The 270,124-nt window shown below is 54.0% G+C and overlaps 9 protein-coding genes and 1 non-coding gene across 10 annotated transcripts; 7 read left to right on the forward strand and 3 right to left on the reverse strand.

The window, feature by feature from the left end:
* Positions 1-15,302: 15,302 nt before the first annotated feature.
* On the forward strand, positions 15,303-15,406 carry LOC126029226 (U6 spliceosomal RNA). Its single transcript, XR_007502869.1, has one exon. It is a non-coding gene; the product is annotated as a U6 spliceosomal RNA (small nuclear RNA).
* A 10,066-nt stretch (positions 15,407-25,472) lies between these two features.
* Positions 25,473-65,650, forward strand: ARHGAP35 (Rho GTPase activating protein 35). The gene is made up of 6 exons (XM_049787238.1): positions 25,473-29,316; positions 40,433-40,577; positions 62,484-62,561; positions 63,331-63,462; positions 64,692-64,797; positions 64,890-65,650. The coding sequence occupies exons 1-6, from the start codon at positions 25,636-25,638 to the stop codon at positions 65,245-65,247; spliced, it is 4,500 nt and encodes a 1,499-aa protein (XP_049643195.1). The 5' UTR covers positions 25,473-25,635; the 3' UTR covers positions 65,248-65,650.
* A 9,929-nt stretch (positions 65,651-75,579) lies between these two features.
* Positions 75,580-94,915, forward strand: NPAS1 (neuronal PAS domain protein 1). Its single transcript, XM_049787332.1, has 12 exons — positions 75,580-75,690; positions 76,608-76,773; positions 77,462-77,697; positions 86,308-86,381; positions 86,625-86,714; positions 88,423-88,597; positions 90,567-90,682; positions 90,772-90,929; positions 92,176-92,282; positions 92,489-92,636; positions 93,253-93,347; positions 94,424-94,915. The coding sequence occupies exons 2-12, from the start codon at positions 76,670-76,672 to the stop codon at positions 94,867-94,869; spliced, it is 1,749 nt and encodes a 582-aa protein (XP_049643289.1). The 5' UTR covers positions 75,580-75,690; positions 76,608-76,669; the 3' UTR covers positions 94,870-94,915.
* A 93-nt stretch (positions 94,916-95,008) lies between these two features.
* Positions 95,009-98,549, reverse strand: TMEM160 (transmembrane protein 160). The gene is made up of 3 exons (XM_049787305.1): positions 98,197-98,549; positions 97,155-97,247; positions 95,009-95,302 (listed from the first exon to the last, which is right to left on the reverse strand). The coding sequence occupies exons 1-3, from the start codon at positions 98,441-98,443 to the stop codon at positions 95,037-95,039; spliced, it is 606 nt and encodes a 201-aa protein (XP_049643262.1). The 5' UTR covers positions 98,444-98,549; the 3' UTR covers positions 95,009-95,036.
* Positions 98,550-105,161: 6,612 nt separating this feature from the next.
* ZC3H4 (zinc finger CCCH-type containing 4) lies at positions 105,162-132,325 on the reverse strand. Its single transcript, XM_049787327.1, has 14 exons — positions 132,233-132,325; positions 117,865-118,084; positions 117,626-117,736; positions 116,750-116,969; positions 114,752-114,903; positions 114,447-114,543; positions 114,220-114,356; positions 114,012-114,119; positions 112,680-112,791; positions 112,434-112,543; positions 109,079-109,425; positions 108,583-108,926; positions 107,103-107,354; positions 105,162-106,796 (listed from the first exon to the last, which is right to left on the reverse strand). The coding sequence occupies exons 1-14, from the start codon at positions 132,244-132,246 to the stop codon at positions 105,292-105,294; spliced, it is 3,729 nt and encodes a 1,242-aa protein (XP_049643284.1). The 5' UTR covers positions 132,247-132,325; the 3' UTR covers positions 105,162-105,291.
* Positions 132,326-155,546: 23,221 nt separating this feature from the next.
* On the forward strand, positions 155,547-217,110 carry SAE1 (SUMO1 activating enzyme subunit 1). The gene is made up of 9 exons (XM_049787296.1): positions 155,547-155,677; positions 166,213-166,324; positions 173,415-173,588; positions 177,491-177,633; positions 179,667-179,766; positions 194,806-194,911; positions 208,066-208,210; positions 214,836-214,905; positions 216,755-217,110. The coding sequence occupies exons 1-9, from the start codon at positions 155,580-155,582 to the stop codon at positions 216,845-216,847; spliced, it is 1,041 nt and encodes a 346-aa protein (XP_049643253.1). The 5' UTR covers positions 155,547-155,579; the 3' UTR covers positions 216,848-217,110.
* An 8,430-nt stretch (positions 217,111-225,540) lies between these two features.
* Positions 225,541-233,407, reverse strand: BBC3 (BCL2 binding component 3). Its single transcript, XM_049787308.1, has 4 exons — positions 233,283-233,407; positions 230,435-230,723; positions 229,092-229,282; positions 225,541-225,828 (listed from the first exon to the last, which is right to left on the reverse strand). The coding sequence occupies exons 2-4, from the start codon at positions 230,706-230,708 to the stop codon at positions 225,712-225,714; spliced, it is 582 nt and encodes a 193-aa protein (XP_049643265.1). The 5' UTR covers positions 230,709-230,723; positions 233,283-233,407; the 3' UTR covers positions 225,541-225,711.
* On the forward strand, positions 231,503-239,809 carry LOC126028582 (collagen alpha-1(I) chain-like). Its single transcript, XM_049787533.1, has 5 exons — positions 231,503-231,686; positions 232,247-232,810; positions 232,854-233,809; positions 233,887-234,323; positions 239,197-239,809. The coding sequence occupies exons 1-5, from the start codon at positions 231,503-231,505 to the stop codon at positions 239,807-239,809; spliced, it is 2,754 nt and encodes a 917-aa protein (XP_049643490.1).
* A 15,332-nt stretch (positions 239,810-255,141) lies between these two features.
* On the forward strand, positions 255,142-265,002 carry CCDC9 (coiled-coil domain containing 9). The gene is made up of 12 exons (XM_049787534.1): positions 255,142-255,351; positions 256,976-257,077; positions 257,160-257,405; positions 258,970-259,053; positions 259,151-259,324; positions 259,603-259,784; positions 261,151-261,197; positions 261,300-261,432; positions 262,075-262,168; positions 262,259-262,676; positions 262,968-263,057; positions 264,787-265,002. The coding sequence occupies exons 1-12, from the start codon at positions 255,142-255,144 to the stop codon at positions 264,888-264,890; spliced, it is 1,884 nt and encodes a 627-aa protein (XP_049643491.1). The 3' UTR covers positions 264,891-265,002.
* Positions 265,003-266,165: 1,163 nt separating this feature from the next.
* INAFM1 (InaF motif containing 1) lies at positions 266,166-266,858 on the forward strand. Its single transcript, XM_049787314.1, has one exon. It carries the CDS (start codon positions 266,167-266,169, stop codon positions 266,593-266,595), a length of 429 nt encoding a protein of 142 aa, XP_049643271.1. The 5' UTR covers position 266,166; the 3' UTR covers positions 266,596-266,858.
* The last annotated feature ends 3,266 nt before the right edge of the window (positions 266,859-270,124 follow it).

Consider the following 270,124-nt stretch of genomic DNA (forward strand, 5'->3'; position numbering starts at 1 on the left):
CTTTGAAATCTTCACATTCTGACTTTTCTTTCCCTTTTAGTTTGTTTTGGGGTCACACCCAGCAGTACACAGGGGTTACTCCTGGTTCTTCACTCCGGAATTACTTTTGGCAGTGCTTGAGGGACCATATGGGTTGCCAGCGATAGAACGTGGGCAGCAGTGTGCAAGGCTAACGCCCTCCCCCCTCACTGTCACTATCACTCCAGCCTCATATATTTTGACAGTTAAGGCTTTCTTCTGTCATTGCTTTGTAAGAAGTCTTTATCTGAGATAAGGATTCACTTTTTCTAGGCCCAAGTAGTCAGGCAGTGGTCATGTAAAGATAAGAATGACTCAGTCCTGAACCAGAGACTTAGCACAGCAGATAAGGTGCTTGTCTTGCAGTTAGCTACCCCAGTTAGATACCTGGCACCACATAGGGTCCCCCAATGTCGCCCGGAGTAAAGTAAGCCCTGGACACCGTTGGGTGTGACCCCAAATAAAACCAAAATATGACTAACTGCTGATGCCTGAAGAGATATACTGCAGGGGGTTAAGGTGCTTGCAGCCAACCTTGGTTTTGTTCTGGACATCTGATAGGGGCTCCAGCACCATCAAAAAAATGGCTCGGTCCTGACTCTAAAGACTTTTTTTTTTTGGCCACACTCAGCTATGCTCAGGGAGTACTCCTGTTTTTGGTTTTAGTTTTGCAAGTCAAATCCTCTATCCACTGTACTATTGCTCTAGCTCTGTAGGGATCACTCCTGACTCTGTATTGAGTCACTCCTGACCATACGTGGTGCCGAGATTGAACCAGGGTGGGCCATGTGCAAGGCAAATGCCCTCCAGGCTATACTGTTGCTCCAGCTCCGCCCCCTCCCAGATTTTTGATGATCTGTGGTTGCTCTAATAGTCCACAGTTGGTGGTGATGATGATACACAGTGTCACCTATGATACCTGAGTGTGAGTAACATAAACGTTCAGCCAGAAGTGGGTAGTTGAGGGGCCGGAGACATAGCGTGGATGTAAGGCATTTGTCTTGCATGCAGGACAGTGGTTTGAATCCTGGCATCCCATCTGGTCCTTCGAGCCTGCCAGGAGAGATTTTTTAGTGTAGAGACAGGAGTAAACCCTGAGCGCTGCTGGGTGTGACCCAAAAACCAAAAACCAAAAAAGTTGAGAGGGTGCTCAGTAGAGGGAGAACACTTTGTTGCTGTTTGTTTCTGGGTCACACCTGCAGTGCTTACTCCTGACTCTGTTCAGGGGTCACTGGGGGTGTGTGGTCTGGGGTACTAGGGATTGAACCCAGGTCGGGTGCTATCACTCGCGCCCTCTAAGGCACTTGTCTTCCCTGGGCAAAGCTCAGTTTACTTAGGGTGGCTTTGGGTGGCTTGGGTGTGGGTCAGAGGGTATCGGGCCTTGCCTCTATCAAACCTGGGTTTAAGGATGTTGTCTTACGGGACAACATCTGGAGCGGCTTGGCGAGGGCTCCTCTGCTCGGGGAGCAGTGAGGGCCAAAGGCTTTTCAGGCGGTGCTGACTGATCGCGTTACCTGGTCGCTCAAGTACAAACATTTCATTGGCAGGTGTGGTTGCTAAGGTGCTTAGGACCTTTGTCAAGCAAGGCAGGTCCAGTTGGTCTCGAGCTGCGGCCCTCTTCCCCACGTGGAAGGCTCTGTGGACACTCGTGGCCTCATGGCTCTGCCCTTCATCACTGGGCCGCTATTAACTGCTCTGGAGCTTTTGATCTCTCCCGGTCATCAATAGGGCGACAAGGTCCTCAGGGAGATTGTGTAGGGACTGGGGGTCAGGACACTGTAGCCCTGGCCCCAGCTCTGCTGTCGGTCCTTTCAGGTTCTGTTTACACACACACACACACACACACACACACACGAAGGTACGACACTGTAGCCCTGGCCCCAGCTCTGCTGTCGGTCCTTTCAGGTTCTGTTTACACACACACACACACACACACACACACACACACACACACACACACACACACACACACACACACACACACACGAAGGTACGCATGTTCCTGTGTGAGACTCACCAGCCGTGTGTCACATGCCTGTGCCGTGGAGGCTGCTTTGCTGCGAGTGGGGTGGGGAGTGTCAAATCTTGAAGAAGTGCCTTCTTTTTGTTTGTTCCCAAAGGATAGTGACTGTGGCACTCGGAAGAGGAGCCTGCTTCTGTGAGTGCGGAAATTGGGCATCCCGAGTTCTGGTTGATTCTAAAAACAGGGCCGGAACTTGTAGAAAGAGGCAAGGGTCAAGTCAGTGCAAAAAGAAACAACAGGGGCCGGAGGATGGCTGGGAGGGTGTCAGTCCTGTTTTGCAAGTGGTCCATCCACAATTGTCCCTCGTGCCCATATGGTCTCCCATATGGAGAGACCAGGAGTAATCCCTGAAGTGAGTGTAGCCCCAAAACTGGAAGGGAAAAACACTAACCAGAAAACAGAAATGAGTATGGAGGGATTTTAAGAGTTTGTGTTTAGTTTTACAGGAGAGGATTGATTTTTTTTCCTGAGATTGTTAAAGGAATCTTTTTTTTTTTTTTTTTTTTGTTACACCCAGTGGGGGTCAGGATTTCCTCCTGGTTCTGTGCTCAGATATCATGCCTGCCAGGCTCAGGGGCCCATATGGGATGCCAGGAATTGAACTCAGGTCCGTCGTGCGTCAGCCGCGTGCCAGGCAAAAGCCCTATCACTGTGCTATCTCTCTCGTCCCTGTTAAAGGAATCTTTACTGGCTCAGAGATTAAGAATTGGCCAACTGGGCCAGAGAGATAGCATGGAGGTAAGGTGTTTGCCTCACATGCAGAGGGATGGTGGTTCGAATCCTGGCATCCCATATGGTCCCCCGAGTCTGCCAGGAGCGATTTCTGAATGCAGAGCCAGGAGAAACCCCTGAGTACCGCCGGATGGGTCCCAAAAAACAAAAAAAAAAAAAAAGAAGAATTAGCTAACTGAGGAGATAATCACAGGGCCGGAGCTCAGGCTCTGCTTGCTAGTGAAGCGCTTGGTCCCCTGAGCACAGCTTAGAGGGACTCCTGAGTACCAAAAGCAAAGCCCCCCAAGCAGCAAAAAAAAAAAAAAAAAAAAAAAAGTGGGGCCAGAGCAAAAGAAAAGCAGGTAGCGTTGAGCACTTGTCTTGTGCTCAACTAACCCTGGTTTGCATGCAAGGAATAATTCCATTCCTGAACACAGAGTTAGCACCACACCACTGGGTGTAGCCTAAAAACCATTAAAAAAATTAAAAGGAGAGGTTCATTGACAGATTTGGAGGTGTGTGGCCACAATTGTATCTTTGATCCTGAAATTGAACTTAATAAGTAAGACAAACACTGAAACAACTTTTCCAAAAAAAGAGCAAATTGTAGGGACCAGAGTGATGCTAGCACAGCAGAGAGGGCATTTGCCTTGCACTTAGCTGACTCGAGTTCTATCCCCAACTTCCCATTTGGTCCCCCAAGCCTGTGAGGAATATTTCTGAATGCAGAGCCAGGAGTAGTTCAGTGGGGAGGGCTCTTGCTTTGCGTTGGCTGACATGGGTCAGTCATAGCACAGGGGGGAGGGCATTTTGCCCTGCATGTAGCCGATCCAAGTTTAATCCCCGGCATCCCATATGGTCTCTCAAGCACAGTCAGGAGTAAGCCCTAAGTATTGTGGGTGTGGCCCCAAAACAACAGAATATAATGGGATATCTAGTGAATGTACTTGAAAGGTTTAATTTTTTTTGAGGAAGCCACATCTAGTGTCACTCAGGTATACCTCTGGCTCTGCGCTCAGAAATCTCTCCTGGTAGGCTCAGGGTACCATCTGGGATCCCAGGGTTTAAACTTGGGTCGGCTACATGCAGGGCAAAATGCCCTCCCGCCCTGTGCTATCGCTCCAGCTCCAGAAAAGTTTTAATCTACTGGACAAGGGGAATGGCCTGCACTGGGTGGTGTTGTGTGACTTACTCCTAGCTCTGTGCTCATTTGGTGGTACTCAGGGGACCCTTTGTGGTACCAGGGATAGGAATGGGGTCAGGTACATGAAGACAGTACCTGGCACCTCCCCCTTCCACACTCTCTCTACCTTTTTTGTCCTTTTTTTTCCCCTTGTCATTTCTTTTATTTGAGATTTTAATTTATATTTCTTAAAATTCTTAGTTATAGGTCGGTAAAGTCTGTATGTTGAAGAAAACCAAATTTCTCTACTGGTTTGTGGCTTCTTTTGATCACAACTTCAGGGTACAGTTGTTCCCTAGGTATTTCCATTTGTGGTTAAACTACTTTTTTTTTTTTTTTTGGTTTTGGGCCACACCTAGTGACGCTTGGGGAACTCCTGGCTATGCACTCAGAAATTGCTCCTGGCTTGGGGGACCATATGGGACGCTGGGGGATTGAACCGCAGTCTGTCCTAGGTGTCAGCCGTATGCAAGGCAAATGCCCTTACTGCTGCACCACAGCTCCGACTTCTGGACTATATTTTTTAAGTATAATTCTCTGGGCCTGGAGAGATAGCACAGCGGTGTTTGCCTTGCAAGCAGCCAATCCAGGACCAAAGGTGGTTGGTTCGAATCCCGGTGTCCCATATGGTCCCCCGTGCCTGCCAGGAGCTATTTCGAGCAGATAGCCAGGAGTAACCCCTGAGCAACACCGGGTGTGGCCCAAAAACCCAAAAAAAAAAAAAAAAAAAGTATAATTCTCTTGCTCTTAAAGTTGACCCTGGTACCTTCAGACAAAGAGCAAATGATGCAACTAGCATGCAATTCATTGCTATTGAATGTCAAGGAAAATTTTCTTCTCCTTTTCTTTGGGGGGGTGGGTTGTGTCACACCTGGCAGCGTCAGGGGTTACTCCTGGCTCTATGCTCAGAAATTACTCCTGGCAGGCTCGGGGGACCAGATGGGATTCTGGGATTTGAACCACCATTCTTCTGCATGTGAGGCAAGTGCCCTACCTGCACGCTATTTCTCCGGCCCCTTTTCTCCCTTTTTTGGGGGGGCCCACACCCGGTGACGCTCAGGGGTTACTCCTGGCTCTATGCTCAGAAATTACTCCTGGCAGGCTCGGGGGACCAGATGGGATTCTGGGATTTGAACCACCATTCTTCTGCATGCGAGGCAAATGCCCTACCTGCACGCTATTTCTCCGGCCCCTTTTCTCCCTTTTTTGGGGGGGCCCACACCCGGTGACGCTCAGGGGTTACTCCTGGCTATGCGCTCAGAAGTCGCTCCTGGCTTGGGGGACCATATGGGACGCCGGGGGATCGAACCGCGGTCCTTCCTAGGCTAGTGCTGGCAAGGCAGACACCTTACCTCTTGCGCCACCACGCCGGGCCCCTTCTTTTTTTAATTTGGTTTTTGGACCACATCTGGTGGTACTCAAGAGTTTATTTCTGATGGTGCTTATGGGACATAGCGGATGCTGGGGATCAAACCTGGGTCAACCCAGTATATCACTCTGGCCCAAGGAAAATTATCTTTTGCACTTATTTCTACTAGACAAAGTCAGGCTGCCTTGAGATAGAGCAGGTTTTTAAAAAATGACCTGCTAAAGTGAAATCCAGGCCCTGAGGCTAGAGTTTGTTTTCTTTTAGGTCACACCAGGTGATGTGGGTGGTGGGTGTGGCCCATGCAGTCTGCTCGCTCCGGGTGCTATCTGCAGGTGTCTGGGGAGGAAACCCAGGGCCTCACAAAGAGCAGAGCAAATGCCAAGCCACATCCATGCCCCCCAGAAGGCTACCTTTTTTTTTTTGGAGGGGGGGAATTTTGGGTCACACCTGACAGTTCTCAGGTACTCCTGGTTCTGCACTCAGTGATCACTCTTCGTGGGCTTGGGGACATATAAGGTGTCAGGTCACCGCATAGAGGGCAAGTGCTATAGCTTGGTTCCCACCACCCCATGGCTAGACTTAAGAGCAAGGACTGAGCATGTTTCCTCTGTAGTGGCTTGAGAACTATCGAATCAGTATTTTGTATATGGTGTAGGAGCAGATGCGTGAGAGTGCATAGGTAGGCAAGCTTCTCCCCTGGCCTTGCTTGGCACGGGCTGTTGCAAGTCAGCCCCTGATTTTACATAAACAACAATGGACTTCATGTTGTGCTGCCTTTTCAGGTCTCCCCTGGCCTCAAGAAGCCCCCCAGGGGGGCTGGGGAGATAGCACAGCGGTAGTGCACTTGCCTTGTATGAAGTAGACCCAGGACTGACGGTGGTTCAATTCTCGGCACAGCTTCCTTTTTTTTGTTTGTTTGTTTTTTTGGGTCATACCTGGCAGCGCTCAGGGGTCTCTCCGGGCTCCATGCTCAGAAATCACTCCTGGCAGGTTCAGGGGACCCTATGGGATGCCGGGATTCGAACCACCGACCTTCTACATGCAAGGCAAGTGCCTTACCTCCATGCTATTTCTCCGGCCCCAGTACAGCTCCTTAGTGGACCTGAAGCCCCTTGTGATGTGCCGCCTTTATTGACTCTGGGCATCTTAGAACTTGTCCTCTCTGAGGACTGGACAGCTCTGGCATTCACAGGCATTGGCTCTGAAAGGCCATCAGTAGAGGCAGAAGTTGTGGAGCTGCTGAGGGTTGGGGCCATGATTTCCAGGGTCAGCTGTGACAAGTGACCATGGGCATGATTGAGGAGTGAAGGCTGGTATGGTGCCGTGAGAAATGTGTCCAGCCTCATCAGCTAGCCGCCCATCTGCCAGAGTGAGGGTTTTTGTATGGGTTTGCAACTTCTACCCCTGAGAAAAGCTCGATGGAACCCAGAGGTGGAGGGTCATGCAGGCATGCAAGGCATTGAGTGGCCTGGTGGCTCCAGTTGAACAAACTCTGGTGTCAAGACCTCCGGGGATGGAGGCAGAAGAGAGAGCAGGGAGGACATGTGGCCTTGCACACAGCGGACCCAGATTCTATCCCTGGCACCCTGTAGGGTCTCCCAACCTACCAGGAGTAGTTCCTGAATAAAGAACTAGGAGTAACCCCTGAGCATCGCCATTGTGGCTCAGGAGAAAAAGGACTCTTGATTTAAAGAATCGTGGACCTACAGCAGTTTTCAGTTTAAAATAAAATTTTAAAAAAGTGTGCCCTTTGACTCTCTGACTCTGCCTCCCTTCTGGATTTGTGTGATACCTTCGAAATGACTTAAGGTCAGAATTTGAGCTGTTGGACTAGGGCAGTGACTCGGTGGTAGGCGCTGACCTTGAATGTGTGGGACCCTGGGTTTGATTCCTGGCACTGCAGAGACAGGAGAGAGACTCAGAGCTGTCCTGGAGCGAGTGGGCAAGATTTGGTTCAGCTCTCTCAGTGTCTCCTTCGACTGGCACCCACCAGCAGAGCCCCTCAGGAGCATGATCCTGGGCTTTCCAGGGGGCAGGGGTCCTTGGCAGGGAGGAGGCAGGATCCAGACAGCCAGCCTCTGGGTTGGTCTACATTGGTCTGGTGTTTTGGTCCAAGTGGTGTTGCCCCTCCCCCCATATACTTGTGTAGCTAAACGTTATTGTTATTTTTAAATTATTTCGTTTTGGAGGCTACATCCGCCAGTGCTGAGGGGTCACTCCTGGTGGGAGTCAAATCCAGGTCTGCTGTGTGCAAGCCAAACACTATCCCCACTGGACTCTCGCTCTGGCCCGTAAACTGTCCTTTAAATGAACAGCTAGGGTACACAGCTAGGCCAGAGTTCAGATCTGAAAGATTATTTTAGGGACGCATTTTCTTTTCTTTTTTTTTAGTTTTTGGGCCACACCCGGTGGTGCTTAGGGATTACTCCTGGCTCTCTGCTCAGAAATTGCTCCCGGCAGGTACGGGGGACCATATGGGATGCTGGGATTTGAACCACTATTGGTCCTGGGTCAGCATTAGCAAGGCAGACGCCCTACCGCTGTGCTATCTCCGGCCTCTAGGGAAGCATTTTCTTTTTTCGTTTTCTTGTTTTTTGTTTTTTTGGGTCACACCTGGCAGTGCTCAGGGGTTACTCCTGACTCTACACTCAGAAATCGCTCCTGGCAGGCTTGGGGGGGACTATATGGGATGCCGGGATTCGAACCACCATCCTTCTGCATGCGAGGCAAGCGCCTTAACCTTTATGCTATCTCCGGCCCCAGGGAAGCATTTTCCAAGGTTTTTGTTTCATGGTTTTCTAAAGCATTGCCCTAGAAGCCAACAATAAGTGAATGAAAGTGTCATGGCCTTTATACCTCGGCCTTCATCTTCCATCTTGACTGATAACTGCCACATGGGTTTTCCCCTTAACTCCTGTTCCCGTTCATTGCACAGTTAGCAAAGTATCTGAAGCATGGAGGCCCTTAAAGACCAGGGCGTCCAGGGGTTCCTTAAGAGAGATGGGACGTGTGGGGGGCTGCTGAGGAAGCTTCAGGAGGGAAAGAGGGTGTGTGGAGGAGCAGACGGAAGCAGGGGTTAGTGGCCCCCACTCAGTGGGGGTGTCCAGGACACTGCGGACACGTGAATGAGCCAGGAGCTGAAGCCGCTCCTGGACCTGGAGCTGGGACAAAGCCATGACCATCTCCCCGCTGTCTCCCCACCAGCTTTTGTGGGCTGAGTATGGGAAGTGTAGTCCTGCTGACCCAGGAGGGTGCACAGAATCTTTGCCGTGGGTGGCAGAGAATCCTGCTCTGGAGCTGGGCACAGGCAGGCAGTGGCCCGGGGCAGAGCCCACTTGGAGGCGGGGTGGCATGGCTGCCCAGACATGTTCAGGAAATGGTTTATTTGGAGTGTGGAATTCTTTCTTGTGGGGGGATGGGAGGATGTTTGAGTCACAGCTGGCAGTGCTTCGGCTCACTCCTAACCCTGCTCTCAGAGATCACTCCTGATGCCGGGGATCGAACCTGGGTCCGCTACATGCAAGGCAAACACCCCTCCTTACTGAACTATGGAAGAAACTTTCTGGTACAGTGGGCAGCAGGAGAGGGCCAGTCTTGGGGCAAAAATTGGGCTTTATGATGTGAGGGTATCCCCTCTCCCAACTACTTATTTATCCCATCTGAATGACCAGAACTGCCCACACCTGGAATCGGCGGGTAGAGGAGGCCGACTTGGGGGAGAGAGGGGATAAGGAGAGTTAGAGTCAGCAAAGAGTCAGTCAGCAAGGAAGCCTGGAGCAGCTGAAAGGGAGACAGACAGAGCCAGAGAAGGAGTAAAGAATTGACTGCTAGGAAAAGGCTTAGCATAGAAGCCGTGTGAGGAAATGTATATGGCAGTTAGGATAGGACTGTGAAATAAAAGCTGGCTGACTTCTGGAACTTTATCTGACTGCTTTGAGAGTTTTTCTTTGTCATCCTTGCAACCTTCAGACCCACCAGGCCATAGGGGCTGCAGGAGCTGGGCCCAGCCAGCCGAAAAGGCCTCACTATCCCTCCTCCAACTCTAAGACACTTTAATTTTCTTTTTTTCTTTTTTTTTTTCGGCCACACCCGTTTGATGCTCAGGGGTCACTCCTGGCTAAGGGCTCAGAAATTACCCCTGGCTTGGGGGGACCATATGGGACGCCGGGGGATCGACCCGCGGTCCTTCCTTGGTTAGGGCTTGCAAGGCAGGCACCTTACCTCTAGCGCCACCTCACCGGCCCCAACACTTTAATTTATATTAAAACAATACTCATGGTTTTCCTGATCAATTATTCATGTCGATCATGATCTTTGAAAGGTCTTTCTTTGTTCTTAACTTTACATGCTTTTACCTCTCCGCGATAGTCTGAATCACTGTTAGGAGCATAGCTAGGGTCTCTGTCTCTCCCTCTCCCTCTCCCTCTCCCTCTCCCTCTCCCTCTCCCTCTCCCTCTCCCTCTCCCTCTCCCTCTCCCTCTCTTCCTCTCTCCCTCTCCCTCTCCCTCTCCCTCTCTTCCTCTCTCCCTCTTTCCCTCTCTCCCTCTCCCCACACACCCTCATTTTTGGGTCTGTGCTCTGGGTCTGTCCGTACCCTGCAGCCCTGAGCTGTGTCTCCTTGGCCCCCTCTGTCTGGGGTGTGTGGGAACCTCCTGCGATTCTTGGCCTGCCAGAGCAGGGACCAGGGGTCCAAGCTCAATGATTCGGTGCTTCGAATTGAACTGCGCCATCTCCCGGACCTCTTTAAAAACTAAATTCTCATCTCCACTTCTCTTTCCCTGTTGCCTTTGTCACTGGCCAGGGAGGGACCTCACATCTGGCTGCTTAAGCCCTTGACCCTGTTGCCTGCCAGAACTTGCACGCGGTGGAGGGTTGCTCTGCATGTGACTGGCCTAGGTTTGATCCCCGGAATCCCATATGGTTCCCTGAGCACCACCAAGAGTGGGTGCAGAGCCCTAAGTATGTCCTGAGCACCATCCACTGTGCCCCCGCCCAGTCACCCTCAGACACAAACCAGGAAAAAGAAAGGTAAGAAGCCTGAACTTTCTCAGGCCCAAGCTCTGGTGCTGCCCGCTGGAGCACTGTGGGAGAAAGTGTTGGAGGGATGTGTTTCAGTGGATTCATACCTGCCTGCACTTAGGTCCATGTCTGCTTCAAGACCCCCCCCATCACCCTAGACCTCCCCATCCCATCTGCCTCCTTATCACCCTGACACCTCCCACCCCACCAGTCTCCCTAACTCCCCAGGGTCTGTGAGCTGCCCCTCAGTTCACTCACGTGCACCCACAGAGCCACCCTGGACCCCACCACCTATTTCTAGAGAAGGCCCAGACTGCTGGGCTGCTCCCTAAAGACTAGGACTATCGCCTTCCTCAGGGTCCCCCAGAATAACTCCCAGCACTGTCAGTGATGCTTTCAACTTTGGTTTTTGTTGCTTGGGGATTGTTCCTGCTGGTGCTTTGCCACGGGGGAGATCCGCCTGGCACTGGTGGCCTCATGGGCCGTTCAGAGCCGAGCCCCAGACTGATGGCTGAGCCTCTTTGAGCCTCCTGTCAGGGTAGGGCAGCCCTTGGTGGACGGCATGTTGGAGGACTAGCAGGTACTCAGCATTCCTGGGGAGTGATCAAGGGACGGCCTCTGGGTTATTTAGTGTTAGGTTCTTCAACTCTGAATAGTCTTTAATTAGAAGATCCATGTGAGGCCTGCCCCCAACAACACTGACTGCACTGTGTGGGGACGGGCGTTCATGGGATGATGCTGGGCTCTGCGGGGCTGTGGTGGGCTGGAGCCGTCCTTGTAGCCTTCAGCTGCAGCTGCTCTTTGCCAGCTCCTGACTAGGCTCTGCGTGTGCACGATTCACCTGGCAGAGTGACGCCTGCTGTTCAAATACCAGAGTGGAAGGCGGTTCCTTAGCCTCAAGATGGGGGTTGCTTTTCCCACCTTTCCTTCTGCAGTGCCCGGGATTGAGCCCAGGCCTGCAGAGAACTTGAACCGAGGGCCATAGCTTTGCCCTCTGGCCTGGCTCACTCCGACCAGCTGCGGTCACAGCTTTTGAAATGGCCCCTCCAGTGTTTTTTTTTTTTTTTTTTGGTTTTTGGGCCACACCCGGTAACGCTCAGGGGTTACTCCTGGCTATGCGCTCAGAAGTCGCTCCTGGCTTGGGGGACCATATGGGACGCCGGGGGATCGAACCGCGGTCCGTCTCCTAGGCTAGCGCAGGTAAGGCAGGCACCTTACCTCCAGCGCCACCGCCCGGCCCCTCCTCCAGTGTTTTAAATCAGATGGTTGGGGTTATGTATGGTAGGGTCAAGGATTGAACACATCCTCCCCCGTTCCCAATGGAAAAACCCAAAACAGGAGCCCTGGGGAAGGTCCTGCCTTTGGGTGTGAATGTTTTTTTTGGGAGGGCAGGGGTTTTGGGCAACACCCAGACCAGGCTGTGCACTTGGGATCACCCTGTTGGATGATCAGAGCTGGAGCCCAAGCCTGCTGTCTTCCAGGCCGGCCAGTGTCCTCTCTGCTTTGCTCTCTCTGCTGTGCTCTGCCCTGCTGTGTGGACTTTTTGTTTTGTTTTGTTTTTGGGCCACACTTGGCAGTGCTCAGGGGTTACTCCTGGCTCTGCACTCAGAAATCAATCTTGGTAGGCTCGGAGAACCATATGGGACGCTGGGATCAAACCCGGGTCCGTCCCAGGTTGGCCTCTTGCAAGGCAAAAGCCCTCCACTATGGTATCGCTCCAGCCCCTGTTGCATGGGCTCTTCATGTGGTCCTATGTGGCTGTGTGGCCCGTGCTGTCGCTAGGACGCAGGAGCAGGGCCTGTGTGTGGCGGGACATCTGGGCACCAACCAGTTGTATGAGTTGACATGACATGCTGAGACCTGCGCTTGGCGCTCAGCCAGGAGGGTTGGGTATGTCCTGGGCTGCAGAGTTGAGCCCCGACGGCTCGATGAATGGAGGTTTCCAGCAGTTTCGTTATTCTGCAGGAAGCCTGGTCTTAGAGACGTGTGTGTGTGTGTGTGTGTGTGTGTGTGTGTGTGTGTGTGTGTGTGTGTGTGTGTGTGTGAGAAGTCCTTTCTCTTGTAAAGACTGTGTAATCACTTCAGTTACATTAAAGAAAGCAACTTCTGTTCATTAGTTGTTTAAGATTCCACTCAATGGTTCTGTGGTGCTCAGGTGACCGTAGGCTATGCTGGGGCCCAAATCAGGGTGGCCTACTTGCAAGGCGAGTATCTTGTGCTAGCCCACTGTCCCTTTCCCTTACAGTTTTATATTTCTTCATGCATTGGTTTTGGGGCCCCACCTGCAGTGCTTGGGGGACCCTGTGGAGTGCCAGGGATTGCATCTGGGCTGGCCATATGGAAGGTCATGACCACCTGCTGTCCTGTTGCCCCAGCCTTCCGTAAGGTCTGGCAATGAAGGTGTGAGAGGAAGGTTTGACAGTGAGGGGGTGACAGTGCAGGGGTGATGGCACCACGGTTGCCCAAGCATTCTTTGCAAGTGCACTAGAAATCGGCCAAGCTGCTCGGAAGGCTAGTTAAAGAGCATTGCTGTGAAATCTTCCCGGAGCCACATGCTGGGGGGGGGTGACCAGTGAGGTCAGCCAGGCCTCCTGCAGACAGAGCTGCCTGCGCACCGGCACGGGGCCGGCGTGTGGCCAGGGCTCAGGAGTGGGTCTGGTCTCTAGCGCTCGCAGCCGTGGCTTTCTTTCTGAAGGGCCGCCAGCTGGCTGAGGTCAAGGTGGAGCCGCCGTCATGGGAGAGTGGGCCGGGCGGCGATAAGCCGTGACTCACGCATCTTCAGAGGTTTCCTCAGCCAAGGGCTTTCTAAGGAACAGGTGGCCGGTCTGGTCCTGAGGAGCCTGTGAGGAGACTCTGTCACCATCCTGGTGTCTCTGGGAGCAACATTTGGTCAGGTAGCCCCTAAGAGCGCGTCACGGAGGGGAGTGTGTGAGGCAGCATACCACCTTGTAGTTCAGTGTCAGATACATGCACATGGAAAGCCTTGTGCCTACACGCACATATACAAAAGAGCACGTAAGTTCTGTAGAGACTTGTGGGCCGAGTTTCGAACTCCACAGCAGGATATACTTGTTGGTTTGCAGTTGATCTTTTGTTGTTGCTGTGCTTGCTTTTTGGTTCACCTGGCCGTGCTCAGGGCTTCTCCAAGCCCTGTGCTCGGGGATTATTGGTGGTGACCATCGGGGAGAGGGGCACCTGGGTTGCCCGAAATCGAACCGAGGTTAACCACAACGTCTCAGGCAAGCGCACCTCCCTGCTGTACTCTCACTCTGGTTCCTGCAGTTGAATTTGAGGTGATGGTAGATGGGTGTGCAGGAAGGCCCAGTGCACGCTTGGAGGGGGCTCAGTGTGATGAGGGGCCACTCACTGTACTCGGTCAAGAGCCTGGCCACACCCAGTGGTGCCAGTGGAGCCTGTCCCCACTTCGTCTTGGTGCTGGGGAATCAGGATCGGGCAGTCTCCAGCTGCTGTTCGGCACCTGGAGGCTGCACTGATATCCCCCCCCCGCCCCCCCCCCCCCCCCGTCTCCCCCACGCCCCCCCTCCCCCGCACTGAGTCTTCTCAGCTGCTGCTCTCAGAACAATCTGAGGAATTGTTTTCAGATAGGCTGGTTTCTTCTGCGTTTGCAGATGACTTCTCCGCCCTTTCCCCTTGTCAGCATCCTCTGACGGGGAGACTCGGGTCACGGGTCTGAGCCAGGGCAGGAAGTGCTGGCCTGGAGTGCTCAGAAGAACTGGTCCTAGGCGCCTCCAGGAGCTATCGCTTAGCGCCCCTGCTGCAGATTTTTGGGGGACCCCTGCCCACCACGGGTCAGCTCGTCCTCACAGAGAGGCTCGGAGAGGGGAAGGTGCGGATTGCCGTCTGAACTGAGGCAGGCTTGCTCAGAATCTCTGGGACCCCCCCCAGAATATGGGAGGATGGGTGGAGGGTGGGAAGGGGAGAGGATGTGGGTCCATCCCGGTCATCTCTCACTAGCTAAGTTCTCTATTCTGTGGCCCCTGGTCTGGGAAGGGTGTGGTTGAGAGGAGAGAAGAGAGTGGGGGACAGGCTAGAGCTGCTTTTTCTTTTTGTTACTGGGCTACACTCAGCTTTGTTCAGCACTGACTCTTGGCAAGCCCAGGGCACTATATGTGGTGCTTGGGAATCAAACCACGGTAGACCATGTGCAAGGCAAAAACGGTCCTACCCTCCATTGTTGCACAGGCTTTGCAAACTTAATTTTCTTGGACAGTTTTTTGGAACTAAGAATAAAATGACGGACTGAGCGGTGGCACAGCAGTAGGGTGTTTGTCTTACACGCGGCTGACCAGGGATGTACCGTGGTTTGATCCCCTGGAATCTCATATGGTCCCCCAAGCCAGGGACAATTTCTGAGTGCATAGCTAGGAGTAACCACTGAGTATCAATGGGTGTGGCCCCCTAAAAGAAGAATAAAATGAAATAAATGTAAATGTGGCACCTGAGGAATAAAATAAAACACTTTTATATGTTGCTCTATTTAAAGGCTGGAAGTCCAGCCTTTCCTGTGGCCTCCCAGGGTGGCTGCTTCCACTGTGGCCCCCCCCCCCCCCCCCCCGTGGCCTGGTGTGGACAGAGCAAGAGCGTCTCCTCCTATGTGGAGAGAGGCAAACCCTTGCACTCGTGTTGTCTCTGTTGCTCGGAATTGGACCCCTTCGAACAGACCTAGTCAGAGTTTGGAGCATTTGTGGTACAAAAGTGAATCCATGTTCCGCAGCAAAAAGATCGATAGAAAGATCCAGGAGGGGGCCAAGAGGTAGCTTGCCTTGATGCAGCCCATCCTATCCTGTTCATCTCTGAATCCTGCCAGGAATGACTCCTGAGCATAGAGCCGTGGAGTAAGCATAGTCGGGTGTTTACCCCAGTACCCCATAAAAAGAAATCGCACAGACCTTTGGGTCCTTTCACAATCCTTATCTGGAAGTAGGAACCAGACATCTTTCCAAATATTGGAGTGATGAGTGCTCGCTTCCGCAGCACATATACTAAAATTGGAACGATACAGAGAATATTAGCATTCCCTGCGCAAGGATGACCCCCAAATATTGAAGTGATGGATTTTGAATAAGAACTGTTTTTCGGGGCCGGAGAGATAGCATGGAGGTAAGGCATTTGCCTTTCATGCAGGAGGTCATCAGTTCGAATCCCGGCGTCCCATATGGTCCCCCGTGCCTGCCAGGAGCAATTTCTGAGCCTGGAGCCAGGAATAACCCCTGAGCACTGCCGGGTGTGACCCAAAAACCACAAAAAAAAAAAAAAAAGAACTTTTTCTGGGCCAGTTCAATAGTGGTAAAGCGTTTGCCTTGCACGCGGCCAACACAGGACAGACCCTGGTTCGAATCCCGGCATCCCATATGGTCTCCTTAGAGCAGTCGGGTGTGACCCAAAAACCAAAAAAGAAAAAAAAAATCAAATGTTTTTCATAATTCGTGTCATAAATAGTGCCTACATGTGTCAAAATTTTCATTCATAAAATTCCAGTTTGTTGTGTGCTTTCTCTAGATGAAGGTTGAGCAGATTTTCAAATATTAATTGTGCCTAGGGGAGTTGATTTTGTGCCAATTCCTCCTCTGGTCTGCCTCAGAGTTGTTCTTTTAGTTTGTTTTGTTTTGGAGCTGCACCTGGCTGTGCTCTGGGCTTACTCCTGCCTCTGCACCCAGGGATCAGTCCTGGAAGGCTCAGGGATCCATATAGGTTTGTCAGAGATCGAACTAGGTCAGCGCTTGCAAGGCAAGTACCTTACCTGTTGTGTTATTGCTCTGGCCCTATAGTTCTTTCGGGGGGGAGGGCCATACCCAGCCTTAAGACTACTCCTGGCTCTGCACTCAGGAATTATTCCTGGCAGTGCTCCGGTGATTGATTGTATGAGATGCTGGTGATCGAACCAGGATCAGCTGCATGCAGGGCACAAGTCCTCTCTGCTTTACATAGACCACACAAACGAGTAGTGAGTAGTAATTGGAAATACCTGCCAGCATTCTCCTGTCCTTTAGAATGCCACCTGGGGAACAGAATTAAGGCATCCACCCTGTTGGCTGCCCTGCTACCCTACAGGACAGGAATAGGACAACAATACTTCAATACAGGCCTGTCCCCTGCAGGTTTCCAGCATTTTCCAGAGCTGTCCTTTCAAGAGGGTGAAACTTGCTTTTGGTTTTGGGGCCCTCCCTCCCTTCCTTCCTTCCATTCATTTTGGGTCACATCTGGCAGCGCTCAGGGCTTACACCTGGCTCTGCTGAGGGATGCTTCTGAGGGATGCTTCTGGTGGACTCAGGGAACATCTGGGGTGCCAGGGAGTGAACCCTGTCAGCTACATGCAAGGCTAGCGTCCTCCCCACTGTGCTATTTGTTCTGATCCTATAGATCAGTCCTTCCTTCCTTCCTTCCTTCCTTCCTTCCTTCCTTCCTTCCTTCCTTCCTTCCTTCCTTCCTTCCTTCCTTCCTTCCTTCCTTCCTTCCTTCCTTCCTTCCCTCCCTTGCTCTCTCCCTCTCTCCCTCCCTCCCTTCCTCGCTCTCTCCCTCCCTCCCTCCTTTCCTTCCATTTTGGGTTACACCCGGCAGTGCTCAGGGGTTACTCCTGGCTCCATGCTCAGAAATTGTTCCTGGCAGGCTCAGGGGACCATATGGGACGCTGGGATTTGAACCACCGACCTCCTGCATGAGAGGCAAACATCTTACCTCCAAGCTATCTCTCCAGTCCCCAGTTTTTCTTATTTTTGGGGGGGGGGTAGGGGGATTGGGCCATACCTGGCTGTGCCAAGGGGTTTCTCTTGTTCTGCACTCAGGGATCACTCCCGGCAAGCACCGGGGACATATAGGATGCCGGTGATTGAACCCAGGTTGGCCACATGCAAGGCAAGCTCCCTCCATGCTGTGCTCTCATTCTGCCAGCCTCTTGTGGATGGTGTTTTCTCTGGAGAAGTTAAAAGTGGAGCAGGTCCTCAGTGCTCAGAAATACTGGGATGGCACCGTGGACTTTACTCAACACTCTGAGCCTGGTGCAAAGTGGGTCCGAATCCCAGGAGACATGGACGTAGGCTGAGGGTGGGTCAGCCTGGCCCAGCATCTCAGCTCGATGAACCTGACACCCAGTCTGAGTACTGTGCCTTCAGGTCTGACTTAGCCCTGGCCTCGCATATCCTTCAGCATGGAATATTCTTCCAGCTTATCTGAAATCCTGTTTTGTTGTTGTGTTTCTTAATATAGGTAATCCTGAGAAATTGTGCTGCCTCAGTGAGAAAGGTTCCCCTGCCTTTGGTTGTCTTTGTTTGTGATGGCTCTGCCGATTAGAGCAACTCCCCTCCTGGCTAGCCTACCCGGCAGAAAGCTGCTTTGGATCAAGTTTAAGGAAGTTCTCTGGCAGAAAAGTGGCCCCCTTCATTCATCGGGGGAATTTGATTTCAGCCAGTGAATAATTGGCTTGGAAATTTTGTGTCTTTGGGACCCGATCGGCCTGGGAGTCCTGTGAGCCCCAGAACACGAGGGCTATGTGTGTGTCTGGGAGTGGCGTGGGTGGGCAGCCAGGCCAGTGGAGCACTGGGCAGCGCACATGTTTCTCAGGTAGGAGGCCGTCCCACCCTTCCCACCCACCCCCTGAAAAAGGGAACCAGCAGCATAGTTCTGTTCTGTTTTGTCCCCCTGGAATTCAGAGGTTCCTTTGTCAGGACTTTAGGAAAAGTGAATTAAAGAGGCAGTAAAAGGGATACTCGCAAAAAAAGGGGAAATCGCCTGTCAGAGAATCTTTTCTAAGTGCTCCTAGATGGCACAGTGGGCAGGGCGCTGGTCTTGCATTGCACATGACTGACCCCGGGTTCACTTCCCTGCACCCTGTATGGTCCCACGAGCCTATACAGAGTGAACTCTGAGGATGTGGCACCCAAATAAAACAATTTTAGGGTCGGAGAGATAAAAGGATTTAGGTGCTTGCCCTACCTGTGGAGACCATGGCACCCCCAGGAGTGATTCCTGAGTGCAGATCTAGGGTACACTGGGTGTGGTCCCCATAAAACCCCAATACTCCCCCAATAAAAGTAGCTCTGGATCAGAATATTTGCAGAGGCAACAACTGAATGAGCACCCCAATTTCTTCAGGTCCTTTGTGCTTTTCATGTTGAGCTTTATGGAGACTGTTGTGTGCTGGATCTGTCAAAGATAAGGTGAGTGAGTGAGGTTCTGGCACCTGAGAATTGACCAGCATGAGGCTTTCTGTTTCCTAACTGGTGGGTAAATGTGGAACCAGCCTTTGATTTACTTCAGAGACTTGCTGAACACTGAATTCAGGCCACCTCCCCACCCCACTCTCCCCAGGAGCAGATGTTCCTAGCTGTCCTGGTGAACCTGATTCTGGGCTGATTCCTTTGTCAATCTGAGCTTTCTTCTTCCCTCTTGGCTGTGTGATTGTCCTCATTTGCATCTGACTGAAAGTAGGGGTATAGTTTCTGTTTTCAGGTGGAATTTTGTTTTACGAGGTAAGTCAGTGCCTTACACTATATTCGTTTATTGGGGTAACTGTTGCTCGCAGTCTCAACCTTGGTGAGATTAGACATTATCACAGGTCAAGAGTTCCCTGAGCTAATTTAGCTTTTACATTGTATGAGGCAGACCTGGGCATGATCTCTAGCATCCATATGATCCCCCAGCTTTGGGGGAATCCCTGAGTGCAAAGACAGGAGTTATCCCTCTATAAAACCTGAGCATCGTTGGGTGCAGACTCCCCACTCCCAAATAAAGTGTTTATAAACAGATAAAATGAGACCCAGAGGTTCATCTGGCCCTTGCCCCCCAAGTCTGTTCACTATTTTGTTTTTGTTTTTGTTTCTGGGTAACACCCGGCAGCGCTCAGGGATTACTCCTGGCTCTATGTTCAGAAATTGCTCCTGGCAGGCTCAGGGAATCAATCATGTGGGATGCTGGGATTCAAACCACCGTCCTTCTGCATGCAAAGCAAACGCCTTATCTTTATGCTATCTCTCCGGCCCCTGTTCACCAATTTTTGTGCCCTTTTAAGTTCTGTTTTATTTGGGGGTGGGGGTCTACTGAAATCTCGGGTCATGAAAGATCTGTCTTAAAATTATGAGACCAGGGGTTTGGAGTGCTAGCATAGAGGTAGGGCGTTGACCTTGCACACGGCAGACCTGGATTTGATCCCCAGCATACTATATGGTCCCCTGAGCCTGCCCCAGGAGCAATTTCTTTTCTTTTCCCTTTTTTTTTTTTTTTTTTTTTTGGTTTTTGGGCCACACCCAGTGACGCTCAGGGGTTACTCCTTGCTCTGCACTCAGAAATCACTCCTGGCTTAGGGGACCATATGGGAAGCCAGATGATCGAACTGAAGTTCTTCCTAGGTCAGCCGCGTGCAAAGCAAATGCCCTACCGCCGCGCCACAGCTCCAGCCCCACCAGGAGTGATATCTGAGCACAGAGCCAGGAGTAACTCGTGAGCGCTGCTGGGTGTGGCCCAAAAAGAAACAAAATATAAATAAAACTGTGAGACTGAAAAGATAGTGCAGCAGACACAGTTTCAGGTATCTGTACAGTTCATGTACTCCATCAAGCTCTTTGAGCTTGATTTACTAGTCTGAAAGCATTGTCAGTTTACAGGTTCTTTTGCTTAAATTCACCTGTTCTGTAGACCAGGATGTCCACAGCTTTCTCCACCCATGGCCCTTTTTGCCCTAGAAATGCAGCCAGGGTGAGCACTGCCTAAAAGTACTGTGGATTCATCACATGGTCAGTTTTGAATGAATTTTCAGCTGTGCACTCAGAAATCTTTGCCGGGGGCCAGGGTTTTCCAGATTCCCATGTTCAGTGACACCAGCTCCTGTGGAGCATAACCCCCAGTTTAAGAAGCTCATTGTATAGAACAATGTTTTTTTTTTTTTGTTTTTTTTTTTTTTTGCTTTTGGGTCACACCCCGAGGTGCTTAGGGGTTACTCCTGACTCTGCACTCAGGAATCCCTTGCTGGAGAGACAGACTATATTGAAGCTGGGTTGGCCGCAAGCAAGGAAATTGCTCTACATCCTGCACTATCGCTCCAACCCTTCTTTCTAGAGCTCCTGTCTATTCTTAACTATTTGGGAAGCAAATTCCCCAGGAAATGTCTCCTTTAGGGAATGTCTTTTATTTATTTATTTATTTATTTATTTATTTATTTATTTATTTATTTATTTATTTATTTATTTATTTTTTGGTGGATCACATTCCGTGGCGCTCAAGGGTTAGTCTGGCTTTACGCTCAGAAATTGCTCCTGGCAGATTTGGGGGACTATATGGGACTCCAGTATTTGAACCACAGTCCTTCTGCATGCTAGACAAACACCCTATCTCCATGGTATCTCTCTGGCCCCAGGGACTGTTTTTTTTTTTTGTTTTTTTTTTTTTGGTTTTTGGTTTTTGGGCCACACCCAGCGATGCTCAGGGGTTACTCCTGGCTGTCTGCTCAGAAATAGCTCCTGGCAGGCACGGGGGACCATATGGGACACCAGGATTCAAACCAACTACCTTTGGTCCTGGATCGGCTGCTTGCAAGGCAAACACCGCTGTGCTATCTCTCCGGGCCCAGTGACTGTCTTCTTAAAGGGAATATGTTTTCCAACCGTATCTCCACTATTTTTTTTTTTTTTTTTGCTTTCTGGGTCACACTCGGTAGTGCTCACGGGGGTTACTCCTGACTCTGTGCTCAGAAATTGTTCCTGGCAGGCTCACTTGGACCATATGGGATGCCAGGGATTGAACCATTCTGACTCTGCTGCTTTGCTATCACTCCAGTACCCCCTCTATCTTTTAATGTTCCTTTCCACCTGGAAATCTTTTCTTTTTCTTTTTCTTTTTCTTTTTTTGTTTTTGTTTTGATTTTTTGGGTTATACCGGCAGCGCTCAGGGGTTACTCCTGGCTCTACATTCAGAAATTGCTCCTGGCAGGCTCTGGGGACCATGAATCGAACCACTGTCCTTCTGCATGGAAGGCAAAACGCCTTACCTCCATGTTAAATCTCCGGCCCTCCACCTGGAAATCTTACAGAAGCATTTTTTTTTTTTTTTGGTTTTTGGGCCACACCCAGCGTTGCTCAGGGGTTACTCCTGGCTGTCTGCTCAGAAATAGCTCCTGGCAGGCACGGGGGACCCTATGGGACACCGGGATTCGAACCAACCACCTTTGGTCCTGGATCGGCTGCTTGCAAGGCAAACACCGCTGTACTATCTCTCCGGGCCCTTACAGAAGCATTTTAACTGGCTGTTGATGGTCAGTCATCACTTCCAAAACCCATTTAGAAATGTGAGGTGTGAGATTGGAGAGATAGCATGGAGATAAGTTTGCCTTATATGCAGAAGAACGGGGTGGTTCATCCCATCTGGTCCCCTGTGCATGCCAGGAGCTATTTCTGAGCGTAGAGCCAGGAGTAACCCCTGAGCACTGCCTGGTCTGACACAAAAAACAAACAAAAAAAAGGGCCCGGAGAGATAGCACAGCGGTGTTTGCCTTGCAAGCAGCCGATCAGAACCAAAGGTGGTTGCTTCGAATCCTGGTGTCCCATATGATCCCCCGAGCCTGCCAGGAGCTATTTCTCAGTAGTAACCCCTGAGCACCGCTGGGTGTGGCCCAAAACAAAACAAAACAAAAAAAGTGAGGGGGGTGTCCAAGCAATGGTGTGTGACAGCTAGAAAGAGCCCTTTCCTTGCACATGGCCAAGCCATATTTGGTCCCTGGCATCACAGTTGACCTGGTGATGGTCCCCCAGCATCACCAAGAGTAAACCCTGAACATCACTGGGTGTGGTTCTCCTTTTCCACCAAAAAGGAAATGTAAGGTGTTGAAAAGTCAGAGGTAGATGGGGAAGTTGGGAAATGATCTTTGCTTTCTGTTAGTGACAATACAAATTTCCATTCCTGTGCCCAGTTGGAATTCAGAAAAATTCGTATGGTGATTATTGTGCATAGCAAACAGCATTCTGTTTTCTCCTTTTATTCTTACACAATCACCATAGGACAGCACCGTGATTCTCGGTGCGTGTGGTTTGAGACAGAGCGTGTTTGCAGGGAGGTGAGGTCTTTGCGCTGACTCCCTGGGAGCTGTATCTTGGCTGCCTTCCGGAGTCCAGCGCCTCAGAATGCTTCCTCTTGGGGGTGGGGGCCAGGAAAGGGGGGTGGGACAGGGGAGGGCAACTCACAATGACAGAGCTGTGCAGAGGGAACTTTCTAGTCCTAGCGGATCTCTGTGCTGTCTTGCCTGGATGTTGAGGCGTTGCCAGCGAGTGAGTGAGCAGCCCGTTCCGTCCTGTGGGGCTGGCACTGGAAGCCCACGGTGGCAGGTTGCTCTGAGGCTCTCAGATGTTTGCGCTGTCTTAGTGTATCTATATTTGCAAGCAGTCATTGCAAATACCTGGGAGCGCTTTTCCTTTTTGAAGTTGTAGGGCCTGGAGAGATAGCACAGCGGCGTTTGCCTTGCAAGCAGCCGATCCAGGACCAAAGGTGGTTCTTGGTGGTTCGTTCGAATCCCGGTGTCCCATATGGTCCCCCGTGCCTGCCAGGAGCTATTTCTGAGCAGACAGCCAGGAATAACCCCTGAGCACCGCTGGGTGTGGCCCAAACAACAAAAAATACCTTTTTGAAGTTGTTGATGGGTATCGAGTTAGTTTCTGTGTTTTTATATTTCTCCTACAAAAATGCTGCCCAGCTCAAAGAGAAAAGGAGTTAATGGTCCAAATGATATACAGTCCTTTCTTCCCCAGCCTAAATGCTCTCTCAGTTTGGAAAGGGTCAGTCAGAGTCAGCCAGGCACCAGCCTGGGCACCAGGTTTGGCCATTGGGGTCCCTCAGTTGTTGCCCCACTCAGCCTCTTGCCCTGACTCCCTGACTCAACTCAGCTAACCCGAGTCCTGGATGCGCCCCGCCTTCTTGCGCCCTTTCGACTTTCTCTTTCTTTGTGGTCTGGGGCTCATTACTGGGGTGACTCAGCTTTTTCCTCCCACCGACTTCTCTGAACAGTTGAACGTGTTTGTGACCAAGCACTTGGGGTTATTTCCTCCAACCAAATGTTGAAGGTGTCTTTAGATTTATAACAGTCTTTGTTTACCATGTAATCCAGCCCAATTGAGGAACTAGTAAAACTGCATTAGCCAGACATCAAAGAGCAGCGGGGGTAACAGGAGCACGGTTACATGGGGGACCTATTCGGTTTCTAGCTAGTGGAACATTCCCAGGTGGCCCACATTTAACCATTCCCCTGCCAGCCAGATTTTGCCCTGGCCGTAGCCTTTCCACGGCCAGCCTGCTGGCAGCATCTTGGGGTGGAAGCAGCTGCTCGCTCGGGCTGTGAGTGGAGACTGTGCCCTCCCTGCCCAATCTTCCTCAGATGGTCAAGATGTGGATGGCACTGATCTAGGCAGAAGACCTAGAAGATCTAGGCAGCTCACAGGGCCCTTAACATGGGTGTGGCATGACTGCACAGGGCCGTTTCCAGGAGTTCAGTGACCTCTGACCCGAGGTAGAAGGCCTGAGAGGATCCCATAGCTTGGACTGGGAGCCCCGACACCAAGCTGGCGGCTCTGCATCCTGCCAGACCTGGGCAGAGGGGCTGGACTGCTGAGAGAGACCTTTCTCCTCCCTGAGGCCCTGTCACACCCAAGTCCCCTCCGGCTTGGACTGAATCTGGGCACGTTTCTTTTTTTTTTAGTTTTTTAAATTTATTTATTTATTTTGTTTTTTTGGGCCATATCCGTTTGATGCTCAGAAGTTACTCATGGCTAAGTGCTCAGAAATCACCCCTGGCTTGGGAGGACCATATGGGACGCGGGGGGATCGAACCAGAGTTCTTCCTTGGCTAACACTTGCAAGGCAGTCACTTTACCTCTAGTGCCACCTCACCGGGAATCTGGGCATGTTTCTGCAGTGGCCAGTAGAAAGTCTTGGGGCTCATCAGGGGGCCTCTAGGAGTGTGTGGAGCTCTCCGTGGCACTCACAACGGGCACCCACCCCATTCCCTCCTGTTTTTGAGGTTCTCGGGGCTGGGAGAGTTCATATAGCAGCAGGTGGGGTGATGTGCTTGGCCTTGTGATGCAGCCGACCCTCATTTGCTCCCCAGCACGTGGCCCCCAGCACTGGCAGGGTTGTTCCTGCACACAGCCGAGTAGTGCCGGGGGCAAGGGGGGGTCACTCTCGGCCAGACCCGTGCCGGGAATCCAACCTCCCGTGTGGCTCCAGCCCGGCTGCCCTCGCCTAGCCCTTGACCCACAGACGCTCTTTATCTCATCCCTGTTCAGAGTCCAGTGCTGACGATCGATCTTCTCGGCCCTTTATGGCCCTCCTCCTTCCCTGGGTACAGAGTGTGGGCCAGGGCTGGGCAGAGGCTCTGAGTCACTGTGCTTATGCTGTCGGGACACTGTGGACCTTTCAGACTACCGGGGGGGGGGGGGGGCTTCACTTGCTCGGGAACGTCACATGATGCAGAGTTGGACCCTCCAGGATAGCTTGAGCTTCACTGCTTATGTTCCTCACAGTGTGCCTAGTCTCCGCTGTGTACTTTGTTCTTGTTCTTCTGCCCTTTGGAGCTAACAGTCATCTCGAGAAGCCTCGGTCTGGGACCTAGCTCTGCTGCTCCTCAGACCCATGAACTTGGCTCTCTGACCAGCAGCAATACTTTCTTTCCTGTTGTGGTTGTTTGGGGGCCGAACTGGCGTGGTGCTCAGACTTTACTCCAGGTTCTATCTTAAGGGATCACTTCTGGTGGTGCTTAGGGAACCGGGGTCAGACACTTGGAAGCATGAGCCCTAGACCCCTGGACTCCAGGACTTGGTTGCGCTGTGTTGCCCTGGTGCTGTAGTAGAAGTGGTGGGAGGCCCCTAATCTAAGCTGGTACCGTGCTCTTGGGTGTGCTGTTTTTTCCTGCTCTGCCTTCCCTAGGCCCCTGGCCTTCTTGGTCATCTGTCTCTTCAGTCCATTCTATTGCTCTTTTCTGAGCATCCTTGGATGTTGGTCTTATTTGCTCATGTCTCCACTCGGCTTAAGGCTTGCCAGGTTGGGTGTTTGTTGCTCAAAGTGTCTGTTGAGTAGCCAAGTGGGTTGTTCAGCGATCTGAGTTGTGTTTCATAGTGGCAACACTGATGGGTTTTCTTTTCTCTCCACACCTAGGAGGAGATGTCGGCTCTCTGGCGATGAGGAGTGGCCAGAAGTGACTCACCTGGGGAACCAGCATTATGAATAGCCGGCCCCCCCTGATGGTGTCAGTCAGCCATCGGGTCCCCCGGAATACACGAGTGTGATTGAGGACGTGGCCGATTGCGGCAGGATGTGTCGACAATGATGATGGCAAGAAAGCAAGATGTCCGCATCCCCACCTACAACATCAGCGTGGTGGGCCTGTCTGGGACTGAGAAGGAGAAGGGCCAGTGCGGCATTGGGAAGTCGTGTTTGTGCAACCGCTTCGTGCGCCCGAGTGCCGACGAGTTTCACTTGGACCACACGTCGGTGCTCAGCACCAGCGATTTCGGGGGGCGGGTGGTCAACAACGACCACTTCCTCTACTGGGGGGAGGTTGGCCGCTCTCTGGAGGACTGTGTGGAGTGCAAGATGCACGTGGTGGAGCAGACCGAGTTCATCGATGACCAGACGTTCCAGCCGCACCGCAGCACGGCCCTGCAGCCCTACATCAAGCGCGCTGCTGCCACCAAGCTCGCTTCGGCCGAGAAACTCATGTACTTTTGCACTGACCAGCTGGGGCTGGAGCAGGACTTTGAACAGAAGCAGATGCCCGATGGGAAGCTGCTGGTCGACGGCTTCCTGCTTGGCATCGACGTCAGCCGGGGCATGAACCGCAACTTTGATGACCAGCTCAAGTTTGTCTCCAACCTTTACAATCAGCTCGCCAAGACCAAGAAGCCCATCGTGGTGGTCCTGACCAAGTGTGACGAGGGCGTGGAGCGGTACATCCGGGACGCACATACTTTCGCCTTAAGCAAAAAGAACCTGCAGGTTGTGGAGACCTCCGCGAGGTCCAACGTGAACGTGGACTTGGCCTTCAGCACCTTAGTGCAGCTCATCGACAAGAGCCGGGGCAAGACTAAGATCATTCCGTACTTCGAGGCCCTTAAGCAGCAGAGCCAGCAGATTGCCACGGCCAAAGACAAGTATGAATGGCTGGTGAGCCGCATTGTCAAGAGCCACAATGAGAACTGGGCAGGCGTGAGCCGCAAGATGCAGGCCTCGCCCGAGTACCAGGACTACGTGTACCTGGAGGGCACTCCGAAAGCCAAGAAGCTCTTCCTGCAGCATGTGCACCGCCTCAAGCATGAGCACATTGAGCGGCGGCGGAAGTTGTACCTGGCCGCGCTGCCTCTGGCCTTTGAGGCGCTCATCCCCAATCTCGATGAGATAGACCACCTAAGCTGCAGCAAGGCCAAGAAGCTGCTGGAGACCAAGGCCGACTTCCTGAAGTGGTTTGTGGTGCTAGATGAGACGCCGTGGGACGCCACCAGCCACATCGACAACATGGACAATGAGCGCGTGCCCTTCGACCTGATGGACACGGCGCCTGCCGAGCAGCTCTTCGAGAGCCACCTGGAAAAGCTGCGCAATGAGCGAAAGCGGGCTGAGATGCGGCGGGCGTTCAAGGAGAACCTGGAAACGTCGCCCTTCATCACGCCCGGTAAGCCCTGGGAGGAGGCACGCAGCTTTATCATGAACGAGGACTTCTACCAGTGGCTGGAGGAGCCTGTCTACATGGACATCTATGGCAAGCACCAGAAGCAGATTATCGACCGGGCCAAGGAGGACTTTCAGGAGCTGCTTCTGGAGTACTCGGAGCTGTTCTACGAGCTGGAGCTTGACGCCAAGCCCAGCAAGGAGAAAATGGGGGTCATCCAGGATGTGCTCGGGGAGGAGCAGCGCTTCAAGGCGCTGCAGAAGCTGCAGGCGGAGCGGGACGCCCTCATCCTCAAGCACATCCACTTCGTCTACCACCCAACCAAGGAGACATGTCCTAGCTGCCCCGCCTGCGTGGACGCCAAGATCGAGCAGCTCATTGGCTCGCGCTTCCTCCGCCCCTCTGATCGCAATCAGAAGAACTCGCTCTCGGACCCCAACATTGACCGGATCAACCTGGTCATCTTGGGCAAAGATGGCCTCGCCCGTGAGCTGGCCAATGAGATCCGCGCACTCTGCACGAACGACGACAAGTATGTGATTGACGGGAAAATGTACGAGCTCTCGCTGCGGCCCATCGAGGGCAATGTCCGGCTCCCCGTTAACTCCTTTCAGACGCCCACCTTTCAGCCCCACGGCTGCCTCTGCCTTTACAACTCTAAGGAGTCTCTGTCCTACGTGGTGGAGAGCATAGAGAAGAGCCGGGAGTCCACCCTGGGCCGGCGCGAGAACCACCTGGTTCACCTCCCCCTGACGCTTATCTTGGTGAACAAGCGAGGTGACCCCAGTGGGGAGACACTGCATAGTTTGATCCAACAGGGCCAGCAGATCGCCAGCAAGCTCCAGTGTGTTTTCCTCGACCCGGCCTCGGCTGGCATCAGCTACGGCCGCAACATCAATGAGAAGCAGATCAGCCAGGTCCTGAAGGGCCTTCTGGACTCCAAGCGAAACCTGAACCTGGTCAGCTCCACGGCGAGCATCAAGGACCTGGCGGATGTGGACCTGCGGATCGTCATGTGCCTGATGTGTGGGGACCCTTCCAGCGCCGATGACATCCTCTCCCCAGTCCTGCAGTCCCAGACATGCAAGTCATCGCACTGTGGTAGCCACAACTCAGTGTTGCTTGAACTGCCCGTCGGGCCACACCGGAAGCGCATCGAGCTGTCGGTCCTGTCGTACCATGCCTCGTTCAGCATCAGGAAGAGCCGGCTGGTCCATGGGTACATTGTTTTCTACTCCGCCAAACGTAAGGCCTCCCTGGCTATGCTACGTGCCTTTCTCTGTGAAGTGCAGGATATCATCCCCATCCAGCTGGTGGCCCTCACTGATGGCGCCCTGGACGTCCTTGACAATGACCTCAGCCGCGAGCAGCTGACTGAGGGCGAGGAGATCGCCCAGGAGATTGATGGGCGGTTCGCGAGCATCCCCGGCAGCCAGCCACAGCACAAGCTGGAGCTCTTCCACCCATTCTTCAAGGATGTGGTGGACAAGAAGAACATCATAGAGGCCACACACATGTATGACAATGTGGCCGAGGCCTGCAGCACCACAGAGGAGGTATTCAACTCGCCCCGCGCCGGCTCACCACTCTGCAACTCCAACCTGCAGGACTCGGAGGAGGACATCGAGCCCCCATCCTACAGCCTGTTCCGGGAAGATACGGCCCTGCCTGCCCTCTCCAAAGACCACTCGAAGCTCTCCATGGAGCTGGAGGCCAACGACGGGCTGTCTTTCCTCATGAGCAACTTCGAGAGCAAACTCAACAACAAAGTACCTCCGCCCGTCAAACCAAAGCCTCCTGTTCACTTTGACATCACCAAGGGGGACCTGGCTTACCTCGACCAAGGCCACCGCGATGGCCAGCGGAAGTCCGTGTCCAGCTCCTGGCTCCCTCCAGACGGCTTCGACCCTTCCGACTATGCTGAACCCATCGACGCAGTGGTCAAGCCCCGGAGCGAGGGGGAAAACATTTACTCGGTGCCTCACGACAGCACCCAGGGCAAGATCATCACCATCCGCAACATCAACAAAGCCCAGTCCAACGGCAGCGGGAACGGCTCCGACAGCGAGATGGACACGAGCTCGCTGGAGCGAGGCCGGAAGGTGTCCATGGTGAGCAAGCCCGTGTTGTACAGGACCAGGTGTAGCCGGCTTGGCAGGTTTGCCAGTTACCGCACCAGCTTTAGTGTGGGCAGCGATGACGAGTTGGGCCCCATCCGGAAGAAAGAGGAGGACCAGGCGTCGCAGGGCTTCAAGGGGGACAATGCCGTCATTCCGTACGAGACAGACGAGGACCCGAGGAGGAGGAACATTCTCCGCAGTCTGAGGAGGAACACTAAGGTGAGATCCGATGACGGGTGGAGGGTAACGGTGCGGCAGGTGCTGTTCCTTGTGGGGCCACGCCTCGACAACCAGCAGGGAAGAAGGTGAGGGGTCCTGTTTCTGGCTTGATGCTCTGGGGTCACTACCTGAGGTGCTTCGGGAAACAAGCAGTTCCCAGGTTTGAATTGTATATTGGGTTGCCTGTACACTTTCTCTGGTCCCAGTGATCCTTCCCCACAACCTCCCGGGATTTGAAGCCACATCAAGCAGTGTTCAGTCTCTGCACTTAGGAATTATTCCTGTCATTGCTTGGGGGATCAAACCCAGCTGGCCATATACATGGTAAATAAATGCCCTACCTGCTTGTGCTATGGCTCCGGCCCCTGAACATAGTTTTAAGAACATTCCAATGAGAAATGTTCATGCACATGTGGCATGCATACGGCTCGGAGAGGGGACCGTCTCAGCTATTACTGGTGACTCTCAAGCAGTAAAGACCTTGGGTACATAGTCTGAGCCTTTGTCCAAACAGCAGTTAGTCAGTGACCCAAGTAGCAGATCTTGTTGGGTTGGTCAGTGGCAGTACATTTGTCTCTGCTCTTCCTGCACTTAAACTCAGGATCCAGGCCTGGATGAAGCTCAGCTGTGAAGCATTTGCTGAGCCTGAGAGAGGCCCTGGCTTCTATCCCCGTCCAGCACCTTGGGAAAAGAGTGAAACAAGCACTGACACACAAAAACCCAGACTCCAGAATTGTATGCCCCGGTCTCAGGACCCCATCCGTGTGTTGCTGGTCTGTGAAGGTTGCTCTTTTCCATGAGGGAAAATTGCACCATCATTTCATTTGCACACACAAAGTAGTGAAGTGGCTTCAAGTACTCGGATGCCAAACAGAATCCCTGTCCCTGGAATGAGGACTCTGTCTCACATTTGTGAAATGGGAGTGTCATCCAGTGGCCCTTTTGTCAGTCACCATCGCTGCCACTGAGCACTGGTGCTGTTCTAAGACCAGAAGAGGGACGAGGAAGGACAAGGGACTTGGATGAGTCACAAGTGACAGGAATCAAGCCAACTGACCACTGAGGTCTGTGTTTTTTTGGGGAATGGTGGGCGGGGCAGGTGCCCAGGCCCCTGGACTTGAGTTTGGCTGGACAAAAGGTTCCCTCCCTTCCAAGGAAGACCAGAGGCTGTTCCCAGAAAGACGTAGCCACCCACATTCCTTAGTAGCGTGCAGGGGCTTCCAGAATGTTCTTATGTGCCATGTCCAAGAGGACAAAGCAGTGATATCTCCCTCCCCTATGCCAGGTGAGGTTCCATGGCACAGGTGCCTTGTGAGACTCCAACCTGGCTTGGCTTTTCTCCGTGGATCCCTCCCGGTCTCCCAATGTGTAGGAAATGCTCTTGATGGGAAGCTGAGGTTCAGCCTCCACCTCCCATGTCTCCCCCGAGCCCTGTTGAACACCATGTCATACAAACATTTTGAACGTTGTCTTTCTTCCCTCCTTCTTCCACCCCCAGTGCAGAGCTGTCAGAACAGCTTCTCCTGGGTTGACAGTCTTATCTGGTCGTGGGGGGTGGTGACTCGGCACATGGCGAATGAGGACAGGTTTTCTGACTTGTAGCGGTCTAACACTGGGTGAAAGGAATGCTTTGAGACACCTTCCCCGGCAGATGGGCATCTGCTGGACAGGAGTGTGGTCGGTGCCCCTGAGCTCAGCCTCTGTTCCGGGCTGGGCTCCACATATAGGAGGTGAGGGTATGGGCTGTCCCTCTGCACCTCAATTTAAAGTGATCCTTTGGGCCCAAGAGCAGTGGGTAGATGGACATCAGGACAGGAAAGTGTGAATTAAAGGTGAAGGGGTTTCTCGCTCCCTCTCCCGCTCTCCTCTCTCGCTGACTGACACTTGTTTTACTGAGGTCTAGGGAATGACACTTTTACATGGGGGATTTGCCCATTGGTTCCAAGTGGCAAGACAGAACAGTATCTGTCAGCCCTTGGGTGACGTGGAGGGGGTCGCATGTGGGTGTGTTTATGTGTGTATGTGCAGCATGTGGGTGTCAGAAGCTCAGGCAAACTCCAGAACCCCAAGCAGGATCTCCTGCTCTTCACAGCGCAGCTGCCACAGGAACAGCCATCACAGCCCCTTCTCCTTGTGTCGCTGGCAGACAGGGTGTCTTCGTAGGGTGACAAGAGCTGAGGAATATCCGCAACACCGAGAGGCTTGAAGATGGAGGCAGACACTTCATATGCAGGAGAAAAGAGGCCAGGGCACCTCTTGCTAAAGGATCTTGGGGCCTGGCCCTTTGTGTCAGCTTCATCCTGGCTGTGGCTGGGCCGTTCGTTCCCTCAGCCCTTGCCCTAGCAACAGCTCTGCCCAGTCCTGTGGGGTGGGGAGGAAGAGGACTCGCTCCTCGCCCTGGGCTCCCATGCCAGGCTAGCCCCTCAGTATCTCACGGGGGCTACGAGTGAGGGCTCCGCTTTCATTCCTGCTCATGAAAGTGCAGCCTGTGAAGCTTGCTCACTCGCTCGCTCACTGTGGGGCCTTTCCCAGCTGAGCCATTTAGCAACCCACCCTCCGAGTGGGCGCCTTCCGCACTGGCTGAATGAACCCAAAATCTACGCTAGCACTTGAGCGGGCCCATGAATGGCTGCTTTGTCTGCCCGTGGTCGCTCTGCACATACATGGTCCCTGTCCCCGGGTGCCGTGAGCTTGTACGGATGAGATCAGGACCCAAACCCGGCTGGGGAGTTTTGCTCCCTCCACAGAATGCGCCTTCAGGGCCAGCCGGGAGCTCCGAATTTAGCATTTATTGGCTTTTAGGCCTTTTATTGGCTCTTTCCCCTTCTGCCTGACATGCTCTTAGTTTTCTCTTAACACACCACACACACAACAGAACAATAAAGCAGATCTTTGACTCACAGTGGCTACCACATGACAAGACAACCTATTGAAAACAAACCAATTCAATCACGCATTGTTTGGCCTATAAGGAGCCCAGTAGCTGGTCTGACAGTTTGTGAATTGGCTTATTTCATTGGCTCCAGTGAATCGGCTGGTTGTTGGGGCTTTGTGTGGACACAGCTCTCACTTTGTGAGGCCAGGAGTGGAGTTAAAGTTTCTAGTGTGAATAAAAACCAGCTGGGCACTTGGGCTGCTCCCTCCCCGCCGAGAGGGGTGTCACGTCTTGAGAGACCAGCCATGCACTAGGAAAAGGGGCGTGCCTGTGTATGTGTTGCCGGTGAGATAATTTCTTCTGCGCCATGTCGGACATGTGGGAAGTAAAGTTCATCTCTGCAGAGAGACCATGTGCCCCAGTTGATGTGCTGGAGATGGCACATGGCATCTCGCGCGGGCATACTGAACGGCCTGGCAGGGTGTGGTGTGGTAGTGATGAGCAGTTTCGCCAGCGGCTGTCATGGTTGGATGAGGCCAGCACTTAGGGGCATTTTTTATTCATGTTACCAGAGCGCAGGACCTAGAGCAAAGGAATTGCAAAGAGCTCATGCCCAGAACTCAGGGTGGGGGACTCTAGGAACACGGCCTGATGTGTCAGGAGTAGCGAAGCTGCCCAGGGTGATGGCATGAGGGACCCCCAGGCCACACATGCCCCTGCAAGGCTTTGCTGCTTGGCGGCATTTGTGGCGAACTCCACAGCAGGCATTCTGGATGTTTTCTTTAGAGGCCATAATTAGCTGTACTCAGGGATCACTCCTATAGGGAATCAAGGGACCCTAACTGGGATGCCAGGGATGAACTCGGGTTGACCACATATGGTACAAGTTCTTACACACACTACTATCTCTCCGGCCCCTGAAGTGGTTTTGTTTTGGGGTGTTTTTTTTTTGTTTTAGTTTGTTTTTTGGGCCACCCCCAGTGGTGCTCAGGGCTTACTCTTGGCTCTGTGCTCAGGAATCACCCCTGGTGGGCTCAGGAGACACTATGGGATACTAAGTATCGAACCCAGGTCAGCTGCATGCAAGGCAAAAGCCTTCTCTGCTGTATTATTGCTCTAGACCCAGATGGGTTTTTTGTTGCTTTGTTGTTGTTGTTTGGATTTTGGGCTACACCTGGTGACGCTCAGGGGTTACTCCTGGCCTTGCGCTCAGAAATTGCTCCTGACTTGGGGGACAATATGGGACACTGGGGGATCGAACCGCAGTCTGTCCGAGGTCAGTGCATACAAAGTAAATGCCCTACCGCTTGCACCACCACTACGGCCCCATGTTTTGTTGTTGTTTTTTGTTTCTAGATGAGTATCTCCCCGTATATGAGCAGCAGGATCAGCTCAAATGAGGCCAACCTGAGTTTCCCCACCCTGGTCTCCGAGGAGGCCGATGAGGCCGAGGTGCTCAGTACAGTCAGCACTGACTTTTCAGACAAGGATCTGGATGTCTGGTGTCCCCCACACACAGTGCCTTGTGCTGGTGTCTAGCTTTGGTGGCTCCTGAGCCGAGGATGGAGCAGGCCTGGAGGCGCCAACAGAACAACTGGAACTGGGAGCCAGGGAGGGAGCCGCTGCCACTCATGCCTTCGTTTATTTTAAGCCCCGAGAAAATAGCCCGGCTTTGAGTCTTTGCCTTGGCTTTACCGCACACCTGTTCTTGTAAGAAAGACAGGAAATGACCTCAGGATCCAGATCTAAGGCTCAGGGGGCCCCTCTCCCGCCATCTTCCCACGGCCACCCCTTCCTCCTCCACCAGCCACACCCAGGGCTCACCGTCTCCTAGCTGGGATCCTGAGGCCTCCTGGGTGTGCTTGTTCTGGCGCCTAGGGGAGGTGCAGAAGCCCAGGCCACTCTCGGGCAGTTATGATAGTCGCAAGCTTGGATCAGGCCAGTGTGTGCAGAACCGGAACGAGTCGTTTCCCTCCCACCCCTGCCTGAATCTCCCCTGGCATTGACCAGGCTGAGGGAGCAGCCAGGATGCTGCAGCGTTTGTTGCCAGGCTTCCTGCCCAGTCGCATGGCGGCGGGGGGGGGGGGGGGGGGGACACGGCTGCCTTTGTTTCCCCGCCATGCCAGAGGGGGAGGGTATCGGACATGTCTGCATGTGCCCCATAGTAGGGGGCTCTGCCCTCCCCTTTTCTCACTTTGAACGGATTCATGTTTGCAGGCAAGGGTGGGGAGAGGCCAAGAGGAGAGGCACCCTGTGCGGCCTCGCCAGGGATCACTCCTGGGCACAGAGCCAGGAACAGACCTTGAGCACTTCTGGGTATGCTTCCCCCAAAAGACATTTGGAGATATGGTGAGCAGCGTGATGGAAGGGTCCTTGAGGCCTGTGGGGAGCTGTGAGGACACTTCCCAGGCAGACAGCAGTTTGGGGATACGGAGCAGAGGCCACAGGCTCATCCGATGCTTCCTTCTGCCTCGATGTTCCTGTGGGCTGAGGTTTCACGTCCTTTACTAGCCCCATTATCATGTGTTTGAAAAAAGCCTTTGCGAAATGGCCTGACGCCGGTCACCTATATTGTCTGGCTGAAATATGCACAAGGAAAGGTGGCAGAAGGGTCCAAGCTATTGGACAGTGGGGAGGGCGAGGGTGTTTGTGTTGCATGTGGCTGACCCAGGTTCCATCCCCAGCATCCCGTCTTGTCCCCCGAGCACTGCTGGGTGAGGCTTCAAAACCTAAAAAACCAGAAAGGGCCACCGGGACAGTCCTCATCTGCTGCTCAGCCGCCTTCCTTATCGAGGCTGTGTTTCTTCTCAGGCCTCTTCTTTCTAAAGATCAAGAGTTGATTTTGTCCTAGTATTAGCTCTGACTGCTTTTCTGTGTGACCAGGGACTGTGATTCTTTTTTTTGGGGGGGGTTTTGGGCCACACACGGCGTTGCTCAGGGGTTACTCCTGGCTGTCTGCTCAGAAATAGCTCCTGGCAGGCACGGGGGACCATATGGGACACCGGGATTCGAACCAACCACCTTTGGTCCTGGATCGGCTGCTTGCAAGGCAAACGCCGCTTTGCTATCTCTCCAGGCCCGGGACTGTGATTCTTAACACTGAGGAGTACCGTGGGGGCCAAGAGATGGGTACAGCAGATACAGCGCTTGCCTGGGACTGATCCCTGACACCCTGTAAGATTCCCCCAAACCCTTCCAGGAGTGATTCCCAAGCACAGGAGTAAGCACTGAGCAATGCTGGGTGTGGCCCCAAAACAAACACCAAAATAAGAAGAGTGTCAAAACCCTTGTGTCCCTGGGACTTGGCCCAGGAGGAAGGAATCACATCTGTATTCACTGCCCACATGGTGGCAGAGGGGACTGGATATCCTGCTGCAATGAAACTGCAGTCGGTCGGCTGTGTGGCAAGGCCAGCACCATCCTCTGTACTGTCTCAGGCCCTTCTCACTGCTTTAGGGATGGGGGGACATTCTTCCAGTCTCCTCGTTTGTGGAGAGCAGCAACCCGTCCTCGCCCTGACTGAGTCAGTGTCGGCCCATGTGCTCAGTGCCTTCTGCCTGGACCCTTCTTGTCCTGGTGGCTGTTAGGAGGCCCTTTTTGCCCAGTCTTCTCTGCCACTGCCTTTCACCTATTTCTTGCCTAGTGGTGTGGAGAGGTTGTGGGCCCACTTCCCTGCCTTGTGCAGAGACTATTGCTTCCTTGCTAAAGTTGGGGGTTTCCCCTTGATTCATATTTTCCTCATTTCTGACAAGCCACTAGGCTAGAGGCAGGCACGTGTCACCCATCAGTTCTTCCCCAGCGCAGCACTGGCCTCTGTTTATTTTATTGGCCTCGTGTTTGGTATGAGGCAGGAACCTGGCAAGGACGGAGGTCTGAGTTATGCATCAAGGGGACACCCAGAGGCCCAGGTGAAGATCGAGGTGCTGACCCAGCCCTTTGTCTTTAGTGTCACAGGCTTTTCATCTTGGTGATGGTCATGGGAACCTACAGACTGCAGGAGCTTTGGGGCCCCCGAGGCCTAACTCACACCAGACAGCCACACTCTGGGTTCTCAGCTGTGGCATTAGCTCTAGGTCGTGGCTAGTGAGTCAGCACTGACTGTCCGCACGCAGTTAGCTTGTTCTTGGGCCCGGGTCTCTAGAAGCTCCGTTATGGTTTTGGAGATGATATGACGGTTGGTGTGCCCCTGGAGAGGTGTCCTATCTGCCCAGACGTATGCTAGGATGTGCTGCTGCAGCCTGCCCAGACTGGGAGGAGTGGCTCGTGTTTGACCTGGGGACCAAGACTCAAGCCAGCAACTCAGGAGTGCCGTTTGCAGCCCACACGTGCACCTCTCAGTTTCCTGCCTGCCATGACATTTACACCTTGCGGTCTGGCCGGTCCTTGGCACACCCCATCTCCGCAGGAGGAAACTTTGGGCCAGCTACCTCCCTCGGTGACAGGTTCAAGGAGCTTTGGGTTACCTTGAGCACAGATTCCGAGAGCTTGTTGTCTCATTTGTGAGCGAGCTGGGCAGAGGTCCCGGAGTCTGTCTCCTCCACAGCCAGGGGCCAGTGTATCCTGCCGCGTGTGCGTGCTCTGCCTTCTCCCACTACTGGGACTTGACTGGTCTCTCAGGTCTCCTCCTGTTCCCCAGCATCACCGCCTCAGTGTCTCCTTACTTTTCCCACTGGGGCCTTTTGCAGCAGGGCATCAGGCCGTGTCTTTCCAAGAGGGAGCAGCACAGCCTCACCATCCCTGTGGCTGCCCCATCCTCCCCAGCACTGCAGGTGGTAGTGGCAAGTGGGGGAGTGTCAGAGCATCAGAAGAGTGGTCACTTCTTAATATTTTCTAAGACCCTTGGCCGGAGCCATAGGAAAGTGGGGAGGGCATTTGACTTCTATGCAACCAACTGATTCAATCTGTAGCACCATGTGGGGTCATCAGAGCCCCTCCAGGAGCGACCCCTAAGTAGCACAGAGCCAGGAGTAAGCCCTGAGCTCAACTGCATGTGACCCGAAAATTTAAAAGGGGGTCTCTTCATGCCTGTATTTCCAGATCCAGGTGTGATTGTGGATCTAGAGCAGGATAAGTGAGGGATGCTGGGCGGAGTCAGGCCCTTCCAGTGTTCGCAATTGGAGTGGCTGCATCCTGGTCTGCAGATGGTGGAGGAAGGGAAGATTCAAGCCTGGCCTCCACAGGGAGGCTCTGCGGGGTCACACACAGCATCCCCGCAGCCCAGGTCCATGGGTGATGGAGCATGCATCGGGCAACCTCTTCAGCTCTGGAGCACTCACCGTGCTACCCCTCTCCATGTGGGTGGTCTGAGCACATGCAGGGCCTCAGTTCAAGGGCACAGCGTGTGCGACCCCTTCACCCTTGGTCACTACTGTGGCGATGACTCTGAAGCACCTTCTGTGGAGCCTGGACATGCGCTCTCAGGGCTGCACTGACTTTGTTGTGCTCGTGTCCATCCATGTCCCAGTTCCATGTGTCCTGCGGGCACATTCCTGACTTCAGTGTCATGCATCCTCAGTCTGGGCACACCACCAGGCCACAATTGGTCAGACATGCTCTGTGCTAGGCACAGGGGTGGCACAGAGCAGAACTGCCAGGACCCCGTGCATGCGGTAGCATAGGGATTGAACTCGTGGCTTTGTGCTCACAAGATAGGTGTATTTAGGGCCAGAGCAGTGGCACAAGTGGTAGGGCGTTTGCCTTGTGCGTGCTAATATAGGTTCGATCCCCCTTTGTCCCATATGATCCCACAAGCCAGGTGTGATTTCTGATTGCACAGCCAGGAGTAATCCCTGAGCATCACTCGATATGGCCCAAAAAGCAAAAAAAAAAAAAAAAAAAAGGTGCATTTAGCCATTGGGCTGCCTCACCACCCTGCCCCATGTAGCATTTTTTGGGGGGGCCATACCTGGTGTCTCTTGGGTGCCACTCCCTGCTGGGCCAGGTATGTGCCGCCACCACCCCCCCCCCCCATCCTTCAGCCCTTTGAGCCATGTCCCTGCCCTTGGGATGAGATGAATGCTCAGTGTGCATCTTCCTTCAGTGGCACTCACACTTGGGGACCCTGCTGAGAGCTGGGGGCCAAGTTGAGCTTTGTCAGCTTGAGCATCTCATCCTCCTCACAGCCACCATGTGACCGAGGGACTGGGTTATAGAACTCGTCAGATTTCTGAGCCCTGGGTGTTTTTTATGTTCTTGTTTTAGTTTTTGGGTTTTGGGCCACACCCATTGATGCTCAGGGGTTACTCCTGGCTATGCGCTTAGAAATCGCTCCTGGCTCCAGGGACCATGCCAGGGATCGAACTGAGGTCCATCCTGGTTCAGCCGCGTACAAGGCAAGCACCCTGCCGCTGCACTATTGCTCCGGTCCCATCCCTGGGGGCTTTTGTTTTCAAAGAGCACACTGGTTGCCACAGAGTCTGGGTCCTCATACTCTCAGCCTGCATCTTTCTTCAGGGGCACTCACACTTGGGGATCCTGCTGAGAGCTGGGGGCCAAGATGAGCTTTGTCAGTTTGAGCATCTCACCCTCCTCACAGCCACCACGTGACCGAGGGACTGGGTTATAGAACTCGTCGGATTTCTGAGCTCAAATTTGGCACTTGGTGCTGCAGCTAACAAGATGCTGTAGAGGCACAGAGTGATAGCACAGCAGGGAGGCACTTGCCTTGCATACAGCCAACCCAGGTTTCATTATCTGACATCCCCTATAGTCCCCAGAACAGAGCTAAAAGGTGCTAGGAGAGAGTGACTTGGGTGACATAATTTTACACAGACAGTTTCACACTCAGTCTCTCCCATCCCCAGCCGTGACTGAGGCTCAGGCCATGCAAAGGCCTGGTTGGCTTGTGTCTGGGTGTCCTTTTCGTTGGTTCCATTCAGCCACCCAGAGTGGGCCCTTCTTTCCTTCCTTCTTTCCTTCCTCCTTCCTTTCCTCCTTCCTTCATTCACATTTTCTTCTCAGCTGGCCTCCCTGCACTCCCCGCATGTTTGCGCAGGAAGTCCCACCAGAACCTCAGACTAAACAGGAAGTGATTTGTTCATCTCCAGGGTACTAGGACGACTGAGGATGGACAGGAGAGGGAAGGGAAGTGGTTGATCTGGCAGCTGGTTGCTTGCCCTCTTTCGTGGCTTTGACACAAGAATCCTCAAATATTTTAAGTCCTCTCGGCCCTTGATGTTCGTGGGGAAGTTTGCCCTTCATCGACCTCAAAAAGTAGAAAATGAGAATGAACTTCTGGAGATAACTCTGCCTGGGCCTGCTCACCTTGATCCTTTATACCAGCCTCCTCTTTGGGAGACATTTAAACAATGGATCAAACATAGTTATTTCAGCATCTTTGGAAAATTTACCTTCTCTCTTTTTTTATTTTAGAGCCACATCCAACAGTGCTGGGGTTACACCTGACTCAGTGCTCAAGGATTTCCCCAGGCTGTGCTCAGGGAACTGTGTAATGCCAGGGATCGAACCCTAGCCTCCCATCTGCAAAGCTCTGGAGAAGATTGTATGATCCTAGGCTTTGAGCACAGGCCCACCTAACTTTTCAGGCACACTAGCATTGGTCACTTTACTGGCTGTGTCCTGCAGGCACAGGGGACATTTTCCTTGCCAAATGTGCAATTGGGAGGTAGGAGACAGTTTCTGCCTTGAGACTTGACTGGGCTCAGAGTAGGAAAGCCCCAGTGGTGGGTGTTGCTACTGTTCCCAGGCGTTTTGTGTTGGAGGCGATGACAGGAGTGGAAAGACCAGCGACTACTCTCATTTCTCCTGTCTGACGCACAGCTTGGCCCTGGAAGTAGAGGGGACCCTGGGTAGTGAGCCCGGTGTCACCTGGGCCCCTTTCAGCCTGCACCCTGCGCTCTGGCCTCATCTCCCTACGAGGTCAGCCCTCTTCGTGTGTGACACCTATTATCCAAATGAGACATTTGGAAAACTTCCTGTTTACCATGATCCAGGAAGTGGATAGTCATCTCACTGTTATTAAATAAACACAGCCGGCTTCTTATAAACACCTTTGTTCTCCAAATCGGTCGAGGTGTGACTTGGTGGCAGGCTGCCAGGGCCCTGTGATAGTCAGAGGCTCCAAAATGCAAAAATGAAGGAGTGGAGCCCAGTCTTGGTCATCCAGGGTCTCTCCAGTGGACCCCCCCCCACCCCCCCATGCACCAGGATCTGTGCTAATACGGAAGCGCCTGTTGGATACTCACTCGCACCCTCCCTGTTTCTGTTTTCTCTCCCGGACAGAAACCAAAGCCTAAGCCCCGGCCATCCATCACAAAAGCGACCTGGGAGAGTAACTATTTCGGGGTGCCCCTAACGACTGTGGTGACTCCAGAGAAGCCCATCCCTATTTTCATCGAGAGATGTATCGAATATATCGAAGCCACAGGTAAGAGTTGTCACCATCTACGGCTGACGGGTGGCCCTGGGTGTTGGGATGTGCCGGATTTGGCTTGTGGTTGGCGTGAGGCGCTGCCTCCTGGATGGGGGGAATCCCGGTTGGCCGACAGTGGTCAGAGCATGCACAGCAGTGTTCAGGGGCTCCCTACACAGGGTGCCCGAGCTGTTGATTTGCGTCCCTGCCCGTGGGTCTGTCCCTGTCCTGGTCTCTGCGCTCTCAGTGGCCAGTGATGGCTGTCGGCTGCCTGTCAGTGGGATGAACATGAGTGTGGGAGGTTCTCTCAATTGGTTGATTTTGGGGCCACACCCAGTGATGCCCAAGGCTGATTCCTGACTCTGCACTCGGGAACCAGTCCTGATGATTCTTGAGGGACCCTGTGGGGTGCTGGGGATCGAATCTGGGTCAGCCACTTGCAAGGCCAGCACCCAGCCCACTGTCCTACACTCCGGCCCTGGGCCTGTTTAAAGTGGGTTCAGGCTCTTTGGGGGGGGGGGGGAACGGACAGAGAAGATATGAGGGTTGGATCCCCTCTGGCCTCGCCCTTCGCCCCACTCCACATAGATTTCCTTTGAGGAGGGGGGATTAGCTACAGTCACAGACTGTAACAAACTGAGAGGTGTCCTCTCCCGACTTTGTATCATTTTTCTGGATGTGCTGGAGACCCAGGTTCTGTGCTCAGGACTCATTCCTGGCAGCGTTTGGGGTGCTGGGGCTTGAATCCAGATCAGCCACATGCAGAGCGAGGGCCTTACTTACCTTACCCTTAATATTGCCACCCAGTTCAGTCCTTCTTGACTCGTTTTGCTTTGTTTCTCGGTCGGAAGTGCCTCACAGGACTATTGGTACCAGATCTCGGTCCAATCTCTTTTGGCTTTTGCTGTGTTCTCAGTCTCTCCCTTGGTGCAGTGCTGTCTGCTCCTCTTCGTTGTCTCTAACGTCACCTGAAGTCAACCTCATCTGTGACTCCTGTCTGGACGGGGGGCTGTCCCAGAGGGCGGCGGGAAGTGGGCAGAGGGACTTCGGTGGGTGATTGGGTGATGGAAGGACCCCGAGGTCTGTTTCTTGGGACTTGAGCTGCACTCAGGAGTTCTACTTGAGAAGCCCCAGCTGCTCCCTCAGCCCTGGTCTCCTCCCACATCTAGTGCTTCCATGGTGAGCCTGTAGCTCCTTGCAGCCCTGGGGAGCAGAGACATGGAAGGAGATTGCTCTGCCGGGTCGGCCCTATGGTGACAGGCGGCCTGTGCTTATCTAGGTGCAGGAAACCCTGCCAGCCCTTGCAAGGCAGAGTCCCAGCATCTATCTGTCTGTCTTGTGCTCCTGCCCACCTGTTATGGCACAGAGTGAGGGGGGCATGGCTCATACAGGGTGGTAGGGGGAGGACCACTGGTGCGAACTCATCACCTGAAATGCACCTTTCCCAGGTCTGGGGTATGGCACAAGGGCAAAGTTCTGATCTTGCAGGCTTGAGGCTTCGGGTTGGATTCCCTTTGCTATGTTTCAGCTCCCGAGCCTCAGGGCATGGGGTCATCTCTGGTTCCGATCACAGGCAGGACATGAGAGCGAATATATAACAAAGTTCATTCTTTCCAGCTCCAACCCCCAGCAATCACAAGCATGAAGAACTGAAGTCTGTCTGTCACATGCCCATGCTGCTCCAGTGGCTGCCCACACACACATAGATGCACGCACTTTTTATTCCTGTTTTGAGGCTCAAAGTTTACTCCTGGCTCTTCATTCGGATCGTGCTCAGGTGTTCATAAGGGATGCCAGGGATCGAGCCCAGTTTGGCTGTGTGCAAGGCAACCCCCTCCCCACTGCCCTCTTCCCCCCATTTTTGTTGAGGTGACACAGTTCACGGTGCTATGACAGTTCATCCAGACATCTCCTGTCACTGGAATTCTGCCCTGTCCTGTCCTGTCCAGGATGCTTGTGGCATTTGAGTGCTCAGTGAGGGAGGGAGGGAGAGAGGGAGGGAGGAAGAGAGGTGGCTCTCAGAGTGGAGGGAGAACAGCGTGTGGCGTGCCCCCTTGCATGGTCCGAGCGACGACAGCACATTCGCTGCCTTGCGGTGACCAGGCTGTCGGAGCTGGTGGGCTCCACACCAACTTTCCTACCCCTGCCCACCCTCTGTCGACCCTGAAAGCCAAACAGCTTCCTGGAGCCCCAGCAACACAGCCAGAGGCAGCCAACCTGGGCATGGGCCCCCAGGCCTACAGAAGTGATCCCTGGGTACAGAGCCAGGAGTGAAAGCACCTGGGGTTGCAGGGCACAGTCCGCTGTTCGGTTCTGCCCATGACTAATCTTGCCCAAGTTGGGATGGGGCCTTTTCTCCCCACTATGTGGGTCACACTTGGGTCCTACTTGGGTTCACTGCCAAACGTGCTGGGGTTGTGTGGGGGCTGAACCAGGGCCTCCTGCAGTCTGCACTCCCACCCCAAGCTCTCTCCCCACTGAGAAGTTTCCAGGCCATACACTGAGGGTCTCAGCTCAGAGCCAGGCTTCTTCCAAGGGGGCTACAGCACAAAAGCCTCCACAAGCAGGAGCTCTGCACCCTTTCTGGGGCCCACTGACCTGCTGTATGGGGGCAGATGGTTCCCTTGTTTCCACCTTGCACCACTCTCATTGCATCCTGGTCCAGGGAGAGAGTACCGGGAGAGAGCCACCAGATTGGCAGGTGTGGGTTCTAGGCTCAGCCCTGTTACTGCTGGAGAGGATCCCCATAATCTTGATCAGAGGCTGTCCTAATCCTAGCACGTTCCCATTTGCTGCTTCAGCTCATTTGCTGTTGTGTGCCTGTGACCCAGTTTCCAAGAAATTATTCTGCCAGTCTTTGAACCCCAGATGTGTTGGGGACACTCTGCTACCTGATCATTGTTGGAGGCTCTCTTGGGGCCCACCAAAGATGCACAGCCCCTGGGTCTCCATGACTGCTCACTTAGGTTTTTTTGCTTTTTGGTTTTTTTGGGGGGGCCATACCTGTTTGATGCTCATGAGTTACTCCTGGCTATGTGCTCAGAAATCACCCCTGGCTTGGGGGGACCATATGGGATGCCAGGGGATGGAACTGCAGTCTGTCCTAGGCTAGTGCTTGCAAGGAAGGCACCTTACCTCTAGCGCTATCTCTCCAGCCCCATCACATTTAGTTTTTAAGTTAGCATATCCCTGCACCTTGTCCTTGTATTGTCCCTGGGGGGTGGGGATGGAAGCCTCTCACACACACAAAGTGAGGGGAGGCTTGGAGCTGGCTCAAGTGCTGGAACACAGGCCTGCCACATGCAGTGAAGCTGGTGTGCCCAGGGCATAACCCTGCGCTCTGTCTCCAGGGCTGGGCTGTTTCTTGTTTGGATCCCTTGGGCTCCCTCCGGCAGCCCCTGAGGCTCCACACAAGCCCCCCCCCCCTCGCCTAGTAGCTACTCTTAAGAGGTGAGAATCTGGGGCCGGTTAGGTAGCACTCAAGACCTCCGATCGATCCCCCAGTGTCCCATATGGTCCCCCCAAGCCAGGGGCAATTTCTGAGCCCTTAGCCAGGAGGAGCCCCTGAGCATCAAATGGGTGTGGCCCAAAAAGCCAAAAAAAAAAAAAAAAAAAAAAAAAGTTAAAAAAAAGAGGTGAGAGTCTGTTTCTGCCAAGACTTGGCCTCCCTCATGGGGCTTAGCAGCTATGTTCACACAAGCCCCAAGCCCTTACGTAAATGAGGGGACCCCCAGCCGCCCATGATCCACTAGCCAGAAGGAGAGTTGCCGCCATCACTGCATGTCCATGGTGCAGCTTGGCCCCAGGGGCTGTGAGCCCCCGACAGAAACCAGACACCAGAGGCCGCCAATTAGGGCCTGTTTATATATAGCTCTGGAAACCGCCAGCTCATCGGCAGGACAGGAAGCCAGCCAGTATTGCCTGCAGTGGTGGTACTTGATTGCAGAGGCTCACAGGAACCTCTTCCTGCTGATAGAAAAAGGGGCCTGGCCTGAGGGGCTGACAGTTTCCCTCATGTGTGCAGACCTCAGCACTAGCCACTTGTACAGTTGAACTCTATCGCTTATTTTGTAGCAAGTTGGTTTAATCTCCCCCTGAAAAAAAATAAAAGTCCATCTTTTCAGGAGAAAATAATCTAGGCAGGGGTCTTCAAACTACGGCCCGCGGGCCACATATTGTATTTATTTCCATTTTGTTTCTTCACTTCTAAATAAGATATATGCAGTGTGCATAGAAATTTGTTCATAATTTTTGTTTTTTATAATCTGACCCTCCAACAGTCTGAAGGACAGTGAACTGGCCCCCTGTTTAAAAAGTTTGAGGACTCCTGATCTAGAGGGTGGGCAGCCCCTCTTGCAAACCATAGTACAGCAGGTAAGGCACTTACTGGCCTTGCACTCAGCCCACCTGGGTTTGATCCCCAGCACCCCATCTGATCCCTGAGCACAGAGCTGGGAGTGAACTCAGTGCACAGCGGGAAACACAGAAACTTTCAGAGAAGAAAAGAATCAGAAACCCAAACCTTGGAACATTTTATCTGATAAATTCTGGCCTGGACACTATAAAAGTTCTTGTGGGCACACCACCCTGATCTTGAGGCTCTGCAGGGTCAGACAAGAGGAAACAGAGGGAGCTTCAGTGCAGCTGCCGGGCTCAGGCCCATTTCAGTATGAAATGTCAGACAGTGGGTCTGTGGGCACGGAGGCCCCTTGGATTCCCCTGATGTGCCTTAAACTCTCAGTGCCTTATCTCCCTCTGCTTCAAATCGAGAATCAAAGGAACAGCTTTTGGGGCACGGTCCCTCCACCACCACCACCACCACCACCCCGACTGTGCTCAGGAATCATTTCTGGTGGGGCTTCCCCTGGAGCAAGCACCTTATTACCCCTTACCCACTGGACAATCTCTAACCCTTGCTCTGCATTTTTTTCTTTGGAGCAGGGGGTGGGAGATAGCACCCTATGCATAGTACTCAGGTTACTTACTCCTGGCTCTACTCAGGAATCACTCTTGGTGATGCTGGGGGACCATGTGGGATGTCAGCTACGTGCAAGGCAAATGCTCCACCTGCTGTCCTATTATCGAGTTAGTCCCTGCTTGCTTTGCTTTTTGTTTTCCGGCAGCACTCTGGGGTTACTTCTGGGTCTGTGCTCAGAAATTGCTCCTGGCAGGCTCAGGAGGCCATATGGGATGGCGGGATTCAAACCACTGTCGGTCCTGGGTTGGCCACCCTACTGCTATGCTATCTCTCCAGCCCTTTGCTTTGCATTTTCAATGCTCAGGTTCAGTCCCTGACAATTCTTGGTTTCGAACATGACTGGGCATGGCCCAAAGTTAGTGCATTTATAAAGGCCTCTTTCCAGGCAGTCTGTTAACGGCCCCTTTGATCCAGCACCGTGTGTGAGGCTCGGCCCTGTCAAGGCCGCAAGTCCACCCGTTGTTCGTATGAACAGCCTGTCCATCCTGTTCCTTCTCAGTGCTCTATGCTATTTCGTCTCGCTGAGGGACACTTGGGCACTTTCCATTCCAGGGCTTCTGGAAGCAGCGTTACAGGACTCGGGAACTCCCAAGAGTGATAGTCAGTGAGGCTGAAAGCTGGAGCTGCAGGGGGTTTCTGTGGGCCCCTTCCCAGCTTTGTGTGGATGTGAGAGTATACAGCAACTTTATCCTTCTGCCAGGTTGCCGGACTGGGTGAACCTTGAATTCTTTTTTTTTTTTTTTTGGTTTTTGGATTTTGGGCCACACCCGGTGGTGCTCAGGGGTTACTCCTGGTCCTAGCAGGCACGGGGGGACCATATGGGACACCGGGATTCGAACCAACCACCTTAGGTCCTGGATCGGCTGCTTGCAAGGCAAACACCACTGTGCTCTCTCTCCGGGCCCAACCTTGAATTCTTGGGACGTGTGGGACTTTTCTTTGCAGGTCACCCTTTGGGTCGGGGTTGGCTATAGCTAGCACCGTCTTTTTTATTATTATTTTTGGTTTTAGTTTTTTGGGCCACACCCAGCAGTACTCAGGTGTTTCTCCTGGCTCTGTGCTCAGAAATCACTTCTGGCAGACTCGGGGGACTATACGGGAAGCCAGTAATTGAACCCAGGTTCGTCCTGGGTCGGCTACGTGCAAAACAAATGCCCCACCTCTGTGCTATCTCTCCGACCCCTAGCACCGTCTTCATAGCCCTTGGTCTCTGCTTGAGGGGCCGCCCAAAAGGCATTGCTTTTAAGGCATGGATGGTGGGATAGCTGGGCCTGTCACCTCCACCTCCCAGTCACTGCAGAGTGGAAGGCCCAGATGACGGGCCCGATCCTTGATTGCACTGTGCCATCTGAAAAAATCCTGTTGGGGGTCACCTCCTGATACCGCTCAGTGGGTGGTGACTGAGTGCTCCTGCCTCTCCTGGAGTGCAGCATCTTTGGGGAACTCACTGGCCACTAGCTGGGCACCAAAGCAGGTGCTGACATGGGGCATCCAGGGCACCAGGCGTGTGTGCACTGGGTGGGCCACCATGGGAGAAGCCACAGGTTCATGGGGATGGCAGACATGCACGTGTGCGGAGCTCCATGTACTGTTCCTATCACAGTGATGTGCACAGGAGGAGGCGCTTGGAGCCAGCGGCCTGGATTCTCGCTACCCTGAGCACAGTCCAACCTATAGTGATCCCGTTGGCTCCACTGTCAAATGAGCCTAATCCTGGTCCCTGGAATCTCCGGCTGCCTCAGTCTAGTGGAGACTTGATTCCTGGCGCCCAGCGGGCTGCCCGGGAGCAGCAATTGTATGGAGCTGGGCCTCTGGGCTGTTTTTCCCTGTGCCCTTTTTCCCCTGGATTTTGTCTGTCCCCTGTACAGGACACTTTGCCCTCAGAGCCCTGCCCAGTGACTCACTCCCCTCTCTGACCTCCCAGGGGCCTAGAGCAGGCGGGCAGGGGTCACACAAGGACTTTGAAGCCAGGTACAGGTGATTCAAATTCCAGCCCTGCCCCTTGGGGCGCCTCAGCTCCTCACCAGCCCCTCTTTAGAAAAAGCAGGCTTTGTGCTGCTTCTCGGCCTGGTCTCGGGGGACAGCGCCTTTCTCGTTCCTACTCTACTTGCCCCAACCTCCTGCCACTGGGAGGTGCTTGTGGGGGCTGCAGAGACTGTGGGGGGCTGCCTTGGACAGAATGCTTTGAATTTACAATGCTGGTGGGGGGAGCCAGGGCAGAATGGACACTGGAGATGATGGGGTGGGTGGAGGGCAGAGAGAGAGTGTGTCTGATGGAGAAGACGCAGGCCAAGGCAGAGGGTGTGAATGCTCCTGATATGCAGAGGAATCCTGCATCCAGCCTGGACCTGGAGGAGGGTGGGCTCAGCCATGTTCTCCCCAGCCTGTCCCGCCGCCTTCCAGCCACTGCACCCGGATCTCCTACTTCCTGTCTGGTCCACCGTGTCATTTCCTTCCCATCTGATAGTATTCTCCCCCCCCCCCCCCCCCCCCCCGCAAGCCTGGGTTCCAGCAGCGCCTTTGTCAAAGCTGGTTTCCCTGGCTGGAGCAGGGTGCTTGCCCAGGTTCCATCACTGGCATCCCAGGTGTGACTCCAAAACAAAACAAAAAATGTAGGTTTCCCCATTGACCCAGGATGAGGGGTCTTGCGTGCAGGCTCTGGCCGGAGAGGATGAGACTGGGGATGGAATGGCCTCCGCCTGTGTGCTCGTGGGATACTGCAGAGGGTGGACCCTTGCACTTGAACTCGGGGCCTTCCATGATGTACCCCCCAGGGGCCTCAGTCCGGGCCTTGGGTGGGTCCACATAGGGCCAGCAACTGGGTCAGTGGGAGTGGCAGGGAATTGAGGCCACAGGCAAGTGGACTGCAGAAGGAACCGTGGGAGACACCCGAGTCTTAGTTTACGCCTTTGGCCTTTGTGTAGCCCAGATCCCAGGAGGCTGGTGTGTGTGAAACGTAAACCACCAGACCCATCGGCAGCTCAATGCCACTTTCTCCACCAGAGCTGGGCGTGATTGTGCCCCAGTTTGCTTCTCTTTCATTCTGTCCTGGCTGGGATGCTTGGGCTATTTAAATTGGGTGGCCTACCAAGAGGTTTTTGAAAACACACACGTGCACACACACACTTTATGGTTTCAGTGAATCAGCTCAGTTGAAATCAGATCTTTATAGTTTATAGTTCAAGGGATCCTGATAGCTGTAGTTACATTCAGGGTCTCTGTTTGGTTTTCTGGGGAGTTGGGGGTGTGTATGCTGCCATCACAGGAAAAACTCTTCTTACAAAGAAGATGACCACAAGGTTGTCAGAGCCAGTATTTGGGCTGTGGCAGCAAAAGGATTTTGTAGGAATTTAATCTGTACAGAGGCATTTGACTTTCTGTGCTGGGCTCTGTCCATAGGGTGCCCCATCTCTGTAGAGTGCTCCATCTGTCCATAGGGTGACCCATATGTCCATCGGCACCTGTTCCCCTAGACCCTGAGATGGTCCCTCTGATGGCCAGAGCTGAACTGCATCAGTCCCTAAGTCTTTGGAGCCTGGAGAAGTGTAGTTGATGTATTTGTTGGCTTTTTGTTTGTTTTTGAGTGATAACTGGTAGTGCTCAGGGCCCACTCCTGCCTCTGTGCTGAGGGATTACTCCAGGTGGACCCAAGGGAACCCTGGGAGCTGGGGATGGAACCTGGGTTGACCCTATACAAGGCAAGTGCCCTACAAACAGTACTATCTGTGGGCCCCAAGTGGTGTCTTGTTAAATGGAAACCACATGAGTTATCATACTTACCTTCTTGGAAGAGAAAGTGAGACTGACCCGTGTAATTGGTAATTTCTGAGTATAGAGCCAGGAAGGAGTACATCCTGATCCTCATCTGGCATATCACACCCCCCTCCCCCCCCAAAAAAAAAACCCAAAAATGTGAATAGGATTCAGACCATCAGACCCGAGGTCGACATTCCATTCACCCTCTTCTCTCCTGGCCACCTCTCAGGGCTGGAGGCTGGGCAAGGGGGTGAACACAGGTCCAGCTTTTGTCATGACCTGCTGCTCCTGTGAGCGGCCTTCTGTGGTGGTCCAGGTGTCAGCCAGGTGTGGCCAGGTCAGTGCTCAGCAGCCCCAGGGGAGGTGGAGGGTCCTTTGGTGGGAGGTGCCCCAGGGCAGGTTGGGAGCTGTTCCCTGTATTCCTTGCTGGGTGTCGAGAGGGACATATGGGATTCAGGGAAATGGTATTGGGCTATGGCTGAGTAGACCTGGTTCCATTCTCAGCACCCAGTAGTAAAAGGTAGCCCACACAGAGCCGGGAATAAGCCCCGAGCTCCCCTGCTGTGACCCCAAAACCAAGAGAAAGGAAAGAGACATAGGTAAGGGTGGCGTGGCCCCAGCACAGTCCCCAGCATTGGCCAGGGCGTCCACACACGAGGATAGGCCCTTGTAAAATAAAACCCACAAGTTGTGAGATCACCCCACGCACCTTCTCTCTAACCCCACACAGAAGGGTCTGAAGCAGCAGGATAGCTTCCAGTCGGGAAGGGATGTCTTGGGGTCTGTGGCTTTTTGCTTATCTCTCCTTTGATAGGTAAGAGCCCACCTGGATCACTCTGCCCTCCCCGTCTCACACTGGTGGGTTTTGTTCTGGGATAAAAAAGAAAAGTCAGTTTTGTTTTTTTTTTTTTTTTTGGTTTTTGGGCCACATCCTGTGAGGCTCAGGGGTTACTCCTGGCTATGCGCTCAGAAGTTGCTCCTGGCTTCTTGGGGGACCATATGGGACGCCGGGGGATCGAACCGCGGTCCGTCCTAGGCTAGCGCAGGCAAGGCAGGCACCTTACCTCCAGCGCCACCACCCGGCCCCCGAAAAGTCAGTTTTGACTGGGCACGCAGAGAGACCACTGGGCGAAGGCTGGCTCCTGACTGGCTTGGTTCATTCACCTTTTGCCACATCCTTGATTCTTCAGACCTTGAAGAACCATATGTGCCTGTGGTTGGATACAGTGTGTGGGGCAACCTCAGAAACCTTGGGGTTTTATTTCACGGGTTTTCATCTCTATCGTTTGTCTAGACCACCGTTGTTAAGGACCCAGGGCCAGTCATGCCCTGTGCTTGGCCCATCACATTGGATGGGGGTCCCTGCACTTATACCCCAAACTCTCTCCTGACCCAGTGATGTGGATTTTGAGATTCAGCACCTTCCCACCAAAGGGAGATGGGCAGCAGCCATGCAGAGAGAGTGGGTTGGGTCTCCTCCCGGTGACCCTCTCAGGGACACCCCCCCCCCCAATGGCCCTCCCTGTCCTAGATCTCTTTGTCTGTTCAACTTGCTGTTTAGATTTGCAGTTGAATTTGGTTTCCAGTTGTTTCTTCTGCTTCAGGGCCTCAGACACATTTAGAAAGAGCTGCCCCACTCCCAGACCAGAGAATTCTTGACAGTCTAGCGTCGTTTTTTCCGCCTAGTACTTATGGTTATATTTTTATCTAAGATTTATTTTTTTGAAGGAGGGAACTTTATTTCAGATCTGACGTTTTTTATTGCACTATCTGTCTTCCTGCCACTTACTTGAAAACTTCATGGAATGCACACAAACTTCCTGTGGGGGGGGGTTGGGGCCCTTTAAGCACCCCTCTTCTCATCTGTCCACAGCTTGCAACACCATCTCCCAACTGCATGATAGTAATCACTGTGACTTCTTTTGTTTTTGTTTTTGAGCCATACCCACCCGCAGTGCTCAGGACTTAGTCCTGACTGCACTTAGGAATCACTCTTAGCAGTGCCGGGACGACCATTTGGGATGTCGGGGATCAAATCTAGGTCAACTGCGTGCAAGGCAGACACGCTTCAGCCCCGTGACTGTGACTTTATAGGTACACGCTTTGGAAGAGCCACTTGGCCTTTCGGGTTATTTGGTTTTGGTTTGGGTGACTCCTGGCTCTGTGTTCAGCGTGATCCCTAGCAGGACTCCTGGGACACTCTGGGGTGCTGGGTTGGCACCCTTCCCTGCACCATCCCTCTAACCCCTGACGTGTCTTTACCCTTAAAGCCCTTGTCACCTGCCGTGAGTGGCCTGAGACTGTTACTCTGAGGTGGCTTCCCTCGGTTGCGTTTGTCTGCCTGAGTCCCAGAAGTCCCTTTGTTCCATGTTCTGTGACTTTTTTTTCTATAGTCTGGGCTGTCTGATCTCCTTTGACTGTCAGACATTTTTTGTAAGTGCTTATGTGTGTATCTACACAGTTGACTTCACAGAAATCATGTGGTTTTGTTTCATTTTTTTTTCTTACTGGGTGTTTTTCTTTAAGTCATAAATATACATCTTACTACATCCAGCCTTTTTTGTTGTTGTTGTTTTGTTTTGGGGCTACACCCGGCGGCACTCAGAGGTTACTCCTGGCTATCTGCTCAGAAATAGCTCCTGGCAGGCATGGGGGACCATATGGGACGCTGGGATTCGAACCAACCACCTTAGGTCCTGAATCGGCTGCTTGCAAACGCCACTGTGCTATCTCTCCAGCCCTGCATCCAGTCTTTTTTGATGAATGTTCTTTGCAGTTGGGTTTCCTTTTGCCTATTTTTGCCGGTGATCTTCCCAAATATCTCTTACTGAGCCATTTTTAAATGTGCTATGCACCACTGTGTGCTGGGTCTTTTACAGACACTAAGGGCCAGAGTGATAATACAGTGGGGAGGCCGCTTGCCTGGCACGAGGCTGACTAGGCATCAATCGCCAGCATCCCACAAGGTCCCCTGACTGCCAGAAGTAAGCCCCGAGCACTGCCCGTTGTGGCCCAAAAAGGAAACAAAAAACTGCCATCACTTGTCTATGAACGCAGTGAGCCCTTCCTAGCTTCATGGTTTGTAGTGGGCCCATTGGGAGGGGGCCTTTGGCCAGCAGCAAATGCCCAGATCCTTGTATGGCGCATGTGGGCAGATGCCCAAGTCAGCCCCTGCTCGGAGCCGGTTCTGCTTTGCTGGATGAAGCAGGGACTGTTTAGAAACGGACTCGCTGGCCTGACACCATGACCCCAGTCGCTCGCCGTCACCTTCCCACGCTCCTGTTTCACCCCGACGGCCCTGAGTGCTTTGCTGTTCTTGGGGTTCAGGGTCACAGATGGCTCTAGTTAGTCAGATGGGATGTTTCTGCTGCTACTTCTTCAGCTTGCTTTAGTAGGATATTCTCGTTGGGTGATCCTCTCACTCCAGTTTGGCCACTTTAAACTAAGCTCAAAGAAACTTTAACTTGGGGCCGGAGAGATAGCATGGAGGTAAGGCATTTGCCTTGCATGCAAAAGGACAGTGGTTCGAAACCTGGCATCCCATATGGTCCCCTGAGCGCTGTCGGGTGTGACAAAAAAAAAAAAGAAAAGAAACTTTAACTTAAAGAAATTTGTATCAGATGCTTTAAAAAAAAATCTTGGGGCCAGAGAGATAGCATGGAGGTAGGGTGTTTGCCTCACATGCAGGACAGTGGTTCGAATCCCAGCATCCCATATGGTCACCCGAGCCTACCAGGAGCAATTTCTGAACTTAGAGCCAGGAGTGACCCCTGAGCGCCGCTTGGTGTGACCCAAAAAAAAAAAAAAAAACAAAAATCTGACATGCTTCTTATTTCTGCCTACTCACAAGAACGTCCTTGCTTTGTTTTTTGTTTTTGTTTTTGTTTTTGTTTTGGGGGGCCACACCCGGTGACGCTCAGGGGTTACTCCTGGCTATGCGCTCAGAAGTCGCTCCTGGCTTGGGGGACCATATGGGACACCAGGGGATCGAACCGCAGTCCGTCCAAGGCTAGCGCAGGCAAGGCAGGCACCTTTACCTCTAGCGCCACCGCCCGGCCCCAAGAACTTCCTTGCTAACGCAGGTGGGAAATAGCTGTGTGTGTGTGTGTGTGTGTGTGTGTGTGTGTGTGTGTGTGTGTGTGTGTGTGTGTGTGTGTGTGTGTGTGTGTGTGTGTGTGTGTGTGTGTGTGTGTGTGGTTGAAAATTACTGGATCTTGGCACCAGAGATCCAGAGATACGGGCACGGGTAAGAAGGCTCCTGCCTTGCACAACCCAGTCACATTCGGATACCTGCACCTGCCAGTGAGCCCTGCAAGAAGTGGTCCCTGGGAGCCGGAGAGATAGCATGGAGGTAAAGTGTTTGCTTTTCATGCAGAAGGTCGGTGGTTCAAATCCCAGCATCCCAAATGGTCCCCCCAAAGTTCCAGGAGTGATTTCTGAGCTTAGAGCCAGGAGTAACCCCTGAGTGCTGCTGGGTGTGACCCAAAAACAAAAACAAACAAAAAAAGTGATTCCTGAGCACCACTGGGTATGGCCTCAACCCTCTGTCCCCAAAATGGGGCATGATGTTGGAGAGGGACTGATGTCAGGGTCGCCAAGAGGGGGTAGCTCCTAGCCCCTGGTGACTTTTGTTTTTGTATTTGTTTTTTCGGGCCACACCCATTTGATGCTCAGGGGTTTCTCCTGGCTAAGCACTCAGAAATTGCCCCAGGCTTGGGGGGACCATATGGGACACTGGGGGGGGGGGTCCTTCCTTGGCTAGCATTTGCAAGGCAAACACCTTACCTCTAGTGCCACCTCGCCAGCCCCAACCCCTAGTGACTTTTATCAGTCAAATCTTTGTCCTTAGATACATCTTTTCCTGTGCAGACGTGTGTGTGTTTGTGTATCACATACGTGTGGCATGCACCGGCCCTCAGGTATGGCCCCAGGAGTCACTCATACCAGCTGACAAAGAAGGCTGGGGATAGGGCGAGCCAGAGCGATGGCCAGAACAGCAGGAGTGTTGCCTCACTGGATTTGAGCCCTGCAAGAAAAAGTGAGGTAGTTCTCTCGTATTAGTCCATCTCTAGGACTGATCCTGGCTCCATGGCCTGCCCCATCTCAGCACGTGTGTTTCTCTGGCTTACTGTTAGCTGGCCTGGGTGGACAGTTTCCCAGGAACATAGAGGGCCCAGAGGAGAGATTGCGCCCAGCATGCTCACTGGCAGTGTGCTGCTGCGGGTGTAGAAACAGAAGTAGATGTGGTCGTGAACAGATCCTCTGGGAATATCGACTAAAATCTGGACATTGGGGTGGCTGCCTCGCACAGGAGAGACTTGGGTTTGATCTCCCAATCCCCCCGATGATCCCTGAGTATCTCCAAGCTATGGCCCAGACCCCTGGAGCTGGGTAGATTTGGCTGAGCCCTGGGCCTATACAGGCAAGCCTGGTGGCTGGTCCTGGGAAAGGGGTTGGAGTTCTTCGTGGCCTTCCTAGCAGTAACAGGGCTCCCCTTAGCCAGCCCCAGTGATTCTGGGCCAACAGGTCGGCACGTGGTTCTGTGTGAGGGGCCACTGAGGCAGTGCTGGCGTCACCAGGGCCACTCCCATGGGGCTTGGGGGCCTCTTGAACTACACCTAGAGACCACGTGCTGCTGGGGACAGGACAGGGCTTGTCTGCAAGTGACACTTGAGCCGGACCCCTGTGCTCCCTCCCCGAAGCTCAGGTCATTCCCTGCCTGGCCTGGTTTCGTGTGGTTACTCGCATGTCACACAGCTCCACACTGCCCTACCGTTACGTCCCGTGCTGGCTTGTCCCTCCTAAAACAGCATGGAATGTCCCAGGCTGACAGCACAGCTTCACCGGCCACTGCTCCGACCCGCCTTCCTAGCCTCTCTCCCACCCTGCCTTCCCTGAAATTCTTGACCTGGACCCGACTGGTCATGGAGCTGACAGTGGCTGACAGCTGTCCTGGACAGGTCACGGCGGTGCTGTTGTACCCAAGCTGCCTGGTGCACCCCTTTCATGACTGTGGGGCTCGGCCTGTTGTCTAAGTGGACACCCCTAGCAGTGCCACATGGCCTAACCCTTCTCAGCCCAGCCCACAGTGGGGACCAAAGGGCTTGACTCAGTGCCTCCATGCGGGCGTCTGCTCTGCCCTGCTCCAGCTCCCCACCTCCATTGTGGTTTTTACTGGCTTGTTTGGAGCATACCATGGCATTGCTTGGGAGTTACTCCCACCTCTGTGTTTGGGGGACACTCTTCTGCCAGAGTCCAGGGGATCTTGTGGAGCCAGGGATCGAATCAAGGCTTTGGCGTGATTTGGCTCTTGGTCCAAACCTGGTGGTGCTCAGGCTCACTCCTGGCAGGCTCGGGGGACCTTATGGGTGCCAGGGATTAAACTCAGGTTGGCTGCACACACCCTTGTAGGTGGTTGAAGTGAGCTGAATGAGCGCCTCAGTGTCTAGGGGACACAACACAGGTGGCCGCGCTGTCATCACAGCTGGCTGGTCAATGGGTGGGGTAGCACTTGCCCATGGGCCCGGGTGTCCCCACCACTGCACTGTCCCGGTCAGAGCCACCCGGGCCACCCCGCCCTCAGGGACACTTGCACCCTGGACCCAGATGGGCCTTCCTCAATAGGTCCAGAGTTCCTGGGGGATGGGGCAGGGCAGGGCTTTGTCACTGTGTCGTCACATGACTGGGTGTCTGAATGGACATTCGAGGCTCCCCTCAAGGGTTCCATTCAGCCAGCACAGGGGCAGGGGGAGCCCTGGGCATAGGAAGGAGCAGGCGGGAGGGAGGGAGGAGATCAGCCCTGAACTCCAACAGACCAGACACAGACACCCCGAGACAATGTGGAAAGAGCTCATCTCACAGGCTGGAAGGGGATGGGACAGAACCTGCAGGTGTGAGCAGGACTGAGGCCAGGCTGGTGCTCCCTGATCCCTGAGCCTTGGTGCTCCATACTGCCTCCGCTGGGCCATCTAGCTCATTCCACACTATAGCATGAGCCCAAAGGACACAGTCACTTGGCTGGTCTCAGTCTCTACAACTGGACACAGAGGCACCATCGGAGGTGTGGGCTGGGCTTTGACCTCAGGACTTATTAGGATGAATTGGGTCCTGCCTGGTTCTCTACCCGACTGGGCGGCTCGAAACCTAAACCAGGGGAACCTGTAGACGGTTCCTGGCCACCATGGATGCTGAGCACTGTCCGTGTGTGGGGTCTGACCTGGTGCCCAAGCCTGGTGTTGTCCTCCCACTTACAGGCTAAGGCCAGTAGGCCCTTTCAGGTTCTGGGACAAGAATGGGTCCTAGGCAGGTCCCGCTTCCATCTACTTGGCTTTCAGAACCTCCCCTCAGGTCACTCGGGAGAGACAGTGCTTGTTCTCACTGCGGTGACCAGAGATGAAGACACAGCACTACATCCTACTTACTGCTCCCCGGGGCATATCTTGACAGAGCTCAGCCCGAGCCTGACGATTCCATTTGCACTAGATGTGTCTTTTGTCGAGGGGTAGGGCAGGGAAGGAAGCCAGAGTTCAGTGGGGTGGGAAAAATGCTTTGGAGGTAGAAGACCACTAGCAGTGACCTCCAGGCAATGAGCTAGGAGCAGCCCCTGAGCACCTTTGGGGCTCAAAAATATACTCTATTTTTGTAAATAGCTAAAAATAAATAAAAACGAAGAAGTAGGGGCCGGAGAAATAGCACAGTGGTAATTCATTTGCCTTGCAAGCGACCAACCCAGGACAGACAGTGGTTCAAATCCTGAGATCCCATATGGTCCCCCATGTCTGCCAGGAGCAATATTGAGTACAGAGCCAAGAGTAACCCTGGAGCGCTGCCAGGTGTGACCCAAAAACAGAAAGGGGGGAAAAAAACAGAAGTAATTAATAGAACTGACTGGTGCATAGAGACAATGGAATAATACTTGGCTATAAGAAAAGACAAGTTTAGGGGCCGGAGAGATAGCATGGAGGTAAGGCATTTGCCTTGCATACAGAAGGGTGGTGGTTCGAATCCCGGCATCCCATATGGTCCCCCAAGCCTGCCAGGAGCAATTTCTGAGCTTAAAGCCAAGAGTAACCCCTGAACAATGCTGGGTGTCACCCAAAAACTAAAAAAAAGACAAGACAAGTTTGTGCCTTCGGCTGCTGTAAGGATGTGTGGTCAGCTCTGGAGAGGACCCGCTGCTCTCCCATGATTTAGATTTCAGGAGCCCCCTCAATAGAGCTCTGGTCCCTCGCACGTGCCGGCAGCAGCTCTACCCAGCCTGTTGGCTCACCCCAGCAGGCCCCAAGCTCCGTGAGAGTGACGGCTTCATTTCGTCCTGGTTCTCCTGGCCCTCACGCTAACAGTTTAATAGGCGCTGTTAGGGCTCGAGCACTCCAGCAAGGCTTTCTGTGCATAATTGCCATATTTATGCTGCTCTGAATTGATGAGAAAGCGATAGAATGGAGGTGTGTGGTTTCCCAGGCTGTGGTCTTTGTAGGGGTCCCGTGGAACTCAGTCCCTCCCTTTCCTTCCATGTCTGGATGTGCAAGCAGCTTGCTCTCCCCTACTCCATGCAGTCTTCAAGCAAAGTATTCCCTACTGCCAGGCGGGCCCATTTCTGCCTCCAACAGGCATGCATGTGCGCACATACACACATACACACACACACACACACACACACACACACACACACACACACACACACACACACACACACACACTTTCTATCGCTCACTCCAGGCTGGCAGTCAGAGATAGCAGCAGCCTACGGGCCTGTGACTCGGCATTTCTAGTGGATTCCCTCCGGCCCAGTGCCCTGATCGAAACAGCAGGCCCTGGCGAACTGCCTAGAGGGCCCCGCCGCCAAGAAGTGGTGAAGCTCACTGCTCAGCGTGATCCTGCCCTGGCAGCCAGACCAGAAATAGTCTGGGTGGGAGCCCAGATCCCCGCCACAGTTCCGCCAAGCTACCCAGAGCAGCCCTGCCTTGGCCTCGCCTCACTTCTCTTCACCTCTCCTCTCCTCTTCTCTGCAGCAGGACGCGGGCTGGACAGGCCTCCTGCATGCCAGACGCAATGACCTGGCTCAGGCTCAGAGAGCTGGAGTGTGGCAAGTGGGAGGCCCTGGCTCCACCTTGAGCTGGCGAGTCACCCCAGCAACTCCACATCCCCCCACCCCACCCCCCGTCTGACCCCAAAGCCAAGCCTTCCCCGTGCACACACGAGGCAGATACGGCCCGTGACGCCCAGTGCCTCGTCTCATATATGGCGTGTCTCCCACTAGGGGTAGGGAGCTGCCTTCTGGCACCCCAGACCAAGTCAAGAGCCCAGCACCGCAGCCACAGGAATTTAGCAGAGCCCCCAATTTATTAAGCCTGCATGAGGACCAAGGCTCCTCTGACGCCCCATCTTAGGTAAAGACACTGGAGTGAGAATTCAGTGGTGGATTCAGAGTAGTCCTGGGCACGGAGCTTGGTACAGGGCTGCAACTTGGAACCTTGCATGTGCTGGGCTTCCAGAAGAATGGTGTTCCCCGCAGCTGTGGTTGAGTCTGGGCCAGAGGGCTCGCCTCCTCACTCTTCTGATTTCTGTCTCAGGCCCAGCTGGCTGGCTATCGGTCAGTACAGTTTCAGCTTCTGGGGATGCTCAGACCCCAAGCCTGAGGCCCACCGTTGCCCTATGCCTTTTATCTTCTCAGTGGTTTTGGTGGTTTGGTTCTTCTATTAGGGCTTTTTATTGGGGAGTTTAGAAAGGCCCTCCAGTGCTCTGGAGAACCGGGGCTCCCTCCAATCACTTCTCCACCCAGTGGTTGACAGTTGAAGGACAGGTGCTGCGGGTTTCACACCCAGTGATGCCCCCTGCCTTGCTACCTCTGACTCTCTGTGTTGGCTTTTGGTTGACACCAGCTGTGGCTGGGCTACTCCCAGCTCTGTGCTCAGGGAACCAGGTAGGGAAGTCCAGGCCTTCTGCAGGGGCCCTGGGTCATTAGCGCGGGGGGACCTACTGGCTGTGGGGGGGGGAAGCAGGACACCCTGACATTCATTCGTGTGCATGTGTGCGCGTAGCAGGGGACCTGTGTGCTGTTCTCTCTGGGGGCCATGAGCTGCCCCTCTGCCAGCACCATATGCCCACCAAGTCACACTTGGGCACTCCCCCTGCTGGCAAGAGTCTCCTGCAGCTGCTCTCTGGGCCAGTGTGAGCCCATCTGTGGGGCTCCCCACCCCCCAGCTCTCAGAGTACAGCAGGGTCCAGACCTCTTTTATGGCTGATGACAGCAGACCAGGGCGCCCAGTCACCCAGATGCAAGAGCCATATGACGCCCCAGACTTGGTGTGAGATTCTTCCTCCTCCAGCCCTCCTAGACTGGCCTGTGGAGCACAGAGCTGTGGGTGGGGTCTGGCCCTGCCAGAAACGAGTCTAGCCAGCCAACAAAGATGCTCAGGGGCCAGAGACCCAGAAACCTCTAAAGGCACCCTGAGGCCTGGGGGAAGGGGCATGGAGATCAGGGGGACCCTGGAAAGGCACTGTAAGAGGCAGGAAACTAGAGGGATGGGCACAGGCCACCAGGGCCGGGCTCTACTCTCAGTCTCTCCTGGGGCCTGTGGGGTGAGGTGAAAGCCTGCCTGGACCAACCCTCGGGGAAGCTCTAGGGGCACTCGGGGGAGTCTCCCAGAGAGAGGCCGTATCCCTGCAGAGGTCACCGCAGCCACCCGCCCATGCATGTCTTAGGCCTCTGCCTGCAGATGGGCTTGTCACAGCCAGGCCTTTGCGCGGGCCCTGCCCACAGGAAGAGCCACTGTCTGTTGGAACTTGTTGGGGTGTAGCGAGCAGAACAAGCCAGGGGCAGCACGTGCTTCCCCCCAGCTAGTCCTGGCTGCCACCAGAGGGGCTTCCTCTGTCCCAGTGTCCACAGTTCCCCTCCCACCCTGAAACCACTGGGCAGGGCCAGGGGACAGCTCCCCTCTGAGGGCCAGAAGTACCTTGTGACCTCCCCGAGAATGTTCAGTCTAGAGCCAATGGCCCACAGGTCCTGCAGGCAGGTCTGATGGGTAGCCGGGAAGGAAGCACCGAGGGGTTTGGGTGATGTTAGTGTGGAGGGGTTTTGTGGGCAGTGCCCAGACCCTCCAGTTTCCCTGACCACAGAGGCAATGGGAGGAAGCAGGGAACCAGTGAGGGGTTGATAGGAAAGAAAGGGGGGCACAGGAGTGGCCAGGGGGGCTCAGTGCAGCTCATCTACCCTACCCTCCCGTGGCACCTATTATCTCAACCTCCCTCCTAGAAACTGGGGTTCCTGGTGAGCTGAGGGCTCGGGGAGTGGACAGCCAGGATCCCTCTCCATCACCACAGGCACCCCTAGCACCTCTGAGTGTGGCCTCGAAACCAGTGACCCAGCTTTCCCACGGGTCACTCCTGCCAGTGCTCAGGGGACTGACTGTGGTGCTGGGGATCTAAACCAGGTGCAAGGTGCAAGTGCCTTCTCCACGTGCTTTATTATGCAAGGAACAGGGCAGCTCCCAAGACTCCAGCGTGGTTTGCAGAGATTTCTGGCCGGAAACTGCTGGGGCCTGAGTGATGGTAGTTCAGGGGGCTGGGGCGGAGCGGAGTAAGTCAGGATCTCAGGGTGATGTCTGGAGAGTGTGGGTGTTTGTCCTGCTGTTCCTGTCTTCGCTCTCGCTTCTTCCTCTGCTGTCCACACAGACTTCGGCCTGCTGGTAAGTCGTGACCGGCCAGAGCCAGTGGTGCATTCCCAAAATGATGCCAGGCACGGGGCAGAACCATGGCCCTGCTATTTTCAAATGGGATTTCGTAAAATAAACATGCAGGCAGCTTACAGGAAATACTGAGTTGATGATTAATTGCTGCTGGGAGCTAGCCTTGCACCTTCAGATGCTCCTATGTTGGGGAGCATCAGTCTTGGCCAGGTGTCACCCCCCCTCTACTGCCCAGGAATGAGGGGGGCTCAGGGGAGAGGTGGAGTTCAGGTGGGGAGGGCACCTCAGTTGCCTGTTCAGGGCCCTGGGCATGGGCTGGTCTCGTCAGGGTGGCACATGGCCCTAGGCCAGCCCCCGCATCTGTCCCTAGGAATCAGGAATTGTCCAGCCCCGGCCAAGCCTCCGAGGACACTGGAAATGGTGTTGCCAGTGTTGCCCCCACTCACCCTCGGCTGGCCCTGCCATGCTGAGTCATGTTTCTGTGGCGCTACCTGGGCTGCAAACCTGGAGGGAGTTTAAACATGTCTGGGACCAGTTTAAGAAAGTCATGAGCAAAGGGCTCATTGTTCCCGGGCACCCCAGGGCGAGACCCTGTGTGAAGGTACCATCTGGTTTTCTGACCCCTGGCCCCTGGGGGTTGGCTAAGTCCTTACTTCCCAGAGTGCCTCGAGCCTGGGGTCTCGGTCGAGCATGTCACTTCTGGGGTGGTACTGTGGCAGGGCCTCAGCATGGTGGATGAATGTTGACTGTCTTCCAGAGTATTCTGGAAGGCCTGGAACTTGGCCCCTTGACCTCTGAGCTGTGTTGTTTGGGTTCAGGACACCCAAATAGTGACCCATTATCTGAAAGGAGCCTTCCCTGTTTCCTGGCCTGTGCCACCCTCATGGAGTCCACCCAGCACAGTGCTGTCATGGCGGGGGGTGGAGTGGGGGTCCTGGTTCTGCTCCATTAACCCCCTGCCCCTGGGGTAAAGGCCTGTGAGCCATTAGCAGCTTTTAAGCCCCTGGATCGATGATGCTTGCCTCCCTGCTGTCCCGCGCTCTTGCCACCCTCATGGCCCTCGACCTGTGCTGAGGCCCCCGGAGGCTAAATTACTTCAGGCTGTGATCTGTTCCCTTGCCCACCCGTCCCCAAGCAAGTCTGCAGAGGGCCTGTGCCAGTGAGACTCAGCTCCTTTTCCCCATGACGCAGAGACCTCAGCTCCCACCAGGGCTGGAGGTTGGACTCACTGAGGGTTAGTGCTAGAAGTTCCAGAAGGCTGACCGAGTTCAAGGTAAAAACTTGCCAAGGGAAAAAAAAAACATGCCAAGGGGCCCAAGCCACGGTACAGCAGGCATTGTGGGTGCTGCCCTTGCCCACAGCCGATTCAGGTTTGATACCCAGCACCTCATCTGGTCCCTGACTGTGGCCCCAGAACAAAAAGGAAATTGAGCTCATGTGGTAAAAGCAACGGGGACCCCCAGTAGCTTCTGAGATTCCCAAGTATGTGTCTCCCCACAGGACTGAGCACTGAAGGCATCTACCGGGTGAGCGGGAACAAGTCGGAGATGGAGAGTCTGCAGAGGCAGTTTGACCAAGGTATAGCCAAGGGGCAGGCGGGATGGGGGGCCAGTGGAGGGGACATGGGACCATGTGGGTTTCAGACCCCAGCATGGAGCCCTCATGGGGTTGAGAGAGAGAGAGACAAAAATATGAGGGCCAGAGAAATAGCATGGAGGTAAGGCCTTTTATGCAGAAGGACGGCGGTTCGAATCCCGGCATCCCATATGGTCCCCCGAGCATGCCAGGAGTGATTTCTGAACGTGGAGCCGGGTGTGACCCAAAAACCGGGAAAAAAAAAAAAAAGAGAGAGAGAGAGAAAGAGGAAAGACACTCACATTCACATACTGCACACTCCTGCACACGTGTGCTCCATCTCTAGCAGCTAGGAGAGTTCTTGGGGGACATAAGAGAGAAGGAGATATCCCATTTCACCAGGACCCAGAACGGGGGGAGGGGTTTGCAGCATAGTCACTATGGGCCTCAAACACAGCCTACCAGATTGGGGTCCCTAGGATACCCCAAGCCCCATCTGGAGTGATTCCTGAGTGCAGAACCAGGAATCAACCCTGAGCACCCCTGGGTGTGGCCCCAAAACCAAAGAATCAGTTTTTCCCCCACAAGCCAGAAGCAGCGCTCCTGAGAGGATCCATTTCCCACCAGGAATGCGCTTGAACATGTAAACAGAAACCAGAGCTGAAGTGGGGGGGGGCCTGTGGGAGAGAGAGGGGGACAGGCTGGGCTAAGAGCTGGAGGGGGATCCTCCCTAGCTGTGTCTGTGCTCACCCCACACCCCGCTTCCCTTCAGATCACAACCTGGACTTAGCCGAGAAGGACTTCACCGTGAACACGGTGGCCGGCGCCATGAAGAGCTTCTTCTCGGAGCTGCCTGAGCCCCTGGTCCCCTATGGCATGCAGAGTGACCTGGTGGAGGCGCACAGTGAGTGGGGTGTGGCCACATGGGGGGGCTGCACCTCTCCCCTCCTGCCCATCTGTCAATGACGCGCGTTAGCATGTGCCTGGCCCAGCCAGATGGCTGCTGGGGTCGCGTCTGTCGCACTGGCCCCCTATTTCTGCCCCCTGGGGTGTTCGTACTATGGCTGTCTCACAGGCGGGAGGTGGGGGGCTAAGTCCCCAGACACTTGCCTTGTCTGGGCCTGCCAGCTTCAAGGGCCTTGGAGCAGCATAACCCACTCACTGATGGGCCCATCCAGGGAAAAAGCCCCAGAACTGGGACAATACTGCAGGCACTCCTGCCCTGTCCAACCTCTCCAACTAGCCCTGGCCACAGGCCCTCAGAAACGGGACCAGCAAGGGTGGCTCTTGGAACAGCAGAGGCTCTGTGAGACTAGAGCTTGGATTCTGTCGCCATTTGTCTGGTCTTGGCGCCACCTAATGGCCTTGGGAGTCCCAGCACCGCCCTGCCCATTGTTTCTGGGCCCTCAGCATCTTTGTGTGAGGGGCTGGGGCAGAAGAGGTGCTATGAGGAGGACTCACCGCCAGTTCTGCGCCCACTCCTCTACTGGCTTCTCTGGGCCTGGACAAGGGGAGGTTCCTGCTTCCCACTGTACCCCAAGGCTCGTCTGCTGCCTTCCATGACCTGGACTGGGCGGTGGGTTGCATATCACTGACTTGGAAGCCCCTCTCCTGAACAAGGGATGCCCTTTGGGTCCGAGGATCCTGGTCCAGAGACACATACACACACACCCCGAGCAGTGGTTCTTGCCTGGCTGGCTTTCCATGGTGACGCTGCGAGGCTGGATGTGGCTTCCTGTCCCCTCAGTACAAACAGCGATATCACTGGCACCCAGGGTGCTGGGCCTACCCTGCCCCTCCTGCGGCAGCTGCATCCTGCAGGCAGAAGGGCTTCCCTGGACGAGGCAGCCAGTAGGCTCTTGAGTTCAGGTGGAATTGTGGGCTTTGAATTTCTGGCTCATCATCTCATGCTCACACCCCCAGCCTTAGGGAGTGTCCCAGAATTGCTGTCAGGGTGATTTGGGGGGAGTTCCTCCGGGGGGGGGGGGGGTCCAGGCTCTCCGTGGTTGGCTGGACAGGTGGCCGCACTCCTGCTCAGGGGGCCCAGGTAGATGGCTTCGCCTGGACTCTGTGCCCCAGGCACCACAACCTTGCCATGTGAGCCGTGACCACTGCCCCCTCCCGGTGCCCCAGAAATCAACGACCGTGAGCAGAAGCTCCATGCACTGAGGGACGTGCTGCGCCGCTTCCCACGTGAGAACCACGAGGTCTTCAAGTACGTCATCTCGCACCTCAACAGGTATGGCCAAGCTTCTGCTGCCTACTGGGGGGGGGGGTGGAGGGTGCTGTCACAGCAGGGGGGGGCCTTGACGAATGCCCCTGTGCCCCCAGGGTCAGCCACAACAACAAAGTGAACCTCATGACCAGCGAGAACCTGTCCATCTGCTTCTGGCCCACACTCATGCGGCCCGATTTCAGCACCATGGATGCGCTGACAGCCACACGCACCTACCAGACCATCATCGAGCTCTTCATCCAGCAGTGCCCCTTCTTCTTCTACAACCGGCCCATTGGCGAGCCCCCTGGCGCTGCGCCCAGCTCGCCCTCGGCCCTGGCGGCTGCCGTGCCCTTCCTCACCTCCACACCACTGCCCGGACCGCCCTCCCCGCCCCAGTCCCCGCCACCCACCCCACAGTCCCCACTGCAGCCACTGCTGCCCGCCCAGCTGCAAGCCGAGCACACGCTGTGAGTGCGTCGGGAGCTCGGCACGACACTGACGCGACGCTCATGCTCGCACCTGCGCCACGGACCCGGGCCACCTCGGAGTGACGCCCCCTTCCCTGGCAGGATTAGGACTGAAGGACCCGCCCGCTGGACAGACACAGCGAAGGCGAGAGAAGAGCGAGCGAGAGAGCAAGCAAGCATGCACGCTTCCTGGTGGGTCTGGTCTCTCTCCCACCCGGGCACCGCGTGTCTGACCACCTTTGGGGGACACTGGGGTCACGCTGTGCCACCCCCAGGAACACTGCTGAGGGTCAGAACACAGGGGCAGGGGCAGCTTGGTGCCTGGATCCAGGAGTTGCTGTCCCCAAGCTCATCAAACAGGAACACTGGAAGGAAGGAAAGGAGGAAGGAACCACAGACCTCAGGAGTCAGCCCGGGGGACGGGGGTGCCAGCAACAGACTGGGGTGCTGGACTGGGGGGGGGGGGAGTTGGGGCTCCCGGCCAGCTGTCTGCGGAACACTACTGCTGCGTGTGCGTGTGTGCGCGCCCGCACCCCTGCAGGCAGGGTCTGCCCGCAAGCCAGGAGGTTGCGGGGTTGCCTGGCGAACAGGGCTTGGGGTTAGGGTGGGGTGTGGGACGAATCATTTCCTTTGGAGAAGGGGCAGGGGGAGAGGAGCCCTGCGGTATGGGGTCAGCTGCAGGCTCCCCCTTCCAGCCTATCCCCCAGCCTGCCCTGCCCCCTAGCTTTCCCTGCTCCAGCTGTGGCAATGTAGGGGCGGGTGAGGGGCCGCCAGCCTGTGGGGGCTCTTTGCACTTTAAGCAGCAGCACCTGCAGCGTGTCCCCAGACCCCCGGCACCCCCAAGGCTGCGTGCTGCGTCCTGTGGATAGTCCCATCTCTGGCTCTCCAAACCGCCCATCAGGTGCTTGGAAAACGGGGCTCCCCTCCCCAGTTTGGCAGGGTCCTCAGGTCCAGTTGGGCCTGGCATGGTAGATCCTGGATCTGCGTGTTGGGACGGGAGGCCAGTCCACCCGCTCCAGAGAAGCTCAGCCCCACTTCCCAAACTGTGCAGGTGATTTGGGGGTTCTGGTCCAGTCGGTCCCGCTCAGTCTGAGTTGGCATTGTTTGGTGGCGGGCACCCCCTGGCCTGGCCCGGCTGCACATCTCAGAGGCTGGAGTGACCCTGGCAGATTGTCCTGAGGGGTAGCCGGTGCTCAGGGCCTGACACACAAGGTCGGAGTGGCCCATAATCACGGCGTGTTTTGGGGGTGCTGAGGATTGGGGGCTGCCCTGCCCTGAAACAGCACACAGCAGAGGAGGGAGGCAGCACCCTCCAGGGGACCTACACTATTTGGGGGACCACCTGCTAGAGAATGGGCCCTTGGGGGTCCCCTCGCTGGCTCCATCTTCCCAGGTGCAGTGGGCCCTGGCAGGCCCCCAGATGTGCCTGCACTCAAAGGAAGGATCAGGACCATCACCCAGGTGGACCCCAGGGGTCCCTGGCCGCTGCATCGTCCCGTGTCACCAAGACAGGGCGTAAGTTATTGTTTGCATAAAAGAATCATGTCCCCCGTGTACATTTAAGAAAAAGAAATGTCTGGATTGTCTGGGAATAAAATGTTTGAAAATTTGGAATAGTGCTGCTGCCAGCTTATTTTTCTGGTACTTGTATCTCCACCTGTTAAATGCTCTTTCTATATGTTGAATTAACAAATCTTTTGCGTTTTCTGAGAAGCAACATGAATGGTATTGAAATGTGTTCGTCGTATGGCCGTGTGCCCACAACTCTTGTTTTCGCAGCAAAAGTGGAGAACTGTAGAAAGAAAGTCTGACAATGATTTCTTTGTATTTTTCGGGACTTAAACCCTGGACCTCTAGCTTGGTGTTTAGGAATGTTTGCTTCGTTTTCAGACTTTTTGTTTTTCTTTTTTCTATTTTCCTTTTTTCTTTCTCTTTCTTTTCTTCTTTTTTATTTCCCCACATCCTGCGGGTTCAAGGCTCGTCCGGTGGGTTGTGCGTGTGTTGGGCTGAGCCCAGGCATCTCACAGAGGTGTTTTCGTTTGGTTTTGTTTTTGAAAATCATGTATTTGCTACCAAGTATTGTACTTGTCTCAATGGGAACGGTGTAAAGAACTGAAAGGCCTTATGTGACATGTATCATAGATAATAAATCAATCTTGTACAAAACACCCCGAGAAGTGAAGCTTTCCCCGCCCCAGACGCCCCCCCCTCCGCCCTTTTGCCAGCAGAGGGGTGACCAGCCCCCACCGCCTATGGGACTGGTGAGGCATCCGCACTCCCACTGTGGGCTATTTCCTTGACACCTGCCCCGAAGTGCAGCACCATTGCCTAGAGTCTAGGACCTAGACTGTCACCTGCCAGGCATAGATTCTGGGGAATCCCCAGGACAGGGGACAGCTCTTCCCTGCAGAGTTCACTGTTCGGCGCCTGTGTCAGTCTCCCCTACAGGACACCTCCAGCCTCATTTCAATCCCCAGCATCCCATGGTTCAATTCTAGAAGCCCCTGATCATTTACTGGGGTGACCCGCTAGCCCAGTTCACCAAGAATGTCCTGAGTTCCCAAAACAAAGTAAAATAACTCAAGGCTGAATATGCCTGCAACGATAGGGCCGTGTGTGGCTTTGAACCCCAATTTCACCCATCATGGGTGGCCTGATGGCTCCCAGCATCACCAGGCATGGCCCAAAACAAAGGACTGGAGGCCAGGGCAAGGGCTCACAGGAAGACGGTGCTGACCCTACGGTGGGGGTGCAGGTGACCTCATGAGGGAGTCCCAGAAGGTGCCCGACCTCATCCATGACTGCCCCTATTTCTCCTCATCTGCCACATGCTCGTGGCTGCCCTGACCCCCTCCAAGCCGGAGACCCCCAAAGGCTGCCCCAGTGTCTCCAGGCAGCCCAGCTGGTGTCCTGGGCTTCCTGGTTTTCCAAAAACTGGGCCACCTATACCCTGTACCTCCTGATGCCTTCTGGGGCTTCACCGGGAAAGTCGTCGCTTTTCCTGTCCCCTCTGTGGCACTCAAAAGAGGCCCCAATCGCCCCCCCTCAGACTGAGCTGGGTTGAGGAATGTGAATTCCCCAGGGGTCTTCAAACTACGGCCTGTGGGCCACATATTGTATTTGTTTCCGTTTTGTTTCTTCACTTCAAAATAAGATAAATGCAGTGTGCATAGGAATTTGTTCATAGTTTTTATTTTCACTATAGTCCGGTCCTTCAACGGTCTGAGGGACAGTGAACTGGTCCCCTGTTTAAAAAATTTGAGGACCACTGCCCCAGACCATGTTTTGAACTGTTTGGGCACCACACCTGTGGTGTGGGGCTACTCCCAGCCATGCTCAGGGGACCATGCGGACATGGAGCCCCGGCCTCTCTTAGGGACTGCACACATGGCCCCCCATTCCCACCTGCCGATGTGGGTCGGCATCACAAGAGACATGATTCAGGGGTTCAAGCGGCTGACCTTGGTGTCCCAGTAATAAACTTGTGTCCCAGTTCCACAGTGGGTCCCCCATCCTTCCTGTGTTTCCATAGCATCCACTCTGTCACACCCTGAGACACAGCTGCAGGTTATGTGCAGTTAAACAGGGTGTTGGGAGGTCAGGGAGGATGGGGGTCGCTAGGGGCCTGGTTGCTCATGGGGATGGCCTGAAAGTCATCTCAGAGGAGGTGATGTCACAGCAGTGGTGATCAAGGGAGGTGAGTGGGGCAGGGGCAGCTTTGTACCAGGGCCAAACACTTAACCAGAAGCCCAAAGTCAGGACCAAGGTCAATAGAATGGAGAGCTGGTACAGGTAGCTGACCTGTCTTTGATCCCCAGCACCACACCACACGTGGTCCCCACACCCTGTCAAGGGTCACTGTTGAACACAGAATCACGAGTAGCCCCTGAGCACCAGGATGGGGTGGCTCCCAAAAAATCCTAAGAGGGGACCAGAGCAATAGCACAGCGAAGGGGTGCTTGCCTTAATCGAGGCCTACCTGGGTTCCTGACCAGCATCCCGAGCCTTCGAGGAGCGGTTTCTGAGCACAGAGCCAAGAGTACTCCTGAGTGCCTCTGGGTCTGGCCCCAAAATTAAAAAACATAGGGGCCAGAGAGATAGCATGGAGATATGGCATTCGCCTTGCATGCAGGTTGGTGGTTTGAATCCTGGCATCCCATATGGTCCCCTGAGCCTGCCAGGAGTAACCCCTGAGTGCGGCCGGGTGTGACCCAAAAACCAAAAATTATTTATTTTTTTGGTTTTTGGGTCACACCCGGCCGCACTCAGGGGTTACTCCTGTCTCTATGCTCAGAAATCACTCCTGGCAGGCTCAGGGGACCATATGGGACAGCGGGATTTGAACCACTAACCTTCTGCATGAGAGGCAAACGCCTTACCTTCATGCTATTTCTCCGCCCCCAAAAAATAAATAAAATTCTGGAGACCGGAGCCATAGCACAGCAGTAGGGCATTAGCCTTGCACGCAGCCAATACAGGATGGACCCCGGTTCGATTCCCAGCATCCCATATGGCCCCCTGAGCCTACCAGGAGTGACCCCTGAGCACTTCTGGGTATGGCCCAAAAAATCAAAAAAAGGGAGGAGGGGAGGGAATACAAAAAAAAAAAAATTAAAAAAAGGGGGCCGGAGAGATAGTACAGCAGTGGGGCATTTGCCTTGAATGCAGCCGACCTGGGAGGGACCCAGTTTGATTCCCAACATCCCATATGGTCTCCCAGCCTGCCAGGAGTGATGTCTTAGTGCAGAGCCAGGAGTAGCCCCTGAGCACTGCTGGGTGGGGCCAGAAACCAATCAAACAAAGTTTAAATATATATATATATATAAATTTATGAAATTCTAAGTGGGAGAAGAGGCAGGCTTTCCTGTGGAGATGATGGTTCGCTCAATGGATGGGCTGGAACCCAAATTCGTCTGGATGGGGGCCCCCAAAAAAATTCCAACCTATTAAGAGTGTGGCAAATCTGTGTATGTGGGGTCATGGGTTCCATCCCCAGCACCCCCGAACAGCAAAACTTCCCAGTGAAAACAGAATTAGTGACTGTGCCTGCCCAATGCAAAGGGAATGGAGCAAGACGCAGCCCCAAAACTGAGGGAACTAAGGGGAACTCACACAAAGCGGGGACAGTAGCAAGAGGTGGGGTGACAATGTCTCTCAGCTCAGAGGCTGCTCTGGGCCACGGGCCCTGGGGCGGAGCGTGGTGATGTTCAGTCCGGCCACCAGGGGACAGCAGAGCGCCGCCCTGCCCACCCGGGGCTGGAAACTAGGTTGGTGGCATTTCTGGGTGAGCACAGAAAAGCCTGGTTGGAAGGTTCTGGAGACCGAGTCCCCCATTATCCAAGTGCCCCCCCATTTATTTATTCAGTCACAGGAGCCTCGCAGGCCAATCTGGAGGGCTCTGAGGACCCACAGTTTGAACAGGGAAGAGACTGGCCACCATTGACCAGAGCAGAAAAGAAACCAGAGGCTGGAGTAACCCCTGAGCACCCTCGAATGTGGCCCAGAAACCAAGAAAAAGAAAGAGGTCAAATTAATGGGGTGCCAAGGAGATACAGGTCATAGGGACTCTGCCCCATGTGAGGGGCCACGAGATGGAAGTGTCACAAGAAAATATCAAATCCACAATTTGGTGCGGGAGGAATAGCACAGCTGGGAGGGCTTTTGCCTTGTGCATGCAGGCGACCGAGTTTGACTCCTGGCATCCCGTGTGGTCCCCTGACTATCATCACAGCCAGGAGTCGTTCCTGAGTGCAAAGCCAGAAGTAAACCCCTGAACACGGCCAGGTGTGACCCAAAAGATGAACCCACCTCCCAAAAAAAGACAATTTGGAGGGACTAGAGGGAGTATATGGGGAAAGTCACTGGCCATGCACACTGTTAATCCTACTCGATCTAGCACAATGGGGGCCGGAAAGATGGTACAGCGGTATGCGGCCAACCCTAGATGGGCCCCTGTTCGATTCCTGGCATCTCATATAGTCCCCTGAGCCTGCCAGGAGCCAAAGTAACCCCTGTGCACCGCCGAGTGTGACCCAAAAGCCAAAAAGTAATTCCTAAACACCACCAGATGTAGAGAAGAAACCAAGTAGCAGAGGAACTACTTCAGGGCCCACATGTGTGCAAATGTGGGAACCAGAAGCTGGATCGGCTCTCAGATGCAGGAGACCCCCATATGGTGCTGCGGACCCCTGAGTACTTGCCCACCAGCCCCCAAGGCTGGCTGAGTCTCCTCTGCTTCTGCAGTTCGGGGTGTTCAGGACTGTGCCACTGAGTCGCTTTCGCCTACAGCCTTCAGTTCCCACCACCTTCTACCTTCCCTCCCTGTGGGTCCTCACGGCCCTGGTTCTGTCCCTGGAGTGACGCTCCTGCCCTTCCTCAGGGTGACCCTGGCCCAAGTCACCTTTGTGACCCTCACAATCAGTGCACCCACACTAGGACAAAGTCTGAACTATGGGGGGTGCTGCGTCCCAACCTCCACAATCTCTATTGCTCTATTCTTGGTGCTTTCTGGTGCTTTCCTGGCTCTCAGAAGAAGATTGGGGGGCGGGCAGAAGGGCTGAGGTGCAGAGATTGGGTACAGGCAGGGTGCTGAGAAGGAAGGCAGGGTGGGGGTACTAAGTAATTCAGTGTTTCCAGGGACCAGAGTGATAGCACAGTGGGGAGAGGATTTGGCTACATATGGCCACATATGGCCAATATAGGTTTGATCCCCGGCATCCCATATAGTCTCCCTTAAGCTTGCCAGAAATGATTCTTTATCCCCCCTCTGGTTTTTGGGCCACACCCGGTGACGCTCCGAGGTTACTCCTGCCTATGCACTCAGAAATCGCTCCTGGCTTGGGGGACCATATGGGACATGGGGGATTGAACCGAGGTCAGTCCTAGGTTAGCACATGCAAGACAGATGTCCTACCGCTTGCACCATCGATCCGGCCCCCAGAAGTGATTTTTGAGCACAGAGCCAAGAGTAACCCCTGAGTACCATTGGGCATGGCTCGTTAACAAACAAACAAATAAAACAAAACAAAATCAGGTTGCTTCCTCGCCCCCCAGCAAACCTGGCTTGAGCCTACCTGCAAACCAGGCTTCAGCTCAGTGTCTTCCCTGGGATTCTGCAGGGCTGTGGAAATGATGTGCTTTCCCCAGGGCCGGAGGGGTGATCCAGGGGGCTGCATCCTGAGTTGCTGATCTTACCTGGGACCCCAGGCGGCAAATCGCATCCCTGTATACCGAGTGAACAGTGACATATTCTGCTCTGTGTTTTGGGGGCACCTTCCTGAGACTCGCTCCCTGACACCCGAGGTGGCATGAGAGGGCACAATTGGACCTGGAAGGGGCCAGAGAGATAGCACAGCAGTAGGGTGTTTGCCTTGCACGCAGCAGACCCAGGATTGACGGTGGTGGTTCGAATCCTGGCGTACCATATGGTCCCCCGATTCTGCCAGGGGCAATTTCTGAGCACAGAGCCAGGAGTAACCCCTGAGCACTGCCAGTGTGACCCAAAATAAAACAAAATAATTGGGCCAGGAAATGAGAGGTCACAGGGGCTCTGAGCTAGAGACCTGACGCAGGTGACACTCTCCAAGGCCAGGAGTGGACTGGAGGGTCTCCTCCTCCCTGAGTCCTTTTTCTCCTCAAAACTTCCTGCCTGAGATGGAGCCCACATATGCAAACATGTGTGACACAAAAACATATGCACAATGCCTCATAGAAACATCTACCCACATACATGTACTCATCACATCCACACATTTGTTCAGATGCTCACACACCACACCCACACATCTGTACAGGTATGGACACAGGCAGTCATGCAAACACATACACTCATGCAGTCTTGCATGCACATCACAACATATGGATGCAAATGCATTGCATCCATGAAAATTTGTTCAGCCACTCATAAGCACATAGACATGGACTCCCGCACATCCAGACCCGTCTGCATACAGACATTCATGTCACAATTCCCAATCATAGAGTTTGTTTTTCTTTGAGGCCAAATCTAGCAGTGCTCAGGGCTTACCCCTGACAGGCTTGGGGAACCCTATGGGATGCCAGGGATTGAATCCAGTCAACCTCATGCCCTCCCCAGTGTGCTCTGCCTCCCCAGCTCCAATCATCATGGGTTTTATGCCATGTTTTTTTTTCTTTATTTGGTTTTGGGGCACATCCGGCGGCACTCAAGTTACTCCTGACTCTGCTCTCAGAAATCGCTCCTGGCAGGCTCAGGGGGATCATATGGGATGCCAGAAATCGAACCCGGGTCGGCCTTGTGCAAGGCAAATGCCCTCCCCACTGTGCTATTGCCCTGGCCCCTATGCCAAAAGTTTTGTAAAACAATGAGCGACCACTATTATATGATTTTTGGGGGAGGGTGCAGATTTGATCCCACACCCTCAGGGTCTCTGTGCTCAGGAGTGACCCCTGGAGGTGCTCCAGGGATGGTATGTTTTGCTGGGGATTGAACCTGATTGTAGCCATTGTAGCTGAAAGGGCTGCACCCAGGACACTGGCCTCCCCTCCACCTTGTCTCTCCAACTGTCTTGTTTATTTGTTTGTTTGTTTTTGGGCCACACCCAGTGACGCTTGGGTTACTGCTGCCTATGCGCTCAGAAATCGCTCCTGGCTCAGGGGGACCATATGGGACACCAGGGGATCTAGCCTCGATCCATCCTAGGTTACCGTGTGCAAAGCCCTACCGATTGTGCCACCGCTCCAGCCCCCAGCTGTCTTTATTGTACCAGACTTAACAGGGCACAGAAGCCAGGAGGTAGTGTAGTAGTACCCAGCACCCCCCAAAATAGCCCTTTCTAGGTTTCCAGTTTCCATCTGGAGCACATCATCTCTCCCCAATGGGGCTCTGCCCCATTGAACTATCCACCCCACGGGTGGAGACAGAAAGGCAGAGATTCGGGCCCGGAGAGATAGCACAGCAGTGTTTGCCTTGCAAGCAGCTGATCCAGGACCCAAGGTGGTTGATTCGAATCCCGGTGTCCCATAGGGTCCCTCGTGCCTGCCAGGAGCTATTTCTGAGCAGACAGCCAGGAGTAACCCCTCAGCACTGCCGGGTGTGGCCCAAAAACCAAAGGAAAAAAAAAAAAAAAAGAGATTCACTCAGTGAGCTGGGGGACTAGGACCAGGACCCTCGCCAAACTCTGACCCTGTCCAGTTAACACCCGCAGGCATGCATGGAGGTGTGGGTACCCTAGGGGGCAGACTTGATCCTAGCAGGAAACTGTTGTTGTTATTTTGGTTTGGTTTTTTGGACCACACCTGGTGATGCTCAGGGGTTACTCCTGGCCTTGCGCTCAGAAATTGGTCCTGGCTTGGGGGACCATATGGGATGCTGGGGGATCGAACCGCCATCCGTCCTAGGTTAGCGCGTGCAAGGCAAATACCCTACCACTTGCACCACCACTCCGGCCCTGTTGTTACTATTTTTACTTTGGTTTGGGCACTACAATCTTGCAGTGCTTTTTTTTATTTGGTGTTTGGGAGGATCATGCAGTGCCTTGAATTGAACCCCAACTGTTACACTCGCTTGGTTCTATTTATTTATTTACTTATTGTTTGGGGGAGGCACACCAAACAGTGCTCATGGGTTACTCCTGGCTCTGTGCTCAAGGGTCACTCCTGGCAGTGCTCAGAGGACCCTAGGGGATGCCAAGGATCGAATCCGGTGCAAGGCAAACAACCTCCCCACTGTGCTATCGCTCTGACTGTTCCCTGCTTTATATGGATATCAGACATGGGAGGCATATCTTCCCAGACAGTGCCCCAGGAACGTGAAGTCGGTGAAGTTTTTGCCCGAGTCTGGGCCGTGATTTTGGTGTTCAGGGGCTCTTGAGGGATCTGGGATTAGACTTGGGGGCCTGCTGTGTTTGGTGGGGAAAAGTGAGAGGGTTAGGGCTCCGTTTGAACCACACAACCTGGACCCATGGGGTTTAGAAATTATGCCAGTGGGGCTGGAATGATAGCACAGAGACAAGGTATTTGTCTTGCATGCGGCTGTCACAGGTCGGACCCGGGTTCGATCCCCAGCATCCCATATGGTCCCCTGAGCCTGCCAGGAGTGATTTCTGACTGCAGAGCACCGCCAGGTGTGGCCCCAAAACCAAAAAGAAAAAAAATGAAATGATGCCGGATGCAGACACTCCAGAGGTGGGAAGGGGCCAGACCCCAAAGGCTGCCGTGCACTGAGGGGCCTCGAACTCTCTCAGGACCTCCTGTGCTGGGAGCCCCGGTGGTCTAAGTCTGGGGGGGGGGCGGGTGTGGGGCGGAGCTCCTGGAGGCCCCACCCCCGCCGTCCGCGTTGCTTCGGGGCTGAGCTGCACGGCTGCGGGGAGCGCGGAGCGCCAGATCCCGCACCCCGAGGTCTATGGGGGCGCCCCTCCGCGCCGCCCGGCCGGCCCCACGCCGCGCCCGGAGCCCGCTCCGCCACCAGGTAACCAGACTCGGGGTTTTCTGCGCCCGGAGGTTGCCAGGAGGCCTGGGGCATTGAGGGGTCCTGCAGGGATCAGGGCGTGTGTGTTTGAAGGGGTGCGTGAACCCCGTTATCCCGGGGATGGATGCTCGGAGACATGGGACGCCAAGATCTTGGGCATGGGGTACCCCCAAAACTGGGGAGGCTGGGCGGAGTGAGGGGAAGGTGAGATCCGGGAAAGCTCCATCCAGCTTGCAAAACCCACCTGAGCAGGTGCCGGACTCCTGGGCCCTGAGTGTCGCTCCTTCCCGGAGGGCTTCTTGGTGGCGGAGGGTCCAGGCGCTGGGAACTCCGGGCGGGAGGAACTTGGTGGCCGCGGGTAATCGGTGGCCTGGACACTTGGGGCCCCCCGACGTCCCTTCTGGGGGTCCCCGGGCCGGAGTGAGGCCTCGCCCCCTGTCCCTTGCGCCTTGGCCCGGACGCGCAGAGCAGGTGCGGGGACCCGGACTGGCTTTTGGGGAGCGTCTAGACTCGACTCCGGGGACTCCGGGGGACCCCAGAGAGGGACGATCCCCAGCCCCGGAGAGGCGCCTGCCCCCCTGTCCGCCTTGGGCATGCTTGGCACGCAGCGCGGCCCGGCGGATCCGTATGCGCGCCGCGTGCGCCCATTGGTATGCGGGAGCCGGCCTGGCGCGGGCGTGCTGGCGGGCGGCGTGGGGGAGGCGGCGGCGGGGCACGTTCGCGCCCGGAGCACCCGGGCCGGCTGGGTGGGGAAACTGAGGCACTCTCCAGTTTCTCTCTGGCATCCTCCGGCCTCTCCCAGCGCCTTGCCGGCATCCTCCATCTATCCCGCGCGTGCCTCAGTTTCCCTGCTCGCTCCTGGCCCCCCGCGCGCCCCGATCGCTCGCTCCTCCGGACTCCTTCCTTCCCGCTTGCAGGAGACGCGGGGGTCGAGCCCCGCAGGCCGCTGCGAGCCCACCTGAGCCGGTCCCCCGCGGCGATGGAGACCCACTATCCCGGGAGCGTACCCAAAGGCGGCGCCGGAGGCAGCGTCCCGTGGGATTTTCTGCCCGGATTGGGGGGCAAGACCCCGCCGGGAGCCTGGTGAGAAAGCGGACCCCCTCGAACCCTAGATCCGACCCCCAGTGAGCGCCTGGAGAGGGGGGGATCCACACTCTGCTCTGTCCCGGCCCCTAGACCCATGCGCAAAATTCATTCCCAGCATGTTTTAATGTTTTATTTATTTTGGTTTTGGGGTCACACCCGGCGGCGCTCAGGGTTCCTCCTGGCTCTGCGCTCAGAAATCGCCCCTGGCAGGCCCAAGGGACCATGTGGGATGCGGGGATTCGAACCACCGTCCTCCTGCATGCAAAGCAAACGCCCTACCGCTGTGCTATCTCTCCGGCCCCTGTTTTAATATTTTTGAGGGTCCCTACCTAGCTGGGTTCAGGGATCCTGCGTTGGCGGGGATCGAACTCGGGGTCCCCGCCTTTTGAGCGGCCTCACAGACCCTTTTTCCTCCATAAACCTGCACCCCCCACCCCCTACGCGCGCTCCCTTTAGCCTAGAATTCACACCCCACTCACTGGACCTGTCTGTCCCCAAGACTGATGGGGACAGAAATTCCCCCCACTGGGCTTCCACCCCAACCTCCAGGGATGAATCCCCACGGCGGGATTTGCCCCTAACTCACCGACAAGACCCCCAAAAAACACACCTCTCCAAACCTGGTGGAGAGAAAGGAATGTGCGCCCCCATTCCGACTGACCACTCCTCCACGCCGCCCGCCCAGCCTGCAGGCGCAGCGCAAGGAGAAGTCGCGCAACGCGGCCCGCTCGCGGCGCGGGAAGGAGAACCTGGAATTCTTCGAGCTGGCCAAGCTGCTCCCGCTGCCCGGAGCCATTTCCAGCCAGCTGGACAAGGCGTCCATCGTGCGCCTTAGCGTCACCTACCTCCGCCTGCGTCGCTTCGCCGCGCTCGGGTCCCCTCCCTGGGGGCTGCGGGCCGCGGGGCCTCCGGCCGGGCTCGGTGAGTGACTGGGGTTTGGGTTATGGGGAGGAGTGGAGCGGGCAGGCGCCCCAGTCCTGTGATCCTGGAAAGAACGTCTCCAAAATCTTGGGAGCGAGCCCTACCGAGAGAGAGAAGCGCAGGGCCTAGCTCAGGCCTCAGTTTACCCATCTGTGGAGTGGACTCAGGAGGGACACCGGCCACCCCCAGGGATTAATCAGACCAGGAGCCCGCGGTGGGATCAGGACTCAGCGCCCCGGCTGAGCCACCCGCAAATCGCAGCCTCTATGGGGTGGGCCCAGATCCCACGCACACCCACTGGGGATGTCGAGGTGGGAAAAGGGGACTGGGGTGTGGGGAAATGATGAAGCCAGGGATGCAGCAGGGACCCTGAGGATCCCACCTGGCCCCTCTTTAGCACCTCCCAGGGGCAATGCATCTTGAGATGGAGGCCTGGAGGTGGGACTGAGGAAGCCGCAGATCCGGGTTCGATCCCCTCCCCTGATAGTCCCCAGCGCCTCCCAGGGTGACCCCTGAGCACTGTACCACTGACTAGTTTTGTTTTTTTTTTTGGTTTTTGGGCCACACCCGTTTGACGCTCAGGGGTTACTCCTGGCTATGTGCTCAGAAATCGCCCCTGGCTTGGGTGGACCATATGGGACGCCGGGGGATCGAACTGCGGTCCTTCCTTGGCTAGCGCTTGCAAGGCAGACACCTTACCTCCAGCGCCACCTACCCGGCCCCGACTAGTTTTGTTTTTTGAGCCACACTCAGAGGTGCTCAGGAGTTGTTCCTGGCTCTGCACTCAAAAATCACTCCTGGCAGGCTCCGGGACCATATGGGATGCCGGGAATCGAACTCCTGTCCGTCCTGGGTTGGCTGCCTATAAGGCAGACTCCCTACCGCTGTGTACCACTGACTTGGATGGTAACTTTTGAGGGGGGGTTGGAATCCAGATTTCCTACTCCCCCAGGGAGACTCTAGGAAATCAGGAGCGGAAAACTAACCAGAGAATGACAGGAGATCCACCCAGAATCTGCAAAGACCCTGGTGGAGCCCAAGCACAGGTTTGGTCCCCGACATCCCCTGGGGTCCCCTGAGCTTGCCAGGAGTCATTCATGAGCACAAAGCCAAGAGTCAGCCCTAAGCACTGCTGGGTGTGGCTCCCCCAAAAATAGAAAAGAAAGGATGAAAGAAATTGCAAAGGCAGAGAAACGCACAGCAGAGATAGAAACGATCCATTCTGATAATTCCAACTATTATTGCTGGATCCCAGTAAATGCTCGGTTATTATTTTCTGTCTATTATTTACCAGGACAGAGCGAATTGTGTTTCCCTCCACCCAGATACCCCTCTTTTTTCCCCCAAGAAGGGGTGTCCTTGGGACGGGGGTGGGGGGACTTCCAATTCCCCTCCTGCCCTGGTCTCAGGAGAGGAGGGGGAGAGAAAATAGCATTGATTAAACTCGCAATAAATCACCATTTAAATTTAAATAATCCGGCTTCCCAGGCGGTAATTAGCTGAATTGACTGGCGCCTGGAGAATGCGGCATTAACGGTTGATTACTGTCATTACCTCAAACAACTGTGCAAGGCCGGGATAAACATCTTGTCTATTGTCCCCGAGCTTGGGGGAGCAGAAAAGGTGGGGTGCTGTCAGCCCCCCTGCATTGCCTAGCTGGCAGTTGGGGGAATAGAGGCTTGCTGGATTTTGTCATCGGCACCCACTGTCTGCCCGGCGAATGGGGGGTCAGTACGGAGGCTGGACAATGGAGGAAGAGATCAAGCAAACTTCCTGGCTGCCTTCCTCTGTCCCCCCCCTCCAACCTGGGAAGTGGGGGGCCTCGCCCACGCTCCCAACCAGATCCAAGCACCTGCTTTAGTAGTCCAGAGGGGAAACTGAGGACAGCATCTGTGCAGCCGTCCCAGCACACACCCCTCTTCACTTCTCTTGTTTTTGTTTTTGTTTTTGGGTCACACCCAGCAATGCTCAGGGACTACTCCTGGCTCTACACTCAGAAGTTACTCCTGCCAGGCTCGGGGGGCCATATGGGATGTCGGGATTCCAACCACCGTCCTTCTGCATGCAAGGCAAACACCCTACCTCCATGCTATCTCATCAGGCCCCCTTCTTCACTTTCCCCTGGGGAGGTGCGTCACAAACACTGCAGTCATTTTAGGGAAGACCAGGCTGAGACCTGCTTGCCACCCCCGGGTTCAATCCTGAGCATCAGGGTACCCTGAGAACCACTTGAGCAAGTCCTGAACCCAGAGCTGAGAGCAGCCACTGAGTACAGTGGGCGTGGCCCCAATTCTAAAATAATAATAATCATAATAATAGACTTTTTCCATTCTACTTCCTTCCCTTTATTTCCCCTAGAAACTTGTTCTACTTCAAAAAATAATAATAATAGGGGACCAGGGCCCGGAGAGATAGCACAGCGGCGTTTGCCTTGCAAGCAGCCGATCCAGGACCAAAGGTGGTTGGTGGTTCGAATCCCGGTGTCCCATATGGAGCTATTTCTGAGCAGATAGCCAGGAGTAACCCCTGAGCACTGCCGGGTGTGGCTCAAAAACAAAACAAAACAAAACAAAACAAAAAAATAATAATAATAATAATAGGGGACCAGAGTGATAGCAGAGCAGCAGGGCGTTTGCCTTGCATAGGACAGATCTGGGTTCAATTCTTGGCATCCCATATGGTTCCCGAACCCTGCAAGGAGCGTGTTCTGAGCACAGAGCCAGGAGTGACCCCTGAGTGCTGCCAGGTGTGACCCAAAAATCATAAAAAAAAAAAGTCTGCGTCAGATGTAATATATACAAGTTAACTTGTTTTCAGCCAGCCTGGAGAGATGGTTTTCTGACTCCCCATTTTACTGAAATAGAAGTGAAGACACCCCCAGAGGCCAGGCGTTTGCCGGATGTCACACAGCTGTGACTCTAAGTTGGGGTGCAGGACTGGTCTCCCCCTAGACTCAGTGTGGGTCCTTCCTTGAAGCTTTCTTTTTTCTTTATTTGTTTTTGTTTTTGGACCACACCTGGAGGCACTCAGGGGTTACCCCTGGCTCTGTGCTCAGAAATCACTCCTGGCAGGCTCAGGGGACCCTATGGGATGTCAGGGATCAAACCTAGGTGAGCTTCGTACAAAGCAAACACCCTCTCCACTATACTATCACTCTGGTCCCTGCTTTGCAGCTTTCTGCCTCTTTCTGGGCCTCACCCTCCTGTCGGTAAACCAGGACCACAAAAGTAGTCCATGGAGGGGTTAGGGTGCTTGCAAGCCACCCCAGCTTGATCCCCTGCATTGCATTAGGGCCCCCAAGCCTTACCAGTGTGTCAGAGCACAGAGCCGGGAGTCAGTTCAGACTCCCAGAGTGGCCCCTCGCCCCCACCATTCCCCCTGCCCTGAGGAGCTGGCTCATGGGTCAGAATGAAATTTGGGCTTCCCAAATGGGCCCGTCCCTGATTTCCAGTAAAGCAAAGCCAGCACTTCTCACCACCCTGAGCTCAGTTGTTCCCTGGCTCCTTTGTTTCCTGTTCATTTTCCTGAGTCAACCTAGGTGGCAGTTGTGTTGGGGGGCTGAAGCATGGCACTCAGGAGGGAGTGGGGCTGACTCCTTGGACCCCCAGGTCAGGCTGGTCTCCCCAACAGGTGTCCTTGGAGCTGTGAGAACAGCCGAGGTGGGGGCCGCAATGATAGGACAGTGGAGAGGGCACTTGCCTTGCATGTGGCTGACCAGGTTCGATCCTTTGGCATCCCTAAGCCCTGCCAGGAATGGTCCCTGAGTGCAGAGCCAGGAGTAACCCTTGAGTGCTGTCTGGTGTGGCCCCACCAAAAATAAGAATAAACAGCCAAGGCACTGGGGCGGACAGAAAGCAGCTTCAAGGGGTGGAGGCGGGCAGGGGCTTAGCTTGCGGGGTTTAGGGACACACACACACAGAGCAGCAGGTGGATGATGGTTTCTATGAGCACTTCTACAACACTCCCGAGCTGTTCAGGAGGTTGAGAAAGGGGAAGTGGGGACCAGGGAAGCCTGTTGAGGAGCTGAGGAGGGGATCAAGGATGTATGGGTGAGGAGTGATGTGAGAGATAGTCCTGAGCCTTCCTGGGCATGTCCTCTGGTTCCTGATGTCACCATGGCAACAGGCAGGGGTCATAAAAGATGTTCTTCCGGGCCCGGAGAGATAGCACAGTGGCGTTTGCCTTGCAAGCAGCCGATCCAGGACCAAAGGTAGTTGGTTCGAATCCCTGTATCCCATATGCCCCCCCCCACCCCCCACCCCCGTGCCTGCCAGGAGCTATTTCTGAGCAGACAGCCAGGAGTCTGCCGGGTGTGGCCCTAAAACAAAAACAAAAAACAAAAACAAAACAACAAAAAAAAAAGATGTTCTTCCCCCCTTTATTTGTTGGTGGGGGTTCGAGCAGTGCTGAGGGCCTAGTGCTCATCATCACTCCTGGCAGAGCTCAGATACCTCTAGGGAGTGAACAGGATCAAACCCAGGTCAGCTGCATGCAACTGTGACTGTACCATCTCTCAGCCCCTCAGAGATCAATCCTGGTGGACTTTGGGGGACTCTGAGTGGTGGTATCAGGGACAGAATTGGGGTAGACCACGTGAAAGGCAAGTGCCTTACCTTCTGTATTACCTCCCTGACCCTTGGAGGTGGCATTTCACCGACTATTGAGCTTTTTCACTAAATCCGCTTCATAGACAAGTTCAAGTTCAAAAGTGAGGCAAGGAGGGCCAGAGTGATAGCACAGTGGTAAGGCATTTGCCTTGCAGGAGGTCAACACAGGGTGGACCCGAGTCCCATCCCCGGCATCCCATATGGTCCCCTGAGCCTGCCAAGAGCAACTTCTGAGTGCAGAGCCAGGAGTAACCCCTGAGCATCACCCAGTGTGGCCTCAAAACAAAAAAAGTGAGGCAAGGGCCCTGAGGCACAGGAGGGAGGGCCTTTGCCTTGTCTGTGGCCAGCCCAGTTTCGAACCCTGGCATCCATATGGTCCCCAGAGTCCCCAAGGAATGATCTCTGTGTTTAAAGCCACAAGAAGCCTTGAGCACCATTGGATGTGGTCCCCACAACTAAAAAAAAAAAAAAAGTGAGGGCCCGGAGAGATAGCACAGCGGCGTTTGCCTTGCAAGCAGCCGATCCAGGACCAAAGGTGGTTGGTTCAAATCCCGGTGTCCCATATGGTCCCCCGTGCCTGCCAGGAGCTATTTCTGAGCAGACAGCCAGGAGTAACCCCTGAGCACCGCCGGGTGTGACCCCCCCCCCCAAAAAAAAAAGTGAGGTTTAGGATTAGGGGTGATCGCTCCCCAAACACCCCCCGGGAAACTCAGTGTACAACTTCCAAAACAGCAAATCCGTCAGAATGGCTGAGGCTGAGGACAGAGGGGAGTCCTTGAACCCTGAGAGCAGCTTCCAAGCTTCTGCCCCTTGGGGGACCCCCGTGATGATGCCCAAGGCCCCCGGATAGATATCTACCTGTCATCAGCTCTGGAAACCTCAGCAAATGTGTGCTGGGTTAGAGATGGATCTGGGCCACTGTGGCGGAGTCAGCAGGGCCTGGGGCAAGCGTTGGGGGCTCGGAATGCTCCTCAGGGCGTGGTGGGGGAGATATAGGGCTCAGGTCCCAGGGGTCAGCGCCCGAAGGGGGTGGGGACCGCCAGCGGCTGAGCGCCCCTCGCCTCCCCGCTGCAAGCGCCCATTAACACGGCTCAAATTGCAGCCTTCCTTCCCGCCTGACCCGGGCTGATCCCGGGAGGGGAAAATGAAGGAATTAGCAGAAATGACGGAAAATTGCGACAATTAGCGGGAGCCATTGTTCCCGCCTGTCATCTGGCTGGATCGCTGCTGGTCTGTCCCGGGGGAGGGGTTTCCACTCACACCCTGCTCCCCAGTTTCTTTTTTATTATTTTTTGGGGTTTTGGGTCACTCCCAGCGGTGCTCAGGGGTTGCTCCCGGCTTTGCGCTCAGAAATCGCTCCTGGCAGGCTCGGGGAACCATATGGGATGCGTGGGATCAAACTCGGGTCCATCCCGGGTCGGCCACATGCAAGGCAAATGCCCGATGGACTCCCCAGTTTCTTTCCTGGAGCCGGGAAAAAGGTGAATTTCTAGGGAAGGGGCGTGGCTTGTTGCACGAATGGGCGGGACGTCCTGGTTACTGGGCGTGGCCTCTCCAGAACGAGGCTGGAGGGGCGGGGCTTTCCGCCTGGACTTTGCAAAGTCTAGAAATAATTTGACTTGTGTTCCAAGTTCCAGGCACCTGCCGCGTCCCTTCTTTCTCCTCGGCTGGCAGAATGTCCCTCCTGCCCACGAGGGGGGCAACTTGGGGTCCAGAGAGATGGAGGGGTTGGTCCCCAGAACACAGCCAGACAGAGGGACAGAGCCTCCAGGCTGCTGCCAAACCAGGACCTTGAGCCAGGCAGGGCCACGTGCTGGGGCACCCAGCTGGTCCCAGGGCTCATCTTCTAGCTGCCATCTGAGTATTGCACCCTTGGGGGAATGCTCTACAGCATCTGGGAAGGATTCTAGGATGTGGGTCCAGCTGCTGCTGATGGAAATGATGGGGAGCTGACCCTTCTCATTCCTCTGCTGCTTCAGTCTGTCTTTCGCCCTTTTCCTGTCTTCCTTCCTTCATAGCTTGCTTTATCTCATTCTAAATTCTTTTTTTCTTTGCCATAACCTGCGGTTCTCAGGGGACACTATAGGATGCCAGGGATTGAACCCGGGTCGTCCCAAAGGCATTCCTGGCTGTACCATCATTCCTATTCTTAGAATTCAGGGCACAAAAATTGTTACTAATTTCTTTTTTCTGGGGGGGGGCACACCCATTTGATGCTCAGGAGTTATTCCTGGCTAAACGCTCAGAAATTGCCCCTGGTTTGGGGGGACCACATGGGACGCCGGGGGATGGAACCTTGGTCCTTCCTTGGCTAGCACTTGCAAGGCAGACCTTACCTCTAGAGCCACCTCACCAGCCCCTCATTTCTTTTTTTAAAACTATTGATTGAGGGGCCGGAGAGATAGCATGGAGGTAAGGCGTTTGCCTTTCATGCAGGAGGTCATCGGTTCGAATCCCGGCATCCCATATGGTCCCCCTTGCCTGCCAGGAGCAATTTCTGAGTGTGGAGCCAGGAGTAACACCTGAGCACTGCCGGGTGTGACCCAAAAACCACACACAAAAAAATTATTGATTGATTGGTCTTTGGGCCTCACCCAGCAGTGCTCAGTGGCTACTCCTGGCTCTACACTCAGAAATCACCCCTAGCAGGCTGGGGGACCATATAAGATGATGGGAATCAAACCGGGTCCCTCCTGGGTCAGCCCTATGCGAGGCAAAAAGCCTTACCATTGTGCTATCTCTCCGGCCCCATGTTGCTAATTTCTTTTTTGTTGTTGCTGTTGCTAATTTCTTTTTTTTTTATTATTTTTTTTTTTTGTTTTTTTGGGCCACACCCGGCGATGCTCAGGGGTTACTCCTGGCTGTCTGCTCAGAAATAGCTCCTGGCAGGCACGGGGGACCCTATGGGACACCGGGATTCGAACCAACCACCTTTGGTCCTGGATCGGCTGCTTGCAAGGCAAACGCCGCTGTGCTATCTCTCCGGGCCCGTTGCTAATTTCTTATTGTTGATATATATGCCCTGCCTGGAAAGCAGGGCCAGACTATCACAGTCACTTCTGTGTCCCTCCAGCTGCCATTAGCACAGGGCCTTGGTGTGTTGTTGATGCTCAGCCACTGAAAGAATGAATGAATAAATGAACGACTTAATGGTTCCCTTTCTGAACCCCTGAAGCTTCTTTTGGGGGCCATACCTTGTAGTGCTCAAGGCTTACTTACTTCCTGGCTCTGTGCTCAGGGATCACTCCTGGCTGTGCTCAGTGGACCATATAGGGTGCCAGGCAACGAACTCTGGTCAACTGCATGCCCTGTGAAGCAAGGTAGTTTTTGTTGAAAACTTATTTAGAGAGGAAGAGAGCGGGATATGTTTGAGAGAAAACAGGCTTCTCCAGAGTGAAAAAAGCTAAGAGACAAAGAGACAAAGAAGATATGTATTTAAGGACACAGTTGTGTCCCCTTAAATCTGTCTGATTCAGGGGCCAGAGAGGTAGCACAGTGGCGTTTGCCTTGCAAGCAGCTGACCCAAGACCGAAGGTGGTTGGTTTGAATCCCGTCGTCTATATGGTCCCCCGTGCCCGCCAGGAGCGATTTCTGAGCAGATAGCCAGGAGTAACCCCTGAGCATCGCCGGGTGTGGCCCAAATTCCCCCCAAATCTGTCTGATTCAGAGGCTAGAGAGATAGCACAGCGATAGGGCATTTGCCTTGTATGCAGCTGATCCAGGACAGTGGTTCGAATCCCGGCATCCCATATGGTCTCCTGAGCCTGCCAAGAGCGATTTCTGAGTGCAGAGCCAGGAGTGACCCCTGAGCATCACTAGGTGTGGCCCCAAAACAAACAAATCTGTCTGATTAATATCTATTCGGGGCGCCCCTGATGTTACCCCTGAATGGCTTGTTTTTTGGAGGGAAGGAGAAAATTTGCGGCCTGACTCCCTGAAGCTCGGCCCACTGGCCCAGGGCTCAGGCCGACCAGCAGCCCCATGTCCCCCCCTGTGCCCCCAGCCCCAGGCCGCCGCGGTCCCCTGGCGCTGGTCTCAGAAATCTTCGAGCATCACCTGGGCGGCCACATCCTGCAGGTGAGTCCGTGTCTCCTGCTCCTCGCCGCCACCTCGTGGCCGCGTCTCAGAACTGCACCCTTTCCCCAGGTCCGTCCCCACGGGATTGGGGGCATTGATAAGGGGAGGCGGGGTGCCCCTCCTGCCTGCCCCCTCCCAAGGGCCACCAAAGCCTCCGACCACCGGCAAAATCAGCCGAAGTGGAATTTGCAGCCCACCCCTTATTGCCTGCCGGACGCCCACTGCCCCATCTCCCCATTCCAGTCCCTGGATGGCTTCGTGTTCGCCCTGAGCCAGGATGGGAAGTTCCTTTACATCTCAGAGACCGTCTCCATCTACCTGGGACTCTCGCAGGTGAGGGGCCCCACGTGGACCCGCTTTTACAAGAATTTCTGGGAAAGTTGGAGAGTTAAGTGTGTTGGTGTAGGGACCAGGACCAGCTGGTCTTGTGTGTGTGTGTGTGTGTGTGTGTGTGTGTGTGTGTGTGTGTGTGTGTGTGTGTTTTTAAATTGGTGTTTGATTTGGGGCCACACCTGGCTTTGTAATGAGAAGTAAAACCTGGCAGTGTGCAAAGGACTATGTATGATGCTGGGAGGTTGAATTATTATTATTATTATTATTATTATTATTATTTTGGGTTTTTGGGCCACACCTGGTGGTGCTCAGGGGTTACTCCTGGCTGTCTGCTCAGAAATAGCTCCTGGGGCATGGAGAGATAGCACAGCGGCATTTGCCTTGCAAGCAGCTGATACAGGACCAAAGGTGGTTGGTTCGAATCCCGGTGTCCCATATGGTCCCCCAAGCCTGCCAGGAGCTATTTCTGAGCAGATAGCCAGGAGTAACCCCTGAGCACCGCCAGGTGTGGCCCAAAAACCAAAAAAAAAAAAAAAAAAGAAATAGCTCGGGGCCGGGTAGGTGGCGCTGGAGGTAAGGTGTCTGCCTTGCAAGCGCTAGCCAAGGAAGGACTGCGGTTCGATCCCCCGGCGTCCCATATGGTCCCCCCAAGCCAGGGGCGATTTCTGAGCACATAGCCAGGAGTAACCCCTGAGCGTCAAACGGGTGTGGCCCAAAAACCAAAAAAAAAAAAGAAATAGCTCCTGGCAGGCACAGGGGACCATATGGGACACCGGGATTCGAACCAACCACCTTTGGTCCTGGATCGGCTGCTTGCAAGGTAAACACCGCTGTGCTATCTCTCCGAGCCCTGAATTATTATTTTTAAGACTTGATTGATTGATTGGTTTTTGGGCCACACCCCACTATGCTCAGGGGTTACTCCTGGCTCTGTACTCAGGAATTACTTCTGGTTGTGCCTGGGGGGGGGGGGGACCCTATGGGATGCCAAAGATTGAACCCAGATTGGACACATGAAGGACCAACACCTAACCCACTATGCTATCTCTCCAGCCCCTGGAATTTTTATTTGTATCCATATATTTTATTGTTTTGGGGCCACAGGCAGCAGTGCTCAAGGGAGGCCCTAATTGGGGCCTAGGCGAGGTCGTGGATAGATGGGCTGGGGCACACGCTTTACATCCAGGGGGCTTAGGTTCTATCTGCAGCACCGCAGGATTCCCTAAGCACTATCAGACGTGATCACCCCAAAAAAACAAAGGAGTCTAACTCAGTCTGGGGAGAGCTGGAGCAATAGAGCAGTCTTTTTTTTTTTTTTTTTTTTTTTTTTAGTTTTTGGGCCACACCCGGCAGTGCTCAGGGTTACTCCTGGCTGTCTGCTCAGAAATAGCTCCTGGCAGGCACGGGGGACCATATGGGACACCGGGATTCGAACCAACCACCTTTGGTCCTGGATCGGCTGCTTGCAAGGCAAATGCCGCTGTGCTATCTCTCCGGGCCCAATAGAGCAGTCTTTTACTTTGCACGTGTTCAACCCGGTTCAATCTTAGGCATCCCATACGGTCCCTCGAGCACGGCTAGGAGTATTTCTTGAATGCAGAGCTAGGACTACAGGTGTGACCCCAAAACAGACAAAAAGAGAAGCTGTCTTGCAGGTGAGTGCTGCGCGCGCACCTCACCGACCCTGCATTTTCCTCCCCGGCCGCAGGTGGAGCTGACGGGCAGCAGCGTCTTCGATTACATCCACCCCGGGGACCACTCGGAGGTGCTGGAGCAACTGGGGCTGCGGGGGGCGACCCCGGGGCCCCCCACTCCGCCCTCCGTCCCGTCGTCTTCCTCCTCCTCCAACTCTTCCTCCTCGCTGGCGGACACCCTTGAGATAGGTAATTATTTCCTGAAGAATAAAAGCCTGGGATAGATGAGGTGCCCGGGACCCCTCGTTTTGCTGGAGTGATGCTGAGGGCGGTTCCATGAAATGAATCCGACTTGAGACAGCGAGACTTGACGCCCTAAGATTCTCTTCCCTCGCTAAGATCGCCTGGATCCCCAAGATTCAAGTTTTATAGAAATGCCCCTTTGGCTGCTAAGAGGTGGTTAGGTGTCTAGGAGTGCCAGGGCAACGAAGATTGGCAAAGAATCAGGTCCACTTAGGGCAGGAGTGAGTGACAGCACAGCAGGGAGGGTGTTGGTCTTGCATGAAGCTGACCCCGGTTCGATCCCTGGCATCCCATAGGGTCCCTCTAGCCAGCCAGGAGTGATCCTTGAGCACAGAAGTAAGCCCTGAGCACCGCTGGGTGTGGCCCAAACAACAAACAAAAAAGAATAACACCCATTTGGAGGCCGGAGAGATAGCATGGAGGTAGGGTATTTGCTTTGTATGCAGAAGGACGGTGGTTCTTCGCATATGGTCCTCCAAGCCTGCCAGGAGCGATTTCTGAGCATAAAGCCAGGAGTAACCCTGAGCACTGCCGGGTGTGACCCCAAAACAAACAAAGAAACAAAAACAAGAATAACACTCACTTATGGAGCATTTGCTGTTTGATGTCCCGTTACGTGTGTGTGATTACAGTGAATCCTAAGACACACAGACCAGACATCAGGTCAGCGTCCCAGAGGAAGAAATACAGGCACTGACAGGTTAAATGTCTTTTTTTTTTTTTTTTTTTTTGGTTTTTGGTTTTTGGGTCACACCCGGCAATGCTCAGGGGTTACTCCTGGCTGTCTGCTCAGAAATAGCTCCTGGCAGGCACGGAGGACCATATGGGACACCGGGATTCGAACCAACCACCTTTGGTCCTGGATCGGTTGCTTGCAAGGCAAACGCCGCTGTGCTATCTCTCCGGGCCCGGGTTAAATGTCTTAATCTGGCTCCATAAGGCCTTGAGTCAGATCTCAGCCTGGCTGTTGCTTTTGGGTCTTTTTGTCTGTTTGGGGTGCCACACCCTGCAGTTCTCAGGGGTTACTTCTAGCTCTGCATTCTGAAATTACTTCCAGCAAGCTCAGGGGAACATATGGGATTGAACCCGGGTCAGCTGTGTGCAAGGCAAAGGCCCTCCCCACTGTGCTATCACTCCAGCCCCAAAAAGTTTTTGATAGGGATTTGCTTTTTTGTCTTTTTTTTTTTTTTTAGTTTTTGGGTCACACCTGGTAGGGGGTTACTCAGGGGGGTTACTCCTGGCTATGCGCTCAGAAATCGCCCCTGGCTTGGGGGACCATATGGAACGCTGGGGGATCAAACCACCATGGTCTGTCCTAAGATAGTGCATGGAAGGCAAACACCCTACTACTTGTACCACCACTCCAGTCCCTCTTTTATTTTTTTTGAACATACCCTGTGGTGCTCAGGAATCTCTCCTGGTGGGCTTGGGGAACCATATGAGATGCCGGAGATCAAACCCGGGTCGGCCATGTGCCAGGTCAGCACCTTCCCCACTGTGCTATAGCTCCAGCTCCAGATCTGACCTGATGATAGAGCCTGAAGCCTGAGCCCTTGGCCTACAGCTAGTTCTGTGCTGGCATGCCTGATGACACAGGAGTGACCATGAATTTTCCAAGTTCCTAGTCAGACAGGACAGGACTGCCCTGTCTCTAAAGTGAACCCCACTCCCCCAAGTGGACAGGCCTAATGGGAGGTTGAAAACACTTGAGCTAGCCTCCAGATCAGGGTAGGCTTCCTGGAAAAGGTGATCATGTTTTCAGCAGCTCTGGTCCAAATTTTAGGCATCCTTGAGAGGCCAGGTCCGAATCCCCGTGTGCCTGTGGCTGGGACACATCTATTGTCCAGTAGAGTCCTCAGGGGCAGGTGACCTGTGCTCCCTCGGCCCACACCCCTTCCTCTTCCCTGCACCCCAGAGTCCAGCCCGGCAGAGGCACCCCGCTGCGCTCAGGCTCAGGAGCGCTCCTTCTTCGTCCGCATGAAGTCCACGCTCACCAAGAGAGGGCTGCACCTCAAGGCTTCGGGGTACAAGGTGGGTGCTGGAGCCCGCCCCACTCCCCGACTCCTGACTCCCTGAACCCCCAACCCACGCGAGACCCACTTCACCTTGCCCGCCCGCAGGTCATCCATGTGACTGGCCGCCTCCGGGCACGAGCGCTGGGCCTGGTGGCCCTGGGTCACGCGCTGCCACCAGCACCGCTGGCTGAGCTGCCTCTGCACGGCCACACGGTCGTCTTCCGCCTCAGCCTGGGGCTCACCATCCTTGCCTGTGAGAGCAGGTACCGGGGTAGGGGGTGGTGGGGGGCCCTGAAACCTGGGATGTGGTGCGGGAGTACCAGGAGATGGAGGAGCAAAGACCGACACCCACCCTTTCCATATCCAACCTTTCTTTTATCTGTTTTTAACATTTTTTTAAATGTTTTTATTTTTTTCGGCCACACCTGTTTGATGCTCAGGGGTTACTCCTGGCTAAGTGCTCAGAAATTGCCCCTGGCTTGGGGGGACCATATGGGATGCCAGGGGATCGAACCACGGTCCTTCCTTGGCTAGCGCTTGCAAGGCAGACACCTTACCTCTAGTGCCACCTCTCCGGCCCCTTTTTTAACATTTTTTTAAACATTTATTTATTTAGGTGCTTGAGCCACACCTGGCAGCACTCAGGGGTTACTCTGGGCTCTGCACTCAGAAATCACTCCTGGCAGGGTCAGGGACCATATGGGATGTCAAGAATCAAACCTGAGTCTGTCCTGGTCAGCCACATGCAAGGCAAAAGCCCTTCTGCTGTGCCTTCGCTCAGGCCCCTCCAACTTTTTTCTTTTCTTCAATTTTTGGGCCACACTCCATAGTGCTCAGGGCTGACTCCTGGCTCTGTGCGCAGGAATCACTCCTAGCAGTGCTTGGGGGGCCCTATGGGGTGCCAAGAATTGAGTCTGGGTAGGCTTCACACAATGCAAGCGCCCAACTTATTTTGCTATCACTCCAGCCCACCTTTCACTTTTTTAACTCGGGGTAATCCCAGTTCTGTGCTGGAGGATCATGTGCTGCTAGGGGTCGAACCCAGGGTTCTCCTGTGCAAAGCTCTTTGAATCATGTCCCCAGCCTCCTCTCTGGCCGCTGGCCTGCAGCACCCAACTGGGGTGATGAAATTTAGGGAACCCCTAAATGCTTAGGGTGTCTGTCTGTACCTATCCATCAGGGCAACTCCTCACACCAGATAGACTTTTATTTTTTGGTTTTTGGCTACACCAAGTGGTGCTCAGAAATTACTCCTGGCAGACTCGGGGGACCCTCTAGGATGCTGGAGATTGAATCCAGGTCAGTCGTGTGTTTGTGCAAGGCAAACGCCCTCCCCACAGTGCTCTGGCCCCAGGACACATTTCTTACAAATCCATTACACACACGGTGAAACTGAGGCCCCATCGAGGATTTGAACCCCAGATGGCTGAGATCCAACCCTCTTTTCCCCCACCCTGTGGCCCTGGGTCCCGGGTTCCCTCGCCCCTTCCCCATGCCCCCCATCCTTAGGATCAGCGACCACATGGATCTGGGGCCCTCTGAGCTCGTGGGGCGCAGCTGTTACCAGTTTGTTCATGGGCAGGACGCAGCCAGGATCCGGCAGAGCCACCTGGACCGTGAGACCCCCGACTGGTGCCCCGCATGCTCTGCACCCCAAGCCCTCCCTCACAGCCAGGGCTAGCCTGGTGCCCAGCTCAGACACGGGGCGGGAAGAATTGTGGGGGTCTCGATGGCTCCCTGTGGAAGTTCAGGGCCCTACATGAGGTGCTGTCTTGCTCCTTTCTCTCTGCCCCGTCCCTCTGTCCATCTCTGGGGGGGACAGTGCTGGACAAGGGCCAGGTGACCACCGGCTACTACCGCTGGCTACAGCGCTCGGGCGGCTTCGTGTGGCTGCAGTCCGTGGCCACCGTGGCCGTGAGCGGGAAGAGCCCGGGGGAACGCCATGTGCTGTGGGTCAGTCATGTGCTCAGGTGAGGTCCTTGTCGGGAGTTTGGGGAGCAGGGGAGGGTCCGACTCTGGGGTTTAGGATACAGGTTGAGATCTGGACTTGATTCTGGGGGTGTCAGGCAGGTTTTGCCTGAGAGAGTCGTAGCAGAGCATACCTGGCTGTGCTCAGGAGGTACTCTAGAAACAGTGCTCTGGCATGACTTCTAGCAGGGCAGAGTGGGGGGGGGATTGGGATGGGGTTCAAATCGGGGCATCCTGGGACCAGAGAGATAGAACAGCGGTAGGGTGTTTGCTTTTATGTGGCCAACCCTGGATGAACCTGGCATCCCATCTGATGCTGGCATCCCATTTGGTTCCCCGGGCCTGCCAGGAGCGATTTCTGAGCAGAGAGCCAGGAGGAACCCCTGAGCACTACTGGGTATGGCCCAAAAACAAATCCAAAACCAAACCCAGGCAATCCTTTATGCAGAATTCACATTCAGCACTTCTCTGGGTTAGAAGCCAAGTTAGAGGATTAACGAGGTACAGTGCTGTGGAACCCAGTGCTTCAGAGCATGCCAGGACGCCCACCCCTCCAGGACTAGGGGTGTTTCCTGCTGGGAGTAGATGGGATTCCCCAGGCCTGTCTTGTTCCCCCAGCCAACCTGAGGATGGCCAGACGCCCTTGGACGCCTTCCAGCTGCCAGCCAGCGTGGCCCATGAGGATGTGTCCAGCCCAGAGCCAGAGACCCCAGGTGAGCCCCCGACTCGCAGTCCAGCCAGTTTGGGGCCTGAACCCACCAGCCACAGTCACTTCCGGTTGGGTTTAAAAGGAAGTTGGAACTTCAGTAATATGACCAGGCCCAGATCACATGATCTTACAGCATTTCCTTCCTGGGTAAAATTTTGGGGCTCTCTAATGACGCTGGGGCCAGGTCATTCTTTGTAAGGGGCACTGCCCTGTACTCTAGAGGGGTCTCAGCATTGTCCCCAACCTTTGCCCTCATTCTTTCCTGTCCCCCCTTTTTTGGTTTTTGGGTCACACCCAGCAGCGTTCAGGGGTTACTCCTGGCTCTATGCTCAGAAATTGCCCCTGGCAGGCTCAGGGGACCATATGGGATGACAAGATTCGAACCACCACACTGGAGGTAAGGTGCCTGCCTTGCCTGCGCTAGCCTAGGACGGACCGCGGTTCGATCCCCCGGCGCCCCATATGGTCCCCCAAGAAGCCAGGAGCAACTTCTGAGCGCATAGCCAGGAGTAACCCCTGAGCGTCACAGGGTGTGGCCCAAAAACAAAAAAAAAAAAAAAAAAAAAAGATTCGAACCACCAACCTTCTGCATGCAAGGCAAATGCCTTACCTCCATGCTATCTCTCCAGCTCCTATCCCCCCTTTTTTGGGGGTCCTTTGGGTTACTCCTGTGCTCAGAAATCGCTCCTGGCAGGTTCGGTGGACCATATGGGATTCCAAGAATCAAACTGGGGCCGATCCTGGGTTGGCTGTGTGCAAGGCAAACTCTCTACGGCTGTGCAATCTCTCCGGCCCCTCCTGACCCATTTTTTGTTTTTGATTTTGGGTCACACCTGGCAGGCTCAGGGATTACTCCTGTCTCTGTGCTCAGGGGACCATATGGGGTAACAGAGATTGAACCTGGCTGGCCATATGCAAGGCAAATGCCCTCCTCGATGTGCTATTGCTCCAGCCCCCCACCCCAAGACCTCAATGTCATGGACATGGTCAGTTCCAATCGCCCAAGTGCAGGCAGAGCTCTGCCCGGGTGGACAGAGGGGGAGATCCCTGAAGGGCGCCCTCAGAGTCTTCTTCTTCCAGAGCCTCCCGTGGGAGGGAAGCCGGCAGCCCCCCAGGAGGAGGACCAGAGTCCCCAGCCCCGGGGCAAACGCATCAAAGCAGAGCCCAGCCCGGGGGACCCACCAGGCCCGGACGACAGCAGCGAGGAGGATCTTCCAGGTGCCCCAACCCTGCTGCGGCCCGAGTCCACGTCGGTCATCCGGGCCCTGAAGCAGGACCTGGTGCAGCCGTGGGGGCTGGCACCTCCCGGGGCGCCCCCGCCGCCCCTGCTCCACGCCGGCTTCCTGGCCCCGGTGGTGCGCGGCCTGTGCACGCCGGGCGCCATCCGCTACGGCCCCACCGAGCTGGGGCTCATGTACCCCCACCTGCAGCGACCGGGCCCGGGCCTCCCCGAGGCCTTCTACCCGGCCCTGGCCCTGCCCTACGCCGGGCCGCCAGGCACCAGGGCACCGCGCAAGGGGGACTGAGGACTCGGGGGGCCTGATGTGAGAATTAAACCTGTCCGGTCTGGGGTTCAGTCTCGGGGCACCCGAAACCGCACGTCTCCTCCTCCTCCTTGGGGCCTCCCCCGGACAACACCACGCCTCGACCACTCAGACCGGCCAGGGGCAGCTTTAATGTCTCAGGCCCGTGCTCACTCCGGGGGCGGCCGCCCCCCGTCGTCCGGGCCCTCGGCGGGCGCCGTCCCATCGTCCTCGGGCACCAGCTCCACGTCCAGCTCCAGCTGGCCCATGTAGAGGCCCACAGCACAGGCCCAGAGCAACCCCGCGGCCAGCACGGCTGCCACGCCCGCCGCCGCGCCGCCCAGGGACAGCTGCATGGGGCCCCGCAGCGCAGCCAGGCCCACCACGTACGAGGCGCCGCCCCACACCACGCACAGGCCGCCCAGGAGGAAGAAACCTGCGGGAGAGGGAGAGAGGGCCAGGAGGGCCTGTTAGGGGTTGCAGGAAGGCGTGGGCGGGGCCAGGGGCAGGACCAAGGAGAGGCGGGACAAGGACCTGGGCGGGGCCAAGGGCAGGACCAATAGGAGGCAGACAAGGACATGGGTGGGGTCGGGCAGAACCAAAGAGAGGTGGGACAGGGGTATGGGCGGGGCCAAGGGCAGAACCAATGAGAGGCTGAACAAGGCATGGGCGGGGATCAAGAGCAGGACCAATGAGAGGTGGGATAAGTGGGCAGGATCAGGACCAATGAGAGGCAGGACAAGAAAATGGGTGGGGCCAGAACCAATGAGAGGTGGGACAATGACTTGGGCGGGGCCAAGGGCAAGACCAATGAGTGGTGGGACAAGGACCAAAGAGAGGCGGCACAAGGACCTGGGCGGGGCCAAGGGCAGGACCAATGAGAGGCGGGACAAAGACATGCGTGGGGCAAGGACCAATGAGAGGCGGGACAAAGACATGCGTGGGGCAAGGACCAATGAGAGGCGGGAAAAGGACCTGGGTGGGGGCAAGGTCAGAACCAAGGAGAGGTGGGACTGAGACATGGGGGCAGGATCAATGAGAAGTAGGACAGGATCTGAGAAGGGGCCAAAATAGGACCAATGAAAGGCAGGACAAGGGTCTGGGCGGGGCCAGGGCAGGACCGATGAGGCGAGACAGGGACATGGGCGGAGTCAATGACAGGACCATAATAGGTGGAACAAGTGTATGGGTGGAGTCAGGGGCAGGACCAATAAGAGGCGGGACATGGGTCTGGGCGGGCCAAAGGCAGGACCAATGGGAGGCAGACAAGGACCTGGGCGGGGTCAGGGACAGAACCAATGAGAGGCGAGACAAAGGCATGGGCGGGGCCAAGAGCAGGACCAAGAAGAGGTGAGACAATGATGTAGGTGGAACTAAGAGCAGGACCAATGGGAAGTGGGACAGGGACATGGGTGGGGCCAAGGGCAGGACCAATGGGAGGCAGGACAAGGGCCTGGGTGGGGTCAAGGGCAGGACCAATGAGAGGTGGGACAAGAAAACGGGTGGGGCCAGGACCAATGAGAGGTGGGACAATACTTGGGCAGGACCAATGAGAGGTGGAACAATGATATGGGTGGGGCCAAGGGTAGAACCAATGAGAGGCGGGACAGGGACATGGGCGGGGGTCAGTGGCAGGACCAATGAGAGGTGGGACAGGATCTGAGAGGGGCCAAGGCAGGACAAGTGCATGGGCGGGGCCAGTGCAGAACCAATGAGGTGGAAAAAGAACCTGAGCGTGGTCAAGGACAAGACCAATAGGAGGCAAGACAAAGACATGGGCGGAGCCAATGGCAGGACCAATGAGAGGTGGGACAAGAGTCTAGGCGGGGCCAGGGACGGGACCAATGAGACCTGCGGGACAATGATGTGGGTGTGGACAGGGTGTGGCCAAAAGCAGGTGTGAAAGGGTGCAGTAGGGTCTGGGGCAGTGGTCGGCAACCTGCAGCTTGCGAGCCACATGTGGCTCTTTCCACTTTGAATTTGGCTCTTCTGTGTGCCGGGCGGCCGCTCCAGGAGTCAGGACTCTGCTCCTAGCCTCTGCCAGTGCGCACCCTGTGTGGCTCTCAAAATAAATTTCAATCATGGTTTTGGCGAGATTTGGCTCAGTTGAATAAAAAGGTTGCCGACCACTGGAGCCTCTGGGGGAAGAAGGACCCTAGAAGGGTGCGGGTGGAAAGATCACATCGGGAAGGGGACCAGGCCGCCCCACCCTGCCCTGGCGCCCATGGGGCTGACAGACAGCACAAGTGAGGGGACCAGAAGATGTCCCAGCAGGACACTGTACTCACCGTAGGCGGCTTCCCGGCCCATGTCGCTCTGCATGAAGGAGATGACCCCAATGCCTGAGGCCAGGAGGCCATTTCGGAACCAGGAGAGGAAGGCTGGAAGGGGACAGGACGTGCAGGCGATGAGCCCCAAAGCTGCCCCTCAGCACACATCCCCAAGTCTCTGCCTCATCCTGGAGGGTCCCCACCTTGCCCTACCCCACCCTCAGCTCTTCATTCCTGAAGACTCATGCAGAATTCTGGCGAACAGAACAATCTAGGCCCCAACATGCAGAAACAAAACCTGGAGACAGAAGCCAGGAAGGGTAGTCTAGCAGGGAGAGCGCCCGTCTTCCCACAGCAGGCCCCATTTCCATCCCAGGCATCCCATATGGTCCCCAGAGCCCCTCTAGGCGTGATTCCTGTGCATAGAGCCAGGAGTAAGGCCTGAGCACCAGAGGGCCTGGTTTAAAATGAAGAAACTGAGGGTAGGAAGACACTTTCCATCCCCAGCTGGATCCCTCCCCAGCTCTCCAAGTCCACGGAGCATCCCCTTGACAGATCTCCAACTCCAGCGTCTGCAACTTTCCCTGCTGTCACTCACTCGCATCAAGGCGAGTCTCTAAGGCGGCCTATGTGGGGTCCCCCATTTCCTCTCCCCCCTTCACCCAGACTCAGATCCTCTGCTGGATCCCCTCGCCGTCCAACCAGCCGCTTGCACCTCTTCTACTGGCTGCTGCCCCGTCCAATGGGGAGCTCCCCCCCTTTCCTGCGGGGATCCCGCTCCCGCCTCCTCCCGCCCGCCGGGCCCCGCGCCAACGCGATCGGACCTCCTGGGCTAGCAGCAAACCCATCGGATGGGATGCAGGCGGGCTGGATGGCGCGCCCAAGGTCGCCTGTCCGGGCTCCACCCTCCTGCCTCCTCCCGCAGCCCCGGCCCGCACAGGCGCCTCCTCTCCCAGGACCGCACCGCACCACACCGCGCATCGCGGGGTCCTATCGTAGCCGAAGCTCCGCCGCCACCCCCGGGACGTCCCGGCCGGCCGAACCCCGGCCCCGAACCAACCTGTCTCATGCGCCTTCCGGAGGAGCCAGGCGTCCGCGCGGTCCAGCTCGGACATCGGCGGCGGCGAAGACCCGGCGCGCGGACTGTGGCCGGGGGCGAAGGACCCCCGGGTGCCCCCGCTCCGGGGCCGCGGAGGCGGCAGCAGCGGCCCCCGGAAGCGGAGCCGGGCCAGGCGGGCGGCCCGAGCCCACCACCAGCCGCCTCCCATGGTTCGCACTACGGCCACCGCGCCCCGGCAGCCGCCCATAGGCCGGGCCGCGCGTCACTCAAGGCTCCGCGCGCTCTTATTGGTCCGTCCTGTGCCACTCACTGGCCATGCGCACGGGCCATTGGTCGGAAGGGCGCTGGCTCCCGCCTCTCGCATCCGTGCCGGCACTGAGTCCCGCCTCCTAAGGCTGCTGGACTACGAGTACCAGCGTGCTTTGCCCCCCCAAGCGAAGGTCGAGCTTGGGAAGGCAGCCACGCGGCGTCTGCTGGGACTTGTAGTTTTTGTTAATGTTTGGTACGTGGTTGGGGCTCAAATCCAGGGCTTTATACCTGCGAGGCACATGCTCTGCCGCTGAACTACTTCCCTAACAAGCTTAATCATTTAAAATCCTGGGACCGGAGAGATAGCACAGGGCGTTGCCTTGCACGCAGCTGATCCAGGACAAATAGATGGTGGTTCGAATCCCGGCATTCCATATGGTCCCCCAAGCCTGCCAGGAGCGATTTCTGAGTGCAGAGCCAGGAGTAACCCCTGAGCGCCTCTGGGTGTGAACCCCCCAAACCAAATTAATAATAATAATGATAATAATAATAACAACAATAACAATAATATATTTTAAATCCTGTGTCCATTAAGACAGAACTTGGGATGCTTAGTATAGAGGCTTTGCAAAATCTGAAGAAACCCAGAGGAGAAAGTAAAATTCACCATTAACGGGTTGTTTCTGTTAATTAGAATAATGCCATCCAGTCTTTTTTTTTTTTTTTCTCCAGTCTTCTTTCGTTGCAGGTATTTTTTGTTTGTTTTTTTTTTTTGTTTGTTTGTTTTTTTGGTTTTGGGCCACACCCGGTGATGCTCCTGGCTATGCGCTCAGAAGTCGCTCCTGGCTTGGGGGACCATATGGGACGCCGGGGGATCGAACTGCGGTCCATCCTAGGCTAGCGCAGGCAAGGCAGGCACCTTACCTCTAGCGCCACCGCCCGGCCCCTCGTTGCAGGTATTAAAGAAGGCTACAGAGCTGCTGGTGTGATAGCACAGCGGAGCAGGTGGAGCATTTGCCTTGTACCTGGCCAAGCCAGGTTCTATCCCCTGGATACTTTATGGTCTCCTGAGACTGCCAAGAATGTTTCCTGAGCACCACTGGGTGTGATCCCAACGCAACGCAACGCAACGCAAGAAATAAATAAATAAATAAATAAATAAATAAATAAATAAATAAATAAATAAAATGAGGGGGCGGAGTGACAACACAGCAGTAGGGTGTTTGCCTTGCTGACCTGCTGACCCGAGATGCACCTGGTTTTGATCCCTGGCATCCCTTATGGTCCCCCAAGCCTGCCAGGAGTGATAGCACCGGGGATAGGGCATTTGCTTTGCATGCAGCCAACCCGGTCTGATCCCCTATGTCTCCCAAACCTGCAAGAAGCAATTTCTGAGTGCAGAGTCCGGAGTGCTGCTGGATGTGGCCCTCAAAGCAAAATATAATGATAAAATAAGGCTAATGAGAGAACCTAACAGGAGATCTAAGTGCCATCCCCAGTACCACATATCTCAAGAAGCACCAGAAAGAAAGTTAAATCTACTGCAACGATGCAAAGGTGGATTTGTTTTGTTTTATTTAGGGAATTCACACAGCAGTGCTTAGAGGCTGCCCCCAACTCTGTGCATAGGGCAAAGAAATGCCCCTCAGTAGCAAGGATCAAACCCTGATTTCTCTCACGCAAAGCCTGCAATCAACCATGGAGCTATCTCTCTTTCAGTAAAACTTTTATTTCTTTATTACTTTGAGCCATACTTCACTCTGTTCAGGACTTTCTCCTGTCAGTGCTCCAGGAAACATATGTGGTTCAGAGGTCGCCTTGTGCAAAGTAAATGCTCTCCCTGCTGTACTATCTCTCCAGCCCCCCAAAGCAGATTTTGATCAGGCGCAGGCTGGTCGCCCCTGGACCAACAGTGGGAATCAAGGACATAACCAACTGCGGGGCAGGACGTTTTTGGGGGGTGGAGGGCAGTGGGAAGATGGGTTATGCCCCCACAAACCCTGCCACCACAGGCGCTGTCCTTCAGGTGCTCAATATTTGCTTTCCAGGGAAAGCCACACCTGCCAATGCCTAGGGGTTCCTCCTGGCTCTGCATTTTAGAATTATTCCTGGTGGTGCTCAAGAGAGTCCACACTGGGGATCAAACCCGGTGTGCCTGTGCGCCAGGCAAGTGCCCTCCCTGCTACACTATTGCTCAGGTCCCCCTTTACACCTTTTCTCTGAGCGCTTGTTGAATGTCTCTTCTCCCGTCTCTTGATTTGTGGGGTTTCCAGGGCCGTAGCTCACTCATCCCTCATCCTAAGTAGCCCAGGAATGTACTAGGGGTTCCCCAGAACTAATTGCATCCAGAAAGATACATTAACTGTTACTTGTTTTCTTGCTGCTACAAAGCCCAAAAGAGAAGAAAAGGGGGGCCGCCCGGAGCGATGGTGCAAGCAGTTAGGTGTCTGCCTTGCCGGTACTAGCCTAGGACGGACCTCGTGGTTCGATCCCCCGACGTCCCATATGGTTCCCCAAGCCAGGCACGATTTCTGAGCGCAAAGCCAGGAGTAACTCCTGAGTGTCACCGGGTGTGGCCCAAAAACAAAAACAAACAAACAAACAAACAAAAAAAAAAAGAGAGAGAAGAAAGGCCCTTTGTGGTTTCAGAGGGAAACACTTGCAGTCTCCTGCAGCCCCCCCCCCCCCCCCCCGGTAATCTTTTGGATGGAGCAAAGATTTTCAATTCAATCAAGCAGTAGGTGCCTTTTTCTTTTTCCAGTGTTGGGAGACGGACATCGGACCATACAAAGTCCAGTACAGGCCACTCCTCTGGCTGGTTCTTTTTTTTTTTTTTTTTTTCCTTTCTTTTTTGTTTTTTGGGTCACACCCGGCAGCACTCAGGGGTTACTCTTGGCTCTACGCTCAGAAATCGCTCCTGGCAGGCTCAGGGGACCATATGGGATGCTGGGATTCGAACCACCGTCCTTCTGCATGCAAGGCAAATGCCCTATCTCCATGCTATCTCTCTGGCTGGGTCTTTTTTTTTTTTTTTTTTTGTATGTTTCCCACCAAACCAAGGGGTGTCTGCTGGGGAGGGTGCTCCTTACATATAGGACCTGTGCTCAAGTCAGCTGAGTGGTTTCTGGGAATATTGTTCTTTTTCCTGCCCAGACACTGTGGCTGCTAAAAAATCTCCTTGGCACAGGTGGGGTTTGAACTCACAGCCTTATTATAACTTCGCAGCAGCCACTGAGCCGTCTGTTCTCCATACTGGGAATTTTCACCCTGGTGACAATACAGGTGTTTGTTGTCTGTCAGTTTGTGGGCCATACTTGGAGATGCTCAGGTTTTACTCCAGGCTCTGTGCTCAAGGAATCACTCTAAGAAGTGTTTTACCCTGAGATTATCTCTCTATTTGCCCCCAGAAATTCACTGTGGATTAGAGCTGTATATTTCTGTTTGATTGTTTTGGGGGCCACAACTGCTGATACTCAGGGCTTACTCGTGGCTCTGCATTCAGGGATCACTCCTGGCGGTGACTAGGTGACCATATGAGATGCAGGAAGTGGGGGAATTGAACCCCAGTGGTCTTCGCAAGGCAAATATCCTAACCAGTCCTATGGCTCTGGCCCTGGGACATTTCTTAACTAGGTTAGCTCAAGGCGCTGCTGATTTCTGAAATGAGAGACAGCCACTTTCAATGCCAGAGCAGGAAGTCCTGCTAACTCCGGACTTGCAAAGGGTCTTGGATCAGATCAGATCAGATGAGAACAAGTTGGCCGGGTTAATTATTTGCTAAGTGACAGAAGTAACCATATTTGTTTCCGGCTTTCCCTTCACACAGGCCAGGATTGAGGTTGCACAGAGGTTTGTAAGTCACTGATTATCAATTACAGCATCTGGCCCAGGTCCAATTATGGTCCTTCTTCCTCACTTCAGATTGCACTGGGTGCTCAGAACCTCCTCTCCCCCTCCTGTGCTCCTCCCTACAGACTCCTCTACATGGGGCTGTAGACTCAGGAGCATTTGGGGGAAGGCCCAGGTCCTCTAAAAGAGAGGCCAGAACTGGAGAGATGGTACAGGAACTAAAGCGCTTGCCTTCATGTGGCCAATCCCAGTTGGATCCCCAGCACCGAATCCCTGAGCTCAGAAGCAGGAGTAAGTCCTATGCTCCATCAGGTGTGGCCCAAATTATCACCCTCCTTAAAAAATAAATAAAAGAGGCCAGTGATAGCACAGTGGTAGGGCGTTTTGCCTTGCACGTGGCTGGCCCAGGATGAACCGGGTTCAATCCCCTGGCATCCCAGAAGGTCCCCAGAACCAGGAGCGATTTTTTGTTTAGTTTTGTTTTTGGGCCACATCTGGCGGTGCTCAGGGGTTACTCCTGGCTGGCTGCTTAGAAATAGCTCCTGGTAGGCACGGGGGACATATGGGACGCCAGAATTTGAACCAACCACCTTAGATCCTGGGTCGGCTGCTTGCCAGGCAAACGCCGCTGTGCTAGCTCTGGCCCCTTGGTTTCATTCTTGGCGCTCCCAGCCCTTTCTCTCTAACTGGTCTGAACCTACACAATTACCCTCTTCCTCCTCTGACAGTTCCGACAGGAGGTAGTGAGAGGGCTCCACTTCCATTGCAGGGGTGTCTTGAGGAGCTGCTGGGGAGAGCCTTTCCTCAGACAACCCCCAAACTTTCCGCTTCCTAGAGTAGGAGGAATGAAGGAAGCCTGGTCCCAGGATGGGTGGCCTTGTGATGATGGGGTGCATCAGGGTCATTCTTGAATTTTTCTCCCATCTCTGACCCTCACACACACCCTTTTCCCTTTTTTTTTTTTGTTTTTTGTTTTTTTGGGCCACACCCGGGGGTGCTCAGGGGTTCCTCCTGGCTGTCTGCTCAGAAATAGCTCCTGACAGGCATGGGGGACCATATGGGACACCGGGATTCGAACCAACCACCTTTGGTCCAGGATCGGCTGCTTGCAAGGCAAACGCTGGGCCCCCTTTTCCCTTTTTAAAAAATATTTGTTTGGGGGCCATACCCAGCAAGGCTGGAGGTGGCAAGTGGCTTGGTGCTCAGGAAACTCACGCAAAGATGCGCTGAAGCCCTGGAATCCCCGGCACTCCCCAGTTCTGGGGTCACTGGGGGACCAGACAGCAGAGCTGTCAGGATGGGTTCAGTGCCTGCAGAAGCTGAGGCCTCCTCTCACCCTCTGGCTCTTTCCCTGGCACAGACCTAGGTCCCCTACTCGGGCTGAGGAACCAGCTACGTTCACCTCTCCAATGTTACCAGGGGCCCCGGAGAGAACACAGATGGGCTCACTGGTCTCTTCTTCCCAATACGCCACACCCCGCTTTCCTTGGTTCCTGGGGCTAGGGCAGCTGGTGCCGCGGATGGAGGAGACACAGGCCTTCTAAAATAACTGCACCCTTTAATGGCAGTAATACGATTATTGGATTAAGAGACCATGGTGGGGAAAGGGCAGATGTTTCTGGAAGACAGCTGTGGCGTACAAAATGGGGAGGGTGTGGTATAGAGGCATGCGGCGATCATTGTAAAAATACAGTCCGTTATATACATATTTGCACCTTCAACTCTCTCAACTCTGAAATAGTATTTACACTTTTGTTACAATCCTGGTTAGGTAATGTGGTTGTTTTTTGTTTTGTTTTTCCTTTTTTTTTTTTTTAAAAGCTCTGCCTGATGGTGAAAGACACTTTCGGATGAATTCATTGTTCCTTCCATGAGGTTCTTAGGCTGCATATTCCAAGAGGAGGACTCCAACTCCTATTTCATACACAAATTTCTGTTTTTTTAAAAAAGCATTTTTTCCCCCTTACTACAAAAGAAAATTCCAAGGAGGGCAAAGAAACCCACTGCTGTGCGGAGCCTTCACGCCACTCACTTCAAGTGGCCTGGGCAGAAATCTATCTTGCTAATGATTGATTGCTAAGGACAAACCCAAGACAAACCAAAACGGACAATACGGTGGCCCAGACCGCCCTCCCCCCAAACCCGGGGACTGTTTTCCAGAAGAAGGGGCGTTGGTTGGTCTAGCAGCCTTGTTCACCTCCCTCCCTGAACAAGAAAACGGGAGGGGGGGCCCTGGCTGGCTCACCAGATTTCATTATTACGAGACGGGCCTGGAGTGAGGCAGCGGGATGGGACAAGGTGTGTGGGAAGGGGGGAGACTGCCCTCCAAGTGCAAACGTGCTGCACCCCAGAACCTTTCGAACGCTGGGGGGGAGGCAGGGAGGCTGAGGGCCCGTGCCCTGTCCTGTGCCCACTTCTATCCAGCTCAGCCTGCTGGGGAGCAGGACTGCAGCTCCCAGCGGCCCCCAAATTCTCGCCCCTGACCCAGGGGCCCCACGCTCTCCGGAAGGGCAGCCCCAGCTCCTCTCCCCGCTTTCTGAGGTGTCCACAAACGTCATTGTGAAGCCCCCCGAACCCAGGCGCTGGTGAGCCTCGGAGTGCCCCCAAACATGGACCCCTCTACCGGGTGCTTGGGGAGCGGCAGGTGGGGGGAACGGCCGCCGCTCTGGGATCGGATCCTTGAGCAGTTCCCGGGGCCACTGCCCCACCCACGGGGCAGCTAATACTGACTAGGACGGGCTCTGGCCCGAGGCACCGCAAACACCCCAGCTCCCCGTGGAGTGCTCGGGTGCTCGGGGCGGGCGGGGTCTTTCTCAGCACGCCGGGGCCACGGCAAGAGCCAGCCTAGGTGGTTCTGTAGTTTGGGCCTCGCAGAAAGCACTACCGGGAAGAAGAGGAGTCGGAAAGACAAGCACGTTCCCCGCCCGCCGCTGCCCTGCCCTGCCCTGCCCTGCCGGCTGGCAGGCGGGTGCCGGAGCCACCTCGGCCGGCCCAGCACTACTGGCAGAAGGGGGAGGCGGTGGGGTCGAAGCCTTTGAAGACATCCTTGAGGGACCCCGCGTCCTGCTCGGCCTCGCGGGCCGGGCTGTTGCCCGCGAAGGGGCTGCCCGCGCCCGTCTTGGGCGCCTGCTTCACGGTCCCGAAGAGGGTGGGCACCGGCAGGTTGTGCACCCCGGGCTGCGGCGGGGCGCCCTCGGCGGGCGGGGGTCCGGTGGTGCCGGCGGCGGCGGCGGGGGCCTTGGGCCGCGGCCGGTTGTAGCTGTTGTAGCGGTCCGTGGCGGGGGCCGCGGCTCCCTCGGGCTGCTCCAGCGCCGACTTGCGCACGAACGGGGGCTCCTTGGCCTTGGCGCCGGCGCTACCTCCGCCGCCGCCGCCCGACGGGCTCTTGCCGTTGCCGTCGGGGCCCTTGGGCTGGGCGCCCGCGTCGGCCGCGGGGTCCCCGGCCTTGCCGCCCGCGTTGCGAGTCCTGGGGTCGTACAGGCTGATGCCGCTCAGCACGCTGCTCTGGCCGCCGCCGCCGCCCGGGCCCAGCCCGCCGGCCGCCAGCACGCGGGGGTCGTAGGGCGCCGTGGCGGGCGGGGAGCCCTCCCGGCCGGGGCTGGCGCGGGGCGACGACGGGTCGGCGGGCCCCGGCTTGGCGGCGTCGGCCGGCTTCTGCAGCCGCGGGTCGCTGGGGCCCTTGCGCACGCGGGGGTCGCTGGGCTTGTCTGCGGGGCCGGCCGCGGGGCCCGTGGCGCTGACCGTCTTGAGGATGCGCGTCAGCAGCTCGAAGTCCGGCAGGCTGGAGCCCGCGGCGCCGGGGTCGGAGGCGGCGCCCGGGCCGGGGCCGGGGCGCGGGCGCGGGGCGGCCGGGGCGGCGGCGCCGCGGTGCAGCCGCGGGTCCAGGGCGGGCAGGGCCTGCAGCGCGGCGGGCACGGGCGGCGCGGCGTCCTGCTTGGGGATGGGCAGCGGGAGGAGGTCGTCGGGGCTCCAGAGCACGGTGCGCGCGAAGCCCGGCCGGCTCAGCGTCACGTCCTTCTTGATGTGGCTGAACTGCTGCAGCTGCGAGCGCGGGTCGCGCAGCGGCGGCCCGGGCAGCGGGTCCAGGGGGATGCTGACCGCCTTCTCGCGCAGCGCGCGCTCCCCGTCCTCCTCCTCGGCCGCCGCGCCCGGGCCGCCCGCGCCCTTGGCGCCGCCGCCGGGCCCCGCGGAGCCGGGGTGGCCGACGGCCGCGTCGGGCTTGGAGGCGGGCAGGGCGCGCGCCAGCCGCGGGTCGGAGGGGCCCGAGTCGGCGGGGCCCGGGCCGCCCGGGGCGTCGGCGTGGCGCGAGAGTCTGGGGTCGCGGCTGAGGCGGGGGTCGGCCAGCCGGCTGCCCGTGGGGTGCGCCTTGTGCAGGCGGGGGTCGCTCAGCTCCCCGCCGGGGGCGGCGCGGCCACAGGTCTGCTGGCGCAGGGTCCGGAGGATGGACGTGACGCTGCTGCCGCCCTCGTCGTCGTCACTCGAGTACCAGTTGCCCGTGTCGCCTGCGGGCGGGCACAGGGCGGCGTGAGCGCAAGGAACCGGCCGGGGCCCTCCCGCGCTTTCGGGGTCACCCCAGATCCTGGGGCTTCAGGACTGTGACACCGGGCTCACCCCGCTTTACTAGGCTGCCTCAGTGCCCACTCGTGTGTGTGTGTGTGTGTGTGTGTGTGTGTGTGGGTGGGTGGGTGGAGGGGCTTCCCAGAAAGCGTCAGAAGGGGCGCTGCGGGCATGTCCCCCTCAGTGCTTTCCACCCCACCCCTTCCCTTTTCTCTAGCCCCCCTCCCACCCGTTTTCCCCACACCACTTGCCTTCCTCGTTCTCCCGCTCCGGCTTGCCGCTCTCCGCCAGCCGCCTGGCTCTCTCCTCTTCCTCCTGTTGCTTCTGCTGGATCCGCAGGTACAAGGCCCGCTGGGCCGAAGGCAGGAAGTCGGGGACCGCGGCGCCCGACTTGGGCCGGCCTGGGGGGCCTCCATCAGGGAAGCTGTCAGGCTCCAGCGGGTGCTCGGGGAAAAGGTGCTCCCCTGGCTCCCCAGGCAGCTCCTCGTAGTGCCCATAGTCCTCTGCGGCAGGAAGAAGGGGACGGTCTGGGTCTGAAGGGCCCCCCTATCCTGTTCCAACAGAGCCTGATGCCTGCCCGCAACGCCCCTTCTGATGCTTTCTGGGAAGCTCCTAACAATAGTGGGAACCACCCCCACACACACACACACACACACACACACACACACACACACGGGAGTGGGCACTGCGGCAGCCTGGTAAAGCGGGGTGAGCCCCATATCTCAGTCCTGAAGCTCAGGATCTGGGTGACCCCAAAAGCGTGGGTGGACCCCGGGCAGTTCCTTGCACTCATGCCTCCCTGTGCCTGCAGGCGACATGGGCACCCCGAGGTGGGTGACCCTGTCACTGAGACAATGATGCGTAGAGGCACAGAGCGACACAGCGCAGAACGGCCAACTTCGGAGTTTAAGTGATCCCTGAGCAGGGCCAACTGTGGCCCAAACACCCTCCTACCCTCCAAAAGATAATAATGAAAATGGCAAAACCAGGGCTGGGAAAATCTAGCACGACTTGGTCTGGCTCTTCTTTTTTTTTTTTACTCTGCTTTCAGAAATCGCCCCTGGCTTGGGGACCATATGGGACGCTGGGGAATCGAACTGCAGTCCGGCCTAGGTCAGCGCATGCGAGGCAAATGCCCTATAGCTTGCGCCACTGCTCCAACCCCTTAGCCTGGTTCTTGCCCCAACAAACTCTGGCTCCTTGGAAGCTCCAAGTGCTGTGGGCTGAGCTGTGCCACCCAGGACCAAGGGACCCCATCGCCTCAGGCACCCCACCCCCACCCTCCATCCTCAGGGAAGTCGAGTAGCTGCTGCCTCCAATGCCCGGCTTGGGCCAAGAGGTACTTGGTCCCCACAGAGAGAAGCCAAGCCCCAACCCTCTTGCCACCCATGGTTTCGAAATTTCTGGGGTTTCCCTCAGACCCAGCTCTGCCCTCAGTTCCCAAAAAGGCTCTTCTCTCTCCAGGCAGCCCAGACCCGTGTGTTTTCCCAGGAACCTGCCCCCCCCCACCCGCTGGCCCTCACATGGCTGAACAGGCAGGCAAGTAGACAGGAAGCTTCTAGAAGGAGGCCACCCAGTGAAGGCCATGGCAGCTCAGCCCACACTGTCTCCCGCCCCCCACCCCACTTGCCGAGCTCCTCAAAGACCTTTCTCAGACAACAAACAGGCTGGACCCACAGATGAGGTGAGAACCGTGCCCACAGGCCCCAAGCCCCACAGCCCCCTCCGTACCTGTGTCTCCCAGGAGCGCGGGCTCCATCTCTAAGCCCTCCTGCTGCTGGTAGAAATTCTCGTAGAAGTTCTGGGCAGGTGGGATGGGGGGCATCATTCCCGAGTGCGGGGAGTCTCCAGGCCCATACGGCATCATGGGGGGACCTCCTGGGCCCATAGGGGGGCCGGGGTTCATGCTGGGGCCCATGGGCATGTCCGGGTGCATGTCCGGGTGCATGTCCGGGTGCATGTCGGGATGCATGTCAGGGTGCATGTCCGGGTGCATCGGGCCCATCGGTCCTGGAGGCCCCATGTTGGGCCCAGGGCCCATTGGTCCTGGGGGGCCACCCCCGGGCCCAGGGAACCTAGGAGGAAAGGGAGTCTGTGAGGGGGTGTCTGCACCCTATATCCCTCATTACACATCCAGCTTCTTGGCATAATCAATTTCTCAGTGTGCAACTTCTTCCCCCACTTGTCACACTCCAGTTTCTAGGCATTTACCCAGCACCCTACTCACCGCACCCCCAGCTTCTCGGCCAGTTGGCCCGTTGGCCGCACCACAATCTCAAACAAGGACGGGATCTTCTTGCTGTACATGTCCTGCTGCTGCGGGGACAGCGGCTCGTGCACTGGCATCTGTGGGGGCCCCGGGGGTGGGGGCGGTGGTGGTGGCGGTGGTCCGGGGGGCCCCTGCATGGGCCTGCCATTGGGCGAGGTGGGGGCCTGAGGGCCAGGAGGCCTCGGTGGCGTGGGCAGGAGGCCGACCCCAGGGGGCGGCTTGGGCAGCGGGTTGATGCCTTGTTTCTTCAGCTCCTCCACCTCCTTTTCGTCCTCAGCACCAGCCTCTGCGTCATCTGCTAGCATCTGGGGGGAGGGAACAACAGGCAGTGACCCCAAGGCCAGAACAGATGCGCCAAGTTTGCAGATGAGAAACGCGAAGCTCCCAGACGGGACTCGCCATCTCAGTGCTCTGTCCTGCCTTGATCTCATGAGTTATCGGTGTCCACAACCACTGGGCCTGGGAACTGGGCAGCTCCCAGGGTTGGCCTGGCACCACTCCTAGAAACTCATCATCACCAAACAAGCTTTCTCGGAGCTCCTGTGCTCGGGGTCCCCACAGGCTGCAACAGGCCACTGCACCTAGATTCAGGGGTGCCCCTCAGACACCCATGCTGTCCCTCATACTTCCCTGTTGGAAGGACTGTTGGGTCCTTTTCAGGAAGTACACTCCACACAGCTGCCCACACTGACTGCCTCCTCCAGGTGCTTCCAGGCCCTCTGCCTTCACACCTCTGACTTCAGACCCAGGCCTGGAACACCTGCTTGGAGCTCCTGAGGGGCTGCCCCCTCTTTCCAGCCCAGGGTCAGAAGCCCCACTGAGCCTTTGATCCCAGGAGTAAAAGGCAGGAGGAGGTGGCGGTGATACCACTTTAAGCAGAAATAAGCCAAGTAATAGCTTCCCAGCACTGTAGAGAACCTGGGCCTGCTGCGGAGAAAGCGGGTCTGGTGTGCTGGAGAGAAGTGTGAACACTCAAGTAGATCCGATTCCTGAGCAGAAGTGACCCTCCCAACAGAATCCCTGCTGTTCCCTGCACTGCAGCCAGGGGGCGCCGAACCTCTTCACAAGCCCAGGGCTCGGCCCGGGCCTGGAGAGATAGCACAGTGGCGTTTGCCTTGCAAGCAGCCGATCCAGAACCTAAGGTGGTTGGTTCGAATCCCGGTGTCCCATATGGTCCCCCGTGCCTGCCAGGAGCTATTTCTGAGCAGACAGCCAGGAGTAACCCCTGAGCATCGCCGGGTGTGGCCCAAAAACAAAAACAAAAACAAAAACAAGCCCTGGGCTCCCCCACCCACAGGCAAACTTCCTGGGCTCCCCCAGCCAGCCTTAGTTAGAGCCAAGCCCGTCATGCTGGGTGCAGGCTGCTGGATCCACCACACAAGACTACCGGCACCTCCAGCTCTGCCCCCAGGAGCCTCTGTCTCTGGGGCGTCTTGGGCACACCCGTAGGCAGCCTAGGAAACAAACCTGAAAGCGACACCTGAACCCTGGCCTAGAGGGCAGGCTCCCTAGGTTCAAGTGGGCCCTTCTAACCAGCCCTAATAGTGCCGCATTTCAGACCAAGCAGTGCCAGGAGGGGCCTCTCAAAAACAGGAGTCTTTTGAAGCTGGAGCAATATAGCCCCGTGAGGATGGTGTTTGTTTTACATGCTGTGTGATTCCTAAGTTGGATCCGCAGCATCCCCTGTGGTCCCCTGACTTGGCCAGGAGTAACTCCTGAGTACTGCCAGGTGTATCCCCAATACAAAAACAAACATAAGAAATGGAGTCTTGGGGCCGGGCGGTGGCGCTGGAGGTAAGGTGCCTGCCTTGCCTGCGCTAGCCTAGGACGGACCGAGGTTCGATCCCCCGGCGTCCCATATGGTCCCCAAGCCAGGAGTGACTTCTGAGTGCATAGCCAGGAGTAACCCCTGAGCGTCACCGGGTGTGACCCAAAAAAACAAAAAAAAAAAGAAATGGAGTCTTGGGCCCAGAGAGATAGCACAGCGGCGTTTACCTTGCAAGCAGCCGATCCAGGACCAAAGGTGGTTGGTTCAAATCCCGGTGTCCCATATGGTCCCCAGTGCCTGCCAGGAGCTATTTCTGAGCAGACAGCCAGGAGTAACCCCTGAGCACCGCCGGGTGTGACCCAAAAACCAAAAGCCAAAAAAAATAAATAAATAAAATAAAAAGAAAAAGAAGGGCCCGGAGAGATAGCACAGCGGTGTTTGCCTTGCAAGCAGCCAATCCAGGACCAAAGGTGGTTGGTTCAAATCCTGGTGTCTCATATGGTCCCCCGTGCCTGCCAGGAGCTATTTCTGAGCAGACGGGCCAGGAGTAACCCCTGAGCACCGCCGGGTGTGACCCAAAAACCAAAAAAAAAAAAAGAAAAAAGAAAAAAAAGAAATGGAGTCTTGGGGCCAAAGAGATACCATGGAGGTATGGTGTTTGCCTTGCATGCAGAAGGACGGTAGTTCAAATCCTGGCATCCTATATGGTCCCCTGAGCTGGCCAGGAGCAATTTCTGAGTGCAGAGCCAGGAGTAACCTCTGAGCGCTTCCGAGTGTGACCCAAACCCTCCCCCCCAGAAAAGGAAGAAAGGGAGTCATTTTGGGAGGGGGTCATACCCAGCAGTGCTCAGGGGTTACTCCTGGCTCTGCGCTCAGAAATCACTCCTGGCAGGCTCGGGGGACCATATGGAATGTGGGGATTTGAACCACCGACCTTCTGCATGCAAGGCAAACGCTTTATCTCCATGCTATATCTCCGGCCCAAGAAACGGAGTCTTAAAATTGGACCAGAAAGCAGAGTATTTGCCCACCTGCTGAGAGGAGGGGCACTTTGGTAATTACGGGGGCACCTATACATGAAACATGGCACCACAGCCCAACACCACAACAATGTAGACAAGTCCACAAAGGCCAGAACACCCACTGAGGTTACAGAGCAGAGCCCTCGCTGCCATGTGGTAGTGCTCTGGAAAAGCCCACAGGGATCCCGGGAAAGCCTAGGACAGAGAAGACACCAGGGCACGGTGACAGGAAGTACCTGCTCTCTCTGGACTGAAGGACAGCCACATGGCTCTGTGTTTACTAGCACAGAAAACCTTAGCAGAATAAGGGGGAAGAAGGCTACCAAGCACCCCACTGAGTTAACAACCCAAGACGTTCCAGTCTCTTCACGGGAGAACAAAGCGATCACAGGGTTTGCCAGCCTGAGAGGGCTGCATGGTTCCAGGGCACAGGTAGGAGTGACCCCAACAGAGAAAAGTAGCCTGAGCACTGCCAGGCGACACGCCGTCCCGTGAATGGGTGCAGCCCCCCCAGCCCCCGTACCTTATCCAGGAGCTCACGGGTCTCATCGGTGAGGGGGTCGTGGGAGAACATGCATTCGTCGCCGTTGATGCATTTCCCCGTCGTGTGGTACAGCTTGCATGGAAAGTCCCGTGCACGGTGCGTTAAGGCCAACACTGCATGCAAGGTTCCCCCGAGGGTGGTCTATGCCCTCCCCACCCCCCCACCGACTGCCTGTCTGGGGACAGGAGGGGAGGCCCGGGACGAGGGTCTGCCGAGCACGGATATCATGCATGTAGGGGCAGTTCTCAGCGCGCGCACAGAAGCCCGTGATGTAGAACTTGCACAGCTCACGTTTCTTGGGCAGCTCGATATCGTGGCTGAAATTGCAGTGGTCCCCCTGGAAGAGAGGCGGAGAAGCCGAGGTCAGGGGAGCAGGGGTCCCCGGGGCGTCACGCAAAGGGGGCACCACCTTGCCACTGGAGCAGCAGCATGAGGGGCTGGACCAGGAAGGGGCTTCCCGAAACCCCCAATGTGCCGGCCACTGTCTGCCTTTCCCCTCTCTTCCCCATCCAGGCCAGCCCAATGTGCTCGCAAACTACGAGTCATGCTAACACGACTGACTCCCGACGCCCTTTTAGCTCTTGTTGATGAGACAAAGCCCAGAGAGCTGGGCTGAATTCACTGCCTGAATTTCTTGTTTCAGGAGCCACCAGGAGTTGGGGGGTAGGGTGGAATATGGCGCCAGAGCCCTAGCATGTGAGGCCAGGGTCCAACCCTCAGGCTAAAAAAATAATAACAAAATAAAATAAAGGTGGGGCCTGAGCCATGGCACAGCAAGGAGGGCCTTTGCCTTTAAAATGGCTGACACGTGTGGCCCAAAAACCAAAAAAAAAAAAAAAAAAAAAAAAAGCCTGACACAGGTTCGATCCCACCACCCCATATGGTCCCCTGAGTACCCCCAGGTGTGATTTGCAAACAGAGTCAGGAGTCAACTTGACCATTGCAGATATTGCCTCCCAAAAGAACATAAAAAGAAATAATAATAAGTGCCTGAGGCCTCTGAACTCACTGAAAATTTTCAAGAAAAAACATTTCCAAGTCAGAGCAATAGTACAGCGAGGAGGGCAGAGGGCGCTCGCCTTGCCTGTGGCAGATCAAGGTTGGATCCTGGGTACCTCATACGGGGGAAATCCCTGAACACAGCCAGGTGTCAATTTTTTTTTTTTTTTGGTTTTTGGGCCACACCCGGCGATGCTCAGGGGTTACTCCTGGCTGTTCAGAAATAGCTCCTGGCAGGCACGGGGGACCATATGGGACGCCGGGATTCGAACCAACCACCTTAGGTCCTGGATCGGCTGCTTGCAAGGCAAACGCTGCTGTGCTATCTCTCCGGGCCCAGGTGTCAATTTTTAGCATCACCAGCGTGACCCCCAAATCAGGCAAGAGAGAAGAGCTCATGGGGTTGAGCACAGGTTTTACATTCAGGAGACCTGGGTTCAATCCCTAAGACTACCTAACGTGACCCTGGAGGAGCTTCTGAGTCCTGAAGAGTACGCCTGCCTCCCCCCTGCAAATCCCCAAGAAACAGACCACTCCCATGCACGCCGGCTGCCTTACCCACGTGCAGCGCCCTTCCACGAAGTACTTGCAGATGACTTTGCCCTTCTTGTCCGACTGCTGGTGGGGCTTGTCATGGTCATTCCTCCGGTAGCTGCCACCACCATCCTGTCAGAGTCACCAATGTGTCAAGGGGGCAGAGGGGGCAGGTGAGGCAGGCCAATGTTGGGACGAAGGAAGGAGGACGGGGAAGGGAGGGGACACTCACGCCCATGTCCTCATCGTAGAAGTCGTCATCGTCATTCATGGAGCCCTTCACACCTACTCGGCTCCCACCTCGGCCCCGGCCCCGGCCCAGGCCTTTGCCTCGACCTCGGGAACCCCGGCCCCGGCCCCGGCTCAAGCCTGCAGAGACAGGTGGAGGTGAGGCCCTGCCTTGCCCTGTCCTGCACCTAAACCCCCATTTTCGCCCCCCTCCGCCCACACCCCACGTACCTCGGCCCCGGCCATCCTTGGAGCGGCGGTACTGGTTCAGCTCCTTGGAGTACTCGTCATAGTCGTCGTCACCCAGGGGCTCCTCACTCTCTCCATACTGGGACCCAGAGGGCAGGGGAGGAGGAAGATGGTGTCACCCGATGGAGTGGGGCCTCGAAACGGCAGCATTCACAGGGACCCACTGCCTCCCCGAGGGAACCCAGCCCAGAAGCGACAGGAAGGGCCTGTCACAGTTCCCTCACCCCCACGGCATGTTCTCGAATCAGGTTCCTGTGACATCTGCCAGGTGGGGCTCCAAGGCCTACCTCCATCTCATCCTCGTAGAAGTCCTCCTCGTCCTCCGGGTGGTCGCCTCCCGAGCCCCGGCCCCGGCCTCGGCTGCCCCGGCCCATTCCTCGGCCCCGAGACCCTCCTCGGCTTCCTCGGCCTCGGTAGCCCCGGCCCCGGCCTCGGCTGCCTGCAGGGAGAATTGGATGGTGCGTGAGCCTTGGGGAGCCTTGGGAGCCCCTGCAAAGAACACAGACCCAGTCCGCCGCCCAACCCTCATTAGTCCTGCAGGCCTCCTCCAGGTGACTCCTCTACCAGTCACTCGGGGACTGAGGGAGCAGCGAGGACACAGCCCGATCCCTCGACCACCCCCTGCAGCGGCACCACCTTGGCATCCGTCACTTGCTGAAGCCAAGGGCAGCTTCATGTCCTCGCCAGGACGCAGAAGCGAGGCCGACAGGGGGAGGGTCACCAGATGGGCTTTCAGAGAACAGGACGATTCCAGACTGACTCCTGGCTCGTGCTCAGAGATTACTCCAAGCAGGGCTCAGGGGGTGCTCTGGGATGCCCAGACTTAAAGCAGGGCTTGCGTGTCTTCTGTCAAGTCACCAATGCAGCCTCTTGAAGTGACCTGGCCGGTAACATTGTTGCTTCCATTTCCTTTCACTCTTGCCAGACTTTTAGAAACAGCCAGTCTGGGGCTATGGGGCCTCAACTCCCCAAAGAGCAAATCTCTCGCCAAAGCTGCTCCCAGCACAGGCCAGAGATACGGAACATGTGCCAGGCCTGCAGCAAATGGTGGTCTGACCCCGGGCACTGCCCACAATCTTAAATACTACTGGGTGTGGGCCCCACACCCTCGCTACACTCACACAAAATTAAAATATAATAATAATATGGGGTAGGGGCCAGAGAAATGGAATTGAGGTAGGGTGTTTGCCTCCTTGCAAGCAGAAGGTGGTTCGAATCCCGGCATCCCATATGATCCCCTGAGCCTGACAGGAGTGATTTCTGAGCAGAGAGCTAGGAGTAACCTCTGAGCACTGCCGGGTATGACTCAAACAACAACAACAACAACAACAACAAAAATAATAATAATTATAATAATAATATGGGGCAAAAAATAATAATAATAAAGGAGGATTTGAAGGGCTGGAGCAATAGCACAATGAGGAGGGCATTTGCCTTGCATTCAGCAGACCCAGGTTTAATCCTGGCATCCCACACTGTCCCCTCAAGCCTGCCAAGAGTGATTTCTGAACACATAGCCAAGAGTAACTCCTGAGCGCTCCTGGGTGTGGACCAAAAAACAAAAATACATACATACATACATACATACATACATACATACATACATACATAAAGTAGGATTTTAGTTTAAACTGAAAGGAGCACAGGCTCTGCATGCACCCAGATTCCATCTCAGCACTGCAGGGCCCCAAGCTGATCTGGTGTTACTAGGGAGTGATTTGATTTGATTAGGTGTGACCTGACCACTCCCTAAAAAAAACCAAAAAAACAAAAACAAAATGATTGGCAGAGGGCCGGAGAGATAGCATGGAGGTAAGGCGTTTGCCTTTCATGCAGGTCATTGGTTCCAATCCTGGCATCCCATATGGTTCCCCTGAGCCTGTCAGGAGCAATTTCTGAGGGTAGAGCCAGGAGTAACCCCTGAGCTAGGTTGTGACCCAAAAACCAAAAAAAGAAGAAGAAGACTGGCAGGGGGCCGAAGTGATAGCACAGCAGTAGAGCGTTTGCCTTGAACGGGACCAACCCAGGATGGACCTGGGTTGGATTCCCAACATCCCATATGTCCCCTGAACCTGCCAGGAGCAATTTCTGAACACAGAACCAGGAGTAACTCCTGACCATTGCCGGGTGTGGCCCCAACACAAAACAAACAAAAAAATGACTGGCAGAGAATAAGTAAAATGCTCAGCTAGAAGGTTCTGGAAGCCACCAGAGTTTCACAGAAGCCGGCGTGGGGCTGTGCTGACCACTCTCCATGGTTGCCCATCCCAGCCCTGCCGCCTCACCCCGGCCTCGGCCGCCTTCCTTGGCACGCCGGTACTGGTTGAGCTCCTTGGTGAAGTCATCATAGTCGTCCTTGGCCAGGTCCTCCTCCTCGTCGCCCTCGTAGTCGCCATACTGCTCGTTCTCATAGCTTTCGTACAGCCCATAGCCCTTGCTGTCCATCTTAGAGTAGCTCTTCTTGGGCAGCGGGGTGCCGTGAGATGGGGGGTACTGCTGGTGGGACTGACCGGAAAGCACATGAGTCCCTGCGGCCACGTGGGCTGGGCCTGCCTGGGATGCGCCTGGGGGGGGGACTGGGCCCAGCCCAGTAGGACATAAGCAGAAGGGGACACGTTCTGGAAGGGGATGGACACACGCCTGCACAGCCTTGGCACACAGGAGCGGAGGGCAGGGCAGCCCTGCGGAGGAAGGGGGGTCAAGGGTGAGGGGCAGCCTCTCCCCAGGCAGCACCTTCCAGGGACCCTTGCAAGCCAATGGTCAGTGGGCACTGCAGAAAGGCGCATGAAATGCTCCCAGTGACAGAGAAAGGGAGTGTGGGTGTGAGAGTACCTTAGAGGTCAGCACCTTAGTCCCACACTGTGTGCCCTGCCCACCTCAGGAGCCAGGTGGATGATTAGGGGAGCAGCTAGGGGGCAGCAGACACCCAGAACAGCTGTTCTGGTTCAGTGACCTCCTAGGGCACATCTTTCAGTGCAGACAGGATGACCTTTCAGATAAGTGGCTCCACTTCCCTTGGGCCACACATCCAGGGAAGGTCAGTGTGCAGGGGACGGCGCTCTGGGGAAGGGACACCTGGGAACAGTGCCCAGAGTGACACCTGGCTGCCTCCAAGGCCTCAGCTCGAAGTGGCTAGGCCTGCCGGGGTGCATGGGACTCACCGAGGCATATGGGGGGCTGTACTCCCGGTATTTTCGGTGGCCCTTCTCGCTGGGGCTGAAATCCGAGTCGTCAGAGAAGTCGGAGAAGTCATCGCTGGAGGAAGCGTGGCGCTGTGGGGGACAGGGGACCATTGGGTGCTACAGGGTCCTCCTCGCCAGCTGGTGAAGATGCTGCGAGGGCTCTGTGCCAAGTGCTTGAATAGAAGTGCCTCGCCCAGGGGCTCCCGGGCAGGACCCACCTTGTGCTTGGATTTCCTCCTCTTCTTGGACCTCCGCTTCTCCTTCTCCCGCTCCTTCTTGCGCTTGCGCTTCAGCCTCCGGTGAGACTTTTCCTCATCCGAGTCACTGTGGTGCTTCTCCCCCTTTTCCTTCCGGCTCCTCTCAGGGCCTCCGGAGGTGTCCTGGGTCTCCTCAGCCCCGTCATCTTCCAGTTCCCCTTCTTCCAACTCACCATCTTCCCTGCAAACCAACCCGGCACTCAGGGGTGGGCAAGGGCCCGACTGAAGGGAGTCCAAGAGAAGCCCGGGTCCTGCCTCCAGCATCCCTGCACCCTGGGGTCGGCGTCTGCTCTGGGTGAGATAGCAATCTCCTCAGGTGCTGGGGTGAATGACCTGGGTGCTAAGTGCCACCTGTAGGTACCCAGGCAGCATTCCCCCTAAGCACCCTTCCCCCTAAAGGCGGGGGCATGGCCATGTGGAAGGGTCCCCGGCATTGAGGGGGTGGCTGTGCGAAGCAGACAGTCCTGCAGAGAGCTGGATGCCCCCCACCAGAAGGCCAGGCACTTGGATCTGCAGACAAGCTCTGGGACAATTCGGGGTCCAGCCACCTGCTCTGGGCCAGGAACTTGGGGCCACTCAGCTAGAGAAAGAGCTCCCACATGTTCTCTGTGCTGGCCCTTGTGGCCCATTTGAGCTACATCCCCTTCCACACTTTCCGACGAAGACGCCTCCCAGCACATTCAGAGAATGTGGTACCCATGGGGGTAGCAGAGTGGCACCCCAGAACCTGCAAGGTATGGAATCCAGGAGTGGGAGTGGGATCAGGGATCAAGGAGGGAGGGAAGGAAACGCTGGACAGACTCCAGCTGGTCAGCCAGACCCATGACACAGTCCTCACAGCAGGGGCTGCCTTCCAGCAGGAAGAGGGGCCAGAAAGGCAGGCAGGGCAGTGGGGATGCCTGACACACGTGCGCAACCTGGGTGCCAGCGCTCGCACCACAGGCTACAGCTGTTGTGTGCCCCAAAAAACAAAACTTGAGAAAAAGAAAAAGTAGCAAAACAGAATGAGAGCACTATTTCAAAGCTCAGAGAGCTCCTGACAGCCATAGCAAAGAGTGAGAACTGGGGCCAGAACCAAAGAGCAAAGCCGCGACCTCAGAATCTGAAAGGCTGGGCAGGGGTGAGAAGCTGCCCAGTGGGGATTGCTCACTGCCCCCACGCACTTGCCCCATCCTAAGCACACCCATCATTCTCTTTGTTGGCCTGGGGATGGGCCCCCAAGTCAAAGAGGCCTTCAAGAGGGCCTTTCTATGAGCCCTCATTCCCAATTAAGGGGCCCGGAGAGATAGCACAGTGGCGTTTGCCTTGCAAGCAGCCGATCCAGGACCAAAGGTGGTTGGTTCGAATCCCGGTGTCCCATATGGTCCCCCGTGCTTGCCAGGAGCTATTTCTGAGCAGACAGCCAGGAGGAACCCCTGAGCACTGCCGGCTGTGACCCAAAAACCAAAAACCAAAAAAGAGAGAGAGAGAGAGAGAGAGAGAGAGAGAGAGAGAGAGAGAGAGAGAGAGAGAGAGAGAGAGAGAGAGAGAGAGAGAGAGAGAGAGCTCAGGGGGCCAAGGGGCCAAGGGGTCCAGCCTGCAACTGACACTGCGGAGGTCAAGAGTGGCTCTCAGGCCCAGAATGTGGGATGTGAAAAGGGAGATTGCAGCAGACAACGCACAGGGTACAGGAGTCCAGAGAAGGTGCCGAGGCCCAGGCCCGCTCCCCAGGAAGTCAAGCAGGCTTTCCTGACAAGTGAGGGTCCCCTCCTCGGGTACAGAGGAGTGAAAGTATGGGAACACAGCTCCCCTTGCACAAGCTTCCCCTATGGGAAAAACTGGTGTGGCCCGATGGGTCCCGGGCACAGAGCAGGGAGACCCCAAGAAGCCAAAGCCCCCCACCAGCCAGCACAGAGGGGAACTGGGTGCCACCAGCCCTCGACTGCCTGCCAGACCCAGGAACTTGGACAGAACTGAGCTGCATTGCTGCCTCGTGCCCTGGTGCCAATTGGCCATATCCCTGACAAGCTCTCAGGACACAGGGAGCCTTCCCCACTCGGCCCTCAAGATCCAAAGGCTCCAGACCAAGCAAGTTACCAGACAAGCCACTGCCCTGGCCCAGGGTCGGTCGCTCTGGAGAATGAGGATGACGCAGAGGGATCCTAACAGCTCTGGACCGAGGAAACCCACAACCTACAACCTACCAAGGAGGACCAGAGCGATGACAACTTTGTTTCCCTGGGACCACACATTCCTGCAATGGGAGCTCAGGCCCTAGACTGTGACCCCCCCAGAAAAGTGGGGGAGCCCACCATGCTGATCATTTCTCTCCTTGCCAAATCCTCTGAAGACAGGAGGCAGAAGCCCAGGGGTCTGCCCTACAGAGACGAGAGTCCCAGCCTACCTTTGCCGGCAGGACAGAGGTCAACAAGGGCAGGAGTTGACCTAGTGCCATGTGGGCACAGGCCAACACCTCCCCCCCAGCTTCCAGGGAATGTTAAGTCCTCACGGGCAGAGCTGGGCACCCCTTCTAAGGAGTGACTGCTGGACTGATGCCACAGGGCACAGACCCAGCAAAGGGACGCATTATTGACATCAATGGGGCAAAGAAATGTTATGGTCAAGAAGCTGCAGGGAGGGTTCTGGCCTTAGATGTAGCCAACCCGGGTTCCGTCCCCGGTGCCCCAGATGGGCCCCAAGCACCGTCAGGAGTTACTTCCTGAGCACCACCAAGGTTTGGCCTCCAAAACAAAAAAGAAATGTCACATTTAGGGTTAGAGAGATAGTACACGTGCAGCCAACCCTGGTTCATCGCACAGGGGTCCCCAACACTGCCAGGAGTGTCTCCTAAGCACCACTGGGTGTGGCAAAAGAAAAGAAAAAAAAAGTAAAAAGAAATTTAAAAAAATAAAGAACTTGTTTTCAAGTCAGGGGACCCCACCCACCAGGCAAGTTTGGAGCAGGAGGCTCCTTTTGCAGAGGAAGTAAACCTGGCTGACTCTTCCTCTTCTCTAACCTCTGCGCTTGGTAGAAGTTAGCAACCTGACCTTGGTTTTCCCATCTGCAAAATGGGGAGGAAGCAGGGAGATAACAGGGGCAGGGAGTAAGGGGCAGAAGGGCCAGGCAGGCACAAGTTCCAAACAGTTTCAAGAACCTGGGCTGAGGTGCAGCGAGACCACAGTTGGAGAGGTCACTTGCCTCACACATGGCCAACTTGGATTCGATCCCTGGCACTCCATATGGTCTCCGAGTGCCGGAAGAGTGATCCCTGAGTGCAGAGCTAGGAGTGAGCCTCAAGCAGCACCGGGTGTGGCCCCAAAATCGAACAAAAATTTCTCAGTAAGGTAAGTCAAAACCTGGGCCGGAGAGATAGCACAGTGGCATTTGCCTTGCAAGCAGCTGACCCAGGGCACCCAGGGCCTAAGGTGATTGGTTTGCCTTGCAAGCAGCCGATCCAGGACCTAAGATGGTTGGTTCGAATTCTGGTGTCCCATACGATCCCCTGTGCCTGCCAGGAGCTATTTCTGAGCCAGGAGTAACCCCTGAGCACAGCCGGCTGTGGCCCAAAAACCAAAAAAAAAAAAAAGAAGATAAGTCAAAAAAACCACCTAGAGCCAGTAAGAACACGCTCCTCCAGGGGGAACCCCAGGACTGCCGGGGTGTTTACTTGGTAGTTTTCTCGACGAACTACAGCCAGCGCCCCTTTGGAGCTGAGGGGGACATGGCTACCGACACACTTCTCTGACCGATAGGTTACCATCTGCTCCCCATAAAGCCTGGTCAAGATGGACCAACAGACATGCCTTCTCCCTAAACTGGGTGTTGGACGGGGTGGGCCAGTAGGGACCAGGGTAGGGAGAGCCGTGGGAAGAAAGGATAAAGTTTGTAAAATAAACGAGCGAGGCCTGCCAACTCCCAAATCCTGCTGACAGTTCAGTGGAAGCTGCAGGCTGTTAGGATTTGGGGTTCAGAGACCAGAAGACAGACACACAGAGAGGGGCACGTGGGGGGGAGGGGCAGAGGGAAGGAGGAAGACAGCAAAGAAAGCCACAACCCAGATGCCAACTCCTGAGCCCTTGGCTGTTACCTGGAGACCATGAGAACTGTGACAAGAGGCACTTAGGTTACTGGGGAGGTCGTGGGTTATGGCCATTTACTGCCCCAACTCTCTGCAAATAGCCCCGGGTAGGCTCTGAATGACCCATTAACTAGGAACAGACTGATAAAAATTACAAGGTGGCTCTGCCAGGCCACCCACCTCCCTTCGAGGCAGGTCCAGGCACACACCCCCAGGGCCAGTGGACACCCGGAGCCCTAGGTCCAGGCACACACCCCCAGGGCCAGTGGACACCTGGAGCCCTTCCTTCAATTTTGGAGGGGAGCCCTCACTGAGGGATTTTCAGAGGCAGGACATTGTCAAGCTCAGTAACCCTCTGGGCCCTGCACATGCTTTTCAGTGTCCAGACTACCAAGGTTCATCAACCAGAGAGCAAGAGCAAGGGGGCTTGGTGTGGCCCCTCAACATTCTCAGAGGTCAGCACCACAGGCTCTGTGACATCGCCCTGTTCGTTACCACGGCCACGGGTCCACTCTGGGCACCAGCCAGGCGGCTAGCACCACCTTGCCACGGGAGTAGAAAACCCAGACGGGCCCTGAACCCCTGACTGCTCTCGCTTCCATGTGTGTGTTACCAGAACCAGACCTGGAACTGTCAAAAGCCAGGAGTGGGGAGATGGGAGAGAGCTGAGCTGCCTGGGATAGTAAGTAATCAGTCATTTCGCTGGGCCAGGTTACAGCTTTGAGGTTACACTTCTAAGGATTCCCAAGTTGGAGGTTCCTGCCGAACAATGCAGGGGTGAGACTGGGATTTGCATCCACATATAAGGGGCATGGGGAGATATTCTGTAGATTCGGGGTACAAACCTGGCCCTTGAGAATCCCAGCTTCACTCCCTCAAGCATCACCAGCTGTAGCCCAAACCCCCCAAAAAAAAAAAACTTGAAAAAGAAAAGGAGACAACCTGTGGGTACCCACCCAAGGCAGGAGATTAAGGCTCAAGACCTGCCAGGCCTACACAGGCCTGGCCTTGAGCAATGCGGACCCTACTCCTATCCTGAGCACCACCTGAGCACAGAGGCAGGAGTACACCCTGAGCACCACCAGGGGTGCTCCCAATCCGCCCTGTCCCCTAAAGTGACTTTCCCAGGCCGGGAGGGGACTCCATGGCTCAAGCACCAACTCCAATTGCAACCTCACATTCGATCCAGATCTGGACGCAGCTGCCAAGCGCAATCCTGGCACCACCTAACCCGGAAGGAAGTGAGCCTGTGAGCACGGTGTGGCCGGGTGAGCCTGGGCCGAGGCAGGATGTGGAGCCCCGGCTCCACCCCCTCCTACGCCTTCAGCCAGGGAGGGCCTGGAGAGAACTAAACTGGTTTTCCAGTGGTTGGGTGCAACATGGAAGAAGCCACCCACCCACCCCGCCCCACCCCCACCCCCTGGGGCTGACCCTCTTGGTGGGGAAGTCACAGATGGGGGGGGCATTTGGGGGTCTCAGAAGGCCAGAGAGCAGCAAGAAAACTCCTTTCCTAACACCTCCCTTCTCTGCAGCTCCCAGAAACACAGCCCCAGTCTCAGGAAGCAGCTAGCGCCCCCACTTAGCAGACATCTGAAACCCAAGGTCTGGCCCCAGGCTTCTATTCTGCACACACACACACACACACACACACACACACACACACACACACACACACACACACACACACACACACACACACACACACACACACCCAGGGAAATTATCTGAAAGAGAGTAATCTACTCTACAGGCCAAAGGACAAAAAGACTCACACCCTGAAATCAAGAACTGAGCCAGGAAGAGGGAAGGGGCCAGGATCTTCAACTGCCCGGAAACAGTGTTCCAAGAAAGGCCGCAGTGCAGTCCTAAGGCGGGGCAGTGGGCAAATTCCTGGAATGCTCCTGGGGTTTCAGCTTCAGCAGGCAGGGAGGCAGCAAGGGGTGGAGGAGGCCACTGGGGGCTGGGTGAATTCTCAGTAGAATTCCCCAAGATCATGAAATCCAGAGCTGAGAGCCAGGGAAAACTGCCGAGGAGTCAGCCAGACACTATCCCCACAGCCAGGTCAGTCCTTCCAAACTCTCCAACTCAAGACTTGGAGAGTTAAAGGAGGAAGAGCCACAAGAGTTATCTCTGGTGGCAGGAAAGAGCCACCTTTCTCCTCACACAGCCATTCCAGACAGATGAGTCGCCCTTCCGGGAAGAGAAGGCAGCCCTGGCCCTGCCCCCACAACCAGGCCCTTGATAAAAAATATTCCTCAGCTCCAAGTTCCTCCCCTATGAACAGGCAAACCTGACAGCCTTGCTTAAGTCGGACTGTGGTCCTCAGCCCGAAGAGCGGGTTTCTCTTGGTCCTGAAGGAAAAGTCTAACCCACAACCTGTGGAGACTTGTATAAGACGACTCTGTGTTCCTGATTTCCTACTGAACGAACCTGATCTCATTCCCTGGACATTCAACCAAGATAAATCACACCCTTTTCATTTGAAGGGAGGCTGGGGCGGGGGAGCCAGGGATTAAACCTGGGCTCACAGGACAAACATGGACTTGAACCCTTTCAGCCATTTTGTCAGCCCTCATCACTTCCTCTTGAAAGACGAAGCCTGAGAGACAATACAGAATGGGGAGGGTGCTGGCCTTGTACATGGCTGACCCAAGTTTGATTCCTGACATTGTCTCTGGTCCCCCCTGAGGACCAGCAGGAGTGATCCATGAGCACAGAAGGAGTAAGTCCTGACCACTGCCAGGTGCAGCCCCAAGACAAAAAAAAGCACCAAGTTCTTGTTATAAATAAACCAACTTCTCAACAACTGTAAGGCTCTATACACAACAATTTACTTGACTTCAACCACTTATACTTGGGGAGAAGTGAGGCTGGCAGGAAACCCCCCCCCCTTTCTCTGCTAAACACACTTTTGGGACAGGGGTGTGTGTGTGTTGGGGACTGAAACAAGACCCTCTGAAGCCAGGACCCCACACACGGCCAATTCCCTACTGCTGAGCCATACCCCAGCCCTAAACCCACCACTCTTGTCCGCTTCATCCCAGTCTCCCTTTTCTTTGTAAAAAAAAAAAAAAACTGATGGGTGCCAGTGGGGCTAGCTGCCGCTGAGGCTCTCAGCTGCTATCTCGTTCACCCAGAATCTGTCCACAGCTACCCAGTAGGCCACAGGGTGACCAACAAGAGCCTCCGATGTGGCTGAGGAGTCATGGTCAGTCCCTGTTGGGACCTCGCTGGCAGCTATTCTGAGCATTGGCAGGGCCTGGCACTAGCACCCTAAGGAAACCTAAGCCCAGGTGTCTGTTAGGAAAATGAGGAGGGCATCAGTCCAAGCCACCTACAGGAAAATTCAGCCAAGTGACACTGGCGTCTGGTACCAGGTCAGAGGGCAGGACAGAGCAGAGATGCACTCACCAGACCCAAGGCCACAAGAAGTCCCCAGTTCCTCCAAAGGACTAAAAATCCTCCAGAGAAGGTGTGGGCTCAGGCCTCAATGTCCCCCAAAGGAACAGAACTCGGGGAATGCAGAGCTGCTGCTGCAGGTCCTGGGGGAGCAGAAATACGGCCCTAACCTCTTGGAAGTTTCTATACTCCTTCCTTCCCTTCTCTTCCATCAAGTCCTCCCTGCCAAAAAGACAACAGGCGTGGCAGGTGCCAAGCACTCAAGTCCCAGCCTCATAGCTCTGATCTACAGCAGTGTTTCTTGCCAAATGGGCTGCACCTCTGGGCTTCCAACATCAACCCTAGCCTTGAGGAGACCAAACCTCCTGAGGGTCCTCCCTGTTCCCCATCAATTGTGTGTGTGTGTGTGTGTGTGTGTGTGTGTGTGTGTGTGTGTGTGTGTGTATGTGTGTGTGTGTTGGGACCACACCCAGCAGTGCACAGGACTGACTCCAGGTGGGATTGGACTAGGGACCATATGGAATGCCAGGGATGGAACCCAAGTCTGCTGTGCTACAGCTTTGGCCCCATCACCAATTCCATTTCATCCTTTCTTTTCTCCATTCTTTCCAACCTTTCCTGTTTTTCAAATGCAGAAGACAAACCACTAATCACCTCAGAGCCCACTCAACAGCACACTGCAGCCTGAAAACCCCACCAGCTCCAGGGGGGCTGATGGCCACCAGGACGGGGGAGGGGGGACCTGGGGTCTTAGTGCCTTCGAGCTGTGACCTTGGATGAGTGACTTCACCCCTTTCCATTTTTTAGGTGCTGCAGATATGCATGAGCAGGTCACATCTGACCTCCACGACAGACCAGGACACTGGACACAGTCCCAGTCCAAGTGGCTCCTCAGCCAACGCAAAGGGAGATGTCCCCCTGTATCCCGGGGTGAAGTTCTGGGGTTTCTGGTTTCTGGCTCCTGGGAGCAGATGCTCACCGAGCTGGATCTGCCCTGGCCACTCAGCTGGGGCTTGCAATCCTCTCCTTTCACAGGTGCCAAGCACCATCCGCCACCCCCGCCCCCATGCTCGGATTCGCTGAGAAAGACCAACTTTGCAGCCAGCCAGGCACTGTGGTGCTACAGTGACCCGTCCCAGACAGGCAATCTGAGCTCTGGTTCTGGGCAGCGCTGGCCCTGCCCAACTCTAAATAACATCGTGGGAGAGCACCTCGCACCCTTACACCCTAGGAAAACTCAGCTCCAATAAAAGCACCAACCAGGCGGGCTGCAGGAAGAACAAAGCCCAAACTGGCTCTGCCAAACTCCCTGAGGGGTGGGCTCATCCAGCAGCTGGCAGGGGAAGGCCACTCCCTAGAGGTTAGAGGACTCGCCTGCAGGGAGGGAGGAGTGGTGGAACCAGTTAACAGGGACCCTAGGACTGGCTCTGTCCTAGTTCTCAAGAGGCCCCACAGCACTGAGTCATTCCAGTTGCAAAATGCAGTGGAACAGGAGGGAGCGCCCAGCCGGCTGGCCGGCCTGTTCTGACTTTCCTACTGAGGGCTCTAAGCAAACAAGTAGCAGGGCCCTAAAATGGCTTCCAGTGCTCAGGAGCACTGTGAGGCGGATAGAGCCAGAACAGCCTGAAAGTGAATCCATCCACCAAAGGAACATTTAGTTAGTTACTCTGCAGAAACTCAGCAGATCCTGCTTGGGGGGGGGAGGGTAGAGGGAGGCAAATGGCTGGTTTTAGTTGGAATTTTTTACTAGGAGAGTCCTGGATAGAGGACTATCTGTGGACACCCTTGGGCACTGAGGCACGGCTCTGCTCTCCCTGCCCTGTGACCTGGGTGCAGAGGGCCAGGCCTGAGCCCACTAATCAGCCTGCCTCCCTCCCTCTTGCTCCAGGTCCAATGTTCACAGCTCTCCCTGCCACCGCCCTGCAGCTAGGGTGCTGAGTCACCAGCTCTCGAAGAGGCAAAATGACCAAAACAGGACAAGTCCCCCATTCAGGGCATTTTGGCCAAGAGAAACAAACTGCTGAGCATATAGCCTGTGTTCTGCTTGGGGAATTAAAAAAAAATCCAGAATCCTATAGCAAGAATCAAGTCCCCTGCCAAAAAATCCCAGACTCGCTCTGACATCCCACAGGGCAGTCAGGAACCCCTGGGTGCACTCTGAAGCCCACAGAAGCAGCTGGCCAGAGACAGGCCGATTCTCTTGGCAGCTCTGGTTCCCTGCAAACAACCTGCTTGATCTTACACAGAGGAAAGCTATCTGCCCTCCCTGACCCCACTGCAAAGGGGGCTTTGCCACTCTCCTCTTTCCATTCTAATTAGGAAAACACCCTCTGACCATTTATCCTGCCAGGCTCCCCCAACAACAAGCAGACTGCTCCTGCCGGCCTCAGCTTATTCAATACTGACAGCCCCAGCCTGGAACCAGCTTCTCCTCCGACTGTTGGAGCAGAAGGGACAGACCCAAGCCAGGAAGGGCCCTTTCAAAAGGGCCATTTCAGGCTGCAATGATAGCACAGTGGGGAGGGCACTTGCCTGCTCTGGGTATCCCATAGGATCCCTGAACTCCTCAAGAGTGATCCCTCAGTGCAGAGCCAGGAATAACTCCTAAACATCGCTGGGTATGCCCCCCCCCCCAAAAAAAAAAAATAAAAGGCATCCAGTCATTTCACTCTCTGCTTGGAAGGCTTTTCCTTCATTTACCCAGCCTAGTCTGGGTTGGAACCCGACTCCCAGTACCAAGAGACAGAAAGCAAGCCCAGGTTCACTGGTCTAGGCAAGGCCCCAGAGATCCTGACTGTAACCAGAGCTGGAGCTCAGGGCAAGATAGCAGCAGCAGCAGCAACAACAACAACAACAACAACAACAACTAAAACCACTGCAAAAGCAACAATAAATAAGGTAACCCGGAGACAATCACCTTCTCCCGTTCAGGTGGAGGGAGAGAAAGCACTAGAAAGAGTTCAGTGGAAAAGGGCCACAGGACGCACGGACTCAAAGTCAACCAAAAGTCAAGGAAGCAGTTTGCCAGGTCCTTTACCAAGCAGGCCCAGGCAGCAGGCCTTGCTGGCTCAGAAAGATAAGAAAAGCCCTAGAACCTTCTCCAAGAGCTAGAACACTACGCCTGTCCAGAACTAAAATATAGCAACCTTCAGACCAAACTCAAGCCCTATTATTTAGGACACAGGTTAGAAACCGAGGAAGGGAGATAGAGATACATAGATATCTATTTTCTTCTTTAGAGCCCATTTGAAGGGTTCAAGAATACAGGGGTTTGGTGATGAGAATATCCAGATTTTTCTAGCACATCAGACTTGGCTTCTCTAGAGGGAGAATCTCATTTGCTTTCAGAATGGACCACTCTCCAGAGAAAATTAAACGGTAAAGCGTTTAAGTGGTTTTTTTAAGAGTTGATATTAAATCAGGGATTCTGAACGACACCCTTTTTTTTCCTTTTTTTTTTTTTTTGCAACATCCATTCATTTCTATTTGAACTCAGCCGGGTACATCAGTTTCTTTTCGGGGAGAATAGTACTGTGACATTTCAAAAACTAAGACTACCAGAATATAGCCTCATATCATTACTGGGACTTCTTGATTTTGATGGATGAGTTTCCTTAGACAAGGAGAGAAAAAAAAAAAATCAACCATTGCATTGGGATGTTAGAGAGCTTTTCAAACATGCTGTTTTTTTGTGGGGAGGGAGAAACAGTATTTTCCAATTCAAGGATTGCTCTAATTTTCCCCCTTAACAAAAGAAATCCCATTTCCTTAACATTTTCTCTTAAAAGTCCACTTCTACAAACTTAGTAGCCCTTGAGCTAGGAAGGTTCATCTTCTAACATTCAATTTCTGCTCTTGGCTCCCAGGGGAAGAATTTCACCAAGGATGAGATACTCGAATTAATGCGATTGGTTTTTGGCTAACTCCTGCACAGTGGGCAATGTGTTTTAAGAGTTTGTGCTTCAGACATTTTTTTTTTTTGGCATAACTGTACAGTGGACACTGCTTCCTCTCACAAAACTCCGTTCACCTCTTCAAGACACTTTTAAAGGGGGCAGTTTGAGCGTAAGCAAAGACCGAGTGACCCTAACCAAATGGCAGATGACATTTCTGCCCTGTGTGTGAGCAGACTAGTTTTCCTTAGAAGAATGGGGGGAAAAGAAAAAGGGTAAACAGGAATTTTAGGAGTGGAAGGAGGCTTGGTGGTAAAAAGTTGGCTCTAACCAAGTTACGGAGGGGGCCGAAGGTGGCCAGAGGGAAGTCAGGGGGCAATGTGTGTTATATATATATATATATATACATATTTTTTTTTTTTTTGTCTTTTAACTTATGCTTGTAAAACACATCACAAGTGCTGTTTGGCTCTGCAAGTCATTTCTGTGGCTGTTTTTTTTTTTTCCTTGTATGTGTAGGGCAGGGGCGGGAAGGGGCTCCTGGGGCCGGAGGAAGTGTTTGCTTCTCTCCACCATGATGGGGCGTGTTAACATGTTCGCATCAACTTTTCACGGTCAGGCATGTGCTTTCGAACAAAGAAGCAGTGGAGACAGGCAGAGCAGAAGGCGGCTTGACACGGTTTACAGAGTTGGTGCTTCGACAGTACTTGACAAAGGACTTGCTTAATTTAAACGTCCATCACCATAAGAGACATCGTAGGGAAAGGAGAAAATTGTATCTACTTGAACCGCAATCTCTTTTTTTTTTCTCCTTTTTTTTGGGGGGTGGTGGTGAAGGGTTGGTGGGGACAAAGGTGGGGGGGGGGAGGGAGCATTAACTTGAATGCCAGTATCCTAAACCAGTTTAGTAACCTTGTCTGGACTTGTATCCACTTTCTTCAAAGTCCCACAGCCAGGAGACAAAAGCAATCATATTGCTTTGGAAAGGGGGATAAACACGAGGGGGGCTTTGAAAATACGGGACTTTTAAGGAAGTTTTTGTCATGTTACAGTACCATACTTTCTTTTTCCCTTTGAGAAAACTGTGTACGTTCAATTTCTTAAGCCAAAAAAAAAAAAAAAAAAAAAGGAGAAAAAAAATTTTTTTACATCGAAAGGATGTGCAAGTCTAAAAAGGGCCGTAACAAGGTTAGAATCTGATTTGAACATTCTCCAAGTCACTCTTTCAAGCATCACTTTGGTCTACAGGCGAGAGGAAGGCAGGCAGGAAGGAAGGGGGGACAAGAAGAGGGAGATAATTGAATTACTCAATAAAAGAGGCTACTTACCATCCCAACCCATTGTAAGACATACACTTCTGACATAAGAGACTCCTCAGAGGTCGAATAAGCGTGTAAAGCACCTTTGAGTAATGCACCTGCCCCAGAGGGGCCCCGCAGCCACATTGGGCAGAGGAACAGACCTTTGCTAATCTGTTTATTTTCTGGAACTGGAGTCAGGCTGCGATGGGCTGCGAGTCCCAGGGCGATACAGTTAATTAGAACCAAAAGAAAAAAAAGAAAAAAAAAGAAAAATAGAAGGAAAAATAAGAAAACCAAAAAAAAAAAAATTTTTTTTTTGGTCAAAGCTCACCAAACTGCGGCACTGTGTCTCAATGTGGGTGGCATTTCTTTTAAAAGGCAAAGAAGGGTCTGCGGAGAGAGGGAGGGAGGGATGGGGAAGGGGGGGCAATGGGGCCTGGCAGCAGGGGGGCCCTGGCCCCAGACCCCAAGCTGGAAGTGGGTGATACTCAGGCCTGGCTTCGATCCCTTGGCTGTCCGGCTTGTCCCCTCCCCACTCCCTCTAAGCACCCCCATATTGCTGCTGAGCCTGAAACCCACCCGGGGGCCACCTCGACTCCCCCCTCTCCACCCAGCTTGAAGGGTGGGCAAATGCAGCACCCCGAAACCTTCCAAGCGAAGCAGGGAAACCGGCCCCCCCCCTCGCCCTGCAAGGCATCCGGGCTGGGTCCCCTTGAATCAAAAGGCATGATCCTGAAGGTGGGGGGGGGGGAACCCACTTTGCAATTCCTGAAGGCCAGGGTGGGAACTCTCCCTTTCGTTCCCAGCCCCAAGGGCAAGGGAACCTCACTCTCCCCCACAAAAGATGGAACCCCATTTTGATCGGAAACGAGGCCAAAACCACCCCCTAACCAACCCAAACCCTGAAAAATAAAAGGGGGGGGGAGGAAATCAACTTCCTCTCCCCTCCGGGGCAAGGGACCCCAGATCTCACACCCTTGCACCACCCCAAAAAAAATAACAATGAATAACCCCCCCCAGCATCACCTACTTACGAAAGGCGAGAGAACCCCCTTTCCCTTATGGAAAAAACATGGGGCCTCTGCCCCCCCCAAAAAAAATAAAAAATAAAAAAATGAGCCAGGGGGCTGCAGTGCAACCAAGGAGGTCATCAGATTCCCACCTCCAGGTCGATGGAGGGGGGACCTCCCGCACCCCCAAAAGGAGGGCCAGAGAGGTTCCCTCACCCTCGTGGGGGGGGAACCCCACAGTCGGGGAGGATGGAGAAGGGAAGAAAGAGATCTGGCTGAACCCCCACTTTGGCTAGGGAGGAAAGGATGGATCTGCCCCCAAGGATTTGAAAGGATACTTTAGAGCCAGGAATGCAGGGAGGGGAGACACCCCGTTAATTTTAGAGCCCCCCAAAACATCAGATCGGCTCCCCATCCCCTCTTCAAAGAGAATAAAAATATATCTAAAAGGGGGGCCCCTTCTCCACCCTCCCATCCCCCGTTTCCCGAAGCCAGGCGCGGGCTGGAGGGCTGGAGGGCTGGACGGGCGGACGGGCTGGCTCAATGAAAGGCTCCGGGCTCCGGGCGTTCTTGGGCTGGGGGCACCAAGCTCCCCGACACCCCGGGGGGTCGGGGCCGGGCGCGCGGGGGCGAAGGGGCGCGCGGTCCGTCCGGGGGGCGCCTCCTCACCTTCCCCTCAGCATGGCGCCCCAAAAAAGACAGCGCGGGAGCGAGGAGGGCGCGGGCGGGCGGCGGGCGGGCGCCGCGAGGGGGGGCGCATGAGGCCGGAGGGAGGGAGGGAGGGAGGGAGGGAGGCAGAGGCAGAGGCAGAGGGAGGCGAGCGCGAGCGGGGCGCGCGGAGGAGACGGGCCGCGGGGCGCGCGAGGAGACACCCCCACCGCCCCGCCCTTGCTCCGGCCTCCGCCGCCGCCTCGGGGGCCCAACATGGCGCCGGCCTCGCCTCCGCCTCCGCCGGGGCCTGACCTGTCGTCAGGGAGCGGGAGGCCGAGCTGGTGCTGCTGGCGATCGGGAGAAAGAGGAGGCGGAGGAGGAGGCGAAGGAGGCGCCGAGGGCGACTCCGATGGCGGCTGCTCGGGCGACTCGGACTCCAACTCGGGCTGCGGCGGCGGCGGCAGCGGCGACTCGGGCGGCGACAGCAGCGGGGGGGTCCCAGGCTCGGCCTCCATCGTGGCTCCTTGGGGTGCAGGAGGAGGGGAGGCGTGTTAGTGCTGGGGCCCGAGTTGGGGGGCTCTTGCGGACAAGTCGGGGACGGCTGAAGGGAGTTTTAACATCTTGCGTTTTTTTTTTTTTTAGGGGGAAAGCGGGGTTTTTGTTTTGCTCTTTCTCTTTGGGGTCACCTCAGCGCCCACCTCAGTCGAGCCTTAGCTAGCTAGGCCCTAGCCGAGAGGCCTAGCCCCGGGCCCGGGCCCGCTGGCCGCCTGCGTGGGGGAAGCGCATTCGGCTGGCTTCGGTGCTGGCAGCGGGGGCCTCATGATCGGGGCATGGGGCGGCCCGTCCGGCCCCCCAATTCTCAAACACACACACCCGCACACGATCGAGCCCGTGCAGTGGGGGTTGGGGGGCGCCCCGAATTGGGGGTGGGGTTGGGGGGTGCCCCGGGACACTGGTGGGCGTGAAAAGCGCGGGCCTCGCGCTTGGAAGCCAAGCCTGGGGGTCTGCGGGGTGAAGGGGGAAATAAAAAGAAATCAAATGAAAATCAAACGAAATCAGATCAGATCAAAGGGCTGGAATGGGGAGAGGGGACACAGGGGCGCTGAGCCGGGCAACCCCCGACTGTCGGGGCTGTCTGGGCCGCCCCGAGCTGCCCCGATTCGGCTCAGCTCGGCTCACTCCGCCCAGTTCTGCCCTGCCCTGCCCTGCCCAGGCCGGGCCCAGCCGGAGTCAGAAATTGACACAAAATGGCGGAGCGGCCGGGCCGAGCCGAGGCGGGAGGATGCCAGAGGGGCGGGGCGGGGCGAGGTCACGTGGGCAGCCCTGCTCGCGCGCGCGCCCTGTCAGGCGGAAAGAGCCGAGCGGCCGGCCGAGGTGTGGCGGAAAGAGCCGAAAGGAGCCGAGCGGCCGGCCGAGGCGTGGCGGAAAGAGCCGAGTGGAGCCGAGTGGGCGGGGCCGAGGCCGTCCGGAAATCCACGAAGGAGGCGAAGGGGCGGGGCTAGAGGAGACAGGGAAAGAGACAAGAGAGAGGAAGGGAAAAAAAAAAAAAAAAAGAACAAGGATCGCGGGGTGCGGGGTGAAGGGTGGGGTGGGGTGAAGCCGGGGAAAGCCGAAGCAAATCGGGGCGAGGAGGAAGAGGAGGAAGGAAAGGAAATAAAAATGGGTCTGTCGTCCTCGCCGTGGTGGTTGTTAATAAAACCTACTGGGACCGGCGTCCGTGCAGAAAGGGCCTTCGGCGAAGGGGTGTAGGTAGGACAAGGAGGCGGAAACAGGCGCGCAAGAGGCCGGGCGAGGATAAAGGGCCCCTTGGGGTGGGTGGTTCGAGCCCCGGGCGGGGCGGAGCTAAGGGAGATTAATTGGGCGCTGTCTGGACTGGGAGGAATTTCGCCCCGGAAGCAGGCGGGAAAAGAGCTAGAAAAGTCCCTTTGACAGCTGAGATGGGGGGGGGCCCCGCCAGTTTTAAAGGGGGACCCGGGGGAGGGGAAAGGGGTTTGGGGGTGCGGAAAGTGGGTGGGGGAGATAAGACCAGAGAGCTGCAAGCCGCGAGCTTGGCCTTCTGGATTGTTCCCGGCGAGGCGAGGACGGGCGAGGCCCAGCCCGGCCGGGCCGGCCCGGAGGTGACATCACTGGGCATCTGTCCGGTGGCGTCATCGTCCTCCTCGGGTTGTCAGAGCCGGGTGGAGCGGGGTTCGGGGCCCGACCCCAAAGCCTCCAGGACACTGCCAACCATCGCCCGATCCGGACGGATGGATTGAAAACCTTAGCTAGCTGGTGATACCTCCTACTTACTGCGTGCAGGCACTCCGCTGTTTGCAAAGTGATCGGCCCAAGGTGATAGGGTTATAGCGAAGCTGCAAAAAAAAAAAAAAACAATTTTTTTTTTTTTGTCTTCAGGAGCGGGGAGGGGCTTTTGCCTTGCACGCTGCTGGCCCAGGTTCGATCCCTGACACCCCACCACCTGGAGTAATCCCTGAGTGCAGAACCTTGGAGTAACCTGAGTATAACCCTAACCGGGTGTGGCAAAACAAAACCAAAAAAAGGATTTTTTTTTTTCCCCTCAAGGACTGGCTTTCCATTGCTTTGGGCAAATTCTGTTCCAGTTTATATCTAAGGGATCTCTCTCTCGAGCACTGTTTTAATTAGCTCCTGTCCCCGTCCTGTGAAAAGTGAAAGGAACTTCGCTTCTGTCCTCCTGGAGCTTAAAAACCAGATTATATGTTCCAGGTAAAAGAAACCCAAGTTAGGAAACGGGGGCTCCTATGAATGGGGAGGTGGATTCTTGAAGTTGAAACACAGAGAAAAGAAAGTTCCAGTGGAAATAGCATTTCAGGCTCTGACAAATTAAGGATTATTTGGATTCTTGGAACAGAGGGGGAAAAAAAACAACCCTGAGGACCTGGGAGGGAGAGATGCCAGAAGGCCTTGTGATGTGTTAATTCTACTATAAAAGGAGAAAAGAATTCCCAGCACTGGACTTGTACACAAGCTTTTCATGGGAGTGATTTACAGCCTCCAGGGGAGAAGTGAAAAATGCTAATAAAATATAGGCCAGTGCTGTAACACAGTGGGAAGGGCATTTTCTCTTCTTATAGACAACCTGAGTTTGATCCCCAGCATTCCATATGTTCTGCTAGGACTAGTTCCTGAGTGCAGAGCCAGGAGTCAACCCTGTACTGGCCCATATCTATAGCCCCGTAAGGCCCCCCCCCCTTTTTTTTTTTTTTTTTTTGGATTTTGGGTCGCAGTGACAGTACTCAGAGGTTACTCCTGGCTCTGCACTCAAGGGTCATTCCTGGCAGTGCTTGGGGGGCCCTATGGGATGTTAGGGATAGAACCAGGATCGACCATGTGCAAAGCAAATTGCCCTACCACAGTGCTATCTCTCCAGCCATAAGGCCCTTTCTTTTTTTTTCTTTCTTTCTTTTTCTTTCTTTCTATTTCCTTTCTTTTTTTTTTTTTTTTTTTTTTTTTTTTTTTTTTTTTTTGTTTTTGGGCCACACCCGGCGGTGCTCAGGGGTTACTCCTGGCTGTCTGCTCAGAAATAGCTCCTGGCAGGCACGGGGGACCATATGGGACACCGGGATTCGAACCAACCACCTTTGGTCCTGGATCAGCTGCTTGCAAGGCAAAGGCTGCTGTGCTATCTCTCCGGGCCCCAAGGCCCTTTTCTAATGGATTTTTGTGGGCCACAGAAACTTGTTCTGAGGAAGTAGTGATGATCCAGTTGAACATGTGCTGACCATGCTAGAAGCTCCCATCTTTACCCATTTGTGTGTGTGTGTGTGTGTGTGTCTAGTTTCTAGTTGACATCTAATAATCTTTTTTTTTTTTTTTTTTTTTTTGGTGGTTTTTGGGTCACACCCGGCAGCGCTCGGGTTATTCCTGGCTCCAGGCTCAGAAATTGCTTGCTCCTGGCAGGCACGGGGGACCATATGGGACGCCGGGATTCGAACCGATGACCTCCTGCATGAAAGGCAAACGCCTTACCTCCATGCTATCTCTCCGGCCCCTTTTTTTTTTTTTTTTTTTTGGGACATCTAATAATCTAAACATGCTTATTTAGTGATCTTTTCTATAAAAGACCATTACCTGGGACCGAGGGCATAACTCAAAAGCCTAAAGCCTGAATTCCATCCCTGATAATGTATGGTACCCTGGGAAAATTCTCTATATTGCAGGGTGTCTCTCTCTCTCTCTCTCTCTCTCTCTCTCTCTCTCTCTCTCTCTCTCTCTCTCACACACACACAAACACACACACACACCCTACACCCTACACTGAAGATCAGTTAGCACACAAGATTCACTTTAATAACATACGGGGAATTTGAAACTGGAGCAATAGTACAGTGGTGTGTAGGGCTTTGCCTAGCACACAGCCAACGGGGTTTAATCCCTGACAGATATCCCATATAGCTCACACACATACCCAGCCAGTCAGGATCCTGCCAGGTGAGATTTCTGAGCACAGAGCCAGAGTAGCCCCTGAGTGCTGCTGGTGTCACCCCCTCCCCCCCCAAAAAAAGAGGGAAATTTACATGGTTGTGTTTTTGTTTTGTTTTTTTGGTTTTCGGGTCACACCCGGTAGTGCTCAGGGGTTACTCCTGGCTCTATGCTCAGAAATTGCCCCTGGCAGGCTCAGGGGATCATATGGGATGCCTTACCTCCATGCTATCTCTCTGGCCCCACATGGTTGTGTTTTTTATTGAGTTCTTTAGTTTTTGTTTTTGGCCCACACCCAGCAATGTGAACCAGGGGTCAGTAACAAACTGGGGACCCTGCTCCCACCAACTGTAGATATAGGTAAGATGGAGCTGAATTTCTGATGCCACGTCCTGAAACAGCTAAAGAAGTTTATCCTTAAGGCCAGAGAGATAGCACAGCAGTAGGGTGTTTTGCCTTGCAAAAGGCTGAACCCAGTGGTTCAAATCCCGGCATCCCATCAGGTCCCCTGCGCCTACCAGGAGCAATTTTTGAGCGCAGAGCAAGGAGTAATCCTAGAGTGCCGCTGGGTGTGACCCAAAACAAAACAAACAAAAAAAAGAGCCCCTCCTTACCACAGTCATTCCAGTGCCTCTCTGCTGGCTTTTGCATTACTCAGGTCTCACAATCTTCAGTTTTGCGGGCACATCCAATGGTGCTAAGGGACTTATTCCCGGCTCTGTTTCATGGATCATTCCTGGTGGGGATTGGAGTCCAGTGTGTGGTGCTAGTGATCAAATCTGGATCTGGATTGGCAACATGTAAGGCAGAAGGCCCTACCTGTTGTACTATCATTTCAGCCCCCCAAATCTTTTTGCAATCTTTTGTTGTTCTTTGGGCCACACCCAGCAGCTATCAGGGGTTACTCCTGGCTCTGCACTCAGAAATTACTACTGGCAAGCTCGGGGGGACCATATGTGATGCCAGGGATCAAACCCGGGTCTGTCCCAGGTGGGCCACATGCAAGGCAAATGCCCTACCTACCACTATGCAATCTCTCCAGCCCTGTCTTTTTTCCACCTTATGGCATAAATTGCCTCAAATTCCCAGAGGGCTGCCAAATTTGGTAACTTTTTAAGTATAAGTTTAATGTGGATATGCATACAATCTGCTATTTACTAGTTTATGGGGAGAGAGAGGATCTTCCACGGGCATTAAATGAGCAAATTCACACATACAATGCAAGTGCCTCCCTGGCCCCCAACTTTCTGTATAAGAGAAAAAAATTTCAACCAATCTTGAGCGTCAGGGTGATAGTTCAGCAGAAAGGGTGCTTCCCTTGCACACAGCAGACTGAGATTTGATCTCAGGCATCCCATACGGTCTCCTGACCCTGCCAGAATTGATTCCTGAACGCAGAGCCAGGAGTAAACCGTGAACATCGCCGATGTGTCCCCCCTCCAATTCAACTTCCCTCTTCTTCCTCTGAGCCTTCAAAATGTGTGGGAACTGGCAAGTTCCTGGCCTTCAAAGACATAAGGTTGGGCAATCCTTTTTTCACTCTGACTTCAGTTTCCCTGTCACCTGTTTTTCTGCTCTTGAGTCATCAATAGTCAGGCTGAGGATTTTTCTTTTGTTTACTTGCTTGCTTGCTTTTTCTTTTCTTTTTCTTTTTTGTTTGTTTGCTTTTTTCCCCCCCTTGCTCTTGGGGGTGGCTCTTTGATGACTTCTTTGTAGCAGGGAATATCAGATTTTTTTTTTTTTTTTTGGTTTTTGGGCCACACCCGGCGGTGCTCAGGAGTTACTCATGGATGTCTGCTAAGAAATAGCTCCTGGCAGGCACGGGGGACCATATGGGACACCGGGATTTGAACCAACCACCTTTGGTCCTGGATCGGCTGCTTGCAAGGCAAACACCGCTGTGCTATCTCTCCGGGCCCCAGATTTTTTTTTTAATTTGGAGGAATGCCACACTCAGCAAGAACACCTCACTTTCCCCCTCCACCAGCTCTCTTTGCTGGTCCATCCCTGGATTTACCTGGGAGAGGGTAAGATCAGAAAAGAAATTCCGAGAAATTGAGCTTCTTACCTGGTTCTCAAGGAGACGATGTCGCCCCCTGGAGGATATTTTGGAAAATTAGGGAAGGAAATTAATGAGTTTTTTTATCCTCTAGTGAAGTCTCAAGGGAACGTGGGTTGCTCTCCTGGGGGCATTTTGGAAATTTGCGAGACCTTTGGAGTATTACAATAATGGGAATGAAGACATTATTTCAGCATTAGGGTAGATAGGATGTCTGCCATATGGTCTTGCTGATGGCCACCTGTGGAACAAAGTTGCTGGTTATTTTTATTAAATGGAAAGAATGGAACATGTGGGGCCGGAGAGATAGCATGGAGGTAAAGCGTTTGCCTTTCATGCAGGTCATCGGTTCGAATCCCGGCGTCCCATATGGTCCCCCGTGCCTGCCAGGAGCAATTTCTGAGCATGGAGCCAGGAGTAACCCCTGAGCACTGCCGGGTGTGACCCAAAAACCACAAAAAAAAAAAAAAAAAAAAAAAAAAAGAATGGAACATGTGTTATGATCAACTATGTGATGCATTTTCTTTTTTTTTTTTTTTTTTTTTTTTTTTTTTGGTTTTTGGGCCACACCCGTTTGACGCTCAGGGGTTACTCCTGGCTATGTGCTCAGAAATCGCCCCTGGCTTGGGGGGACCATATGGGACGCCGGGGGATCGAACCGCGGTCCTTCCTTGGCTAGCGCTTGCAAGGCAGACACCTTACCTCCAGCGCCACCTACCCGGCCCCTTTTTTTTGTTTTTTTGTTTTGTTTTTTTGTTTTTCGGGCCATACCCATTAGATGCTCAGGGGTTACTCCTGGCTACGCGCTCAGAAATTGCCCCTGGCTTGGGGGGACCATATGGGACGCCGGGGGATTGAACCGTGGTCCTTTCCTTGGCTAGCGCTTGCAAGGCAGACACCTTACCTCTAGCGCCACCTCGCCGGCCCTGATGCATTTTCTTTAAATAAGTTTAAATTTTTTGGGGGGGGGCCACACCCAGCGCTGCTCAGGAGTTACTCCTGGCTGTCTACTCAGAAATAGCTCCTGGCAGGCACGAGGGACCATACGGGAAGTTTAAATTTTCTTTTTTTTTTTTTTTGGTTTTTGGGCCACACCCGGTAACGCTCAGGGGTTACTCCTGGCTATGCGCTCAGAAGTCGCTCCTGGCTTGGGGGACCATATGGGACGCCGGGGGATCGAACCGCGGTCCGTCTCCTAGGCTAGCGCAGGTAAGGCAGGCACCTTACCTCCAGCGCCACCGCCCGGCCCCAGTTTAAATTTTCTTAAATAAAATAGAAAGAACAGGCCAGAATGATAGTTTAGCACTTTTTTTTTTTTTTTTTTTTTTTTTTGTTTTTGGGCCACACCCGGTAACGCTCAGGGGTTACTCCTGGCTATGCGCTCAGAAGTTGCTCCTGGCTTGGGGGAGCGCAGGCAAGGCAGGCACCTTACCTTTAGTGCCACCGCCCGGCCCCTAGTTTAGCACTTTTTTTTTTTTTTTTTTTTTTTTTTTTTTTGGTTTTTGGGCCACACCCTGTGAGGCTCAGGGGTTACTCCTGGCTATGCGCTCAGAAGTTGCTCCTGGCTTCTTGGGGGACCATATGGGACGCCGGGGGATCGAACCGCGGTCCGTCCTAGGTTAGCGCAGGCAAGGCAGGCACCTTACCTCCAGCGCCACCGCCCGGCCCCTAGTTTAGCACTTTTATTGCACAGGGCTTACCTGGCTTCAATTCCCAGCACAGTACATGATCCCCTGACACCAGTAGGAGCTCAGAAGTACCTCTCTAAGCATGTCCAGCTGCGGTCCAAAACTAAAATAAATAAACTTAAGAAAATATGCTAATATTTCAGCAGCATAAACATTCTTTCTATTTTATTTATTTTGTGGGTTTTGGGCCACCCCGGTAATGCTCAGGGGTTACTCCTGGCTCTGTGCTCAGGAATCATTTGTGATGGTGTTCAGGGGTCCTTATGGGATGTCAGGGATCGAACCTGCATCAGCTTCATATAAAGTGAAGCCCGACCCACAGTACTATTGCTCCAGCCTTTGTAGCTCTGAATTTTTTTAGGGGGAGGGCCATGGTCAGTGGCACTCAGGGGTTACTCCTGGCTCTGCACTCTGGAAGTACTCCTAGCAGGTTCAGGGGATACAGGATGCTGGGGCTCAAACTCGGGTCAGCTGTGTGCAAGGCAAACACTGTCCCTGCTGCGCTATCATTCAGGCCCTGTAGCTCTAAATTTGGATTGTGCCCAAGCACAGTTCTCTGCTTCTGGCATGATTTCAGTTTCCTTCTGCTTCAATATCTGGCTAGTATATACCTGTGGGCTGGCCAAAACCCTAAATTCAGGTGACACTCTGGACATTTTATTGTTTATTTGTTTGTCTTTCCACTGAGGACATGATTGATTAGAAAGGCAACATAATTATCTGCAGTGGTGATCTCCCCCCAGGCCTGGCTTGATAAGGATGGACAGAGGGACATGATCCACTCCATGACCTCCGACAGACTGTGCCAGCTCAGCCAGCCACGAAAGGGGCCCTGGTCTGGGAGCCTTTGCCACACGGGTCTTCCTGGTGATAATTGTTGCAGAACAACCCTTGATGGGGTTGACTGATGGAGGGATGGAGGATGAGGTCTTTCTCCTCCAGCTCGGACCATGCATCTGCTACCCTGTTCAGCCGGCAGTTCTGAGGTGAATGTGGCAGGTATAAAGCTAACAGGCAGTCAGGCTTCTGAAGGTAACAGCTTTATTCCGTGCATAAGGCTAAAGCCAAAAGCCTCAGAATCAGCCCCTGGAAGAAAGCCCCAGCCTTCCACAGACCCTTGCTTTTATACATCATAATCGGGTACCACCCTATGGTGGGAGCAGAATGCCAGGTCACATCCTAGGGTAGGGCACAGTCACCGATCAGGGTAGGATCAGTAATATAATAATCCCATGGAAATGTTTACATACACAACAATAATCAAAGTGTTAGGACGGGATGGGGGGCATCTCTTCTCATCCGTCCTGTCATTTGCAGGCATTTCTCCTTGGACTCCTAGAGTAGGAGTCCCCCTACCCAGTGTGGCTGGTGACAGTGGATCAACTTCAGCCCCAGGGCTGGAGAGATAGCACAGTGGTAGGGCATTTGCCTTGCACGCGACCAACACAGGATGGACCTAGGTTTGATTCCCGGCATCCCACATGGTCCCCCAAGCCTGCCAGGAGCAATTTCTGAGTGCAGAGTCAGGAGTAACCCGAGCGCTGCCAGGTGTAGCCCAAAAACCAAAAAATGCTTGAGCTCCAGTGGCAACTTCCCGGGGTCCTCACAGACCATGACAGGTGAGCAAAGAGCAGCTTTAGCCCAACTGTCCCTCCTTGTGAGAGAACAGCAGTGAGGCAGGAGCAGGAGCGAGATCCATCGAAGCAATGGTCTTGACTTCTGCAAAAAGGACCCAGGCATCATTTATTTATTTATTTGGTTGGTTGGTTGGTTAGTTGGTTTTTGGGTCACACCCAGCAGCCCTAGGGGTTATTCTGGCTTTGTGCTCAGAAAATAAATGCCTGGCAGGCTCAGGAGACTATTTAGGATGATAGGGATCAAACTTGGGTCAGCTGCAGTGCAAGGCAATCGCCCCTCCCATGCTATCGCTCGAGCCCCAATTTTATTTATTTTTTCATTTTTTTATTATTTTATATTTTATTCATTTAGTTTTGTTGTTCCTATTGTTTTGGCCACACTCTGGTGCTCAGGGATTACTTCTGGCTCTGCACTCAGAAATCACTCCTGGAGGGCTCAGGGGATCATATGGGATGCCCAGGATCAAACCCAGGTCAGCCACATGCAAGGCAAGCACATATCTGCTGTTTTATCATACCTGCCACTCTTTCACTCTTTAATCTTACTTTAAAAGCTTAATAAGGGGTTGGGGGCCGGGCGGTGGCGCTGGAGGTAAGGTGCCTGCCTTGCCTGCGCTAGCCTAGGACGGACCGAGGTTCGATCCCCCGGCGTCCCATATGGTCCCCCAAGAAGCCAGGAGCGACTTCTGAGCACATAGCCAGGAGTAACCCCTGAGCATCACAGGGTGTGGCCCAAAAAAACAAAAACAAAAAAAAAAATAAGGGGTTGGAATGAAGAGAAAGTATGGAGGTAAGGCTTTACCTTGCATGCAGAAGGACGGTGGTTCGAATCCTGGCATGCCCTATGGTTCCCTGAGCCTGGCAGGAGCGATTTCTGAGTGGAAAGCCAGGAGTAACCCCTGAGTGCTGCTGGGTGTGACCCAAAAACCAATAAATAAATAAATAAATAAATAAATAAATAAATAAATAAATAAATAAATAAAATAACTTTCTAAAAATTTTTTAAAAAAACCTTAATAAGGGGTGAAGTAAGTCAAAATATCTGATAGGGGGCAAGAGTGGTGGCACAAGCAGTAAGACATCTGCCGTGCGCACGCTAGCCTAGAAGAACCACAATTCAAGCCAGGAGCGATTTCTAAGGTCATAGCCAGGAGTAACCCCTGAGCGACACGAGATATGGCAAAAAAAAAAATAATAATTTTAAAAAATCTGATAGGGAGCATTTACCTATTTTTGTTTCTGGAAAGGGTTCATGCAGGGGCCGGGCGGTGGCGCTAAAGGTAAGGTGTCTGCCTTGCCTGCGCTAGCCTTGGACGGACCGAGGTTCGATCCCCCGGTGTCCCATATGGTCCCCCAAGCCAGGAGCAACTTCTGAGCGCATAGCCAGGAGTAACCCCTGAGCGTTACCGGGTGTGGCCCAAAAACCAAAAAAAAAAAAAAAAAAAAAAAAAAGAAAGGGTTCATGCAGTGCTGGGAGTCAAAAATCCTTTTCCTCATACATGCAAGGCAAGTGCTCTACTTCCAAATCACACCAGAGCAATAGTACAGCAGTAGGGCATTTGCCTTACATGTGGACAACCCTGGACAGACCCGGTTTGATTCCCGGCACCCCATATGTTCCCCAGAGCCTGCGAGGAGTGATTTCTGAGTATAGAGCCAGGAGTAATCTCTGAATGCTGTCAGGTGTATCCCTAAAACAAAACCAAATCACACCGGAGCCCCAGGAAGTCATCACTAAAACATACCCCCATAGTTTGAGGGTCAGAGCAGCAGTACGGTGGGGAAGGCATTTAACTTGCACGTAGCCAACTTGGGTTCAATCCCCAGAATCCCATATGGTCCGCTGACCTAACAGGGAGTAATACCAAAACACAGAGCCAGGAATAAACAATCTCTTGAGCACACAAATATGCCCCACCCCCAAATAACAGTATGGTTAAAAGCTGCTCAATTCATTATCTTTTCTTTTGGTTGTTAAGCCACACTGGGCGGTGCTCAGGGGTTACTCCTGGCTCTGTACTCAGAAATCACACGTGGTGGGCCCGGAGAGATAGCACAGTGGTGTTTGCCTTGCAAGCAGCCGATCCAGGACCTAAGGTGGTTGGTTCAAATCCTGGTGTCCCATATGGTCCCCCGGTACCTGCCAGGAGCTGTTTTTGAGCAGACAGCCAGGAGTAACCCCTGAGCACCGCTGGGTGTGGCCCAAAAACAAAAACAAAAACAAAAGAAATTACACGTGGCAGGCAAGGGGACCTTAGGGATGAATCAAACCCAGGTCGGCCATATACAAGGCAAATGCTCTAACCCCTGCACTATCACTCCAGCCCTCAATTTATTATTTTTTAAAGGTTTACGTGGTCCCAACAGGCAAATCAGGGTAGAACAGAGCTCTATACAGATTTTCTTTACATGGTGTGTTCCAGCTTGCCTGCATTTTAGAATCATCTGGGGAGCATTTTATAAAGATCCCAGTGTCTCACCTCCACCCAGGCCAATTAATCAGTCTCTGAAGGTGGGACCTGCGCTTGGTACTTGCTGAAAAAGCTCCCCAGGTAATTCTAATGTGCAGGTGGGATTGGGAACCGCTGCTGGTATAGCCGCGTCACCTGGGTGGAGGTAATTAGGTAATACTGAGACCCAGGGGCCCTAACTCTTGAATAGGGCTCTCCGCCCCCCTGAAGTTACAAAGTCTCTGTTTCCAGAGCGGTTTTGTTCAGCTGTTACTGGAAAAACAAGCTGCCCTCCCTTGGGGATCTAGATCCAAGAGAAGTGAGGTGTCAATTCGGGGCTGTACATTTATCCAAAAGGCAGGAGCTTCCAGAATGGACATGGCTGGCTGCAGTGAAAATATAAATAAAACATAGGTCTCTACATTCAGTTGAATGGCCTCAGCCACATACAAACACAAAATAATGTTCTGGGGCGGGTTGATGGTATAAGAATGCGGTAGAATGACTCAGGTTCCATCCCCAGCATCCCATAAGGTCTCCTGAGCCTGCCAGGAGCGACTTCTGAGCACAGAGCCAGGAATAACCCCTGTGCGTTGCCGGGTGACCCAAAACACCCCCTCCCAAAATTAAATTAAACAAAATAAATATAACTTTTGGGTTAGCTTCTGTCTTTTGGATAAATGCAGGAACAACTCGAAGAGATAAAAGGGACGGGATGAAAATAACTGAAGCGAGGGGCTGGAGAGATAACATGGAGGTAAGGCATTTGCCTTGCATGCAGAAGGAATCCCGGCATCCCATATGACCCCTGGCATCCCATATGACCCCTCGAGCCTGCCACGAGCGATTTCTTTTTGTTTGTTTGTTTTTGTTTTTGTTTTTGGGCCACACCCGGTAACACTCAGGGGTTACTCCTGGCTATGCGCTCAGAAGTTGCTCCTGGCTTGGGGGACCATATGGGACACCGGGGGAATCGAACCGTGGTCCGTCCAAAGCTAGCGCAGGCAAGGCAGGCACCTTACCTCCAGCGCCACCGCCCGGCCCCCACGAGCGATTTCTGAGCGTAGAGTCAGAAGTGGCCCCTCAGTGCTGCTGGGCGTGACCCAAAAACCAAAAACCAAAAAAAAGAAAAAATAAAAAAAGAAAATAACTGAAGCTGTTAGAAATTTTGCACGCTGGATCTAGGTTTAGTTTTTTACCCAGCAGAGGCTTAAGTATTGTAGTACGTTTTCAAGAATTCATGCATATTCATGAGGGCATCCAGTGCCCATGAGCAATTGAACCCTAGCCCAAGCTCAACTGAGGCCTACCTAGCCCAGACTCCTAGGCTGCATTTTCAGATGCTATGCTGAAGAACATTGTAGGATTTGTGTTGTTTTAGTTTGGTTTTGGATTTGTTTATCTGAGTCACACCCAGCAGTGCTCAGTGCTTACTCTTACTCTTACATTCAGGGATCACTCCTGGCAGGTTCAGGGTGCCAGGATCAAATCCAGTTCAATGCTGGCGTCAATGCAAAGTCCTCTGCACTATATACTATGGCTCATGCCCTAGGCTGGGTTTTGAAGTAGGTAATGAGGACAAAGGTGAGTGGCAGTTGAAAGGGACCTCACTGCAGTGTCCACTGGCCTGTACTGTTTCGCCAATGGGTCTCTGTCTTTATCTGTACAAAAATGTTCTTTTGGGGCCGGAAGATAGCATGGAGGTAAGGTGTTTGCCTTTCATGCAGAAGGACGGTCGTTCAAATCCCGGCATCTGATATGGTCCCCTGTGCCCGCTAGGGGCGATTTCTGAGCCTAGAGCCAGGAATAACCCCTGAGTACTGCCGGGTGTGACCCAAAAACCAAAATCCAAAACAAAACAAAAAATGTTATTTTATGTTTTAAGTTTTTGGGCAACAGCCAGCAGTGTTGATGTTTAAGAGTCATTCTCAGTGGTGTTTAGGTGCCAGGAATCAAATCTAGAATGCCATCATGGCTGTTTATCCTCTCCCAAAAGTGTTCTTTTTTTGGGGTGGAGGGGGTGGAGTGATAGCATAGCAGGTAGGGTGTTTACCTTGCACAAGGCCAACCCAGGAAGGACCTAGGTTTGATCTCCAGCATCCTATATGGTCCCTCAAGCCTACCAGTCACAATTTTTGTTTTTGTTTTTGTTTTTGGATCAAACCTGGCAGTGCTCAGGGGTTAATTCTGACTCTATGCTCAGAAATTGCAGCTGGCAGACTCGGGGGACCATATGGGATGCCGGAATTCCAACCACTGTCCTTCTGCATGCAAGGCAAACAACCTAATTCCATGCTATCTCTCTGGCCCCAGGTCACAATTTTTGAGTGCAGAGCCAAGGAGTAACCCCTGAGTGCCACAAGGTATGACCCAAACCTCCCAAAGAGGTTTATTTTTTTGTTTGTTTTGGAGTCATACTTCTACTCAATGCTCAGGGTTCACTCCTGATTTTGAATTCAGTAATTACTCCTGGCAGTGTTCAGGGGGCCATATAGGATGCCAGGGATAGACCCAGGTTGGTTGCACGCAAGGCAAACATCCTCCCTACTGTATAATCACCATGCCCCACCCCACAAAAAAAAAGGGTTCTTAAGTGAAGCAGGCAGGGAAAAATGGGATAAAAGAGGCTGACAGTGAGTTCTTGGGAAATAATAAAATCAAGGTCATCTGCCAGAATTGATCCTGAGCACAGTCAGGTATGACCCGCAAAGAAAACCAAAACAAAAATCTCAACCAAAATGGGATTTAAAGAATTTACTCTGGGCTCCAATAGATTACATTGGGCAGGATATTTGATTTATAAGCAGTTGAGCCAGATTCGATTCCCGGGACCCCATATGGTTCCCTGAGCCCACCGGGAATGATTCCTGACACAGAGTTCAGTAGTCAGCCCTAAGCACCTCTGTGTGACCCAAAAATTAAAGCCAAAACAAATAAACAAATAGCAAAACACCTTGTGGTTGGGGCCAGAACAGTGGTACAAGCGTTAGGGTATTTGCCTTGCACACGCTAACCTAGGACAGACTGTGGTTCAATCCCCTGGTGTCCCTTATGGTCCCCATGCTAGGAGTGATTTCTGAGTGCAAGGCCAGGAGTAACCCCTGAGTGTCACCGGGTGTGACCCAAAAACCTAAAAAAGAAACAGAATAAACCACCTGTGGTGTTCAAGATCACTTGAGCTTTTGTGCTCAGGGATCTCTGTCTCTCTCTGTCTCTGTCTCTCTGTCTCTGTCTCTCTCTCTCTCGGGTTTTGGGCCACACCTGGTGATGCTCAGGGGTTACTCCTGGGTCTGCACTTAGAAATTTCTCTTGGTGAGGCCGGACACATAGCACAGTGGTAGGGCATTTGCCTTGCAAGCAGTCGATCCAAGATGGATGGTGGTTCGAATCCCATATGGTTTTCCGTGCCTACCAGGAGCGATTTCTGTGCTCAGAGCCAGGAGTAACCCCTGAGCATTGCCGGATGTGACCCCCAAACCCCCAAAATATCGCTCCTGGCTTGGGGGACCACACGGGATGCTGGAGATTGAACCCAGGTCTGTCCTGGGTTGACCACGTGCAAGGCAAATGCCCTATGACTGTGCTATTACTCAGGCCCTGGGATAACTCTCAATGGTCTCATAACACCATATGTAGTTCTGGGATCCAATACAATTTGTCATGTGCAAGGCAAGTGTCCTATCAATTTGAGTAAGAGCTTTTTTTTTTTTGAATTTTGGGTCACACCCGGCAGTGCTCAGGGGTTCCTCCTGGCTCTACTGCTCCAGGCAGGCTCGGGGGATCATATAGGATGCCGGGGATTCGAACCACCGTCCTTCTGCATGAAAGGCAAACGCCCTACCTCCATGTTATCTCTCCGGATCCTCTAAGGTGTTTTTTTGTTTTTGTTTTTGTTTTTGGGCCACACCCGGTGGTGCTCAGGGGTTACTCCTGGCAGGCACAGGGAACCATATGGGACACCAGGATTCGAAGTAACCACCTTAGGTTCTGGATCGGATGCTTGCAAGGCAAACACTGCTGTGCTTTCTCTCCGGCCCCAGTTATTTTTAATATGTTTGGTTAAGTATGAGCTTTTTATGTGTGTGTGGGTATTTGGGCCTCCCCTGGCAGTGCACAGGGATCACTCCTGGCAGGGCTCAGAGGACTATATGAAGTGCTGCAATCGAGCCAGGTTTGGCACATGCGAGACAAGTGCCCTCCCACTGGACTATTTCTCAGGTGTCATGCATGAATTTTGTGTGTAGTAGGCAGGGCTCATCATGATTCCTGAGCCCTGCTGAGTGTTAGTTACCCCCCAAATAAAGCTAAACATAAAAAAGACTGTATCTCTAACATGAACACACTCTTCTTCGATGTCAAGTTTAGGATAAATCTAGTTTTCGTCCTAAGGCTCTGTTCCCTTTACTTGCCACAGCTCACCCCCCTGATGGTCTCCTCTCTTTGTTCCTCTGGCCTCTACTTTTCTATTTTATTTTTGGATCACACCCAGGGGTTCCTCCTGGCTTTACGCTCAAAACTCGCCCCTGGCAGACTCAGGGGACCATATGGGATGCTGGGATTCGAACCACTGGTCTTCTGCATGCAAGGCAAATGCCCTACCTCCATGCTATCTCTCCGGCCCCTCCTCTGGTCTCTACTTGGTAATTCTGCCCTTAGCCTATTTTCTGGGGCCTCCAGGACCCAGCCTCACCTTTCCTCCAGGGTTTATGCATTATACTGTTCAGGGCTGGAAAACATAGGTACAGGAGCAATATATAGCACAGCATGGAGGGCATTTGCCTTGCATGTGTCCGACTTACTTCCATTCCTGGTATCCCATATGGTTCCCTGAGCCCACCAGGAGTCAGAAATAACCTTGAGTACTGCTGGGTGTTGTCCCCAAACAAAAGAAAATAAACACAACAAAAAAATAAAAAGGGGGCTGGAGTGGTGGCACAACAGGTAGGGTGTTTACCTTACACGCACTAATCTAGGACGAACCATGGTTTGATCTCCTGGCGTCCCATAGGGTCCCCAAAGCCAGGGGTGCATAGCCAGGAGTAACCCTGAGCATCACTGGCTGTGGCCTCAAAAAAGCAAAAAAAAAAAAGGGGGGGGCCAGGGAGACAGACAGTGGGTAAGTGCATATGGTCTATATATAGTTTTCCCCTGTATATGGTTTCCTGAACACTCTCAGAAGTGAGTGACCCCAAACACAATGGTAAGAGTAAGCCTGGAGCATTGCGGTGTAGCCCATAAATCACAGAGCAGTAGCACAGCAGGGAGGGCATTAACCTTGCATGTGACTGACCCAGGTTCAATCCTCGGTATCTTATATGAACCCCTGAGCCTGCCAGGAGTAATTTCTAAGTAAAGTGTCAGGAGTAAACCCTCAGTCTGGTGTGGCCCTGAAAGAGATTCTGGAAGAGAAAAGGAGGAGGAGTGCTGGCTGGATGGAGAGTTATGAGAGACAAGTTTAGTGCAGGGCTGACTATGGAGCCAGCGTAAAAGGTTTAAGCATAGGAGCCACACATGGTGGCTAGGGCCTTGAATAAAACTTCATGTCTCCTGAAACCTGACTGTCTGTGGATCATTTCCTTGTGGCTATCCTGAATCCTCAGATGCGCCGGCTGGAGGGAGTTAAAAGCGCTTGGCCCGGGCCGGAAGAGAAAGGCCTCTCCATCCATCTCACCATCATCCACCTCCATCCAAGACTCCATAATTAATCTGTTATTCTACATGGCCACAAAACAAAACTAAACTAAAAATTAGGGGCCAAAGTGATAGAACAGCAGGGAGGGCATTTGCCTTGCATGTGTCCAACCTGGGCTGGATCTCCCGATCACATATGGTCCCCCGAGCCTGCCAGGAGTGCTTTCTTAGCACAGAGCTAGGAGTAACCTCTGAGTGCCACTGGGTGTCTTAAAACCAAAAAACCAAAACCAAAACCGAAACTGAAAACCAAAATAAACAAAGAAATAAAAAATCCCAAAATACAAAGAAAGTGCAAAGCAAGAGAGCTGGGGAGAGCAGGAGACAGTCTAGGAAACAAGGTGCTGGTCTTACACTCAGCCAGACCGAGGCTCAGGTTGAATTCCCTGCACTATATCTAGTCCCCCAAGTACTGCTAAGGGCTCACTCCTAAGTAGAGAGCCAGGAATAGCCTCTGAGCACCTCCAAAAGTGATCCCCAAAACAAAGAATCAAAAGATGGGGAGAGGAGTGGAGATTTAGGTTACTTAACTGTGTAAAGAGAGATCCCCACAGAAATCATTGATTTTTTTGTTTGTTTGTTTTTGGTTTTTGGGTCACACCTGGTGGCATTCAGAGGTTACTCCTGGGTCTGCACTCAGAAATGGCTTCTGGCAAACTTGGGGGACCATATGGGATGCCGGGAATCGAACCCGGGTCAGTCCCGTTCTGCCGCGTGCAAGGCAAATGCCCTACTACTGTGCTATGTATGACTCTAGTCCATCATCGATTTTATTTACAGGTGAACACTCTACAGGATGGGTCAGGAAAGGTTCATCTCTGCTCCTCTGGGCACAGGTCAACTGCCAGAGGATCCTCTTCGGGGTGTCTCTACTCAGGGCCAACAAGTTGGCATTGGCTGCTGGCAGGGGCATTTGGCTTGACTGTTAATTTTGAATTAGAATTTTGGTTCTGCTCCAGGTGAACTTTTCCATGGTCTGTTTTTTTTTTTTTTTTTTTTTTGTTGGTTGTTGTTTGGTTGGTTGGTTCTGTTTTTGGCTTCTGGGCCACAATCAGTTGTGCTCAAAGCTTATTCCTGGCTCTGGGGTTGGGAGTCCCCATACAGTGCAAGGGATAGAACTCAGGTAGACCTCCTGTAAGGCAACCACCTTCCCCTCTGGATTATCTCTCAGGCTCTCACAGAGGCATTTTGGGACTGAGAGCAAATGTCCTAAGTTATGGAAAGTCAAAATTGCACCACCGGGTGGTGGCGCTAGAGGTAAGGTGCCTGCCTTGCCTGCGCTAGCCTTGGACGGACCGCGATTCGATCCCCTGGCATCCCATATGGTCCCCCAAGCCAGGAGTGACTTCTGAGCTCATAGCCAGGAGTAACCCCTGAGCGTCACCGGGTGTGGCCCAAACACAAAAAAAAAAAAAACAAAAAAAAATTGCATTTCCTTTTGTTTGTTTGTTTTGGGGCCACACCTAGTGGTATTTGGGTTATTCCTGCCTCTGCACTCAGAAATCGCTCTTGGCAGGCGTGGGGAACCATATGGGATGCTGAGGGTCAAACCTGGGTCTGTCCCGAGTTGGCAGAAAGCAAGGCAAACGCCCTACTGCGGTGCTATCACTCCAGCCCCTGCATTTTCTTTTTTGTTGTTTTTATTTTGGCTTTGGTTTTGGTTTCTGTTTTACAGCATGCAATGCATAGGAACTAGGACAAATACCTTTTTTTTTTTTTTTTTTTTTTTTTTTGGGTCACACCCGGCAGCGCCCAGGGGTTACTCCTGGCTTCATGCTCAGAAATTGCTCCTGGCAGGCTCGGGGGACCATATGGGACGCCGGGATTCGAACCGATGACTTTCTGCATGAAAGGCAAACGCCTTACCCTCCATGCTATCTCTCAGGCCCCAAGGACAAATACCTTAAATTAAGTACACTCTCCTCTCCTTTATTTATTTATATTTATATATTTTTATTTGTTTTTTTTTTTGTTTGTTTTTTTTTTGGTCACACCTGGCTGCACTCAGGGATTACTCCTGGTTTTATGCTCAGAAATCGTTCGTGGCAGACTCTGGGGACCATAGGAGATGTCGGGATTTGAACCACCATCCTTCTGCATGCAAGGCAAAAGCCCTACCTCCATGTTATGTCTCCAGCCCCTATATTTTTCTATTTATCTTTTAATTTATCCTTTTATTTTTATCCTTTTCTTTTTTGCCACATCCTGTGGTATGGAGGGCTTACTCATGGCTCTGTATACAGGAATTGCTTCTGGTGATACTTAGGGGGACCTTATGGGGTGCCAATGATTGAATGTGGGATGGTTGTGTACAGGCAGTGCCAACCCATTTTACTTTAATCTGTCCCTTCTGGTCCCTTTAAAAAATATTACTGAGGGACCAATGTGATAGTACATCAGGTAGGATGTTTATCTTGCATGTGACTGACCCAGGTTTGATCCTTGGCATCCCATCTGGTCCCCAGAAACCTGGTACCACATAGGGTCCCTTAAGCCCACCAGGAGTGATCCCTTAGAACAGGACCAAGAATAAACCAGCGCACACTGCTGGTTGTGCTTCCAAAAAAAAAAAAAAAAGGTAAATAAAGAGAATTACAATTCTGGGGCCAAGGTCATGGCTGAAAGACAGTAGTGCATAGTTTGATCTGGGTGACCCAGATTTGATCCTTGGCACCACATCGTCCCTGGAGCACTGTCAGGAATGACTTTCAAGTAATGTTTTTGGGTCACACTTGGCGGCACTCAGGTGTTACTCCTGACTCTGCAATTGGATATCATTCCTGGCAGGATTGTGGGCTCATACAGGATTCATGGTCAGCTTCATGAAAGGTAGCACATCCCACCCAGCTGTGCTATCAGTCTGGCTTCAACTTTTAAATAATGAGTCAGGGGTAGACCTCTTAGCACCTTTGAGCTATAGCTCTGACCAACCCCCCAAAATTCTTTCTGGGTGTGTGCTCCCCAAATGTGATCACATTCATGGTTTTGGCATATGATGATAGTTTACATTTATCTTTTTCTTGGGGGGGGGAGTCACATCCGGCAGTGCTTAGGGGTTATTCCTGCTCTATGCTCAGAAATTGCCCCTGTCAAGCTCAGGGGACCATATGGGATGCTGGGATTCGAACCACTGTCCTTCTGCATGCATGGCAATTGCCCTACCTCCATGCTATCTCTCTGGCCCCTAATTTATATTTATCTTCTGTTTTTGTTTTGTTTTTGGGCCACACCCAGCTGTGCTCAGGGGTTACTCCTGGCTATCTGCTCAGAAATAGTTCCTGGCAGGCACGAGGGACCATATGGGACGCCGGGATTCGAACCAACCGCCTTAGGTTCTGGACTGGCTGCTTGCAAGGCAAACACCTCTGAGCTATCTCTTCGGCCCCTATGTTTATATTTATTTATTTATTTATTTATTTATTTTTTGTTTTTGGGTCACACCCGGCAGCGCTCAAGGGTTCCTCCTGGCTCTATGTTCAGAAATTGCTCCTGGCAGGCTTGGGGGACCAATATAGGATGCTGGAATTTGAACCACCATCCTTCTGCGTCTAAGACAAATGCCTTACCGCTATGCTATCTCTCCGGCCCCATCTTTATTTTATTTTACACATTTTTTTTTTCGGGCCACACCCGTTTTGATGCTCAGGGGTTACTCCTGGCTAAGTGCTCAGAAATTGCCCCTGGCTTGGGGGGACCATATGGGACACTGGAGGATCGAACCATGGTCCTTCCTTGGCTAGCGCTTTCAAGGCAGACACCTTACCTCTAGTGCCACCTCGCCGACCCTCTTTATTTTATTTTATATATTTATCTTTAAAGATTTCTTTTGGGGGGCTAACCCTGCGGTGCTCAGCGCTTACTCCTGGCTCTGATCCCTCTGCACTCAGGGATCAGTCCTGGTGGGATTTGGGGGACCCAATGGAATGCCAAATGGAATAGACTGCATGCAAGGCAATGTTTGAATTCCTTTAGTTCACAAAACGATTCATTTTGTTTTTGGGCTTACTGGGAGGTACTCAGGGCTTATCCTGACTCTGTGCTTCAGGCTCATTCCTGGCCCTATTGCAGGGACCCTATTGAGTGGCAGAAATCAAATCTGGTTGGTTGCATTGAAGATAAAACGCCTTAAGTCCTCTATTACCTCTCCATTCCTTTATATATATATTATATAAATTATTTTTATATGGGGCCGGGCGGTGGCGCTGGAGGTAAGGTGCCTGCCTTACCTGCGCTAGCCTAGGAGACGGACCGCGGTTCGATCCCCCGGCGTCCCATATGGTCCCCCAAGCCAGGAGCGACTTCTGAGCGCATAGCCAGGAGTAACCCCTGAGCGTTACCGGGTGTGGCCCAAAAACCAAAAAAAAAAAAATTATTTTTATATATAAAATATATATATATATATATATATATATATATATATATATATATATATATATATATATATATATATATAGAACACATGTGGTTCTGGTAGGCAAGCGCAGGTCGGTCCATGCCAGGGTATCTCCCAGGCCACACTAGCCTCCCTAGAGACCCATATCCTTTACCTTTATTTTCCCTTTTTTTTTTTTTTTTGGTTTTTGGGCCACACCCGTTTGACGCTCAGGGGTTACTCCTGGCTATGTGCTCAGAAATCGCCCCTGGCTTGGGGGGACCATATGGGACGCCGGGGGATCGAACCGCGGTCCGTTCCTTGGTAGCGCTTACAAGGCAGACACCTTATCTCCAGCGCCACCTTCCCGGCCCCGTATTTTACTTTTTAAAAGTGTATTTTCCTGGGCTCGGAGAGATAGCACAGGGCGTTTGCCTTGCAAGCAGCCGATCCAGGACCAAAGGTGGTTGGTTCGAATCCCGGTGTCCCATAGGGTCCCCCGTGCCTGCCAGGAGCTATTTCTGAGCAGACAGATAGGAGTAACCCCTGAGCACCGCTGGGTGTGTCCCCAAACCAAAATAAATAAATAAATAAATGAAATGAAAAATAAAATGTATCTTCCTGTGGGACTTCCTCCTGGACAGAATGGCAGCCGCGGGAGGGCCCGACTGGCCGCCTCTCGGGTTTACCCATTCGATTGCACAAGGCCGGCGGCTCCCCAGGCCACCACGTGGTCTCCCCCCGACCGCGGGGCTCGCAGCTCCGCCCCTCGGGGCCCGGGATTGGCTGGCGCTACAATCACGTGACCGGACGCGGACCGGCTGCCTGCGGAGGCGGGGCGGTCACGTGGTTCCCGGCGGCGCCGGCCGGCCGGCGCAGGCGCGAAGGGGCCGCGGCGCAGGCGCAGTGGGCGGCGGCGCGGTTGGCGGGCGTCTGCAGCGGGCGAGCGGGCGGCGACGGTCCGGGGCCGAGGCCGAGGCGGAGGCGGAGGCGAGCGGGCGAGGAGCGAGGGGCGAGCGCGCGGCGCCATGGTGGAGAAGGAGGAGGCGGGCGGCGGCTTCAGCGAGGAGGAGGCGGCGCAGTACGACCGGCAGATCCGCCTGTGGGGGCTGGAGGCCCAGAAGCGGTGAGCGTCGCTGCTCGTTCTCGCGGCCCCTTCATTCGTTCGCTCACGGCCATTCATTCGTTCACGCACGCTCATTCATTCCTTCACTCACGTTCATTCATTCGTTCACGCACGCTCATTCATTCCTTCACTCACGTTCATTCACTCGTTCACTCACGTTCATGCATTTCTTCACTCATTGACTCATTCATTCCTTCACTCACGTTCATTCACTCGTTCACTCACGTTCATGCATTTCTTCACTCATTGACTCATTCCTTCACTCACGTTCATTCACTCGTTCACTCACGTTCATGCATTCATTTACTCTCATTCATTCACTCACGTTCACTCATTTGTTCACTCTCATTCACTCACGTTCATGCATTTGTTCACTCATTCACTCACGTTCATTCACTCGTTCACTCACGTTCATGCATTTGTTCACTCACGATCATGCATTTATTTACTCTCATTCACTCATTCACTCACGTTCATGCATTTGTTCACTCTCAATTCACTCTTTCATTCAAACACGATCATGCATTTCTTCACTCTCATTCACTCATTCATTCACTCGTTCACTCACGATCATGCATTTATTGACTCTCACTCATTCATTCGCTCACGTTCATTCACTCGTTCATTCCCACTTCATTCCTTCCCCCTCGAAGCCTTGCCTTGGGGACTGTCCCCCCCCCCAACAGCGCTCTCCATGCCCCTAAGTTTTGGGGGAAGGTCTTGGGCGACTCCGAATCCTTTCATTCAATTCTTATTTAAAAAACATAGAAAATCGGGGCCGGAGAGATAGCATGGAGGTAAGGCGTTTGCCTTTCATGCAGAAGGTCATCGGTTCGAATCCCGGCGTCCCATATGGTCCCCCGTGCCTGCCAGGAGCAATTTCTGAGCCTGGAGCCAGGAATAACCCCTGAGCACTGCCGGGTGTGACCCAAAAACCACAAAAAAAAAAAAAAAAAAAAAAGAACATAGAAAATCAAATCTGTGCTTTTGGTCCTGGGTTCCTCGAGGAGCGGTGCTCATGCAGCCTCCGGGCTCTGTGCTCCACAATCACTCTTGGCGGTGCTATGGGGGCCTTGGGATCGAATCCGGGTCGGCTGCATGCAAGGCAAGCAAATGGCCTCCCAGTTTGTGCCGTGGCTCTGGCCCCTGAGAAGTATATTTTATTTTAGGGGGGACGGACTGAGGTCCGTTGTGTCAGACCAGGTTTTGCCACCAGCTTTGTTCTAGGATGTTCCAGATGGTTCCTTCGGATGCCCCGTGGGCACAGAGCCCGCCCGAGAAGACCGTCCATGGAAGAGAAATAGGAGAACGTCCAGCTTTGTGGGGTGGTCGTGGGAGATTTCTCCAAGCACTGTCTGATCCAGATCTCAGGGGCCAAAGTGTGCTCTCTCTGGGGAGTAGCTTTACAGGCTGGGGTGCTATAAAAGCCCCATCTGAGACAATGGGGTGACCGCTGTCTCAGATGGGCCCAAGTGCAGCTGTGGAGTGAGGGGAAAACTGAGGGTTGATTCACCAAATTGTGGCTGTCCAGATTTCCCCAGGGGTGTTTTGCTCTGAGTCGGATTTTTAAAGTTCTTTTATATGTTTTGGGTTTTTTTTTTTTTTTTTTGGTCACACCCAGCGGTCTCTGGCTCTGCGCACAGAAATCACACCTCACAGGCTCAGGGGATTCATGGAATGCCAGGATTCAAGCCATCATCCGTCCTGGATTGGTTATGTGTAAGGCAAAAAGCCCTACTGCTGTGCTTGCTCAGGGTTGCTACTCCTGGCTCTGCACTCAGGAGTTACACGTGGCAGTGCAGAGGGACTGGATGGAATGTGGGGGGATGGATTTGTTCAAGTTGGCTGACTGCAAGGCCAGTGCCCTGCCTTCCGTCCTATTGCTCTGGCATAGGCTTTCTTTCTTTCCTTTTATTTATTTATTTATTTATTTTTTGGGTCACACTGGCGGTGGTCAGGGGTTACTCCTGGGTCTGTGCTCAGAAATGGCTCCTGGCAGGTTCAGGGGACCATATGGTATGCTGGGGATCAAACCACCTGGCCGGCTCTGCCCCGGGTTGGCTGCGTGCAAGGCATACACCCTACTGCTGAGCTATAGCTTCGGCCCCTGACCTAGGCTTTCAAGGCAAGTGCCAATCTGCTGTGCTGTCTCAGGCCCTTCTACATTTGGCAGATGCTGAGGGGGCCCCATATCCAGTGCTGTGGATTAAGCTGGTCAGCAGTGTGCCAGTCAAGCTCCTTAACCCCTTGAATCACTTTGGCTCCCAAGTCATTCATTTTTTTTTTTTTTTTTTGGTTTTTGGGTCACACCCGGCGGTGCTCAGGGGTTACTCCTGGCTGTCTGCTTAGAAACAGCTCCTGGCAGGCACGGGGGACCATATGGGACACCGGGATTCGAACCAACCACCTTTGGTCCTGGATCAGCTGCTTGCAAGGCAAACGCCGCTGTGCTATCTCTCCGGGCCCGTCATTCATTTTTTTAAAGCAGTTTATGTATTTATTAATGGATTGGTTTTGGGGCCAAACCTGGCGATGCTTAGGAGTTACTCTTGGCTCTGCACACAGAAATTGCTCCTGGCAAGCTCAGAGGACCATATGAGACGCCAGGAATCGAACCAGGTCCTTTCCAGTTTGGCCGCATGCAAGGCAAATGCCTTACCACTGTGCTATATATCTCCGGCCCCAAGTCAGTCGTTTTTGGAATATTTGTAGTGTGTCCATCATGACTATCAGATAATTTTATTACATCAGAGACTTTATACCGTATTTTTTGGCGTATAAGACAACCGGGCGTATAAGATGACCCCCTAATTTTACAGTTAAAACATAGGTTTAGGCCTATATTTGCTGTATAAGACAGAACGTTCCTGTGCTGCAACTGTATGTACCACAATGAGCCAGTCACAACAAGCAAAGGTCCAAAGGTTATACTGTCATAGCCATCCTCTCTGACTCTGGCCAAGCTGAGCAGACTTTTGACAGTGTAGATTCGGGTCCAGAACATTGTCTAACTTGCAGGCATAAAAAGCCTGCTTGGATTGGCTGAGTTAGAGAGGGGGTCCGAGCAGCCTGGCAGTGATTGGTGTAGGATCGAATTAGAAAATTCATTTTGTGGCAATATTCAGACAATTTTTGTTTAGCGGCATATTGAAACATTTTTCGCGATATACTCGGCGTATAAGATGACCCCCGATTTTTGGTGGACTTTTTTTTTGTTTCAAAAGTCGTCTTATATGCCGGAAAATATGGCACATACATTCTTAGTAATTATTCCATGCTCCTTACCCAGGCTATTTATCATATTTCTGATGTCTCAGTTTATTTTTTTTATTTTGATTTTTTGGTTTTTGGGTCACACCCAGCAGCGTTCAGGAATTACTTGTGGCAGGCTCAGGGGACCGCATGGGATGCCAGGGATCGAATTGGGGTCTGTCCTGGGTCAGCCGCATACAAGGCAAATGCCCTGCCGCTGTTCCCCAATTTGATTATTTTAGATTTTTTTATGGGCGCACACCCAGAGAAGCTCAGTGACTATTCTTGGTTCTGCTCAAGGAGCATTCCTGGTTGAATGTGATTGAACTTTCCAACCCTTGAATTGTGTGTCTAAGGGTGACTTTTATGGAGAACAAGGTGATTTAGGCAGAGGTGGCCAACCAGGCCCCGACAAACTGTTGGCGACATCACTATTGGTGCGGTGACACTAGAGAAGGGGGTCAGGTGCTGAAGCCGGATGTGCTGAAGAAGCACCAGGATCTGGCGGAATGCAGAGATGGCTCCCAGGCTTCTGCGTGAGCCACTGGAAAATGGGGTGACCGCTGTCTCAGATGGGCCCAAGTGCAGCTGTGGAGTGAGGGGAAAACTGAGGGTTGATTCACCAAATTGTGGCTGTCCAGACTTCCCCAGGGTGGGTGCTGATGGAGGAACATCTCCTCCAGGCTCTGGGGTGCGGAGGGTGCTGATCAGTTTAGCTGATGCTGAAACTGGAAGAGAGAGTCAGAAAGCACCGTTTACGGCTTGAAAAATGAGATGAGGCTTGGGAGGGGCACAGAGAGCAGGTGGCATGCCCAGTATGAAGATACCAAGTTTCATTCCTGGGACCGCATAGCCAGCCCCCTGGATTTTGCTGGGAGCCACTGGTACCTCTAAGCAGTGCCATCTTACCTCAGCCCCACAGCCAGACCTTCCGTTCAGGTCTGCTGGAGAGGTCAAATAACAGAAAACTTGGTGGTCTCCTGGAGTTTAAGGATTTTAAAGTTATTTGCCAAATTAAAAATTCTAGAGAATGCTGGCTTCAGCAACACTAAATTAGCAAGACTAAATTGGAAAGATGCAGAAATCCCCCTCATGACCCCCTCCCCTCATAAACACAAACAGGGCTGCTCTTCAAGCTTGGTTCTCCTTTGGACACACATCTCTCTCGTTTCTGTGTTTCTTTGCTTGCCTTTTTTGTTTTTGTTTTTCAGGTTATACCCAGCAGTGCTCAGGGGTTACTCCTGGCTCTGTGCTCAGAAATCACTCCTGGCAGGGACTCTGGGGTGCCAGGATTGAACCTGGGTCAGCAGCCTGCAAGGCAAATGCCCCCCCCCCCCCCACTGTGCCATCGCTCTACCCCCTTCTCACTTTTGTTTTTGGGCCACACCCAGCAGTGTTCAGGGGTCACTCCTGGCTTTGTGTAAAGGGCTTGGAGGACCATCTGGCGTCAAACCAGGCCTGGCAGTGTGCCTTACTCACTGTAACATCACTCCAACTCCACGTTCTCTTTTTTTGTGTGTGTGTGTGTGTGTTTGTTTGTTTGTTTGTTTTTGGTTTTTCGGGCCAAACCCATTTGATGCTCAGGGGTTACTCCTGGCTAAGTGCTCAGAAATTGCCCCTGGCTTGGGGGGACCATATGGGATTCTGGGGAGATTGAACTGCGGTCCTTCCTTGGCTAGCGCTTGCAAGGCAGACACCTTACCTCTAGTGACACCTCGCCAGCACCTGGTGTGTATTTTTTTGACCGTACCTGGTGGTGCTGTTTCTGTACTCAGGGGTCATTTCTGGCAGTACTTCAGGGACCATTTGGGATGCTAGGGATCGAACATGGGTAGGCCACATGCAAAGCAAACACCCTCCCCACTATGCTATATAGTCAGCCCTTCCTCCCCCAATGTTCTCTTTGAACACTTCTTTCTCCCTCCCTCCCTCCCTCCTTCCCTCCCTCCCTCCCTCTCTCCCTCCCTCCCTCCCTCCCTCCCTCTCTCTCTTTCTCTCTTTTTCTCTCTCCTTCCTTCCTTCCTTCCTTCCTTCCTTCCTTCCTTCCTTCCTTCCTTCCTTCCTTCCTTCCTTCCTTCCTTCCTTCCTTCCTTCCTTCCTTCCTTCCTTCCTTCCTTCCTTCCTTCCTTCCTTCCTTCCTTCCTGCTAGTCAGGTAAAGCAGTGGGAATGGAGAAGGAACAAAGAATCTAACTGGCTGTGATCAATTAATTGTAAACACCACTGCACTCGGACCAGCCCTCTTTCTTTTTCTTTTTTTTTTCTTTTCTTTTTTTGTTTTTTGGGTCACATCGGCAGCGCTCAGGGGTTACTACTGGCAGGCTCGGAGAACCATATGGGATGCCAGGATATGAACCACCATCCTGCAGGCAAGACAAACGCCCTACCTTCATACTATCTCTCTGGCCTCTTGAACACACATTTCTCAGATAGGGCTTCAGTGGGCCAGTCGAAGCTAGTTCAGAGGTAGGTAAGGTGCTGGCATTGCACGTCACTCGACCATCTTTGGTCCCTGGCACCAGGTGGACCTGAGCACCGAGGGTCACCTCTGAGCACAGCCATGTACTGTCCCTGGAGCATCCCTGGGTGTGGCCCTCTAATAAAAAGAAATACACCATTGAAGGAGGCTGTTAACAGAAAAGACTGAATGGGGCTGGAGAGATAGCATGGAGGTAAGGCATTTGCATTGCATGCAGAGGGTCGGTGGTGCAAATCCCAGCATCCCATATGGCCCCCCGAGCCTGCCAGGAGTGATTTCTGAGTGTGGAGCCAGGAGTAACCCCTGAGCGCTGCCGGTGTGACCCAAAAAAAAAGACTGAGTGAGTGAATGCTGAGAACAATTTAAAAGCTTGCTTGCCTGTTGGTTCAAACTGTGAGTTTTTGTAAAACACATCTTAGGTAATGGGGAGCTCTGGAACTGGGGTTACTGTGTACTCTTAGTGGCACAGTCTCTCTCTCTCTCTCTCTCTCTCTCTCTCTCTCTCTCTCTCTCTCTGCTCGGTCTCGGTTCTTTCCAGGGTCACACACTTTGTCACTTTGTGTTGCATGGCTTTTCTTTCACCTGTGATTGTCAGGACATGCTCATATTATTTGTGGTGCTCACACATATTGTGATTGGAGTGCTCACTCCTCTTAGTTGCAGTTTTCTAGGGGTGGTGGGTCCCAGACCACACCCAGTGCTGTTCCCAACTTGTGTGCTAATAAAGGAGAATGTCCTATTTCGGGAAATACATGAGATGATAGATGCTATGCTTATGGTATGCGGAGAAGACAATAGAACAAAACTTACCTTTTTTTGTATGGGGGAATAAGACACTCAGTGGGGTTTAGGAGCCACTCCCTGGCTCTTTCATACTCATTGTTTGTTTATTATTGGCCCACACCCAGTAGTGATCTGGGGTTACTCCTGGTTCTGCTCTCTTGGATCATTCCTAGTGGTGCTCCAGGGCATGAGGAGATCTTATGCCCTAATGCTTTGCTATTATTAGTACTGTTTTGCCTTTGGGCACACCTGAATGCTGAGGGCTTGCTCCTGTGTCTGCTCTGGAGTCACTCAGTCCTAGTACAATGGGACCAACGTGCTGGGTCAAGGGCCTTCCTTACCTGCTGTCCTATTTCTCCAGTCCCCTTGAGGAGCATTGCCTAGGACTTTCCATCCCTCTCCCTTCCCTGTGATTGTGGATCAACCGGGAATTGCATAGTTGTTTGGCCATGGTGGTGCGGGGGGAGGGGGGACGACAGTGCAGAAGGGTTGGGGGGGGGGGGGGGACAGGCTTGGCTGTGGTGGCCTGAAATGACTGGCAGTTGTGGAAATTAGCTGCCGAGCTGCCAGGATCTGGCTCAACACATGTGGGGCCCCGGGAGTTTGTTTACTTAAATATTTGGACCTCACCGTGCAGTGTTTGGGTGTTCCTCCTGGCTCAGGGTTCCCAGTGGTGCTCAGGAGACCATGCTGCCCTGGGGTGTAAACCTGGGCTCCTGCATGTAGCACCTGCATTTAGTCCAGTGAACAGTCGCACTGAATAGTCCCCCAGGCTATAGCACAGGGGATGCGAGCTTACTAGGCTGGTGCTCTATTCCATTATGCTGCGTTACACTTTTGTAGGGGACCATCTCCTCATTTCTGTGTGTTATAGTCCCTCTGCTCAGGTCCCTGTGGTGTGAGTGAAATGCAGTTGCCTCTAGATAAAGATTCAGGCCTATTAGTCTGTGGTGGAGTGGCAAGGAAACTGAGCCAGACATGGGTCTGGGGGGACCCAAGTTAGAGTTCTCTCTAACCACCCTCCTCCTTACCCTCATTTCACTCCCAGAGTGTGCTGGCAGCAGGAATCAGTGCAGGACCCTATTTTCTCGCCAGAGTTTGCATTAAAGACTTCTATCCTAATTACCGTAATGCCCATAATTATTAAAGCCACTTTTGGAGGGTTCTGCATGTTCTCTGCATTGCTGGTACTTGTTGAGAATGGACTGTTTCAAAAATGAGCAGCAAACTCATTGCCCAGCAGAACTGGAGTCGACGAGGGGACTGTTCTTCGATCTTCCTGATTCTCTTCTGTGAGAATAATATATTGTCTTGCTGCGGAAGTATTAATGGTTTTGATTACAGGCTGCCGCCTCTGCTTCTGATGGGTTTTCATGATATGATGTAAACTGTTTTCCTCATTCAAATCTGAAAGATTTTTTTTTTTGGCCACACCCGGTGACGCTCAGGGGTTACTCTTGGCTCCGCGCTCAGAAATCGCTCCTGGCTTGAGACACTGGGGATTGAACCAAGGTCTGTCCTAGATCGGCCACATGCAAGGCAAATGCCCTATTGCTGTGCTACCGCTCCAGCCCCAAATCTGAAAGATTTCTGACTTAGCAGTACTTGTGGTTCAAGGAATTTTGGAGAGGATTCTGTAGCCCAAAACTGCTCACTGACCTGAGACTGATGTCTACGTCCCTGGCTAATCCTGGCCTTCAGCCTATTTTTTTTTTTTTTTTTGGCTTTTTGGGCCACACCCTGTGACGCTCAGGGGTTACTCCTGGCTATGTGCTCAGAAGTTGCTCCTGGCTTCTTGGGGGACCATATGGGACACCGGGGGATCGAACCGCGGTCCGTCCTAGGCTAGCGAAGGCAAGGCAGGCACCTTACCTCCAGCACCACCACCCGGCCCCTCAGCCTATTTTTTAGTTTGGGGCCACAGCCAGCGGTACCCAGGGCTTACTCCTGGCTCTGTACTCTGGGATAACACACCTGATGGAACCTTGTGGAGTGCCAGGATTGAACCTGGGTTGAGCACAGGCAAAGCTAGTGCCCTATGCACTGGACTTTTTGTTGGTTTTTGGGCCACACCTGGTGATGCTTAAGAGTTATTCTTTGGGCCCGGAGAGATAGCACAGCGGTGTTTGCCTTGCAAGCAGCCGATCCAGGACCTAAGGTGGTTGGTTCGAATCCTGGCGTCCCATATGGTCCCCCGTGCCTGCCGGGAGCTATTTCTGAGCAGACAGCCAGGAGTCACCCCTGAGCACCGCCAGGTGTGGCCCAAAAACCAAAAAAAAAAGAGTTACTTTTTTCTTCCTTCCTTCCTTCCTTCCTTCCTTCCTTCCTTCCTTCCTTCCTTCCTTCCTTCCTTCCTTCCTTCCTTCCTTCCTTCCTTCCTTCCTTCCTTCCTTCCTTCCTTTCCTTCCTTTCCTTTCTTTCCTTTCTTTTTTTTTTTTTTTGGGGGGGGGTCACACCTGGCAGCGCTCAGGGGTGATTCCTGGCTCTATGCTCAGAAGTTGCTCCTGAAGGTTCAGGGGATCATATGGGATGCCGGGATTTGAACATCTGACCTTCTGCATGCAAGGCAAACGCTTTGGCTCCATGCTATCTTTCCAGTCCCAGGAGTTATTCTTTTTTTTTTTTTTTTTTGGTTTTTGGGCCACACCTGGCTTTGCTCAGAGGTTACTCCTGGCTGTCTGCTCAGAAATAGCTCCTGGCAGGCACGGGGGACCCTATGGGACACCGGGATTCGAACCAACCACCTTTGGTCCTGGATCGGCTGTTTGCAAGGCAAATGCCTCTGTGCTATCCCTCCGGGCCCAGGAGTTATTAGCTATGCTCTCAGAAATCGTTCCTGGCACGGGGGGTGGGGGACCATATGGGATTCAACCAGGTCCTTCCTGGATCAGCGCTGTGCTATCGCTCTGGCCCCATGCACTGGACTTTTTTGTTTGTTTGTTTTTGGGTCACACCCAGTGGTGCTCAGGGGTTGTTACTCCTGGCTCTGTGCTCAGAAATCCCTCCTGGCAGGCACGGGGGACCATATGGGATGCCGGAATTCGATCCACCATTCTTTCTGGATCAGCTGCTTGCAAGGCAAAAATGCCTTACAGTTGTGTACTATCTCTCCAGCCCTGGACATTTTATTTCTTCAGCCTCTCACTCTATTTTTTGGCGAGGAGAGGGGCACACTTGGTGTTGCTCAGGGCTTCCTCCTGGCTCTGCACCCAGGTTCATTTCTGTTGGGGCTCTGGGAACCATAAGGGATACAGGGATCAAACCCACGTAGGCCATGTGCAAGGTAGGATCCCTGTCCAGTTTTCTCTCACTCTGGCCTCCCATCTTTGTTAAGTAGTCTCACAGGGTTTTAGTGGCAGTGCTCACACATTTGTGGCTGGAAATCATGGAGTTGGGTTGCAGACTGACACTGCCAAGTTTAAATAGCAGAGCTGTCCAGAGTGATTCCTGAGCACCGCGCCAGGAGTAACCCCAAGCACAGCTGGATGTGGCAGAAAAAAATCAAATGGCAGAGATGTAAGGACCATGCTTAGCACATGTGGCGGTGGCACCAGGGATTGAGCTCAGGCCTCTCAAAAATTTTGGGGAGGGGCCAGAGAGATGGCATGGAGGCATCCTGCCAGGAGCGATTTCTGAACATAGAGCCAGGAGTCGCCCCTGAGCACTTCTGGGTGTAACCCCAAAAAAAAAAATTGGGGGGCAGGTGCTGGGGCTCTCATTCAGGGTCTTAATTCTTGATAGGCATGTGCTTTTACCATTGTATTCCATCTTTGGATTGTTCTGTTCCTTTGGCTGAGGGGCCACACCTGGCAGTGTTTGGGGCATGCTGGCTGTTGGCTCAGGGATCACTCCTGGCAGTGCTCACGGGACCATATGTAGTGCCAGGGGTTGAACGCAGATCAGCTCCCTGCAAAAGAAATACCTCCCAGTTGCTCATCACTGGCTTGGGTTGTTTGGCCCCTCAGTGAGCTGAGGAGCTGCCTTTCTGTCTGTCTGTCAGCTCACAGTGAATTTCCCTTCCAGGCTGCGAACCTCCCGGGTGCTGCTTGTGGGCATGAAAGGACTTGGGGCTGAGATCGCCAAGAACCTCATCCTGGCTGGTGTGAAAGGGCTGACCCTGCTGGACCATGAGCAGGTGAGAGAGATCGTCCCCATCCCCTCAATCCTCGACAGTGCCAGCCTGGCTAGGTGGTGCCTTCCTCTTGGAAAGGAAAACTGACCTACATGGAGCTGCAGCGCTAGTTCTGCTTGGAAGGCTGTGCCCCCGTGTTCCCAGGGCTGAACTATGTCACTCCACTTTCCCCTTGAGCTTGCCTTCTGTGACCGGTATTCAGCAGCTCCCTGTGAGGAGGGTTGGAGGCATAGAGGAATCTGTCTCCCGTTGATAGCTGTAAATCACCTTCACAGTTAAAAGTGTAGGAAATGGGGGCTTGTAATGATGAGGCTTCCCCCCAGCCCAATGGTTCTGCTTAAAAAGATTTGAGTTGAGGGTTCGAGGGTCTGATGGGTAGGGCGTTTGTCTTATATGTGGCTGATCCTTGTTTAATCCCCAATATCTAATGTGATCTCCCAAGTTTTGCCTGAGAGGAGAGATTAGAGTAAGCGTTGAGTATCTCTGTGGCCCCAAAATTAAGAAAAATATCTGAGATGAAACTTGGGAGAGAGCGAGCGAGACACACACACACACACACACACACACACACACACACACACACACACACACACACACATGCAAATCAGTTCTCAGGAGATCTGACACACACACATGCTTACACACACACACATACAGACACATCAGTTCTCAGGAGATCTGATAATAGAATAATGATGCCCAAGTCTCCTGTAGCTTTCTCTCTTTTCTCCACTGAGTGACTCTACTTTTTTTGGGGGGGGACGACACCCGTTTGACACTCAGGGATTACTCCTGACTATGTGCTCAGAAATCGCTCCTGGCTTGGGGGGACCATATGGGACGCCGGGAGATCGAACCATGGTCCATCCTAGGCTAGCGCTTGAAAGGCAGACACCGCTCTGGCCTCCACCAAGTGACTCTAAATGCTGCTTTCTCTGTAGTCTCACACCTCAGTAACATGTAAGTTATTTATCTTTACCCAGTGATATTCCTTGTGGGCCCCATCCAGTAGTGGTCATGTTTACTCCTGGCTCTGGTGCCTAAGATCGAACCTGGGTCTGCTGTGTGCAAAGGCCCGTGGTACTATTGCTAGTTGTGCTACCTGTTCTACTATTCCTCCAGTCATCTTTTTTTTTTTTTTGGTTTTTGGGCCACACCCAGCAATGCTCAGGGGTTACTCCTGGCTGTCTGCTCAGAAATAGCTCCTGGCAGGCACGGGGGACCACATGGGACACCGGGATTCGAACCAACCACCTTTGGTCCTGGATCGGCTGCTTGCAAGGCAAACAATGCTGTGCTATCTCTCCGGGCCCGCTCCAGTCATCTTATTTAGTTGTTGGGTCACACCTGATAATGCTTAGAGATTGCTCCTAACTCTGTGCTCCAGAATTACTCCAGGTGGTGCTCAGGGGACTTAATGAGATGTTAGTGACCAAACGTAGGTTGGGCCCTTACAAAGCAAGCACTTTACTTGTTTCCTATCTCTTGATTTGCTTTTTATTTTTATTTATTTTATTTTTTATTTTATTTTTTTTTGGTTTTTGGGCCACACCCGGTAACACTCAGGGGTTACTCCTGGCTATGTGCTCAGAAGTTGCTCCTGGCATATGGGACACCGGGGGATCGAACCGCGGTCCGTCCAAGGCTAGCGCAGGCAAGGCCCGGCCCCTTGATTTGCTTTTTAAAAGTTGGTATTTGCGGGGCCCAGAGAGATAGCACAGCGGTGTTTGCCTTGCAAACAGCCGATCCAGAACCCAAGGTGGTTGGTTCGAATCCCGGTGTCCCATATGGTCCCCCGTGCCTGCCAGGAGCTATTTCTGAGCAGACAGCCAGGAGTAACCCCTGAGCATTGCCGGGTGTGGCCCAAAAACCAAAAAAAAAAAAAAAAAAAAGTTGGTATTTGTTTTTCTGGCCAAATCCAGTGGTGTTCAGAACTGACTCTTTTTTTTTTTTTTTTTTTTTGGTTTTTGGGCCACACCCTGTGACGCTCAGGGGTTACTTCTGGCTATGCGCTCAGAAGTTGCTCCTGGCTTCTTGGGGGACCATACGGGACGCCGGGGGATCGAACCGCGGTCCGTCCTAGGCTAGCGCAGGCAAGGCAGGCACCTTACCTCCATCGCCACCGCCCGGTCCCCAGAACTGACTCTTGCAAGGCTCTGTGCTCAGGGATCATTCCCAGTGGGCTTGAGGGAACACATAGGATGCTAAAGATGGAACCCAGCTGAACATGTGCAAGGCAAATGCCCTGGACCTGCTGTACGATCACTTGCTCTAGCCTCTTGATTTTAACACATGAGGTTGGCCCGGAGTGATCATAGCAGGTTGAGTGCTTACTATGCACACAGCCTACTTGGTTTGATCCTGACCCCATAGGGTCCCCTGCCAAGTGGGGCACCAAAACCTGTAAGGAAAGAGAATAATTGGGGCCTGGGAGAGCGTAGTAATGGCCAGGAATGGTCCCTGAGTTCCAACACCTAAATATCAAAAAAATAGAAAAGACAAAGTTTTGCCAAAGCAGATACAGGTTTACTAAGAATCTGAACTCAGGTCCTGAGCAATAGCACAGCGTTACCATGTTTGCCTTGCACGCAGCCAACCTGGGACAGACCTGGGTTTCTTCCCTGCCATCCCATAGGGTCTCCTGAGGCTGCCAGGAGCAATTTTTGAGCACAGAACCAGGAGTAACCCCTAAGTGCTGTTTGGTGTGGTCCAAAAATCAAATGCCCCTCACCCCCAAAAGAATATGAACTCAGTGGACTTGGACATTTACTAACCACAGTGCCCCCTAGAGGCAGGACGACCTGCCCAGAGGACAACTGTGGTGCTGGGAGGGTAGACGCAGAGATCAAGCAAGTTAAGTAGGTCCTAAATTTGGAGAAAATGAACCTGCAGGGGCAGGCGATTTCCTCCTCTGGTTGGGGAATCGAGATTGGGGGTGATTATGTAACTCCCAGGGGTGTGTGATGTGGTTCCTGTCACCACATCAATGTGGTAGGGATGGCCACCTGGTCTTTGAGGGCGCAGGCTGATTCTCATCCTTCCCTCCGTCTTGCCTATAAGACTGAACCTGGCTCTTTTGCGTGCATAGGAGTTTTGTACTTTGTTTTTGGGCCACACCCTGCATCTCTCAGGCCTTCCTCGTTGCTCTGCTTAGGAATCAGTCCTGGCAGACTCAGGAAACTATGTGAGATTCTGGGGATCAAACCCAGGTCAGCTGCATGCAAGGCAAATGCCTTCCCTACTGTGCTATCACTCCGGCACCAGGAGTGCATAGAATTTTCTGGGTCTCGTCAGTGTAGCCAGCTGACCCTTCTGGCTTGGCCATTTAATAATTCATGATAATTGGGGCTGGAGAGATAGCATGAAGGTAGGGCGTTTGTCTTGCATGCAGAAGGTCGGTGGTTTGAATACTGGCATCCTATATGGTCCCCCGAGCCTGCCAGGAGTGATTTCTGAGCATAGAGCCAGCAGGAACTGCTGAGTGCTCCTGGTGTGACCCAAAAACCAAAAAAAAAAAAAAAAAAAAAATTCATGACTATTTCTGGCTATTTAATAATTTAGGACTATTCTCCGGTGTTTTACCCCACTTCACCTCCACCCAACAACACCCAGTAAGAACTTACCCAAGGAAACAGTGCTGCATTGTCAAAGACTTTGGTATTATGCAGACTGTAGAAATACATATTAATTATAGAATCCTGAAAGTTTTTTGGGTCACATCCGGCAGCCCTCAGGGGTTACTCCTGGCTCTACGCTTCAGAAATCGTTCCTGGCAGGCTCAGGGGACCCTATGGGAATGCCAGGATTCGAACCACCGTCCTTCTGCATGCAAGGCAAACGCCTTACCTCCATGCTATCTCTCCAGCCCCTAGAATCCTGGATGGTGATGGATGATGGTGAGGCCTGCTCGGGCGCTCGCAACCCCTTCCAGCTGGCGGGTCTGAAGTTTCAGTGTAGCGGAGGAGAAATGATCCACAGGCAATCACGAAGTTTCAGGAGACAAGGTTTTATTACAAGCCATAGCCACCATGTGTGCCCTTAATCTAACCTTTTAAGCAGGGTTCTTCAGCCACCCAGCATCTCAACCTGTTTCCAACATCTCTACCTCAACTGTCTATTCTCTCCAGGCTTCTCCTCTGCCTTCCTTCTCCACCCCTCAGGCCACCCCTTTGTTCCCTCGATAGACCCTCTCAGATGTGGGCAGGTCTAACTCTCCAGGTGAGATTAGCATTTTGGCCTGGGGGGTGATAGAGACTTTGGGCAAGGAACTTTGCCTCTTGGAGACTCAATTTTCTTTTTTTGGGGGGTAGGGGTCACACCCAGCAGCACTCAGGTTGCTCTATGCTCAAGAAGCACAACTGGCAGGCTCGAAGACCATAAGGGCTGCGGGGAATCGAACCCGGGTTGGCTGTGTTATCACTCCGGCCTGGAGATTCAATTTTCTGATCTATAAAACACAGAGTGCATGCCTGTGCATGTTTGTGCATGTGCGCTACACCTGGCATTCCCGACTCTGCTCAGGAATCCCTCCTGGTAGAGCTTGTCATTTTTTGTGGGGAAGGGTCCATACCTGTGCTCAGGGATCCTTCCTGGGTGGTGTTCATGGATCCATGTGGAATGCACAGAGTCATGTGTAAGCCCTGAACACCTCTGGGTGTGACAAAAACAACACCCCCCACCCCACACCTTCTATTTTATATACCATGCAATACACTGAGGAACAGTGAAGTCCTGCCCTGCCTGAGCTCACTGCAGTTGGTGGAATTACCTGCTGGTCTGACCCCAGGACGCTGCCACCAAAGAAAAACTGGAGATGGGAGAACAGGTTTCCTTCTGGCACTGCCTTGGTGCTAGTTGGCTCATTGTAGTCAGCAGGTAGGGGAAATTCTGGAGAAGTAAACTCCTCTCAGTATTACGTAGATGCAGGGCTAGAGAGAGCATTCAGGGAGACTTAGTGCATGCTTATGGAATGCTTGGATTGGGTCACACCTGGCGGTGCTCAGGGGTTCCTCCTAGATCTGTGCTCAGAAATCACTCCTGACAGTGTCAGGAGTATATGAGATGCCAGGATTTGAACCACTGTTCTGGATCAGTTGCTTGCAAGGCAAACACCCTACACTGTGCTATCTCTCCAGCCCCTGAATTTCATCCCTGTCATAGCATGGTCCCTGGGCTCCCACAGGAGTATTCCCTGAGTATAAAGCTTGGATGCAGCTGAATAAGCTAGGTGTGACCCCTAGCGTATGTGATAAGCATAAACAAAAAAATGTCTTGATGGAAGAATCTATGAAAAATTGTGTTTTTGTTTTGTTTTGTTTTGTTTTGGGCCACATCCCCCCAAAAGACCTCAGGGGTTACTCCTGGCTATGCGCTCAGAAATTGCTCCTAGCTTGGGGGGCCATATGGGTCATTGGGGGATCAAACTGCAGTCCATCCTAGGTCAGCGCCTGCAAGGCAAACTCCATACCGCTTGTGCCTTCACTCCAGCCCTGCTTTTGGTTTTGAGCTCGTCCTGGCTAGCTCTGCGCTCAGGAATTACTTCTGTAGATACTTTTGGAACCCTGTTTGGTTCTGAGGACCAAATTCAGGTCAGCTAGGTGCAAGACAAGTACCTTAACACACTACCATCTCTCCAGGCCCTCTATAAATCAACTTAAAAAAAAACCAAAACAGCAGATTTTGATCAAATCTGGAAGAAGCATTCGGTTTGTTTATGGACCTGAGAGATTTTAAGATAGAATTTTGGGGATAGTGACATTTAAGCTTACCTGAATGATGCCTCACAAAAGTAGGAGCTGGGTTGGAGCTCTGGGGCCTTGCATGTAGCCAACCTGGTTTTATCCCTGGTTCCCTGAGCACCTCCACGAGTCACCTCTGCCCTGAGCCAGGAGTAAATCCTGAGCACCTTCAGGCGTGGCCCCAAAACGAAGTCGGGAGCTTATTGCTGGAGATATACGATAGTGGAATGAATATCTGGCCTTGCATGCTGTTGACAAGATTCAATCCCCAGCCCTTCATTTGGTCTCCAGAGCCTTCCATGTGGGAATGCTGCCTCCTTGAGTGGCCCAAAAACAGGAAAAGGAAAAAGGAGCTCAGAGAATATCTAATAGTAGGAATGAGTAGTAAATTCATGTTTGTTTGGCCATACCTCGGCATGTTCACCACCTGGTGGTACTGGACAACCTTTAGCAGTGTCGGACCACAGTCAGACATGGCATGTGCATGCCAGCACTGCCCTGTACTAGCTCTTACCTAAGTGGGCAGGTGGGTGAGCAAGTGGGCGAGCCAGCAACGGCAAGCAAGGAAAGGAAGCAACTTTTCTCTTTGGAGTGAATTTTCTTTTTAACACAAGAGGGCGCTCTTTAGCCATCCATGTCCAGGAAAATTGGAGCAACTAAAAATGCTTATTCTAAAGCCAGAGGAAGTCTGCATTAGGCCGATCGATACCTGCAGGAGTGATAAATACAGTTGGATGGTAGACAATTTTGGTATCATTGGGGGGGGGCAGACTGGGCCACACCCGACAACATGCTCAGGGGCACTTCTAGCTCTGTACTTGGGGTCCATATGGGATGCCAGAGATTGAAGCTGGGTTGATTCTGCAGGGCAAGCATCTTACCTACTGTACTATCATATGGCCCTTTAGTTATCTTTGAAATTGAACATTTTGTTGGTTTTGACATGTGTTTCCCATCTTCTACATTCCTCCATATTTAAGATAAAAAAAATTCCTCTGTGAATACAGCCGAAGAGTTGGGTGTTGGAACATGTAGGACTGAAATGCAGCTATTACCAACTTTATAACTGTCTCAGTGATTCAATTAAAACTATACATATCTTGGGGCTGGAGTGGTGGCGAAAGTGGTAGGGCATCTGCCTTGCACGAGCTGACCCCGGTTCGATCCCCCAGGGTCCCATATGGTCCCCCAAGCCAGGAGTGATTTCTGAGTGCATAGCCAGGAGTAACCCCTGAATGTCACCGGGTGTGGCCCAAAAACAAAACAAAACTATACATGTCTACCTATCTCTGTCTGTCTGTCTGTCTGTCTGTCTGTCTGTCTATCAATCAGTCATCTATCTTATCTGCTCCTAGGTATCTCCAGAGGAGTCTGGAGCTCAGTTCCTGATCCGGACTGGGTCTGTTGGCCGAAACAGAGCAGAAGCCTCTCTGGAGCGAGCTCAGAATCTCAACCCCATGGTGGACGTGAAGGTGGACACCGAGAACATAGAAAAGAAGCCCGAGTCCTTTTTCACTCAGTTCGATGCTGTAAGTTTGTAAGATCTGCTGTGGGAATGAAGCTGATTAAAGAAAGCACTTAGCGGTATGCACACTAGTTATACGAGAGCATTAGACCTTGAAGTTCTGCGTTTTTACCAAAGCAGGTCAGTCTGTTGTTCTGTTCGTTAGCCGTAGTACATGGCCTCGTGGGCTGCAGCATTAGATTGCGAGTGGGCAGTGGGCAGACCCTGCCCGGCTGTTGAACTGCTGTATCTGTTTGTCACTTGCTGTTGGCTGGTTTCTTGGGGCATGTGTTCTCCTAGGTCAGGTTTCATCACTGATGTTTTATCTTCTAGAATCTTCAAAAAAAAGATAGCCTGAATGTTTTGTCTTTTTGTTTTGGGAGGGACACCTGGGAATAGTTGGGTTACTCCTGGCCCTGAACTCAGGAATCATTCCTAGTAGTGCTCAGGAAACTACAAGGGATGTTGCAAAGTAAGCAGCACCTTACTCAGGGTGCTGTCTCTTCAGCCTTCCAAGATACTTTCTGCTTGTTTGTTTTGTTTTTGGGCCACACCCAATGGTAGTTAGGGTTCACTCTTTTTTTTTTTTTTTTTTGGTTTTTGGGTCACACCCGGCAGTGCTCGGGGGTTACTCCTGGCTCCACGCTCAGAAATGGCTCCTGGCAGGCTCAGGACCATATGGGATGCCGGGATTCGAACCAATGACCTGCATGAAAGGCAAACACCTTACCTCCATGCTATCTCTCCGGGTTCACTCTTGACTCTGCACTGAGGAATTACTCCTGTGGGCTTGGAGCGAACATAGAGGGTGCTGGGGATGTTACCTGGGTCGGCTGCCTACAAGGCAAACGCCCTCCCTGCTATACTATGGCTCCAGCCCTCCTAGATACATTTTTATTATACTTTTATTCCAAATGTTTGGAATAAAACTTAAACTTAACAAGTTGGTGAGTAGCTTCTGGAGCCGAGACATTTTTGGTTCCAAATACCAAACTACAGCTTGTGTTTTGTCTTAAGAAAGAGCCCACCTGATCTTAGTCTGTGTGTCTCTTTTATATAGCCACTTGGGCCAGGTTGTCATGGATAACTAGACAGAATTGTTCTAGTCCTAGACCGAATGAGGCATAGCCAGCCAGCTCATTTGGTTCCCCTGACAGGTCTCTGCAGAGGTGAGAGGGTAACTTAACTTGGATTCTGCTTCAGTGTCTGTGACATTTCAGACATGGCTCCCTGGACCCTGGGTAAAACTGGACTGACGTTGAAAATCCATGAAGCTGTCACAGCTGAGCTACTTGGTTTTCATAGGAGAGGAGAAGTTTGAATTTGGGTTAGGGAGTTTGTTATTCACATTGTTATTTCTTACGTGCATCTGTTCAAATATGGGCTTGGAATGACGGATCATCTGTGCACTTTTTCCCCCTTTAATTCATTCTGTTTGTAACTCCAGGTATTGAAACATTTTCCATTTGGACATGTTTCCCCCCCCCCCCCCCATTTTTTTTTTTTTTTATAGTAACCACATTTGGTTTATGCTGGGTGTTTCCTGAATGTATGGCAATTAGAAGGTTCGTTAGAACTGAAGTGTGGGCCAATTGCTCATTCTGGACTGCGTCTGGGCGAGAGGGACTTATCTTGTAGACCGTGTTTGACTGGTCCTTGTAGATTTTATGCTCACTTTAACTCTTTGGCTTCTTTTTTGGCCACCCCCCATGGTACTTGGCTTGCTCCTGGCTATGCACTCAGGAATCATTCCTGGCAAGTACTTACTTAAACCCAGATGAGTCCCTGGAAGGCCAGCACTCTAAGATGACACGATTGTCCCGACCCCTGCAGGCTTCCTTTTGGTTAGAGGCTCATGTGGTCAACTGGGCTTTTCCTCACCTTTTGCTTTTGTTTCCCTCTGGGTCAGCTTTTGAGTAGCAGCAGACAGCTCCATTTCTCCAGTCAGGCTGCCAGACAAGAGCAGAGAGCTCGCCAATGGCACTGTCCTTTTGTGGTGTCCTGCTTGAGCAGTTTCTCTCCCTTTTGCTCTTTTTTTTTTTTTTTTTAATTTTTTTTTATGGGTCACACCGGCGGTGCTCAGGGGTTACTCCTGGCTCTACGTTCAGAAATCACTCGTGCCAGGCTCAGAGGGCCATATGGGATGTCGGGATTCGAACCACTGTCCTTCTGCATGCAAGGCAAATGTCCTACCTCCATGCTATCTCTCCAGCCCCTTGGTTTTCTTTTTTTGCTCATTTTCTTTGTGTTGTGTTGTATTGCCACCAAGCAATGTGGGGCAGTGCCTGGGATGGAACCTGGGGCCTCATACATGGGTTATGGATGCTTGACCCCTGAGTCGTCTCCCTTCAACTTCAGAAGAAAACAGGTTAACTCCTGATTGATCAGAAAGTTTTTTCTTTTTTTTTTTTTTTTTTTTGGTTTTTGGGCCACATCCGGTAACGCTCAGGGTTACTCCTGGCTATGTGCTCAGAAGTTGCTCCTGGCTTGGGGGACCATATGGGACAGCGGGGGATCGAACCGCGGTCCGTCCAAGGCTAGCGCAGGCAAGTCAGGCACCTTACCTTTAGCGCCACCGCCCGGCCCCAGAAAGTTTTTTCTAGAGAAGGCGTTTGGTGCCGCAAAACAGCCGTTTCACATATTCTCACTGGAACTGGAGGTCTTAGCAGCATTGCGATATCCCCTGAGGAATATCTTCTGCTAATTGTCTTAAAGTCTGAATGAAGGTCATTTGGTCTGTAACCTTTTTTTTTTGGTTTTTGGTTTTTGGGTCACACCCGGCAGCGCTCAGGGGTTACTCCTGGTTCTATACTCAGAAATTACTCCTGGCAGGCACAGGGGACCATATGGGATGCCAGGATTTGAACCACTGTCCTGCATGCAAGGCAAATGCCTTACCTCCATGCTATCTCTCCAGCCCTGTTTTTTTTTTTTTGTTTTTTTTTTGTCTTTAAATTTAGATAAAGATTTCCCTTCAGGGTCAGAGAGATAGCATGGAGGTAGGGCATATGCCTTGCACGCAGAAGGACAGTGGTTCGAATCTCAGCATTCCACTTGGTCCCCTGAGCCTGCCAGTATCCCCTGATTGCCGAGGTGTGACCCAAAAACAAAACAAACAAAAAAAAAATTCTCGGGGCCGGGCGGTGGCGCTGGAGGTAAGGTGCCTGCCTTGCCTGCGCTAGCCTAGGACGGACCGCGGTTCGATCCCCCGGCGTCCCATATGGTCCCCCAAGAAGCCAGGAGCAACTTCTGAGCGCATAGCCAGGAGTAACCCCTGAGCGTCACAGGGTGTGGCCCAAAAACCAAAAAATAAAAAAAAAAAAAAAAAAAAAAAAAAAAAATTCTCTTCAAAACAGTGGGAAAAAATTTGACATCCGGGGGATCGAACCGCAGTCTGTCCTAGGCTAGCGCAGGCAAGGCAGGCACCTTTACCTCCAGCGCCACCGCCCGACCCCTGAACACAGTTTAAGACGAAGAATGGAAGGTTCTCGTAGTTTACATTTTCTTTTTTTATTTTTTTGGTTTATTTTTTTGGGGGGGGGGCCACACCCGGCAGTGCTCAGGGGTTACTCCTGGCTGTCTGCTCAGAAATAGCTCCTGGCAGGCACGGGGGACCCTATGGGACACTGGGATTCGAACCAACCACCTTTGATCCTGGATTGGCTGCTTGCAAGGCAAACGCCGCTGTGCTGTCTCTCCGGGCCCTCGTAGTTTACATTTTCTATTTGCTGAAGCCTGCAGGGTTTGTATTTTTTCCTCCTCTCCCTCCATCTTCTGACTTGGGGTCCAAAAACCCTGTCGGGCCAGTTTGCAGCTGGCATTCGACATGCCCAGAGAGACTCTTTATTAAGGTGATTTATGCAGACTGCAGGGCAGTCAGTGACTCACAGGAGGCCGAGTTCACACCCAGCCCCTTCCTTTCTGCAGGTATGTCTGACTTGCTGCTCCAGGGACGTGATAGTTAAAGTCGACCAGATCTGCCATAAAAACAGCATCAAGTTCTTTACGGGAGATGTTTTTGGCTACCATGGATACACGTTTGCCAATCTCGGAGAGCACGAGTTTGTAGAGTAAGTGCTGGGAGAGGTGGGAGAACGGGAGCCTTTGCAAAATGTACTTTTGTTTCCTCGCTGGGTTTTTGCGGCTCTGGGGATCAAATTCAGGGCCTCCCATATGGTGAGGCATGTGCTGTACCATCGAGATGCGTCCTTGGCACGAAATGTCACTTGTTCTCGAGCAGGAAACGGGCCGTTTAAGGAGAGAATTTTGCTCTAATAGTTAAACAGTTGGGAACTGATCCGTCAGTACCACTGATCCATACGGCGAGTGTTCAGATGAGAGGCAGTTGGCATTTGCTCTCAGGAATAATGGTCCAGTCTGAAGTGGAAAGGGAGCTGTGTGGGCATCCGCTCAGTCGAAGTCAGGCGTTGTGTGTGTGTGTGTGTGTGTGTGTGTGTGTGTGTGCGTGTGCGTGTGTATGTACACACAGTTGAATCATGCATGCTCCCAACTGAGTATTGTCCCTGTCCTTTGCTTGGGTTGTAAACATTTGTTCTTTACCTTGGGCTTGAAGGATAAATGGAGGAAATTGTCCAGCCAGGGACCTGGATTAGCTGTAGCTTCCTTGCTTCCTGAGTGTGAGGTGAAACCCACAGCACCACAAGGAAAAGAAAGTAGGTTGGGTAATTTCAGAGGCATTCGAGGGAGTGTCGGCCTTGGGAAGGCCTGTCCAGCGGTCACTCGGGAGCATCTTGGCCATCTCCCAGCTGGAGGATGGAGATTCTAATCCAGGGAGACTGCGTGATGGGACCTGTACTTGGAGCTTCCAAGATGAGAGATGGCAGGTGATACCAAAGGCAACAATCTCTGACCACCCTGTTTGCTAATGAGGGTGAGGAGTGAATCCAGCGCGGTAGGTGAAGGTGGTTTTTTGGTTTTAGTTCTTTTTGGGCCACTCCTGGTGGTGATGGTCAGGGGTAACTCTTAGTGCTGCAAGAGGGACCCTATGGGGGGGGGGCCAGAGCGATAGCCTAGTAGTAGGGCATTTTGCCTTGTATGTGGCCAACCTGGGCTGGACTTGGGTTCGATCCCCAACATCCCATATGGTCCCTGAAGCATGCCTGGAGCGAATTTTGAGTGCAGATTCCAGGAGTGACCCCTGAGTGCCACCAGGTGTGGCCCAAAAGGCGTCACCCCCCAAAAAAAGAGAGACCCTATCCCTATGGGACACTAGGGATTGAATCTGGGTCAGCTACATGCAAGGCAAATGCCCTCTCCACTGTCCTATCACTTCAGTCCTCTGTAGGTGAAGAGTTCTAAGGGAATTGACAACTGCTTATTTATTTTAGTTCCTTTTGTTTGTTTTTGGATCACACCCAGTGTTCAGGATTTATTTGTGACAGGGCTTAGGGAACCATATTGGGTTCCGGAGATCAAACTTGGGTCAGCTCCATGCAAGTCAAGCGCTCTACCCACCGCACTCTTGTTCAGACTCAGGAGAGTTGCTTCTTTTCACTTGCCTCCTCGGACAAACTATTTTTAAAACATTTTAAGTTGGGTCTGCAGGTTTCCAGTCTGTAAAATAAAGGTGGAGGGAAGGACCGAGGTCTTGTGTAACTCACAATAAAACCTTAGGGAAAACTGGATCTTAGGGCACGTGTCACAGTAGGGAAAAGCAGGCCTTCTGTGAGCTCCTCATGGCCCAGGGAGGAATTAAATTCTGCTTCATGATTCAATATTTACAAGGTTTATTTTGAGTTTACTATGTCTAACTAGTATGCAAAGCAGTATCTACTCTCCCTCCTTCACTCGCCCTGTTTCTCCCTCTCCCTCCATCTCTCCCCGTGGCTAAGATTAAACCCAGGGCAGGTGTCTGACCACTGAACCACATGGCTGGCCCCAAGTGATTCTATTAGTAAAGCTCTTGGGGGTTGTTGCTCCTGTGGTGGGCTCCTGGCTCCCCCCGTGTCGATGGCAGAGCTGGCTGCCATCCCAGGTCTCTGGCTTCAACGTTTGTGCTCTAAGCGTCTTCCTGTTTGGGGGTTGCTCCTCATGGTCCGCTGGTGTGTGGCTTAGAGTTCAACTCTGTTCCCTTCTCCTCTAGGGAGAAGACCAAAATTGCCAAGGCTAGCCAAGGGCTGGAGGATGGGCCTGATACCAAGAGAACGAAATTTGACTCATCTGAGACCACCATGGTCAAAAAGGTATGTGTTGTGGCACATGTGTGTGTGTGGGGGGGTGGACAGAGGGCCATCATCAGCAGTGATGGTGTAAGCATCCCTCTTAGGGGGGCACAGTGCCCCCCCATCGTTGTCAGGAGGGAACGTGACCTGTGTTGCCACATGCGATATTTAAAGAGAATCTTCAGTGTAGGTTTTCCATCCACTTTGTCTCAAACTTGGTCTACGCTGCAGGCTAACGAGGACGTGACTGTGGGCCATCTCTTGGCTCCCTTGGATCAGGCTTTTTCTGCCAAGGCCATTATTATCTTTGTACAGAAAAAGGGTGTGTGTTTAAAGACCAGTAGTTAATGTGGTGGTTTCAGTTCTGAGTAGGCAGGAGACAATTTGGGTGAGGGGGCAGTGGTTTGGGCCACACTCAGTAGTGCTCAGGCCTTACTCCTGGCTCTGTATTCGGGGACCAATCCTGGCAGTACTCCAGAGACCATATGGGGTGTTGGGAATGGAGCCCTGTCGGCCTTGAACAAGGCAGATGCCCTCCCGCTGTACTCTCGCTCCTGCTCAGGAGACAATGTAGATCAGAACTTGGAAGGGTCCTAGTGCTGGTAAGTGACCTCTGGTTCTTTTTTCACGTTTGCACCAGCAGCAGAGTCATTTTAGCTCCCAGTGGAGCGAGAAAACAGGCAAGGAGTGAGAAGGTGAGGGCACCTCTAGCTCGGGCTGGAATCGGAGAAGGGAAAATTATGTGATGGGGGAAAACAAAGCCAAGTGGCCAGAATTGGTTTTGTTGAACTGAGGAAAGATGTGGCCAAGCCCATATTTACTCTTTGCTTTGTAGGGTTCTAACGTTGGGAAGGAAAAACAGCTGGCCAGGGCATTGCATTGAGCTAAAATGGCCCGACCCGCGATCCTAAGAGTGCGGGAACCACAGAAGAGACGGCAGTGACCACGGAAGTGGGACTCTCGGCCTTTCCAGCCAGGCTGTGTTGGACATGGGCTTTTTCTTGCTTTTTATGTTTGTGTTGGAAGAGTGACGCTGTGAGTGTGATACAGAGGAATTATTAAGCCCTAATTTTAGTGTCTATTCACAGGACCATAATTATCCAGAGTGAACATTGGTGTTTTGGCCAAAACTTGGGTCCTTTTCTTTCTTTCTTCCTTGCTTTTTTTGAGGCCCAGTCAAGCTTTATCTGAATAGCTTGTGATTTGGGGAGGGGGGGAGAGAAATTGTTAACTAACGGGAGAGTACAAAAGCTGCTTTGTGGGCGCTGTCAATTTATAAATCACACCCTCTTAGAGTGTGACACTTGGCCTTGGTGTGAAGGGGTTTATGGCTGCTGGGCCTTCTTGAGGGGAGGCAGCCTTTCACATTCAAATGGAGCGAGCTGAGCTTTGTGAGCCCTTCCCAGCGGGAAGCGTCCCCCATCAGTTGTGATGGTGCCCACTGGGGCGGATCCCCAAACCTCTTTCACCTCTGCCCCGAGAAGATAGAGCCTGGTTCTCAGCTATGAGGAGAATGTGAGCAGCACTCAGGAACATCCCTGGGGCTCTGTGTGCGGCCTCTTCCTACGTGGAGCCCATTTGAGGGGATCAAAATATTCCCCAGCTGACACTGTTAGTCAGCTGTGGGACCCGACAGTTCAGGCTGGGATTCCAAGCCTGAGCCCTTCAAGCAGCGCGGCATTCAGTGCATTCCTGCTGACAATCCCTGGGATTCCAAACCTTGTCTTTGTGCCGTTTTTCCAGGAGCTGGGGAAGGATGTGGCAGCACGGGGCTGGGGCCCGGCTCCGCCGCCTCAGCACCAGCTGCCGCCTCCCTTTGGGCTAAGGGTGCCCCGTGATTTCAGTTTCCTTCCCACTGGACTCCAGCATCCCAGGGGTCAGAGTCTGTGCCCCCTGCCTTCAGCTAACAGAGGGGTGCCTTGGGTCCCCCTTGGAGGCCAGGATGGGGGTGGGGAAGCAGCCACTTCCTGTTTCCTGTGAAAGCTTCTGGTTAGGGTTCCCCCTCTCCCCCTTTTTCCTTCGTTCAGCCCAATAGTGTCAAGACACTTTTGCTTTAAGGTGACACGTTGTGCTCCTAAATTAGAACATTTCAAAAACAAAGAGGAAAAACAGAGCTGTGGTTTTCACACCGTCGAGGATGACATTGAGCCTTTCTAGCACAGGCCGGGTGATGAAAAGGGCGGCAGGAAAAGGCGAACCCAGAGCTGGGCCAGTGGTTGGTTTGCTTCCTTCAGTGCCTGGGAGAAGAAGTCATAAGACAGATTTCATCAGAATCCCAACTTGGGCTGCACCTGACCCGCTTGATAGGCTTCCTGCACCGGCACCGGGATGAAGGAGCAAGTAGCAGTTTGGGCCGGAGGAAGTGTGTAAACTGTTTGCCTGATGAAGAGCTGTTAAGAGTTGGCTTGGGGGGCCGGGTAGGTGGCGCTGGAGGTAAGGTGTCTGCCTTGCAAGCGCTAGCCAAGGAAGGACCGCGGTTCAATCCCCCGGCGTCCCATATGGTCCCCCCATGCCAGGGGTGATTTCTGAGCACATAGCCAGGAGTAACCCCTGAGCGTCAAACGGGTGTGGCCCAAAAACCAAAAAAAAAAAAAAAAAAAAAGAGTTGGCTTGTGGGCAAGAGAGATGTGACTGACTCCTGTTTTGTTCCTGGAATCGCCTGGAGGAATGATCCCTGAGCACCGAGGCCCTGGCCTTATAAGCACACTGGGTGTGGTCCAGAAAGAAAGAATTGGCTCGAGGGGCCCAGTTAGTGATTGGACATTTGACTTATACTTGGCTGACCTGGACTGACCCGGGTTCGGGACTGACCCAGGTTTGATCCCTGGCATCCCATATGGTGTCTGAGCTTGTCAGGATCAATTTCTGAGCACAGAGCCAGGAGTAACCCTTGAATGCCACTGGATGTTGCTCCCTGTCCCCCGTCGTCCCCCCCCCCCCAAAAAAAAAAGGCTCGTAAAGGCCAGTTTGCCAGGGCACAAAGCAGCATTTGGACAGATAGTAGACTAGGATTGACTGAAAGTTGAGGGTCAGTCATACAGTGTACCAAAACCTATCCCTCAATGGTGTGCATTTCTTCAAGTGTTCCCAGTTTACCTGCTTCCCCCCAGCCCACCTCTGTGGCACTTTTCTCCTTTTAGGCTCTGTGATTTGTGATATTATTACCGAAGGAGTATCATGCATATCACTGTACCTTCTTTCATCATTCAGTTCTTGACCAGAGCGATCATTTTCTAACCCCTTTGCCTTTTGTGGCTAGCTTCCCACCACAGATCAGTCAGTCCTTTGGCCCTTGTTCTATTGTCTTTGGCTATTAATCTCCTACTGTTTTGTTTTTGTTTGTTTTTGTTTTTTTGGGGTCACACCCAGCAGCGCTCAGGGGTTACTCCTGGCTCCACACTCAGAAATCGCTCCTGGCAGGCTTAGGGGACCATATGGGATTCCGGGACTCGAACCAATGACCTTCTGCATGAAAAGCAAACGCCTTACCTCCATGCTGTCTCTCCGGCCCCTCTCCTACTGTTTTTGATATCCCACAAATGAGTAGGATCACTCTTTGTCTATTCATTTCCCTTTTTCTTTTCTCCATGCTATCTCTCTGGCCCCTATCCATTTCCCTTTGACTCTTCTCACTCAGAATGATACTGTTTATTTCTAGGTATATATGAGCAAATCTCATGACTTCATTTTTCCTACCAGCTGCATAGTATCTATTGTGTAGATGTATCATAGTCTTATTTTTTTCTTGTATTTTTGTTTTGGGACCATACCTGGTAGTGCTCAAGGATTACTCCTGGATCTGCACTCAGGAATTATTCTTGGCAGTGCTTGGGGTACTGGGATGCTGGGGATCAAACCCAGGTTGACTTGCCTGCAAGGCAAGCATTCTGCCCTCTGTACTGTTGCTCTAGCCCCTGTACCAAAGTTGATGTGATTATCTGTTCTCTGGTGCTTGGGTTGTTTCCAGATTTGGGCTAGTGTAAATAGCAACAATGAACAGAGGAGTGCAGATGCCTTTTCTCTGTGTTTTTGAGCCCCCCAGAGTCTATTCTCAGGAGTGCTATTATTGCTGGGTACTGGGGAAGCTCCCCTTCTTTTCTGAGGAATGTCTATGTTTTTTCCCAAAAAGGTGGACCAGTCGCTATCCCACCATCAGGGAAAGAAAGGCCTTTACTCCCTGAACTGCATGAACACTGCTTGTTCTTGTTCACTTTTTTGCTTGTTTTTGGGCCACACCCAGCAAGATTCAGGAGTTTCTCCTAGCTCTGAGCTCAGGAATCACCTCACGGTGTGTGGGGTCTCATATGGGATGTAGAAGTCAAGCCTCAATCAGCCGCAGCAAGGGCGCCCTAACCATGGCACATTCTCTGGTGTGAGATGATGTCTCATCTTTTTGTATTGCTCTCCCTGTAGTTAGTGATGTGGACCATTTTTCCCACATGCCTTTTGGTCATTAGTATTTCTTCTTGGAGGAAGTTTCTATTCATCGTTTCTCCCTATTTTTTGTGTCAGGGATGGATTGATTTTTTCTTGTAAAGTTCTGCCAGTGCTGTAGGTATCTTGGTAACTCCTCATCAGATGGGTGTTGGGTACTAGCTTCTCCCATTCCACAGGCAGACTTTGAGTTCTGGTCATCGTTTCCTCTGAGGTGCGTTAAGCTTCTTAATTTAGTCCCATTTGTTTGTTCCTTCAGTGATGCTTCATCCTTGAGATAATGTCACTATCCTGGTGAGTTCTTGTAGGTGTACCTATCTGAGACCCTGGTTTTAGGTGTAGCTACCTGAGACCCACCCATTTCTGGGAGGGGTCTTGGGAACCGGATATTAGGTGTAACCTTACCTGCAAGACCCCTCCCATTCTGGGGAGTGGTCTTGGAATAGGTAGATAAACCATGGAGCCTTGGAATTAGGCTCTCTGCCCTGCTGCGCTCCTGGGTTTTAGGTTCTTTGCCTCTTTTGGTCTTTGACCAGGATGGAGGCCAAAGGAAGATGGCTGAATTATAAGATGCAGGGCTAAGAATAACTAGTGCTTGAAAGGTTATGGGTAGGCCACACACATGTGGTGAATAGGGCATGAATAAAGATGATGCTTCCTGATGGCTGCCTGTGAGTTCAATACCCGTCACTTCCTTGAACCCCAGTCCCGCCGGCTGGATGGGGTTGCGGAGCCACGTGGCCTGGGATGGCAGAGAGAAATCCATCGCCATCCACCGCCATCCAGCCCCATCATTATTTATTTAATTCAACAAGTTCTGACTACTTTTTCTCTGTATACCTTGTGATTTAAGTCGGGTATCTATCAAGGTCTTTAATTCATTCTGATCTGACTTTGGTACATGGTATTAGAAAGAGGTCTGCTTTGTTCCTCTTTTTTTTTTTTTTTGTATGTAGCAGATCAGGTTTATCAGCACCACTTGGTGAAAGATTTTCCTTACTCCACTTCATATTTTTTGCTCCTTTATCAAAGATTAGCTGGTCATATGCCTGAGGGTCTGTCTGTCTTCCAGTACCTGGCTGTTTTAATGACGACTGCTTTGTAGTATAGTCTCAAGGTGGGGGAAGTGTCACTTTCCATCTTCTTTTTCCCAAGGATTGCTTTATCTGTTCGAGGGGACAGGGTGATTCTGACTTGAGTTTTCCTCCTAGACACAGGTATTTTCTGGGCCAGTCAGTGCCTGTACCCCGAGTCCTGTTGTCTTCATTCACCACTGACACTGAAGCTGAGGGAAGGGAAGTTGAGTTATCTGCGCAAGCCATGGAAGGTTGAGGTGGGGGTGGAGAGACACCATCATGGGAGTTGGTCACTTGCCCTTGCCGTTTGACGCCCAGTACCTAAAGAGGCCCCTGAGCACTGCCTGCTAGGCCCTATCCACCCCTGCAAAGAGAAGAGCTGGGGAGAGTAGAGCATGGTCACCCCATTATGAGAGCATCTCACGGAGTCTCTAGAATTGGAAGTTTTATGAAGATGGTAGAGAAAACCTGTTAAGATTGAGATCACTGGAAAAACTGGAGAAAAGGCTGCCCCAGACTCTGGGCTCTGGCTCTCTGGGTTGGAGCACGGGTGGTTAGAACTCGCAAAAACATACACGAAAGGATGATTTGTCCATCCTGTCCTGAGTACAGGTTGAATTTACCTCGGCTGCCAAGAAAGCAGGCTAATGTGGGCTCTGACAAGCCTCTTCTGAGTTGGTTGTGATATTCCACACTTCTGCGTGGCTGATTTCCTCCTTCCCTTCCCGTCATCTGTTGACACTCTCTTCAACCCTCCTTTGGAAAGAGGATTCCTGCAGATCTAGTCATTCCCCTCTTGATTTGAAAGGCTGATAGTGTTGATTACATTCAAGCCTGCTTGTCTTTTTTAAAGCAGTTTGAGTTCCCGAAGGGCAGAGCAGTTTTGACCACTGAACTAGTTCAGTCCTACTCAAGAAACTGTTGTTCCATGGGGTTGTTTTGTTCTGTTTTGGGGTCACATCTGGTAGTGGTTAAGGGTTATTTCTTGCTCTGAGTTCAGGAATCAGGAATCACTCCTGGCAGGGTTGGGGAGGGGTCCCTATGGGATGCTGGGGATAGAACCTGGGTCAGCCATGTGCAAGGCCAAACACCCTTCCTGTTCCATGCAGTTGTGACTGTCCTTACAACATCAGGTGACAATTCTTTTTGTTGAAGGGGGTGTTTGGGGGCCACACCCGGTGGTGCTCAGGGTTTACTCCTGGTTCTGATTTCAGGGATCACTCCTGATAGGCTCAGGGTACCATCTGGGGTGCCGAGAAATAAACTCAGGTCAGCTGCAAACATTTCTGTCCGTGTTTTCCTTCTCTGTCCCTGGCCTGGCCTGCTAAGATTTAGTAAGGCACCTCAAAGGTCTGACGAGAGCTCTACTTGGCTTGTGGGATTTGGGTTTTGTTTCTGGGCCACCACCAGCGATGCTCAGGGATTTCTCCTGGCTCTGCTCAGGATTTACCCTGGTGATGCTGGGGGGAATACCTTATGAGTTGTAGGGATCGAACCCAACTTGGCTGCATACAGGGCAGGCGCTCTACTCACTGTACTGTCTCTCCAGCCCTAACTTGTTGTTTTTTTTTTACACATGCTTGTAAATTTCAGCAGCGAGATAAAACTTAAAAAGTGGCATAAGGGGGACCCAGAGAGATCGCACAGCGGCGTTTGCCTTGCAAGCAGCCAATCCAGGACCAAACGTGGTTGGTTTGAATCCCGGTGTCCCGTATGGTCCCCCGTGCCTGCCAGGAACTATTTCTGAGCAGACAGCCAGGAGTAAGCCCTGAGCACCGCCGGGTGTGGCCCAAAAACCAAAAAAAAAAAAAAGTGGCATAAGGGGCCGGAAAGATAGCACAGCGGTAGGGCATTTGCATTGCATGCGGCCAACGCAGGAGGGACCCTATTTGATTCTCAGCATCCCATATGGTCCCCTGTGCCTGCCCTGAGCACCGCCGGGTGTGGCCCAAAAACCAAAAAAAAAAAAAAGTGGCATAAGGGGCCGGAAAGATAGCACAGCGGTAGGGCATTTGCATTGCATGCGGCCAACGCAGGAGGGACCCTATTTGATTCTCAGCATCCCATATGGTCCCCTGTGCCTGCCAGGAGTGATTTCTGTGCATAGAGCCAGGAGTAACCCCTGAGTACTGCCGGGTGTGACCTAAAAACCAAGTTAGTTGGATGGATGGATGGATGGGTGGGTGGATGGATGGATGGGTGGGTGGGTGGGTGGATGGATGGATGGATGGATGGATGGATGGATGGATGGATGGATGGGTGGTGGATGGGTGGGGGGGTGGGTGGGTGGGACAAATTATGGGACACCTTAACCATACATCCTCACCACCTGACTTAAAAGGACTGGGACCTGGAGAGATTATACATCGGGTTAAGGTGCTTGCCATGTGCCTCCATCCGGGGTCCATCCTTGGCACTGCTCATGGTCTCCCAAGCCCCGCCAGAAGTACTGAGCACCACTGAGTGGAGTACCTAAACCAGAACCACTGTAGCCAAAATAGAACAACAAACAAAACATTTCTGCGTGTGATGGCGAAGGCCTCATGGCTGCCCCTCCATGGAGTAGGTCAGCGACCTCCGCCACCATGCTTTGTTCTACCTGCCGGGTGTGCGTTTCCCAGCAGTACGTGCACGTGGGCGCTTTTTAGCTGCTTACGAATGATGCCTATCGTACAGTCGCTGCCACCTGCTTCTGAAGAGCCACATTCTGTCCGGGAGGCCATCTGTGCTGGTATGTCGTTCTGGGGTTTCACAGTCCATTTTGGGAGCCACTAGCCACAGGTGGCCACTTAAGTCAGAGTTAATTAAAAGAAAGTCAGTTCTCCAGCATTGTTTGTCAGTCTCACTAGCCATATTCCCAAGTGCTCAGTAACCTTGCAAAGCTGTCAGCGCCGATACCGCCAAGCCCAGATCCAGGTTTCCATCATCACAGCCACTCTTGGGGCCAGCCCTGCGGGACATTCTTATTGTGTGAATCCAGTCCTGTGTGTCTATCTGCCCTTATTGACGGGGCTGGAGGGAGATACGGGTTTGGTTTTAACAGATTGTACTGGACTCAGAATTGTGTGTGTGAGAGAGAGAAGGAAGGAAGGGAGGGAGGAAAGGAAAAGAAAAGAAAAGGAAGGGGCCAGAGAGATAGCATAGTGGTAGGGCATTTGCCTTGCATGCAGGTGACCCAGAACAGATTCAGGTTTGATCTCTGGCATCTCATATGGTCCCCAGAGCCTGCCAGGAGCGATGTCTGAGCGTAGAGCAAGGAGTAACACCTGAGCGCCACCGGGTGTGACCCTAACCCTAAAAAAGAAAAAGAGAGGAAGGAATAGAAAGGAGAGAGAGAGGAGAGGGAGGGGGGAGACAGATAGAGGAGAGAAGAGAACAACATGGCCTTCCCAGACCTCTTCAAGACTCTTAACCCCTTTGGTTCCTGCATGCTCTGCTGAGCCCCGTGCAGCATTACCATAGTAGCCTTCGGGAACTTTTTTGGGGGTGGGCGTCACACCTGATGGTGCTCAGAGCCTTTCTGCTATGCTATTGCTCTGGCCTTAGCCTTTGGGAACTTGAGGCTTTCTAGCCATTCTGAGCAGGAACGTGGTCACAGAGGGCCTGATTGTCGGGCCATTTCTGTAGGTCTACTCATCGAAGTAGACACCAAAAGTGGTCTTAGGAGTCTGGGCTTCTGGAATTGGTTTCGAATCTGGAATATGTTCAGGTTTACATCCAGAACTAAAGTATTTCAATCATGTAGGCTGCTGTAAAAACAAATTATTTGCAATTTGATCAAATGCAAGAAGAACAGAGCCAGTTAAGGAAATGTGGGCCGGGGCCCGGAGAGATAGCACAGTGGCATTTGCCTTGCAAGCAGCCGATCCAGGACCAAAGGTGGTTGGTTCGAATCCCAATGTCCCATATGGTCCCCCGTGCCTGCCAGAAGCTATTTCTGAGCATACAGCCAGGAGTAACTCCTGAGCACTGCCAGGTTTGGCCCAAAAACTGGATAGAATAAATGTAGAGAAGGTGGTTTTGTTTTATTTTATTTGAGTTTGTTTTTGGCTACCCACTGTGTTTAGAAATTACTCCTGGCAGGCTCAAGGGGCTATGTGGGATTCTGGGGATCGAACCTGGGTTGGCCGTGTGCAAGGCAGACACCCTACCTGCTGTGCTATTGCTCTAGCCCCAGCATGTGGTTTTATATACATCCGTATAACACATGTTAATGTTGGGTCTGACAATAGTATTATCTGTGGCTTTGTTCACTCTGTATATTTTCTTTCTTTCTTTTTTTGGGGGGGAGGGGTTCAGGCCACATCCGTTTGATGCTCAGGGGTTACTCCTGGCTAAGCGCTCAGAAATTGCCCCTGGCTTGGGGGGACCATATGGGACTCCAGGGGATCAAACCGTGGTCTTTCTTTGGCTAGTGCTTGCAAGGCAGACACCTTAACTCTAGCGCCACCTCGCCGCCCCACTCTGTATATTTTCATGAACACTGATCTCTGTCTCTTGTGGTTTAAATGGCTGTCCAAGTTGCCCTTCTTTGATCTCCCGGTAATCTATTGAAGCAGCCCCAGTCTCATAGAGGTTATTGAACTTTCCCACTACTTGAAATAGCACGGCCCAACCCCATAATTTGATGACTGATAGACTGTGTGGAGAATTCATCTTTTTATATTTGCTGTTGGGCTTTTGGCAAATGGAAAGCAATTGGTATCGTCCCCGCTTATTGAAAAATCTAGTTTGTTCAGCCATCTGCCTGTGGTCCTTGCCTCAGGAAGCCAAGGCCCTTCAGAGGAGAGATAAGTTAAAGGTGGAAGGGGGCGTGTATTGGCCTTAACTAGGCCGTCAGATAGAAATCTGTCAGGCCCAGAGTCCTCGGGGAATTGCTGCTTGGAGGTGGAGGGGTGAGTAGGACATGCACCTTCACTCTGTGGTTTGGTCACTAGGGGGGTGCTCCCGCTTCCAGACTCTGCAGGGGTTTCTTTCTGTGAGGCCCTTTCCCCCTCAAAGCACCAGCCTGGGCGGCTCCTCTACAAATCTAGTGACCAGTGAGGCAGAGACAGCAAGCTCTGTCTCTGTGTGCGGCCTATCATGGATTTGGTGGCTGTGCTCCACTTGGCTTATTTCTGGCTCCGCTCAGGGTTCACTCCTGGAGGAGCTGGGGGAGACTGTGATACTGGGAATAAAACTACGGCCACCTGTGTGCAAAGCCAGCACCCGGTATCATTCCCGCCGGCCTGTAAACTGAATTTAACCAGAAAAGGGAACCTAGATTGGAGGCAGCCTGGAGCAGAAACATCATCTTAAACAAACTTGATGGTCTCACTGTGAATTAATGTGTCTTAATTCCAAATTCCTTATTTTTTTCCTTTACATTTTTGGGTCTTATTGTTGGCGCTCAGGACTTATTCCTGGCAATGCTCAGGGGAGACCATTGTAGTGCCAGGGTTAGACTTGAGTTGTCTGTGCAAGGCCTCACCCACTATACTCTCTGGGCTCATGATTCTGACTTTCAAAATCTGAATTCGAGGCTGGAGAGATAGCACAGGGAGGCCTTTGCCTTGTATTCGGCCAACCTGGGATGGATCCGATTTGATTCCTGCCATCCCATATGGTCCCCAGAGCTGGCCAGGAGCGATTTCTGAGCACAGATTTAGGAGTAACCCTTTAATAAATAAATAGGGGCCGGCGAGGTGGCGCTAGAGGTAAGGTGTCTGCCTTGCAAGTGCTAGCCAAGGAAGGACCTCGGTTTAATCCCCCAGCGTCCCATATGCCCCCCCCCCAAGCCAGGGGCAATTTCTGAGGCTTAGCCAGGAGTAACCCCTGAGCATCAAATGGGTGTGGCCCAAAAACAAACAAACAAAGTACTTTAAAAATCTGAATTACTCAGAAAAAAACCCACTTGGTCTGTTGTGGGCCATGTGCCTCCTCATGACTGTCACTTCACTTGGAGGGCTGGGCCACATTTCAGACCAGGTCTGGAAGCCTTCTCCCAGATACCAAGAAACTTCTGGAAAGTCAAGTGCCACTCATGGTGCAGGAGCCAGCAATTCCTTTGCCTCCAAGTTCACCACTGATCTGGGAATTGTTGTGCTTTTAGCCTAGGGGAGGAAGAGAGTTCCCTGCTTTTGACCCTCAATGTTTTAAAAAAAACCCTCATGGGGGAAAGCAGGATTCCAGGGCTTCACAAGGGGGTAGGTTCCTCACTCTCACTGTACTTGATCGAACCTCATTCTGCTCAGGACGGCCAGGACGAGGGAATTCCACACAGGAACTTGGCCCTTCCAGGTACTTGGGAAGTGGGTGTATTTCCCACTGGGAGAATGTGTGAATTTGAGCTTATGAATGCAGAGCAGACACGAGGTGTGGGTCTTCCGTCTTCGTTGCCACTCTGGCCTCAGGCCCGGTTAGGTCTCTCCACAGCACTCTTTTTCCTCGCTCCTCCTGTGGTGCGGAACAAATTCACGGGCTATAGGCATTCCACTTAGTCCAGCGAACTGCAAACATTTTGACTTTGGGTCTCGGTCATTTCTGAAATCTGAAGACTTTGTTTTCTCATTCAGAGGACATTCCTGGACCCTACTAGTGAAGGCTTGACTGGTGGTGCCAGACTCGTTTTTCATATATATATTTAAAAAAAAAACAAAACGGTCTGGCTGTGCTCCAGGTGCTAAATGTCACCAGGCTGGTGAAATAACTTATCTTTTGAGGTCAAACTAACCCATTGGCCCCAGGCTTCGAAGGCACTACCAACATCTTGTATACGAGTTTTACAGTGGGCCCAAACCTCAAAGGAGTGATTATGTGGCAGCAGAAAGCCACCTTAACAAACCCTGACGTTTATCTTTTCTGGCAAATTGTCAGGAACTGGATGTCCACATGAATCCAGCAGCCCTCGAATCCTCTGCCCAACTCCAGCGTGAATGTTGTTCAGTCAGGATTTTTGTGGCTAAAGGACCTGTCGAGGGTTTTGCATGTGCCTAATGTCACAGCCCTTTGAGAGTGCTCAGACATTTTACAGAGTGTTCTCTTGAGGTTGCCTGAAGTTCCTCTTTGTGGGAGTGTGGGAGTTGGGGACAATGGTCACACAGCAATACTCAGGAGTTATGCCTGGCTTTGTGCTCAGGGATCACTCCAGGTAGTGCTCAGGGGTGCTGGGGTCCAACCTGGGCAGTCCCCGAAGTTCTCTTTTTCTTTTTTTTTTTTCTTTTTTTTTTGTTTTTTTTGGTTTTTGGGCCACACCCGTTTGACGCTCAGGGGTTACTCCTGGCTATGTGCTCAGAAATCGCCCCTGGCTTGGGGGGACCAAATGGGACTCCGGGGGATCGAACCGCGGTCCGTTCCTTGGTAGCGCTTACAAGGCAGACACCTTATCTCCAGCGCCACCTTCCGGGCCCCCGAAGTTCTCTTTTTCACTTGGATTGAGGATATACATTTTCGCCATACATGTGGATATGTTTTTTTTTTTTGTTTTTTTTTTTTTTTTTTTTTGGTTTTTGGGCCACACCCGGTAACGCTCAGGGGTTACTCCTGGCTATGCGCTCAGAAGTCGCTCCGGGCTTGGGGGCCCATATGGGACGCCGGGGGATCGAACCACAGTCCGTCTCCTAGGCTAGCGCAGGTAAGGCAGGCACCTTACCTCCAGCGCCACCGCCCGGCCCCTTTTGTTTGTTTTTTGTTTTTGTTTTTTGGTTTTTGGGTCACACCCAGCGGTGTTCAGGGGTTACTCCTGGCTGTCTGCTCAGAAATAGCTCCTGGCAGGCACAGGGGACCATATGGGACACCGGGATTCGAACCAACCACCTTTGGTCCTGGATCGGCTGCTTGCAAGGCAAATGCCGCAGTGCTATCTCTCCGGGCCCACATGTGGCTATGTTTTTGTTGACTGTCAGTTTGGAGTAAACCTGGCAGTGCTGAAGCTGCTTCTGGTGCTCTCGGGTTTTCCCTGGAATGCTGGGGGTCCAGGCAGTTTCCGAGTTGGACCAGCACCTCCTGCTCACAATGCACATGCACGGGCACTAGCGAGTTGAGCTGTCTCTCTCCCCCTCTCAGGGATGTTTTGGGTGGGTACTAGCCTTTTAAGATGTGCAAGATTTTCTGTGTCAGTAACACGTATTTTGTAGAAGTATTTTGAAAATACTGAGTACCCAATTCCTCATCAAATATTAGTTAATTTGAGGTCTTTTAACTAATGGATATTAGTCTATAAAGAATGCTGCAGTCTACTGTTAGTTTTATCCCCCTGCCTCCGCAGTGCTTGTTCTGCATTCACGGATCATTCCTGCTGTTGCTTGGGGGACCATATGGGGTGCCAGGGATTGGGAAAGGCAAGCATCGTACCCGTTGTACTATCACTCTGGCCCCTATTACCGACTCTTGCCTTCAGTTTTAGTTCTAGATAGGACTGGTTGGGGCTCCTTTAAGTTGGCTCCTGTTTCTTCTGGCCATATCCTCATCATTCTTGAACCTATCCCCCTTGTTTTGGGCCTGCTAAGAGACTTTGGCGTTCTTCCTGTCCAGCTTTGACATCTCTGCAGAGAGAAATGTTTCTCTTACTGGTGCTCCTAATTACCAGAGTTGCTCTGTTTTATTTTTTGTTTTGTTTTGTTTTTGGGCCACATCTAGCAGTGCCCATGGGTTACTCCCGGCTCTGCACTCAGGAATCATACCTGGCGGGTTCATGTTACCTTATGGACCAAATCCCAGTCAGCTGCATGCAAGGCAAACGCCTTCTCCTCTGTGCTGTTGCTCTGGCACCACGAGTGCTGTTTTAGACCCTTTCTTTGATCTGGATGTTGTCAAAGTGAATTCACACATAACTCACCATATTTATTATTATAACTTTCTCCTTTCATCTTTCATACTTTTCCTCCTGTAGCATTGAGAAACCCATCTCCCAGATTCTTAGGTTTCTTCCCATTGCTAACTTCGAAGGTGGCCCATCCCCTCCAGCCCTGCATCCTCACTCCACACACACTCTTCCAAGCTTTCCTCAGCCCCAGCAAATACCTTTTATGAGCAGTAAGAACCGGGAAAGGAAAATCATTTCATTTTTGTCTGTATATAAAGTACAAAACTGTTCTGGCATTTCCAAGGTAATTTGATGAAGCTTAACCCTGTTGAGCTGTACTTGCTACTGCTGTAGGACTTTTGCAAATGCCGCTTCTGTGCCTTTGCCTGTGGCTTTACTTCTAGTCCTCAGACTCATCCTTTTTCTTGCTGCTGTTTATTAGCATTAGCACCGTTGTCATTGAATCATTTTCCAGTGGAGAAACATTTCCTTCTTGTTCATCTTGACTAGCCCAAGAAGTGTTTAGGGCGGACTCTTGGAGAGTGAGCCCAGCCTCGTTGACGGGAAGCTGGACTGGCACTAAGTCTGCAGGAGCTGGGCTGTCTGGGTCAGGGCACACCTGCCACTGTCTCTGTCCTTAGTGGTGCACAGTGAGTGCCCAGCACCATGGGCTGGGTTGAGGGGGTCGCTGCCCCATTGAAGAACACTCCTTGAGTGTGTAAAGTGCTCGTGCCTTGCCCCTGAGCGGTGTCCCCTTTGTCCCCACAGAAAGTGGTCTTCTGCTCCATTAAAGACGCGCTGGAGGTGGACTGGAGGAGCGAGAAAGCCCAGGCAGCCCTGAAGCGTACCACCTCGGACTACTTCCTCCTTCAAGGTGAGTGCCATGGGCAGAGCAGGGCGGCTGGGTGAATGTGTGAGGCGGGATCCATGGCCTCTGGGTGCCAGGCCTGTCCGCTGGTGCTGAGTTGTCCTCTACTTGAATTTGAGACCGTTTCCCCTGGGCTCCCAAACCAGACCCTGCTCCATGCACAGACCTTGCTGGGGCTCAGACCATGTGGCGTCCCGAGCCCACCAGGAGTGATCCCTGGGTTGTTATTCCTGAACCAGGAATAAGGCCTGAACACTGCCTGGTGCGCCCAAACAGCAACATCCGCCCCTCCCCTTCCCCGAAAAATTTTTCAGGAGGCTAACGTGGCAGAGCAACTGAACTGAGTGCTTTAGCTCCTCAGGGCTTCAGAGTGAGGTGATCGCCACTCTACTTGGGTGAAGAAGCACCATGGGGTAGGGAAGTCAGACCACAGCTGGCACAGTGCCTAGGTACCGTGGGAGTCTGGGGACTGAGCTTAGGTCTTCCACATACAAAGCATGTCCTTCCTCCAACCCTGCGCTATCTCCTCGGCCCAGGAACCCACTTCTTCATTCTTTGGGGAATTCTGAGATAAACACCCCCACCCCCCCCAGACCCTCGATGGTGAACCTATGGCACGCGTGCCAGCAGTGGCACTCGAAGGCCTTGCAGGTGGCACACGGAAAGGTCCGCAATTAAGATATGCCGCTCGGCAGGAGGCGAGTGTGCCGGTGTCTGCTTTGCAGCTCACCTGGCAACAGGGCCAGACTGGCCATTGGGAGGACCGGGCATTGTGTGGCAGTTTGGGCACTCGGGTTCAAAAAGATTAGCCATCACTGCCCTAGACATTCCACCATAACCTCTCCTAGTCTTTCCCTGAGCAGCAGGTGCAAGTCCAAACCCTTCTTAGGGGGAATCTTGGTTTAGTTTGGTTGATTTTTGGGTCACACAGGGCAGTGCTCAGACTCCATGTGTGGTTCCAGTATTGACCTATGAGCTATCTCTTGTAACTTTCTACTCCTTCTCTCCTCTGAGCAAACTCTAGTCCTGCTGAGAGCTAAGCTATAGTGCTGAGGCTGGGAATGTGGGGGTAGGGTGGGGGTGCCTCCGGGTCTTCTCTGCTGAGGCTCACTTGATTTACTCTCTGCCTGTTGGACTTAGATGCTGAAAGAGAGGAAATTGGCAGTAATTTGATTTCCTTTCCTGGTTATGGCCAGATCTGTAGGACCCGAGCTTAGACGTGTAGGAAGTTGACTCACCAGGCCTATCACTTCATTCTTGAACATACGCGGGGAAATCCTGCTTTTGATTTTCTGCTTTTGTCCATTGATAAGGCAGATCATTTGAGTTTGTCTCGGAGAGAGTGGCTTCTGCGACCATATACAAATATTCTTTGGTTTCTTGTTTTTGTTTGGGATCCATACCTAGTGGTACTCAGGGGTTACTCCTGGCACTGTGCTCAGGAGTGACTCATGGTGGGCTTGGGGGATCATATGGGGTGCCAGGTATATGACCCAAGTCAGCTGTATGCCAGCGCCCTGCCCTCCCGGCCTTTTATCTCTCTGGCCCCATCTGCAATTATTGTTGCCATCAATAATAGTCTTTGTGACCGTAGGCAAGCAAGTAAAATTAACCTCCCAAGATACACTTTCCTTCCATGTAAAATGATAGGACTGGTTAGCTTTCTCTCTCTCCCCCCTCCCTCTCTACTTCTCCCTCATTCTGAACTGAGTCTAATAAGATAGAAGGTCCTTCATGTGCACTTTCTTTTTTTTTTTTTTTTTTTTTTTTTTGGTTTTTGGTTTTTGGGTCACACCCGGCGGTGCTCAGGGGTTACTCCTGGCTGTCTGCTCAGAAACAGCTCCTGGCAGGCACGGGGGACCATATGGGACACCGGGATTCGAACCAACCACCTTTGGTCCTGGATTGGCTGCTTGCAAGGCAAACGCCACTGTGCTATCTCTCCGGGCCCTCATGTGCACTTTCATACTTTAATTTTTTTCAGTTGTGTACTTTAATTTGGTTTTTGGCCACACCTTGTGCCCTTGGGCTCGACCTAGCTTTGTTTTTTTTTTTTTTTTTTTTTTTTTTTTGTTTTTGGGCCACACCTGGCAGTGCTCAGGGGTTATTCCTGGCTGTCTGCTCAGAAATAGCTCCTGGCAGGCACGGGGGACCATATGGGACACCGGGATTCGAACCAACCACCTTTGGTCCTGGATTGGCTGCTTGCAAGGCAAACGCCGCTGTGCTATCTCTCCGGGCCCTAGCTTTGTAATTTTGTACTTCATGAGGACTGCAGTGCCAGGGATTGAACCTGGGTCTGCCAGTTTGTTGAGCTATTTCTGACAGGTGTTTATGTAAATTTTTGGTTTTTTTTGGGCCACACCCACGCAGGGTGTATGTACTTCTGGCAGGGCTGGGGGACCTGATGGACCATATCTCTTTGGCCTCATATCTCTGTGTTAGTGATGGGTCAGAGATAGACATGAGTGCAAGCTTTGCTTGTAGGGATCCTGGGTCTAATCCCCAAGCATCAAGCCAGGAATGGTTCTAAGCACTTCCAGATGTTGGCCTCAAAATTAAACTAAACAGGGGCCTGAGCGATAGCGCAGCAGTAGGGCATTTATTTGCCTTGCACTCGGCTGACCCAGGATGGACCTGGGTTCAATCCCTGGCATCCCATATCATCCCCCAAAGCCAGGAGTGATTTCTGAGCACATAGCCAGAAGTAACCCCTGAGTGTCACCGGGTATGGCACAAGCAAACAAACAAAATTAAACTAAAGAGGCTTTGAGAGATAGTACAGCAGCAGGGAGGGCACTTAACTTGCCTTGCACATGCCCAGCCTGGTTGTGATCCTCTGAGCCCACCAGGAGTGATAGTGGATACTGTATTTGCCTTGCATGCGATGGCCTGGGTTTGATTCCCTGTACCCTATAAGGTCTCCCCAAACCTCACCAGGAGTGAGGTCTGTGCACTGCTAAGTGTGACCCCCAAAACACAAAATTTGTAGAGGAGCTAGAGTGCTTGTATAGGAGATAAGATGCTGCATGGTCCCCTAATTACCACCAGCAGTAAGACCCTGGGGTGGCCCCAAAATACCACCCACATTCTCTCAGCAGAGTTTCTGGGATAATTCCTGATAAGGGGTGTCCTCGGGCTACACTGCCTGACACAGTGTGTGCTTTTGTTTGTTTGCTTTTTGGTTTTTGGGCCACACCCGGGGCGCTCAGGGGTTACTCCTGGCTATCTGCTCAGAAATAGCTCCTGGCAGGCACGGGGGACCATATGGGACACCAGGATTCGAACCAACCACCTTTGGTCCTGGATCGGCTGCTTGCAAGGCAAACACCGCTGTGCTATCTCTCCGGGCCCAGTGTGTGCTTTTGACTCTCTGACATTGAGTGTCAGAAGAACCTAGTGCAGAACCCTGATTTGTCTTGGGAACCTCTATCCTTGTGGCAAGTTGAAATTGATGCCAATTCCCAGATCGTGATTTTTGCCATCTGAGCATGTGCCTGCTACTCCCTGAGCTTGAGCTGTCCTGGGAATTGCTGGTGAGGATGGTTGAGTTGGGAGCCCAGCTGTGGGGCTCGGGTCCCTGGGGCAGCTCCATGCACAGTCTTCTGGTCTCTTTTGGGTTCAGGTTCCTTTTCTTTTCTTTTCTTTTCTTTTTTTTTTGGGGGGGGGGCACACCCAGCGGCATCAGGGGTTACTCGTGGCTCTGTGCTCAGAAATTGCTCCTGGCAGGCATGGGGGACCATATAGGATGCCGGGATTCAAACCACTGTCCTTCTGCATGCAAGGCAAATGCCCTACCACTGTGCTATCTCTCAGCCCCAGATTCCTTTTCTTTTCTTTCTTTCTTTTTTTTTGAGGGGGGGGGTTGGTTTTTGGGCCACACCCGGCGGTGCTCAGGGCTTACTCCTGGCTGTCTGCTCAGAAATAGCTCCTGGCAGGCACGGGGGACCATATGGGACACCGGGATTCGAACCAATCACCTTTGGTCTTGGATCGGCTGCTTGCAAGGCAAATGCCGCTGTGCTATCTCTCCGGGCACCAGATTCCTTTTCTTAACTCATACTTGATGGTGCTTAGGGAACTTGAGGTCCTGGGATCTCACCTCAGTCTTCCACATGCAAGTCCTGTGCTCCAGCCCTTTAAACTATCTCTCCTTTCCAAGCAGCCTTCTCCCCTTTCCTTCCCTTTGTTGTTCCTCTCATTTTGATATCTGGGAATTCACACACTTTGATTCGGGGCACTCGCTGGGGGAATCAGCCAAACGTGCCAGGGATCCCAGTGGAAGTGCCATGGGGACAGCAGTGGATGAGGTAGGAGGTGCAAGGGAATGACCCTGGGTCCTCACCTCCCACCCCAGGTTCCCCTCAGGCTCCCGTGCGCCCCATGCACGTAGGCATTGCTGTGGCTTCGGTCTGAACCTGTTGGGGAAGCAGCTGGCCCACTGGCCCTGTGCGTGTGTTTGCCTTGTTTGGGTGTTGAGTGTTTTTCCAGTTTATTTAGTCAGATAATGGCCAGACTGAAGGCTTCCTGCTGCATTTTTCCACTATCTAAAAACTTGGCCTCACCATCTCCGAGCAAAAGGTCTCATCTTTTTATTATTCTCCCAAGGCATGTTGCAAAACATGAAGCGTGAGCTGGTTTCCTGTGGCAGAAAAGTTAACTTTGGTTTGTTCTTTTTGAGGTTACTGTGAGTTTATCATAACAGGAATGCTAAAAATAGCCAGTCTAGTATGGAAACAGCATTCACTCACCAGCGTGAGTAAGAACATGACATGCAGGTCTGGGCCAGATCAGGAAGAAATGGACTTCATTTCTAGACAAGAATACTTAGAGAAGAAAGATTTGACAACCTTACTGTGGTGGTGGTGGTGGTGGTGGTGGTAATAGGAATAGGAATAAGGGGGTTTGGTTTCTTCCCAGCTAGGTGTTAGGGGGTCCACGTGTTGCCAGGATTTGAACCCAGGGCTCTTACGTGCAAAAGCATCGCTCCAGCCTTTGCTGCATCTCCCCATCCTGTCTTTGGCAATCTCAAGTTGCCTGGTCTGCCCTGATGAGTCATGGAAAAATACTTAATTTTGAACCATGGAATTAAAACTGGAAATGGTCTGGGACTAGGCATTTCTGAGCACCTGCTCAGCGCTAGACCTCATGCTTGGGAGTCATCATCTGAGGAAGGAAAACTCGTCTTTTAGCCAGTGGGAAAAGACAGTTCTCCGCCTTGGGAGGAGATCTGGAACAGGGCTATTGAGAAAGCTGTCGTGTCGTGTTGTTCTGGTTTTTGATACGTGTGAATTATTCTACTATCAAAAGCAAGCTGCTACAAAAGCTCAGGGAATTGAAGGCTTAGCCATCTCGGAGCAGGGCGACACCTGGGCTGATTTTAGTTAGTTTGGGGCCACACTTGGCCTTGCTCAGTGCTTAGGCTCAGAAGCAAGTGTGGGTCAGCTGCGTGCAAGGCAAGCACCTACCTCTGCCTTGTGCCCTCTCGGGGTCTGAAAGGGTGGGTGCTGAAGATTTGAAAGGAGGTGAGCGCATTGCACAGGCAGAGCTGGAAGGGATCCTTAGGACCCTGCAGTGAGTTGGGGCTCGTAGTTTTACAGCCAGTGGTTTCACAAACTGATGGGTTCTCACAGTCCCTTCTGGAGCGTTTGAAAACTCGGTTCCAGGGCCGAGATGTGAGTCAGAGAGTGCCCGCTCTGAGGGTGTGGATCCATGAGTTCAGCCCCTGGCACTGACACTGTGACTCCTGGCACCACAACAGATGTGACCCCTGCCCTTCGCAACCAAGTGTGTGAATCCTGGATATAGAAATAAAAGAGGGCAGGGACACGGCTCACATCATTTGCAGGAACCCAAGTTTGGTCCCTGACACCAAATGACCTTTTCAGCACTGCTGGGTGTGCCCCAATAAAAATAAAATAAATCGAAAGGGCAGGGCGGCTCTCAGATGTTTTAGTTCGAGCTTTGATGAATTGGATCCAGACAACCCCAGCTGACTGGTGGAATGCCTGCCTCTTAGGCATGAGGCTGACTGACCCCAACACCCTCTGTCACACGTGCTGACAGGATCCCCCTCCAACATGGGACAACAGAGGGAAGGGACGGTGGGGCTGGGATAACCAGGGGGAGTTGGCATCTGCTTTATCTGTGAACATTTTAGGCCCCTGAGGAATCTGCCAGGTCAGGAAGGAAAGCAGCAAGTGCCATAGAAGAGGGGCCCTGTTTGAGGGGGAGGGGAGTATTACACTTACGGTTTCCTCCTTCCTCTCAGGTAGTGCTTTAGGGTCTGCCTCATGCAAAGCAAGTGCAAAACCTCTGTTCTATCCCTTTGGCCCAGAACCTTTTTTTGAGAAACCTACTGGGGGAGAGGCATAGTGTAGCGGATAGGGTCCTTGTCTTGCATGTAACTGACCTGAGTTTGGTCTCCAGCATCCCCTATGGTCCCCTGAGCCTGGAGAGAAGTAAGCCCTGAAGCACTTTTACTGGGGTGTGGCCCAGTAAAGGAGGAGATTAATGAAGAGGCTAGGAAGAGGGCTGAAGGCTTAAAGGCTGTAGCCTGGAATTCAGCTCCCAGCACTCATGGTCTCCCAGGCATCCCCAGTGTTGTTCCCTGAGCCCTGCCAGGTGTGGCTGCAGGATTAAAATCAAACGCAGAAGCTGGAGAGAGTCCAGTGGGCAGGGCGCTTGCCCGAGGTCAAACAGTTGCAGCTCGGAGCATCCAGCTGTGCTCCTGTCAGATGGACCTGGGAGCCGGCTGCAGGACACCTCCCGGTGGACCTGGCACAACTTTGGTGGGGGCCCACTTAAGGCAGCACCCAGGACCTGCTCCCAGTTTCTGTTTGGGAGTCTCTTCTGGCATTGCTCAGGGGACCTTGTATCAGGGGTCAAATCCAGGCCTTCTGCCAACAAAGCCTGTGCTCGGCCCATTAAGTTTTCTCTGTCACTTAGGGACAACTTTTGGATCTGAATAAATCCTCACCAGGCTCAGAGAGAGTACAGAGGGGAGGGTGCTTTCCTTGCACGCCACCAGCTCAGGCTTGGCCTCCAACATCCCATTTAGTCCTACCTGGAATATAAGCACCTCCAAGAGTAACCCCAGAGTATTGCCAGGTGTGGTCTCACCTCTCCCCTAAAAAAAGAAAGAAAAGAAAGCCCCCTTCCTTTAGGTCTGGCGTCTGTCCCTGGGACTGCCCTTGGCTGTGCTGGCAGAGACAGCCATAGGGCACTGGCATTTGATGGGCAGCAGCTGAGTGCTTGTTGATTTGCTGCGTCGTGACCACAGAGGATTAAAAATAATTTGTAGGAAGGGAGAAAAAAAGTCAGTGGTTTTTATCTTGGGTGGGGGTGGGAAGTGGGGGAGTACCACTCTTACTGGCGTGGAGAAGGCAGACCACAGTCATTCAGAAAGGAGGAAGGTTCTGCCTGGCGGTACCAGCATGGAGGGAGCCTCACTGCAGTTAGTGAGGGACCTCCCAGCCTCTGTCCCCACACCTCTGTCCCTTTCCTGACTGGAAAGCTGGACACAACCATGTCTCGTAACGCTGGCGCAAGCCAGACATATGGGGTAGCATTAGCCATTGGGGTCACGCCTTCCCAGCCTCATTCCTGCAGCTCTTCCCAGCTACACAGGGGAAGAGCGTTTTGCTTGAGGCCAGTTCATTTGTCTGGAGTCACCAGGCATAAATTGTTACGCCTCTCCTGGCCACAGTATCTCACTGAAGTGCTCAGTTTTTTAATTTATTTTTCTTTCTTTTTTTTTTGGGGGGTGGGGGGGCATTCCTGGCAGTGCTCAAGGCTTACTCCTGGTAGTGCTTTGGGGACCAAATGGGAGTGCCAGGGATTAAACTTGGGTCAGCCACGTGCAAGGCAAACATCTCTCGAGCTCTCAGCTTTTTTTTTTTTTTTTTTTTGGTTTTTGGTTTTTGGTTTTTGGGCCACACCCGGTAACGCTCAGGGGTTACTCCTGGCTATGTGCTCAGAAGTTGCTCCTGGCTTGGGGGACCATATGGGACACCGGGGGATCGAACCACGGTCCGTCCAAGGCTAGCGCAGGCAAGGCAGGCACCTTACCTTTAGCGCCACCGCCCGGCCCCCAAGCTCTCAGCTTTTATTCTTGGTTTGACCAACAATCGCTTTGTGTTATTTGGTAGCTCTCAACTTGACGAGAGCCCCAGACATTGTCATCCTCACCCCTCTTGCAGATGGAAGTGTGCCTCCCCCCCCCCCCACACACACACACTTGTAATAATGGGCACCCTTGTCAGGAACCTGCCTGGCTTTCTTTGCTGGCCCCCAACCCCTCCCGCCCCCTGGCTTTGGCCTGGGTTTGAGCTGCTTGGGACCCTGGCTCAGCTGTGATTCTTGTTTAAAGCCTCTCATCTTTGTCAGACAGTCACGGGAATGTCTGGTGCCATCTTCCCTCGGTGAGAGCGGTGGACAGAGAGCACCAGATGCCAGAGTCCGGTCATGTGCCGCTCAAGTGCTGGGTCAGAGAAAAGCCCTTGTCTCCCTGCTGCGTGTGACCCTGCAGGGCACATGTGAATGGAGCGGGCTTGTCAGCAGCCCCGTGAGGAGACACTGTGCACTGGGGTCCCCAGTTTAGCCTGCTCCCCTCTCCCGCACCCTTGGTTTCTGCAGTCTAGAATTGTTCCCCTTCTCTCTGTCAGTTGGAAGCCTACCTACTAACCAGGAGTTTCCACCTGATTTTATGTGTGGGAGATGGGGCTGGGAGGTTTTGTTGAGGGAGAACGGGGTTCTGTGGGAGCAATGACTGCTCAGAGAACTAGGTGGTACCAGGGAATCAAACCAGGGCATCCTCAACCCCTTTACTATATCTCTGACACTCCTAGAGTCAGCCTGAGCATCACTGAATGTCTTTGCACATAAGTAACGGGGGTCAGTCCCCTGGTTTGATTCCCAACATCACATATGGTCCCCTGAGCACAGCCAGGAAACACCATCGTATATGGCCCCACCTTCTTGCTGGCTCCTTGCACTTGCTCACCCCCAGCCCTTACCTCACCCCCAGCCCTTACCCCACCCCTGGTCTGGGCGATAGTGCCCGTCCTGCTGCCCTTTCTCGGGTTGAGTAAAGCTTGAGCTTGAATTTGGTAAGCAAAAAGGTCACCCTGTGGCTGGGCCATTTCTGAGAAACGGTGCTGTCCATTCCCATCAGCCGCTTTCTGCCACTATCCCAGAGTCACAGATTACAAGTGACAGGGGACAGCTTGCATGTAAGGGGCACTTTCAAGGGCAGGCTTGGTGGTACTCTGGCTGGCTTCTGGGGGTCCCAGCGGAGCTCAGCATGGGTTCCGAAAATGTTAGTGGCGGGAATCAAAAAGGAATCTCTGCATGCGCGCACACGCTCTTCCCAGCTACCAGTTCCCATGAGAAGCAGGCGTGAGGGGCCGAAGCAATATCACAGCGGGGAGGACAAAGTTTGCCAGGAGTGATTTTTCAGCACCGCCAGGTGTGACCACCTCACCCCCCCCCAAAAAAAAAAAATGGAAAGAAATAGGTGTGAGCAGAGCTTAGGGAGCCAGGCTGGGCAGAGAATGGAAGGAAGGGGAGAAGCAGTGTCTGGTCTTCCTCCTGGGCCACATGCCCTGTCTCTGTCGTGCCAGTAAATTCTGGAGAAATGACCTTTGATCTGATGGGCAGATGATGAAGCCTGCTTGGAAGCTCATGAGGACCTTGTTTCACTTTGCCATGAGCCTTTGTGCCCTCGTGTGTGACTTCCTCAGTTCCTGAACATTGAGGTCACCCAACGGACAGAGACAGTGGAGCTGCCCCGGGCTAGGTCTGAGCTAGGTGTGAAGTGCGAAGACTAACAGTGGAGGAGCCTTCTAGAATCTCCACCCCAGAACCGCCATCTGGAGTTGCATTAGGATCCAGGACACCAAGCACTGCTGGAAAGGCTGGAGCAGCGGGGGTCAGACTACGGCGGGGACACAGATGCAGTTTTAGTGGAGGACAGAGGTCACCGGGACTCAACGGAGGCTGCTCTGGTTTCAGGGGACATTTTGAAGTCATCTCTCTGCTGGACACTTCTTACTGCTCCCAGCTCCAGCCTAGGGGCTGTTCACAAGTTATTTGGGGGAGTTGTTTTGTTTTCCTGAGAATCTCTGGGTCACACCCAGCCGTGGTCAGGACTTACTGCTGACTCTACACTTTCCTGGCAGGGCACAGGGGGCCAAGGGTTGAACCTGGGTCAGTGTGGCAAAAAGCACCTGACCCACTATGGCTGTAACCCCAACATTAGTTTGTTTTCTTGGTTTGGGGTTACATCCAGCGGTGCTCAGGGCTCAGCATTCGGGTCATTCCTGGTGAGGCTTAGGAGAGACTATATATGGGGTGCCAGGGATCCAACCTGGGTCTTCTGTCGAGGAAACACCCTACTTGCTAGGAGGCTTGGTTCCTGCATTTGTTCTTTTTGTCTTTACACCCTGTCTTCCACGTGCTCTTGCTAGTCCCATTTCAGAGGCACAACGATGTCCCTTCTGAGGTCCCAGTGAGTGGGAGAAGAGTTCTGGCCCAGGCCTGTGGCTCGAGAGCTGTCTCTGAGAGGCCCAAAGAGTGGTCAGACAGCATGCCACAGGCACCAGGAGTGCAAGGCCGCCCCTTTCCTCCCTTAGGCCTCTGCTCACCCCTTCCCTGCACAGCAGTGCCCAGACAGCCTTAGTGAATGGACCTGGGCTGTTTCCAGACTTTGGGGTGTGCAGGCTGTACTCTGTCTTGATGCTCTTAGAAATTAACCCATGAGCAGAGCCCAATCCCAGGCTATCCCCAGAAGTCGGGCCCACAGTAACTAGAGATAACAAGTATAGGAGAAAATCCTGTGGATGAATAATTTTGTTTCTAAGCACTGTTTTTACTCTAATCAAATCCTCTAATTCAAATTAAATTGGAGGTCAAGTGAATGAATTTTTTCTTCCTTTTTTTCCTCCTAAGACATAGTGATTTTGTCACCTGCCCTTATTCTTCTGGGAGTTTCTCCCTCTTCGTTCAGGCCAGCCGTTTTCTCCCTTCCCTTGGGCCCAGGAATTATGCCTGGCCCATGCCAGCGAGTTGAAGAGAGTTCTGATGGGGTTAATCGAAGTGGGGCTCCAGTTCTGTGTTGTGTTTTGATACAAGTCGATGAGTCATCGCTTAGCAGAGCCGTTCGCCATCTCTGACAATGCTTGATCTTGACAGAAGAGTTTTCTAATCTGGAAATGGGTGGAGAGGTGCGCTTCAGAAATGCAGAGTCAACACTTGGGGAGTACTGTAGGGGGTGCAGAAGGCAGAACAAAAAGGCAGATTTAATAGGCACTGTGCTGGGGTCTGTTCTGAGGCTTCTCCCCGGCCCTCCTCCCGGCTCACTGGAATGCTGACATTAGGAAAAGGGGAAAATACAGCTTCTGTTTGCCTTGCTACAGCTCCGTGGCCGGATGCCTGGCCCCCTTCCCAGAGTCCGCGAGAGAACTTCAGATGTGGTCAGGGAGGTAGCCGGATGGTGCCAGCCTGCCCGCCCTGGTCCAGGCGGACGCACCAGCACCCGGCAAGAGACCCAGCTGCTGACCGCCCAGATTCTCCTTTGCGCACCCCCTTGTTGCTGAGGCTGGAGGGCCCTTCCCTGCAGACTGTGGCAGCTTTCTGGGGCCCTCACCCCCCTCTCTTCCCGCTGAGCTCTGACGCGAATCGCTAGAAGGGGGCAGGCCCATCTGGAAAACGCGTCAGACAAAAGTGGCCGCATGGGGGGCAGAGCGCCAGGCCACTTGCTGTCCTCGGGGCTGCATTCCTAATGGCCTCACGCACTCCTGCACTCTGGCGGGGTCAAGCAGCCACCTGTGAAGCCGGGGCTGACCTGGCATGTCTCCCTCCTGGAGTGCCTGGCACTTGGCCCCAGAGGTCTGCACTCGCTGCTTCCCTCGAGCAGGAAGAGCAGCAGAATGGAGCTCACCTTCTCGATTTAGGCTTATTGTAGCGACCAAGAGCAGCAACGCAGGGGCAACGCCTGAGAAACCAGCTGCTTTCAGGCCCCTTTGGGTCTGTTACTGTCAGGCTTTCTGCTTTGCTCCAAGATCTGCGTTTTCTCACCCAAAGCAGAAAGTACTTGTGGTGAGGACTGAAACAGTCTCTTCGCCTTCCAGTGTGACAGTTGGAGCTTCTGTCCTAGTGACACAGAAAAGGGCGGATTGCACAAGAGGCTGGACCCCAGAAATGAAGCCACCTTGCGCCCTTCCTGCAGGGGTAGCCTGGGCTTGGCATTGCCGCCATCACCTGTTCTGTCCCTGGAGCTGGGGAATGGGACGGGAATAGTCCTGGCATTGGTTGCAACCCTCTCTATGGCTGCGCGAGCAGCTTTCCAGATTCCTTGTCTGCCCAGGGATCAGCTGCCACTTTTGCTGTCTTTTTCCATGCCAGACACCCCACCCTACCCCAGTCCTCCGCGCTTTCATGTGACAAATGCCTACTTTTATTCCAGCAGCTCTCCGGCAGCGTTTACAGGGAAGTGGTGATGGTGTTGGGTGCAGGCTACCGGGGTTCAGGTGGAATGCAGGGGATCAGGAGTTGTGCTCTTGAAAATGAAAGGAGGCTTGACTTGGCAGGCACCAAAGAATATGGTTTACCACCAGCCCCTGACATCTGTTTCTGGGGGGTTACGCCTCTTGTCCACTGAGATTTTTGTCTGTGATGTCCTGCCCATCTCCACGTGTGGCCTTCCTGGCCCAAATGGCTCTCAGGCCGGAGCCTGCCTCTGCCACCGCTCCTGCTCCTGGCACACTCGCCCCCACTAACTGCGCCTCACCACAGTAGGCTCCAATCACTTGCCTCCTCTTATCCTGTTAGTTGGATTCAGGGCTCTTAGTCTACACTATTAGGGGCGAACATTCCCTTTCTGTACAAGTGAGGAACATTTCAAATGCATTAGCTTTGGGCAGGAGTGATGGCGGGGGTGGGGGTGGGGGTACTTGCCTTGTGCGTGGCTGGCCCAGGTTCAAACCCTGCCATCCCATGTGGTCCCCCAAACACCACCAGGAGGAATCCCTAGACATTGCTGGGTGTGCCCTGCTCCCTCAACAAAAAAAAAAAAAAAAAAAAATCTAGTGCTCAGCATCTTCTAAAGATCAGTTGTAAAAACTTGTTTGAACCGCCCTCTCCTCACTTCCCCTGGCCAGTGCTCCTGAAGTTCCGCACAGATAAAGGCAGAGACCCGGCTTCCGAGAGCTTCCGGGGAGATTCAGAGCTGCTGCTCCAGATTCGCAACGATGTCTTGGACGCCCTGGGAGTCCGCCCCGACCTGCTGACGGACGACTTTGTCAGGTTGGTCTCAGCCTCCGTGGATACACCGGAAATCCTGGGATGACATCCTTGATCACACGCTGTCTGTTCCCCACAGACCCCTGTTCTCTTATGGGGTGAGCACTAGTGACGGGTGGGGTGCAGGTCCTATTTGCTGAGAGAAGGCGTGAGTCTCTGGAGTTCGGACTTGAGGACAGCGGGAAACCTGCCCAGACTCTGCTGTGCCGCTTTTTCTTTACACGGACTCATGCCGTTGTGTGCACGAGGGTGTAATTGCACAAGTGACCGAATGGGAAAGAAACAGACAGGAAGGATAGAACCATCAGTCGCCAGATGCATGTTCTGGCTGGTCTAGCTGAGCCTGAACAGCATAGGGAAGCCCCTGTCCCAGCCCTGCTCGCAGGCACTGATGTTAAAAAAATTGATTGTATGTAGGGCCGGAGAGATAGCACAGCATTTACCTTGCATGCAGAAGGATGGTGGTTTGAATCCCGGCATCTCATATGGTTCCCTGAGCCTGCTGGGGGCAATTTCTGAGCGTAGAGCCAGGAGTAGTAGCCCCTGAGCGCTGCTGGGTATGACCCAAAAACAAAACAAAAAACAAAAAAGTTTGATTGTGTGGGGTCAGTGTGATAGCACAGCGGTAGGGCATTTGCCTTGTGTGTGGCCTATCTGAACTGACCAAGATTCTATCTCTGGCATCCTATATGGTCCCCCAAGCCTGCCAGAAGCGATTTCTGAGCTCAGAGCCAGGAGTAAACCCTGAGCACCACCTGGGGTGGCCCAAAGAAAAGAATTGGTTGTGAAAGTCTAGTGGAGAGGACTGCTGGAGTATAGTGGGGAGAGGAGGACACTTCTCTTGCACACAGTTGACTCAACTTTGGGTTTGATCCCCGGCACCTGTTATATCCCCTGACCACCACCAGGAATGATCCCTAAGACCAGATGCACGAGTAACCCCTAGAGCACTGCTGGTGTGGCAAAAAATGAAAAGGTCCAGTGATGACTAGGTTGTGAGTCCTTGCAGTAGCGCTGAGCCATCTGCTCGTTCCCATCTTGGAGTGTTTTGAGGGCTCCCAGAACTGCTTGGCTATGCTGCCCATTTGAGCAGTAACGGTGGCTGTTCTGTACCAAGCAGCTTTTTGGCACCAGGCCTGGTGGGAGCTACAGAGGTCCCCTTCTGATTGGTCTTGGATGGGCTGGAGAGTTCAAGCCCAGTGGGCCAGGTGTCCGAGTCCTGCCTCAAAGCTGAGGACCAGTCCCAACTCCACACAGCCCCAATTGTCGCAGGCACCCCTTGAAGTGCTTGGGTATTCCTGGACACGACCGCTCAGAAAGCACCTGTGCTACTACTTGGCGAGGCGAACAAACACACCGGTGCCTTGGAGCAGGGCTGGGGACCTCTGTGTCCTGCCTGCTGAGCCCGGGGCTGGGAACAGGCAGCTTAGGACCCGGAGAGTTTTGGGCCAACAGTGTAGCGGGCTGGGGTTTCTGTCTAACCCCTTGTGTGTCTCGGTGAGGGAAGCACTTATGAGAGGCTCCAGGCCACAACCATGCATGCAGCCGAGGTGCCTTTGTTTGGGCCGGGGGCTGGGGGGTGTCGCAGGTCGCTGCCCCACAGATTGCTTCGCCCGCCTCTGGCCCTTTGGCCGCCCGCCCTTTAAGTAAGAGGCGTGTAGTGGCCTCTTGAAGCCTGGCTGCGCCTGGGAGGAGATCGGGCTGGTGCCGGCGAGGAAATGAACTGCCGTCTGGCAGCTGAGCTTCCCGCTCATCCGTCCGCTGCCAGCTCCGAGCTCGGTGCTCACTTGAGAGGGAGACTGTGCACAAGTCCCTGTCTCCCTCATCGCTCCGCTCGCTCTGTCTCGCTCTGTCCTTCTGCCGTCTCATTTATTCTCTGCTGAGAGCTTGATTGCTTTTCAGATGCTGAAAGCAACAGACGCCCGCTGCCAGCGAGTGGGAAAGGGCAGCGGGCTCCCTCCTCTCCCGTCAGTGAGGAGGCCCTGCCAACATGGGTCTAGCCTCGCAGACTTTGCTCTGTGTTTACTCGCAGGTTTTCGCTTTCCGTGTCAGAATGAGCTCATGCGCCCCATCCCAGAGCCTCCTTCTGTCTGCGCGGCGCGGAGCTGTTTGTCAGAAAGCGCCGCGATCGCTTCATTGTCTGCGATGTACTTGCTGACTTAACCATTACCGCACTGGCAGGCTTTGAAATTGTTTATCGCTTCCCGCCAGTCTAAACATTTATCATAAACATTCACGATTTGTTTATGGAATGTAACTTCTGTTTTAAAAAAAAACCTTTTTTGTGATGAAATATATGTAACACAAAATATAGCATTGGAATCATTCTTCCATTCATCTTTTACATTAAAAAAAATTGTTTTGGTGCCAGGGTTTGAATCCTGGGCTGCACGCACACGCACATACGTGCTCTGCTTTTGTGCAGTATATATATATACACACTCGGTGGGTTTTTGTTGTTGTTGTTGTTTGTTTGTTTTGTTTTTGGGCCACACCCAGTGACACTCAGGAGTTACTCCTGGCTTTGCACTCAGAAATCGCTCCTTGGGGCCAGTGAGGTAGCACTAGAGGTAAGGTGTCTGCCTTGCAAGCGCTAGCCAAGGAAGGACTGCGGTTCGATCCCCCAGCGTCCCATATGGTCCCCCCAAGCCAGGGGCAATTTCTGAGCGCTTAGCCAGAAGTAACCCCTGAGCATCAAACGGTTGTGGCCTGAAAAACCAAAAAAAAAAAAAAAAAAAGAAGAAAAGAAATCGCTCCTGGCTTGGGGGATCATATGGGACATGATCGAACCATGATATGTCCTGGGTTAGCAGTGTGTAAGGCAAACACCCTATTGCTGCGCCACTGCTCCGGCCTCTGGTTCTTGTTTTTAAGTTTGTTTTTTAATTCTTTTTTTTGTTTTTTGTTTTTTGGGCCACACCCGGCGGTGCTCAGGGGTTACTCCTGGCAGGCATGGGGGACCATATGGGACACCGGGATTCGAACCAACCACCTTTGGTCCTGTATCAGCTGCTTGCAAGGCAAACGCCGCTGTACTATCTCTCCGGGCCCTGTTTTTTAATGCTTAGGCTCTACTCGATGGTGCTCGGGGCTTATTCCTGCCTTTGTTCTCCAGGTCACTCCTAGCGGACTCAGAACAATATGGGATGCCAGGAGTTAAGCCCACATTGGCACATGCAAGGCAAATGCCTACTCGTGATGTTTCTCCAGCTCTAATAGCATGTCTACTTATGTGTTTTATGTTCTAGCATACATAGGATCAGCATATGGGCTTCCTTAAAGTGCAATATTTGTTTATTGTAACATTCCTAGCAAAGACAATAGAAAATGGTGCAAGTTTTTGGAGGCTTTTCCCAGCAGTGCTGAGACAAAGGATCAGGCTGAGGGTTTTTTCCCTGATGGAGAACCTATGTTCTCTCTGGAACATCTATAAGTTTCTCTCCCCTCACACTGAAAACTTGTTTTGGGGCCACACCCAGCAGCGCTCAGGGGTTGTTGCTCGGGGATCTGCACTTAGGAATCTCTCCTAGCAGGCTTGAGGGACCATATGGGATGCCAGGGATCGAATCCAGATCAGCATTGTCACTCTGGCCCCAATTGCAAACTTTTTAAGTTGAAATGATTTTTTTTTTTTTTTGGTTTTTGGGCCACACCCGGCGGTGCTCAGGGGATACTCCTGGCTGTCTGCTCAGAAATAGCTCCTGGCAGGCACGGGGGACCATATGGGACACCGGGATTCGAACCAACCACCTTTGGTCCTGGATCGGCTGCTTGCAAGGCAAACGCCACTGTGCTATCTCTCCGGGCCCAAAGTTGAAATGATTTTGCTTCATTTAGAAATAGGGGCCGGAGAGATAGCATGGAGGTAAGGCATTTGCCTTTCATGCAGAAGGTCATTGGTTTGAATCCCGGCATCCCATATCGTCCCCCGTGCCTGCCAGGAGCAATTTCTGAGCATGGAGCCAGGAGTAACCCCTGAGCATTGCCGGGTATGACCCCCCCCCCCCAAAAGAAAAATACCTATAGAAATAAATAGGGGCCTTGTACACAGTCAAACTGGATTTGATCCCCAGCATAACACACCCTTCTGTGCTCAGAGCCAAGAGTAAGCACCTCTGGGTTTTTAACCCCTTTACAAAAAAAGATTGGGGCCCATGACCTCTGCATGCTAGTCACTCCAATTCCTGTTTTTGGGAAAAGGGGAGACTTATACCCAACAGTGCTCAGGGCTTACTCCTGGATCTGCATTTAGGAACCATTCCTGGTGGCCTTGGGGAATCATATGAGGTGCCAGGGATTGAACACAGGTCAGATGGATGCAAGACCTGTGCCCTTTTGGGGGGATCTTACATCCTGCAGCACTCGGATTACTCCTGGCTCTACACTCAGAAATGGCTCCTGGCAGGCTCTGGGGACCACATGGGATGCCGGGATTCGAGCCACCATCCTTCTGCAAAGGCCCTACCTCCATGCTATCTCTCCGGCTCCACCAGTGCCCTTTTTTGGTCATTTGGCACCCAGGGCTTACTTCTGGCTCTGGCTCTGGCTCTGGCTTCGGGACTGAGTAGTGAAGCAGATTCTTTGTCACCCAGCGCTACGAGAGTTTGTGTGTTTGGGGTTTGTTGTAATGTTATACCTTGAGCTGCCACGGTCCAGCTTCCAGCTCCATGGCTGGGTGCTTGCTTCATGGCCTCTTCCCTCTGCTGCTGACTCTTCCGCTTGCTCTTCGAGGTTTGCTTTCCCCTAGTCTTTTTGTCCGTTGTCTGTGTGGTAGTGGGCAGCCCCTGGATAGGGGTAGAGGCAGCAGTAGTTGCGTCCCCAGCTGAAGTTCATTGGGATTGATTCCAGCTTTGGGACATGGCAGTGCTGTGCGCATTCATGGGTTTTGTATGAACATGTTCAACAGGTTCTCATGGGCGAGGACCAAGCATGGAATTGATGGCCCAGACAGACACTCAGGCATAGCTTTTTTTTAATCTTTTTTTATTGTTGTTGTTGGTGGTGGTGGTGGTGGTGGTGGTTTGGTTGGTTCTTTTCCCACACGCAGCAATGCTTGAGACATACTCCTGGCTCTGCACTAAGAGATCAATCTTGCTGAGGCTTGGGGACCATTTGGGATACTGGGGATCAAGCCCAGCTCAGACTCAAGCAAGGGAAGCGCCCTCTCCACTGTCCTGTCGCTCCAGCCCCAAAGGAGTTTGACCTTTGGAGGAACTGCCCCCTGGCGCCCACCACACTGACCTTGGCTGTCTGTCCCCACCTCCCTTCCCTGCCTCAGCTCAGTAGGAGCTTAGTTAAATCTCAGTGATTTGGGTTGGTTTCCCCAGTGAATGGGAGTGGGGGTGTCTCCGTGTGCTTCTGTGCGTGTTCTGTAGGAAGGGGCTGAGTGGAGCGAGTGCAGCTGAAGGTGCTGTTTGCCTCCCAGGTGGCCAGCCTGGGCACGTGGTCACAGGGCTCTGAGCCAGGAGCAAGCGGTGATCACGGCTCGGGCAGTGGGGCACATAGGCCCTGATGTAGGTCAGCGTAGAAAGGAAACTTGGCAGGTGCACCGTGGCGCTTGACAGGTGCACTGTGGTGCCGAACCCCGGCTCCTTCAGGAGGAAAAGATTATTTGAACGGAGCACACACACCCTCTTTTGGTGGAGCTTGCCCAGTACCCAGCTTCTTAGGATCTATCTGGCCCTATCTGCCCGTTCTTGGTCTTGTTTTGGGGCCGCACCCTGTGGAGTCAGGGTTTACTCTTGGCTCTGTGTAGGAATCATTCTTACAGGCTCAGGGCCATATGTGATGAGGGGATGAACCAGGTCAGTAGCATGCAAGGCAAATGCCCTGCCTGCTGTGCAGTATCTCTCAGGCCCTTTTGTTTTTGTTGTTTTTTTTTGGGGGGGGGGTCATACCCGGCAGCGCTCAGGGGTTACTCATGGCTCTATGCTCAGAAATCGCTCCTGGCGGGGCTGGAGAGATAGCATGGAGGTAAGGCGTTTGCCTTTCATGCAAGAGGTCATCGGTTCGAATCCCAGCGTCCCATATGGTCCCCCGTGCCTGCCAGGAGCAATTTCTGAGCATGGAGCCAGGAGTAACCCCTGAGCACTGCCGGGTGTGACCCAAAAAAAACCACAAAAAAAAAAAAAAAGAAATCGCTCCTGGCAGGCTCAGGGGACCATATGAGATGCCACTGTCCTTCTGCATCTAAGGCAAATACCTTACCGCTGTGCTATCTCTTCGGCCCCCTTTTTTGGGGGGGTGGGCCACACCTGTTTTGATGCTCGGGTTACTCCTGGCTATGTGCTCAGAAGTTGCTCCTGGCTTGGGGGACCATATGGGACGCCGGGGGATCGAACCACGCTCCTTGGCTAGTGCTTGCAAGACAGACACCTTACCTTTAGTGCCACCTCACTGGCCCCAGCCCCCCCTTTTTTGTTGTTGTTTTTACGTGTTTTGTTTGGGGGTGTGGGATTGGCCCACCCCAGCAGTGCTCAAGGCTGACTGCTTCCTGGCTCTGCGCTCAGGGATCACTTCTTTGGGGATTCAGGGGGACCCCATGGGGTGCCTGGGATGGAAGTGGCTGTCAGATTGGTGCCCCATCCCTGCGTGTTCTGGGCTCCAAGTCTCCTATCTTGTCTTGTAGGTTCTGCTTCTCGGAGATGGTCCCAGTGTGTGCTGTGGTCGGCGGCATCTTGGCCCAGGAGATCGTGAAGGTATATGGTCCCTGTGGGGAACCAGGCTCTGGTGGCCCCTTTCATGGAGGCCAGAGTCTTGGGTTTGTGCCCTTAAGCTCCAGACAGCTGGGGCCTGCACGGTGGCGCTAGAGGTAAGGTATCTGCCTTGCCAGTGCTAGCCTAGGACGGACCGCGGTTCGATCTGAGCGCATAGCCAGGAGTAACCCCTGAGCGTCACTGGGTGTGGCCCAAACCCCTCCCCCCAAAAAAAAGCTCCAGACATCTGCCCCTCCTTCCCTGCCAGACCCTCATGGAGGCTCACGGGGGTCTGGGGGGGGGCACGCAGGCACTTTTCATGGTCCCACTCCCTCAGCCCCTGATGTGTCCTTCTCCCAACTGGCACTATTTTCTCTGTTGTTTCTTTCCTTTTGGTTTGGGGCCACATCCAGCAGTGTTTGATGGCTTCTCCCTACCCACTGCTGGGGGTTTGCTCCTAGTAATGCTGAGGTGAGCTTCAGGTGGTGCCAGGAATCAAATCTGAGGTGCCCTCATGCAAAGCACTCCAGCCCTGGAGCCTGTCTCAGGCCCTGAACTCAGTTTCCCTGCTAGAGCTGTTTTTTTTGCTTCTTGAAGGTTATCTGCCTCTTCAAGGTCATGCTTTTTTTTTTTTTTTTTTTTTTTTTTTGGTTTTTGGGCCATACCCGTTTGATGCTCAGGGGTTACTCCTGGCTATGTGCTCAGAAATCGCCCCTGGCTTGGGGGGACCATATGGGACGCCGGGGGATCGAACCGAGGTCCTTCCTTGGCTAGCGCTTGCAAGGCAGACACCTTACCTCCAGCGCCACCTACCCGGCCCCTCAAGGTCAAGCTTAAGCCCAGCTCTCCTTCCTTTGTCTTCCTTGATACTTGCCCAGGAGACAACTTGCTGGCTCTCACAGCTCCACCTCTGAAGGATTCTTCCAGATCCTTCTCTTTCCCAAAACCTTTTTTTGGGGTGGCATTGGCAGTGAGGTGGTCCAAGAACACACACCCTGGTACCCCAATTCCATTCTTGCACCAGCTTAGCCCAGATGGCTGGAAAATTCCCCATCCTGCGCCCCATCAGGGTGTGGCTGGGCTATAGACAGACCCATGGGGGTGGGGGACCCCTCCTTCCTGCTGGCCAAGGCCGGAAAGCCCCCGTGTGGTGGCACTATGATCTCGTTTCTCCCTACACCTGCGCCTGTGCTCTTCACGAGTTGGCCATCATGCCCTGCCGCTGCCCCGCATCCTGACACCCTGCCTGGCAGCAGCTCCCCCAACCCCTCGGCTCTTCCTGTCTTCGCCCACTGGGTGGTGTGGGCTGGAGGTGGGGGCGGCGCAGGTGGTCTTGACCCCCACCCCATGTGCACCCGCCTCGAGCGTCCCAGCGCTGACCTCGAGCGGTGCAGCCCCCCTGCCCACCCGGCCGGCCGCCCAGCTGTCGCCTCCGTTTCTGTTTATCCCAGATGGCCGCAGCGCCCGCATTCTTGGTTGCTGGGTGTGTTTGGAATCTCCTCGCAGCCCATCTTGTTTGGGAAGCACTTTACCTTTTGCCCCATACTCACCCCAGCCCTGCTGCCTCGTCCCCCCACTTGCTTGCCCTCACCCCCAGGCTGCCAGCTGCCAGCAGGGTCTCTGATGGTGAGCAGGAGAGGCAGGAGCAAGCCCAGAGTACCCCGGGAGTGGTCCACAAATTCACACCACACCCGGCTGAGCATCTTTGGGCATGACCCAGGGGACACTGAGCACCAGAGATTTTACTGCTTGGCCTGTTGGTGCAATCGCCCAACGGGGCGAGGGGCTGCTATGCTGCTGTCATTTGGGGCCTGGCTTAAGGTGTTTGACTTTTCCCCCATTTCCTCCCCAGGCTCTGTCCCAGAGGGACCCTCCTCACAACAACTTCTTCTTCTTCGACGGCATGAAGGGGAATGGGGTTGTGGAGTGCCTTGGCCCCCAGTGAACCCCAGTCCTGGCAGCCTGGAGGTGTGGTCTGTGGTGTGCCTGGTGACCCCGTTGCTTCTCCCACCCGGCCTTTCCAAGCCAGCAGACGGTTACGTCATGGCCGGCGCTTCTTCCGACGGGCTGCTTGGCACCCGCAGCAGCTGAGCGAGGCTGGATGCCCGGTGCCACACGCCTTGGCCAGCCCCAGCCTGCCCATCCTCTGCGTGCCCATCCCCCAAGCAACCCTTGACTCTCTTTCCTGTGCCCGCCCAGCATCTCCCCCTCCCCACCCGGGCCTCATTGCCACGTCCCTGCGGTGATCCCTGCTCCCCCAGCACCCCCCAGGGAGTGGGCCCTGGAAGCGTCGGTGGCCCATTGGCGAGGACGGACAGGTGCCCGCGAGAGGGAAGCCGGGGAATGCGCTTCCTCCGAGGCCCTGATTCTGCAAAACAACAGGTGGCCTCTGGCGAGCGAGCACGCTCAAGTTTAGTTTAGGATTAGCCGAGTTCCAGCCGGCCACGTCCCGGGTCCCTGTGGGCAGGCGGGCAAGATGCTGCAACTGAATCTGAGTGGGAAAGCCGGTTCCTGCTCGATCAGCCGCAGTGCCGGGGCAGGCCCCCTTTGGACGCTCCGCCGGGCTGGGGTTCGAGGAGCATTGGGGGGGGCTGGTGGGTCATCCTGTCCCCCTCCATATCACAGCTGTTCCTGTTTTCTAGTATTTCTACATTGCTTTCGTTTTTTCAAATAAAGTTTTTGTCTTCGATTTTGTTTTTCTTCCACCTTAGCAGCCTCCTCGCCCCAGAAGTGAAGGGACCAGTTGGTTGCTTTCACCACAGACGCTTGGTCACGACTTACCTTGGTCTCCTCTCGCCTCTGCCACCAGTTTCCTGAGCAAGGTAGCAGGCGGCCTGACTCCATGCTTCAGTGCTCTCGCCTGCTGAATCATTCCAGCAGTGGCTGCGGGCTGGAGAGAGGGCGCGGCTCAGCTCAGCTCAGCTCAGCAGCCTTTACACGAGGAGGCCCCTAACACCCTCTGCGCCCCCAATGCCCACCTTGAGTGACCCCTGAGCACTGCTGGGTGTTGACCCCATCCCACCCCAATCTGGTGCCTAGTGATGAGACAGTCCTGGATAAACCAGGAGGCCAGCAGCCTCATTTCCAGCTGGAAATACTCAGCAACTGCCCCCTCCCTTCCCATCCCAGGCTGATGGGGCTGGAGTGATGATGGGGGGGGGGGGTCTTTGTCAGCAGAGCACCAGATTTGGTTTGGGGCTCGGGGCTTAGGGCCACACCAGTTCAGTGTTGAGGGACCACTCCAGCAGTGCTCAAAGCTGTGCTCCTGCCCCACACTTTCCCCTGCCTGTTCCCTTTCCCCACCCCCCACTTGCATGCTCCCCTCAAGTCACTCCGGAAGAGTGTTGATCATCAATTTGATTTCAGTCCTGCCGCACCCCTAAAAGTAAGGTCTGAAGGGCTAGAAAGAGAATACAGTTGCTAGGGCACTGTCTTTGCACAAGGCCACCCAGGTTCAATCCCAGCATCCCATGGTGCCCCCTGACCAACACTGCCAGGTGTGTCCCCTTTTCCCAAAAACTTCTGGGAAGGGGGGGGGCCTCTCCAGCTTTCCCGCCCTTCCCTGCTGCTATGTGAGAGCTTGGTCACAAGGGGGCGCCGAGAACAATCCAGAACATTGTCAGCCTGCTCCAGGTTTTTCCCACTCCGTTGCACCTCCTGTGGCAAATGAGTCATGGCAGCGGAACCCTTGGGAACGGGGAAGACAGGGAGGGGCGCTGGGATCTGAAGCCCCAGGCAAGAACCATCTTATGCCCCTTCCTTCATCCCAGGCTTCTCATGCTGTGGTCATTAGCATCTAGTGACATGGACTGAACCTTCCCTGCAGGTTCCGCTCAAGTTCCATTCCTGCCAGGGGTGACCCGTGAGTATCAGCTGGTGTGACCTAGCCCCCTACGGACCCCAAAATGGCCCTTAGGCCAGAGAAGCAACTCAGCTGAGCACAGGCTTTGCTGCCAGGTTGCCCAACTTGACACCAGTCCCACGTAGGGGGTGGCCCAAAACTAGAATAAAAATGTAGCCCTCCTTACTTCTGCAGCCTGGGAAAGGGGCTGTAACCCCAGGAGATGAGGAGAGAGCTGAGCATCTGGGCTGAAAGGAAAGGACACTTTGATGGCCCTGGGAAGCCAGGCTGCCCTTCTCCAGCCCTGTACCTGCTATCTCTGGCAAGTTTGGAGCCAAACTCACCACTTATCATGTGGAGCCCCAATACCAGTGCTGTTCCTCCTAGTCCTCAACATGACACCCTGAGGATGTGTGCAGACAGCCTCACACCGTCATTTTTCAGGGGTGCATGCCACTCCTACCAGGGCCTCTGAATTGGGGATGGTGAGTGTGGGTATCTATTGAAGTAACTGCAGTGTGCGCCTTTTAAGCGGCTTTGTGTTTTAGGGTGCTTTTTTGTTTTGGAGCCGGTGATGCTCAGGGTGTCCTCCTGGCTTTATACTCAGGAATTACTGGCAGTATTCGGGAGACCCTGTGGGATGCTGCGGATTGGACCCAGGTCAACCCCATGTAAAGCAACATGAATTCTTCATTACCAGGCCTGCCCTGCCTACTCGGTGTACTTCCCATCCGTTGAACTAGAACCAGAACCCCATGCTGCACACGACAAACTGCCTCCCGAAGAAGGAAGAGGTGCAGGAAGGAGGTAGAAAGCAATGCAGGCCCTGGATGGACCCTGTTTCCCCCCTGACCCCGGAGCACAGTTTCCGGTTCACCCTGGACAACTGAAAACTCACTCCGGCGTCTTTGCTTTTTTGCAGACCCAGTGTTAGTTTTGGGGGGACCCTGCCGAGAGTGGTCTGTACACTATACCAGAAAGGCAAAGGCAGGTTTTTTTTTTGTTTGTTTTTCTGTTTGTTTGTTTTTGTTTGTTTTTGTTTTTGGGCCACACCCAGTGACGCTCAAGGGTTACTCTTGGCTATGCGCTCAGAAGTCGCTCCTGGCTTGGGGGACCATATGGGATGCCGGGGGGTCGAACTGCGGTCCGTCCTAGGCTAGCGCAGGCAAGGCAGGCACCTTACCTCTAGTGCCACCACCCGGCCCAAGGTGTTTGTTTTTTTTTTGTTTTTTTTTTGTTTTTGGTTTTCGGGCCACACCCGGCGGTGCTCAGGGCTTACTCCTGGCTGTCTGCTCAGAAATAGCTCCTGGCAGGCACGGGGGGACCATATGGGACACCAGGATTCAAACCAACCACCTTTGGTCCTGGATCGGCTGCTTGCAAGGCAAACGCCGCTGTGCTATCTCTCCAGGCCAAGGTTTATTTGTTTTTTTTCTTTTTTTTCAGCTCCCCACAAAACAGACTGTTGCTCCATCTTAGCCACTTGAAGGTTTAGTGTGAGAATCAGGGAAACCTGAGCTGGTTTGTGTATGTTAATAGTGAGATTGCCTTTCACTGCCACCTCCCCTGGTCCTGGGCAAAGGAGCAGAAATCCTGCAGATGCAGATCCTGACTTGCCCCCTTAGCTGTGTGGCCCAAACTCACCACCTAAGTCAACCCATTGGTGAAGTGGGGGTTCAGAAAATGAAGGCATTCTTTTGTTTGTTAATTTCTATGCCAGACCCTCTGGCACTCAGGAATTATTCCTGGCAGGTTTGGGGAACCGTATGAGATGCCGGGGATCGCACCCAGGTCGACTGCATGCAAGGCAAATTCCCTCCCCGCTGTGCTATCGCTCTGGCCCCAACAAAGGCATTCTTTGAATAGGATTTGATCCCAGTTCATGGTTCTATGATAGGCAACAATCAATTGTAGGGGCCAGAGAAAATAGTACAGAGGTATGGTAGCTCCCCTCATTTGATCCCAGGCACCCCACTGGTTCCTTAATTTCTGCCAGGAGTGATCCCTGAATACTACCACTGTGGTCCAACCTCTTTCCTTTTTTAATTTTATTTATTTTTCTTTTATTATATTCTTATTTATTTATTTATTTATTTCGTTGTTGGGTCACACCAAGGGTTACTCTTGGCTCTGTGCTCAGAAATCGCTCCTGGCAGGCTCGGGAGACCATATGGGATGCCAGGATTCAAACCACCATTTGTCCTGGGTTGGCTGTGTGCTAGGCAAATGCCCTACCGCTGTGCTATCTCTCTGGACTCTTCTTTTCTCTATTTTGTTTTTGTTTTTCAGGCCACACCCATTTGATGCTCAGGGGTTACTCCTGGCTAAGCGCTCAGAAATCGCCTCTGGCTTGGGGGGACCATATGGGACACCGGGGGATCGAACTGCGGTCCTTCCTTGGCTAGCACTTGCAAGGCAGACACCTTACCTCTAGCGCCACCTTGCCGCCCCCCCCCCTTTTTTTTTTTTTTATAGATGTCAGGGACTGGTTTTGTTTTGTGGCCACACCTGGTAAGGCTACTCCTGGCTCTGCACTTAGGAATGACTCCTGTCTTGCTTGGGGTGGGGGGGAACCTATGGGATGCTGAGATTGAACCTGAATCAGCCTCATGCAAAACAAAACACACTCCTCTCTCTGCTATTGCTCCGGCCCCAATAGCTGTGTTTTTGGTTTGGGGACCATACCATGGGTGCTCAGGGCTTACTCCTGGCAAGCTCAACCCAGGTCAGTCAAAGAAACATGGCAAGGGCCCGGAGAGATAGCACAGTGGTGATTGCCTTGCAAGCAGCCGATCCAGGACCTAAGGTGGCTGGTTCAAATCCCGGTGTCCCATATGGTCCCCCATGCCTGCCAGGAGCTATTTCTGAACAGACAGCCAGGAGTAACCCCTGAGCACCACCGGGTGTGGCCCAAAAAACAAAAAAAAAAAAAAAAGAAACATGGCAAACTCCTTTACTCTCGAGCTCTCCATATGGTTTTTGTTTCCTGCTCCTCTTGGAAAGCCTTATCAGACCATCCAGTGCCAATGGCTCAGATAACCCTCTGCTCTCTCCTTCCGGAATGACATTGAACTAGTTTGCTTTGGGGTCTGGGAAAGGACTGATAGCTCCAGACAGACAGCAGACTTCCCAATGTACTTGTCCTTCACCTCAGCTAGTGTGGACTCTTCCTTCAAGAGCTGGAGCTGGGAGTACTGAGAGCACTTCACTCGTTCTTTAGAGTAGATAATGCACAGGAGGTGATGCAGAATTTCAAAACTGATTAAGAGTGCACTGTTAACCAGGTGGGAGTCCAGGGTTCAATCTCCCACACCAGATGGTCCCACAACCATGGATCAAGCTGGGGAATGGTGTTCCCACCATGTGCACTGCCAGATGTGACCCCAAAAATAAAAAGGGAAAGCCTAGTTTTAGAGAGAGAATACTATCTTGCATGCAGTTGACCCCAGTCCCATCCCCTTTGCATGCAAGAAGAAATGCCAAGAAGAGTTGGGGGCCAAAGCAACAGCACAATGAGGAGGGCATTTACCTTGCACACGGCCAGCCTTAGTTCGATTCCTGGCATCCCATATGATCCCCCAAGCCTTCCAGGAGTAATTTCTGAGTTCAGAACCAGAGGGCCACAACAAAATAAAATTGGGCTAGAGACATAGTACCAGGGGTACGGTCTTGTCCTTGCACGCTGCTGATCTCAGTTCAGTATATGACACCAGATAGGTTCCCCCAACAACTGCCAAAAGTGATCCCTGAGCACAACCAGGAGAACGTCCTCAGCAGCACCTTGTATGGGAATTTCCCGAAAAATAAACTTTGGGAGGGGGTAGAAAGTAAAGCAGGTAAGGCGTTTGCCTTCTATACATCTGACCCCAAGTCAGTCTCACTACAAACGACCCCCTAAAACCCTCCAACCACAGAGCCAGGCATAAATTGAATCACCCCTTTCCTCAAAGAAAATAATAGTAACATCTGGAGAAATATAATACAGTGGGTAAGGCACTTCCATGCACACATTCAACCCAGCTTTAATTGCTGGCATCCCATAAGGTCCTTGAGCCTGCCAGGAGTAAGGCCTGAGCACTACTGGGTGTGGCCCCCAAACGAAATAATAACAATAATCTTGGTAAACTTTCGTAAAAAAAAAGAAAAAGAAAGAGAACTATTTGTTAGTCAATGCAAAAATGAAAAAGGAAGGGGGAAAAATCTTCAAAGCAGTTTGACAAAAACAAGTTACAAATGTGAACCATGATTCAGACCATCCTGGATTTCTCATCAGAAAAGGAAAAAGCATGAAACAACATCTATAAAATTCCAGGGAGGAGTTAGAGAAATAGCTCACCAGGCTGAATGCTGGCTGTGGATGGGGAATGCCCAGGAGTAATCACCAATATCACAAGCACAACACCAGGGGTAATCCCAGAGCATCACTGGTTGTGACAAAAATATAAAAAGGAAAATGCCAGAAAAAATGGGGGCAACCCTGATTTCTATTATCAGTGAGAATAGCCTCAAAGGTGTTGAAATTGATCTTTTTAGATAAAACAGAAAAAATACAGGGCTGGAGAGATAGCACAGCAGTGTTTGCCTTGCAAGCAGCCGATCCAGGACCAAAGGTGATTGGTTAGAATCCCGGTGTCCCATATGGTGCCTGCCAGGAGCTATTTCTGAGCAGACAGCCAGGAGTAACCCCTGAGCACTGCCGGGTGTGGCCCAAGAACCAAAAAAAAAAAGAAAAAATAAGGCAGCAGGTATTGCCTTGCACATGGCTGACCCAGGTACAACCCCCCTCCCCCAATATCCCATATGGTCCCTGGAGCACCTCCAGGAGTGATTCCTGAGCACAGAGACAGGAGTAAGCCCAGAGCACCATTGGATGTGCCTGTTCCCACAGGCATCTCTCCAGGGCTTGCAGAGCTGGAATCCAACCTCTGTCCCTTCTTGACACTGGTGTGGGATAGGCTGCTCGAACACATTTTCTGTCTACTTACCACCCAGCATTGAGACCATTGGGTCCATCTGACGGCCACAACCGTCCCAGAAGCCTTCTCTTTGGGGAACTGAGGGGAACTTGGACCACCACTACTAGTCTCTGGGCCTCTCCTGGTATTTTCTGGTAGACCAGGAACCAGGACCAAAACCGGGCTCCAATGAACCTACTTTTTTTTTTTTTTTTTTGGTTTTTGGGCCACACCCCGTGACGCTCAGGGGTTACTCCTGGCTATGCGCTCAGAAGTCGCTCCTGGCTTGGGGGACCATATGGGACGCCGGGGGATCGAACCGCGGTCCGTCTCCTAGGCTAGCGCAGGTAAGGCAGGCACCTTACCTCGAGCGCCACCGCCCGGCCCCATGAACCTACTTTTGGACCTCTGTTTCTTTTTTTGTTTTGTTTTTGTTTTTGGGTCACACCCGGCAGCACTCAGGGGTTACTTCTGGCTCTATGCTCAGAAATCGACCCAGCAGCCTCGGGGGACCATATGGGATGCCGGGATTCGAACCACCGTCATTCTGCATGCAAGGCAAACACCCTACCTCCATGCTATCTCTTTGGACCCTGTTTGTTTCTTGGTATATGAATCTATAACCAGACGGTACTTAGGGCTTACTCCTGCCTCAGTGCCTAGGAATCTGACCAGGGGGTCCTGTGTTGTACTTGGGGAACGAACCCAGATCAGTTGTGTGCCAGGAATTGCCCCGACTGTCGTCCTATCTGTCCTATCTCTGTAGCCGTTTTGTTTGTTTTGTTTTGGGGCCACACCAAGTAGTATTCAGGGGCTATTCCTGGCTCTGCACTCAGAAATCACTCTTTGCAGGTTCAGGGGACCCTATGGGATGCCGGGAACCAAACCTGCATGCAAGGCAAAAGCCCTCCTGGCTGTACTATTGCTCCGGCTCCCTCCAGCCCTATTTGGATGGTAGTGCCAGGGATCGAACCCGGGATAGGGTTCCTCACATAGGCAGATGATTCATCTGAATCACAGCCCCTACTAGCAAGTAGCACCCTCGCAGGGTTCCACCCTGGGGGCACAAGAGGCTGGAGCGGACCAGGCCACACAGCCCCGGGGGGAAAGAAGGCCAGAGACGAGTCACTGTTCCAATCTGATTTTATTGAAAAGGAAACATACAAAAATCATGTACAAAAAAAATTAACCAAACATGTACATAAAATCCATTCCGGTATCTACAGCAGTGCATGTACAGTATTTTACAGGCTGGGCCACCCCTTCCTCCCCCTCCCGGACCCCCTCCCGCTCTCCCTCACCTTCCTCCCCAGCGCTTGGCCTCGGGGCACTAAGGCTGGGGGGGCTCCTGCCAAAACCTCCCACCCCCCACGAATGCCGCTGGCCACGCGTGCTGCGCTCTCTCTAACCCTATGCAAAGGGGCGAAGGGGCGGGGAGGGGTGGTCGCGGACAGAGCAAGGATTCACAGTCTGGGGCTTGGCAGGCATGCCCACCACCCCTTGACCTCAGGGAAGAGGGGTGCATGGCTAGGGTGGGGCACCCCGCAGACGCACCCCGATTATTTCTGGCTCCAGGAGGCTAGTGGTCACGTTTGGCTCATTTTGTTCTTCACGGCCCCCCCATCCCCGTCCCCGCGAGGAAGGGGAAAAGGGGGGGAAGCACCAGAGGCCTGCGGCAGGCGTGCGCGGCCAGGCCCCGAAAGAAGGCGCACGGGCTGGGGGCGCCCCGCCAGGCCCCCCGCAGCTGGACCGGGCCACAGCACCAGCGTCTTCCCTGAGATGGTGGTGGGCGCCCCCAGGGCCCCCGGGAGTCCGCGTCCAGTCCAGGCCTCGTCGCTGTCCTGTCGGCCACGAGGCTGCGCCCGCCGGCCGCCCCCGGGACGGGCCAGGCCGGGCTGGGAGTCCATTCGCTCCGTGGTGCAAGGAAAAGTCTCCCCGCGCGGGCCGGGGCGTCAGGAGGTGGGAGGGTCCTGCCCCCCGAAATCCCAACGGCCGCTGGGCGGGTGCAGGCACCTAGTTGGGCTCCATCTCGGGGGCGCCGCGGCCCGTGGGCAAGGGCAGGAGTCCCATGATGAGATTGTACAGGACCCTCCAGGGCGAGGGGCGATGCCGCTGCTGCTCCTCTTGCCTCTGCGGGGAGAAGGAGGCGACAGGACTTGAGCGGTGGGCGGGGCCAAGGTGAGTTGGGGCGGGGCTATGGACTCGGAGGGGCGGGGCCAGGCGGGCAGGGGCGTGGTCAGGACGGAGAAGGGCCAGGATCAGCGCCTAGAGGTTGGTTGGGCGGAGCCAGACTTTGTGGGCGTGGTTTATGGGCGGGGCGGGGCTGTATCAAGGGTGCAACTAGACCTGAGTCTGGGCTGCATAGGGCGGGGTCAAGCCAGATCTGGGGCGGGTTATGCTAATTAGGGGCGTGGTCAGGACAGAGCGGGCCAGGATCCGTGCCTAAGAACTGGGTTGGGCGGGGCCAGACGGTGGGCGGGGTTGTGGGCGGGGCCATAGCTGTATCAGGATGCAACTAAGACTGCATAGGGTGGGGTCAGGACGGGTTGGGGCGGGGCTAGGCTGAGCGGGGCATGGTCAGGAGAGCTAGAGTGGGCCAAGATCATAGGCAGAGCCATAACCATGTGGGCGTGGTCATGGGGTCAGGCCGGAAGTGGGGCAGCTAGGCTGAGCAGGGGCGTGTTCAGAACAGAGCTAGAACAGGCCAGGATCATGGGCGGGGCTAGAGCCAAGGGGCGAGGCCGTCCGTGAGAGGGCGTGGTTATGGGCGGAGCTAGTGCCAAGTGGAGGCAGAGCTGGGCGGGGCCAGGATGGAGTTGGGCGGGGCCATGACAGTCTGGGCGGAGTTGCATCAAGGGTGCAACTCAATCCAGGGTTGAGCCAGGGCCTAGACGGGGCGGAGCCAGGGCTGCCATGCAGAATCGGGGTGGAGCCAAGACCGTGTTTGGGGCAAGGTTTGGGGTAGTGAGACCCCTCAGAGCAAGGGGGGCACTGGGTGACTCTCCAACTTGGCTCCTACTTTTGGAACCTGAGACTAGGGACATTAGGATGCAGGCAGAGCCCTCACTCTCAGAGTGTCCTGCACCCCTGAACTGGTACAGTCCCTGCCATGTTCTGTGGGGAGAGTCCTAGAAAGGCGGTGATGGGAGGGAGCCCTTGGTCTAGGTTATTCCCAGCACCCTAAGCACTGCAGGGAGTGATCCCTTAGCAGAGCCTGGAGTAAGCCCTGAGCACTGATGGGTGGGGGTCAAACTCCTCACACACAAAAAAAGACAATATAGGAAGATGTAGTATGATGTAGTATGCTTCTCAGTAAGTACTAAGTGGGAGGCGTGTGCCTAGGCCAGGGCCATAGTACAGTGGGTGGGAGCTTGCCTTGCACATGGTCGACCCGGTTTTGATCCCTGGCATCCCATATGATTCCCCAAGTACCGCAGAGTGCAGAGCCTGGAGTAATCTCTGAGCATCACCAAGTGTGGCCAAAAGAAAAAGGGGACAGAGCTAGCCTTTCCATTCAGCCCTTGTACCATGTATGGGCGGGCCCCCACCAGCACTGCCAGGGGGTAACCTTAAGCACAGAGCCAAGAACAGCCCCTGATACCATCAGGTGGCCTAAAATACAAACATTAAAAAAAAAAAAAAAAGATGAGAACAGGAAGGCTGGATAAGGTGAAGTCGGGGATAAAGTTTCACACATAGGAGGCCTGGATTTTTTAATTTTTTAATTTTTTATTTTATTTTTTTGGTTTTTGGGCCATACCTGGCGGTGCTCAGGGGCTACTCCTGGCTGTCTGCTCAGAAATAGCTCCTGGCAGGCACGGGGGACCACATGGGACACCGGGATTCGAACCAACCACCTTTGGTCCTGGATCAGCTGCTTGCAAGGCAAACGCCGCTGTGCTATCTCTCCGGGCCCAGGAGGCCTGGATTTTATCCTCAGCACCATATGGTCCCCTGAACACCAACCAACTGGGTATGATCGCTGACCACTGGGCTAGATCACCTTCACTGAAAGGTGTACTCCCACAATCAAAAACGCAATATCTTTCTTCGTTTTTGTGCCACAATCTGTATTACTCAGAGCTTACTCCTATCTCTAGTGATTCAGAAATCACTCCTGGGGTTGCTCAGGGGACCCTATGGGATGCTGGGGATTGAACTCCGGTTCACCATGTGCAAGGCAAACACCTGTACTATCGCTCAGGCTCCAAAAAAAACAACAAAAAAACACCCATACAATTTAAAAACACGAATAAAAAAAACAAAACTCAAGTCCCATGCAGGACAAAAGACACAGAATTCTGAAAAAGGCAAGATTAGGTGCTTTTGCCCATATTGGGGCACAGCAAGCACAAAAGGGGGGGTGGAGGGGGCGTCTGAAAGGAACACACACTGCCAGGTGCGCACAAACCCCTGAACGCAGGCGCCCCGCACCCCGTTAAGTATTGTTCGTGGCCTGTGATTGTGCAAGAAAAAGGCTCAGCACCTGCTGAGGATGGGCTCACTGCGATTTCCTTTGCAAGAGCGGGGAAGGGAGGGGAATCAGGAGGGGGGGAAACAAGGGGTTTGACAACTTCCGGTTTTTGTTTTTTCCTTTTCTCAGAGGCCAACAATGCGGGTGGAATGTGTGCATTGGGCAGAGCGAGCTAGCTGAGCACTGGGCACCGGGGATTATTTATTCCCTATTTATTCTTCTATAGGCACCGGGCAGGGCGGGGTGGGGTGAGTGAGTGAGTGTCTCGCTGAAGTCGGGTTTTCCCAGGAGGGGGCGTGGCCTCAGTGTTAGTAGGCGTGGCCTCGCGGGTGGCGCGTGGAGGGTGGGTGGGGTTTAGGTGCTAGCTCCGCCCTCGGGCGACGCCGGGAGCCTGTGGCGCGCAGCGCAGTAGACGGGGCTTTAGAGCTGGCTCCGCCCAGGGCCCGCCTGCAGAGCCGGTGGCGCGCGGCGGGTGGGAGGGGTTCGGGCGCTGGCTCCGCCCCCGGGTAACTGGGGAGCTAATGGCGCGCCGAGAGGGCGGGATTTGGTGTTGGCTCCGCCCCTTGTGGGCGGGGCGGGCGCTGCTGACTCACCGGCTATAAATAGCCCGGGATATATGAGCCGCTGCGCCCAGCGCCTCCCTCAGTCCCCGCGGTCGCGGGCCCGGGCGCGATGGGGCTCGCTACCGCCGCTCAGCGCCCGGTGCAACCCACCTCCTCGGCCTCGCCCTCGCCCCGGCCGTGCCAGCCATGCTGCGCCCGCTCCCCCCCACACCTGCCTGTCCCCAGCACGACCCCGCAGCGCCGGGCAGCAGCAGCAGCAACAGCAGCTGCCGCACATCTGGCGGGGCGGCTCGCCCCCACTCCCCTCCCCGGCGGCCAGTCCCACCTGCCGCCGCCGCCGCCGCCCCCAAACTCACCCGCCACTCGTACAGCGCGTTGAGGTCGTCCGCCATCCTCCGCAGCTGGGCCCCGATCTCGCGCGCCCACTGCTCCTCCTCCCCGCGGACTCCGGGGGCCGCCTGGGTGGGGCCGCCCGCCAGGGGACCCGGGGCGCTGGGCACGGGCGACTCCAGCGGCTGCTCCGCGGGCGACGGTGAAGGCTGAGGACCTGGAGGAGCCGAGCCGAGGGGTGCCACCGGTCAGCGAGCCCAGCCCGGGCTCGCGATGTCCCCCCGACACCCCACCGTCCCAGCCCCAGCAGCCCAGGGACCCTCCCGGGCCTGTGTCTCTCTCCCTGTCGCTCCTCCCTCCCTCCCCGCCTCTTGGACTTTCGGGGCGCTGCAGGTCCCCGAGAGGTCTCTCTGGAAGGGGGGACCTCTACAAGGCCAGCTGGCCTCCCTGAACCCCTACTCCACTCCACCCCACTCTCACTTCCACTTCTCCCTGGATCCCTCAAGGGGACCCACTTTCTTGGGGAAACTGAGGCCTCCCGCTTGCGAGCGGCAAAGGTCACCTCGGGACAAGGTGCTGGGAGGGGGGCAGGCCGCACCCGCAGTCGGTCCGCGGCTCTGGGCGTCCACCCGGGACGAGGCCACGCCCCCGGATGTGGCAGTGCCCGGCCTGGGACAGCCCTGGGTCAGCCCCATCTCTGCCCAACTCTCCCAGTGGCTTCCCCCACACCCCAGGCCTCAAACTCCTCTGGACACCTAGGCGTGGGGAACCCTGAAAAGTTTCCTTGCCCGATCTTGGGGGTGAAGGGGGGGGACAGGCCAGTGGAAGAGGGGGAGACCAGCCACCCAGCAGGGAAGCCTCCCGGGCCGCACAGGGTTAACAGCCCATCAGGCAGGGGACCTTTAACCCTTCCCTCCCCGGGATCGCCCCATTCCCAGGACAATGGCCCATCCCCCTCCTCCTTTCCTTTCCTTTCCGCCCTCCAGGCCTTGCAGAGGCAGATAATGGCAAAGGCCACCCCAAAGTCCCCAAAGTCTCGAGGTCACGGCCTGTCCCCCTCTCTCCAGGGCAGGGGAGGGCGCTGGCTGGCTGGTGGGGTGGCGTGCAAGGAGGGGGGCCTGGCCCAAGCCTGGTGAGACTGTTGGGGACCAGTAGTAAGATCCCAGAAGGGACTTCCCAGGCCCCCCCCCCCAGGCCTCCTTCCTGCTTCTAGCGACACAAAGACCTCACTGGCCACACCCTCCCGGGCCCAGGCCGGACGGTCACCTCCCCCCGCTGGTCTCCCCCATCCTGGGCTTGGGGGTGTGTGCCCGGGGTTTCCCCTTCCTTCCCGGCCCGCAGAGGTGGGGCGAGGCGGGCGGGCACTCACCGTCGGGGCGCGGGCCTCGGGGCCGGCTGCGGGGACCCCCAGACCAGCGGAGGCCCCCCAGGGCGGCGGTGACGGCGGGCGGGGCGCTGGGGGTGCAGAGGTAGGCGGCGGGCAGCAGCCCCGGGGCGGCGGGGGCGGCGGGCAGGCCGGGCTGGCACAGGCCGCAGGTCACGGCCGAGGGCACCATGCGGCGGAGCGGGAAGGGGCGCGGGCAGTCGCGGGCCAGGCCCTCTACGGGCTCAGGGGAGCTGCCCTCCTGGCGTGCTCGGGCCATGGTGCTCCCGGAGGCCTGCGGGACAGACAGGGGACAGACAGGACAGTGGTCAGGCGCCGTCTGCAAGGTGGGGGTCACCAGAGGGGGCTGCAGGCCCTTCCCCCACGCCTGCAATGTAGGATGGTGAAGATACACACCCCACCCCCCCACAAACACACAGAGGATCGAGCTGCGAGGGGACAGTGTGAAGGGCCCACAGGCCACGCAGCTAGGGGTTGGCGTGTCTCTTGTGCACATGGTGAGGGAGGAAGGAGCCCCCCAAGAAAGTACTGAACTAAGGAAATTCTACCTACCCACCCACCTTCTGCACCCAGGACCCCTCCTTGGATCTTGGGCTGCAGGGCCAAACTTCAGGAATCAGGAGTAGGCGCCTGATATGAGGGACAGCTCCCAGACTCACGCAGAACCCCCCTGGGGGAAAGACTTGGGGTGTGCATGAAAGGGGGTATACAGAACTCGCACGAGGTGACCTGCCAGTCAGGACACAGCAGGCACAAGCGCTCTCTCTCTCTCTCTCTTCCCCCAAATCTTGAGTTATCCACAGTGCCTTCGCGCACAATGCCTGCCTGTGGCCCGCAGGGTCCCCCGTGGCCGCGCACACATGTGCAAACAAACCCCACTCGCTGTCACCCCATGGTCGCGCGCGCACACAGCTCAGCCAGCCGCGCAGGCACGGAGCCACCTCGGCCACACTTGAGCACACGCGCCGCTAGCTCCTTCCTTCCCTCCCACACGCCCCCAGGACCCCTGGCAAGCCCCCCAACACTTCCCTGGTGCATGGACACGCGGTGCCCATGCACCTCGCCACCACCCCGCCCAACGCTGGTTCCCCCCAACTCTCAGACCCGAGCACGCAGGCCGAGGGGGCACTTGTCATCCAACCCGAAGCAGCTCCACCTCCGGAGCCCCAATCGCTGAGCCGCAGCCACGACCCTCCCCGGCCTCCCGATGGCGAGCGCCAAGTGCCAACCCCATCGCGTGAGCGTGCTCGCGCGCACTCGCGCGCGCACACACACACACGCGCGCGCGCGCGCACCCCTCCGCTAACTCTCACCCCCCGCACCCCAGCGCCCCCCTGGCTGCTCTCACCCCACAGAAAGCCTGGGTCTCACGTGACCGACATAAACAGTACACACAGACTGCCCACATGACAGGCATGAGCCAGCGACAGACGAGCCCCTCTCGGTCCCGATTCACACACACACACACACACACACACGGACACGCGGACACGCGGGGCGTCTCAGCTCCGGCTCCGTCTCCGGGGCGCAGAGCAGACAGAACCCCAGACGCAGATGCCAGATCCACACACGGCAGGCAGACACGGGTTCGAGAGACAAGCCCCTCACACACACACACACACACACACACACACACACACACACACACACACGCATACACGCATACAGACACACCTGGACCAAGTGCAGCCAGAAACACATCGGTCCGGGCAGAACCACGCAGAAGCAAAAGCGACAGTTGACAGCCAAGCTGGGAGGGGAGAAGGGAAGGGCTAAGGCGCACCCACATAAACACAGCACCCCGGGGCCAAGACACAGACCCCCCTGGAAGCTCAGGCAAGCAGACAACGTGGTCCCAGCGAGCACCCTCCAAGGAGCCCACGCTGACAACTCTCCCCGGAGCTCGCTCTCGCACAGATACACACACACACAAACACATGCAAACACACACACGCGGGTTCCCTTCCAGCGTGCACACGGCTTCCCACCCACCCACTGTGGACACTCCCCTGGCCCGACTTGACAACCGCACCCCAAAGCCCCCCCGCACGCTGTACTCACGCAAAGCCCCGGGAGCTGTGCCTTCTCCCACGGCCCCCCGAAACTCGCTCCACGCCACGCGTGGCACACGGCGCAGAGCGAGCCACGGCCCCGCACGCGCGCGCTCCTTCCCTCGCCACCTCGCCACGGCGGGCCCCGACGCCCCGAAAAGCTGTCACGGCCCCCCCGAACCCCCACGCCGCCACGTGCGCCCGCCCCGCCCGCCCAGCCCTGCGCGGGCCAATAACGGGCTGTTGCTGGGGGCGCCCCGAGAGCCGCCCCCCGTCGCCGCCTCCCCCCACCGCGGGGACGCGCGCACGCGTGGGTGTGGCCGCCCCTCCGGGCCGCCCCCTTCCCACCCCAGCTCCGCCCGGGGCAGCCCGGGTCGCCCTCTTTCCCGGGGCCCGCGCCGGGCCGCCGCCAGTGGGCGCTGCCGAGCCCCGCGCCCCATTGTTTGTAAACAAACCCGCCGGAGCGCTCCCGCACCTGTGCTCCGGGACGCACCGAGGCGCGCGCCCCTCTTCCCCCGGACTCCCCACCCGGACGCCCCGAGAGCCGAGAACCCCCGGGATCGGGGTGCAGGGGGAGGGAGCGGAGGGACGAGCGCGCAAAAATAAAAATAAAAATAAAAATCAAGGCAGCGCGCTTTCGCCTTCGCCTTTGGCGCCAAGGTGCGCCCTCCGAGTGCTCCGGTCACCTCCTCCTGGACGCCCACCCACCCAGCCTGGCGCCTCGTCGCCGCCGGCTCGGAAAGGTGAGGTTGGGAAGGGGCTTTCCGCCCACCCGCACTCACCCCGGGGGCATGAACACGCCGGAGGGGTTGGCGATGGGGCGCGCGCGTTGGGCTTCCTTGCTGGGGTGCGGCGGCGGCGGCGGCTGCGGCGGAGGATCGAAGCCCGGGGGCGGCTCAGGATCAGGATCAGGCTTCGGTGTAGGGTTAGGGCGCTGCTGCTCCAGCCGATCGGGCCGTGGCGGCTGCTTCTGCGTGCTCGCCTGGGTCGGTCTGGATCACTGCCGCGCCGCCGCTGCCCGCTGGCATGTGGCTCGAACCAGCGCGTCTCCCCCGCTGCCCGGCGGCGCTCCCGGGCCAGCTCGGTGGCCGCCCCGCCCCGCCCCGCCCCGCGTGACGACGACGCCCCGCCTCCCGCGGGCGAGTCCGGACTTGCCAGCGCGCCGCACCCCCAAAGCCACCTTCGGCGCGGGGGGTTCCCCCTGCAGCGCCCCAGCGCCCCCCGGGCACCCACGATCGCACCGGACACCCCTTGGCACACGCCCTGTTGGACACCCCTCTCCGGCCAACAGGGGATTTACGCGCAGGGGGTACCCTGCCCCCCCAAAAAAACACACGGGGACGCACCCCTCACATACCGATGCGCACCCCGCCGAGCTCACAACAGGCGCTGCTGCGCAGTTCCCGGGTGGAAGGCACCGAAGCTACTCGCTCCCCAAACTCGCGCTTCCAGCCCAAGCCTGGTCCGCCAGCACGGTCCCACGGACTTGGACAAACACGCAACTCGCGCGCGAGGCGCACACACGGCCCGCCCTCCCTCCCTCCGCGGAGCGCGCGCGCACGCGCCAGGCACCCCGCGCACCCCGCTCCCGGGCCAGCTGTTGACGCGCGCTCCTCGGCCACGCAGCACCCAATCCATACCCAAGTCAGGGCCCCTCGAGGTCACCAGGGAAAGTCTCCCGGCCTCGCCTCGCCTCGCCGTGCACCAGCTCCACGCACCCCACCCGGGCTGTCCACACTCCCACGAGCCACACCACCGCCAAGGGCGGCTGGATGGAGCCCCGGGCACACTGGCACAGACATGCCCGGGCAGACCCTGCCCCTGTGCGCCCCACTCCAGGCTTTCTTTCGCTTTCCCTTCCCTTTTCAGTTTCCTTGGCTGGCTCCCTCACCCCTGTCTAGGTACCTCCTCCTAGCCTCCCCTCTTAAGAGGGCTTTGGGGGACCTCCCCAGCATCTTCCCTTTCACTTTGGCACACCCCAAAACAAACTTTCACTCCCCGAGTGCCCAGCGTGTAGAACAAGGTACAGGCAGGTGCCAGGGAAGGGGAACTGGTAGTCAGGGTTATGGTGGCAGCTAGGGCTATGTCCTTCTAGGCTCCCACTTCTTGGCTTCCCATGAACTGTCTCTGCCCAGGGAACAAGGTGGCACCAGGGACTGAGAGGTTGATTGCTTGCAGACAGGGGGCCTGGCTTTGATCCCTGGCACCACTGGGTTCCTCCAAGAACCACCAAGGATCCATCTATCTACTCATCCACTGAGTAGCTCCCTCCTGAGCGCAGCCAAGTGTGACCCCTAAATTAAATATACATCTCCCTCTTGAAAACGATGCATGAAGTCAGCCTCCTCGCATCCTTCATTGATTTCTTCCCATATTTATCCACTGAACACCCCTTCTTCTACCCATCCATCCATTCTCCTAACCATCCATCCATCTATCCACCAATTCATCCACCCTTCTATCCATCCACCCTCATTGATCCATCCATCCATCCATCCATCCATCCATCCATCCATCCATCCATCAACCCACCCACCCATCCATCCCTCCATCCATTCATCTGCTCACCCATCCATCCACCCAACCACCCATTCATCCATCCATCCTCTCACCCATGCATCCCTCCATTTCTGCTTCCTCTTAATTTGAGTCACAAACAAACAACAGATTCTGAAACATAATTCATGGCTCTTGTTTTTTATACAAAAATTTTTAAGATACATTTATGCATAATTTGGGGCCTAAGCGGACGGACAGCCAGGAGTGTCTGCCATTTACATATCTGACATGGGTTTGATCCCTGACATCCCATCTGGTTCGGATATACCACCAGGAGTTATTCTGAGTGCAGAGTAACCCAGGAGCACTGCCAAGTATGGCCCAAAAAACAAAAACATGATCAAAACAAACAAAGATACATCTATATGCAATTAGATCAAGTCCTTCAAGAGTGATAGCACAGCAGTTAGGGCATTTGTGTGGTACGCAGACAACCCGGGATGGGCCCAGATTCAATTCTTGGCATCCCATATGGTCCCTCAAGACTACCAGGATCGATTTCTTAGTGCAGAGCCAGGAGTAACCTTTGAAGACTACTGGATGTGGCCCCCAAACCAAAAATAAACAAATAAAAAAATCATCAAAATTAAAAAAAAGATGTATGGTTTGGAGTATTGTGACGAATGTACACAATTGACCACCACCACTATCAAGAGTTGGGACCTTTATCACCCCCAAATGTCTCCCTTGGGCCCCATAATAGTCCATTGCTTCTACCTGCAATTTAGCAGCTCTTGACCAGAATTTAAAATAGAAATAAAAGGGACCAAAGTGACAGTACTGTGGGTAGAACGTTTGCTTTGAACGAGGCCAGTCCAGGATCGATCCCTGGCATCCTCTATGGTTCCTCCAAATATCGCCAGGCAGGATTCCTGAACTCAGAGACTGGCGTAATCCCTGATGATGGCCAGGTGTAGGCCCCCAAAAATGGAGTAACCCCTGATGATGGCCAGGTGTAGGCCCCCAAAAATGCCCAAATAAAACGAGGAGCTGGAGCAATTTGCCTTACTCATGGCCATTCCAGGTTCAATGACAGCATCCCATATGCCCACCCCTCCACTTAGCATCACTAGGAGAAATTACTGAGTGCAGAGCCACAAGTCACTTCTGAGCAGCATCATGCAAGGCCCAAAAACAAAAAAGAAAGAAACAGGAAACAGACCGGAGTTATAGTCTGGTGGGGTTGGGCTCTTGTTTTGCATGTGGCTTACCCAGATTCAATCCCTAGCACCTCATATGGGGCCCTCCAAACCTACCAGAAGTGATTCCTGAGTAGATAGCCAGGAATAAACTTTGAGCACTGCAGCGTGTGGCCCCCTAACAAAACAAAAAGTGTGCTTGTCTGGCTCGAGAATGACTCTGCTTCAGTCCCCTGCAGCCGAGCCCCAGAGAAATTGATCCCTGAGCACAGAGCCAGGAGTAAGCCCTGAGCACCAATGCAGGAGCCATGGGAAGTCCCCAAAATAAATAAAATGAAATAAGATCATGATGTTCAAAGGAGGTATTTCGATGACATTATTGTTTATAGTGAGTCAATAATGGTCACAAGAATGTGTCCCCCCTATTTTTTTTATTTATTTATTTTTTTGTTTTGTTTTGTTTTGGGACCATACCAAACAGTACTCAGAACTTACTCCTTGCTCTGCACTTAGGGATCGCTCCGCTCCTGGCTGTACTCAGGGCATTATATGAGATGCTGGGGATCGAACCTGGGTTGACTGCAGCATGCAAGGCCAGCATCCTGGAGGTCCCCGGTTCCATCCCTGGTACCTTTCTGGTACTGGAGCACAGTGTGAAGAAATCTCCAAGCACAGGAAGTAGCTCTGAAGAGTCAGGAAATAACTCCCCAAAAGTGGTTGGACCAAGAAAACCGGCCTGGGGCCGGGTAGGTGGCGCTGGAGGTAAGGTGCCTGCCTTGCAAGCGCTAGCCAAGGAAGGACCGCGGTTCGATCCCCCGGCGTCCCATATGGTCCCCCCAAGCCAGGGGCGATTTCTGAGCACATAGCCAGGAGTAACCCCTGAGCGTCAAACGGGTGTGGCCCAAAAACCAAAAAAAAAAAAAAAAAAAAAAAAAAAAAAAAAAAAAAAAAGAAAACCGGCCTATGGCCTGGGCTGGAGAGACAGTTCAGGGGTCAAGGTGATGGCCTTGCCTTACATGCAGCTGACCTGGGCTTGAATCCTGGTACAAGGTATGAGCTCTTGAAGGCCACCAGGGGTTGCTCAGACAGAGGCAGGACCAAACCCTGAGCATCACCAGGTTTGGTTCCCCCCCCCCCCACACACACACACATAACAGTCTGTGGGTGGTTCTGAGCTCAGAAATCACTCCTAGGGCTGGAGTGATTATCAACACTTTGTAGGACAGGGCATTTGCCTTGCATGTGGCTGATCCGGGATGGACCCAGGTTCGATCCCCAGCATTCTATATGGTCCCCTGAGCCTGCCAGGAGCGATTTCTTAGTGCAGAGGACAGGAGTAACCCCTGAGCTTCACCGGGTGTGACCCCAAAACAAATAAACAAAAAAAAACCAAAACAAATAACAAACAATAAAACAGAAATCACTCCTGGCAAGCTCGAGGGACCATATGGAATGCTGGGAATCGAACCCGGGTCAGTCACATGCAAGGCGCTTAAGCATCCTCCTTGCTGTGCTATGGCTAGGCCTCCATTTCTTTTTTTTTTTTTTTTTTTTTTTTTTTGGTTTTTGGGCCACACCCGGTAACGCTCAGGGGTTACTCCTGGCTATGCGCTCAGAAGTCGCTCCTGGCTTGGGGGACCATATGGGACGCCGGGGGATCGAACCGCGGTCCGTCTCCTAGGCTAGCGCAGGTAAGGCAGGCACCTTACCTCCAGCGCCACCGCCCGGCCCCCGTAGGCCTCCATTTCATGATTTCTGATTCTTGTACTTGAAACAATATTTATTCTTGTTTATTGATTTGTTAGAATTTTTTTTCAGTCACACCCAGCTATGCTCAGAGGCTATTTTTCCTGGCTCTATGTTCAGGAGTGATCCAGGGTGGTGTTCATGGGGATTTTATGCAGTGCTGGAGGTCGAACCCGGGTTAGCTAGCTGCATGCAAAGCCAGCATTTTACCTGTGGTGCTATCTCCCAGGGCCTGATTAGAAGGACATTTACTGGGGGCCGGAGAGATAGCATGGAGGTAAGGCGTTTGCCTTTCATGCAGGAGGTCATTGGTTTGAATCCCGGCGCCCCATATGGTCCCCCGTGCCTGCCAGGAGCAATTTCTGAGCCTGGAGCCAGGAATAACCCCTGAGCACTGCCGGGTGTGACCCAAAAACCAAAAAAAAAAGAAGGACATTTACTTATTTACTTTGTTTTGGGGGACCATATTTGGTGGTGCTCAGGGCTTGCTCCCTGGCTGTGCACTCAGGCATCACTCCCGGAGGGCTCAGGGGACCCTCTAGGGTGCCAGAGGTCAAAAGCAGGCCAACCCCATGCAAGGCAATCGCTCTCCCCTCTGTGCTATCTCCCAGGTAGGCTGGGTCCCTTTGGAAAGATGTGGGGAGTATTTCTGATCACATATCTCCCTTGTACATGGGAGGCCCCAAGTTTGATCCCCAGCCTCCCAGCGTCGTGTCCAATATGGCCTTATTAAGGTTTGACACTGGGAGGGGGTTCGAACCAAACTTAGGGGCCCTGGGGGGGGGCAGGCAGAGTTGGGGGGAGGGCTCCTAACTTTGCAGCCTGCATCCCTCGCTCTCCAAGCTCCCTCCTCTGTGCCTCAGTTTCCCCTTCTAGCATAGCATCACCCCTCCCTCCCCAGCACCCCCACATCTTGGTAAGAGAAAGTGAGCTGAGCTGTCTTGGACATACATGGGGACTCAGGGGGGGCGTGGAAGGGAGAAAGGGAAGATCCTGGACCCCCCAAAAAACCCATTCTCCGGTCTTCCCCATATATTTTTTGGGGAGCAACTCTCAGCGCCCCGCACGTGGAAGCCATGCACGGGGATTCGGGAGGAGCGTGGAAGGGAGAAGGGGAAGATTCCGGGTCCCCCCCCCCAAAAAACCTTTCCTTCCATCTCCCCCATATTTGGGGGGCCCAGCTCTCTCAGCACCGCAGGATGGGGAGAAGTGGGAGTTGGCAAACTGGAGTTAACTTTTCTTTGCTCGGCAGGCAGGACCCGCCGGGAGGGGAGATGGAGATGGGGAGCCCCCACCCCGGGAGAGGACGCGCGTGGGGTGCGGGCGGGCGCGGCGGGCGCGGGTCCGAGCGGCCGGCGGCGGGCGCGGGCGAAGGTTGCGGCTCCCTCCCGGCGCGCGGGGAGCGGCGGGGGCGCGGCGCTGTTGCTGGGGTCCGCCGGCCCTGCCTGCGCGCGCCCCGCATCCTCCGCGGCCAGCCAGTGAGCGGTACCCGCCGCCGTTGCCAGGGGAAACTCGCCGCCCCGTTACCCGGCAACAGGCCGGGCCCAACCAGGCGCCAGTTCGGGGCCCGGCCCCGCCTGCCGCTGCCCGCCGCGCGCCCAATGGCAGGCGGGCAGAGCCGGCCCGGCGCCCGGAGACGGCGCGCGCGCTCATTGGCCCGCCCGGATCTGGGGGAGCCCTCGGCGAGGGGGCGGGGAGCGAGCGGGCCCCGGGGAGCTGCTAGAGAGCCAGCGAGCGACGAGAGAGCCAGCGAGCGAGCGGCGGATCGGGCCTGCTGCGGGCCCGGGGCCGGGCGGTGGCACCCCGGCCCACCCACCTCCAGGGCACCCCAATCTCGAAGCCCCAGTCGGCCCCGGAACGCTTGATCCCCTATGCGCCCCGCAAAAGCGCACGCCCTGGACAAGGGCAGGAACTAAGGGGGGGTCCTGTCAGGACACCCCAAGATAACTAGGGCCGGCTGGACCCCCCCCCTAAAGTCCTACCAGGCGCATCTCAAGCAAAGGTGGACGGTTCCCTCCACTCAGGAAAGGACCCACGTGTGTCCTGAAGCTGTAAAACAGGGGTGTGCGTGTCCCCCCTTTTCACCCTGGCATGTCCTGCTCCCTGGCTTGGAGCACTTTATTCACTTTCCTGGCACCAGAAAAAAAGGGGGTGTTGGTGTTTCCAGATCCTGGGAAAGTTTGCACTGAGTCTCCCACTCTAGTGGGAAACTGGGGGAGCAGTTCTTCGGGTGTCCATTTCGCAGAAACTCCGAGCCCTCCCAGTCTGGAGCTGTGGTCATCACCCTGTGGGTGACCCGCCCTCCAAGTGACCCCTTCATTGCTAACCTACCACCTGCCACCCCTCCCGCCTCTCCCAGTGTCTCAGTCCACTTCACAGCAACAGGACAAGAAGTGTGTGTGTGTGGGGGGGGGGGCTGTCCAGGACCCCAAAGTCTAAATTCCGAGCGTCCCGGACAGGACACTGTCTCCCCAACATCTGGGCCCAGATGTTACTTGGAGACCAATCCAGGACGCTGGTTCTCCACATCCCCCTACAGCGCCCCCAAATTGGCCTTTAGAAATCCTGATGGGTGTGCACCCCCAAGCCACCCCCCCAGAGGTGCAGATACCTGAGGTCAGGCCCCCTTCAGCCCCCCACCCAGGCAGCGGCAGCAGCACCCCAAACTCCAGCCCCCCAGCCCAGGTGCAGCCCACGAGCCAGTACCTGGGGGCGGGGCCAGGATTACTCAGTCTCCGAAAGAGGCGATGACATCATCTTGGGGGGCTGCTGGCCGCGCGGGGGGCGGGGAAGTTTACCCGGTAACAGCGACAGCGCGGCCCCGCCCCCGCGAGCAGGAAGGGGAGACACACACACACACACACACACACACACACACACAAACATAGACACACACACACAGAGTAAGCAAAAGCCTGCAGGTCTTTCTGGGGCAAAGGCAGGAGGAGGCTGTGTGCCTGTTTGTGTGTCTTGTGGGGCCAAGGCTCAGTGTGCTGCCTGGGGCTGGTGAACCCAGGGGCTGGTGTGAGGAGGGCATTGTGACTGTGATTGTGTGTCTGTGTTGTTGTGTGTCCATGAGTGCCTTTGGGGAGGTCAGCGTGGTGGCAGCTGCAGCTATGTGGTTGTGTGTTGATGTCATTTTTGGTGGAGTCTGTGTTAGTTTACGCAGTTTGTGGTGGGGTGAGTGTGTGTGTGTGTGTGTGTGTGTGTGTGGTTCAGTGGTAAAGTTCTTGACTTTTTTTTTTGGTTTCTTTTTTGGTTTATGGGTCACACCCAGTGGTGTTCAGGGGGTTACTCTAGGCTCTGTGCTCAGGAAACACTCCCAGCAGTGCTCGGGGGACCATATGAGATGCCCAGATTAAACCCAAGGCAGCCACGTGCAAGGCAAAGGCCCTCCCCACTGTGCTATGGTTCTGGCCCAACTCCTTGATTTCTGCACATGAGTTTTGGGTTCGATTCCTGCCCTCCCCACAGCGTGAGGAGGTGTCCCTGGGACTGTCTGCCACGTGGTACGGGAGACTGTGTGGGCCCTGAGTGTTGTATATTTGTCTCTGTGCCAGTGTGTGTGGAAATGGGACATGTGCCACTGCTGACCTATATGTGCCCGGATATGGATTTGTTGTGGGGTTTTGTGTGTGCAGCTCGTTGTGGCCCAGATGGTGTGTGTCTGTGGAGCAATGTCTTGCTCTTTTCTTTCTTGTTTTTCTTTTTGCTTTTGGGCCATATATGCTGCGGGTGTTCAGAGGTTACTCTTGGCTCAGTGCTCATAAATTGCTTCTGGCAGACTCGGGACCATGTGGGATGCCGGGGATGGAACCTGGGCCAGCCGTGTGCAAGGCAAATACCCTACCTGCTGTGCCGTTGCTCAGGCTAGGTTTTATTTTTGGTGTTTAGGTGACCTCCTACTTGCAGCTGGAGATAAGGCCCACCCAGGTCAACAAACTGCGAGAAAGCAGCCTTATTTGCTATACAAGGGGTTAGGCACTTGCCTTACATGCCACTGACCCCCGTTTGATCCCCAGCACCACTTAGGGTCCTCCAAGCATCAGTAGAAGTGATCCATTAGCACAGAACCAGGAGTCAGCCATGAGGACTGCCAGGTGTGGTCCCAAAATGAAAACCACAAATAAACAAGCATCGCAGTGATTCAATTAAAAAATTAATTTAGGGGCAGGAGCAATAGCACAGTGGGTAGGACATTTGTCTTGCATGCAGCCAGGATGGACCCGGGTTCGATCCCCAGCATCCACCATAGTTCCCTGAGCACTACCAGGAGTGATTTCTGCATGCAGAGCCAGGAGTAGCCCCTGAGTGCCACCGGGTACGGACCCCCAAAACCAAAAAAGACAAAAAAATTTTAAAAATGCAATAAAATAAGTCAAAACAAACCAAAACTCTCCCTGCCCTGCGGCCTGAAAGTAGAGTGTCTGTGTGATGGGGTCCCATTTGCCCAAAAGTGGGAACCAGCTCCCTCTGAGGCGCACCCACGAGCCTGTCTATGTCTTGCATGGCTCTGGCCGCTATGACCAGGTTGACACATCATCATGACACATTGTGGCCTGTTGCAAGTCAGCCCCTGAAGAGGTTGACTGATGGAAGGATGGAGGATGAGGTCTTTCCCCTCTAGCTTGGAGCACGCCTCTGCCACCCTGCTCAGCTGGCGGTGGTTCTAAGGTGAAGCGACCGGTAAACAGCTTGCAGACAGTCAGGCTTGTGGAAATATTAGCTTTATTCGGTGGACAAGACTGAAGTCCAAAGCCTCAGCATCAGTTCCAGCCAAAAGCCCCCCCACCTTCCACAGACCCTTGTATTTATTCCCCAGAATCAGGTACCACCCAATGGTGGGATCAGATACAACCCAATAGTGGAAGCAGAATCAGGTACCACTCTAGGGTGGGAGCAGAATGTCAGGTCATACCCTAGGGTAGGGCACAATCACCGATCAGATCAGGGTTAGGGTCAGTAACATAATAATCCCTTAAAATGATTACATACACAATAGTGGCCCTGTCCTGGGGTAACAGCGTGTCAGCCTGCGAGATCACACGGGTGTTCCTGTGACCACAGTGTCACTGGGTGTCCCCGCTGGAGCCCGTGCTCCGCATGGGCAGGCCACGTTGCATGTCTGGACCACGCTGGTTTTTTGTTTTTTTCTTTTTGCATGTTTGTGCATTTCCATCATGCGGTGCATCCGAGGACTGCGGGGCTGGGCCTGCCCGTGTGTTGTGCGTGTGTGTGTGTGTGTGTGTGTGTGTGTGTGTGTATGTGTGTGTTTGTGTGTGCGCGGGCGCCAGCTCTGTCCCCGGGACAGCGTGCATGTGCGCGCTCGCGTGTCCCGGCGCCTGTCCCCGCACCGCCCAGCCCGGCCCAGCCCAGCGGGTGCGGGAAGGTGCGCGCCGGGCTCCTGCCTGCGAACAGCGGCGCCGCGCGCTGATTGGCCCGGGCCGCGCCAATGGGCGCCGGGCGGATCCTGCGGTAACTTGGTAACTCGGGGAGGCGCGGGCTCGGGATTGGGGGGTGCGGGGGCTGGGCCCGCCTCGATCCCGCGTGCCTGCTTGTGGGGGGGGTCTCTCGGTTGCCCCCCACAGCCCCGGCACGACTCCGAGGAGCCCTGCACTCTGTCTCTGCCTGCGCCCCGCACTTTCTCCCCGCGTCTGTCTGTCTGTCCGTCTGTCTGTCTGTCTGTCAGTCTGTCTGTCTGTCTGTCTGTCTGTCTGTCTCTTGTCTTTTTTTGCACCCAGTTCTCGAAGTTTCCCCCCCCCCATCCTCTCTTCTGTCCCTGTCCCCCACCCTTCCTCCTCCCTCTGCCCCACCCCACATCTGTCTCCCTCCTCCATCTGACTGGCCTGTTGCTGCCTCAGTTTCCCCAGCTGGTCTCTTCTTCCTTCCCTTCAGTCCCCGCCACCTGCCACTCCCTCCTGGGCCCACTGTTTTTTTTTTTTCTCTCTCCCTCCCTCCTCCACACACCCCCCTTGCACTCAACAACCTTCTTGGCAGAGTTTCTTTTTAATTTTGTTTTGGGTGGGGTGGTTTGGGGGTTGCGCCCCAGGGTGCTCAGCACTTGCTCCTGGCTCTGCACTCAGGAACCACTCCTAGTAGGGATTTTGGGGGTCCTGGTTCTGCACTCAGGAATCACTCCTAAGTAGTGTTTCCAGTAGGGATTTTGGGGGTGCATACTATAGGATTGGAACCCCCCACCACCCCCAGGGTGGGCCTCTTGCAAAACCAGACACTCTCTCCCCAATCGCTGTGCGATCGGTCGCTCCGGGCCCCCAACATCCAACATTCCGGGAACGACTTTCCAGCCGCCCCGGAGCTCGATCGCGGGGGGCCCCGCTGCTTCCGGAGGCGCCCGGGCGGGATGAGCTCACCCCGGTTGGCGGCGATTTCATCAGCTTCCTCCGCGCCGCTCACACCCGGGCGTCTGCTGCCGCCCAGCGGCCGACGGCGGTAGTGCAGGCGCCGCTCACCGGGTCCCGGGCCGGCGCCCCACAAAAAACAGCGGACGCCTCTTTTCTGGCTGATCCCAGTGACAGCCCAGAAGGAGAGGCCCGAGACTTGAAGGCGGCCGAACTGGCCACTGCGGGCGTTGCCTCGAGGCTAAGGGAGGCTGGTGATCCGCAGCCAGGGATGTCTCTGGTCTTGAATCAAGTTCATTCAATCATTCGCTCATTAATTAATTCATTATTTTTTGCAATGAAATTAATTTATTATTATTATTTTTTTATTTTTTGGTTTTTGGGTCACACCCCGCGGTGCTCAAGGGTTACTCCTGGCTGTCTGCTCAGAAATAGCTCCTGGCAGGCATGAGGGACCCTATGGGACACTGGGATTCGAACCAACCACCTTTAGTCCTGGATCGCCTGCTTGCAAGGCAAACGCCACTGTGCTATCTCTCTGGGCCCTATTATTATTATTTTTAACAATATTTTATTTAGGGGCCGGAGAGATAGCATGGAGGTAAGGCATTTGCCTTTCATGCAGGAGGTCATCGGTTCGAACCCCGGCGTCCCATATGGTCCCCTGTGCCTGCCAGGAGCAATTTCTGAGCATGGAGCCAGGAATAACCCCGAGCACTGCCGGGTGTGACCCAAAAAACCCACACACACACACAAAAGAAAAAAAGACCCAATATTTTATTTAAACACCTTGATTACAAACATGATTGTGGTTGGGTTTCTGTCGTGTAAAGAACACCCCCCATCACCAGTGCAGCATTCCCATTACCAATGTCCCAATTCTCCCTCCGCCCCACCACCTCTGCCTGTAGTCTACACAGGCTTTCTATTTCCCTCATTCATTCATTCACTCGCTCATTCACTCATTCACTCATTCATTCATCCATTCATTTGTTCTTTCGTCCATCCATCCATCCATCCATCCACCCACCCACCCACCCACCCACCCACCCACCTATCCATCCATCCATCCATCCATCCATCCTGTAGAGGCACAGTGGAATGAGGCCTGGGCTACGCAAGCAATCAAACACATGCAACCAGGAGGGACCTCAAGTGAATCTCCAAGTGGGATAAGGATGCTGGGGTGTGGGGTGGGCTCCGAGAAAGAGAGACAGACAGACATAGGGATACAGAGACACAGAGAGAGTTGAGACTGCCTGGGTCCATTTGGGAAGATCTTTCTGAGAAGTTTTTGACACTGATTAGGGTCCCAAGGAAGGGATCCCCGAGAAAAGGTTGGGTGCAGGAGTCCCAAGGCCCTCGAGGGGCGTGTCCGAGAGAACGAGGCGCTTCTGCAAGCCTCGACTGCCTGGAAGCAAGGGGAGACCATGGTAGGCCCATCCGGGCTGGGTTCGAGCAGAGGGAATATTGCAGATTTGATCTGCAGTCCTGGAGACTGAACGCGCGGTGCTCACGGGCGCCCTCTGGAGGCCACACGGCGGAACAGGTTGGTGGCCAGAGTCCTGGGACCCCAAAAGTGGGGCTCGAGGCCTGGAATAAGGCCTGAGCACAGCAGAAGGTGCCCCACCAACAAAAAGAAAATTCTGACCATACGGATCGCTTCTGATGTAACTCGGGGACTCTGTGGTATGTGAGAGAATCGAACTCAGGACAGCTACCACTCAGGCCCGAGATTTATTTTTCAAAGGAGTCCACAGCTGACTAGGTTTTCTCAGCCACTGTTCATGGAGCATAATAGCAAGCATGTTACCTGCTAGTACTGGACCTGACCCTTCTAGCGGGCACCTAGTGGAGATTCCAAGGCACACACACACACACACACACACACACACACACACACACACACACACTAAAGCGATTGCCCACTGGGGAGGATTTTGCCTTGCACAAGGCTGACTGAGGTTCAATCCCCGGCATTCCATATGGTCTCTCTCTCTCTCTTTTTTTTTTTTTTTTTGGTTTTTGGGCCACACCCGGCGGTGCTCAGGGGTTACTCCTAGCCGTCTGCTGAGAAATAGCTCCTGGCAGGCACGGGGGACCATATGGGACGCCGGGATTCGAACCAACCACCTTTGGTCCTGGATGGGCTGCTTGCAAGGCAAACGCCGCTGTGCTATTTCTCCGGGCCCCCATATGGTCTCTTAACTATACCAGGAGTGATTCCTGAGTGCAGGGTCAGGAGTAACCCCTGAGCATCACCAAGTGTGACCCCAAAATACAAACAATACAAAAACACAAAGGCTAGAGTATTGTCTAAGCTCTATACAGTTGATAACCACCAACACTTGGTCACAGAGACAGCAAAGCAGATGGGGTAGTTCAACTCCCACCAGAGACTTGATCTTGGGGAGCTCACATGATCTCTGTGGGGCTGCCGTCTTGTTTTGTGAACCCATATGGGACATATGGGACTGAATTGGTGAGAAAAATCCCTTTTGACCCCAAAAGTCAAACGTTATTATTATTATTTTGTATTTTGGGATACACCTGGTGGTAACCTGGGGTTACTCCTTGCAGGTTCAGGGGCCCATATGGAGTGCCAGAGATGGAACCTGGGTCAGCCACGTGCAAGGCAAACGCCTTCCCCATTGTACTATTGCTCTGGCTCCTCAGAAAAGATCCTTTAGGGACCAGAGCAAGTACAGGGGAAGAGGTGCTTATCTTGCATATGGCTGGCTCTGGTTAGATCCCTGACATTATGAGGACTCCTGAGCAGGACTGGGGAGTGACTCCAAAACACAGAGCTAGCAGTTGAACCCTGTGCTGTTACAAGGTGTGTCCAAAAACAGAAGAAAAACAGTCAAAACTAGCAAAACTCCTCAACACTCAGAGAGGCCTAAAACCCTTACTGGAGTTTGGGTCTACTCCTCCAAGCAGTACTCACTGATTGCTTCCCTGCTTCTTCTTTTTTTGCCTTTTTTTTGGGGGGGGCACACCCTGCGGCGCTCAGGGGTTACTCCTGTCTATTACTCAGAAATAGCTCCTGTCAGGCTCAGGGGACCATATGGGACGCCGGGATTCTAACCAACCACCTTAGGTCCTGGGTTGGCTGCTTGCAAGGCAAATGTCACTGTGCTATCTCTCCGGCCCCTTCCCTGCTTCTTCTAATCTCATAGTTCCCAATTTTGTCTGTACTCAGGCCTGAGTGACTTGCATCAGAAAATGTAACCCCCTTGATCCCCTGTTGAATGCAGCTGGCTGGAATGGGGCTGCTCCATTCCCATCTTCCCTTCAAGGTATGCCTCAGACTTGCCCCAGCACGCTGCTCTGGCCTCTACTCTACTGCTGTCTCCTCAGAGATGTATTCCCAGATTTTCTCTGCCCTTTAACCGAACGCTCATTCTGTATCCCTTTTTAGTTTTGGTTTTTGGGCCATACCCGGCAATGCTCAGGGCTTTCTCCTGGCTCTGGGCTTCTGAACCACTCCTGGTGCTGCTCAGGGGACCATATGGGATGTCAGGGATCAAACCCTGGTCTGCCGACTTTTTTTTTTTTTTTTTTTTTTGGTTTTTGGGCCACACCCGGTGGTGCTCAGGGGTGACTACTGCCTGTCTGCTCAGAAATAGCTCCTGGGGGCCGGGCGGTGGCGCTGGAGGTAAGGTGCCTGCCTTGCCTGCGCTAGCCTAGGATGGACCGCGGTTCGATCCCCCTGGCGTCCCATATGGTCCCCCAAGAAGCCAGGAGCAACTTCTGAGCGCATAGCCAGGAGTAACCCCTGAGCGTCACAGGGTGTGGCCCAAAAACCAAAAAAAAAAAAAAAAGAAATAGCTCCTGGCAGGCACGTGGGACCATATGGGACACCGGGATTTGAACCAACCACCTTTGGTCCTAGATCGGCTGCTTGCAAGGCAAACACCGTTGTGCTCTCTCCCGGCCCGGTCTGCCGACTTTTGATCCTTTCCCCATTTTTTTTTTTTTTTTATTTAGGCTCCATTATTTACAACACACAGACATTTGGTGAACTACTTATTCAGCTTACAAAGGAACAGATGCGCCTTCCCAGGGCCCAGAGCGGCCTGCAAAGCGGATTTTCGGGGCTTCAGATTAAATGCATGAATTGGGCAGGGGGCGCGCTACACCGCCCTCTCGTGGTAAAAGTGATAAAAGCACACCTAAAAGTCAAGACTAAGCCGCCCCATTTCTTAGAATTACTCAGAATTATTCAAAATTATACGTAGCTTAGTGGACTATAGCACATGTTTTTCAGGCTGGAGGTTCGGATTCTATCAGAATCCTCATGTGATGTGTGGCCTAAAAAGCAAAACAAGGGGCAGGCAAGGTGGCGCTAGAGGTAAGGTGTCTGCCTTGCAAGCACTAGGCAAGGAAGGACCGGGTTCGATTCCCGGCGTCCCATATGGTCCCCCCCAAGCCAGGGGCAATTTCTGAGCGCTTAGCCAGGAGTAACCCCTGAGTATCAAATGGGTGTGGCCCCAAAAACAAACAAAAAAAAGCAAAACAAAAGATTAAGAGGGGAGGGCCTGAGAGATAGCACAGTGGTAGGGCGTTTGCCTTGCACGCGGCGGGCGGACCCGGGACAGATCCGGGTTTGATCCCTGGCATCCAATATGGTCTCCTAAGCCTGCCAGGAGCTATTTCTGAGCGCAGAATAAGGAGTGACCACTGAGTGCCACTGGGTGTGACAAAAAAAAAAAAAAAAAACAAAACCCAGAAAATAAAACCCCCAAGAATTATAGGGGTGCTGAGAGGTGGTACAGCAGGAAGGCAGCTTACTCTACACCCATAAAATCTGGGTTGAATATGTGGCACAACACGAAACCTTACTAGAAATGATTCCTGTAACTGCCTCTGCTCCTGTCCTTTACTGGGAGAGAATTCCGGCCAGCAGCTTTCTCTCAACCAGGACAGAAGGCAGAAGACAACTACAAATAATTCGCGAGTGTTAAGCTCTTTTGTGAACACCTAAAAAATTAAGCTGCAGAAGTTAGTAAAACGCTCAGGGTGACGTGTGTGCCAGTCAAGAGGTTTATTGAGGGGAGAACAGGGTTTTTATGCCCTGCTTCAGTGGGAGGAGTAGTAACATAGGATTGAAACATAAACCAATCAGATTTGTACAAGTACAACAATTTTAACCAATGGGATCATAAACACATTTTGATGGCGGGAAGGATAAAGAGGAACCTGGCAGGATGGGGGAAGGGGAAGCAAATTCTTAAACAGATAGCTAATTGATATTTACGCAAATACAATTTTTTGTTTAGCCTATTTTCCATTTAAATCTTTCTTTTGTGCAAGCAATAAGGATCATAATTTACAAAAACATATCTGCTTGAGAGCAGACACAAAAACAGGTTCCATGGAAAGGTTAAGGAATCTGGTTAAGCCAGATTCTGTGTGCTGAGCTAAATTTATTTGCAGAGTTTTCTGTTGGCTCGGGGCTATGCAAACTTTATGGCTATCAGGCAGGCGGTGGAAAATTCATCCAGAATTCCATTGATTATGTGGGGTGCTCGGTCTCCCACAGATTCCTAAGTGCAGAACCCCACCAGGTGTGACCCCAAGACAAAACCAAATCAAACTAAAACAAAACAAAAGAATTATAAGGGGTCAAAGCCATAATATAGTAGGGAGGGCATTTGTCATGCAGATAGCTGACCTAGATTCAATTCCTGGCACCCACCAGGAGTGATTCCTGAATGCAGAGCCAGGAATAACCCCTGAGCATCGACACCCAACCAAAAACTAAACAAAGAATACAGGGATAAAAGAGATGGGACAGTGAATAAGGCACTTGCCCTGCGTGAGGTTAGGGTTGATCTCGGTTAAATCCCTGATATCTCCATTTGGTCCCCTAAACACTGTCAGGAGTGATAATTGACCACAGAGTGATGGTCATAGCCCAAAACCTTTCCTGGGGAAAAATATTTTAGGCCTCAGAGTGGTCTTTGAGAATCACAGGGTATGACCCCAAAATAAATAGAGGGGGGGCAGGAGGTAGGGCTATTTCCTCGCATGGGGCTGACCTGGATTCGATCCTTGGCATCCCATATGGTCCCCTGAGCACTGTTAGGAGTGAGTCCTGAGTGCAGAGCCAAGAGTAACTCCTGAGCATTTCTGGATGTAGTCCAAGAGCAAAGCAAAAAAAAAAACAATTTTTGCTTTTGGGTCACACCTGACATTGCTGCTGAGGTATATATTCCTTATAAAACTTGGGGGATCAGGGGCTGAAGAGATAGCATGGAGGTAAGGCATTTGCCTTGCATGCAGAAGGTCAGTGATTGAAATCCCGGCATCTCATATGGTCTCCTGAGCCTACCAGGACCGATTTCTGAGCATAGAGCCAGGAGTAACCCCTGAGCGCTGCCGGGTGTGACCCCCCAAAAAAACTTGGGGAATCATTCAGAATTAGGGATCATACATTGCCCTCCCCAAATCTGTGCTCCAGTGCTCTGGTCAGCTCCCTACCACTGAACACACCTCCATGCCCCTTTTTCCCTTGTTCTTGTGTTTTTGGGTCCTACAGAGCTGTACTCAGACCTTATTCCTGACTGTGCTCAAGTGATCTCCAGAAGTGCTCAAGGAAACATATGGGGTGCCAGGGAAGAAACTGGAGTGGGCCTGTGGAAGGCCTCAGTTTGCTCATTATTTCTTTTCTTTTTCTCCCCCCCACCTCTTTCTTTCTCTCTCTTTCTCTCTCTCTTTCTTTTTCTCTCTCTTTTTCTTTTCTTCCTCCCTCCCTCCCTCCCTCCCTCCCTCCCTCCCTCCCTCCCTCCCTCCCTCCCTCCCTTCCTTCCTTCCTTCCTTCCTTCCTTCCTTCCTTCCTTCCTTCCTTCCTTCCTTCCTTCCTTCCTTCCTTCCTTCCTTCTTTCTCCCTCCCTCCCTCCCTGCCACCCTGCCTCCCTGCCACCCTCCCTCCCTCCCTCCCTCCCTCCCTCCCTCCCTCGCTCCCTCCCTCCCTCCCTCCCTCCCTCGCTCCCTCCCTCCCTCCCTCCCTTCCTTCCTTTCTTTCCTTTCCTTTTTTTTTTTTTGGGTGGAGCATATCCAACGATGCTCAGGGGCTCAGGAACCACTTCTGGCAGGCTCAGGGGACCATAGGGGATGTGGGGGATTGAACCCAAGTCGGCTGCATGAAAGGCAAATGCCCTCCCTGCTGTGCTATCACTGGGGCCCAATTTGCTTATTTTCAAGCAGGTGGTTTCGAGGAAAGCTCCTGTGGGGAGACCTGGGAGTTAGGAGCTGAAGCAATTCCTAGGAGGGACCTGGCAGGCATCTAAGGACTTAGGAGGATTAAGATATTTGCTGTCTCAGAAAGGCTGTTCAGAGAAGCCTGGGAAGGGAGGAGCAGGTATTTCAATTTTCCTTTTTTTAGGTCCCACCCAGCGGTGCTTGAGGCTTCCTCCTGGCTGTCCTTCAAGGAGCACTGGTAGTGGGCACCATCCTATGGGTCGCCAGATCAAACCTGGGTCAACTGCTTGCAAGGCAAGTTTGTTCTGTGTGTGTGTGTGTGTGTGTGTGTGTGTGTGTGTGTGTGTGTGTGGCACAGCCAGCAGTGCTCTGGGGTTACTCCAGGCTCTGTGCTCAGAGATCACTCTGGTAATGCTTAGGGAACACTCTGGGATGCCAAGAATCAAACCCTAATTGGTTGTGTGCCAGGCAAATACCCTCCCTGCTGTACTATGGCTCTGGCTCTTTTCTATGTATATTTTTGGGGAAGCATGATTTGGGGGGTCACACTCCAACACCCAATAATGATCAGGGACCATTCCTAGCAGAACTCAGAGGCACTAGGGATCCAATCCAAGGCTCCCACATACTCCTGTCCCTTCACCTGTTCCCTGAATCCCACTTTCTGTTTCTTTTTTGGGGTCACACCCAGGGCTTACTTTTGGATCAGCACTCAGGAATTATTCCTGGCCATTCTCAGTGGACCCCAGAGGTGTCGGGATTGAACCCATGTCAGCCTCTCTGTTATTGCACTGGTCTCCTATCTATCTATCTCCCCATCTCCCCATCTATCTATCTATCATCTATCTATCTATCATCTATCTATCTATCTATCTATCTATCTATCTATCTATCTATCTATCTATCTATCTATCTATCTATCTATCCATCCATCCATCTATCTATCTATCTAATTTTAAGTTGCGAACTGATGTTGTTGGCAACTTCAGTGGCTGGATCTGCTCCCGTCTGTCAGCATGTCCTGGAAGGGATTTCCTCAGGGTTAATCTTTGTACTGAAAAGCAGGCTTGTGATGTTTGTGTCTGGCTTAAAGTACACGAGCCCTAGGCTCTGTAGTTAATATAGCAGATCCTTCTCTGAGCTACTCTCAGTGCCAGGAATGCCCAAGGCTAACTGGCCCAAGGCCTTGGCCTAGGTTAAGGTTCTGCCCAGCGGAGGCTCCTTTCAACGTTAGCCTCTCCGCTGGCCCCTGGCAGACTTTTTGCCCGTTTCTGTTATTTCCCATCAAGCCGGTGACTTCCCGCAGAAGTCTTGTCCTGGTTCATCACCTTTCCTAAGCCTCCCTGCACCTCATCAGTGAGCCTGTGCAAAACATCAACATTTAGAGATTTTACAGATTTATATTTTTAGCGATTTAAAGAGCCAAGACGAATTCAGCAGGTGGGGACATGGAAACTCCCAATTCTGAGGTCTCATTACGATGAAGTAATATAGGATTCCAGGAAGAATAGAGAGGGGGGGGTCCTGCTTCCCTTTGCCTGGAAGTGGGTGGTCCAGGTAGAAGGGAGATAAATTAAAATTAAACTTCTGGGAAAACTTATTTTTGTAATTGGGTCACACCGGGGATACTCAGGGGGTTACTCCTGGCTCTGTCCTGGTGGTGGTTCTGGGGTGGGGTGGAAGATACGGGATGCTGGGGATCGAACCTGGATTGACTGCGTGTGTGTGAATGTGTGTTGTGTGCGCATGCGCGCGGCTATGCGCGGCGCGGGCCCTTTAAGACTCCCGGAAGCGGCCCGGCAGAACCGGAAGTGCCCGCCTCTAGTTCCCTCCTTCACGTGGTGTGGCGGGAAGTGACGCGCGGCGCCCGGGAGCTGCGGACGCGGAGCCCGACGGAGCCCGAGTGGCGGACGCCGCGGGGTCCCCGGGACAGGTGATGGCCGGGAAGAGGCCGGGGCGCTCGGGGAGGGCGGAGCCGGCGCCCACGTGAGGCGGGCGGGGGCGGGCCGCGGCGCCATATGGAAGCGGGCGGGAAGTCGCGTCGCGTCGCGGGCCGGGTCGTGGGCGGGGCCGGGGCCGCGACGCGGGGCCAGCGCTGGGGGCGGGGCCTAAAATTGGGGGCGGAGTCAGGGTCTGGCCTTGACGGGCGCGGGCTGGACGGGGCGGGGGCGGGGCCACAAAGTTTTGCCGCCGCTGGGAGGGAGCGAGTGGGTCGAGGTCGCGGGCCGGAAAAAGCCGTCCTAGGTGGGCGTGGCTATATAGGGGGCGGAGCCAGGAAGAGGGCCAATGGAAAGGTGTGCTCAGAGAAACGGGGCGGGGCCAGGAAGGGGTTTACCCAAAGGCAGGCGGGTCAGAAATGGGGCGGGACCAAGAAGGGGGCCAATCAAAAGGCGTGATGAGAAACGGGCGTGGCGTGGTCTGGAGGCGGTATCCGGCACCTTCGGGGCAGGGCCAGGAATTTGATTGGCCAGCCGGGGCGGGTGCAAAGTGGTGATTGGAGCAGATTGTGGGTTAATCCTGTTGCCTGGCGACCCGGTGGGGGGGGGGGAAAAATCACGGGGCCGCGGTGTTGGCTGGGAAAGGGGGCGTGTCCTACTGAGACGCGTACTATGGGCGTGGCCACCCCGGCGGGAAAGGCGGGCCCGCCAAGTTTGTTCCGGGACTCTACTAGGTCGGTCGGTCTCGGTCTTGTCGGAGTTGGGGTGTTTCCTTTGGGTAGAGGCGATTGGGGAGACTCGTTTGCACCCCAGCTGCTGGGGGATGTGGTGAGCGAGGACTAAGGGGTTTCACCCGCGGGGACCCGGCCCGCTTGGGTTGTCTTTGCGCGGTCCTTAGCGGGGAACCGGCCTAGGAACTAGGAACGTCTGCGGGAGTTGGGGGGGAAGTGGCGCTGGGACGGGTGGATAATGGCGTTTCCTGGCAAGGAGGCGCTTTTAGAAAGCTCGCTCCTTGGGGTCGGAGAGATGGCATGGAGGTAGGGCATTTGCCTTGCATGCAGCCGACCCCGGACAGACCTGGGTTCGATCCTCGGTATCCCATATGGTGCCCCGAGCCTGCCAGGAAGAACCCCTTAGCGTCACATGGTGTGACCCAAAAGACCAAAAAAAAAAAAAAAAAGAAAAAGCTCCCTTCCTAGATTTGGCTCCGAGAACTGGACTTTGCAACTTCCTGTGCAAGTTGCAGAGAGGTGGGGAGGTCGCCTCCTCTGCCAACCCTGGCGATGGTGGTGCAAACTGAACAGGGACTAGAACCTTCCATTCCACTGTGCTTGTGTTAGGCTCGCGTGGGGGAGATCGGGCTTCTCTACGAGGGTTGGCACGGGAAACTCCCCCACTCCCACTCCCAAGCCTCAAGGTTGGGCATAATTCCCGAAGATTGAGGGAGTTGAATTTGCTTGCTTGCTTGCTTGCTTGCAGGTGTTACTGTGGTTGCATGAGGTGCCTCCAGTGTGGGAGAGGAGGAAGCTGATTGGGGCACCTTTGACCTTCATCTTTCTCTTTCCTCCAGCATTTAGGGTCCTTCGACCTGAAGGGAGATTTGCTCGCGCCTGGCCTCCCCCGCCAGCAGCATGGTAAGAGGCGAAGTGAATCAGAGCCGCGGCCTTGAGCTGAGTGCCGGGAGGCCGGCAGGCAATGCTGGCTGAGATCCTGGGTGAAATGGCCCTGGTTGAGGGGCGTGTTGGAGGAGGAGACGTTTCTTCACTGTCCACCTCTCATTCGCTCCGTACCCCACACCAGGCAGCCACGCTGGATCTGAAATCCAAGGAGGAGAAGGATGCTGAGTTGGACAAGAAGATCGAGGCTCTGCGGCGGAAGAATGAGGCTCTGATCCGGCGCTACCAGGTGCTCTTCCCCGCCCTCCTCCCCCGCAGTGAGTTTTCCTCTCCTCTCCCCTCCCCACCTTTCCATGGCTCCCTATCACCCTCAGGTGCAAAGCCAATGGCCTCCTCCTGGCTTGCCCCCCACTCCATCCCATCATTCCATCGTCCAGTCCCATCCTGGAGTGTTCACTGTGGCCCCAGGCCTGCACTCACGGGCTCACAGGCCTGACACGGACCGAGGGAGGGCCAGGCTCACGAGAACGGGCAGAGGAAGGTCTTTAGTTTGTTTTCTTGAGATATATGTGGCGATACCAAGGGGTTATTCCTGCCTCTGCACTCAAGAATCACTCCTGTTGGGCTCCGGGATGGATGGGGATTGAACCTGAACCTGGGTTGGCTGCTTGCAAGGCTAGCGCCCTCCTTGCTGCACTATCAGTTTGGCCTCCAAAGGGAGCTCTTGACCAGCCTGTGAGCTCTTCTCCATCTGCCTGGACTCTGGCCCAAAAGGGCATGGCCATTGGCCACAAGAGACTTGTTTGAGGCAAAGAGAACAGTTTGTGCAGAGCTCTGGAGCTCTGGGTCTGAGGACAGCAGGGAAAGGCCACCGGGCTGTCCTCTCCGTCCTCTGGGGGTGCTGGGGAGCATAGGGTGGGGCAAGAGCAAGAGTGTGCCCAGGCAAAAAGAGTTTTCTGAGTTTTTTTTTTTTTTTTGGTTTTTGGGCCCCACCGGCGATGCTCAGGGATTATTCCTGGCTATGCATTCAGAAATCGTTCCTGGCTTGGGGGACCATATGGGACCCTGGGGGATCGAACCATGGTTCGTCCTGGTTGTGCAAGGCAAACACCCTACCGCTCGCTGTACCACTGCTCCAGCCCCAAGGGGTTTTCTTTTCTGAGTAGGGAGGAGACACACTTGAAGGTGCTTGGCAGCTGCTTGATGCCCAGTGTCCTGAGCTTTTGTGGGATTCTGAGATTCTGTGGATCTAACACAGCTCTCCCACACAGCTCCAGCCCTTTGAGCTCAGCCTCTGATTTGCTCAGATTTGCTTTGTAGGAAGCCCTTTTTGGCTGCTGTGCTGTGTGTGTGTGGGGGAATCAGAGGTGTTGGAGGTGGAACTAGGTGGCTGATAGGAGGGGCTGAGATGAGGGTCCAAACAAGGCCCCACTCCTGTCAGAGGTGATAGAGTAGGTGGAGGGGACCCTTGGCAGACAAATGGGGTTCATCGCTTCATTCTCCATGCACTCATTTTTTGCGGACAAGCCGCATGAGGAGTGTCTCATGTGCCAGGCAGCTTTTAGCAGCCTGTGGGTGGGTATCAGCCATGTTCACAGACACCAGAGGGATAGTGCCAGGGGTGACCTGGGGTGACCAGGGGAGAAGGGGGCTGGCAAGAGGCCATTTGAGCAGAGGGAGATGGGGGAAGGGTCGCAGGGGAAGAGGGGAAACGCAGGTCTGGAATTTTCTAGGAGCCTGTCAGGGATAAGGGAAGAGGGGCTGGGGAAATTGGGAGTCAGAGCGTGGGTGTTTCTGAGCCCAGACCCTCTCAGCAGCTGACGGCTTGTCTCAAGCTCAGGCAGGGGAGCCTTGGGGTGGACTCGGGGCAGCAGGACTGGTGCCCTGACCCTTTCTCCGCTCTACCTGTGCAGGAGATCGAGGAGGACCGGAAGAAAGCCGAGCTCGAGGGGGTGGCCGTGACAGCACCCCGGAAGGGTCGCTTGCTGGAGAAGGAGAATGTGGCAGTGGAGCTGGTGAGTTGCTGAAGCCCTGGAACCTTCCCGGCTGCCCAGGCCTGCTCTGAACTGCCTGTGACACTGCTCTGTTCCCCTGCAGGAGAAGAACCCAGGTCCCCCACGCCGGTCTTCAGGCTCTGCTCGGCTTCCTGGGGCCAGCAAGGGCATCCGGACCCAGCCCCAGCAGGGAGGCCGGGCAGGTGGAGGTCGGTCGCCTCGGAGCTGGGAGGACAGTTCCGGGGACCATGCTCGAGGGACTGGAGGTCGAGGCCAGAGGGGTCGCGGCCGGGGCCGGGGTGCCCCGCATCTTCCAGGGAGTGGAGATAGTTTTGACCGGAAATCCAAGGTGGGCACTGATGGAGCCAGAGCCCTTGGGCTGGTGTATCTATCCGCTGGCCAGCGATTCTCCAGCTTGTGTATCTGTCTGTCTTTTTCTTTCCCTCCTACCTCTTTCCCTCCCCCCCCCACTAGTTTCTGGTATTCTCTTCTCCCTTTTTTTCCTTTGGCTTTGCGGTACTCTGGCTCCTCTGACCAACTCCCTACCCGCTGCTCGCCTTTTCAGTCCTTCTGTCTGTTTTATCTAGGCTCTGTCTGCCAGACCCTGCCATGTATGTTTGTGCACTCTCTGTTTGTTGGGTAGGGGCACACCTGATGGTGCTCAGGGCTGACTCCTGACTCTGGCTCAGGGGACCAGATGGGGATTTGGGGCCGGAACCGGGTAGAGCAGACTCTTCCTCCCCACTGTCCTGCCCTGTTAGTCCCTGGCTTTGGCATCTCCACATGGAGCAGCAGGCCGGGCGCTAGCTGGCATAGGGCTGAACACGCTTTGGTGACTTGAGCCAACATGGTCCGGAGTCTGGGTGTTCTCTGTTATTTATTTATTTATTTATTTATTTATTTATTTATTTATTTTTGGTTTTTGGGCCACACCCGGTGATGCTCAAGGGTTACTCCTGGCTATGTGCTTAGAAATCGCTCCTGATTTGGGGGACCATATGGGACACCTGGGGATCAAACCGTGGTCTGGCCCAGGCTGGTTGCTGTGGGTGTGCAGTGGGCTGTATGCTCGGCCTCCCCCTCCTGCCTCTACCAGTGCCTCTTTGTCTCCTGGAAGTGAAGACGCACCTCCATCTGCCTGGTCATGTGCAGGCATAAAGTTCTGTTACCCCAGGTCCTGGCTGATAGTATTTCAGAAGGGCGCTGGCTTTGCACAGAAGCTGACAACACCAACACCCCACAGAGTTACCTAAGCCCTGCTAGGAAAGATCCCTGAGCACAGAGCCAGGAGTCAGTACTGAAGACCACTGGCTCTGGTGGTTCCCAAACCAAAAAGCCCAAAACCACACACACAGCACATTCAAGAAATGTGAAAGGAGGGGAGAAGAGTCTGTATGATTCCAGATTGGGTGCTTTTTGCAAGAAAGATTTACTGGAGGGGGTGCTGAGCAATAATGTAGCACGGTTGGGAGGGCGCTTGCCTTGTACATGCTGACCCGGCATGTTCGATCCCTGCTATCCCATAGGGTTCCCCAAGCAGGGCCAGGAGTGATTCTTTTTTTTTTTGGTTCTTGGGCCACACCCGGTGATGCTCAGGAGTTACTCCTGGCTACGCGCTCAGAAATGGTTCCTGGCTTGGGAATCATAGGATGCTGGGGATTGAACCGTGGTCCCTCCTAAGTCAGCTGCGTACAAGGCAAACGCCCTACCGTTGTGCCACTGCTTGAGCCCCCAGGAGTGATTCTTGAGTTCAGAGTCAGGAATAACCTCTGAGCAGTTGGCCAGATCAGGGGTGGGGATGGGTTGGGGGTTGTCTGGCTGGATTGGGTCAGCCGAGCACAGGCTCCCCTGGGCACTGGGAATGCAACACCCTCTGCCCTGAGTCTGCTCAGACCCGGGTCACCTGCCCTCAGGAGTGGGAGGAGCGGCGGAGGCAGAACATCGAGAAGATGAACGAGGAGATGGAGAAGATTGCAGAGTATGAGCGCAACCAGCGGGTCAGTGTCCATAGTCGGGGGGGTGGGGGGGGGGGCTGGGGAGAGTCACTGCTGCCACCCTGGCCTGAGCACTCACACCCAACACCCTACGCCACAGGAGGGTGTGCTGGAGCCCAACCCGGTGCGCAACTTCCTGGATGACCCCCGGCGGCGTGGTGGGCCCCTGGACGAGCCGGAGAGGGACCGGCGTGAGGGCAGCCGGCGGCACGGGCGCAACTGGGGGGGTCCCGACTTTGAGCGAGTGCGCTCTGGGCTGGAGCAAGAGCGGCAGGTGGGTGCGATGCAGCGGTCTGGGGCCTATCAGATACCCCAAGTCCGCTGTCACCTGTGACTGAGCTCTATGGATGTGGGAGAGTCACCGGGCCTTACTTGAGGTTGGGGGAGCCGAGGGGTGACTCCTGGTCCCCAAGGGCTGACCTAGTTCTCATCTCTGCCTAGTCCCCTTCTCCCCTCCCCTGGGATCGGAGCTCCTGGGACAGGGTAGGGAGATGGGGGGCCTAGCCGGCCCTCACTGGTTGTCGCTCTTTCCCTCTCTTCATGCCCATGCAGGGCCGCCGGGCTGTCCAGAGCGGGGCTGGGGACATGACCTTGTCCATGACGGGCCGAGAGCGCTTCGAGTACCTGCGCTGGAAGCAGGAGCGGGAGAAAATCGACCAGGAGCGGCTGCAGAGGCACCGCAAGCCCACGGGCCAGTGGCGGCGCGAGTGGGACGCGGAGAAGACGGAGGGGATGTGAGTCAGCCCCACTGGGCGAGCGGGGGACCCCTCAGGCATGTGTTGGCACCTCCCAAGGCCAGGCGAGGGGCACTTGGGGTCCCTGTGGGTCCGGCCTGCCGTGTTTCTGCCCAGCGGGGCTCTGTGGCTTCTCTTCTGCTTAGTGGGTTGGACCTGGGGTCTTGCCAGTCAGGGCTCAGTAGTTTGAGGAGGTTGACATCGCTGAGCAGGACTGAGCCCCAAACCTTGGGGTATCAGTTCTAGGCCGAAGGGGCAAGATGCAAGATCTCGGCCATACGCCCTCACCCTACCAGCCTGTCCCTCACAACACCGTGTTCTGGTGTCTGTCCTAGGCCCAGGAGACATCCCGGGTCTGTCCCAGTGAGACTTTTAAGTGAGGACTTTTATTTTTGATTTTTTTGGGGCCACTCCCACTGATGCGCAGGGGTTACTCTTGGCTCTGCACTCAGGAATCACTCCTGTGGTACTTAGGGATACTGGGAATTGAACCCGGATCAGCCACATGCGAGGCTCAGGCCCTAAAAACAAAGGATTAACACTGACTGGAAAATCAGCTTCTGTACCACAGATGGAAAAATGGAGAAGGTTCTGGGGCCAGAACTTTATTTTTGGGTGCTGAGGGGGAGGAGTATTTATTTGCATCACACCTGGCCTCCTCTGGCCAATCAAAATCTTGGCCCTGCCTCAGAGACACCTGACTATGCCCCACCTCACCCCTGACCACGCCTTCTGCTTGGCCCCTTCCTGGCCCCGCCTCACTTAGCTCCCCTGAGCTGAGTCCAGATCAGGCTGGGGAGTGATCAGGGATGGTCTGGGGGATCCCCAAGAGCTGCCTGTGCAGACCCCTGGCCCATGTGCCGGGACAGTCTGGGGTTAAGGTGTTTGCTTACCCCAAATCCATTCTCAGCACTCTGGGCAGTGACCCCTGAACCCACCCAGGCCTGCAGGTGGAACTGGGGGTGGAGTTGCGGGTGGGGGATGACTTGTCCGGTGACCCAGAGCCCTGAAGGTTTGGGTTCCCTGCTGTGTTAAAGCATTTCTCTGTGGATCACTGTGATGTGAAATTTGCCTCATGTCTGCTATCCTGTTCCCCTTCTATTTGGGGTTCACACCGTTGCTCCTCATAGTGACTCAGTCCGTGCAATGCTCAGGAACCACATGGTGCTGGGGATGGCCCCTGTCCCCCCCTCATCCCCCCACCTTTTCCAGCGCTTATTCTGTGCTGGTGTTTGGAAACTTCCCAACCCTCCAAAGGTCGTGGGAACACACGAGCTCTGCCTGGCCCTGAGTTGGTTTCGATCCTGGTTCCCCGGCTCTCCCCTTTGGGCCCCCCTGGGCCACACTTACATGCTCTCTTTCCCAGGTTCAAGGATGGCCCCGCCCTGCCCCTTGAAGCCCCTCATCGCTTTGGTGAGTGGGTGACCCGATGTGTGTGGGGGGGGTCTGTGCCATCTCCCTCTCTCCCTTCCTCTGCTAGCCCCCACCACCAACGTCTGTCCCCTTCTGTTACAGAGGACCAGGCCTGGACCCGGCCTCCCAAGCCCGCTACTTTTGGGGAGTTCCTGTCCCAACACAAAGCTGAGGTCAGCCGTAGAAGGAAGAAGGGCAACCGACCCCCAGCCAAGGCTGCTCCTCATGTCTACAGGTTGGGGCACAACCTCTCCTGGCTGCCTATCATCCCATCGTCTCCCCCCCCCCCCAGGCTCTGCAGGGGCCATTGGTGATCTATTTCCCTACCTGTGGCCGCATGTCTTCCGCGATGCCCACAGGGAAGCTTTTCTCTCGGGGTCAAGCACTCTCAGGTGACCCCGTCCTTTCCTTCCAACCCTAGCATCTGATACCTGGAATTCCCCCAAGTTAAATGTTTTTGCTTTGTTTTGTGTTTATTTTTTGGGCAACCTGCAGCACTCAGGGCTTCTAAATGGCTCTGCGCTCAGGAATCATTCCTGATTAGCACAACGGTAGGGCGTTTGCCTTGCATGCGGCCAACTAGGGCCAGCCCACGTTTGATACCCGGTATCCCATATGGTCACCCAGCCTGCCAGGGGCGACTTCTGAGCACAGAGCCAGGAGTAACCCGAGTGCCGCTCGGTGTGAAACCCCCCCCCCCCCAAATAAAGGAATCATTCCTGGTGGTACTTGAAGGACCCTATGGGATGCTGGGGATAGAACCTGGGTTTGCTTCGTGCAAGGCAATGCCTTCCCTGCAGTACTCGCTCAGAACCTCTCCTGGTGTGGGGCTGGTGTGAAATCCCCCTCACTCCTTCCTTGTCCCCTCCCCCTGCAGTGACCATGATGACCGCTGGGAGTCAAAGGAGGCCCCAGGCCCTGAAGGTCCAGAAGCCCCACAATCGGTACCTCCCCAGGAGACGGCAACACAGGTGGGTGGGTGGTCACTCCGGGTGGGTGGTGGGCAGGGGCGTTGCCTGGCCGCCATGCACCACCCCCAACCTACCTTGTGTTCCCCACAGCTGCCCGACACCCGCACACCTGCCCACCAGCCTCCTGAGGATGAGGGGGAGGAGGATGAGGGAGAGGAAGAAGAGGGGGAGGAAGAAGAAGGGGAGGAGGAAGAAGGGGAGGAGGAAGCAGAGGAGGAGGGAGATGACGAGGAGTGGGAGGATGTGAGTGAAGAGGACGAGGAAGAGGCCGAGGAGGAGGAAGAGGAGGAACTTGGCCAAGACCACCAACCCCAAGAACTTGAGCCCACCGGGGGCTCCAGCAGCGAGCAGGCCCATGGGGGACCTGCCGCACTCCAGGAACCGCCGTTCCCGACCCCGGCCCCAGCCTCACCCTCCAGCCCCTTCTCTCCCCCGGGGGGCCACCAGTCGGTGTCTGACTGGGGTGAAGAGATGGAGCTCAACCCTCCCCAGGGCGCGCGCTCTCCGGGTGAGGCTTGGCCCTTCGAGAGTGCATGAACCTGGCTGCGCAGGCTCGGGCTTGAGGGGTGCATGTGCAGGAGGGTGGGCGGGCCCATGGGGATCCCCACCTTGGAGTGGAGGTGGGATAGCCTACTGCACACTAAGCCCCTACCACCCCAATAAGGACTGGGCAGAGCCCTGCCCCAATAAAGACTTCACACCCTCACATCCCCCAAATGTGTCCTCGAACTCCCCTGGCTCCCAAGCTGGTCCTTCTATCTTGGGGGGGGGGTCTTGACTGGCCCTCCCCCTTCCCCAGGAGACCAGCCAGCCCCTGCTTCCCTGGAGAGTCAGCACGGCCTTCTGGGAGCTCCAGAAGCCAAAGAGGAGGGTTCTGAGGCCGCTCCAGGTAGGGTGTGCCAGGGGCTGGTGGAGGGAGGTTTTGGGGGTGATTTGCTATAATGTTGGGGGTGCGGGTGTGGAGGCAAGGGAAATTGCTTTGAAATCCAGGGTGAACCAGAGTTGAATTCTGGGGAGTTGAATTCTATTTTTTAATTATCTTTATTTAAACACCATGATTACAAATATGATTGTAGTTGTATGATTTCAGTCATGTAAGGAACACCCCCCCTTCACCAGTGCAACATTCCCACCACCAGTGTCCCAGATCCCCTCCTCCCCACCCCACCCACACCTGTACTCGAGACAGGCTTTCTACTTCCCTCATTCATTCACATTGCTATGATAGTTCTCTAACAGCACTCGTCACTCTTTGTGGTAAAGTTCATGAAGTGGGCAGTAACTTCCAGCCCTCCTCTCTTTTGTCTCTGAGAATTATTGCAAAAATGTCTTTCATTTTTCTTAAAACCCATAGATGAGTGAGACTATTCTGCATCTCTCTCTCTCTCTCTCTCTCTCTCTCTCTCTCTCTCTGACTTACTTCACTCAGCATAATAGATTCCATGTACATCATGTATAGGAAGATTTCATGACTTCATCTCTCCTGACGGCTGCATAGTATTCCATTGTGTATAGGTACCACAGTTTCTTTAGCCACTCATCTGTTGAAGGGCATCTTGGTTGTTTCCAGAGTCTGGCTATTGTAAATAACGTGGTAATGAATATAGGTGTGAGGAAGGGATTTGCATTGTATTCTGTGTTCCTTGGGTATATTCCCTAGGAGTGGTATAGCTGGATTGTATGGGAGCTCAATTTCCAGTTTTTGGAGGAATCTCAATATTGCTTTCCATAAAGGTTGGACTAGACCGCATTCCCACTAGCAATGAAAGAGTTCCTTTCTCTCCACATCCCAGCCAGCACTGCTTGTTTTCCTTCTTTGTGATGTGTGCCAATCTCAGTGGCTTGAGGTGGTACCTCAATTGTTTTGATTTGCATCTCTCTGACTATTAGTGATGTGGAGCATCTTTTCATGTGCCTTTTGGCCATTTGCATTTCTTTTTTTTTCTTTTTTTTTTCCTTTTTGGTTTTTGGGCCACATCCGGCGTTGCTCAGGGATTACTCCTGGCTGTCTGCTCAGAAATAGCTCCTGGTAGGCACGGGGACCATATGGGACACCGGGATTCGAACCAAACACCTTTGGTCCTGGATCGGCTGCTTGCAAGGCAAACACTGCTGTGCTATCTCTCCGGGCCAGGCCATTTGCATTTCTTATTTTACAAAGTGTTCATTTCTTCTCCCCATTTTTTGATGGGGGGGGGGAGTTGAACTCTAATTTAAATAGTTAAGGGCCGTGGGACCCCTTGCAGCTTATTTGTAAGGTGAGAAAAGCAGGCCCTGCAGAATGTGGGGGCCCAGAGAGGCACCAGGAGCCTCTCAGCCTCCCTGCAGTCAGGTTATCAGTCTGATTTGGGCCAAAGCCCCAGAAGAGGGGACACTGGTGGACCTGTGGGCAGGCACATAGGATGGATGCTTTGCTTTGGGGCTTTAACATTGGCCACACAGCCTGGAAGTCACTAAGTTTTGCACACAAAAAAGCATCGAATACTTGGTGACGGGGTGCTCTGTGCGGGTTCAGAGCCAGGCCTTGAAGCTGCTTCCCCAGCCCCTCTGGCCTCGGTGAGGGGTGGCAGGTTCAGGCCCGACGCTGACCTGACCGCCTCTGCCTCTTCTTTCCCCAGTGGAGGGCCCTGAAGACCAGGAGACGGCTGAGATCACCGACTTCCAGCGGGTGCGTTTCTGCAAGGTGGTTGCGGCTGCCTCAGCCCCGGGGGCCGCCCGCTGACTCTGCCCGCAGATTCTGGCTCCGCACTAACCGGGGCACGCTCCTCTATCTGCTTCAGCAACTACAGCCAGGCGCGGGGTCACAGCGCAGGGGTTGGCCGGGCCTGGCGCTGTAATCTCGCCTCTCTGCTGCGGGGCTGCTGCGGGTGCTGAGTCTTCCAGACTTCCCTGCCGGCGGCAGCCACAGAGCTGGGGGGGCTCCCCCGGCCCCCCCCCCCCGGCGACCTATGTGGATTAAATGCTGTGCTTCTGCGAACTTTCCTGCTGCAGTGCTTGGCTGGTGGGCAGGATGGGCGGGGGCCTCCTCCGGTGCAGTCCTGATTCCTCTTCCCCCGCTTCCCGCAGGCCACCCCGAATTCTTGAAGACGCGGCCGGCAGGGGACTGAAGCCTCCCCGCCTGCACGGGGAGGGGGCGGCCGGCGGGGGTTAGTCGGAACCCAGTCCGAGCTTTCTCTCGCCACCCCAGACTGGCAGGGGAAGTGAGGGTGCAGGGGAGGGCGCGACGGTGCGGTGGTGGAGGTGGTGGTGGAGGCCCGAGTCTAGACTCCGAGGTCCCGCGAGGGGCGCGGCCAGTCTTAGGGCGGAGCTAGGGTGGGCGGGGCCTCAGGTCGTGGGGGCCGCTGCTAGCCCCCAGCTCTGGCGAGGCGTCCAGCAAACGGTGCTGCGTCCCCAGGGGACCACGGTGGGGCGGGGGCAAGATCTTGAGTGGGCGGGGCTATACATGCAAATGAGACGATCCCACCTAAGGCACCTTGAGTGGGTGGGGCCGTATGAGGCTGTGTATGCAGATGAGACTAAGGTCTCCTCAGCCACCTTGAGTGGGTGAGGCTGTATGCTGATGAGGCTGTAGGTGCAGATACTATCCTCCCAGGCATCTTGAGTGGGCGTGGCTCCACGTGCAGATGAGACGCCCCCAGACACCTCCAGGGGCGGGGCTCTATATGCAGATGAATCTAAAGTCCCCAGGCACCTCGAGTGGGCGGGGCTATATGCAGATGAGACTACGGGGATGAGCCTAGGGAAAGCGTCGGGCCCGTGAGGCCCCTTGGGTGTCGTGCTAGGTGGGCAGGTGTCCGCTGCCTGGGCTGGGGGTGGGCCGCTTGGGGTGTGGGCGTGGCCAGAGCCGGAGTGGGCGGGGCCTGAGCCGCCGCTCGCCGTGGGTCGGCGGCTGCAGCGAGGGTGGGGAGTGGGAGCGGGACCCGCCCACTGGGGCGTGGCCTAGGACGGGGCGTGGCCTGCGGGCCTGAGCGCGGGACCGAGCTCGCGCGGCCGCGGGGATGCGGGGCACGAGCTGCGTGGGCGGCGGCGGGGAGAGCCCCGGGAGCGCGGGGCTGAGCGAGGGCCCGCGCGGCCGCTGGCTGCGCCTGGCCCCGGTGTGCGCCTACTTCCTCTGCGTCTCGCTGGCCGCCGTGCTGCTCGCCGTCTACTACGGCCTCATCTGGGTGCCCACCAGGCCCCCCGCGGGCCCCGCCGGCCCGGCGCCCAGCGCGCCCTCCGCTCCCTGCGCCGCCCGGCCCGGCCCGCCGCCCGCCGACGCCGACGCCGACGCCGCGGGCTCCTGCGATCTGGGCGCCCCGGCCCCCCGGCGGGCTGGCGCCACCCCAGCCCGAGCTGCCGCGCAGCCGCCGCCGCCTGACAGCCGGGGAGCCGCCGGAGGCCGCGGCGGGATGAGGACGCGCGCGCCCCGCCTCGCCCCCCGGAGCTGATCGGTCGGCCGATCGCGGGGCCGGGCTCCCGCTTCGTGGCGTCGCTGAGCGTCCCCGGCTGGAGCCGGCTCCATGGAGCCCAGGAGGCCGAGAGGGGCTTGGCCGGGGCCTCGCCCGCCGCAGCCTCTCCGCCCGCCCGCCCGCCCGCCCTCCCTCTGGACGCCCCGCACCCTGATCTCCGCCTCCTGAGCCCGGAGCCCGCCGCCCGCCTGCCCGCGCCTCCGAGCATCGGCCCCACTGCAATAAACGCCAGCCCCAACTGCCTCGTGCTGTCGTGTTGTTATTGCTGTCGTGGTGGTGGTGGTTGTTATCTTGTTATCTGCAGTGGGGACTGGGGGGGTGACCCAAATGGGGGCCAAAGGCCTCGCCAGCGTCTGGTCTGGGTCTCCCGGGGGGCCCTTGGAGGTCGGGGTTTGGAGTGGGGAGGAGAAAGCAGTGTGTGTCATCCTCCTCGGGTAGTTGAAGGTCAGCCGGGGTAAAGGACTTCAGTTTACTGATTTGGGGGAACCGAGGGAGCTCCCCCCACTCCCAGGGAGAGAGAAAGTCTTGCCTTGGGGTTCTGCGGGAGGCTGGAGGAGGGGTGCGGTTCCTCCAGCAATAACTCAGAGCTGCTGGGTCAGATCACAGTGGGCTCTGCTACAATGAGGGGGGCCTGATGCCACCTTCAGCTGGGAGCCAGAGAGGAGAGAGGCCCGGGAGGTCCCGATGGGAGTTCCTCTGCTCCATGGAACCCAAGTTTTCACAGCACTGGGCTCTCCGGACCCTTTTCTGCTGGTAAATTGAGGCAGAGACTCAAGTGTGGACCCTATGGGGAGAGTCCACTTTCCCACTCGCAGGAAAGGCCCGACCCTGGTCTTCTTGTTCGGTGTTCTCTCTGGAACTGGAAGCTTCCAGAAGCACCAGCTCAAACTCCTCCCAGCTGGGTCATCTGCGGATCTGGACCAGGATGGGACGGTCAGTCCCTGCGTTTACCTCTTGTTGTGTGACTTTGGGATATTTCTGGCTCGGAGTCAGTGCCAACGACCATATGTGGTGCCAGGGCTGGAGTCCAGCTCAGCTGGGTGCAAAGCAAGAGCCTCCTACTTGTACTCTCTGGATCCTTTCTCTCCTCTTCCCTCATTTGTTTTTGGAGCCATATCCAGTGGTGCTCAGGGATTACTCATATATGGTGCTGGGAATCTAAATAGGTCATCTGGATGCAAAGCAAGAGCCTTATTCATTCTCTCTCTCTCTCTCTCTCACACACACACACACACACACACACACACACACACACACACACACACACACACACACTCTGTCTCTTGTTTTGGGGTCACACTCAGTGGCGCTCAGTGGTTATTCCTGGCTCTGTGCTCAGAAATCGCTCCTGAAAGGCTCAGAGAACCATATGGGTTGCTGGAATTCAAACCACTGTCTGTCCTGGATACTACTGTGCTATCTCTCCAGCCCCTCGTGCCCATCTCTTGATATTTGTTTAGACTCTTACTCTTGTCTCTGAAGTTTCTCAGTATTGTCTCTCTGATTCTATCCCTCCCTATTTCTGATTCTAGCATCTTTAGTTTTTTTTTTTTTTGGGGGGGGGATCACACCCAGCAGCGCTCAGGGGTCACTCCTGACTCTACGCTTAGATATTGCTCCTGGCAGGCTCGGGGGACCATATGGGATGCCGGGATTCGAACCACCGTCCTTCTGCATGCAAGGCAAATGCCCTACCTCCATACTATCTCTCCAGCTCCTGATTCTAGCATCTTTAGAGCCCTCTGAAAAAGAACTTTCTAGTTCCTCAGGGACCCTATGTGCTGCTGGGGATTGAATCTTGCCTTGTGTTGTGTTGTTATTGCTGTCGTGGTGGTGGTGGTGGTTGTTATCTGCAGTGGGGACTGGGGGGGTGACCCAAATGGGGGCCAAAGGCCTCGTCAGCATCTGGTCTGGGTCTCCCGGGGGGCCCTTGGAGATCGGGGTTTGGGGTGGGGAGGAGAAAGAGTGTGTGTCATCCTCGGGTAGTTGAAGGTCAGCCGGGGTAAAGGACTTCAGTTTACTGATTTGGGGGAATCGAGGGAGCTCGGTTTTTCTTTGGGGGTGGGCACACCCTGTGATGCTCAGGGGTTCCTCCTGGCTATGCGCTCAGAAATCGCTCCTGGCTTGAACCACGGTTCGTCCGAGGCTAGCACGGATAAGGCAGACGCCTTACTTCTAGTGCCACCGCTCCGGCCCCCAAGGCAAAGTTTTTTTTTTTTTTGTGTCACACCCAGCGATTCTCAGGGGTTACTTTTGGCTTTGAGCTCAGGAATTATTCCTGGAGGTACTTGGAAGACAATATGGGATGCTGAGGACCGAACCCAGGTCCTCTGTGTGCAAGGCAAGTGCCCTATCTGCTATGCTATTGCTTCTATCTCTTTTTCCTTCTCCTTTGGTTGCTGGGTTTTTCTTTTGTTTTGAGCCACACCAGAAATGTTCAGGCCTCTCTGTATTCAGGTGCTTAGGGAACCAGAATATGGGATGCCTAGGATCAAACCCAGGTCAGCCGCGTGCAAGACAAGGTCTCTCCAACACCTATTCTCATTATTTTATTTCACCAACATTTATTGAGCATTTACTGTTTCAGTGGGAGCCGAGTGGGGTTGCTGGGTGAGCTGCTCATCTGGACCTTTAGACCTTTAGGTGGAATGAACTGTATAGGGGGCTCTCGTGAGAGGTGTTAGCCGGGGAGGGTGGCATGCCTAGGGGAAAGATGATGGTGTCTGATCTGGACTAAAATGGTGGCGATGGCAGGAGAGATGTTAGTTGGCTCAAGGTGTGTGTGTGTGTGTGTGTGTGTGTGTGTGTGTGTTAGTGGGTCCTTGAGCAACGGCTGGTTGTCCACCAGATCCTAGGTCGAATGACTGTGTCACCCAAGGAGAGGGTCTATGCTTTGCACAATATGATCCAGAGCAGAGTCTTAGCATGGGTACTAGGAGTCCTAGCATGGGCACCGCAGGGCTCCAGTAGATCCTTCTGACTGTGCACAGGACTGGCCTCACTCATTCACAGGGCCCATCAGTGTAGTCCACATCCCTTGCCTTGGATGCAGGATGCTAGGCCAAAGGTTCTTCAATCTGATTGGCTTAGTTTGGATCACATGACATGCCCTGCTGATTGGTTACAGCTTAGATACCTGACCCATTTTCCAAGTGAAGGCTTTTTATTTCTTTGTAAAATTTATTATTATTATTGTTGTTGTTGTTATTGTTGTTGTTGTTGTTTTTGGACCATACCTGGAGGTGCTCAGGGTTTGGTGCTTTGGTGCTCAGAAATCACTTCTGGCAGGTTCAGGGGACCAGATGAGATGCTGGGGATCGAACAGAGTCTGTCCCTGGGTCAGCCGCATCCAAGGCAAATGCCCTACTGCTTTGCTATCACTCAGGCCCCCCTTTTATTCTTTCTTTTATTTTTTTTGGGGGGGGGGAGAACCCAGGAGTGCTTAGGGGCTACTTCTGGGTCTCTAATCGAGGTTTCCTCTTGGCAGGCATGATGCAGGGGATGGAAC

This window comes from Suncus etruscus, chromosome 14, assembly GCF_024139225.1.
Source record: "Suncus etruscus isolate mSunEtr1 chromosome 14, mSunEtr1.pri.cur, whole genome shotgun sequence".
Classification (NCBI taxonomy): domain Eukaryota; kingdom Metazoa; phylum Chordata; class Mammalia; order Eulipotyphla; family Soricidae; genus Suncus; species Suncus etruscus.

Coding starts and splice junctions, on each gene's coding strand:
- TMEM160 (XM_049787305.1), bottom strand. CDS start 98,443: ATGGGCGGCTGCCGGGGCGCGGTGGCCGTAGTGCGAACCATGGGAGGC. Junction 97,248..98,196: donor CCGGAAGGCGCATGAGACAG/GTTGGTTCGGGG, acceptor GTCCCCTTCCAG/CCTTCCTCTCCTGGTTCCGA. Junction 95,303..97,154: donor GGGCCGGGAAGCCGCCTACG/GTGAGTACAGTG, acceptor CCTCTCCCGCAG/GTTTCTTCCTCCTGGGCGGC.
- CCDC9 (XM_049787534.1), top strand. CDS start 255,142: ATGCTGGCTGAGATCCTGGGTGAAATGGCCCTGGTTGAGGGGCGTGTT. Junction 257,078..257,159: donor AGAATGTGGCAGTGGAGCTG/GTGAGTTGCTGA, acceptor GTTCCCCTGCAG/GAGAAGAACCCAGGTCCCCC. Junction 261,433..262,074: donor GCTGCTCCTCATGTCTACAG/GTTGGGGCACAA, acceptor CTCCCCCTGCAG/TGACCATGATGACCGCTGGG.
- BBC3 (XM_049787308.1), bottom strand. CDS start 230,708: ATGGCCCGAGCACGCCAGGAGGGCAGCTCCCCTGAGCCCGTAGAGGGC. Junction 229,283..230,434: donor CCGAGGCCCGCGCCCCGACG/GTGAGTGCCCGC, acceptor CGGCTCCTCCAG/GTCCTCAGCCTTCACCGTCG. Junction 225,829..229,091: donor ACGCGCTGTACGAGTGGCGG/GTGAGTTTGGGG, acceptor TTCTCCCCGCAG/AGGCAAGAGGAGCAGCAGCG.
- INAFM1 (XM_049787314.1), top strand. CDS start 266,167: ATGCGGGGCACGAGCTGCGTGGGCGGCGGCGGGGAGAGCCCCGGGAGC.
- ARHGAP35 (XM_049787238.1), top strand. CDS start 25,636: ATGATGATGGCAAGAAAGCAAGATGTCCGCATCCCCACCTACAACATC. Junction 62,562..63,330: donor GCAGAGGCAGTTTGACCAAG/GTATAGCCAAGG, acceptor GCTTCCCTTCAG/ATCACAACCTGGACTTAGCC. Junction 64,798..64,889: donor GTCATCTCGCACCTCAACAG/GTATGGCCAAGC, acceptor CTGTGCCCCCAG/GGTCAGCCACAACAACAAAG.
- NPAS1 (XM_049787332.1), top strand. CDS start 76,670: ATGGAGACCCACTATCCCGGGAGCGTACCCAAAGGCGGCGCCGGAGGC. Junction 76,774..77,461: donor AAGACCCCGCCGGGAGCCTG/GTGAGAAAGCGG, acceptor CCGCCCGCCCAG/CCTGCAGGCGCAGCGCAAGG. Junction 86,715..88,422: donor TCTACCTGGGACTCTCGCAG/GTGAGGGGCCCC, acceptor CCCCGGCCGCAG/GTGGAGCTGACGGGCAGCAG.
- LOC126028582 (XM_049787533.1), top strand. CDS start 231,503: ATGCACCTCGCCACCACCCCGCCCAACGCTGGTTCCCCCCAACTCTCA. Junction 231,687..232,246: donor CCAAGTGCCAACCCCATCGC/GTGAGCGTGCTC, acceptor ACATAAACACAG/CACCCCGGGGCCAAGACACA. Junction 232,811..232,853: donor CCGCGGGGACGCGCGCACGC/GTGGGTGTGGCC, acceptor TTCCCACCCCAG/CTCCGCCCGGGGCAGCCCGG.
- SAE1 (XM_049787296.1), top strand. CDS start 155,580: ATGGTGGAGAAGGAGGAGGCGGGCGGCGGCTTCAGCGAGGAGGAGGCG. Junction 155,678..166,212: donor GGGCTGGAGGCCCAGAAGCG/GTGAGCGTCGCT, acceptor TTTCCCTTCCAG/GCTGCGAACCTCCCGGGTGC. Junction 208,211..214,835: donor CTGACGGACGACTTTGTCAG/GTTGGTCTCAGC, acceptor CTTGTCTTGTAG/GTTCTGCTTCTCGGAGATGG.
- ZC3H4 (XM_049787327.1), bottom strand. Junction 114,357..114,446: donor CAAGGATGGCCGGGGCCGAG/GTACGTGGGGTG, acceptor CTGTCTCTGCAG/GCTTGAGCCGGGGCCGGGGC. Junction 109,426..112,433: donor CCCGTGAGCTCCTGGATAAG/GTACGGGGGCTG, acceptor CCCTCCCCCCAG/ATGCTAGCAGATGACGCAGA.